General features: G+C 43.2%; 6 protein-coding genes across 11 annotated transcripts in view; 4 read left to right on the top strand and 2 right to left on the bottom strand.

The window, feature by feature from the left end:
- The first annotated feature begins 27,610 nt into the window (after nt 1-27,610).
- mterf2 (mitochondrial transcription termination factor 2) lies at nt 27,611-30,578 on the top strand. The gene is made up of 2 exons (XM_083762627.1): nt 27,611-27,636; nt 28,531-30,578. Exon 2 carries the CDS (start codon nt 28,609-28,611, stop codon nt 29,779-29,781), a length of 1,173 nt encoding a protein of 390 aa, XP_083618753.1. The 5' UTR covers nt 27,611-27,636; nt 28,531-28,608; the 3' UTR covers nt 29,782-30,578.
- A 5,232-nt stretch (nt 30,579-35,810) lies between these two features.
- On the bottom strand, nt 35,811-41,947 carry LOC310856909 (dihydrofolate reductase). Its single transcript, XM_083762443.1, has 6 exons — nt 41,772-41,947; nt 40,826-40,875; nt 38,065-38,170; nt 37,802-37,928; nt 36,592-36,707; nt 35,811-35,975 (listed from the first exon to the last, which is right to left on the bottom strand). The coding sequence occupies exons 1-6, from the start codon at nt 41,894-41,896 to the stop codon at nt 35,873-35,875; spliced, it is 627 nt and encodes a 208-aa protein (XP_083618569.1). The 5' UTR covers nt 41,897-41,947; the 3' UTR covers nt 35,811-35,872.
- A 2,824-nt stretch (nt 41,948-44,771) lies between these two features.
- On the bottom strand, nt 44,772-60,375 carry cry1b (cryptochrome circadian regulator 1b). Its single transcript, XM_083762501.1, has 11 exons — nt 59,625-60,375; nt 51,711-51,819; nt 50,369-50,511; nt 49,969-50,153; nt 49,749-49,837; nt 48,525-48,665; nt 47,929-48,240; nt 47,631-47,782; nt 46,934-47,136; nt 46,076-46,207; nt 44,772-45,966 (listed from the first exon to the last, which is right to left on the bottom strand). The coding sequence occupies exons 1-11, from the start codon at nt 59,780-59,782 to the stop codon at nt 45,800-45,802; spliced, it is 1,791 nt and encodes a 596-aa protein (XP_083618627.1). The 5' UTR covers nt 59,783-60,375; the 3' UTR covers nt 44,772-45,799.
- An 18,582-nt stretch (nt 60,376-78,957) lies between these two features.
- Nucleotides 78,958-222,079, top strand: btbd11b (BTB (POZ) domain containing 11b). 4 transcript variants are annotated; one of them, XM_083763370.1, is made up of 17 exons: nt 78,958-80,016; nt 157,813-157,965; nt 181,661-181,865; nt 186,910-187,062; nt 192,996-193,161; nt 196,313-196,402; nt 198,955-199,056; nt 200,036-200,129; nt 200,527-200,662; nt 201,118-201,338; nt 201,702-201,880; nt 206,549-206,654; nt 206,944-207,046; nt 218,081-218,162; nt 218,289-218,357; nt 219,072-219,185; nt 220,332-222,079. In XM_083763370.1, the coding sequence occupies exons 1-17, from the start codon at nt 79,143-79,145 to the stop codon at nt 220,539-220,541; spliced, it is 3,057 nt and encodes a 1,018-aa protein (XP_083619496.1). In that variant the 5' UTR covers nt 78,958-79,142; the 3' UTR covers nt 220,542-222,079. The 4 variants fall into 4 exon arrangements, with proteins under 4 accessions (XP_083619496.1, XP_083619495.1, XP_083619494.1 ...); XM_083763369.1 differs by having other exon boundaries at nt 219,060-219,185; XM_083763368.1 differs by having other exon boundaries at nt 206,932-207,046.
- Nucleotides 209,402-210,466, top strand: LOC310857979 (nudC domain-containing protein 3-like; the record flags this gene model as incomplete). Its single annotated transcript, XM_083764023.1, has 1 exon — nt 209,402-210,466. The coding sequence occupies one exon, from the start codon at nt 209,402-209,404 to the stop codon at nt 210,464-210,466; it is 1,065 nt and encodes a 354-aa protein (XP_083620149.1).
- A 5,539-nt stretch (nt 222,080-227,618) lies between the features above and the next one.
- Nucleotides 227,619-240,000, top strand: part of mlc1 (modulator of VRAC current 1) — a 22,883-nt gene continuing 10,501 nt past the window's right edge. Inside the window, exons 1-8 of one of the 3 annotated variants that reach the window (XR_014569158.1) lie at nt 227,619-227,890; nt 228,935-229,305; nt 232,647-232,736; nt 234,026-234,079; nt 234,670-234,771; nt 235,054-235,155; nt 237,127-237,198; nt 237,324-237,440. Coding sequence is in view for 2 of the 3 variants with exons in the window: in XM_083763372.1 (XP_083619498.1) it covers nt 228,955-229,305; nt 232,647-232,736; nt 234,026-234,079; nt 234,670-234,771; nt 235,054-235,155; nt 237,127-237,198; nt 237,324-237,440 (888 nt within the window). In the remaining variant the exon portion in view is untranslated. The remainder of the gene's footprint in view (nt 227,891-228,934; nt 229,306-232,646; nt 232,737-234,025; nt 234,080-234,669; nt 234,772-235,053; nt 235,156-237,126; nt 237,199-237,323; nt 237,441-240,000) is intronic. The other 2 variants (XM_083763372.1, XM_083763373.1) reach the window with 2 other exon arrangements.

Below are 240,000 nucleotides of genomic sequence, written 5' to 3'. Positions count from 1 at the left end.
TCGTTGCGTGTGAAAGTGTGTCCTTCAGTAAGACACTGTCTGAATCACTAACCTAAGTGCTCCTGATGATCCGGTGGATGCCTTGCATGGTGTGCGTCTGGTGTGTGTCTGTGATTGGATGAATGTAATGCACATATTGTAAAGCACTTTGGACAAAATGAATTCACCATTTTACCATTTAAATGCACCATTTACTGTGAGGCAGGACACTATATCAAGCTGTAAATTCTTTCTCAAATCTATCTATGAAAATGTAGATGTATCTGAAAATGGATCCAGAGCTATATTTATTCTTCATACATTTTACTCTAGGGATGGCTTTGCCCTCCTGAGTTTATTATCATTTCTGTCTTTTATGCGTGGGTGAGCATCGTACACATGAATGAAGTCATTTACATACTTATCTTATAATAATATATAATACATACAGTATATTAATTTTTCTAAAGGAATAGAAGGATGAAAATTGTGTGAATTGCCAACCAATAATCGAGCCATTGTCTCTCGTGATATTATTTCATCCTATTTTCAAGGTCACACACAATTTTTCTTGCTCTGTTTTGCTCCTCAATTCAGTCACTACCAATTCCCTCCCAGGGTACTGCAGGAGGTCCCTGTCGCTGCCAAACCCCACTGTTGGTCTGGGGAGGACGTAGAGTAGTAGACATAACAACATGTCTCCTCTCATATGCACGGAGTCACCAGCCTCTTCTTTTCTCCTGACAGTGAGCAGTTTCACCAGGAGAACATAACATGTGTGGGGACGTGCACACATAGACATCAAAGGCTTGATTCTGATTGGCTGGTTACCGTCACGTGACCGGTGTAAATTTCACCGATAACCCACACCTTCAATCACTTTATATCATTCGCAGCTGATTCCGCATCTCTGTAGCTGTACTGGGGAAGGGGAGCGTTTGATTGCCTTGCAAACCCATGCTGTGCGGGCGTCTAAGCCCGGCTCATATGACTGTGAATGTGTGGCTCCAGGCGGCCCCGTAAAGACATCGCCCCCAGCCATTGTAAAATACCCGGTAACCTCTCTCGTGGCTTATTGCTTTATTTGACGTCCATGAAATAGTACTAGTAGTCGGACAACGCTTGTGCATTCAGTTCGAGTTGTTGAGGTGTTTGTTGAGGTAGTCTGGGGTTTTAGCTATAGGAGTTGTTTTACTTGGATGTGTGCAGTGAATCGCTCCCAAGCATTGTGGTGTATATCGTGTGTTTGGAGGAAGTTGATGACAAGATCCTTCACCTCAGGCTCAGTCTGTACTCAGTGTTTTGATGTAGTCTGGACCCAGGAAATGATGGCCGTTTTCCAGAATCTTCCCTTATCACTCAGGTAATACAATGACGTACACTATGTGCTACACACGGGCGCCCTCATTTTTGTTGTTGCTCTTCCCATATGTGGACATAGTGTTTTGAGGTAGATGAGAGCTGATCGGAACATTCTAAAGTGTCTCACCATTCATCAGGAAGTGGAACCACAACTTATTCATAAAATTATACCACAACAAGGTGCTGGTTTGTAGGGCTGTTGTCATACTCATAAATAATAATACCCTGCCTCCTGGACCTGTAGCATTATAAAATGCAGAATTGAACTGCCTAAAATATTCTACCTGTCATGGTTTGACTCATCCCCTGTCTGCATGTCAGCCACTCCCATTCTCCATTCCCTCTCTGTCATTGTCACACACCTGTTTCCACCCCCTCTTCAGCCCTTCAGTGCCATGCCCATTCCACACCTGTGAACACTCCTGCAATTACCCTGCTCCAAGACTGGACTCATTCCACAAACACACTGTCAGATCATACTTCCTTGTCCCCTGTGTTGTACCTGAGTTCCTGGTTCTCTGTTTTTACAATTCTGAAAGGCTGCATTTTTGGACTTTACTGCTTCGAAAGGTTTGCATGTTTGAACTTTCGGTTTTGTGCTTTGAAGAACCTTTGCATTTTTGGCATTTTCTGCATGCTGCTACTACTCGTTTGTTTTGTTTGTAGCTTGACGACATTCTGCTTTAATAAATCATTTAATTTGAACATTCCTGGTCTTGTCCTGCATTTGGGTCCTACCCTTTGACTCACTGAAACTACCAGGTCAGAAATGCCTGTCATTTGTTTTCCTTGTTAAATTAACCATGTACTCTAGCACTATAGAGGAAAGGTTGTGAAATCACGTTAATTCTGTATTATGATATCTTTGGTGCGGCTGGCACTACAGAAAAGCTCATGGGGTCACTCAAATCGTTAGCGTTCATCCTCCGGCAAGCATGACGCGGACAGCAAATTTCATGCCAATCTGACTCTACCCATTCGATCTGGAGAAATCGTGTGTACAAGTCTGGATATTGGAATAAGGTTGACACTAGAGAAAAGGCCATGGGGGCACCAAAATTAATACAATTATCCTCCGGTAACTGCAGGAGCACGAAGGTTCAAGATATGTTGTTTGTGACTATCACCAAAGTCCTGTCCTAAAGGACCAAAAAATCCTAATGATTGAGAAACAGGACTAAGCGTGCGCGCGGCTGCGTGCGCGTTAGATCCATGTGGAGGCTGTCTAACATAAGTAAAAGCAATATTATTTTTAATTATTGGATTAAATGACATTAAAGGAACACTGATTTTTACGTTCTGGCACAGACGGGGGTGGAGAATAAAACGGAAATCCACGTTCTTGGCATAGATAAGGCCTAACATCCCTATTTTGGGGGAAAAAAGGTGATTTAGTGTAGAGGTAAACTAAGTATGTTTAAGAGACTTTCTAGAGGTGGTTGGGCTGGACCAGTTGTGAAATACTTCAGTTATTATATCAGTATCATGACAGTACCACGGGTCTGTCTCATGTCAGCATCATGGTCTGTCTCATGTGTCAGTATCATGCCAATATGTCAGTATCATGGTTAGCAGTGTCGTCAGTATCATGACCGTATCATGGTTAGTATCATGTCAGTATCATGGTTGGTATCATGTCAGTCAGTATCATGGTCTGTCTCATGTCAGTATTATGACAGTATCATGGTCTGTCTCATGTCAGTATTATGTCAGTATCATGGTTAGTATCATGTCAGTCAATATCATGGTCTGTCTCAGTATCATGGTTATCATATCAGGGTCATGTACAGTATGTCAGTAACAATAAATGTGCAACTACACACAACTCAGAAACCAGAGTTAATACAAAGGTCTAGGATGAAATAAAGAAAATGTACAATTACAGTGCCCCCATACATCCACCCCCCCCCCCCCCACGCCTCCGTTGTGAAACACCAAATTATAGCTACCTATCATCTACATCTAGACATTTTCATCTATTGCAGTGACACTTTTTTATTTATTTTTTATACCAAGTATTGACCATATCTGAGCGCCCACAGCCAAGGATGCAGTCTGAGGGAATGCACTACCTCTACTACCTCTACTTTGTTTTGTGTGTAACGGGTCAAACACCATGCTCCAGTATAACATTCTGTGAAACCTTTCTGTAACTAGAGAGTAGTAAGGATATCTCAGAAAAACAGTGAAATATAGTCATTTTGAGCTAGCCCTTTCTCATTTCACGTACAAGTTAGAATCATTTTCTGCACCCCTAGAGTGTTCCACATACTGTTTTGAGCTCTAGACATATAGAAGGCATACCCCATGGGAATAGCTGGTGTATCATCAATTATTTATTGGATTATGTGTGGTGAATACACACTTAAAAACCATGGTTTGGAAGTGACAGATAAACAGAAGTCATGTTCAGGATGATACTGTACATTTCCTTGATATAGCTAGAGTGTGGAAGAGTTGTGGATTTCACTTTGGTGGGTTAATAATCCATTAATCATCTGCAACTTGCTTCACAATGTTACTTTCAACCCAGCATTGAGTTCAAACAGATGATTATTATCCACTTGAGATTTAATAACTAGCAATTATCTGTGCTGATTTACTCAGATGATTGCATAAGCCATGGTCTAACCCAAACTGTCATTCCAGGAGTAATTGCAGTTTGTCAACTAGTAGTTTCCAAGTGACATGAGGTATTTTATGTGGCCTAGAAAATTCGACGCTCTATTGTATTGACTCTAAACAATAGGCAGGTATCTAGAGCATTGATTTAACTCTTACAAACAGATAAACACTGAGGAATGACTGATATTCAAGAAAATGCATTAAAAAAGGTCAGGCAAAGTGCATTCTCTGCCACAAATGGGCAGATACAGCTATGCTTTGCTGGCACTTTGCAAAACCAACATGCATAGGAAGAAAGTCTATATTAATATTACATCACAATGTAGCCGCACTACCCTTCTATCCAGAGAGGACAGACCCTCGGACCCCTCTCGAGCAAGGGTTCCCAAACCTTTCAGGCCGTGACCCTCCAAAATAATCATATTACAGACTAGTTCCAGACTAGGGAGGGTCCATTTGGTTCCCAACTATCAATCGTTTAGCTTGGAGTTGGGACCCACTGGAACCACATCAAGGACCACTGAAGGTCCCCAGATGCAACTGAGAACCACTGTAGTAGCCTACTACTTTTCAATCACAACTAATAACTAGATAAAGTGCCAATCGGCACAGGTCTCCACCAGGATTCTTCCTCAGCCTAGTGGGAATATGCGTGCACAGTTTCATCGCAATCGGACGCTGCGTTGAGGAGTTGTGGCGATTTGTAAAAAGCGGGCTACTCCTGAAAACTGTAGGAGGCAATCGTGGCCAATCAGGATGAAATATGAGAAATCAAACAAACCTGTCTTGATCACATGACTATGGAGATCATGTGTACCGATTTGCGTGAAATTTGGATAAAATGTGAAGGAGTAATAATAGAAAATGTGTTTTACATATGTCGGCCTCCTGGTGGCGCTATAAAGAGCAGATGTGAAAAATTCCAGGCAAAGGTTTTTCCTTGGCCTCTAGGGAGTTGGCATACAAAGTTATCCACAGATCCGTGCAGTTAGAGGTAAAAACACTTTTCGGCCAGTTATAGCGCCACCTTGAGGCTGAGTTGAAATTGTTCATGTGGCATTTCGTCCTCGGCCTAGTGGGAATGTGGGTGCACAATTTCACGGAAATCACGCGATGTGTTCATGATTTGCAGCATTTTGTTTGAAACTGAGCACTCCTGTGAATTTTGGAAGCCAATCTTAACCAATCAGGATGAAGTCTGAGAAATCTGAAAGACCGGTTTGGTTGAATGGCTCTAGAGAGACTGTGTACCAATTTGCGTGATGTTTGGACAAAATCTGTAGGTGTACTGTGCAAAAACTTGTTTTGCACAAAGCGGCCTCCTGGTGGCGCTATAACAGGCCGTTCTGGAAATTTTGGGGCAGAGGTTCATGGTTGGCATCCAGGGAGTGTGTGTGCAAAAGTTGGCATCGACCGGGTTAACGGTGGCCGAGATTAGCTGCTCACGGACGGACACACGGACACACGGACGGACACGCGGACGGACGGAGTGCAAAACATACTCTCCCCCATGCCTTCGGCTGGTGGAGACAACAAGAGATTAGTTTAGAAAATTATTTTCTTAAGAGAGACAGCATGAGACAAAAGACATACTGTATAATGTACAATGTCCTTGTAAAATGGGAAGACAATAATCTTTTTATCATGTCAAATGGAAAATGTAGTTTTGCATCAGCAACATCTGCACAGCGATAGCTTTCTGAGATTTCTGACAATTAAACCACAAATCAGTTGACAAGACTTCTCCAGCCAAGAAAAATAAAGAAGGAACTGCATGGAATATATAACATCGTACCTGAAACTGGATCAAGTGCTGTCATCAGTATTATAAGTATATATTTGTCTGATCAGCAACAACTGTGGTGGCAAAGAAAGGGAACTTGGAAAGACACTACTTCACTTACTGACGAACCACAAATCATTTCACAGGAATGCAGACCTTAGAAAAAGGAACTGAAAAGTGCTTTCATCAGTATTTTAAACTATTTGCTGCTCAGTTGATGTTTTTCTCATTGAGTATGTTTACACATATGTAAAAGCTGTCTGGTGATAGACTCTATACCAGACAGAGCAGGGGTTCTCAATCTGGGGGTCGTGACTTGCGACCCCTCGGGGGGTCACCAAATTATTTTGGGGGGTCCCCAAATTACATATAAAAAAATCGCATCCGTGTGATGTGAGGGGCGCTAATATATTAAAGTCTAACTCACGTTGCTATGATTAGGTGATGTAATGGTGATGCAAAACAAACATTAAATTCTCTTTAGACTCTTAAGACTGGACTCTTTCCACTCTCCCACTGTCAGAACATACTTCATTGTCCCCTGTGTTGTACCTGAGTTCCTGGTTCTCTGTTTTTGCAATTCTGAAAGACTGCATTTTTGGACTTTACTGCTTCGAAAGGTTTGCATGTTTGAACTTTCGGTTTTGTGCTTTGAAGAACCTTTGCATTTTTGGCATTTTCTGCATGCTGCTACTACTCGTTTGTTTTGTTTGTAGCTTGACGGCATTCTGCTTTAATGAATCAATTTAATTTGAACATTCCTGGTCTTGTCCTGCATTTGGGTCCTATACCCTTTGACTGACCGTGACACTACGTATCTCACCAGAAAATAGCCAAGCATAGTTCATGCCTGAAAAGGTTACCTATACTTCTGTTTTTCCAAAATCATATGCCCAAGTCACACTGATGGGCAAGTAAAAATATCTAGGCACACCTGTCTGTAGACATTGATAAAATAGCTGATCTACAAGCTCACAATGCATCATGACACATTGTGCAGATCCTTGATTCACTTTAATGAAAGGCATTGGCAAGAAAGAATGCCCATAATGGCATTCCCAAAATAGGGACACCAACCAGGTCATAGCATTTGCCTCTAATATAGTTATATAATTTACAGAACATTAGTGAGTTATTTACATTGTATAGTTATAACTTTTTGTATAGTTGCAATAATGTGTGATTGTCACAAAATCCCAAAGCACACAGGGACTTGTCTCATGCACAGCACACCACTGTGACTGTGACTTTCCTTTCTCCCCACCCTAACCAGTTTTGCATTTTAACATGCACACCTAATATAAACAATTCTAAAGATATATAGCCTACATACTGTAGGAACACTTCAGTCCGTAAAACATACTCTATACAGGTTGTTAATATTTTAGAATTGATATAGCGCTTCAGTGTGTGATGGCCACACAGAGTTGGTAAAACATGGTGGATACGTGTCTTTTTTGGTTTAATTTAGTTTATATTTATTTTCAGCACTACTACATTCTACATGCATAAAGAACTACCAGTTAAATTACACACTGTTTATTTCAAGTTTGGTGATAAAGTTACAGACTGGAGTGCACATCCATGATCCATATATTTATATTTTGTCAAATGCCAAGTTGTTTTATCAGTAGTTATTTAATGTTTGTTTTGAGTATCTGTTCAAATGAGTACTGGAGTTTAAATGGCTGGTCACAGAAAGAAGGGCCAGCTGCTTCAGATTGGCTTTTAAGGAGCTGGGTAATTGGACTGCACCATGTCCCCTTTGCATTGGGGATGGGTAGGGATCGGGGGGGCAGTAATAAACATGGTCATGAATACTTTCTGCTTCCAGTCACTAGTTTAAAGTCTCATTTCTAATGTCATAATATTCTTTTTGGAAAATTATGGTCCCATTTATTAAAAAAATTACCATAAAGTCGCGTATGTTCTGAGGGGCGTGGCTACCGTTACAGTCTATGATCGGGATTCCCCACCCACTCGAGTCAAAATAAAAACCAACTGTCTGGGCCAGCCAATGGCCAGCTGGGCCAAAACGGATCTAGAAAGATGGCGATTTACAATTCAAGGACTGACAGGCTTCATTTTACGTTCATGTTAGACCCGGGGAACGCTTTGTCCATATTTTTTACAGTCTATGGTAGGGATTTATGTTTGAATTTAGATTTTGAAGAAATGCATTTTGATATTTCAGTTTCATTGTATTTTCTTTTGTTAATATGATTTAGTGATGTGTTGTAGTGGATTATGTTGTATTAATTGTCTCCACCAGGCCGAAGGCATGGGGGGAGAGTATGTTTTGCACTCCGTCCGTCCGTCCGTCCGTCCGTCCGTCCGTCCGTGTGTCCGTCCGTGTGTGTGTCCGTGATCAGCTAATCTCCGGCACCGTTAACCCGGTCGATGCCAAATTTTGCACACACACTCCCTGGATGCCAACGATGAACCTCTGCCCCAAGATTTCCAGAACGGCCTGTTATAGCGCCACCAGGATGCCGCTTTGTGCAAAACACGTTTTTGCACAGTACACCTACAGATTTTGTCCAAACATCGCGCAAATTGGTACACAGTCTCTCTAGTTCACATCTGGCTTTTAGAGCGCCACCAGGAGGCCGACTTTTGTAAAACACATTTTTGGATATTACTCCTCCGGATTTTGTCCAAAAATCCCGCAAATCGTTACACAGTATCTCCATAGTCATGTGCTCAAGACGTTTCATATTCCATCCTAATTGGCTAACATTGGCTTTCAGATTTTGCAGGATTGGCCTGTTTTGAACAAAAAGCCTCAAATCATGAACGCAGCGTGCAATTTGACGTGAAATCTTTCACGCACTTTCCTACTAGGCTGAGGAACATTGGCCTGTTATAGCGCCACCAACAGGTGGATTGTGCATGCGTGCGATCAACACGGATCTGCACCATTTCCCATATTCCATCCTGATTGGCAAAGATTGGAACAAACTAACAAAAAACATGTTTATATTACTCCTAAACATTCCTATCCTCCTGGTGGAGACCTGTGCCCAGAAGGGCACTTTTTCTAGTTTGTAGTGTGTTTAAATGTTATTATTTGTCTTCCCCTGTGTGTCAATGGTGGTTTGATCACCCACTAATACCACTACAGTAGGCCTATTATGTTCCCCTCATGTCTCATTTTTCGGTTCGGTTTGTCTTTATTATTTAAGGCCTAGAATTAATGTTTGATATTGTCATGTTTTCATTGGGGAAATAAAATAGAAAATACCTTTTTAAGGTGTGTCCCTGACACAGTGTCAAAACAGTTAGTAATTTCATGTCACATTTACCCAGCATTGACATTGCACTACAGTATATCTTATCCAGTGTGTACACTTTATGGATATAAAGCAACATCTGCTCTAGGGGTTATTTTCCCTATTTGCTTTGCATAGAAAACAGTTTTCTTTAGTCAACACTTTTTGTCACTTTACAACGATACAGCATTTCTGTTACCTGCAACTGACACTAACTCTTTATACGTGTACAATTTAAAGTCATCCTGTTCATCAGCACTGGCTTAGTTGGAAACACTTGCTCAGATATAGGTGAAAGGAATAACCACCATAACTGTGCACTGAATCCTGTGGAAGGACGCACCGTTCATAGAGTTTCTGTCAGTATATCACTGTTTCTATGCTGCTGAAATATGTCCAAGAAGTCAATCTTATTTTATTTAACTGTACACAATTAAGACATAATAATATAAGATACCTTGAACCTTAAAAGATAGCAAAGTTGTTTGTTATTGCCAGTGATCACACAGAACATATTCTGTGAGATCAGAAAACAATTGTCATTCTTTACATGGAAATAATCTTGACAAATACCATATAAAAGTGTAAATATTAAAACAATATGGTGATGAAAGATGAGATAATATACGCGTCACTTTTAGTAGTTTAACATGGGTTTTCTTGCAGCCAACTCGTGAAAGATGTCAGTCTCCGTGAGTGAGACTGTATTGGTGCAAGTGGGATCCAAATTATCCACATTGAATGCACATTGTTGAGCTGTTTGTACTCTTCTTCTTTATTGCAATCACTACTGCGATCACCCCAATGACCAGTAACGCAGGCAAGACATTATGCCGTTGTGTTGCTACATTTACAGAGCAGACGTGTACAAATAAACGTTGAGATTTCAACTATAAATTGCTCACCCAAGGTACCATGGATGTTAGAATTTTCCTGTGTTGGCTATCAGCACCACAAAAAATCATCCAAGCGCTCAGTTTTTTCACCATAGACTTTTAACTACGCAGTTAGGAGGTGTTTTGCACTTTGATACACTAATAATAGACGAAAAATTGCCAGGGCGGTCGGATTAAAAGTATAATATAAATATAATTAAAAAAGTATATATAAATATAAAGTGCTCATCTATATTTGAAATCTGAACATTTATGTATGCTCTGTAAATGTAGCAGCACCAAAAAACAGGCTGAAGTTGAACCATGACTCTCATGATTATGACAGTCATGTTTCAGGGCTACTTCATCATAGTCATCATCAGTCTCCAGGTATTCAAGGCCTCCCAAGACGACGCAGAAGTATACGTCATGGTATAATTTATCGTCAGCCCAGTGAGGTTCAGCCCTGCATGAGTTTCAGACCTGTTCAATCACTCGACCCCTCAGTTCCTCTGGGATGAGTATAGACCTATAGACTTGTCCTTCGAATTGTGAATAAGGATGTCTTCTCCCGAGGATCCTCGACGGTGCCACGGCACACTGTGGGACTTCTCTTGGGGTATCTCACATTCCAGCAAGACTCCCCCACCCTCTGAAACTGGGCAAACGACTAACTACAGAGTGAGGGAGAGTAACATGCATAAAAAACCCAGTGTGGTTTTCAGACACCAGTGATGTTGTCCTGATTTACCATCAAAAGTTGTTTGATCACTCATCACTTTGCCATTAACGGATCATGTCTGTGTCTTAGTAGCCTCGGAAAGTCTGGGTCCGAGTCCACTTCAATTCGGCATAGAGTAGCGCAAACGTTGATCACTCTCTGCTGATTTCGGATTGTCTGCATCTTTGTTAAATTGACACACACACACACACACACACACACACACACACACACACACACACACACACTACTCTATCTCTCTGTCGCTCTAATTAATCAGTCTCATGTCACGCAGCTGTGTCTAGATTCTCCCGGCGGATCCGGCCGGGAGCTGCCTATGCCATAGAAAGCATAGGTGGACCCCAGGCTAGTGTCTTAGTGGTTGTATAAAGTTACCAACTGGTGTCTCCCATCTCTTGTTCTTGTGATCTGACTGGCACGGAAGCACCACTATGTCCTCCTGCGAGGCAAACATTACTGGAATATCAACACTCAGACAGGTATATGGTTTGGAAACTGAGGCAATTTTCGTCCTTCATTGCAAGACAGTAAAAATGATGGCTCTCCATTAGCACTTGGCTGGTGACACGGAGCAACGGACCTCCATCTCCTACCTCCAAGACCCCCTGTAGATTCTCCACAAGAGGTTCCAGTGACACACTGCTATCCAGGAAGATATAGGATGGGAAGGGCTCATGGTACCAGCGCATTGTGACTCCATCCAGACCTATGGAACTGCTGTTTCACAGCAGCTCAACCCATCCGTCCTGCATCACTCCCTCCTCTCCTGCATCACTCCCTCCTCTCCTGTATATGCCAGAGTCGGAGTACTTAAGTTGCTTGATCTGGAACCTGAGTAGCTGCAGGTCGGCAGTGATGCTGATGTGAGCCGGTGGAAATAAATATATGCGTTTGGTTTATTATTATTTGTGTGCTTTTGCTGTGTTATACTCTTGCATGTTTGTTTGAAATGTTTTCTTTAAGTTGCTATGAGTTTAATTGGAGTGAGATTATTGTCCAGTGATTTTGCTTTATAGTTTTGCTTGTTTTGTGAATTGCATGATTTGTATAACTTGTTTTTCCACTGACTGACATTGAACCCTGGCTGATGCCAAACTAATGACCTGCACCTGGGTTGGGTGTGGCCCAACAATCAGGAGCCCTATATAAGACAGCAGAAGAAGTTGGAGAAGGAGAGAGGAAGGAGAAGGCTGTGTTGGGAGAAGGAGGAAAAAGGGCAGCTCCCACAGGCTGTGCTCAGGACGGGGCTGGGACACCCCAGGCCGGGGGTCAGTGGTAGCCATGATTGCCGACTGTAGATGGGCTATAAGTGCCACGAGAGCCATGCCTTCGACAACTGTAAGAGCCACGACCACGGCCCCAGCTGGTGTGTGCCTGGCCTTGCCTGTGAGGACGGGGCTGCCCATAGACCGGTCGAGAGGAGCAGAGACGAGACGACACAGAGCAGTAGAGAGGAGCGGGATGTGACAAAGAGTAATAGACTGACGGAGAGCAGGGGAGCTGGTTGTCGGGAAGGCGGTGGCACTACACGCACTTTAGAGTGAGAAGCTCTGGATGGAGGATCCGTTGTGAGGAGCCAGTTCGACCAGAGGGGAGGCGGCGCTGCGGCAGAGAAGTTGCGATACTGCAAGCCAAAGACAGATGGGCCCAGGTGAAATCCTGGGACGCCTTGACTACAAGAGATGTAGAAGAGTAAACCCCTTCCCGGATTACCTGCACAACCTCCCCTTGCTGTATTGCACATTGCTCATTTGCACATTGCTTCCAGACATTTTATTGTGATTGATTGTTTCGTTTTGTTTTGTTGTTTTTGGTCCAGATTTTAGTTTAGTTTAGTTATATAGGATTGGTTAGGGTTTTAGGTTTAGGGCGTTTTAAGTTTAATTGTGTTTTTCTACTGGCCATTTTAGAGTGCCCGTGTATAGGGAAATAAAGTTGATTTTGTAACTCCCCAAAACCCTGTCCTGTATCAGTCTTTTAACAGTTTTCCTTTAATTTATAATGCTCTTTTTAACTGGTTTTTAACTCGAACCTGGGTGTCCTTTTATTGTTTTAAGAGTTCCCTTTTACTCTGTTTTTAAACCAAAGGGTGGCGTAGGTCGGCTACACTTTTAACAGTCACACAGTACAACGCACTCGCACTTTAATTAGTGCACTTTAAATTATACTACTGTGTTTCTAAATGCCTTATTGATTTAACCGGCTCCCGTCACAAATTGGCGTAGCGCGGCAGGACCAGACAAAGAGCAAAAAGGAAAACTGTAAAGACTGAATTATATATAGTTTTGTTTTTGGTTGTTTTGGGTTTTGTTATTTTTATTTAATTATGATGATGATGCCTGTATATCCGGGTGCCCCTTTGGCTGCCTAAATTTAAGGGACCAGATGGTGATATGAAGTATTCAGAATGGAAGGAACAAATGCAAGGGTTGCTGGAGACCTAACTGATGGAAAGAGAAAAAAGTAGCCATTTTGTTAGTACCCTTGTGTGGTGGGTGCTAGCAGGTGAGCTATAGTGGATTGGGAGGACTGGAGTCAGGGTTGCAGGGACTGCCAACCATTCAGTATGGGGGGATGTGAGCCGGTGGAAATAAATATATGCGTTTGGTTTATTATTATTTGTGTGCTTTTGCTGTGTTATACTCTTGCATGTTTGTTTGAAATGTTTTCTTTAAGTTGCTATGAGTTTAATTGGAGTGAGATTATTGTCCAGTGATTTTGCTTTATAGTTTTGCTTGTTTTGTGAATTGCATGATTTGTATAACTTGTTTTTCCACTGACTGACATTGAACCCTGGCTGATGCCAAACTAATGACCTGCACCTGGGTTGGGTGTGGCCCAACAATCAGGAGCCCTATATAAGACAGCAGAAGAAGTTGGAGAAGGAGAGAGGAAGGAGAAGGCTGTGTTGGGAGAAGGAGGAAAAAGGGCAGCTCCCACAGGCTGTGCTCAGGACGGGGCTGGGACACCCCAGGCCGGGGGTCAGTGGTAGCCATGATTGCCGACTGTAGATGGGCTATAAGTGCCACGAGAGCCATGCCTTCGACAACTGTAAGAGCCACGACCACGGCCCCAGCTGGTGTGTGCCTGGCCTTGCCTGTGAGGACGGGGCTGCCCATAGACCGGTCGAGAGGAGCAGAGACGAGACGACACAGAGCAGTAGAGAGGAGCGGGATGTGACAAAGAGTAATAGACTGACGGAGAGCAGGGGAGCTGGTTGTCGGGAAGGCGGTGGCACTACACGCACTTTAGAGTGAGAAGCTCTGGATGGAGGATCCGTTGTGAGGAGCCAGTTCGACCAGAGGGGAGGCGGCGCTGCGGCAGAGAAGTTGCGATACTGCAAGCCAAAGACAGATGGGCCCAGGTGAAATCCTGGGACGCCTTGACTACAAGAGATGTAGAAGAGTAAACCCCTTCCCGGATTACCTGCACAACCTCCCCTTGCTGTATTGCACATTGCTCATTTGCACATTGCTTCCAGACATTTTATTGTGATTGATTGTTTCGTTTTGTTTTGTTGTTTTTGGTCCAGATTTTAGTTTAGTTTAGTTATATAGGATTGGTTAGGGTTTTAGGTTTAGGGCGTTTTAAGTTTAATTGTGTTTTTCTACTGGCCATTTTAGAGTGCCCGTGTATAGGGAAATAAAGTTGATTTTGTAACTCCCCAAAACCCTGTCCTGTATCAGTCTTTTAACAGTTTTCCTTTAATTTATAATGCTCTTTTTAACTGGTTTTTAACTCGAACCTGGGTGTCCTTTTATTGTTTTAAGAGTTCCCTTTTACTCTGTTTTTAAACCAAAGGGTGGCGTAGGTCGGCTACACTTTTAACAGTCACACAGTACAACGCACTCGCACTTTAATTAGTGCACTTTAAATTATACTACTGTGTTTCTAAATGCCTTATTGATTTAACCGGCTCCCGTCACACTGACACGACCCTGGAGGTCGGCGGGGGGTGAGGGTGACGTTAGACCTGCTGAGAAGTTACCCAGTATCTGTTCCCCGTCTGGAGCAGATCTGTAGATGACAATGTTGTCCATTCCAAAGCAATACCCCATTTCAATCATACCTCCCTGGAATAGAGGCTCTGGGAGAAGGAAGCACAGAAATCCTATTTCCCTGATGGAAGCCGACACTGCCGACAGTATTGTGTCTGTTTGGCCATGTGTCCATCACACACTGAAGCATGTTGTGAAATACTGTATGCTCATTTTGAGGAATCTGACCTGTGTTATCATGTTGGTGCCGCCTCCAAATTGTGTACTGTAATGTAAACCTATACTTCTAAATGTACATGCTATAAACATGCCTAAAGAATACGCACGCACGCACCCACCCACGCTCTTACCCAGTTAAAGCAACAGCGTAGTCAAGTTCAAACTGCCTACCCTTCCCGTTTGGTCTGGACACTTTTTAATCAAGAATCAAAACACACCTTTTCTCCATAGCCTTTCAACCATTTTTTTATAGCATCTGCTTTTATTATCTCCTGTTGTTGTTGTTATCGTTTATCAGCCTCATTTTATGCTGTTACTCTCACATTTTAATGTTGGTTGTTTATTGTACGTGACATTATTATGCTTTTTTATTCTCATGTCGTACAGCACCTCAGTCAACTATTAGGTGTTTTTTAGAAAAGACATGAGTGGTACATACAGATACAGTACTAACTAACTAATAATGAAACCATCTATACCATCAATACTTAGAACACCGTAATGCTTGATCTTTATGACTCTCAAACAATCCATCTATGCTAATAGAGCTGGCAGTAATGCACGTTGTTGACAGGAGAGCGACCTGACTGGTTTTTAGTCATCACTTTTTGTCACATTACAACCATACCGCACTTGTCACCTGCACCTGAGGTGATCTCCAGCCTGATTTATACTTTGTCATACAATAGTGTTGCACACTGAAAACAGCAGATTTACAAACTCTCAACGTGTCGCATGCACAACGCGACAAGAGCTTGTAGATCAGCTATTCTCCTTGTACGCCACCATCGTAGGGCAGAGCATAAGTCGGGCCTAACTTTCTAAGTATGTGCAAAATGTAAAGTTATCCTGTTTGTCAACACAGGTTTGGAACCACTTGCCCCAGATATTTGGTGAAAGGAATAACCTCGGCCAACTGTTCATGCACTGAATCCTGTTCATATGGAACTAAAGTTAACATTGAAACATAGTTTGTTATTGATTTGATTTGATTTGATTTGATTTATTTTAGGGATGCACCGAAAGGGAAATTCTTGGCCAAAACCGAATACCGAATATAGGAAACAGTTGGAAAAACCGAATATCCAAATATGATTAATATTATACATCTTTTTTCCTACCATTGCTGTCATGGCCGTACCTTAAAGCTACCTGATTTATGGCAAAATAAATGGTTATGGCAAAACTTAACTTAAATAATAATCACTATTATGGGTCCATAAAACATTTAATCAGCCCTTTTGAATGCATTAATTGCATACACTATTTGGTGATATATTTTCTGCCTATTCGGGCCGAAACCGAAAATGCATTTTTAGCCATTTTCTGCCGAACATTTTCTGCGGCCGAATATTCGGTGTATCACTAGTTAAAATAGTATGTTTATACAGAGTAAGTAAAGAATAAATAATCTCTCAATCACCTGGTAATGACTGTGACACAGTCCTGTATCTGAAAGGTCAGAAGTGCAGTCCTTGCAACCACAATGTTTCCAGCCAGACAGGTCTAGTCCAGAATGCCACTTGGGCACTATATACTTTGTTGTACAACAAATAGCGAAAATAGTTGACCTACAAGCTTGTAGATGTTTGGAAAATGTGAAAGATTTAGAAAGCTTTTGCCTATAATGCCATGTTGAAAGTGGTTATCACTTAACATACCTACACCCGCACAGTATATGAAGTGTGAAGTGTGAATATCGCTGTTTTAGTATCCCCACTTAACCCATTAAGACCTGAGTTTGATTCTACAAATGTTATGTTATGGTTATGGCAAAACTTAACTTAACACAGAATATTCGGCGCATCACTAATTTCTTTATATATACACAAATTATATACGTTGATTATGTTGATTATGTATTTTGAAAAGTTACAGACAGCACCAAAACACATTCTATATGAGATCATTTTTAAACATTTGACATTATATACTGTACATGTATGGAGGGGACTAAAATAAAATCTTGACAAACTGTCAGTGAGAAAATGTTCATTAAGATCCTACAATGGTGAAAATTGAGGAATGATGAGTTCATGCAGTAGTATTTTATAGTAGTATGAAGTATTTTCTAATTTTGTATCAATCCAACATGGAATTTCTCACTCACGAAAGATGTCAGTCTCCAGGAGTTAGCCTGTCAGTGCAACTTGGATCCGAATTCATTTCTGTGTCCTTATCTACGTTTAATGTACCCTGCTGCTTCTGAGAGGCTTTTGCCCTCTTCCTCATATATGCAATCGCTGCTGCGATGGCCCCGATGACCAGCAACGCTGCCACGGCCGCCCCCAAAGCATATGTAGTTGTGTTGGAGGTTGAAGATGGTGTCGAATCAGATTTTGGTTCTGATTCAACAGTCAGAATAGTCTCCTGCTTGGAAAGGCATTTGTCCATTTGAGACCAACTGTCCTCATCATCGTAGTCGTCTTCATCATTCTCATCCTCCTCATTATCATACTCATCATTCTCCAGGTATTCAAGGTCTACCAAGACAACGCAGAAGTACTCCCCAGTGTCATTCATCGTCAGCCCAGTGATGTTGAGGAAGGAGCCCTGCTCAGAGAGAATCACTCGACTCCTTAGTTCCTCTGGGATGAGTATAGACTTGTCCTTTGAATTGTGAATAAGGATGTCTTCCTCTGAGGATCCTCGACGGTGCCACTGCACACTGTGGGACTTTTCTTGGGGTACCTCACATTCCAGCAAGACTTCCCCACCCTCTGAAACTGATTTTGATTTTGGTTTCACCCTGGGGCAAACAACTACAGAGTATTCAACTATGAGAGAGGGAGAGTAACATGAATAATACCCAGTGTGCTTGTCAGACACCATAGCAATTACCAGTGAATACATTCCTGATTTGTCCTCAAAAGTTATTTCATCACTCTTCACATTTCCATTAACAGATGCCGGTGACTTAGTGGTTGTATTAAAGTTACCTACTGGTGTCTCCCATATCTGGTTTGTTTTATCTGACTGGCACGCTAGCACCACTCTGTCCTCTTGCGAGGCAAAAATGGCTGGAATATCATCACTCTGAGACAGGTCCATGGCTTGGAAACTGAGGCAATTATCATCCTTCATTACAAGACAGGAAAAATGATGGCTCTCTTTTAGCACTTGGCTGGTGACACGAAGCAATGCACCTCCATCTCCTACCTCCATGGCCCCCTGTAGATTCTCCACAAGAGGTTCCAGTGACACACTGCTATCCAGGAAGAGGGTTGCCTTATAGGATGGGGAGGGCTCATGGTACCAGCGTATAGTGACTCCATCCAGACCTATGGAACTGCTGTTGCACAGCAGCTCGGCCCCTCCGTCCTGCATCACGGCGATCTCCTCAGCCTCGACCTCAACGCTGCACACAGAGAGACGTTGGTGGTGCTGTTTGACCAACGTTGCATTCTGCCAACACTCCCTCCTGTATATGCCAGAGTCGGAGTACTTAAGTTGGTTGATCTGGAGCCCAAGTAGCTGCAGGTCGGCAGTGATGCTGACACGTCCCTGGAGGTCGGCGGGGGGTGAGGGTGACGTTAGACCTGCTGAGGAGTTACCCAGTATCTGGTCCCCGTCTGGAGCAGATCTGTAGATGACAATGTAGTCCACTCCAAAGCAATACCCCATTTCAATCATACCTCCCTCTGGCCGGAATACAGGCTCTGGCTCTTCACTGCAGACCGTGTTGAGGAGAAGGAAGAACAGAAATCCTGTTACCCTGATGGAAGCCATGCAGTATTGTGTCTCTCTGGCCATGTGCCTGTCACAACTGAGGCGTGTGGTAAAAGTGTACTCATTTTGAGGAATCTGATCTGTGTTGTCGTGTGGGTGCCGCCTCCAAATTGCAACTTAAGATACCTCCTCTCCCAGACACCTAGCACAGACCTACATAAACATACCGTCAGACTTCAACTGACACATTGACAACTGTGCGTGCATACAAGTGATTTATTAACTTTTACACTTGTCAGTCCGTGAACAGTGGCAGGAGAGGGTGGAAAGTCATCAAAGTCATTAAAATAATCAGTTGCATTAATTTTGTTTTGATAGATCTGAAGGCGGCAGCCCCAAACAAAAGCTGCAGAGTGATAAAAGAATAATAAAAGCTTCTGCTTTTGGCTGTCACGTAGCGATGTTTCTGTTGGACTGGTTTGACCCAGAGATGGGTGCAGTCTACCACCATGCCAAGAGTCTTTGAGGACTGTTAGAAGGTGTGTATATATGCATGTGTTTGCATGTGCGCGACTGTAGTGTGCAATCGCGTGTATACAGGCATGAATGCAGGTCTGGCAATGCATGCAATGTATGTTCTGTGCAAGATTTCGCTCTTATCTGATGTGAAATCTTAGCACAACTAAATCTGAAAGTGTGATCTAATCTGTCGAATCTGTTGCCACTTGTAAAGGTTGTTTGTTGTGTTATAGCAAAAGGAAACTGTATCCTCTTCTTAAACAATGAATGGATTCTGGGACCAAGAAATGAGTAAACAACTTTAACCTCTGTGACTCTGTTTTGGGCATTTCTTAAATGTTCTGAATTTTCGTACAAATGTTTCAAGAATCTTGTTTGCAGGAGTGGCCCGTTTTGAACAAAATGCAGCAAATCATGAACACAGTGACCGATTGCAGTGAAACTATGCAGTATGCACGCACATTCCCACTAGGCTCAGAAAGTAATGCCACTTTACATTTTTCAAATCAGCCCCATGGTGGCGCTATAACAGGCCAAGTCGTGTCTTTTCCTTTAATTGCACCGATCTGCGTAAAAGCTTATATATGCACACTCCCTAGAGGCCATGGCAAAACCTGCATTTTTCAAATCTGCCTTTTATAGCGCCACCAGGAGGTCATGTGAAACACATTTTTTATATTAGTCCTTTTATCCAAATATCATGCAAATCGGTACCCATGGTCTTTATAGTCATGTGATCAAAGCGGATCTGTCTGGCTTTCAGACATGACGTCATGTGGCAGCCAAGCCAAGTCTATGGACTTTTAATGTTTGACCCCCAAAAATATGTCAGCCAATTCTATTGAGCCTGCCCCCGACGAGCCCATAGACGTTTCTGAAAGTATTTATTTAACTCACTGACCGCCATCTAGTGGTGGCTTAGTGTGGCACAGGCCGCCATACATGATATCTCAATGAGCGAGGCTCTTAAATTGAAAGCCGTTTTGGCTCTGTTATGGAGAAAATATACTATTTCCATTGTAGGTGAAGCTGTAAGAATGAAGTTTATTGTGAAATCTAACAGCATGAAAAACAAACACATTCTCTTCTCTGTCCTATTGTCCCCCAAGCCCCAGAGGGCATCAACCCTGAATGAGTTCCCCTTGTCCTTCTCTCCTGACTCCAAACCAGTGTTGTTTTTGGCAGCAAATTTAGATTTTAGTTAGTCATAGTCTCTTGAATAGTTTTCATTTAGTTTTAGTCACATTTTAGTCACCCGGAATGTCTTAGTGTTAGTCTAGGTTTAGTCGACTAAATATCATAGATCACTAAATATACAGTTGATTTAGTCGACTAAAATGTATTTTGGCGGGTCTTGATGCCATTGTAATGCCTGTTTTTACACATGCTGAAAATAGCCGATCTGCCGATCTACAAGCTCACAACGCGTCGCAGCACGACACGTTGTGAGCTTGTAGATTGGCTATTTTCAGCAAGTGTAAAATGACTTATACTGTATCTCCTGTCCACTAGTCCCTCCCTAACATTCCCTCAACCATGATTGCATGGTTGAAGGATAAATAACACGTAATGTTGACTGGGATTGTAGCTGTAGCAAGGACACGGACTGTCTGTTACACATACAACAAAGAAAGTACACCCCACATGTACTTGGGTACATAATGTGGTACATGTACATGTAACATGTAAAGTTCCTGCAGTGCAATCACTGCACACTACAGTAACAGTATGCATGCATTTTGAGCCATGCCGCTCTGCTAGGGTGACCAGATGTCCCCCTTTGTGTGGGACAGTCCCTCATTGCCAGGACTTTTCAGGCGTCCCACAAATTGAGACCATGTCCCACATTGTGACTGGCAGGCCTCACAGGTGTGAACGAGTGGTGCGGCGGAGAAAGGGGGAGAGCGGTCGATTGGGCCGGAATAGTCAGACTGAGTAGGAGTGAATTTTTTTCAGACTTCCTAGTGTTAATGCCAGAGGTGGGGACTTGGACTCGAGACTCGAGACTCGACTTGGACTCGAGTCCCGATTTTGATGACTTTAGACTTGCTTGCATGATTGCATGGTTGAAGGATAAATAACACGTAATGTTGACTGGGATTGTAGCTGTAGCAAGGACACGGACTGTCTGTTACACATACAACAAAGAAAAAAATAACACTTCAGTTATGTTGTCTGCTATTTGAAATCCCCTTATATTGTCACTGTTTCTCTTTCTCCCCTTCTCCCTCCCTCTCCCTCTCTATCTCTCTCTCCAAACACGCACACATGTGCACGCACGCACACACGCACCGCCTCTCTCTCTCTCTTCACTCTTTGCATCATGACCTGAGAACCTGTCATGTTACTAAGATGTAATGGCAGAAAACAAGCATCTGAAGAATTGTCTCTCCGAAATCATCGAGTAGAAGAGAGGGAGAGACAAAGAGAGTTCTATGTGTCATTTATGAAGCATTTATTGTTCCGTTATGATTTCCTCGATCCACTTTTCTTTTGTTTTCGTATCGGCCCAAGACGAGTTTCAACAGAGAGTCGACGGGACCTACGAGGGTCTACAAGGAGTCACAGACATAGTGTCATCCACTATGTCCTTATCTTTGGCAGAACTAAAGAAGAACACCTCCGTGCCATGTTACAGCGCTCCAGAGAGAGAGGAGTCAAGCTCAACCCAGAGAAAAGCACTCTCTGATTAGATACAAAGACCGATATTGATCTCACAGGGGAAATTCAGTTGTCATGGCAATACCAGAGTTATGAAATACAGAACAAATACAAAAAAGAAGCTAAAAAAGTGAATAAGATGATAATAATGATGATAATAATAATAAAGAGTAAACCGATATTAACGCACAAGCATTGGGTATAAATTCCAGAACATTTTGTACAGTACTCTTGCTTGAACATCTATTCTACATGATGAATTCCATTAAGTCAATACAGGAGTTCATAACATAACTGTGAATCATGAGCTATTACCTTAACCACTGTGCTGTTCATGCTTGTAGATCTTCTATTTTAGCTAATTTGCTATAGCCTACGACGTAATTCTCTTTTTCAACATAATAAATGAAAATTCCTTTGTGTCCCATCATTTTGTTTACAGGCATATCATCTATAATGAACAGAACCCTGCCTCCCACTCACCACCACCACACTGAATTCTGTTGAGACTTTCTGAGCAGTGTTGCCAAATTTCGCAAGATAAACAAGCGGCCACCCAAAAGGAGCATGATCACGCACACACACACACACACACACACACACACACACACACACACACACACACACACACACACACACACACACACACACACACACACACACACACACAGTGCCACTGGCCACTGCTACAGAGCTGACAATGAGGTTATATCTTCCCTTCTTCTCTGGAGTCCTGCCTCAAAGCAGACCAAAGGTAGAAAACTTCATTCCCTGATGTCATCGCTAGGGGCATCAGTAAGCAGGAACTGGGGATGGCAATGAAGGACCGGAAAGTCTGGCGTGGCATTGTGAAATCCATGATCTCGACTGCAGTCGAAAAATGATGATGATGACATGTACACAGCAGTAGAATAATACTCACATTTTGTACTTAAGTAAAAGTAGGTTACCACTACCAATACCACAATGTAGAATTATTCATTACTGTAAAAGTACAAAATTATTCACATTAAAACATACTTTATAGTACAGTCATGTCCGGGTAGCTCAGTTTGTAGAGCTCTCGAGTCTCGCCTTTGGACCACAAGTTCATGGGTTTGATCCCGGGAACCGCCGAATCAGCATAGCACGCCTTGGGTGCAGCAAGTCAAGCGGAAAGTGCTGGGAGCTGATGGTACTGTAGGTGTGGCACTCCACCTCTGCAATCCATCTCCCAGGGGTCTAGCACATTGTAATGGGGACAGACTCCAGCATGTTACCGGCTATTACAGACAATAAGTCACTCCCAAGTCCCGACCTACTTATAGTAGTCATTGTCCTATTTCACAAGTTTCCAATGCTTTGAAAATAGTAAATCTACAAGCTCACGAGTTGTGAGCTTGGAGATTGGCTAGCCAAAGTTTAAATAAGGCTGAAGTGGTTAATGTATAGTATAATGTATAGTATTTACGTCCATGTGACGCCCATTAATATGCATTGTCCTGTCCAAATAAAGTAAAGTATGTATGCTTTGAAGTTTGAAATCTAAATCTATACAAAGTAACTATAGTTTTTTAATTGTTGTATTTGCCTCTGATATGTAAGTGCCCAAAGTCACTTACAATAAGCCGACTTGGCAACGTTGTTTGTGAGCAGTGCTGATGGAACAGCTTGCTGAGCTGGTGATCAAGCATAGTGATTAAGAGCCAACTGTGAGAAACTCAGTATGTTCAGACAGATTCAGTCTTGTACTCATTACAGTGATCAGGGTCCCATATGGTGGAGGTCTGGATGCACACCAACTTCTGTCTATTATTATGATTTATATATGTGCAGTATAATTTCCAAAAACTGTCTCTGCCACCACTTGCCAAGAATTAGCCTATACGAACTAGCTCTAGTCCATAGCTCTAATGCCTTCATTAGAGCTATGTTACTCTTCTCTTCCTGTGCTCGCATGAAATGCAGACCAGCGTCTCCTCTGTTGCGAAAATATAAAGAACGTTTTACCTACTCACCAATACAAAGGCGGCTTGTGTGAGAAAGCCTTTCCTTAGTGGACGCACTCTGAGCCGACGCGGCTTTTTCCCGCGTGGGTGGAGCTTCATTTCCATCCACTATAGCTGTCTAAAAACCAGGAAGAGATGCCTACCACCGTGCCACGAGCAGATTTTGGCATCTCCGTGAGGCTACAGTGTGGATACACTGACAGTGAGAGACATGGAGGAGTCGCATGAGTGACGTCACTTTGGCAGCGATGCAGCTTGCCTTCAGCGCTTCCCTATGGCACTTCCGCTTGACTTCCTGCCTTCATTGGAGACACGTCGCTCCAATGAACTGCAGCGGCTAGTGAGGCATCTATTTTTTAAATATCTATGGCCTTAATGCAACGGGCCAACAGCAGCAAATGGCATTAGGGGTTAGGGCTATTGACCAGAGCTGCTATGAACGTTTAGAACAAACACACAACAAAAGACAGGAATGAGAGCAGTAGACGTCTAAAAGCTAATTAAAGTACACCCCACATGTACTTGGGTACATAATGTGGTACATGTACATGTAACATGTAAAGTTCCTGCAGTGCAATCACTGCACACTACAGTAACAGTATGCATGCATTTTGAGCCATGCCGCTCTGCTAGGGTGACCAGATGTCCCCCTTTGTGTGGGACAGTCCCTCATTGCCAGGACTTTTCAGGCGTCCCACAAATTGAGACCATGTCCCACATTGTGACTGGCAGGCCTCACAGGTGTGAACGAGTGGTGCGGGGGAGAAAGGGGGAGAGCGGTCGATTGGGCCGGAATAGTCAGACTGAGTAGGAGTGAATTTTTTTCAGACTTCCTAGTGTTAATGCCAGAGGTGGGGACTTGGACTCGAGACTCGACTTGGACTCGAGTCCCGATTTTGATGACTTTAGACTTGCTTGATCAAATCAAAAATAGACTTGGACTTGCTTGGGACTTGAATGCCAAAGACTTGAGACTTGACTTGACTTGAACGCCAAGGACTTGAGACTTGACTTGACTTGAGCCCTCTTGACTTGAACATTTTCAAGTCACTTAATACCTTACAGCAGTGGTCCTCAACAGGCGGACCGCGGTCCACGACCGGACTGCGGCACACGACCGGACTGCGGCACACCTCTCTGCGCACCCTGGAGAGAAGGCCTGGGCCGTGGCTCAGTGGTCCAGGCACCTTGGCTGGTAATCCAGTCTGGCAGTGTGCCGCGGGTTCGACTCCCGATCCCGACAGGAAATGGGGAGAGAGATGGGGGAGTGACCCCCCATCTCTCTCCCCATTTCCTGTCAGCCTATACTGTCTATCCCTCCATAAAGAATATAAAATAAAGGCGAAAGCCACAACAAAACATTAAAAAAAACAGAAGAAAGAGAAGAAAAAAACTCACCGCAACCGCGAGTTGAATTCTCCGTTGTATTCGATCAATGCCCAGAAACGCAATGTCATGATGACAATGTTGCGCTGACTGGCTCACATTCACACATTCAGTTGAATGAAACAAAATTGGATTTTTGGAGGTGTGAATAAGTTTTCATTATGTTTTTGAGACCACCGCTACCGTAGTTAAGTTTGAAGAAAAAAAGGACGAAAAAAGGCGCAACAGTTTTCTCAGTGCTGGAGGTGTGAATAATGAATATTTTGTCAAAGTGAAAGGGCTATACAAACCCGGTTTGTATACCTTGGTAATTGGTTGTTTCTAGGTGAGGGGCGCAGCAATTTTATTTTCGTGCGCATGAGACTGGACCATGGTCTCGTTCAAAAAATATTTGTGGACCTTCAGCATTTCTAGTTGAGGACCCCTGCCTTACAGCAAGCCCAAATAATATTAAAATGTTTAAAAAGTGTAACGTTCTGGAGAAAAAAATTGCTTGTTTTTGTCTTGTTTCTTTTTTGGTCGGTTTGCTTATTTCTCTCACGATACATGGCAACGCTGACAAACTCACAGTCCCATTACGGTAACACAACAACAACGAGACAGGAGGACAGCACATAAATCGCCTTGTAATTCGTATTGATTCCCAGACATTAAAGTATCAGTATCAGTTCAAAACAGGACACATCTTTTAATTTCTGTTAATTTAAACTGGTAACCTTAATCATGTAGTAGCGTGTACTAGCGTCGCCTGTGTTCCACGTGTTGCACATAAACACAAACACATACCGGCTTCACTCCTGCCGTCGTTGCTGTTTTGGAACAGTGAATTAGAGCATCAGTTTAATGTTGTTAATTGTATTAGAGTCTTCCTTATTTTTGTGCACAGTTTAAGTTTCTTATTATTTAAGTTTATCTGATTATCTTTTGTATGACATGTAAAATGGTTTGGTAATGGTATATAATGTAACATTCCTCTTCTACCCTGGATTTGAACACGGTTTCAGTGCAAGTAATGACATTTTACCATTGTAATAATAATAGCCTGCTTGCTCAGGGGAAACATTGAATTTGTGTCAGAGCCTGTGTCTCGGTGAGACATGACCTTTGACATGATCTAAATGGCTCAATAGAAGAGCAGAGAGACAAACTACAACCACCCCATTGTACAGAGTGGTGCGTTAAACCCTGTCCTCACGGAGGAAATTGAAAAGTACAGTATCTGCATTTTGTTGGTGGACTCCAGAACCCTTGTTTAATAATAAATGCAAATTGTGGAAAATGCTCATGATTTATGTAAATCTTTACATATCATTAATTAGTATTATGTCTTGGTGGGACTTGTTTGGGACTCGAAACAAAAAGTAAGGACTTGGTTGGGACTTGAAACAAAATGCTTAGGACTTGGTTGGGACTCGAAACAAAAAGTCCAGGACTTGGACTTGGGACTTGCCTGTGTTGACTTGGACTTGACTCGGGACTTGAGAGCAAAGACTTGAGACTCGACTTGGACTTGCAACATAGGGACTTTGTCCCACCTCTGGTTAATGCCTTAATAGTTAGTCCCCTAATAGTTGGCTCTCTTTCCTGCAAGATGTGTTATTATTATGTCTGTTAAAATAACATGAGAAATATCCCCTAGGCCTAGGCTATGGTACCAAGTCGGCCATAAAAGGGCATCGAGGGCTTTCCTGTTGTTCTGTAGCTGCTGTCTATGAGGTCTATAGTGGCTCAGTGCAGGGTGACAGGTTTGAACTGCATGGCCAAATTGTGTCTCTTTATAGACGGAGCTTGAAACAGAACCTGTATTCTCAGTTGAGATTCTGGTTGGTTTACATTACTGGTCAGGTCAGTGGTCAGGCTGCATTCAGGTGTTAAAATACCAACATAAATCAGAAGTCCATGAGCCAGAGCTCCAAATGTGGGCTATGATTACCTAATCTGGGTTCCCAAGAGTTTTCGAGACGAGATTACCAAATGAGTAGGAAAAGCCATAGAAGACATTTAATTTTTTTTGACATCAGGCCTAAATGGGTTAATATAGATTAAACTGTTTCAAGTAAAGTACCGTATGATGACCCTTCCACAGGAGTTTTTTGATATTTACATGTTATTTTCATCTAGGTGAATTGGATGACACATTTTAAGACATTGTTATCACCATGAAACTTCCCCAGTTTTCTGAAATTGTACATTTAAATATGCAAATTAGGCATTATATAGGAAAACATGCCAGATTTTGCATAACTTTCCAGAATCAAAATCTGAAAAATGTGATATAGCCAAAGGCAACCTTCTTATTTAATGTTGTTTACATGTTAGAATCAAAGGTTTTAAGTAATAAGTCGCTAACCCCGTCCCGTCCCCCCTGTCCAACACAAGTGTTACTTCTGCTTCTCAAATGAACACTTTGGATCTAGTCACCCTACGCTCTGCAGTACACATCACCGCCTCTGTATGGTGCTGTTGTGCACATCACCAGCTAAGGCTGGTCTACAGTATGTCTCGAAAAAGAGATGAGTTTCATAACACAACGTCACATCCGTTGACCGCAGCTGAAGGTAGATGTTCAATTTGTAGTGTTGTGCGTTGAAATGTTGTTGTTGTTTTTTTTGCATGAATTCTAGACATGTTTACAGTCTCAGAGGAGTAGCGTGACGGTGTTGCAGAAGTGTGTTGGATTTAAGTATGAGGGCTGTCTCACTCTGCTAAATGATGTTAGCTGCTCACTGGCATTCATTGCCTGTGGTGGACTGTAAAATCAAGTACAAGTAGGCTACTTGATAGCCCTCCAAGCAGAACCCAATGGTACTGAAGTTTCTGACATTTTGTTCGACCCGTAAAACTCATAAAAATTTCAGAAAAGCTTTACGTAGGGTCCCGAGAGGGGCTAGCTACTTGAGTACTGTGTAGCCTTTTCGTTTTATTTAATTTTTTGGTACTAATAGTAGGCTAATTGTAATTTTCGAATATTTTTGCCCACTGAATTCACTACATTTCTTCTTATGAATTAAAAACTTGAGCCCTATTTGCTATTTCAAATATAGTGAAAATAGATCTACAAGCTCACAACATGTTGTGCTGCATTGTTTAATATGCCTATATATGATTTTGGGGGGAAATAGAAACATTTTAATAGAGCAATGCATTGATATTTTTTGTAATCTAAACATAGGCCACTTTTTTTTCTTCTTCTTTCTCTAAAAATGTAGACCTACTTTGTAACATGCACTTTTGAATACTGTACAGTATTTTAAAAAGCATGTACAAATTTGACTGAGCAACTTTCACTTGTAGTTGAGTAGGCTAATATTTAACCAGGAGTATGAGGGGTCAAACCGAGGAGTGCCAGACCAATCTCCCCAGGGACTTTCTTTCCTGTGGCAGATTCGTCTGGTTTGCAGGCTATAGTACTGTTCATTGCAATGACTTGTTCCTTTTGTCCCCCTCCTCAGCCCATGTGCCGAATTTCTATCAAATATCATGAAAGGAGCATTTAAGGTGCCTGTTTTCTTACTACCGGTAGTTTGTAAATGACATATGTTGATTGTCATTTTCACCAATCTGAGCGTTTTGCATCAATGTTGCGACTGGTTGCCAAGTCCCTGTGCCTCCAGTGCCAGGGTGTCAGAGCTCTAATAAACATCAGGTCATGTGCGACACTGAGCTCAGCAGAGAATCGGCACACAGTGGAGGCTCTCTACGAGCTTTCTGTGGACATTCAGAAGATCCGTCAGCTCAAGGGCTGGGTCCTGCGTCGGGACCCGGCCTATGTGACTGAGGCGGCCAGCCTGCTGAAGGACATGGGAGCGTCGGGGCCTGTTGTCGCCCGTGTCCTGGAGCTCCACCCTGAGGCGGTCCTCTGCAGCCCAGAGCAGATGCAGGCGCAGAGGGAGCTGTGGACCTCGGTGTGCCCGAACCAGAGAGAACTGGTGGGTATCATTGAGAAATTCCCCGCTTCTTTCTTCACGTCGTCCAGCCACCACGAGAACCAGCGGAACAACATAGCATACTTCCAGAGCTTGCACCTCAACAAGCGAATCGTCGCCAAGCTCATGGCCAGCGCCCCCCAGAGCTTCAGCCGACCGGTAGGGCAGAACGAGGAGATGGTCCTCACGCTCCAGCGGGCCTACCTGGAGCTCGGGGGAGAGGAGACCAACATGAAGATCTGGCTTCAGAAGCTGCTGACTCAGAACCCCTTCGTTCTCCTCAAACCCCCTGATGCGTTGAGACATAATTTGCTGTTCCTCAGGGACAAGGGCTTCACCACCGCAGAGCTCCTACGTCTCCTCTCTAAACTTAGGGGCTTCGTCACCGAGCTGAACCCGGACAGTATGCGCCGAACCCTGGCTTATTCCCAGCACACCATGGGCTGCTCTGAGCCACAGCTCCGGGACATTGTCATCGAATGCCCAGCGCTGTTGTACTACTCCGAAGCCATCCTGGCCGAACGCTTCGAGGGGCTCCGCAGGGCCGGCATCAGCATGTCTCAGATCACGGAGACCCCCACCGTTTTGGAACTGACCATACAGATAGTGAGCTACCGGATCCAGAGACTGAGAGAGGGTGGATACGATGTAAAGACAGGCAGCCTGGAGGCACTCAATGGCACTAAAAAGGACTTTGAGAAGAGCTATGGAAGACTACAGCTACGAAGAGAGAGGCCGCTTTTTAACCCCGTGGCCCCTTTAAAATGCGATGATTGATAAGCAAGACAGTAAAATCTTTAATATTAATTTAACTCAGAGATTATAAAAAGTTTAATTAAGGATTTTACTGTATACTATGGACTGAGGCAAATTAATTAAATGTCATCAGCAGATGAAACTAGAGTCTATGTGCCTGATGGTGTTTATATACTGTATGGATGGAAAACTAATTTATACAACTTTTATAGACATTTCTGTTGCTTGATAGATGCAGTTAATCATTATCATGTGCGGTATGTTCAAATGTCAGACAATTGGAATGCCAGATTAAGTACTTTCAACTGTGTCCCTATTTAATTTTTTTTCGCACATCTACAATTCTACACATACATTGTCCCACGACATTGACGACAATATATAAAATAGGGTAGTAAGTGGTTAAGTTAAGGCCCAGGCTAAATGCTTTATTTATGCTAGTTTATGCACAGGCTAGCATACAGTAATCGCCTAATATAGAAAATCAACGCAGTATAATTAACTGTTTGATGCTGAACATGTTGACACATCTATCAATACATAGGATAAAGCTAGATTTTTCAAACCTTTTCATCTTCCATCTGCTGCAGTATCTCATTCTCACGCACCACTCTTGGCAGCACAGATCTATTCCCTTGAGGGTTCTATCAGTGTTTCACATTGTACTGTTGCATTTCAGATGGAAATGCTCTTTATTTGACTGCAGCTGACATTTCATTTCCATTTCAAATGACTTTACATGCAAACATAATGAAATTGAATAATGAGTTGAAAGACGGGAGGGAAATTATTTGATTTGATAAAATATATTTTATGTATTCATTTATTTCTGTTCTCTATGCAGCTAACAGCAAGCAAGAATACTCTAATATTTTAGAAGGTATTGTCAGACTGCAACGTGCAAACATTAATGTTTTATTAACTGATTATTAAGAATTGGTCTAGACTCTAGAAATTAATATAGTTTATGAACAACCATTCTCTCATTGTCTAGGAGTTTTTGTTTCTTATAAGTGAAGTGCTTATTAGAAACATTACAATACTAAGTATTTTAAATCCTTTGCAATGAGAACAGCTGACGTTCAGTTTAATTTTGGAAATTTTCCATTGATTTGCCATCACCATGCGTTTCAAATTATCTTTGAGTCTCATGCACTACATATGAATGCTTTTGGGGTTAGTTCACTCTGTTTATTCAGCATAAAGCCTAATATTATTAGCGAGCGTTGTCTAAACCAAGCCAGGGCTTTGTATAGACTACTAGAGCATCCTGAATTTAGGTTTGAATACCCCTCTTAATGTTTTACGTCTGCAGGAAATCTTGAGAGCATTTTGAGTGAGCAGCACAGCTAATGATTGCATGAGTCATGTAATCATGACTATATCTCAAGGTCCCTTCGCTCTGATAATGTGAATGATGCTGGGGCCGGGGGGGGGGGGTGTGTGTGTGTGTGTGTGTGTGTGTGTGTGTGTGTGTGTGTGTGTGTGTGTGAACTGTACACGCAGTGGTGGAGAAATCCCTCTGTGTGGAAGTATCCTGGTCAGATATTACTAAACTACAAGTGAAAGTTGCTCAGTCAAATTTGTGCTTGAGTACTGCAGTGCTTTCTTTAAAACCCATTTAGACCTGAGGCCGATTCTACAAAAGGCCTTCTAAATCCTGACAGTTTTCTGAAAAACCCATGTTTCTATGTCAGTCTTTCTCAAACATTTTCATGTCAAGGACCCCCAAGATTATATGTAATTGGCCGCCGACCCCCATCTGAAAATATGTAGTTCCAGGGACCAAATATTTGAGCTAAAAACGTTCGCTCTGAAAGAATATATATTCAAAGATTTGCGTCACATTTTCAAGAACTTTCAAAAATAGCAGATATACAAGCACTGAGTGCCGCACTATGAGCTTGTAGATCTGCTATTTTTTCAATATCTAAAGCATACAATAATGCTTAAAACACCAAAAGGGGTTCCCGCCCAGAATGGGTTAAGTACATTTTTGTTTTAATATCAGTGCATTGCTGTATGAATGTCATTTCCTCACTCATTTCAAAGATTTAAAAATGGTGAAAATAACAGATGTACTACTCACAATGTTTTGCATTGCGAACATGTAGATCTCCTATTTTCTATATTTGAATAGTGATAATCATAAGTAAGTGATATTTTGTAATGTATGTTTCCCCTTCCTAGAAATGTTAGTGGTGCCAAAAGTTAAATATTTGTTCCTAAATTTGAGGGAGAGTATACAATAATTACAAATACAGTAAAGTACAGCAAAGGTCCTCAGTAATAATCATGAAAAAATGGCACGCTTTTCTTTCTACTCAGTCTGTGTCTCATAGGAGGGCTGTGGGCAGTTCAGAAACCGTCTTCCAGTGACATCATCATTAGGCAGATTTTTTTTTAAACAAGATATTTTTACAAAAATATTTAGATTTTCATCATCGTGAGAACGATGGCTTCCATTTTCGCATTGCAACTTTTCAGGACTAGAAAGCCTGCAATTTCTATTAGCTTGTATTCCCCATTGATGATGTCACTGGAAGACAGTTTCTAAACTGCCCACAGCCCTCCTATGAGACACAGACTGAGTAGAAAGAAATTGCGCCATTTTTTCATGATTATTAGTGAGGACCTATTATATGAAGATAGGTTGAAAAGTGGTGAAGTGGTCCTTTAAGTACAGTATTTGAGTAGAATACTGGAGAACTCGCCGGTTTACCAACTCGTGGAGAGAAACAAGTTTCAATGTCTTCATCAGTATAGTATGTCAAACCCACAGATGTTATAGTTAATTTCCAAAGTGCTCAAATTATTTTGTGCAATTAAATGGTCAGCTAGATAATGATAAAAAGGTGAGTATGTGACCAATGTTAGTAGTAGTACCAATGATTTTTCAGGATATTGTTTACTAATGAATTACATTATTTTGGTACTTTGGTGTTTAAACATTAGCCTTCCTACTTCATCTAGTGTAAACTAAACGACTATTCTCTCTCTCTCTCTCTCTCTCTCTCTCTCTCTCTCTCTCTCTCTCTCTCTCAATTCAATGCAATTTAAATAAAGGTGAAGTAAAACTAAAATGCACTAAACCGCGGCGAGTCAGAAAACCGGTGAGTTCTCCGGTTTCCCTTGAGTAAATGTACTTGGCTACTGTCCACCTCTGGAAACGTTTGATTCCTCATCTGTTGTAATGTGTGCACCATACTCAGCATGGGTTCCGTAGTCATGACAACGACCACTCTGTAGATCAGGTGTTCCCAAACTGGTGCGTGCAGCCGTGCACCCCTTGTGGTGCGTGGTCGCCTTCTAGGGGGTGCGCAACATGAAAAGGCTAATGGTGGTGCTATGTTTTTATTTGAAATATATTAACATATGCCAATATATGGCAAGTATTTGCAGAATATAGCATATGCTGCAATATATGCCATATTCAGGTTCATATATGTGCTGCTTATATGTGGATACATTTATATTTCCATGTGGGGTGCGTCAGCTAGGTCAGGAAGTAGTAGGGTGTGCATGGCCAAAAAGGTTTGGGAACCGCTGCTGTAGATAATGGTCGAAAGTGCATTTAATACTAACTTTCCACTCTCTTCTAGACTGACTTTGATTTCCTAACCATTTGTGATGTGGCCTGGGCCTCCTACGGAACTGTACAAGCAGTGGTGGAAATTATCCAAGTACCTTTATAAGTAGCTGGCTACTTTATCAATTTTAGATACTTTTACTTAGCATACAGTAGCTTTACTCCACTACATCCACTTCATCTCAAAGAATTTATTGTATGTTTTACTCCACCACAATTACCTGACAGCTTTATAGTTACTAGTTTCTTTATAGAGTTATATTATTTTCATTAACCACTTAAGCCCTATTTTATACCTTGGCTATTTGAAATGAGCTGATCTACAAGCTCACAACAATGCGATGCGTTGTGAGCTTGTAGATCTGCTATTTTCAAGTCAGTTCAAGGTTTGCCACATTTTTTAATATTTGAGTTTACTTTGGTACAGTACTTTAAGTATATTTTGATGCCAATACTTTTGTACCTTTTGTACCTTTTTAATACAGGATTTATAGCAGATTATTTTCATATTGTGTTACAGTATGCATATAGTCCTTTAGAAAATAACTTGGAACAATGGACAATGGTTCTCTTTTGAAAACTTTGATTTTTTTGTAGTAATTTATATATATATATATATATATATATATATATAGGTACACACACACACACACACACACACACACACACATTCTCTTTTGGGGGTCCCTTACCTGCCACAAAACATTTTCAGATGGTGGTCCGCAGCCAAATACATATCATTTTGGGAGTCCTTAACATGAAAATGTTTGAGAACTACTGGTTTAGAAGGCATTTGTAGAATTGGCCTCATGGTCTTAATGGGTTAAGCTCTTTGTGAATACTCAAGTTTGAGTGTTCCTTCTGGGGGGAATAAAAAGCCAAGGCAGAGAGACGTGCAAGACAAGACCTTTTATCAAGGTAAATTATTACAGAAACAATTCTTCCCCACAGGACTCTTTGCTGGTGTAAATGCAAATACAGCTCTGCTTCTCTAGCCATAACTCCAAACATCCACTGTCCTAGTGTCCTTTCAATCTCCTCTCCTCCTGCATTCTGTTGAATTACACAGACAAGCTGACAGGGTTAATAAGGATGCATATAAATTGTCCATCCCTGTTTCAGACATGGCGTTGATTATTATTAGCCAGGGGGTTACACATTACCTTTATGGACCATAAATCACAGGGAATATTCAATAATTCAAGTTATGATCCCCAATGTAGACAGAACTATTGCAGTGGTAAATGTTCCTGCTTGTCAGAAGTCAGATTGGCAGTACATGTATATTTTCAAAGAGCTACTTGTAGATGTAAAACATACATAAGGTGTTATTAAACATAAACCCATGACATATGACACCTGCACTGTATTGCTACGCATTTCATGTAGCCTACATTTTTCTGCTTTACATGTTTTGACCTATAAGACCGGTATACGTCGAAACATGTTGGATTAATAAAGTATCTTCCCTTTTTTATCGACAGTATGTCATTCATTTGAAAAGTCAACTGACAAAACCTAGTCCAAATCTACAGTTTGGCTTTCAGTTATTAGCAGTATGTTGCAGTCTTGGAGTGTGTCTCCACCTACTGGCCTTTTGTGGTATAGTGTACAAAGACTATTTGAACTGAAGTAATGAAATACAACAATTTGTGATAAAATGCTTTAATGTATTCAACAATGCAGTAACAATGTAATGCTTTTTCTGATAATACGGAAAATATGTTCTTCATGTATGCACACTGCATACATCCCCTGAACTGTAGATAAATACTTTCTTTGTAGTCCCAATACCTGGGATTTGCAGTAAACTACTATAGTTCACCTATCCGTTTTTCAGAGACATAAGTACTGTAGGCTCAACCTGGAAAATTAACAAGTACCCTGCGAAATCCACAGCACTGAAGAACACTGACTACATGCTGACAATGATTCAATACAAATATTGGACTATTCCTGCAAACAAGAACAGCATAACAATAATAACCAGAGATGTGGATAGGTAGCAGCAGGGGGTTGGGAGGACAACACTTTTTAATACACAATTTCACTTTAAAATATACTTGGGCTTTTGTTTTTACGTTTGAGATGTTTGATTAAATATTTAGATGTTTGATATTAATTTAGACTTATATTAGGAGGGGGCGTGTGTTTGATTAAATTAATAGCATATTATACAGTTTCTAAATATTGAATCAAGAACGTACCAATACATAAGAACATAGATGTGAAAATTACTCCAGGGGTGTTTTAAAGTAAAATTCCCCTGTGAGGGGCTAATAATATGATGGGTGAGGTCCTACAGTATGTTGTAATTAAATGATCACTCCAAACCAACAATGTGTAAAATGTATACAAGGTTACAATCTTGTATACAAAGGATCCATCCAATAGTGTGGTTGTTGGGGGAACATTATATCTTATGTCAAAACGGTAGATGTGTTCCATGTTCCAAAACAGCCATTGGCATTCGTACATTCGTATAAACCGTTTGAGACAATACAGTAGCCTATGTCCAATAACTCAGTCCAGTGTCTCCCCTGCATCACAAATCTCCTTCTTGTACACTTGGAACTTGTACTTAATGCTATTCTCCTCTTGAATTTCACTTGGTACACCAGGGAATCTGAATGGGAAACAAAGAGATTCTCAGTTTCAGCAGTTGATTACACACAAATGCAAATCAAACAATGAAAATGATACCGTTTAGACCCCATCTTGTTTATATTTTTGTTTTTATTTTGATTATTCGATTATTTTTATTTTATTCTATTAAATCCTGGGCGCTACACTTCCTCTGCCAACCTGTGGAGGCAGCGGACTGACTTCATGCTTCTATGCATGAGGAGTCCAAGCTGCTTCTCCTGACAGGGGGGGAGTTTCCCCGGCAGTGTGATTGTTGTCCTACACAAACATTAAATTCCCATTGACAATGAATGGAGAATTTTACATCACAGTGTCTGAGCAAATCGGCTTGGTGTCTAATTTACGTCATGATGATGTACGATGATAAGAGCGCCCCTCACTTCCCACGGGTGTGATTTTTGAGGGGCGTGTCTTATATTTGCCATTGACAATGAAAGAAATTCAGTTGTTCATGAGATGATGTATGATGATATGATAAGGGCGCCCCTCATTTAATTTTTATAATATATTTTATTTTTTAGAACTTCCTGTTCTTATCAATCTCTGGGTTAGGAAAGCCTGCATTGATGGTACAGGGAATGAGCTGGTAGACATACCGTTCTTGCACTTTAAACACATCTCTGTCAAATTCTGGGAAAAACACATCGCAGTCGAAGTCACCCATGACGTCTGTGAGGTAAACCAAGTCACACCATGGATGCATTAGTCCTTCCTGATCGAAAGAAGAGGCGATATGCAGTTTAAGTCAGTGGATAGAGACAGAGTACACATACTGTACTGTTGCTGCAACAGTCATTGATTTAATTGATTATTTTATTTTCTAAAATACCAGATGTATCACAATGCAATGTGTTGTTGTAAGTCCATCTCTATTCTGTTTACTGAAAACTGCAAGTAATGGGAGCTTATGACAAATAATTCCGCCCATTTTACAAATGGAGGACAACATACATTAACCAAATAGCCAGCAATCACTGTGTGTGTGTGCGTGTTTGTGCGTGCGTGCCTGCGTGTTGAATTACTTTTTAAGTATTTTTTAGTACTTTGTTTGACCGATTTGGTCGCTTTGATTCTTCTCTTCCTTCCTTGTTTATTGACACCTCATTGTACTGCCTATCTGGCTAGCTAGTGGCGCTATAGCTATGACAGAGCAGATCAGAGGCAGGGACGTAGCCGCACAAGCCAACCGCACACCGGGAGGCGGTACAATAAACGGTAAACAAACAAGAAGAAATAAAGCGACCAAATCGGTCAAACAAAGATTAAAAATACTTAACGGCTTCCGCACCACAGGAGATATTCGCAGCGGTTTGTATAGGTACTTATAGTTCACGATTTCAGAAGCCCTCAAAGGAAAACAGGCCATCAAACGGCGCAGATACGATGTTAGTGAGCATATTTATGTCCGCGTTCCAAAATTCCCATACGAAAATATAGTTATGAACAGGGACCCTACAATAAAGCGACAGCAAAATTTCAATGGATGCGGCCTGCCCGCATAGACCAGACCTCTTTTCAGGAGGGGGGGGCTTTTAACTCCCGGATCACATACCGGATCTTTGTAGAGCCGATCGGTGTTATTTTCTATGTTGTCCGGGCGCGTATAAAGATGGAGTACAGTAATCATTAAAAAAAACATAAAAACGTATAGATACGCTATGCGCATACCGTGATCGAGATATAAAAAGCGTATGGATACGTTTCACGCATTTGATGTGTTAAGGATAGGGTCAGTGGTGCTACAATACAGTAGGATAAGGAGTGGTAAACACTGAACAGACAAGTTGCAGAAGGACAGGAGTTTACCTTGTACACCCGAGTCCCCCCTGCAACCCAGATGGTCTCGACCAGGTCAGAGAGGGGAGGCGATGTTGCTAGGTGCACAGCACTGTCGAAGTCCTGACACAGGAAATGGGCGTTGTCTGGAACCGTTCTAAGGAGAACACAAGAAGACTGAGTGAACACGGAACCGCTTCTCTATAAAACACATTTAATACTCCTATGACTTGATGCACTTTGTATGCTACCGGATTTAAATGCATGGGACATGTGACAGAGTATAATCTCACCTCAGAGTCGTACTCAGAACCACATGCAGAACATTTGCCATTGGGAACAACCACTCTGGATTGGAGTACCAGCATTTTCTCCCCCACACCACCACGTTCATCCTTCCTGTTGTTAATGAGTTCAAATCACATTTTAGACAAACAAGAGAGACAAGACAGACATTTTATTGATCCGTTCTAGCCTGGAAACCAAAATAATCTGCCAGAGTGAATTTCATTTGTTCTGGTGGATTATTCAGGCTAGGGAAAAATGCAGGTGCTGTAGCAGCCATCAACAGTGGTATGCATGAACTACATGAATGGTATAGGTACAGTAGAGAGATAAGAACAAAATATCATGCCTGGAATTACAGCTGACCGGAAAACAACCAGCTTTGGCAATGAGGTTGCCCACATTCCTTACAGCATTGCATTCACAAACAAGTTGGCCATTCCTGTGGGTTGGGATGCCTGACTAGTCACACAGCATTCAGCAAACACTAACTAATCAGCAATCACTGATGACCAGTCACCAGCCACAGCCTGGTAAAAGCAGTCAGCCTGCAAACTGCTGCAGATCCCACTACCTCCCTGAACACACTGCTAGAATGTCTGAAAGACATAAAAGCATGGATGGCCCTGAACTTTCTAAACTTTAATGAAACTATAACAGAGTTCATGGTGTTCAGACCCAGCACTGCCTGTGACACCTCCTCTCTGGATTTGGGCCCCTTGCAACCGTTTTTAAAACCGGTGGTCACAAAAATTGGTGTCAAATTGGAGTGTGATTTTAAGTTTGACAAACGGATCAATTCTGTTGTTAAATCTAGTTTTTATCAGTTGAGGCTTTTAGCGAAAGTCAAGTCTGCTGTAACCTTTTATGATTTTGAACGTCTTATACATGCTTTTATCTCAACCCTCCTTGACTACTGTAATGCACTTTATGTTGGTGTTACCCAAGCCTGTCTGTCACGACTACAGTTAGTCCAAAACGCGGCCGCTCGCCTCCTAACAGGGGCACGGAAGTATGACCACATCTCCCGGATTCTCGCATCCCTATACTGTCTCCCTGTGCGCTACAGGATCCCTAAATCAAAGCCTATCCCGGGGGGATAGGTCATTTTCCGTTGTAGCGCCCACTTGCTTCGCCCTCTGTATTTTAGTATTTTTCTTGTGTACATCACTTTGTTTCAACTCTGTGTTAAATGTGCTTTATAAATAAAGTGAATTGGATTGGATATAGACTAGTCACTAGACAAACAATTGCTCACATTCTGAACGAACTTTGATGCATTGATGTATGCTCAACTAAACCTAGTTGCTGTAATGCTTGCCTTTTTCACCACCTACAGTCCTACACTGATTGCTGGTTGTTGGTCATCATAACACTGTGACTGAGATCAGTCAGAGTCACGTCATGTTGTAGTTGTACCGGAGCTTTCCGACGAAAAGTTCGATGGTCGGAGACAGTATGGACTGCCCTTAAGGGAGATGCCAGCCACCCGTCGAAGAAAACTAATTTTTGCTGCTTGTATTCGCGACCTTATTCTTTCGGTCATGACCCACACTTCATGACCATAGGTGAGAGTAGGAACGAAGATTGCTTGGTAGACAGAGAGCTTTGCCTTCTGGCTCAACTCTCTTTTCGTCACAACAGTGCGGTACAGCGACTGCAATACCGCCCCTGCCGCTCCGATTCTCCAGCTGATCTCCTTCTCCGTACTCCCCTCACTCGTGAACAAGACCCAGAGATACTTGAACTCCTTCACCTGGGGTAATGCCTCATTCCCTACCCGGACTGCACAATCCACCGGTTTCCTGCTGAGAACCATGGCCTCAGATTTGGAGACGCTGATCCTCATCCCAGCTGCCGTACACTCGGCTGCGAACCGGTCCAGTGAGAGCTGAAGGTCTTGGACCGATGGTGCTATCAGGACCACATCATCTGCAAAAAGCAGTGATGCAACCCTTAGCTCACCAAGCCGAATACCCTCCCCGCCACAACTTCGCCTCGGGATCCTGTCCATGAAAATCACAAACAGGATAGGTGACAATGCACAGCCCTGGCGAAGGCCAACCCTCTATCATTCATCTCTCTCACACGTGCTGCATTCAGGCCATTTTCAATGGAAGCCAGCGTTGTGAAGCTACGAAGCAAATCTGACTTTTGTAGCTGCTGCAAAAGATACAAAGCTACAAATATGCATCTTTGTATCTTTTGCATCTGCCAGTGTGAACGCAGCAATACACACTTCCATGCCCTTTTGACTCATCTATTGACAGCTTTAACCTGGGCTGGGGATTGAGATGGAAAGAGGGCTGTTTATGGATTGGTAGTCATATTTAATGCGTATTAACTGTAATCACCATATATTTCCTCCATTTTCACACCTACCTTCTGAATGCAGTACTATACTATTAGCAATATCCAAGTAAGCACAGTATAGCGCCTCACAGGCTCACATGATGCGAAACATGTCATTAGTATACTGGAACACAATGGTTTGGTCACTTTGGTGCCATAATTCAAGGCAACTAGGCATTAAATCACTGCCTCTGTGCAGTGTGCAGTGCATGATGCAGGACATGTACAGTAATAGTAAATCATTTAGTTTGAGTCTGCAACACATGTGCAGTGCAGTTATGCATGCATGTGTAATGTGTGCAACTAGTGTTAAGTGTATTTATAGCTTATTCTGCACATGGCTTTGCTGTGTGCCACAGCAATGAATGATATACATATAAAGTCAGTTTACTTTTGCATAACTTTTATAATATTTACCTGGTCGGGAGACTGTTGTGACATTCTTCACAAAGAACTGGAACTCAGACCTTTAATATGTAACAACAATTACAATAAACAACAAACTATGGTGTATATACTTTAATTTATATAATGGCATAAATGGTCAGTTTTATTTTATTTTATATAATATGTGGGCTGTCAAACGATTACACATTTTAATCTGATTAATCACAGCTTGAAAATTAATTAATCATGATTAATCACCATTCGAACTATGTCAAAAATATGCCATGTTTTGTTGTGGGAAAGATAAGTGACGTATAGCTCTTATTCTCTTTATGTCTGTCTATGCTATGTGATTTGAGCCTTTTATGGCAATAACCGACTTGTATATGATAAAAAAAAGGGTGATTATGGCACTAAGATCACATCTCACACATACCATAATTCAAAAAAATATTAATTATTTCGCGGACCCCCTGGCTATGCCCACTTTGGGAACCACGTTTGCTTTCGTTTATGGCAGCCATTAAACACAGTCACAAGACACAGAACATGTGTTTGATGTGTGTGTATGATGCCTAAAACATAAGCCCCATCATATCCATTCATTATTAAGTGAACAGTATGATGCACACCCCAAGCAGGGGGTCTGGTAGTCGATCTTTCCCCAGAACCTTTTTTAAACGTAGATGTAATTTCCTGTGTTCTGGTGAATTGTGGTAGTTTGAGTATAGGCTACCAACTCCAGGCGAAATGACAATCCATGGAGTCTGCCAGGAGACAGTTGACACTAACATAACAGCCCTGACATATATACTATACATTCATTACAATGTCAGAAATGGTCCTATTACAATAAACAAACTAGTCTACTTTAATTACAATGTCAGAAATGTCCCTATATGTGTTGCCGATTGCAGCGTACGGTTTAAATCCTATATTTAATTAAAACATTAAATTATATTAATATAACTCTTACGGGAGATGCCAGGGCAAGTGTCCATCCTTGCCGATCCCCATGTCCCTGCAAGCTGCAGCGATGAGCCGGACGGGTTTCTTGGGGTTCTGTTTCGCTGGAGCCATTTCAACAGAATGTTTCCACATGTATCCAGTGAGGAGAAGGACCAGGACTGAGTTCACACTACATCACAACATGCTGGTTGCTTTTATAAGTTAACCCCCCCCCCCCACAGCACCCGCTTTATGCTTAATTATTATCGACAGCACGTTTCAAACCATAATCCGTGACAGTCATTTAGCGTGAAACACCACCGCTGTGTTTAAGGAGGCTGTCCTACATCGATGACGTAATATTTACTTTGTAGTGACCACTGACCATTAGGCTACTTACGTTCGTGGCGTGCCATAATGACCGGATGCCTGGAATAATTAAATGATGAGGTAGTATTGTAGTAATATTCAATTCAATTCAAAGGGCTTTATTGGCATGAGAAAACATACGTTTACATGAATTTTATGAATTTCTGTTCTGTTCTTTAGCTACATAGAAATGTCTATTTGTAGGCCTATGTCTTTAAATGTTTTGATGAATTGAACAATGTGGACCCCTGTTGTAAACAAGTGTAATGCTTAATTGCGTTGTCCACTCACAGTTGACAGTCTTTGTATTGAGTTTGTGCTTAAAATGTACTGTAAATTCTACAAACTGTTAATAAACATTTCAATCAATCAATACATTGCCAAAGCAGAAAGAACAATAACAATACAGCAATACAATCAAAACAAAAATTATGTAGGCCTACTTTGAAGGTCAGAATCTTCAATAGATCAAATTCTATGTACCAAGATCACTCGATGCAGGTATAGTGCAGGAATATACACAATGATTAGTCTTTAGGGTGGTTGTGTTCCATTATTATCCTTCTCCTATCACAGCAACTATCTTGCTGCTGTGTTTGCACATTGTTGTAGGCTACTTCGCCCAGCAGATATGGGAGTTTTTTGTCATTGGTCATGTTTTCAAAATCTCCGTGTGTGGTTGTAATCTGTGGGAAGTATGTGTCTCTGATGTCTTGGTACAATGGCCAGATGGTTAGGGTGTAGCTCGGTTTCCACTTCATTTTGTGTGCAGTGTGTGTGTAATAATGACTGTAAGTAGGCCTATGCTTCAGTCAGTTGATTCTTCATATTCATATGAGTCAAACCGCTGTGTACTTGTACAATGTACTTGTACGTGAATATACAATGTACTTGATATGTATTGTGTAGGCCTACTGCCTGAACTGTAACATACTTATAGTTAGCTCCTGGAGTGGAGACAGCTGCAGCAAGGTCAGCGTGCTGCAGGCAGCTAGATTGTGATGTCTAGTCAGTGACGTCATTAGGACATGAGGATCCAAAAGCTATTATGTTCTGTATGTATGTAATAAACTTTGTGAACGTCTTAGCGTAATACAGTCTCGTGTCATGTTATGTTCTCCCGGGCCTGTCCGTCCGTCTGTCCGCCGCCGGACCAAGGAATGATTCAACCGGGTCGTCACACACCACCTCAGCCTACACACACAAGACCGGTCTGTCAGAACCAGACGAGGGTCCAGTACTTAAGATAATACAACAGCGATCATTTGTTTATTTTTAGAATTGATTGATTGATTGATTGATTGAAATATTTATTAACTAGTTTGCAGAATTACAGTAGCCTACATTTCAAGCACAAACTCAATACAAAGACTGTTAACTGTGAGTGGACGACCCAATTAAGCATTACACTTGTTTACAACAGGGTCCACCATGTTCAATTCATCAAAACATTTAGAGACGTAATAGACACTTCTATATAGTTAAAGAACAGAACAGGAATTCATCATAAAGGAAGCAAAAAGGGAAAAGAAACAGTGAGGGGAAAAGGGGGGGGGGGATTCGGATTTTACGGGGGCCAGTTTCGAATTTCAGCCGTCCGTAGGTGCCCTTTGAGAGCGGTTTTGAAGGAGTCAAGGGATTCACATGTCTTAATGACTGTTGGTAGGGCGTTCCACATTTTGGTGGCATAGGAGCGAAAATAATTTAGTCCCTCGTTTGTGCCGAATCTGGGTTGTACATGGTTTGTTGCACTCCCTCTGGTGTTGTGGGTGTGGACTTCGTTTACATTAAGGAAGTATTTAGACAGGTACATGGGTATCTTGGTGGTGTATCGAATCTTGTGGACCAGACCCATTGCAAGATGCTGTACTCTGTCGTCGACCCTAAGCCATCCCAGCCTGTCAAAGTGGGCAGGGGCCTGACCAGTTTGTTTTGGGAGGTCTGTAGCCTTGTTTTAAGGGCTTTTGAGGTGCTGTGGTACCAAGAGTTGCATGCATAGTCAAAGAAACGAGGGCTCCTGTTAAGGTCTTCAAGGTGTTTTTGTTGACCAGTGAGGAGATCCTGTAAAGGAATCTTGTTCTTTGATTGACTTTTTTGATTACGTTGGTGGCCATTTTATCACCGGAAAGATTGGCCTCCAGGATGGAACCTAGGTAGGTTTTCGTGTGATAATATTGTCACCCACTCTAACCAAGAAGCCATCTGCCTTGCTGAGATTTCTATTTGATCCGAAGAGAATGGATTCAGTTTTTCCCAGGTGTAAGGATAGAACACAGTTCATATTTGACGCGATATGAAAAAGTAGCTTTTTTTGGGGGATGCTCGAGTCCGTAGCCTACAAATAAACTTCTCGAAATGTACAGAAACAAGGCCGTCTCTGAGGACATTTCTCAATGACCTTCGCACAAAATACGAAAGCAGCTCACCACTCCAAGAGATGAGTCAAATGTGGAGAACAAATTTCACTGCAGTAACGTGTGTGACTAATCGTACGACTTTGACTATTCCTGATAAACGATATAGGATCCAGTTTAAAGGCCTTACTGTTCCAAATATGTTATGAACCTGCTAACTGTCCTCTGTAGTGTTTATAACAAACAATCAGAATCAAAAGGATTAGGAGCATCAACAAATTGGTGGAACACATCTTTTATACTCATAGCATTTCAAGATTTATTATACAAAAATAATACATTTACAATCAAATGGAAGAGTACATATATATATACATTGAAAGTGCAATTTGGAGTATCAGTGACTCCCTTAATATTACAAGTGATCCTCACAAAATGTACAAAACGTATAAATTAAAAATGAGAATCTTTTCGACTACAAGACCAATGTGTTTTACGGGCTGTGGATGTTTCCAGGACCATTCATGGGCTGTGGGCGGCTAATTTCGGCACGGCACCTAATTTAGGCCCTACTCAGGAGTGTGAGCTTGTAGATCTGTTCAAGCTGTTACTTTAGGCTTGTTTATCTGTAAAGACAATCGGACAGATGCCGATTTATAAAAAAACAACTAGAATCGGCCGATACCGATGTGTTTGCCGATTAATCTCCCATCACTACTAGTAATTCCATTGTACTGCATCTTTAGACATGACATGAAGCAGGACCCATGTTTGTGTATGTATCAATCAAGAGACACGAGACAGTAGTAGTAGTATGACTGTAATCGGACTGAAGCCCCCGGATGTAAACATAACAACTTCCCCCAGTGCTGCTGGGGCATACCATTATACAGGGGGTGTTTCCACTCCCTGTAACAACCCACGTTGTGAATGTGCTCCAGAGAAGTAAAAATCACACCCGTGTGAAGTAACTGGTGCGTCCCCGGGGGGTCCACGGAACTTCTAGACCCACAGGAACGCGCCCAGGGGGCCGGGCCAGTTCCGGCCCCTGTGAAAAATGACAGAGTTGCCGTGTGGGGGTCCCCAGGGGGTCCCTCTACTGTACTGTCACACCCGAAATCATCATATATACTATACAGTTCATGTGTGTGTGTTAGGCTGCGCAACAGTGACACTTGGTTGTGAAAACCAACCAAACGCTATTTTCGTGCTCAGACAGACCCAGCCAGCCAGCCAGGGACAGATCCAGCCAGAGACACACAAAGCTCCGTAATGAAGTGGTTGCACCACTTAAAAAAAGGTGTAAAGGGGCTATCGTCATCACCAGAAATGACTACTGTTTATTTGTGTCCCCTGATGCTAAGACAGAAGCAGGAGAACAGACAGACTGTGGGTCAGGTTGGGACACACTGCAGGTGGTGACTGCTCTACGACAGGTTTTAGAACCATTCACTGGTGTGGGGTCTTCAATGCGTCGTTTCAGACTGGACTGTCTTCTAACTGCAGGAAAAAGAAACGAGAAAATTGATTAAATTGTTATTCATGATTTGCTACAGAACATTATGCATCATGCCATCTGTCTGTTATCCAGTGAGAAGACCAACATTACCTATTTGAGAGGATACCATTTGCATGGAAAGGTTGTCAGTAGATGCCCGTGAACCTAGGCCAGTCGCCGTAACCACTCCTCCAACATTACTTCTCCCATTGTTCACATTCATGGGTACTGTTTCCAATAGGCCTGCAGAGTACAAAAATCACACCTGTGTGAAGTGAGGGGCAGTAATATATTAACACTTTCAGCGCCTCCTGCTGGCCATTTGAAATGACCGCAGGGAGCCAGCTATAAACCCTATATAGGCGCCATTCTATTACCGTCAATACATCCCAATACAACGAGTAGAGGCGCAAAAGCTTTTTCGAGCACCAACCTACATGTCTCAGGTTTCACCACAAGCAGTAACATGGTAACCTGACGCTGCCAGATCCAAGAAGCTTGCTACACAAATTTGTTTCACAGCTTATTGGGATCTGGGATCGCGGAAGCAAATTCGATGACGGGGCTGTTCCTTTTTTTCAAGATACTTGGTAGATGATTGGATGGGACCGTCTGTCTATCACCGTGTGGGCGTGCAAACACAACCAATCATATTGACGTGTCTAGATAGCTTCACATCCGGTTTCGCACATATCCCGCCCTTAGCTCACGCTGATTGGTCCGGTACGGAACGGATTTTTGTCAGCTCAACTCCCTGAGAGATCCCAGATGAAGGCTGTGTTGGGGAACATGGTTACCCAATACCGCCCTCATCTGGCAGCGTCAGGTTAGTAACATGGCTGGCGTGATGCGATCAGAAATCACAGTGTTTACATCTGAACGCCGGGCGGTTTGGACTAAAACAACAACTTTGGAGTCTTTTTCGGAGAAAACAAGCAACAAAGAAACGACAATGAGTCATGTTCTCACTTAGGCCTTTGTAGGAGGAGAGCTGCTGGTAGATCTGCTTCATTCTCTCTATGTGGAGACGGCTGGCCTCAGCATGGTGCACCATGGGCTTGGGATAGTCGACCCCTATGATACACTTGGCAGCCTTCTGGACCTCCGCTGGGGCGCTCCACGGATCGTAGATGTACTTGGCTGGGAAGCCTCTCAATACGGGAATATAACGTCTATAGGTAGGTAATAAAAATAGCAGCATGAAGATAGAGCGGGAAGGCAAACAGAAATTATTAACCAAATCCAACCTGGCATCCATGATAGATTTAGGACAAAATGGGGGAATTCAACAAGCTCACAATGTTGTGAGCTTGTAGAAAGGCTAGTTTATTATTATTATAGTATTACTATAGGCCAGGGCTTAAGTGTCAAATGTGGAATAAGGGAAAATAAGTTTTCATGAAACACAATTATGTTTGACCACCTTTGACAAAGCATGCATATCAGCTTAATCAACCTCGGTGGCCTTATTTCTATTTTTATTCCTTCTAAGTACTCGATTCATTACAGCTCTCTTGACGGAACCATGGCAAACTATGCTCTCCTTTGAAATGCCTGCAGGCTAATCTGTATGTAATGCGAAGAACACACAGATAATTTGCTTGCAAAAGGGGCAGTGCACTGTGACATGCATGTGATCCGGACGAGCGCTGCCATCGTCTCTCACCGTATGTAATCTCCATTGGGGTCTGTGCGTCGTCCGAATCCCACAGGGCAGTAGCAGTGGAAGAACTGCTGGAAGAACGAACTGCAGGAGAGCCACATCCAGCTGCCAGCATTTACACTCCAGTCTGCATCTAATAACAGCTCCTCGAACACCTGGAGAAAGCAACCACACGGGGAACAGTTGTGTATGTAAATCACGACAAGCAGATGATTGAGAAGAATCACACCCTTCCTGTGCAAACCCCAGAGCATCACAGACAGATTCTCCACAGATGTCTGCTGAGAAGGCAGGTTTTTACCTTCATGCCTTCCTCCCAGCTGATCCATAGGTCTCCTCTGGTGAGGAAGCAGGCCACAGCGTGTCTCGCCAAATGATGGATCCATCCCTCCTGTCTCAGCTGGGTCATGATGGCGTCTATCCAGGGGAAGCCTGTCCGTCCCTCTGCCCACTTGGCCAGTGCTTCTGGATTCCTGTCCCAGGGGATCTGAACACAAACCGGGTTTCCTTCCATCTTGTCAAAGCGTGGGTTATTGGTGGCAGTGGTATAGAAGAACTCTCTCCATAACAGCTGCCCATACAGGGAGAGCGGTGGGGAGCTGTTTGTCTTTACCTGGGCAGAGGAAAATAACATAATTACTTTTTTAACTTTTTTGTGGAAATGGTTAACCACTTAAAACTTTGTCCTATACGACAAATAGGGGAAATAGATCTACAAGCTGATGTGTCGCACCATGCATGTTGCCCGTTTTCAGATCTGCTATTTCTGCAGTTTTTTTTAAACATTTGACTACATAATGACATGTCCAAAATAGGGATGCCAGGGTTAAATATACTTGAACCATACACTTTTAGCTGTGAATACAGTATAGATGGTATGTTTATTTGCTCTCATACCTTCTTGTACAGATCCGTGAGTTTGAAGTAAAAGAGTCGACAGGAGAGACAGCCAAAGCGCAGGTAGGGGCTGAGGCCTGTGGGGCTGGCCAGCAGGGAATTGGCATTCATACGGGGACGCTCGAAGTTGGCCACCCATGCCTGCAACAAAGCCAAATAGCTGTCATTAACACAATATAACACTGTGATGGTGAAGAGACTAATAACTTACTGTACATGTGGGTATATTAAGGAAAGCCTGAAAACAATAAATTAGTAATCATGAGAAATCAAAAGCCAGAAGTTGGACATGGTCATATTGATGACCTGTTGCATGTAAAAGACTACATAAATACAGCACACTCTTTGTTTGCTCAATAAAGAATATTTTTTAATTAATAATACAACTTTAATAAAATGTGTTTCTTTATAGAGCAAGCAAGGACAGTGTGGCGTTTTTTTGTATAATATCTCCAATTTCAGCTCAAGGAGGACAATATACTCTTCTTTTCATCTTTATGAATCAAGTGAAATGTGAGCGTTTTGTCATCCTTGACCTGATATTTGAGATGTGCACCCATTTGACATTTTTGCAATATGCTCCATGGTTTATGGGCTTAGGTCTCTTCAATATGCTCCCTGGTTTATGGGCTTAGGTCTCTTCTAAGAATTCCATTGTTGAAGTGCAACCTCCTTTCCCAATCCTGATATAAAGGTAATTTTACATGGAAGCCAAAGCTCCTGGTTGTGTTCAGAAGACAGTGAACATTTCAGGGAGAGTTGCAGTATTTCTCTGTACTATTGGTTGTTGATGTGAAATGAGAAATGAGTACAGTTTCACACCCGTGTGAAGTGAGGGGCGCTAATATATTAAATTCTAAAGTCTAGTCTCATGTTGCTATGATTAGGTGATGTAATAGTGTTGTAAAACACTGCGGACACTTGCGGAACTCGACTTCGTCTCGTTCCTGACCGCATCACTGTCGTGGCAATAATCACGTTAACCCACACCCTCTTGTGCAATATTGCTTAATTAGATCACACAATGAGGAAATGTTGCTGTTCTGTTTTGTTGTTTTTTTGTTTATTGCTTTGAAAATGTTGTATTATGTTGTACTGTATCTCGACGACACTGCAAATGAGGGAAACCTCAATGTCTCTCGAGAATAAATAAAGGTTTGAATGAAAAGCTGACTTTCTCTTGGAAAGTCAAAGGCTGGCATTTGTATTGCATGCATGCCTCACCTTCCTCTCCAGGTGTCTGTCCAGCCTTGTGAGTGCTTCTGTTTCTCCGCCTGGCCATACCGCTGTGGGCAGGCCCTCTGTCTCAAAACCTGGAAAGGAAAAAGAAATAGGGACACATTGTATAATTGCCAATACTGATGTCTCAAAAAAGTCAAATAAAGGCCAAAATCTTGCCCACAATCTTAACAAAAATTGAGAACAAAAGCAGTTGGGAACTGACCAAGCTCTTCTAGGGAGGGTACCCCAAATTTGTCATCATGGTCGTCACTGACTGGTGTGGCGCATGTCCTGATGACCTTAGCCGTGATGGTCTCTGTAGGCATTTCCACACTGTCCATACGACTGATGAGAGCCTGGAATCGTTTGTAGGTCAGAGGGGCCTGACCACCGTTTAGTTCTATGATCCTTTAGGTTGAAAAGGGCGAAAATATTGGGTTAACAGAGTCAGACATATCATACACAACATGGAACAATCAAAAAGCACGTTTAGGGGATAATATATATTTTATGCATATCAACGAATCACAAAATATTTGTTTGCTATTTTCTTTCTGATTGACCACTTTGGGACAAAGCTGATTCTGATATGGGATATTCCATAAACTCATGTGGTCACTCACTTGTCTAGATCATAGATTGTGTGTGAGATCCGCGCCATGACTTCAACCCCGGCCTTGGTGGCCAACTTCTGGATGGCGGCATCACGCTCCTTACCAAATGGCTCTGAATCGTATTCATAAGACAGACGCTTGATGCGCCATTGCTGTGGAGCAGAGAATCACACACAGGTTCAGAGATGAGCTGTTATGGAACTAGCTATTTTTGTCCTATTACCACTAGTTACCAATGTTTAGACTTTAAAGAAGGCCCACCAGCGTCTCTTTTTCTTGAGGAAAGTCAAGCTATCCCACCTGACACTTTTACCGCATTGAAAGTACATTGACCTACAGCTTGGTACGGAAACTGTACTGTTGCAGAGCGGAAATCACTGCAGAAGGTGGTGAAAACTGCATAGCGTATTATAGGCTCCTCATTACCATCGATTGAGTCCATCCACAAACGGTGCTGCCAGTCTAAGGCCCTCAGTATCATTAAGGATGCCTCCCACCCCAACAGCAGACTGTTCCACCCCTCCTATTCACAGCTCTAGGCGAAAGGGCTACAGATGCCTAAAGACCTCAAACACCAGATCCAGAAACAGCTTCTTCCCCTCAGTCATTATTCTGTTGAGTAGAAGTGTCCTTGAGAAAGACACTGACTGAACCCCTAAATTCTCTCAATGAGCTGGTTGGTGCCTTGCATATTTGCCTTCGCCGTCAGTGTGTCGATGTAAAGCAGATTGTTAAAACACTTTGGACATAGGCATTATAGAAATGCAGACCTTTTACCATGTTGTAATATTTGTATCAGAGCACTTAATTTAGCAATGATGGAAGTGACTAGTGATAGAAAGCTTCAAAGCCCTGGTCTTCATGGTAAATATTATTCTTTCCTTGTATAACATGCAGAACAAATTGCAAGTCTCATGACCCTCCCTGATAGGATTAATTGTAAATGATGCATAACTGATGTAGTATGGTTTGTAAGCCAATACTGGTTAATTCAATTTTATGTCCTCAAGTCTGCATTCAGTAGATTGCAGTGATGTTTCTGCCATTTCAGTGATTAAATATTGCCTTAGGAAGATCTTAAATTCAAAGTTTGCCGTGACTACAGTATTTTTTGCTACAGCATCTCATCTAAGCCTCAGCTGTGCTGTAAAATAAGAAAAATATATAGGCTTGGATTAAAAAAGAACAGGAAGCGAAACTGACAGTCTGACAGCAAAAATGTGTTTTCCCCCATTCCCAAGCAGGAATTGTGAGATCTGATCTGATTGACGCTTCACTATGTCATGGGAGTGCTGCGTCATTATACTGTAGCTTGTCACACATCGATAAGTGTTTACACAGAATCTCTTACCTTAAAAAGGCGAGGGAAGACATCTGTGGGCTGGCCTCTGATGACGAACAGGCGAGAATTGAGCTTGCGCAGACTGGCATCCAAATCCTCCAAACACTGCAGCAAAAACCTGGGAGTGAACAGAGAATATATTGGATATTGTTATACGTACCAGCTCAGTGGCCCTGAGTCATGTCCAGGGGGTATACTTGTACATCATGGCTGGGGGATGTACTTTTACATCCAACTGCCTCACGCTACAGAAACAATTTAAAGACTTTAAATGTCAAGTACAATTTTATTATTATCAGTTCTAATGAGGGGCGGGGGTGTTACATTATGTACCATAATATGACCATAATATGACAAATTGAAGGACATAAATGTGATTCAGGGGTGCCATGGATGAAAAGGTTGTCCACTGACTATGAAAAGGTTGTGCACTGATGTTTGAGAACCACTGTGAGAATATAGTAAGACACTTTAATGTGAATATGCTGCCCTCTACTGGCCAAGTCTCTTTTTTTCAAATTGGCCAAGATGTCAAATTACTGTGTAATAATAATAACTAGAATTTCGCGGGCCTGTGGCCCGCTCATCCTAGCGCATCCTCGATGCATGGCAAATGCATGGCAAATGTCACCCCCGCCCCTCATTAGAACTGATAATAATAAAATTGTCGAGCTGCTTAACGACAACACTGTCTGTCAGGCGTACTGTAGTAAATATAGGACTAATATGTGCATGGAATGGATAGTGTAGTGGGTTCAGCGCACACTGGAGGGCGACGCGACACACACACACACACACACAGGGCGATGTGTGGATAAATCACTGAGAGTTGGGAAATGCGCACGCAAGCACAGAATGCACAGGCGTCGCCGTGTCGGGCGTGCAAACGATTAAGCACGCACAGGCAAATGTGTTCAGAAGTACAACGATTAAGCACGCACAGGCAAATGTCAGAAGCATCTGTGCGCGACGGTTTCGTTCAGATGGCTGGGCTCTGTGCGTGCTGCTATGGAGCAGTGTAGAGTAGGCGTGGCGCAGGCTGCCTTAGAAGGGCGTTCACGACATTGAGGGGTAAGAAACCATCCCTGTCACGTGGTTCATGTAACGCGTGTCACTGTGAAGGACTGGCCAGTCTGGCCCCAACATGACGATTTTGACGTAGGCTGTTGAGCTTGCGCAACAACACCGTGTTTCACAAAAGTAATATTTGTAAAGTAAATAAGACATTTGAGTAAATGCAATGTAGCCTATGTTAATTCTGGGAGCAAGCAGAAATTATTTTGCATAGAGAGATGTGTGGTAAAAGTGTGGTTCGGTCGGAGATAGAGCACGGATAAACGGCCATGTGCTCGTGTACCCCCTCTATTAGGGTAGCAGGATAGCAATAATAATAATTGGATTTGCAATAGATTTAGCTTGTAGTCAACTTATTTTGTCAGGAATTATGAGTTTGCACACTTAAAAACCAGAGATCTTGCTAGGGAGTAAATAAGTCACTCTTTTATTGCTAACAACAAGGTGTCAAGTAAATAAAAGGTTTGGGGCGTGGACCCAGAGGAAGTGGAGTTTGCTTTCAGGTTGTCCGATGGGGATTTTGAGTTGTTGCTATAGCAACATACTGTTTTTGGTAAATTTAGTTTGGAGTTTTTTTAGAATCAGCCTCGGGTCTAAATGGCTTAAATAAATTGTCAGATATACCGGTAGGTTAGAGTATATACACTCGATTTAGGACATTCAACTAACCTATAGAAGGGTAAGAGCTCACTGTACTCTAGTCTAGACAGTTTCTGGGGTGTAAGTGTGGGTGCATTTGTTCATGACTCTGATGAAGACCGCATACCGGTAGGTCGAAACGTTAGTCGTTATCCTGTATACTAGAACCTAATAAAAGGCTCTAAATGTCCTCCTTCTGCAACGTATGTCCTTGTCCCTGTGAAGCACCGGACCAGCCCTTCCAGGCTTGAGGCGCGTTGGTAGACTCCCTTTGTTCCTGAGTGCATTTGTTGTTTGTGTGCTGCTAGAAACGTTTTGTACCACACGTAAGGACACACTGACCTCATTCCGCTGCTGACTATTTGAGATCAGGACAAAGCAGGAGACTAGAGCAGGAAGTGGGAAAACGGTCTTACATAAATATAATGGTACGCCACCATGGCAACTGCCTCTAGATCACAATACAATACAATACAATACATGATGACGCTTTTGAAAAACTGCCCTTGCCGCCTTTGAGTTATGAATCAAAGCACTGAAATATTCAGAATTAGGGTAGTAGGCTACAGTGGTGATCAATTTAATGACCAGCAGTAACAGAGACAGAGTATAATACCCTGACTAGATACCGCTTATAATCAATTGATACTAGTTAATGTTACTTTGCCCTGTGTTTTCATAACAAAACACTATATTATTATTTTTTTACCAATCATTAGTGTGGTTGCCCGAATGGGCAACCAGACTCTTGTAACTGTGACACTTTATTATTATTTTCTCACTGGAGTAGTCTTTATTTTGACGCTTTATACCTCCCACACTGTACGCTGTACGCACTTGAGCCATATGTCAAATTGACCGGAAAAATCGGGAATCGTGTGCTTGTATTTTGTTAAGAGAAATGTTGTATAGTTTAATTGATATGAATTTATTAGTGAATTAAATTTCCCCATTGACATGAATGGGAAAAGGCAAAAATTCACATAAAAGTATTTGTTCCTCGGAGACTGTAATCACTATAGTTACAAAACTTTTAGGGATATTTCAACATTATCACTAAAATTATTTAACCCTAAAATTTTATCGGTCGGCCTCATGGTGGCGCTATAACAGCCCACTTTACCTTTTGGCTTATAAATCTTGAACCGTAGGTCGTAAAATCAAAATTATTTTTCCCCTGGATTCCTTGGGTCATGACGCATCTCCCCATATAGGCCACGCCCATTTCCGCCATGATAGATTTTCCGCCATTTTGAATTTTGTCCAAAACACACTTTTTGCATTTCCTCCTACAGATTTTGTCCAAATCTCACAGAAATCGGCACACGTGATCTCTGGACCCATCCAATTAAAACTGAGCCGCAGAATTTTGAAAGTGCGTATCGTTCGGCCGCAATCGTCTTCCGAAGTTAGTAGGAGGGGCCTATATCACAAAAAATGCCATAAATCACGAACGGAATGTCCAATCCATCCCAAATTTCAATCACATGTCCGGGGTGGTTCAATCAACCAAGTTCTAATAGCAATTCCATTTTCATCCATAGGGGGCGCCGCAAATGCGAGAAATGTAACCGTTTGTCGCAAAAACATGAATTTCGGGGGTTAAATCCCCTCCGAATTACTTACGCATGATCTAAGGCGTGACTTGAAATTGTAATTGGCTGGCAATACTAGTGGGAGGGGCATATGTAAGCCCACTGCGGCAACCACACTCTGCAATTTCTTTAAATTGCGAATTTTCTAGTTAGTGTGGTTGCCCGAATGGGCAACCAGACTCTTGTAACTGTGACACTTTATTATTATTTTCTCACTGGAGTAGTCTTTATTTTGACGCTTTATACCTCCCACACTGTACGCTGTACGCACTTGAGCCATATGTCAAATTGACCGGAAAAATCGGGAATCGTGTGCTTGTATTTTGTTAAGAGAAATGTTGTATAGTTTAATTGATATGAATTTATTAGTGAATTAAATTTCCCCATTGACATGAATGGGAAAAGGCAAAAATTCACATAAAAGTATTTGTTCCTCGGAGACTGTAATCACTATAGTTACAAAACTTTTAGGGATATTTCAACATTATCACTAAAATTATTTAACCCTAAAATTTTATCGGTCGGCCTCATGGTGGCGCTATAACAGCCCACTTTACCTTTTGGCTTATAACTCTTGAACCGTAGGTCGTAAAATCAAAATTATTTTTTCCCTGGATTCCTTGGGTCATGACGCATCTCCCCATATAGGCCACGCCCATTTCCGCCATGATAGATTTTCCGCCATTTTGAATTTTGTCCAAAACACACTTTTTGCTTTTCCTCCTACAGATTTCGTTCAAATCTCACAGAAATCGGCACACGTGATCTCTGGACCCATCCAATTAAAACTGAGCCGCAGAATTTTGAAAGTGCGTATCGTTCGGCCGTAATCGTCTTCCGAAGTTAGTAGGAGGGGCCTATATCACAAAAATGCCATAAATCATGAACGGAATGTCCAATCCATCCCAAATTTCAATCACATGTCCGGGGTGGTTCAATCAACCAAGTTCTAAAAGCAATTCCATTTTCATCCATAGGGGGCGCCGCAAATGCGAGAAATGTAACCGTTTGTCGCAAAAACATGAATTTCGGGGGTTAAATCCCCTCCGAATGACTTACGCATGATCTAAGGTGTGACTTGAAATTGTAATTGGCTGGCAATACTAGTGGGAGGGGCATATGTAAGCCACTGCGGCAACCACACTCTGCAATTTTTTAAAATTGCGAATTTTCTAGTGTTATTTGTTAGTGTAGTCTTTATTAGTAGTCTTTATTTTGACGCTTTATACCTCCCACACTGTACGCTGTACGCACTTGAGCCATATGTCAAATTGACCGGAAAAATCGGGAATCGTGTGCTTGTATTTTGTTAAGAGAAATGTTGTATAGTTTAATTGATATGAATTTATTAGTGAATAAAATTTCCCCATTGACATGAATGGGAAAAGGCAAAAATTCACATTCAAGTATTTGTTCCTCGGAGACTGTAATCACTACAGTTACAAAACTTTTAGGGATAATTCAACATTATCCCTAAAATTATTTAACACTAAAATTTTATCGGTCGGCCTCATGGTGGCGCTATAACAGCCCACTTTACCTTTTGGCTTATAACTCTTGAACCGTAGGTCGTAAAATCAAAATTATTTTTTCCCTGGATTCCTTGGGTCATGACGCATCTCCCCATATAGGCCACGCCCATTTCCGCCATGATAGATTTTCCGCCATTTTGACTTTTGTCCAAAACAAACTTTTTGCTTTTCCTCCTACATATTTTGTCCAAATCTCACAGAAATCGGCACACGTGATCTCTGGACCCATCCAATTAAAACTGAGCCGCAGAATTTTGGTAGTGCGTATCGTTCGGCCGCAATCGTCTTCCGAAGTTAGTAGGAGGGGCCTATATCACAAAAAATGCCATAAATCACGAACGGAATGTCCAATCCATCCCAAATTTCAATCACATGTCCGGGGTGGTTCAATCAACCAAGTTCTAATAGCAATTCCATTTTCATCCATAGGGGGCGCCGCAAATGCGAGAAATGTAACCGTTTGTCGCAAAAACATGAATTTCGGGGGTTAAATCCCCTCCGAATTACTTACGCATGATCTAAGGCGTGACTTGAAATTGTAATTGGCTGGCAATACTAGTGGGAGGGGCATATGTAAGACACTGCGGCAACCACACTCTGCAATTTTTTTAAATTGCGAATTTTCTAGTGTTATTTGTTAGTGTAGTCTTTATTAGTAGTCTTTATTTTGACGCTTTATACCTCCCACACTGTACGCTGTACGCACTTGAGCCATATGTCAAATTGACCGGAAAAATCGGGAATCGTGTGCTTGTATTTTGTTAAGAGAAATGTTGTATAGTTTAATTGATATGAATTTATTAGTGAATTAAATTTCCCCATTGACATGAATGGGAAAAGGCAAAAATTCACATTCAAGTATTTGTTCCTCGGAGACTGTAATCACTATAGTTACAAAACTTTTAGGGATAATTCAACATTATCCCTAAAATTATTTAACCCTAAAATTTTATCGGTCGGCCTCATGGTGGCGCTATAACAGCCCACTTTACCTTTTGGCTTATAACTCTTGAACCGTAGGTCGTAAAATCAAAATTATTTTTTCCCTGTATTCCTTGGGTCATGACGCATCTCCCCATATAGGCCACGCCCATTTCCGCCATGATAGATTTTCCGCCATTTAGAATTTTGTCCAAAACACACTTTTTGCTTTTCCTCCTACAGATTTCGTCCAAATCTCACAGAAATCGGCACACGTGATCTCTGGACCCATCCAATTAAAACTGAGCCGCAGAATTTTGAAAGTGCGTATCATTCGGCCGTAATCGTCTTCCGAAGGTAGTAGGAGGGGCCTATATCACAAAAAATGCCATAAATCACGAACGGAATGTCCAATCCATCCCAAATTTCAATCACATGTCCGGGGTGGTTCAATCAACCAAGTTCTTATAGCAATTCCATTTTCATCCATAGGGGGCGCCGCAAATGCGAGAAATGTCACCGTTTGTCGCAAAAACATGAATTTCGGGGGTTAAATCCCCTCCGAATGACTTACGCATGATCTAAGGCGTGACTTGAAATTGTAATTGGCTGGCAATACTAGTGGGAGGGGCATATGTAAGCCACTGCGGCAACCACACTCTGCAATTTTTTAAAATTGCGAATTTTCTAGTTTCCTTCTACACCAGTGCTTCTCAAACTTTTTGGGCTTCAGTAGTAGTACACCACCTCCCATTTGAGAAGATGCTCAGCCTCAGTCTCTACCATATAGTTGAGTTTTCAACACATTGCCCTCCCTGTATTTTGTTGGTGTTTTCGGTAGACGGGTTTTGGTAGACGGGATGTTGTTGGACTACAATTTACAAAAACAAACACTGGATTAGTGTCTGCCCTGAGATGGGTGGATGGTAACTGCAAGGTTGCCAGTTCGAACCCGGGCTCCCCCAGAGTTAGCGTTGAAGTGTCCTTGAGCAAGACATTGAACCCCAAATTGCTCCTGATGTGCTGGTATGGTTGGTGCCTTGCATGCAAGGTTTCTGCCGCCATCGGTGTATGGATGTGTGTGTGAATGGGTGAATGTAATGCACAATCTATGTAAAGTGCAATGGATAAAGGCGCTATATAAATGCACCATTTACCATTTACAGGTAGGGGTCAGGGCTTCATTCCCTGCGGAGTCATACCAATGACCATTAAAAAGATTGTACCAATGCACTCATTATCAGTGTTAATTTTGGTAGCAAATTCTGAATAATATATTCACCATTTAGTTGTAGCCTAGTCCTATTTAGTCACCTGAAATTCTGAAAGTCTTTGTCGACTAAATATAAAAAAAACGTAGTCTTTTATTCTTAGTGTTAATTTTGACAGAAAATTCAGATTTAGTCTTAATCTTTTGAACACATTAAGTTTTAACAAAATTAACACGGCAACTGCTCATTATCAAAGGTTGGATCCAGGTTCAGGGCCCAAGGCAAGAGTTTAAAACTTTTAATCTCCATCTGGATGAATCACAATCACATTTGGATTTTGGTTGTCAAAGATTAATCAATTTTATATTTCTTATTGACGTAATTTGTTGGAGATAATTCTATGATCCCAATGTAATTTTGAAGGGGTGTGATTTGAACCAAAATTCCAATACAGGGTGAGGCTATACTCGAATACCGGTAGTGATTAAAGCTTTGAACTCTTCTTGGGCACAGACTGTCCTGTCCCCGGCTCACACAAACAGGAGAGCTCTCTCTCTCTCTCTCTCTCTCTAATGTACTTTTGGGAGGACATCCATGGCAAACCATGTGCATGTTTCCCTGTTGCGCGCGCGCGCACACACACACACACACACACACACACACACACACACACACACACACACACACACACACACACACACACACACACACACACACACACACACACACACACACACACACACAGTGACACGCATGCACGCACACACACACACACGCACACACACACACACACACACACACACACACACACACACACACTACACTTCTTCTTTCTCTATCTATACGTAGACTCAACCCCAATTAACAATTCTGTCAAATGATACTACTTGTTTTATTTGATTTATTTTGATTCGCAAAAGTACAATTGGAGGACACATATTATCTTCTTACCTCCATCTGCTGATGCCAACATTGGAGGACCCTGCGAACCAGGGGTCCAGTATGTACACACAGCGCAGAGTGTCAGATCCTTTGATGGAGTCCGCCAGAGACGGGTTGTCGTGGAGTCTCAGTCCCTTTCGGAACCAGTGGATGGTGTTAACGACCATAGTGTTGCGTCGTTTTGTGTCTCCTGTGCTGTGGGAAATCGTTTAAAACACAGGACAGGAAGAGGGAACAAAAGCCTGGAAGGTTCCTCTCTCTAGTCTCACCTCCGAAAACGTGTAATTTCGCTTCAACCTTGCTCCATGAATTTGTCCATTGAGTTTATGCTCCTATAGCCGACGCGGACGCATATGTGACGATGTACAGTAACCGATCAAAAAAAAATCAATAATGGTATATTATCAATCAAAGTGAGTGATCACGAGAGAGGTCGCCAACAAAAAAATATTTTAAAGAAGTGATGGTCAAATAAATGTTATAAAAGTAGACATCACATGTAAAAAGCCCAATGCGCTGCTGATGTGTAGGTGAATGTTTATCAGCAATGCAGCAGTTACAAATACAAACAGTGATCTTCAATGTTCAGTCGTCAATTCGGTACGAGGAAAAAAATAACAACAACAAACGATGGCTGCAAAATGCCCAAATCCCGAAAAGACAACTCTCCAACTCAGCAACACATCCAGGATTCCAGATCCAACGCTGGCTCTGACAAGTGACAACAGATTGAAATCATAACATCTCCTCCCACAGAAACACGAGAGGCGCAGCGACGCGGTTGGTTTAAGCCGCTGCGCTGGTTATACAACCTTTTTGTCCTTGTTCCATGTCACGTTTCTGTAACGTGCTTTTCTCTCTGCTGCTCACATGTTTTATTATTAACTTTAAAACATACGGTAGATGTTGGAATTTGTTTGAATTAGTATGGGCTATAGCAGGATCCCCTATACTGCACAGTGAACTTCAAATGAGATTTTCTTTAAACTATATAACGTATTTGAATGAAAGAGGAAAGATTTGGTATTTTGTGCGTGAGTGCGTGTGTGCGTGTGCCGTGGTGGCGCAACAGTACCCGGATGAGCACATGTCAGACGGCAAGACTTGAAAATCATTTATAATCTGCAGTAGGCCTACGACATTTATAACTATTGTAGGCTACTCAAATCTGCATGAATCATGATCGTTGGGTAATTCAATCCGTGTATCTTGTGTTCAATCAATATTCTGTAATCAGTGTATATTGTTCAGTAATCATGTTGTTTGATAGGCTTTGTAGGCTATTTTTATTATTGCCAAATACAATACCGGTAGATTATGTATCTTAATTAAAATATTAGGAATATTATGAAATATTTCTGGCAATATATGTTCTGATTAATTGAAAATGGACCCTGTTGTAAACAAAAGTGTAATCTGAGTTCCCAGAAGTTTTATTTTTCGACACTAGGGGGGGGGGGCGAGAAACAAAAGTGTAATGCTTTATCAGTGTGTCGCCCAGACGTCCAGCCTTTGTATTGAGTTGTGCTTTCATATGAAATGTAGAACTTTGTATTGAGTTGTCACTTGGAGGTGAAAAAAGGGTGAGTTGCCTTGTTACCTGTGGATTCATTCTTTGTGCTCTCCGAACTAAAGTGATCTGGCTGAAACATCATCATAAGCTCCTGACTGGACAACCATTTCTAATTATTTTATGTGGATTAATTTATTTTTTCTAAAAGTATTTCCTACTTAAGGTATCATTTGGATATTGATCTTTCTCCTAAAAAGTAAATCTGTTAAAGCTAATTCTTAACTTAATAATCTATTATTAACTATTTTTTGTACTGTGATTACTTTCAAACGTATTTTTACATTTCAGAGTTTCTTGATCTGCTATCGAAGTATTATACAGTCCTTTCTAATTAGCATTATTAATTACCTTCATTATATTTATTCAACATCGTTTTTATTTCGTTCAGTGGAAAAAGGTTTTACACAAGGGGTGAGTTACCAGGAAGTACAGAAGTATAGAATCTTGATATTAACTTGTTAGTTACTTGTAGGCCTACTGTTTTATTGCTTTTAATTCTTATCTTGTATTCGTTGTTTTTCTCCTAATAAAGTTGTCCTTTTTCCATGTTCTCCCCCCTGGCCCCCACACATGTAAAGCGTCTTTGAGGAAAAGCACTACCGTATATAAATACCAGATATTATTATTATTATTATAACTAGAGTGTGCTCCTCTGACCATAGCCAATCAATCTGAAAGTAATTTGACAAATATGACAGATCCATCTCCACCTGTCAAAAGGCTCATGAGAGGCACTGACACCAAATCAATCCAATCAAGCCTGATTGAATGGCAGGTTGTTCACTGGCCGCACAGCTGTGGGAGGCTATATAAGTGGCCTAGCTGCACTCATTTCTCAATTTCTACATTTAGCCAATGTACATGTTTGTTCTTCCCTGCATACTGCATAGCAGGGGTTAACATTAACAAGCACATATATGTACAATGTGTTATGGACTGCACATGTGTTTATGTTTGAGCTGTTGCTCGACCACTTGAACCGTTTGACCTGAAACTATAAGCTGTGCAGCAGTGCATTTAAGTTATGTTTATTCACCTTTTGGTCTTGATTATCTTGAATATATATAATGTTTATCAATCAACTTTATTTATTCAGAATCCGGTCCAGTTAAAAACAGACAATGTAAAATCCCACATACAAACAGGAACACCCCTAGACGCAACTCTAGATCTTTTTAAATAATGGGATGAATCTAGAGTTGCAATACCTTCCATTGACTCCCTACTCATCCAAATTGCATTTGCGATCTGCTTGTATTAAACAACGATAAACTCACCAACATTGCAGCTCTAGGCCAAGCTTGAATTATCCTTTCAATCTGCCGAGCTTTTGTTTCATAAAAATCCACCGTAGACATGTTATGAGCTACTTTCTGTCAAGAAATTCTCTGCCGTGATATTGTGTTGGATTTTAGAAGCACTCGTTTTTATTAACGGGTCGCGCTGCTGCCTCCTGCATTATGTGCAAATTCGAAACGGGTGGTACGCAAGGCCGTTCAGTGACTTATGGAGTGCTGCCAAACTCCAGCACTTAGAAAAAGGAAAAAACAGAAAGTAGCTAAAGCTGTAGCTATAGCTACAGCTGGTACAACAGCTGGTGCAGGTTATTTGGTTTAAGTGGTGGGGGTACCTGTTTCGAATTCTCACTCTGGAGGCAGCAGCACAACCCATTAATAAAAACGAGTGCTTCCAAACTCCAACACAATATCACGGCAGAGAATTTCTTGACAAAGTAGCTCATAAGTCATAACATACGGTGGGTTTTTATCAAACAAACGCTTTGCAGTTTGAAAGAGGATTTTCAAGCTTTCGCTACAGCTGGAATGTTGGTGAGTTTAACGTTGTTTAATTGGATTTTTTATGAAACAAACGTTACACATCGACCTGTCCAGCGGTGCCAGATATTAGTGCCCCAAAGCCATACAAATGGACAGGGCTAAACATTATAGTCTCTGGTGTGGTAGAGATAACTAATTGTGAAAAGTAGAGCCCAAAACTACATTTGTTTCACTTTTATTTTCAGTGTGAAGAAATGGCGTCTGCCAGCTGCAGTCTCCTGTCCGAAGAGCAGTTCCTGTGTTCTATCTGTCTGGATGTGTTCACTGATCCAATCACCACTCCATGTGGACACAACTACTGCAACACCTGCATCACACATTACTGGGACACTAAGGATGTGTGTCAGTGTCATAGACTGTAAAAAATATGGACAAAGCGTTCCCCGGGTCTAACATGAACGTAAAATGAAGCCTGTCAGTCCTTGAATTGTAAGTCGCCATCTTTCTAGATCCATTTGGGGCCAGCTGGCCCATTGGCTGGCCCAGACAACGAGGCGGGACTCCCCTCTTCTTCTTCGTTGGTTTTTATTTTGACTCGAGTGGGTGGGGGATCCCGTTCATAGACTGTAACGGTAGCCACGCCCCTCAGAACATGCGCAACTTTATGGTCATTTATTTTATAAATGGGACCATAATTTTCCAAAAAGAATATTATGACATTAGAAATGAGACTTTAAACTAGTGACTGGAAGCAAAAAGTATTCATGACCATGTTTATTAAGGTAATACAGTCTAGGACCGGTGAAGTTGTTCCCAAATACATGGACTTCTATGGGGCTATGGGTTTTTTTGGGCCCAATGACAGCGCCACAACAGGCCATTATATGAACTTTCAGGAAATCCCGATTTCCTTGTGGCTTCACAAAATATCTGTCTGACTGCCCCCCTGGTCAGTGTCCACTGTGTAACAAAACATTCTGTAATAGACCAGAATTCTCTGTTAACAAAGTCTTCTCGGAGATGGCTGATCAGTTCAGGAAGTCAAAGCAGCAGAGACAAACTTCCAGCACAAACCCAGAACCTGCTGAACCAGATGAAGTCTCCTGTGACGTCTGTACTGAGTGTGTGTTTGCCAGTTCTGCACTGAGTCAGACCACAAGTTACATCAGATTGTATCTCTGGAGGAGGCTTATGAAGGAAAGAAGGCTGAGCTGGGTTCATCAGATGATCCAGGAGAGACAACAGAAGATTCAGGAGGTCCAACACTCTGTAGAGCTCAGTAAGAAAGATGCAGACGGAGAGATAGCAGACAGTGTGCAGGTCTTCACTGCTCTGATCAGCTGTATTGAGAAAAGCCAGGCTGAGCTCATTGATGGGATTGAAGAGAAGCATAAAACAACAGAGAAACAGGCTGAAGGCTTCATCAAAGATCTGCAACAGGAAATCACTGAGTTAATGAAGAGAAGCTCTGATCTGAAGCAGCTCTTACACACTGAAGACCACCTCCTCCAGAACCTCTCATCCATCAACACCCTTCCACCAAGGACCACCAAGGACTGGACAAAGGTCAATGTTCCTCAGTCTTCATATGAATACCGGAAGACTCGACCCGCCGAGTCTTCTTCATCTTTGGCGAGATTTCTTCCCCTTTCGGCGACTCTTTGTCACTTTCCGGGTCGAGTTCTGTCTGAGAACTCGACCCGGAAAGTGACGAAGAGTCGCCGAAAGGGGAAGTAATCTCGCCACTGGAGCGCGCATCTAGCTACTGCATGATGATCATGCACGCTTCTGAAGAAGTCGCCGGTCGCTTTCTTCTTTTTCTTTTTTTCTCTGATGTAAAGAGAAGTTTGTGGCAGCGCGAGCTGCGCGCGACCCATGCTGCTGCGGCCCGTGCACTCAGCACATCGCAATTTCGTTTTTTTCTGCTGCTGCAGTTGGAATTAAAGAATGACAAATAAAGCAATCTTGAATCTTGAATTAACCAGATACAGAGCTTATATAGCCATAATAGCCTATAATAGCCTACACTTTAACAAAATATCATGTCTGTCTGATGAGAATGTACTGCGCTGCCGAGAGAGTCGCTGTAAGCGGTCCAGCCAGGGCTACAAAAGTGGCAAGACCTGTCACTCATTAGTAGGCTAATCACTCTGTGTGATTGCATATAGGGACTTCCTTTTCTCCACAATGGACTGTTTCGATTCTAAACCCCTTCTTGTTGCTTTTCCCTGTGTGCGATCACTCAGCAATAAGGTGATTAGTGAAACAGAACACAAAGATGAGTAGTAGCCTATTTATTATTTTAACACGCAGCACCTCTCTCTCTCTATACGTCTCTCTCTCTCTCTCTCTCTCTCTCTCTCTCTCTCTCTCTCTCTCTCTCGTGTGTGCACTGCTACGCAATGTCACAGACACAGACGCGATCAATAATAATAATAATAAAATGTGATGATTTTTGTATAGTTTTGGATATTAACAAATTAATTATTAAAGCACAGGGCCTCGCATTTCTCCCAGGCAGCTATGATTGCGAGCCATGCGTGCGCCTCGCATGCAAGCACTGTCTTGCTGCTGTCATGAAGGGGAAAGCAAGTAGTGTAGTGTACACTTCCATTTGTATAAAAATACGTGGTTTTATTTCTCATTAGTCATAGCCTATTCATACTGTTGTAGTAGGCTAGCTATTCATTCAGTTTCTCAGAAGAAACGTGTCAGCTCAGATCGACTGAGAAACTGAATGAATAGCTAGCCTACTACAACAGTACAGAATAGGCTAACTAACGAGATGCCTGATTTATTCTTAATGTGTTCGTGAGCGCACGTTGTGGGTAGATCAGCCACCCCCAGCATGCGGAGATGCAGGCTCTGAGAACATTCAGAAACTTGCAGCTGCAGCTGCTGAAAGTGCCCCAAATAGTGTAGAAAACTCGCCAGAATGTGAAGAAGAGTCGTCCCGCGACGATTCTTCTTAACATTCTGGCGAGTTTTCTACACGTTTTGGCGAGTTGTCAAGATAACTCGGCAAAAAGGGTAAATGCGGCGAGCTTGTTACCACGATATTCCCCGCTTCACGGAAAACTCTCGGATGGTGCACTTATAGCACAAATAGCCTACAGCCCTACACATGTTGCATGCAATTTTAGAAAGTTGAAGGAATCTAGCCTGGTTTTCACGCCACCAGACGAGGATCATCATTGGTAAATAATTCCTTCTGTAGATAGCGAGTGAGTTTGGTTTCTCCTCGAACTCTCTTGCACTGTTGCTCTTGCACTGATTGGACACAATCAGCGCAGGAGCATCGCTCATTGATCTCAGCAGAGGTCTCTAACCAAGAGTCCTTTGTTGGCTCCATGTTCGCTGCGTTCGCTGGGTCTGCGATGGCCGCTGCAGGGCGTCCATCGGCCCACTGTCAGGGATCCTGCGGTTTATTGCGCCTGTGCGGTTTTTCTGCCCCCTTGCGGTTTCAACTTGTAATAGCGCGATATGCGATAAATGCGATAATTGCGACAGCCCTAGCTCCAATGATTATGTTCTCTTTTGTACAGTAGCCTAGTTATCTATGTTATCAATTATTGAAGACAGACAAAATAAATCAGCTATTGTACATAATGTTTATGACTGTAAACTCTTTGAATTGTTTTCTCAATACAGATATTAACCACTTGGGAAGTTTCACAGACGATGGCAGATCTACAAGCTTGCAACACGACTCGTTTGTGAGCTTGTAGATCTGCCGTTTTTGGTCAAGAGATTTTGTGTAGAGGGGCTAAAAGGAGCGCACCAGTGCCAACTCAGTTCTATTTTAAGTATTGTGGGTATAAGTTAAGACTTGTTTTGGGGTACGGTGTCACATTGATTAATAGGTATTTTGGTGTTGATCTTATGTGGAATTGTGGCAGCATTTTCTTTTTGAAGGTCTGGGATTTTATTAGTGAAGGTTTTGAAAAAGATGAGAAATACAATTATTGTTTGGTGTATTTACAATAAATGTTCGAGTGGAGAATATCCAGTGTTCAGACTGTATTTCTGTCCAACAGCTGGTATTTTGTTTGGATGTACAGAACTTTATTTAATATTCTTTTTTTTTCAGAAGTAGTGAAAATAGCACATCAAAGCACGCGACGTCTCGTGATGCAAGGCATTGAGCTTGTAGATCTGCTATTTTTACCCCATTCAGGACGCGAACCCCTTTTGATGTTTTAAGTAGGGTTGTCCTGATCAGATCGGAAATCAGCTCCGATCATGATTTTCAAAAGATCTGATTTTTGTCCAATGTAAATCTCAAAGAAAGATGCATGTATAAGCAATGAGATTTTGTAAAAAACTTGTGTTTATGCTAGTTTTCCTTCTGGTCCGAGATCATCAAACAAAGACTAGTCACACTCAGAGGTGTGAAACACCTATGATGAACACAAAAGGATGCTATGATGGGATAGGTGTCTGTAGTACTGTAAAGTACAAAATTATCGGAATCGGGAGCAAAAAAACGTCATCGGGACATCCCTAGTTTTAAGCATGTTATACTCTAGCAATTGAACGAGCTTATGAATGGGAAATATTCAGTAAAGTACTGTATATAAAAGCACTCAAAGGGTATACATATTCAGTCAGACAACTCACCCCAAAAGTGAAGACAACTCACCCCGAAAGTGCCTGAAAGTGAAGACGGCTCACCCCCGAAAGTGAAGACATCTCACCGGGGTGAGATGTCTGGTGAGTTGTCTGGACTTTCGGGGTGAGATGTCCGGACAACTCACTTGGAGGTGCAAAAAGGGTGAGTTGTCTTGTTACCAATACTGCATATTAATTTCATTTTTTTCCGCACAGTGTATCACAATACAGTACAAATCATAATAGATAACAATTCATTTGTCTTTCATACTTCCTATACAGTAGGCTATATCTGATACACCCATGGCGAAAAGGAGCAGGAAAAAAGAAGAATACATTATTATAAATACCTGCCCCCTTTCACAGTTAGTAGGCCTACTTTAATCATTGGCAGCTTCAGTATCTATGTGTGGTCGGTGCGGTGGTCCGCGGCAATTGTCCCTCTAATTTGTTTTCTGTCTGAGTAAACATTCAAACCTCCTGAGCAGACAGCAGCAACTGCTGAGTAAACATATATCACCTTGACACCAACTAGCCAAACATGAGATAATGCGAAGTGAGCGCCCCACACTTCACAGTACACAGGTGTCTTTTCTTTTCTTTTTTTCCCAAAGTTTTGGGGAGTGAATCAATGAATAGTGACATAAGGCTAAAGTTACAAAAAAAAATTAATATCAAGGTGGTAGGCTAGCAATTTTAGGAATATTCAGGTATAGAGCTATAGTGGTTTTCAACCTTTTCAGGCTGTGACCCCCCAAAGTAATCATATTTGAACTGGGGACCCCCCACCCAGACAAGAAAGTAAGAAACAGGATGGTTCCACAGATAAATGTTGTGAAATAGCAGATGTACAAGGTCGTTGCCTCCGTCTTATATAATAATTATGGCTGTCAATCGATTAAAATATTTAATTGCGATGAATCGCATGATTGTCTATAGTTAATCACGATTAATCGCAAATTTAATTGCATATTTCTTATCCGTACTCACTACTTAAATCAGTTTTCAACCTGCACAGACCACCATTAGATGAGATGTAGCCTTGCAGACCCAAACTAAAGAATATGTCCACATTTCCATGCTGTACTGATGTTGGTACCATAGAGATAAGTTAACTATATGATAAAATAATAATTATTCTACATCCTCTAATTGTGTTCTTGTTCTAATTCTTGTAAATGAACTTAAGTAATGCAGATATTTAACAATAATTAATCTCTTGAGAGTAACCAAATTTTCATTTTACACTGACTCAAGAGTTAAAGATCTATATTGGGTTCATTTGGTTACCAACTCTTTATCATTTAGCTGGGGACCACCTGGAACCCCCTCAAGGACCACTGGTTGTGAACCACTGAATGAGAGGAACGATAGACAGAGGAATAGATGTAGATTGTAGAGCACAGGCTGGGGCTGACAGAGATGAAAAAACAATGGTCCTGGACCAGAACCACACACACACATACACACACACACACACACACACACACACGGGTATTGCATGTGGTCCCTGGCCATGCATTTAGTATGTTTTTTATCGACCAATAGTTGGGAAACGAACTAGTTCATTAAAGGGGGAATGTCACGGCCCGAGATTAACATTGCTGATAAGGTACATCACGTGGTCTGAATGAAAACGATTTCAAACGGCACGTGACTATATCTCAGGCTCTGACGTGACCTAGCATCTATGCAAGCTGAGTGGCTAGCGCACTAAAGGCTACTAGTTTTGAGGTAACTTTTTGCGTCATACTAGGTGAAAGTATCATAAAAAATATATATTTTCGCTCGGAAATCTTCGTTACAATGACATTGAGTTGACGTGTAAGTTTTAGGGTAAACTGTTGCATAATCGCAATTTCGCGTGACGAGTTCCATGTTCTCCGTCCTCCCCCCGCTGACATGGCCTCAAACACGGCGAAGTGCTGAACAGGGCTCCGTGCTGCGGAGCCCTGGAGCTTCACAGGTTACCACTGCCTGTCTAGCGCCACAGCGCCGGGCTATCCTGAGCTCTCTCTCTCTCTCGACTCTCTCTCTCTCTCTCTCTCTCTCACACACACACACACACACACACACTCTCTCTCTCTCTCTCTCTCTCTCTCTCACACACACACACACACCGATATGGGGGGGCCGCGGGCGGTCTCTCGCTCAACTCAAGGTAATTAATGCTGTAGCTCTGAATATAAATGTCGGAAAAAATAGGTATTCCATTGAGTCTCTCATGGTCAGAAACCATGAAATAGACACCACGTTTGCATTTCTAGCTCAACTGGTTCAGAAGTTAGAGCCAAACCTATATTTTCTGGGTGCTAATATTATGGCGGCCATATTGTGGCGGCCATATTGGATTTCATGGAAACTTGCAATACAAAAAATGTTCGTATTTATATCATTGATCAACCTGTGAAGTTTCGTGGAAATATCCCTCAGTTTAAAATGTTGCCCTATTCACCCCCTATTATAACTAATAGGGGCTAATATTGGGGCGGCCATATTGGATTTCCAGCAAAAAATTGACCGGGTTGTCCATATAGGTTGTGATCCTATGGGGTCATAGATATTATTTCTGGTGGACAACCTTTGAGGTCATGGCAAATGCAGGTTTCCAAAAAAAAGAGGGTGGTTTGCCCCCTGGGTACCATGCATCATTTTCATTTGACCAACAACAACAAACTGGTTCTAAATGTTCTCCTTTGACAAACAACATTGATTCTAAAGGTTCTAATATGAGAAATAAGGTAAAATAATCATGAAATAAACATGGGGCGAGATATCCGTGCTTTGGGGCGAGATATCCACGCTGTGGGGCGAGATAACCACACTTTGGGAGCGAGCTATTCATGGCTTTGGGGCAAGCCGACTTCACTTTTCAAAATCCCAGGGCGACCGTTCTTCACTTTTCGCGGGGGTGAGTTGGAAAAGGGGCGAGCGTACCTGTTCTTGTTTTCAGTGGCAACACTGCAACAGGCTTATTCTCCATTTTACACCAGTTCCGACATTTATATTCAGAGCTGTAGCATTAATTACCTTGAGTTGAGCGAGAGACCACCCGCGGCCCCCCCATATCGGTGTGTGTGAGAGAGAGAGAGAGAGAGAGAGAGAGAGTGTGTGTGTGTGTGTGTGTGTGTGTGTGTGTGTGTGTGTGTGTGTGTGTGTGTGTGTGTGTGTGTGTGTGTGTGTGTGTGTGTGTGTGTGTGTGAGAGAGAGAGAGAGAGATAGAGAGAGAGAGTCGAGAGAGAGAGAGAGAGAGAGAGAGGGCTCAGGTTAGCCCGGCGCTGTGGCGCTAGACAGGCAGTGGTAACCTGTGAAGCTCCAGGGCTCCGCAGCACGGAGCCCTGTTCAGCACTTAGCCGTGTTTGAGGCCATGTCAGCGGGGGGAGGACGGAGAACATGGAACTCGTCACGCGAAATTGCGATTATGCAACAGTTTACCCTAAAACTTACACGTCAACTCAATGTCATTGTAACGAAGATTTCCGAGTGAAAAAAAAAATAAGGTTGACACTTTCAACCATTATGAAGCTAAGTCTGACACCAAAACCACTAGCATGAGTTGATAGCCACCAGGAATGCTAACTCGCAGAGCCCAGAGGCGCTCTGCCCTTAGCCCAGATAAAATATCAATTTCATTGGTCAAATTGTGCAATCCTGATCTGACGTCATAATCCAAGATGCTAATTTTAATAGCCTTATAGAGCACCGAAGTCCTGACGTAACTCGCTCATCGCGACGATTCCCCTGGTTCGCGGAAGTAATTTCTCTATGGAGAATAACATGGGGTGATCTTAATATCGTCTACTATATTGTATATAGCGTTGTGGTCCAAAAATAAACAAGCTGTCTCTGCGTTATTGTCGGGAATGGTGTCTGTATCGTTTGCAACAGTCACTCATATATGATACAGTCTGCTTCTAGCGAACATCTAACTAATTCAGCAGCAGTAACATTAGCGTTTTCTCTCAGTCAGTTGATTCTTCATATCCATATGAGTGAAGCGGACGGGGTGACATGTTTATTTTTCAAACACAGTTATTATATGAGGCGATCTCAAATCGCCTCAATGGGGATTTCAATGCAACTAAATAAATACATGAACCTGGGGACTGACGCCCTCTACTGAAAGTGACGTCAGACTTCGGTGCTCTATTACCTCCCGAGGGCCGTGTCATCCCCCCTTTAAGTGACCCGGTGATGTATGATGACATCAATGTCAGTTACTGGGAAGTCGGATGTCAAGAACTTCCACAGAAAGGGAGTTTGAATTTCAAGGGAAAGTGAACCGGATTGACTGGTTGAGTCTATTAGGAAATGTCAAATGTGCCCATATAATCATGCAATTGCATGTGTCTGCTATCTATGAGTTTAATATGGAAGGTTAAGAGAACAGAGTAAGGGCAACCATGGGAAAGGAATAGCTCTGGACGACTAGCATATGCCAGTTAAATTACTGACTGTTAAGGGCTTGATTTAATTCTCCTCAAATTAACGAATGTGATATTCATTTTAATATCCCCTCACCCAACTCAACAGTGGTCCCCAGGTTGATTCTTAGTCAGGGTGGTGGTCCCCAGGTTGATTCTTAGTCAGGGTGGTGGTCCCCAGGTTGATTCTTAGTCAGGGTGGTGGTCCCCAGGTTGATTCTAAGTCAGGGTAGTGGTCCCCATGTTGATTATTAGTCAGCGTGGTGGTCCCCAGGTTGATTCTTAGTCAGGGTGGTGGTCCCCAGGTTGATTCTAAGTCAGGGTAGTGGTCCCCAGGTTGATTATTAGTCAGCCTGGTGGTCCCCAGGTTGATTCTTAGTCAGGGTGGTGGTCCCCAGGTTGATTCTAAGTCAGGGTAGTGGTCCCCAGGTTGATTATTAGTCAGCGTGGTGGTCCCCAGGTTGATTCTTAGTCAGGGTGGTGGTCCCCAGGTTGATTATTAGTCAGGGTGGTGGTCCCCAGGTTGATTCTTAGTCAGGGTGGTGGTCCCCAGGTTGATTCTAAGTCAGGGTAGTGGTCCCCAGGTTGATTATTAGTCAGCGTGGTGGTCCCCAGGTTGATTCTTAGTCAGGGTGGTGGTCCCCAGGTTGATTATTAGTCAGGGTGGTGGTCCCCAGGTTGATTATTAGTCAGCGTGGTGGTCCCCAGGTTGATTCTTAGTCAGCGTGGTGGTCCCTGGTTCATAATCAGTTGAAAATCCCTGCTTTAATCCTTTGGCCTTTACCCGTACAGTGTACCGGTCGCAAGTTTCACATGTATTCATTAACTAATAATAATAATAACCAGCGCTTTACAAGCTGCTGGTAAAAAACAAAAGATCGAGTAAAACAAAACAAGCAAGAAGTTGAGCAATGACACGTGCAAGAAATTATAGCTCTATAGCGTTATATGTTAACCTATTCGTCGTCTTCATATTGCCTAAATATTTTATTTTGTAATGGCAAATATTATTTCCACTTTCTGAAAGAATAACTGCTGTAAATGAACTGGTAATGTTTTGCTTTTTGCCCTAAACATAATTAATAAAGTTTGTAGCTTCACGAAATGTTCAAATTTCAATACTCGATTTTATAAATACTGTTTGTGTGATCTCTATAATGCACTTTGTGCATGATTCGTACTGCTCTCTTCTGTAATAAGTAGGCTATATATAGCCTAATGGTTTAACATTTATAAAATGTTTTGTGGGGTTGTCACTTGTCACAACACCAAATGTCCTTGTGAAAATCCTCATAATTTAAAACATTACATCCCCTTCAACTTTAATTTCCTCTGAATGGGAGCATCAGCTCCAGCTCTCAACAACAATATCAGCCTAGTGACGTTTCACTGTCATGAAACTACTCTGCTACCATCTAGTGGAAGCTTGGGTCATATTTTGCTTTGCTTGATGAATTGAACAAGGTGGACCCTCTTGTAAACAAGTGTAATGCTTAATTGGGTCGTCCACTCACAGTTAACAGTCTTTGTATTGAGTTTGTGCTTGTAATGTACTGTAATTCTGCAAACTGTTAATAAATATTTAAATCAATCAATCAAAAGCATGAAGTGTTTCCATGATTAAACCATCACTAATATATTGGAGTGCTAAATCCCTGAACAACACAGCTACATTTCTATTTAAACTCTCAAATTATTTAGGCATATACCCTAGTCAGATTGTTTTGTTAATAGCTCATTTTTCATAAATACTTACATTGGTCTACTTGAAAGATGTAACAACACAAAAGCATTGTGGAACTTGTAGATCGGCTATTTTCCAGAAAGTCTTGAAAATTGTGGATGGATATCCCTGGCACACACTATTTTCAGATGGGGGTCTACAGCCAAAATAATTTGGGGATCCTTGACATGAAACACTTTGAGAACGCTCTGATGTTCTTGTTGCTAAATCATTCTCCCACCATATTCTGTACATTCTTGTTCATTGTTTAACATTTTCATTAATTTATTTTTAGCAAAACTAGCCAGTCTACATTTCAAGCTCACAACGTTTTTATTGAATTTGTTTAGGGTTAGTAGTATTTCTTTCTTTCTTATACAGCTGTTCCAAAAGTCCTGGACTATGAACTTGCATTGCAAGAACTCTTAAAGGGACACTTCACCCTTTTTGCAAAATAATATATGTTAATGACGTTTAGAAGCTTTAGATCACTTTCCTGGGGGTATTTATGTGTGTAATATGTGGTTTTAGTTATTTTAGATTGTAGCAGTGAGCCTGTTGTCTCTGATGTCATGGACACTGGTCTCACTACCTTCCTGGACTACAATTCCCATAATTCTTTGGTGCACTGCTCCTCCTTGCGGATAGGGGGAGAGCTGTCTTACTGAGACAACATGTAGTCCAGGAAGGAAGTGAGCCCAGTGTCCATGACATCAGAGACAGCAGGCTCACTGCTACAATCTAAAATATCTAAAACCACATATTACACACAAAAAGACCCCCAGGAAAGTGTTCTAAAGCTTCTAAACGTCATTAACATATATTTTTTTGCAAAAAGGGTGAAGTGTCCCTTTAACAGACCCTCCTATGTCATCTACTATATTGATTGATTGAAGTATTTATTAACGGTGCAGAATTACAGTACATTTCAAGCACAACTCAATACAAAAACTGTTAACTGTGAGTGGACCACATAAAATGACATGGCGGGCCGTATACGGCCCACGGGCCGTAGTTTGGGGACCCCTGCTATAAAGCATTACACTTGTTTACAAGAGGGTCCACCGTTTTCAATTCATCATAACATTTAGAGACGTACACTATGGGATGCAGGCATAGGGGCCCCTGACCAGAGTAGAGACGTCATGTGTGCCAAGGATGTTGTGCTATATGCCAATGAAACTAAGGTTATCATCACCCTACCGATCATCAACCTTTAATGACAACAGGAGGCAATGCACTGAAACAAGTACCCCAGTAATTTACTTGAAATATCTGGGCTCATGGGTCAACTCAACAGAGCAAGATCTTAAAGTGAGGAAAGCGCTTGCATGGAGGGCCCTCAATGGCATGGTCAGTGTGTGGAAGTCCAACCTCCCCGATATGAAGCTCATGTTCTTCTCAGCAACATTCTCCTATATGGCGTGTGGATACTACCCAGTCTGAAGCATGCCCTACTAACTCAGGCCTACTGAAGTCCCTGGACTGGTGCTACACCAGAATGCTATACTGTATGTGCAGTACTCCTAAACATCAACCAGGATGAACATGTACCAGTCTGCCCTCAGACGCCTCCAGCTTGTACAGAATGCTGCCGCCCGCCTCCTCACCACCACGAGGAGGCTTGAACATATTACCCCGGTCCTCGCCACACTCACATGACTACCTGTTAGATTTAGAATAGATTTCAAGATTTTATTATTTGTTTTTAAAGCCCTAAACGGGCTCGCTCCCCAGTATCTATCACTCCTTTTAAATCCATACACCCCAGCCAGGTCCTTGAGGTCAGCTGACCAATTGCTTCTGACAATGCCCTCAACAAAGTACAGGTCTAGAGGTGACCGAGCTTTCTCAGTGGCCGGCCCCAAACTCTGGAACAGTCTGCCCTTGTGGATTAGGTCCGCTCGCTCCTTGGGAGCTTTCAAGTCCTCTCTTAAAACTTGATTCTAATTTTTGGTTTTGCTCTATTGTACTACAACTGTGTAATTTGTTGCTCTTTTGTTTGTGTTGTTATACCATGCTATTTTTGTCTTATTTTTCTTTTACCTGATCCTGTACAGCACTTTGGTTGACCCTTGGTCTTTGTAAATGTGCTTTATAAATAAAGTTTGATTTGATTTGATTTGAAGCATCTGTATGGGGGCGACAAAGGGTGTCAGGGTGAGTGAAAAGACAGCGGCCAGGAGAATGAGGCTTAATGGCCAGCCAGCCCACTTGTTCTTTGGGAGCCAGATGATTGTGCTCCCGATGGATTGTGCAGTCCAAGTAGGGAATGAGACATTACCCCAGATGAAGGAGTTTGAGTATCTCGGGTCTTGTTGTTCACGAGTGAGGGGAGGACGGAAAAGGAGATCAGTCGGAGAATCGGAGTGGCAGGGGCAGTAGTGCAGTCGCTGAACGGCACTGTCTACTGTACCGAGCAATCTTCGTTCCTACTCATGACCGAAAGAATAAGGTTGTGAATACAAGCGGCCGAAATAAGTTTTCTCCGACGGGTGGCTGGCATCTCCCTTAGAGATAGGGTGAGAAGTTCTGTCACGCGAGAGAGACTCAGAGTAGAGTCGCTGCTTCTTTGCCTGGAAAGGAGCCAGTTTAGATGGTTCGGGCATCTGGTTAGGTTGCCTCTCGAGCGTCTCCCTAGGGAGGTCCTTGCGGGACGTCCCACTGGGAGGAGACCCTTCCGGGGAAGACCTAGGGAGGTCCTTGCGGGACGTCCCACTGGGAGGAGACCCCCCGGGGAAGACCTACATAGGCGCAGATGGAGGGATTACATCGACTCACTGGTCTTGGAAGGCCTCGGGATTCCTCAGGAGGAAGTTATGTTGCTCTGGAGACGGAAGTCTGCAGCCCTCTGGTGGTGCTGTTGCCCACGCGATCCGACTACGGATAAGCGGCAAATGGTGCATTTATATAGCGCCTTTATCCAAGGCGCTTTACATAGATTGTGCATTACATTCACCCATACACACACCAACCAGCACATCGGGAGCAATTTGGGGTTCAGTGTCTTGCCCAAAGACACTTCGACATGTAGACAGGAGCTGGGATTCGAACCGCTGACCCATGGATCATTGGACGACCAGCTCTACCTCCTGAGCCACAATCGCCCCTGACAACCAGTCGACCTAAGCGGTTGAAGATGGATGGATAGATGGACACATGGGCATCGAACACGAGGGCATCCTATGTGGATGTACTAAAGAAAAATGCAGGGGCGGAAAGTACTGGCGATCTAGCCAGATGTGCATATAGGATGGAGATGACTGGAGACACTGCTGCTGGCCTCCATGAAAAGATGGCATATTTTTCATTTTATTGCCGAACTAATATAATACACGGTACCGTTTTTTTAATGTGTGGTTATTTTGTGATAATTCTCATGCCTTTTTAATATTGTGTGCTAATGTTTCAAATATATACGCTACACACTGTCTGGTGCCAAAACTTGCTTGCTCAGGCATAGGGATAGAATCCCCATAATTTTGCTTTTGTTTAGATCCCCAAACAAAATGGCATATATGCCTATTAATTATTCTTCGATGCCTTTATTATTTGAATATTTATTATCTACGTAGAGCTGTAGTCTTTCCAGTGTATCCACTTGAATTGAATGTTGTGTATGTTGAATTTTCAAAGAAAAGTGAAGTTTGGACACAAGGGTGCGCTGTTGCACCTCAGACTGGTTCATTCCATAGATAGACTATGGTGCATTCAGCCTCACGGGTCAGGCTGACAGGCTCCAACGAAAATGAAAGCCTGGGTACCGATCGAGGCTATAAACTACTGGAAACGTGATGGCAGCAATCACTCACCCATGGAACATGTTTTTAATCCCTCATCAATCAAATAAATAAAAAGGTGCTGATATCCTCTGGATTGGACTGATAAACAGTGTTGTACTTGCCCCCAACACACACACACACACACACACACACACACACACACACACACACACCATTGTCGTTGTCTTACCGTCACGTCAGCCTGTAGCCTATTTTCTTTTAAACAGATCACCCTGGCATGCTAGTGCAGGCTGTGTGTGTGATCGAATGGTCTCTTAACGAATGACCTTGGAACTCATTCCAAATGTTTTCAATGAGCTCGAAAAGCCTCGAATCCAAAGCTACAGAGACTGAGGGATACATTATGCATTCAATCTATTATTAATGGCAGCATTGAGTCGTGTAAAACTCGTGTTACCATCAGACAAGGCCGGGCCTAGGCCGGGCCCTCAGAAAATAATATAAAAAGCCCAATGAGAGGCTCAGGCTTTTGAGGCTTCTGTTCCTAGAGAGAGAGGATCCCACAAGCCCGGTTAAGCCCCAATTGTTGCTGGCTGCCATTATCATAATTAGCTTTTGATTGATTGATTGAAATATTTATTAACAGTTTGTAGAATTTACAGTACATTTTAAGCACAAACTCAATACAAAGACTGTCAACTGTGAGTGGACGACCCAATTAAGCATTACACTTGTTTACAACAGGGTCCACATTGTTCAATTCATCAAAACATTTAAAGACATAGGCCTACAAACATTTAGAGACATACAAATAGACATTTCTATGTAGCTAAAGAACAGAACAGGAATTCATCATATGGGAAGCAAAAAAGGGAAAAGATACAATATACAGTGAGGGAAAATGGGGGGGGGGGGGGGGGGGATTCTCATTTGTGTACTGTGTAGTAAGCCCATGACTGTCATGATTATCATGAAGTATGAGCGTCATGTGAACCATGACTATGGTAGCACCACCAGCAGAGTGTAGAGTAGGAGAGTAGCGACACGTGACACGTGCCAAACATTGCTCCTATGGCTGGAACTATCCCATTGATTACTCTGGGTAGCACTAGCCTATGTGGTAAGGCTGGATTTGGGGCATACCAGTAGACTAGCTACTTTATAGACTTTGGTTTATGTTAATGTAGGCAACCATTTGCCATAAACATACAACATGCATAAATTAGGATTAGGCTATACACAGAATCATCATTCAATAGCTCTATTTATCTATAAATATTATGTTGAAGTAAACTGCGTCGCGTAGTCATTGGCTAATAAAGAGAACGGATCTCTAAATAACATGGCGACACCGTCGTACTGCTGACTATACACAGCTGTAGGTACTCAACTCAACTCTCAACGGCCCCGCCTCCTACATTCAGGGACACCACTGCGTAAAACCCACAGGGAGCCCTGTTGATGCACTAAAGATGCTGTTCCAACTTTAGACATCAGCGGCTTGCTCGACTTTTCTCTCAGCAAAGGTTTGCCTAATTTAAAAAACAAAATAAAAGCATCCATGTTACACAACTCGCACAGAAGCTTGCGCGCATTCAAATGTAATCGTCGCGAGACATTTCACGCCACTATTCCAATTCCAAAGCCCTCTTTATTTACAGCATGAGGTGCAGTTATGGCAAGGAGTAGCAAGTCAGCGGCGAGGACCCTGGAGGATTTGACGCTAGACTCGGGTTATGGTGGAGCCGCCGACTCCTTCAGGTCTTCCAGTGCGTCGCTGTGCTGCTCTGAGGCACACGCGTCGAGTGCGCATGGGGGGAATTACTATTGGCATCTAACCGACTCGATGCACAGTCGACAGAACAGTCTGGACACTGTTAACACCGTTCTGGTCGAAGACGCCGAGATCCTGGAGTGCTCCGGGCACTGCGCTAAACTACCCGAGCTAGAGGATGTGCCATGGAGCCTCGGGGAAGTGGAGAGTGCGCTGACCAGGGACGAGGAGCTGCGGCTGGGGACCCTGTCGCTGTCACAGGACATTTTGCTCAGGCTTTCAGTGCTGGCCAGCCGCGCGCTGGTGAGGGTCGCCAAAGAGGCGCAGCGGCTTAGTTTGCGCTACGCCAAATGCACCAAGTACGAGATCCAAAGTGCCATAAGGATCGTCCTGTCATGGACCATCTCGGTGAACTGCATCACCGCGGCACTCAGTGCCTTGTCCCTGTACAACATGAGCACGGAGGACAAGTTCAGCCGCGGCAAGACGGAGCGGTGCGGGCTCGCCTTCAACGTGGGGAGGGTCTTCAGGTGGATGGTTGACAGCAGGATCGCGGTCAGGATCCACGAACACGCGGCCATTTACCTGGCCGCCTGCATGGAAAGCCTGTTCCGAGAGATGTGTGCGCGGGCGCTACGTAGTGCTTTGGTGGAGCAAGATAACGGGATTCCCAAGTTCACAGTCGAGTCTTTGGAGCAGGCCATCCACAATGACTCAGAGTTCTGGGGCGCTCTGCAACAGCACCAGCACCTCATTTGTGGGAAGAATGCAAGTGGTGAGTAGGCCTACATTCATTTCTGCAAGCCCGAGAAAGAGAATGTGACCCCCCACCTGTTACTCTTTACATGCTATTTTATTGTCAGAATGCACATGAACCTAATAATGGTTATTGTGTGTATTATACTATCCATAAGTCCGCCCTCTAATGACAACACGCAGGCTGGCTATTTATATCAAGACAAACATGGGAAGAGGCGGTATTGCACACATTCCAAATTGCATTCCCATACACATTGACCCAACCCTATTTTCACAAACATCTAAAAATGTAAGTAATGATTGATTGATTGATTGAAATATTTATTAACAGTTTGTAGAATTTACAGTACATTTTAAGCACAAACTCAATACAAAGACTGTCAACTGTGAGTGGACGACCCAATTAAGCATTACACTTGTTTACAACAGGGTCCACATTGTTCAATTCATCAAAACATTTAAAGACATACAACCATTTAGAGACATACAAATAGACATTTTTATGTAGCTAAAGAACAGAACAGGAATTCATCATATGGGAAGCAAAAAAGGGAAAATATACAAGCACTGGGAAAATATACAATATACAATATACAGTGAGGGAAATGGGGTGGGGGGGATTCAGATTTTACAGAGGCCAGTTTCGAATTGCAGCCATCCGTAGGTGCCCTTTGAGAGCGGTTTTGAAGGAGTCAAGGGATTCACATGTCTTAATGACTGTTGGTAGGGCGTTCCACATTTTGGTGGCATAGGAGCGAAAAGAATTTAGTCCCTTGTTTGTGCCGAATCTGGGTTGTACATGGTTTGTTGCACTCCCTCTGGTGTTGTGGGTGTGGACTTCGTTTACATTAAGGAAGTATTTAGACAGGTACATGGGTATCTTGGTGGTGTATCGAATCTTGTGGACCAGACCCATTGCAAGATGCTGTACTCTGTCGACGACCCTAAGCCATCCCAGCCTGTCAAAGTGGGCAGGGGTGAGGTGGGTTCGGGGGGTGAGGCCAAGTAGGAGCCTGACCAGTTTGTTTTGGGAGGTCTGGAGCCTTGTTTTAAGGGCCTTTGAGGTGCTGTGGTACCAAGAGGTGGATGCATAGTCAAAGAAACCTTGTACGAGGGCTCCTGTTAAGGTCTTCAAGGTGTTTTTGCTGACCAGTGAGGAGATCCTGTAAAGGAATCTTGTTCTTTGATTGACTTTTTTGATTACGTTGGTGGCCATTTTATCACCGGAAAGATTAGCCTCCAGGATGGAACCTAGGTAGGTAATTTGATCTTTTCGTGTGATAATATTGTCACCCACTCTAACCAAGAAGCCATCTGCCTTGCTGAGTTTACTATTTGATCCGAAGAGGATGGATTCAGTTTTTCCCAGGTGTAAGGATAGTTTGTTATCAGCGAGCCAGGTGCAGATTCTACCGAGTTCAGAGCTGAGGGTCTTTTCAACCTGCAGTTTGTTCCTGTCCGAGACCAGCAGTGCTGAGTCATCTGCGAACAGGAACAAGTTGCAGTCACAAGCTGAAGTCATGTCGTTAACATAAATTAGGAACAGTAAAGGCCCTAGTATGCTTCCTTGTGGGACACCACAGCTCACTGGGAGGGGAGGGGACAGTGTTCCGTTCACCTCCACCATCTGTTCTCTCCCCTCCAGGTAGGATTGCATCCAGCTCACTGATGTGCTATCAAAACCAATAGCTTTAAGCTTGTTAACCAGTATGGAGTGGTTCACGGTGTCAAAAGCCTTTTGGAGGTCCAGCATGACCATGCCGCAGTATTTTCCAGCATCCACCTCGTGTTTGATGTGATCGCTCAAATAGAGGAGGCATGTGTCAGTGGAGTGGGATGTTCTGAAGCCAGATTGGAACTCGTACAGCAATTTATTAGTGGCAAGATACTTTTCAACCTGTTCATAGACTATTTTTTCCATCACTTTCGAGATGGAGCTTAGAATAGAAATAGGGCGGTAGTTGCCGGGTTCTAATTTACTCCCTTTTTTGTACAAGGGGTTGGAGGGCACTCAGTTTTTTAAGTACCTCCTCGGTTGTTACCATTGCCATTTTAAAATCATCTTTACAAACACCAAGGTTTTTGTAGAAGGCTTTGATGTGCTCTACACCAAAACGCCCAGAGTGGGAGGGCAGTTTGCTAACCAGCTTTGTTGCAATGTTTGTAAAGAAGATGTTCAAGTGGTTGGCTACATCGAGTTTGTCAGTGATGAGGGTGTTATTCAATTTGATGTTTATGTTAGTAAACCTGGTTTTTAGTTTCCGACCACAGCCTAGTTGGTTGTTTAGTAACTTCCATAGCTCCCGAGGATTGTTTTTGATTTCCTCGGCTTTATCATTGATAAAGTTACATTTGGCTGATTTGGTCATGGCAATTACACCGTTTCTTAGCTTGTTACACTGGGCTTTTAGGTTGTGCAGTTTGGTTTGGAGATCACTGTCGAAGCGCTTGCACTTGGCTAGTTTGGACTTGCATTTAAGAAGTTCAGAGCATTTGTTGTCTCTGGCTTTCATTGCAGTCAGTATGTCCGAATTCATCCATGGCTCCGAGCGGGTTTTGACCCTGACGGTTCTCAAAGGAGCCATGATGTTTAGTACTGATGTAAATTTGGTTTTAAAGCCAAGCCATGCTTCTTCGACTAGTGAGCTCCTGAGCACATCGGACCAATCCAGATTCTCCAGTTCCAGGTTAAAGGCCTCACTAGAGTAGGTTTTGAGGTCCCTAGATATGACTGTTTTGTGACAGTCAAACTTTAGTTTTTGTATTTTGCGGGTACAGAAAATCATAAAATGATCACTGAGCCCACATACAATAACCCCTTTCTTTGAGATTCTGGATTTGTCCGAGGTCAGAATGAGATCAATGACAGTTTGAGTAGAATCACACACTCTTGTGGGTTGGGTAATTAGCTGACTGACACCATGCAGATCACAAAACCGACTAAATGACTTGAACACAGGAGCTTCCTTACGACGCATATCCGTATTGTAGTCGCCAATCAGGATCTTCTCTACACATTCCTCCCCAGCTAAGCACCCCTCAAGTATATCATAGAACTCATTCTGATCAGGGGGTCTATAGACGGTGCCCACTAATACTGATTTAGCATTTTTGAAAATTAATTCAACCCACACAGTTTCAATTTCATCATGCTGCAAGTCAGTACGAGTAATGTATTCAGTATCTTGGTGAATATACATGCACACGCCACCACCATGTCTGTTTCTGTCATTTCTAATGACTGAGTAATTTTCTATTTCAATCTCTGGGTCTTTAGTAGACTCATCAAGTTTAGTTTCAGAGAAACACAGTATGTTTGCCTTACCGTTTTGGAACAGATGTCTGATCTCAGCTAGTTTGGGACTCAAGCTATTCACATTCAAATGAAACAAGTGAAGGCCGTTGGATGCGACGATTGTGTTAATTTCGTCTGTGTTGAAGTAGTCAGAGGTGTGACTGAGGATGGGCGGTGGAATGTCCGTGGCTGAGGTGTGAATGGGGAGGGGCGGTGGAATGTGGGTGTCGCCGTTGAACATGTCTGAACATGTCTGAACATGTCTGGACATGTCTGTAGGCCAGGTCAGATTCATCCTGATGTCTGGGTCCGTGGCTGGGGTGGGAATGGGGGAGGGTGGTGGTCTATTATCCTCTGTAGTCCTGGGTTGACTGTGGGTGTTGGGGAGGGGGTGGTGTTCCTCGTTCAGCTCCATGATCACTGCCGCTGGGGTGGCTTCGGCGAACAAGACGCCTGCGGTGTTATGTGGGGGTCCGCTGGCGTTGGTTGTCTGCAGTTCATGGGCTGATCTTGAAGTTGCGTCCGTTGTCCGTTCCGTGGGGGAGGCGCTCGAGGCGCTCGCGGCGCTCTGGAAGGCGTGGAAGCCGTGGCGCGTTGCGATGGGAACGTTCGTTGTTTGCGGAAGCACCAGTTGCTGCTGTGAGTGCAGTCTCGCTTGTGATCGGGTAACCGGTCCAGGATTGAAGTGAATATCACCCGATAGTAACAAGAAAAGAATAATCACAGTTCTGCGATCCATCTTGCCAGTCGGGGGCTTGTACTTGCGATTCGGGTTTGCTGTTAACAGGCCATGAATCGCTGCTGACCCAAAAGAAATGTGCTTACTTTCAACGCCAGTTAGGAGGTAAAAATCGCTGTGAAACTCCTCCGCTTCGATTCCGTGACGTTCCATCTCTCCTTGGTGGTGTAAGGTCCATGTTGAATTAAAGTATGCGTCCGTAATCCATAGCATGAAGAGGAGGAAAAAGGCGGAAAAGGTTGAAAACATAGCTAAAAATCGCTGTTGTCTGGGGAGCTCTCTGAAGTGCGACCGGTCCGTTCGAGGGTCAGCTTGTATTCCAGCTGTAATCAGTCCCCTGGCATACACTGGCCCGGTTTCCTTTTTGTTGACTCTGTGAGTAAGTAAGTGATGCCTGAAGTTCACTGAATTTCAGAGGCCGCTAACATAAGGTGTGTGGTTTTGGAATCATGATATTAATAATTGTTCAACTATGACTGGAGCAAAGAAGCAGATATCCAAATAGTTCAGCACCAGGTAGCTAAGCACCAGGGATGAATTGACTTGTTGTATAGGTCCTTATCTCTGTGTGTTGCTAAGTGGTTTTTAAGAATACATCCATGGAATTCTTCCTCCCTATTAGTTTGTATGAAGCAGAAGCAGGAGCAATGGAACAGGACCTATAAGCCTATAAGGTTCTCAAAGTGAGGTCCAGACGAGACCCCCAGGGAGTCAGGGACCCCTGGGTGTGTGTGTGTGTGTGTGTGTGTGTGTGTAAGTAGGTCGGCAGTGGCTTATTGTCGGTATCAGTCGGTAACACACGGGAGTGTATCACCGTTACAATGCGTTAGAGGATTGCTGAGGCGGAGGGCCACACCTACCATCAGCTCCCAGCACTTCCCACACGACTTGCTGCACCAAGCCGTGCTACTCATTTGCTGAGTTGGCGGTGCCTGGGATCGAACCCATGAACTTGTGGTCCGACTGAGCTACCTTGCACCTTACCTTACCTTGCTAGATTGATGTTAACAACATCAATCTTATGGAGGTCCCTGGCACACAGTCTTTTCAAACAGGGTTCTGTGGCTGAATATATATTAATTTTGGGGGTCCTTGACATGAAAATGTTTGAGAACCACTGCCCTAAGCATTGTAGGTGCCTGGCGGTATGCTTTTAGTAAAGGCCTTCTCAGTTCATTTTCTAAATGCTGTCCTGCATGGACACCTCTCAGAGCCTGTGGTTTAATTCCTGGGGTACATAAATCTCTTCTCTACTTCAGCCAACTACCATGATGGCTTGTAGATCAGCTATTTCTGAGTTTTGTTTATACATTTCTAGAAATGTTTTGAAAAATGTCACCTATAATGACATGCCTAAAATAGCGATTTAACCCTCATTTGATGGATATGCCATGAAATTACTTTTGAGGCTTTGTACTCAACTCCAACAGGTTTATGTAATAAACGGCCTCGGGGGAACCTTGGTCATGCGTTATGTCTAGAATGAGGTGGACGAAACCGAGGAGTCATAGAGAAAGTAACAAAGAGAGAGAAATAGTTCAGAGACAGAGATAGAGAGAGGGGGAAGAGAGAGGGAGAGAGTGACCTTCAAACCCTATTGATGCAGTTCTTGAAGGAGTCTGAAGAAAGAATGGAGTCAAGAGGCCAGGTTACAGGCTCAAGCACAGGAGCTTGGATGTAAAAGGACAAATACTGTAGATAAACACCTTGCGCCAAATCTGTGCTGCAATACGAAACTGGCCCACGTAAATTCGGAATCCCCCACCCACCCCTTTTCCCCCTCACTTATATATATTTTTCCCCTTTTACCTCTATGATGATTTCCTGTTTTTGGCTATGTGTATATTTGTACGTCTCTAATGTTATGATGAATTGAAAATGGTGGACCCTCTTCTAAACAAGTGTAATACTTTATGGTGTCATGATTGTCATCCACTGACTCACAGTTGACAGTCTTTGTATTAAGTTGTACTTGAAATCTACTGTAATTCTGCAAACTGTTAATACATGCAGTACTTCAATCAATCAATCAACCAATGCAGTAAAAAATGTAATTTGCTTGTATAGTTACGACAGACATTGTCAGGATGAATCACTGTCTGTAGGCATATAGATTATTTGCTTGGTTAGCACAATAAATAACTAGACTGATAACTGGGACACAGTGCAAGCTGGCACATGGCCATGCTGCACAAAAGGACACCGCAAGATATACAGCATGACAACAGACCACATCAAATGCTAAGCATGATTTGACCTGACACAATATTGAAAATGGCCCATGTGCAAATAGTCAGTTCATTGTCGTCTCCTTACTGTAGGTTAATCCATGGGCAAGTTAGGAGTTAACTTTGGTAGCATTCTGCTACCAAAGCAGAATGCTAAAGAAAAGGATTATAGTTCATCCAGTGATTTCAAGAGACACTGGGTGTCTCCATTGACTGTAAATGTCACTGACTTGAATCAAGTGAGTTTGAAATAGGTTTGCATTGTTGTTGTGAAACCGCACACAGCTGCAGCAAATATGAACACATGGACAGGGAACATGTTGGTTCAAAATGTCAGTGGAGTGAGAAGAAACATGCTTCAACCGCAAAGTTTGTTGTTGCTTTTTGGGTGCAGATCATGAAGCACCAGAATGTCATTCTAGAAGTGCACAAATCATAATGCTCTGAGTCTGACGGCCATCAGGTCACCTTATGCTGATTACGGGTACATTCACATGCACCTAGTTGGAGTTGATTACGGGTACATTCACATGCAAAGCTAGTTGGAGTTGACAGATGTTCTTAACTTCTTTGTAACATAAGATTCACAAATCATCCTGCAGGTCTTGCCTGACAGACAGACGGACAGCTCTTAATTTCCGGCTCTCCAAAGGTGCTGAACTTGTATCAATACATCATGCCAGGTGCCCAATAGCCTCAAATGGGTCAGGGAACAATCTATAGTTCCCTCGGGCTTAATTCCACACAGCAATTGATTTGTCACATTTAGGCCTTTGAAGGCTGGGGGCAGAGAAATACATGGTCAAGAAATGAATTGTTGTAACTAAAAACTGAATTGTGGAATATTATACTGGCGTATCAGATGTAGCTAAATAGATATTAGATAAGCATAAGACTGACATAGACGGAAGCAGATGATAGCAATAGCAAAGTAAAAACAGAGCTCTCCTTGTTCTTGGCTGTTTTATCGGCGATTGCAATGACAGATATTGTCCAACATAACACTATAATGTCACACCTGCTGCTGTTGGTTCTACATTGGCGCATGTAGCATATGGCAGCCACCTACACACACGCATGCATGCATGAACGCACACACACACACACACACACACACACACACACACACACACACACACACATGCACAGCAGCACACGCACGCACACATGGGCACATGCATTGCACGCACCTCTCCATCACTGAGTCAGTGTTCTTCTCAGGTGTAGGGTTTCCCTTCCTCGCCTGTGGCATCCTGTCAGAACAGGAAACCACCCTGTAGCATTACTGTGGAGTCGTACTTACAGCTCTTGTTAACCTAAAGAACACAGCGCTGCATTTGATTTCCCTGCGGACATGTGTGTGTCAGAGAGAAAATGTGTAGTCGAACATGATCTCTAGGTACAGCTCCCTGGAGCCAAGTTCTGATCATACCTTGACAGTGACTTGTCTTGGCTCAGAGGTGGTACAGTATGACTTTCAAGTCCGGGCAGATATTAGAGATATAGCAGCTTGGTGGCAGAGTTTCAAGAACTTAAACCTACCCGTTGTGCTTTAACCCCAGCATGTGTGTAGCAAACAGCAAAAACAGCAGATCTACCTGTAGATCTGATATTTTTGCAGAAGATTTTTGGTGTTGAGGGAAAAGGGGTCCTAGTATAGACTCCTGCATGGGGGACTCCAATCGACAAAGTATATAGTTTTTAAGTTGTTTATGGACTCTACTGGTGGTTGTCCAGGACGTGTGTGCGCACACATGCTTACAGCTAATCTCCGACACATTCCCTGGTGTATGCCAGAGGCCAACGATGAACCAAAAGTTTCCAGAACGGCCTGTTATAGCACCACCATGAGGCGCTATAACAGGTTAAAATAACACTTTATTCATTGAAATAAGTTGCAGTTTGTGGTTTTAAAACAGCCAATTATGACTGTAACAGTACCTCTACTATATAATTTATGATTGCTCTTACAGGAGGTGAAAGGCAGGTCCTATTCCACTCACAGGAGTTTAGTTTCTTATCCAACAGCCGGCGTTTGCTTGCCTGGTGCACTCATTCACACGTGTTTGGTGGAAGCATTGTCAGAACAGACAGACAGACAGACAGACAGACAGACAGACAGGAGGAATGGTTGGGGGCTGCACTAGTAACATTCAGCTGGATGAACTGTCATACTCTCCATACAGTATATGGACATCTAAGGGTGGTAGCGGAGACATTCTCTTGAGTGTACAGGGTTTCATGAGGGCCCAGGTAAGGCCGGGCCTTAATTGTCGGGCCTGTTGAGAATTCTAGTTTTCGCCGGCTGCCGGGCGTGGCTGCACTAATAACTTTGGGGCAGGCCCGTCAAGAGTTTGAATGGACAGGTAAAAGTCAAGAGGGAGACATCGGATGGGGAAGGAATCAAGGATCAACATGAACAGGTTCTGACATATATCCAAGATCAAAGGGTTTGAGGTTTGAGGTCAGATGTAGAGTTGCTGGCCAATAGTGATGACATCAGGGATCTCCATATATGTATGGACTTAACTGCGACAGCATGTCGCATTTACTATGACATCAGGGTCTCCACATCTCCATCCCTGATGATGTCACATGATGTCACGAGACCTGGGCACCATATATGGTGCCCGACACACTGATAGTGCCCAACACACTGACGGGAAATGCTCGATTCGATAGTTAACTGCGACATTCGGTCGCAAGGAGGAGACCAGTCTGTGCAATGTCTGGGCATTGTGGAGAAATACCCTAGCCTTTGCTTGCAATGTGTAGGAATTTTATCGTGCGTGCACACACACACACACACACACACACACACACACATGCACACACACAGACCTGTCCCTGCACTTGACTTACTTTGACTTATTCTTGTAGGCTCCTAAGTGGAGCATAGGGCCGCCATCACACCCCGCCATCGGACTCTGTTTTGAGCAGTTTTATTGTGTCTCCACTGATCTTCTCCAGGTCTGTTTTGGCTTTTCTTTTGCCCTGTGGATTCCAGTCCAGTGCTTGCCTAGTGATGTTGTCAGGAGGTTTTCGCGGGGTATGTCCAATCCATCCCCACTTTCTCTTCATCCTGGCTGATGGAGTTTTGGTTGGTTTTCTCCAACATGCTGGCATTTGATATTTTATCGGGCCACCTGATGTTCAGAATGTGCCTTAGGCATCTGTTGACAAATGTCTGGAGTTTGTTGGTGGTAGTATTTGTCACTCTCCATGTCTCTGATCCATAGAGGAGAACTGACTTGACGTTGGTGTTAAATATTCTGGTCTTATTACGGAGGGACAGTGCCTTGAAGTTCCAGATGGGTCGTAGCGTGGTGAAAATGTGTCTGGCCTTGTTTATTCTGCTTTTGATGTCATCATCTGATCCACCATCCTTGCCCAGTATGCTCCCGAGATATGTGAAGCGGTCAGTCTCTTTGATGTTGTCTCCCTGTAGTTGGACTGGGAGATCCTGTTTGTTGTTTACCTTCATGAGTTCTGTCTTTTTCACATTTATCTTGAGGCCAGACTTTGCTGCCTCTTCGGAGAGTAGTGTTAGCTTTGACTGTGCGTGTTGGTGTTTGTGAGAAAGAAGACAGATATCGTCTGCAAAGTCATGGTCTTCGAGTTGTTGGGTGAAGGTCCACTGGATGCCAGTCTTACTGGCCATGGTTGTGTTTTTCATGATCCAGTCGATGGCCATCAAGGAAATTGTTGGTGAGAGCATTCAGCCTTGTCTCACCCCGGTCTTAACTTCAAGAGGGCAAGTTAGCTTTCCATTGTGGATGATTTGGCAGTCGGAGTCCTCATACAGCTGTTGGATGATGTTGATGAATTTCTGAGGGATTCCGTAGTGTTGCACGCACGCACGCACGCACACACACACACACACACACACACACACACACACACACACACACACACACACACACACACACACACACACACACAGACCTGTCCCCGCAACAGGTCTGGTATTAATGCAGACCTTGGGAAGGGAGTAGGGGAATGCTAATGTGACAGTCTAGTACAGGGTGAGAGAGAGAGAGCCGCAGCCAAGTTTACTTCAATTGATTAAGAGTCGGGAGGTGATAGAAAACAGCTAATTCTTCAACCCAGCCAGCTGCTGACACAATGGATTGGGTGTCTTTCATTTTTCTCTTTCCTTCCCTTTCTCAGTGTGCCTCTGAGGCTTCTGTAAACCATTACAAAGTTTCACTTTGTCGTCAACTGCTGTGTGTGATGACACGTGCAGCTGGCACACGGCTCAGTGACACTCCATCAGTGGCGTCTATGTGAATGAGCGGCAAGTGCAGGCGTTGTACTGCTGAGTAAATGAACAGAGAATGGGAAGGAATGAGCAGCTCTACAGTGTTCAAGAGTTCAGCATTGTTGACTCGAGTTAAGTTGTCACAATGTGGAAATCAATCTCGTACTGTAGCTTAACCCATAAGATCTGAGGACCTGAGTCTACAAAATGTATTCTAAAACTGTTTTCTGAAAAACCCATGTTTCTATATCTGTGGTTCTCAAACTATTTCATGTCAAGAACCACCAGCCCAGAATGATTTGTATTTGGCCGCGGATCTCCATCTCAAAGTCTTTCGTTCCAGGGACACCCAGAAGCAAAGATTTGAGTTTAAAGTTTTCAGAATATATATTCAAAGATTTGCACATATTTGTGCACTTGTGGCCCCTGAAAAAATGAAAGTTACAGGTATGGTGTGTGCAACATGAAGTGGGAGATTACCAGAATGACAGTAATCCTTAATCATATTCAAGATCTTTTGGAGAGAAATTTAGACTAGAGCACTGCTGTGTGTGTGTGTGTGTGTGTGTGTGTGTGTGTGTGTGTGTGTGTGTGTGTGTGTGTGTGTGTGTTCAGCTCGTGCTCGTTGATGGTCGTTAATGTCAAGGCAATTATGTTCATGCACTGTCAAATAGGTCTACATCTATTCTAAGGTAGCATAATACCTGACATATCCTGCTCATCGCTGTGCGGAAATGTGTAAATGTTTGTGTTTGAGCACAACATGCATTTTGAGAACCCACAAATGTTCTGTGTGCGCGCACGTTGTGCGGCCCGCCACACAAAATCATTCTACAGTTGTGGCCCCTGGCCTAGTTTAATACCCCTGCCGTATATCCTACCGAAACATAGACCATTTAAGTGAATGACAAAAGTCACAAAACAAAACTCCTAATGACAATTACTGCATTGGATTACCTATCTCAAGCAAGTTTCAAGTACAGTATCTGCAAGTAGTTATGATTTCATTTTATTTTATAGGACACTGGGGGCTCCAACTTCGTCTCATCTTTCTAAATACACTGTTTTGGGATTTAGCAGTGGGGAAGCGGTGCTCCCCCACTAAAGTTGGTATTTTGGTTACCTGTCTAAATCCCTAAAACACCTCCGTTACCTGTTATATTATGCATAGGTGTGGTTTGGGCGTTACAATAATTAAACCAATCGCCGTGCCACATATGCCATTGCTTTTAAGAGATCCCTTATTCGTTGCCCGTTATGCCCAGTGCTATATTGCTTCATAGCCTTACGGTCTATAGCCCATGGAAGAGTGTTGCATTGCTGCCCCAATTCAAGGTAGTGGTAGTTCCAACCAATGGCCTTCGGGTGTGTCAGGGACAAGACAGACACTGCTAAACGTGTCTCTCCCAGTAATTCCTTGTGGCAGCCTTGGGTGGAGTGAGGGTGCTACCCCAGGTTCATTGGCCCTTTTATACACAACTCAAACGAGAAATGCCATAGCACTATAAGTCCATAATCACAATCGCTGTCACTGGGGAACACACCTGTGAGGCTGTGACTAGGAGTCCATATATGATGGAGTTTGAAAGAAATCGACTGGAGGGGGGGGGCTCGAAACACCCATAAAATAAGCTGTCAGTGACAGATGAGACCCAGACGAACACTGTCTGGTTCTTTAATGCCAGAGGAAAACGTGTCAAAGGAAGCAAGTACCAACAGGTGGATTAACCAGACGAAGCATCAGTATCTATGACACATTATAATCAACTCCTCAGCACTGGCTTCCTATGAGTGAAACCTAAAAAATAATAATAAAGATAAAATAAACACATTTTTAATTTGCCATCCCTTACATGTTTATCGTTTAAAGCTTAATTCAAAGAGATTTGTTTTAGTGTGTCAGAAGAACTTTGCTGTTGAATGTCTTCTGCTTGAAAAGCCGGTACTGTGTGAAATTCAAAACGGCATGTCAGGAGTCAGGACATGTCAGAAAGAATGCTCTGACACAGACATAATAAGCAGAATCACTGTGCCTGTACAATGAATGCACACTTCTGAGATAAAATGTTAATCCTTAAGATTATATAAAACAGAATCCCGTGATTTCTTTCCACCCTAAAACATGATCATCAGGTATTATTATTATATAAGGAGGAAGATCTTTTTAGTATGCCGGGTTTGCCTGATGGGTGGTGAATTGATCCACCTGAACTGAAGCCACACCCACAGCTGTTGTATGATAAAGGGGGTGGGGTTGGGGTCCGTACGCTTTTCCGACCAGTCATTGGTCCGACCGGAATCACTGGATTAAGGTTGGCAAACATGCGCTGCTCTGTGCTTGCGGTTATGGTTAGGTTAGGGTTTGAGGTATATTGTCGTTGTCGGACCAATAAATTAGTACTGCACCTGTGCACCAGTGGGGTTAGGGGAGGGGATGATATTGTGAATGTGATGTCACTAATCTCACTATATTACAGTTTTTTTTCATAATTTGGCATGCTTGACTGTCAAGGTTTCAGCCTCAAGGAAAAAACCCTAAATACAAACAACAATCACACCAAGGGGTCTAATGAAGTACCGTCACATCATAAACACATGAAAAATTGGAAAAATACAAAGATCACGGCACTCCATCTTAAAACACCATATTTTACACCTTTTCTCGCTGGCATTGTTCTAGAAATAGTAATTGTAATCACTAATCACATGCCGAAAACGCTTCACTCAATGCTAGTTTCCATCTGTGATGGCGAGGGCACCCATTACAAGGAAGTATGCAAATGTAGTGCATGCACAGGTCAGGGAAATGATGCATGTACACATGGGAATAATTGTCAATTGTGATAATTGAATAAACTAACCATCTGTTTTGAATTATTTAGAACATAATCCAGCAGGAATGTATCTTTGAGAATGAAGAGAAGCTGAAAAATAATGAATTATGCAAATTATGCATGCAACCCCCATTACCACAATTCACTCTCATGCATGGTATATCTTTACCGTATATGACAACCACCCCCACCCCTATTCACACAACCCCTGGGCGATCGGATCGTGTGTCAACAATGTTTAGTGACCACGAATCACGATATAAAAATACGTACAAAGAATCACCCAAGCTTGCACTACGGTATGAAGTAGATGGCTACTTCTTATGACGTCCACTTATTCTGTCCTTGACGGTGAGTTCTTAGATATTGTGGAACCACATGTTCTATTGCAGGTGTGGCATGACGTTAGGTTGTAGTGGTGGACTGGTGCGTTACGTTCCTCACACACACACACACACACACACACACACACACACACACACACACACACACACACACACACACACACACACACACACCCCATCTAAATGGATATAGATGAACTGCCCATAAGGATCTACCATATGGGCACTTTGGGCGTTATATTTATTTATTTTATTTGTTTGTTTGTTTTTTTTAGCTCCACAGACATTTCCCCCACTATTCTGAAAGAAAAAATCACACCTGTGTGAACTAAGTGGTGCAACTCTGTGTGGGGTCCTCTAACACGCCCAGGGTGCCGGCCCGGTTCCGGCGAGCCGCCCCGCGTCCGAAACGGTTGAGAAATGACAGAGTTACCGTGTGGGGGAATTGGCAGACAACACTCTCTCACACAAGTAATTGTGTGGTATTCTCCCTCCCTCTCTGTCTCTCTCCCTCCCTCCCTCTCTGTCTCTCTCCCTCCCTGTCTCTCTGTCTCTCTCCCTGTCTGTCTCTCTCCCTCCCTCCCTCTCTGTCTCTCTCCCTCCCTCCCTCCCTCTCTGTCTCTCTCCCTCCCTCCCTCCCTCTCTGTCTCTCGCATGCACCAATGCTCTACATTGTAATTAGCACAACAGTGCAACTCTCTCTCTCTCTCTGTTTCTAGCTCAGCAGCGCCACCTTTGCACCTGTTGGTACCCCAGACAGACAGACAGACAGACAGACAGACAGACAGACATAGGGAGGGACAGACATTGCTGATCCTTGAAGTGGTTGCACCACTTAAAAAATGTGTCTAAAGACTCTAAAACAAATTTGTGTGTTATTGTTGGTGAGAATGCAGCTGAGAAGTGCAAAAGCAGCAACGATGCGCTAGTCTAGAGTGGCTGTTGTTCAAGGTGGGTGGGCCCACTGGGCCGTGTGAGGTCATGTGTTTCTTCTGGTGAAATAAAAGACGTGTGTCCGCCATCCAGCATGGATTTTTTACATTCTGCACACAGTGCGTCAGGTGGCTCGACAAAAAAAAGGTATTAAAAAACACTGAAATTCACTGGCGGATTCTCTCACTCATCTGCTTAATATGTGGGTCAAATAAAAACAATGTGTTTGTTTGCTTGCTTGGCTGTCACTCTGGGGGCGAGGTAGGCGGCCGGGAATAGGCCAATTGAACGGCATAAAAACGTCCCAAAATGCCTCAAAACAGCCAAAATTCAGGTTTGCACGTGCATGTGCAGGGAGGGACTTTTAGCTTCAGTGCCCAGGGGCCCTCAGAGGTGCTAATCCAGCCCTGCACACCATGCATCAGTTTGCAGCAGATAAAGGCTGATGGGTACCGTACCGTATACCGGCCAAACACCAACAAAGTTTCCAGGTCAGTGTGAAGAAGAGATCGAACCAGAGCAACATTTTCAGTGCTATCTTGACGATAGCTTAGCTGATAGCGTTTTATTATTTAGCTTCCCTGTTGGCTTTGAAGAAACTACCTTCACCACTACTGCTTTTATGTGTACAGAGGATATCCACATTACACTGCAGGTTAATAATGCATCACTATGCATTCTACTATCTAGTCCACCTTCATGGCATCTTACAAAATCGCTCTTAGATTGAGAACCCTGACAGAAACAGGACTGACTTAGGATCATCATCAATCATTGATTCCATTCCTTCCCCCAGGTGTTCGAAACGTGTACTGCTGAACCGTGATTGCCCCTAGCCTCCGGCCATGCGGTGTCCAATCATTAATTATATTGCAATGTACCGCAGGGGTACAAAAGTGTGTCTTTGATATTTTGAAGATGATAAAACTAAAAGGGAGTTGGGCCACAATTATAATAGTCTATGTCTTGTGTAAACCACTTTACACGTGCTTCCTTTGCACAGGATACATAAATCACCATCAGCTGCACAAACACAGAGCAGATATAGTTCATGTGGTAGAAATAAACAGTCACTACTTTTGACATGCCAGCCCGGCCTTGGAATAAACATGACTTTTCCCTATGGGGCCAAAGCTTGCCGTATGGCAGTGGTTTTCAAAGTGGCCACCAGGGGTGAGGGAATTTGAATGGAGAGAAATGTTTTTTCTTCCTTTTAATCAAAAAATAATAATTTAAATTCATAAGATAAATATTTTACCAGTTTATAGTGTGAGCTTGTAGATCGGGCATTCTTTGCAATTTCTAATAATTATCGGCCACACCTACTAGATCAGGGGTTCTTAACCCGTGGGTCGCACCCCACGGGGGGTAGCCAAATTATATATATATATATATATATATATATTCCGTTTTTTTGCGACTGAATGGCTGGAAAATGGAAATAGAGTTTACATAGTACACATAGTGCATGCATAAACTTAAACTCCTTAATGATTATATCTGGTTTCAGTCTTTATTTATGATGTATATTCGCTATTATTAAGGTTATTATAGTGGCCAATTTGTATTGGGGGTGGGGAGGTAAATGGTGCATTTATATATATTTACATACCGGTAGATTGTGTATTTGTATTTGTATTTATTTATTCAGCACAGTATAAAAACAACACTGAACATATAAATATAAGAAGGGTAAAGTGCTAGGCTGAGGCAAAAAAGCCCAAGGGGCTTATACGAGGCCTCTACCTATATAAATTCATACACCGATGGCGGCAGAAACCATGCAAGCCAACCAGCACATCAGGAGCAATTACGGGTTCAGTGTCTTGCTCAAGGACACTTCGACACTAACTCTGGAGGAGCCCGGGTTCGAACTGACAACCTTGCGGTTACCATCCAGCCACTCTACCCCCGGGAGGGGGGCGGGGGTCGCGTAACACGGCCAAAGCATTTCCGGGGTCCCCAGCCACAAAGAGAGGGAGAGAGAGAGAGAGTTGAGAACCCCTGTACTAGAGGGTAGGATTCTGGTAATATCACTTTAGTCCAGGGTACACACGGTTTGATTTTAATGGTGAGAAAGAAAACGGCCACAATTGTGCTTTCAGTCTTTTGTGTCTTTCTCTTTCTATCCCTTAGAAAGCGAGAGCCTGGTATGTATCAGTACCGGGTCATTTCCTTGACTACAGTCGATCCGCTGATGGAAAACGGAATCTCCTTCTATGACCAGTATCTCATTACGTCTCCTGGGAGCTCAGACCTGTGTGTGTGTGTGTGTGTCTCTCTCTCTCTCTCTCTCTCTCTCTCTCTCTCTCTCTCTCTCTCTCTCCAGTCCATCTCAACCCTTACTTGATCTGTGCACATTATAATGAGGCTACATTTCTGCCATTGCATTGATTGAGTTGTGCGTGACCTTGTCCCGTCCTCCATGTCTAATAGCTCTGTCAGGCCCGACATGGAAGCGAGCCCCACTCCACCCCCCTCCCCACCGCCCGCTCCTGCCAGCCTGCTTCGCACCGGCAGGCCGCAGATAGACGCGTGGGTACCGACTATGACAGATCTCCACAAGAATGACCCAACTCTACTGTGTTTGTTCAAGTTTGTGCCATAGAGTGGGCGGGGTCATGCATGTACGGCACGCACGTGACAAGCAGGGCATGAGCAAGAGGGTAACGCTGTGTCTGAGTAAAGGATCTTTGACGGGCTGAAAATGGGCATTTTCAGATGGCCCTACACAAACATATACAAGAGCTTCTGCCAGTTTTCCATCTCCATACTATCTAATTAGTGACAGCATATGGTATAGATTACCTCCAGAGAAGGTATACATCTTTCTTTCTTTTCTTTTTCTTTTTTTTGTTCTTGACATTTCTTTATTACTAACATATGGTTCCTGCATGACTCCTATTTCATTCTCAAAAGTGGATCAGTGACTGGTTAATATAACAACCACATTGTTAGGAGGAGGAAGGTGGAGGCAGCCACTTTTACTTCGGGGGCACGTGTTAGTCTGACGTCCCATTAGTCCGACATACCACATACCGGTTAAGACTCACCCGTGGCTTCCACGTGCGCCGTGCGGTTATGGTTAGCGGTAGGGTTAGTAATGTTGGATTATTGGGACGTCAGAGTAACGCTACGTACCCTTTTACTTCTTTCCTTTATGTTCACACACACAGTAGTACACACTGGAAATTTACTGACAATTTGATAAAAGATCAATCACAAGAACCCTGGGGTCTCTATTCTGAGGCAAACATTCAGCAAAAATAGCTGCTCTATAAGTTAACTATGCCAGTATGCGTCAAAACAGTTTTTGAAAAATAAGTGGGAAATATCTGTGAAATACTAGCAAACCTAGTTTAGAGCCCTGGGGGAAGTGTATATAGGGTTTAAGTGGTAAAGAAACTGGATTGGTCAAATTACACAACCTGATTGAATGGGTGGTACAATGCCATTATACTAGCCCTATGAAGCCTAATCTCTTTGTGCAGGTTTGTTTATCACTGTGCGGCTAAGAAAAACGGTTGGAACAATGGCCCTTAAAGCTGTCTTATAATGACAATAGCCAGTTGTGATGTATTGTTTAAGTAGCTCATCGCTGTTATGTACAGTGAGGGACTAGCTTAAGGGCAGCTATAGAAAGCAAAACAGTGCGGGGTAATTTATTTTATGTCAATATACCTACTTCATTCTGCCCAAAATGAAGCGATGCATATAAATTATGAGATTAGGCGAGGGCTGTTGCAGCCAGGCCCTATGTTGGATACCAAGGGCACTTTTTTGTCAACAATTTTTGTCTCCACCAGCCAAAGGCATGGGGAGAGTATGTTTTGCATTCCGTTCGTGTGTGTGTGTGCCAAACTTTGCACACACTCCCTGGATGCCAACGATGAACCTCTGCCCCAAATATTCCACAACGGCCTGTTATAGCGCCACCATGAGGCAGCTTTTCACATTTTTACCTATAACTGCACCGATCTGCTCAAAACGTTGCATGCACACTCCCTAGACAGGCAAAGGACAAACCTTTGACCTGCATCTTTCACATCTGCCTTTTATAGCGCCACCAGGAGGCAGACTTTTGTAAAAACAATTATTTTGATATTACTCCTCCAGATTCTGTCCAAAAATCCCGCAAATCCTTACACAGTATCTCTATAGTCATGTGCTCAAGACGGATCTGTCCGATATTTCATATTCCACCCTAATTGGCTAACATTGGCTTTCAAAGTTTGGCCCGTTTTGAACAAAAAGTCTCAAATCATGAATGCAGCGTGCATTTTACGTGAAATCTTTCACTCACTTTCCTACTACTGAGGAATATATCCCACCCTTTTCACATTGGCCTGTTATAGCACACATTTTGCTTCAAATCATCCAATTGCCATCAAAGGCGTAAGAAGAAATGGCCTTTTCACATTGGCCTATTATAGCACCACCAGGAGGACACAACCTGACCTGGCCTGGTGGAGACCTGTGCCTCAAGGGGTACTTTTCCTAGTTTCAATATCTTTCTCTCCAAGTTTAGTGCCTATTGCACTCAAAATCCACACACGTGTTGCCCCCGTCACTGCTGCTGACCCCATACAGTTGGTCACGTGGGAGGGTCTAGACGCGCATGTGTCTCCTCCCATGCACATACCAGCCACTTCTTTTCACCTGACACCGGGAGGATGTAAACTAAAGCATGCAGAGTCGCTAGTGCAGCAATAGTGAGCACCCTGTAGTGTAGGCCCACTGCTGTCTTCCCACCCACTTCCTTGTATTTGGTCTCCCTGGTCTTCTATTGAAAAACATAGATTCCGTCTGAAAGTCAAAAAGCAATATCTCCCGACTCCCCTGAGCAATGGCATGCTATATTAGCTCAGTGGTAAAAATGTCATCACTTGCATGGGGGACGCGGGTTCGATTTGTGGGTAGGACATGAAAGTCACAGCTGAGAGTGCAACTTGAAGTGAAATGAAATAATACATGATTAATGGCTACTATAAAAGGATCAAGCCTGAGGTCACAATACATTAACAATCACTCACTTGTTGGACGCAGAAAGTCACAGGGTTTGGCTGTCTCTGTCACTGGACTGGGACAGGTAATAAGAAGGTGACTTGCTGAAGCCTCCATGGTACTGTAGATGTGCCTGTCAGTTTTGGTCATGCCATGATGCTCCATCAGCCAGACACACAGGTGTGTTCCACAAGCTCTTCCTCACTTCCTTCTAGGAAGTCTGTCTCTGCCAGGGAGGCACTTTGAAGCCTGGTTTATACCATACGATGGTGTCGTGCACTGAAAATAGCTGATCTATAAGCTCACAACAACACGTTGCGGATGTGAGCTAAATACATTAGGTAGATATTTTAAGAAGATTTAAAAAAAATTAAAGTCAATCTTGTGTGCAGTTGTTGTGCATTGAAAATAGACCATCTACAACTCACAACGTGTTTACCAACTAGCGGAATAGTGAGGTTTTTGGGTCCAAATCCGTTATCTGTAAAATAAATACTTTAAACGTACAACAACAACACTGCTATTTATCACTCTAATTAATGGCTTTGTTGTTGTGATTTTACTTGGCAGGACCATGTTTTCGCCAGAGTGAGAGAAGCTCATTCCTGGGGAGAATTCCTGAATTCCTCGCATGATTAAACTAACAAAGTCCTTGTTGAGCTTCTCCCTAACTGAGTGCTAGGGCATCCTGTTGGGATTGAGCATCTGGGATTGCTGTGACAATACTGTGTTTGATGCATGGAACTAATTAACAGCAGTCACATGGACATAGAGAAAAATATGCATGATACTATACTAAGGTGGTGTCCACATGAGGACATAAGCAAGGAGAAATAGGCTTGAATGGGAGTTTCAAAGCAGGTGTTTGTGAGTTTGTATGCCAATTATCTCAATTATATAGAAACTTGTCGAAACTAAAATCTAAAATCCTCAGTGTTTATCCATTTCAAACTAGACTGTACAAATGTAACTGTCAGCATTAAGGCATACAGTATTATGGTTTAGCTTGTTAAAAGCATTGTTGTGGCGCTGTGGTTATTGTGTGGATAACTATGCTTACCTAAGGTGAATGGGAGTTAAAACGCAAGATAAAGGGTGCTTTGAGAGAGAGAGACTATTTAGGGTTGTCTCTACTGGCAGGGGAAGCTGTATCTATCCAATTTGGTTTATTTGCTCTCCCAGCACGGGCTGGGATGAAGTAGGGCGGGCAGTGCATTTAAACAAGGCTGCCAAGTGGCTGCACTATCCTGCACTTGAAAATGACAGATGAGAAGAGCTCAGGCAGGCAGAGCATGCAGTGCAGTGTGTCTGTGAGAGGGGAGGTTAAACGTATGAGTAGCAGGGAATGCCACAGCCAGGCCTCACATTAACAAAACATTCAGTGGTAGGATGGTGATTATTAATTTCAATGGGGAGGTATTGAATATTTTCTAAGCCTCTGTCGATTAATCAAAGAATTTCGTTTTTTTTAATCAAATACATTCATAATTGGTGTGTGGACCCTTTTTTATTAAAGGTTTCATGACATTCATTTTCATTTTTCTTTTAGGTTTTATGAACTCAATTACACCCCCACAACCTGGACTTTGAACATTCAGTGAATTGTCTGTGGTCTGGGGTATTCTCCGTTTGTTCCGAAGTATTTTGAGCTGCAATGCAAACAGGCAAAATCCCTCCACAGTGACATCTGCTGGCAAATAGTTGTCATATATGGGACTTGTGGACTGTTACATCACTGTTACATTGCACAGTTGGGTGCAATTGAGCTCAGAAAAACAAAATAAGAAAAATTACAAAAATGTCACTAGACCTTTAATGAATCGATATGACCCACTGTTTAATACAAATAACTGCAGCCCTATATGACTCTGTTGTGCATGCGATTTAAAGACATGTACAAACAACATAGGATGTCTTTTGTCTGTATGGATTTTCCATTGGACATTATCTTTAGATAACATCACTCAAGCGAGACAGAATTATGAATAATCGAACACACATACATTATAAATAATAATAAATTCCCCATATGTTTTATCTTGCACTGTCCTTCCCGCTTGTTACAAGTAACTGACTCCCCCCCTCCCCCCAGAAGCTCTGGAGTATGGAAGACAGTCAATGTAGTTTTCTAAACAATAATTGTGTTTATATAAGCTCATACTTATACCATATGCACTCCTGTAACTTTCACTAGCTAGCTCGCTAAATAAATAAATAAACCATTCCAACTTGGAATAGTTTATCATGTGGCAGGGAACTGATTATCTTTATACACCAAATGTCCAAAGGGACTGGCAGTGAGAGTGGTGTCTCAAAAAGTTGTGATGTTTTCATGTTATTCAAACACCATGAAACACTCCTTAAAATTCTGGGTGGGTGCTGGAGAACTCATTTGTTAATCAAGTGGTACAGTGTTCAACTATCCAACATTTGACATATTACGTGATGTGCAGTATGCAGTCTTTCTGTTGATGAGATATTATTACATTGTGTAATAGGTGTAAGAGCAAAATTGTAGTGTTCAAGGACCAGTGGCACCAGTGCTATTATCGTTACACTGTCATGGGGAATACTATAAGGTAGAAGAAAACACACAGGGGAAAGACCCCTGCACAGAGGCAGAGCAGGTTCAAATACAAATGTGTTTATTTAAAGAGCTGAGGGACAAGGGGCTTACAGCTTAGTGAGGCAGGCCGGGGTCAACCAGACAGGCAGTCTGACTGAAACAGGCAAGCTAGTCCAAAGGAGCAGGCAAGAATCCAACTTCCAGTGACACACTGAAGACAGGCATAGCAGAATCTGAGATGGCACTCAGAAAAAAGGGGTGAAAAGTATACACTGTGACTAGAACAGTGAGGAGAGCCAAGACAGAAACACGAGTAACATAACTTAGAATCTGGCTGAGAGTGAGTGGAAAGAGTCCAGTCTTATTGCAGCAAGCCGGTGAGGGAAAATGAAAACAGGTGAGGAGATGGACAGGGAACTGCACGTGTGATGATGGGTCAATGCAACGTGAGCTTGTAGATTTTATATATATTGTTATATATTTTCTATCTTTGATTGTTCGTCCCCAGAATAGGGACACTATGATTCATGTGGTTAAAGTACTTTTGCAATTGATTATATGATTCCCACACTATGAGGATGAAACTCGTATGGCACGCTTATCGACATGCAAGGCCATTGGGCAGCTTGAAGCTTCACACATCCTGCTTTTTTGTGAATAGTGAATACCCATTTATCTGCTGTAGTATATAGCAGAGCATTTTTCAAGTGAGCCAACATGAATAATAGCAGCACCCTATCTGTCCTAATATTTCAAATGTCATTTCTAGTGACATTTCTATTGTGCTGTCTTATCACAAAGTTCACACTATCCACTTTACCTCTTCCAATCTCTAAATGATGGCGACAGTTTCTATCGTTAACACTTGCGGGCCTATCTAGGCTGCCAGGATTGATCTATTAACTTTGGAGCATACGGCAAAGTATTTGCAGCTTTGATTGACGAAACGAACACAGCCTGCAGAGCATGTTGTAGTCCAAACAAACCAGCCGTTCACTTGCATTGAACTCATTTTCCCAGAAGCCCTAGCAGCCCAGAACATGGTTTGATTTCCGGTTTCGTCATCATAACGCGACAGCCTCATCACCAGGTCCGCGACAACTCCGCTCTTTCTTTTTAATTATTAAAAAACGGCGAATTAAACACATTAAACAAATAGCGGGTTTAGTGTATTACGCAGCACCGACACATGGATTAAATAGCGGGGAACGCGGGTTACGCAGTAGAACTGTTGGGATTGATGACAATGTTTGTTTGATAATTGAAACAGAGAAAGGCCACCTAAGGGCAAGCCAACTGATGTTGACCTAAGCCCCCCCCCCCCCCCCCTGTGGGGGGAAATAGATTAGTACAGTGTCTGTTACACCGGCAGCAGCTCCACAAGCTGAAGATGGTGTTGAGTAACGGAGTGTGCCTGAGGAAATGACTAAATCCATACCAACAATAATTCAACATTCTGGTCAGAGCAGGGTGTTGTGCTCTGCCTCTCGACTCCTTGTAATCTTTAGACTAGACAAAGGTGAAGGTAGCATCAAATTCTCTGACTGATTTCAGTTGTGTGTGTGTGTGTGTGTGTGTGTGTGTGTGTGTGTGTGTGTGTGTGTGTGTGTGTGTGTCCGTCGTGTCAGTGTGTGTTGTCCATGGGGTATTATTTAGCAGGCCATAGGTACAAAAAATATCATTTCTTATCTGCTGTGAGGCACGACTTTATACCTCTCTGCAATGTTGTTTCAAGCTGTACTAAGGCAGGGTATTTCTGGTCTCATAACTAATTTCTTCAAGTCCTTTTATAGTCCAAAATAGCATGAGGTTGAGACAGGCCATGGGAAATTGCTTGTATTGTAGTTGCCGCAAGATGCTTTTCAGTCCATGAAGCAGCACTACTGCTGGAAATTCAAAAACAGCTGATTTGCATGTCCTGTTGAGCGACAGCAAACCTGTGCAGTAGGCTACCTATTACCATTCAAATGTATTTGGATTCCTGACTGCGGGATACTGAGGGATAACCGAGTTGGGTGATTGATGCTAGGCAGAGAAGGTCATGTTATGTACAGTGTATTCTAAGTTGGAGGTGTGGAATTCATGTTTTATTTGAATTGCTTCCGCTTTGTGATTCCCCATAACCAAGTAAATCATGTATCAGTTGTGACATGAGCTTTATGCCTCTCAAGGACTGATAGTCAGCAGCAGAATAATGAGAAAGTAACAGGGGATGATTTTGATCTGTTCAGGGACCAGGGACAGATGAATCATTCAGTCATATTCAGACCTCTTCTGAAAAGAGAGACACTGAAGATTGGATAAGATCATGATAAGTTAATCATTTTCCTTCACAATCTAAGATATACTTTTCTCTGCAATGTGTGGAAAATCTTCAGGGTAGCTAGATTTGTGATTAATTCCCAAGGATGTTCCTTCCTTCCTTCTGAATATCTCAGAGCCAGAGTGCTGTTGCGGTTTTGTACCAAGAAGTTTTATACCGAAATCCACAGATGCACAGTACAGTAACAGTTGACTCCATGAGGATGAAGTTGCATAAAGTGTATGTCACAGTTACTCTGTGTTGTTTTCAGCTCAATCAGCCCACATACAGTATGTTCATTGTTCAGCACTCCTTTGTATTTGAATTGAAATAAAATGGGTTGTTTTCTCCAGGAAATGTGAGGTAATCTTATTAGGTTTCTCAGCCATACCTGCAGTGTTTTCAATTGAACAGACGGCAGCTTTAATTAAATAGATCATCTGCCTGTGAAAATATTCCTGTTCTTTTAAAAGCCTCCTGTGGGCAAGTGTAAATTAATAACATAATCTCGCTAGTATAAACACATTACAATGCATTTGCTCTGCTGTGCATGAATTAATTCTGTGATCATGTGCAATTATATAAAAACAACTGCTGCCAGTCAACTATCATATTGGTTGGCGTTGAATGGATAGGTTAGCACTTAGCAGGGCCAGCATGCTTTCCGTGACCAGTGGAGCTGAACGAAGCGTAATTCTCAGATACAAACAAAAACCATTTCGCATCACTGGCAGTGCTTCAATTAAGTTTAAGCACCACGCTACATTAAGATTATGCTTTATTTAAAACCCAAATTGACTTCATTTGTCTGTGAGCGGAAACTACGGTACATAATGTGGTTGAGTCTTGCATTAGAGCTGTGCTCATTGTGTGCCTGCGAGAGTGCGGTCTGATACAGTATACTATTATAAATACTGTACCAACACAGCTGGGTTACATAAATGCGACGACATTTGTTGGTGACAGTCACCCCTGTTCTATTTTCTAAGCCAAAAAGTGAAATGTTAATAGGGTAAACATACCGTAGTCGCTGTAAAATATCCCAACACGATGACATCACCCTTCTCACCACAAGTCAAAACAAACACAATCTGGGACAGCCAAGCAGGCCACTTTTGAACCAACACACATTGCAACGCTGGCTGCATGTGTGCTGTGCACTCCCCGTTTTGATTCATTCGAACTGTTAGCCATGCCGAGAGTGCTCTGTGTAGATTTATAGGCTCATTGAATGTGCCTTTGATTTTGAAGTACCAGTGGATGGCTCTGGAGCCCATAATGATGGGTCTTTAAAAGTGTATTAGAGCCCGTCTATGGGGTCCAAACCGCCACAGTGATGTCATGGTGGATCAATCCAAAAGAAAGGAATGTACTAGTAATGCATGGTCATAGAGCACCGAAGTCTGACGTCACTTTCAGTAGAGGGCGTCAATACACAGGTTCATGTATTTCTTTATTTCCATTGTAATCCCCATAGGGTTTTTTTTAGATCGCCTCATATAAGAACTGTGTTTGAAAAATAAACACATCACCCCGGCCGTTTCACTCATATGGATATGAAGAATCAACTGACTGAGAAAACGCTAATGTTACTGCTACTGAATTAGTTACATTTTCGCTAGAAACAGACTGTATCATAATGAGTGACTGACTGTTGCAAACGATACAGAGACACCTCCCCGACAATAATGCCGAGACAGCTTGTTTATTTTTGGACCACAACGCTCATATGAGACGATATTAAGATGAGCCCATGTTATTCTCCATAGAGAAATTACTTCCGCGAACCAGGGGAATCGAAGGGATGAGCGATTTACGTCAGGACTTCGGTGCTCTATTGTCCCTTACCTTGTCAAGATCATCTGAATGCTTACATGGTGAGTTCAGTTGTCAATGTCATACAATCAGTGGTGGAAGGTAACTAAGTACTTTTACTCAAGTACTACTGTGCTTTAGGTACAGTTCTGCAGTAATCTCCAATTTTCAATATGTTATACTTCCACTCCACTATACTGTAGTGTATATCAGAGGACGGAGAAGGAGATCAGCCCGGCGAATCGGAGCGTCAGGGGCGGTATTGAAGTCGCTGTACCGCAGCGGCACTGTTGTGACGAAAAGAGAGTTGAGCCAGAAAGCAAAGCTCTCTGCCTACCGAGCAATCTTCGTTCCTACTCTCACCTATGCTCATGAAATGTGGGTCATGAAAGAATATCGTCACGAATACAAGCGGCCAAAATGAGTTTTCTCCGACGGGTGGCTGGCATCTCCGATAGGGTGAGCTCTCTGGTGGAGCTGTTGCCCCCGCGACCCGACTACGGATAAGCGGTTGAAGATGGATGGATGGATGGAGATTATTATTACAAAACATATTTAAAATATAACAAAACATAGTTAAGTCCTATTTTATATTATACTATTGGAAAATATGATCCCACAACACATCACATCGTGACACGTTGTGAGCTTGTTGTGAGCTTGTAGAAGAAAATATACTTACAGTACAATTATATAAACTCTACAAAATGAGTACTGTAAGTATATTTTGATGTCAATACTTTTGTACCTTTACTGAAGTCAATATTTCAAATTTTTCTTGCAACCCTGTTATCACATTGTGTTATTGCTAGTGCCTCATCCACTACTGCAAACAATTCCATAATCAACTATTTCATACTGTACTGGCAGTGACTTCAAGAAATGGCACTAATATTGGATTATTATTATTGAGTTGTATCCACCATGGATGTCTTTCACATGATCACATGTTGGCAGTAATAAAGTTCTTGGTAATAAAACGTTGCCACATGACGTCACATTGCACGCGCACACACACACACACACACACACACACACACACACCCTCGCTGGACTTATTTGGATGAGCCAGAGCCTGCTGAACATAGGGGACCCACATGCTTGGTCTGTGGTCATGTTGGCATTGGGGTTTTTGGGCCTATCGTGTAATGAAGGAAAGATGGCTGAGAGCCACATGAAGCAGGGTCTATTACGAGAACAACATTCTCCTCTCCGCAAGCAAGAGGCCCTTGAGGACATGTGTGATGAGAACGTTCAACTAGGCACTGGAACATGCGTGCATCCAAGGACATAGGAATTGGGGGTTCGATCGTAGGCAAGGATAATGTTTTAAAAGCTCAAAATGTGTTTTCTTTTGTCAAAGGTCTATGGTGGCTCTGGAATGAATTTTATACAGGTTGGCATTTCAAAACATTAAATAAATGGAAAAACACCAACAACACTCCTGGGGGAGGGTTTAAGTGAATATTAAATGCATTGTGAGTAGTCAAAGAAACACAATTACTTACAGTATGGTGCGCCGTTGTAGCCTTGAGCATTCTGGCAGCCATCCAGGCCCAGCCACACAAATACTTCATTGACAATGCATGCCTCAAACTGTGTAAACATTGTAACGTTCTTTATCATCCACTCAGCCTGTATTTGCCCATGGTAGGTGGGTGGGGTGGTAAACGAACAGTGGGGCTGGTGGCACCCTGGGGTGCTGATACAATAGTAGCTGACCTGGCAACACAAGCAAATGGGCCATCGCACACTAGCTGTCACATTGAAGGCGCTGTACTCTGCATCTTAATTTCGGTACTCAGCCATGGCCTCCACCGTTGCTGCTTTGATCAAATGCTCAAATCTCATTGTCTTTGTGACTAACTTTGTGACTAACTGATGATATGTGTCAAACTGTCCATATTGGCCAAAAAAATACATCTCCCTCCCACAGTGAGCGAAGCGCAGTGATGCCTGATTGAACTTGTTGAAAATCAATATTCCGTGAAAATAGCTGATCTACAAGCTCCACACGATGCGTTTTTTTTTATAGGAAAAGTCCATAAAATCTAATTTCACATTATTAATGCATCTTGATTTCATTCATCTGTATTATTCCCATCTCTGCTCGTCCGTCCAAACACAGCTGTTGATGATTACAGAACTATTCCGTTTTAGTCTAATTCAAGATGACAACCAGACAGTATCAACTTGTTTTAAACTTAACTCTTTTATTGCGGCTAGCTGTTAGCATAAATTCCAGTTCCCAGTGCCACCATCAGCGTTCACTTTAAGAGGAGTTTGCCCGCCCCCTGCCCCACACACACACACAACACACACACTTTGCTATCATTAGCGCAAGCGCACACTGTTTACCTGTCGTCAGAAACGTTTACATGTCGGGAGCGATGCGGTATACAAAGTAAAAAATGACATCTGAACTTTGGATGGCAGAAGATCCACCAAGGACCACTCTCCAATATTCCGACTTATGGAGGTTTGAAAATCCTGCTTTGAGTTGAGGTAAACGGAGAAAAGTTTAAACGTCCCATCGCTGGTGGTGACGGAAGCGTTGCATAGCAATTAGCAACCGGTCCAATGTTAAATGTTGAAAAAATGTTTTTCACACTTTTAGACCACATCCGTGGTCATCATATGAGCATACCCAACAATGCATGCCAAAAAATTGGTACATTTTCATTTTCGTGTATTTTTATATCAAATGTCCATAGAAAAACGAAAACGTCCATAGAAAACTAAAACGTACTGCGTGATGACGTGTCAAGGCCCACATCAATAAAAGCTGTTTAAACTTAATCATCACACTAAAATATGTGTCTGAAAACATTATAGGGTAGAAATAAGCCACATATCAGTAAACTGGTAAGTGGCAGACTATCTGACTATCTGTCCTGCGTTACCGTGCAGGTAGCATAGCTACTGTCCCATCGCCTGAAGGGATGCAATGCAACGCTCTGATTGGTTCAGAAACTTCAGAGCCAGCGTTTCAAGCTGAAACTTCCAAATAAAATGCCCACCGTTTCCGTTTCACTACACCTTTAAAAGCTGCCGTGGGGCTCAAACATTATATACACGGAGTATACGTTGGGGTCCGTATACGGACCTAGCAAATAACGTCCCCTAGTATATATACGAACATGGGAAATAAATAATTAATCATCACGCTAAAATATGTATCTGAAAACATTATAGGGTAGAAATATTCCACATAACAGTAAACTGGCAGAGCTGTCCGACTGTCTGACTTGTAAACAAACAAACTCCATGCGTCGTGCGTGGACGTGCGTGTAGCAGAGCTACCGTCCCATTGCCTGAAGGGATGTAATGCTCTGATTGGTTCAGAAACTCAGAGCCAGCGTTTCAGGCTGAAACTTCAAAATAAAATGCCCAAATTAACAATTTCACCCCGTCTTTAACTGTATATTTATATTACACTGTCATTATATTCACTGTCAATGAGGAACTCCCCTGGTGAACAAAATTATTATAGTCCAGATAGTCCTGCTGGGATTTTCCAACCGTGTGTGGAAAATGGAAAACTCCTGCTGACATGCCTTGCCCTTTGCAGGTATGAAGCCTTTCTGCTGGGTTGGTTTGCAGCCAGCATGGCTGCCGACCAACAAAGGTGCAAATTCCAGCAGGACTTTACCATTTGGTTCACCAGGGGAGTGCCACGGCACGTCAGCCCACATCAAGAGATGACAAAGGTCAGGTTATAATGTACGTCACTGGTTCTCAACGTCAGGTCTGGGGAGCGGGGACCACCAGGTGTCCGAACCGACCCTGATGGGTCTGTAAGGGTCACTGAAGATGATAACACTGTCCATTTTAGATTGTGTATATATGTAGATTGGGGTCCCAGAGATAAAACAATTTGTATCAAATGGGGTACATGGCCTAATGCTTGTCAAACTGGTGGTCCTTGAAATTAAACCACTGATCTACGTGTATATCATTATCATCACTCTCAGCCTCAGGAACCTTGTATGTCCAAAAGCCTTACCTTAATGGTTCCAGTGTTCCAGTGGATCCATTGCAGTTATTATTTTGTCACACAATGTTAATACAATTTCTCAAAGCCTACTGGTGGATGCTGGGGTTGGTGGGGGTGATGAAATGCATGAATGGTCAGCAGCAGCAGTTGCACTCTGACTCATCTGAGCAGTGGAGAAGGAGCATGTGGAGTAAGAGAATAAATTACGCAAGCGAGCATTGGCTGTGCTAATGTATTGAGTTGCCATCCGTCCCTTATAATATGGAGCTGGGCAATTGATCGACCGGTATTTGGAACCAATCATAAACTTAATGTTGCTCATTAAGTTTATGTAAGTAAGTTAATCGAATCCTCAAGAAGCAGGTTTTATTTCTTCTATCAAAGGTTTTTTTTAAATAATCGGCTAAATCGATTAGTCTGATTGCAACCGTAGGTCGCAGTGTACTGAAAACCTGCATCTCGCGTCCGTCACGCTTCGTGACACGCTGCATATATGGCCAATACAGAATTAATTCCATATGTTGATCTGACCTCATCAAACACTGTACACTCAAGACACGCTCCATATATGGCCAGTACAAAATGTATTCCATATGTTGATCTGACCTCATCAAACCCTTAGATTTCCATATATGGAGCTGACCTGTTCTGACATTCCATATGTTGATCTGAACTCATCAAACCCTGTACATGGCGCGTGTCATTGAGAAGACTGGATTATCACCTAGGAGCCGACCAGCAACTGTACATCTGACCTCATGGACACCAGATTAATTGTTTAATGCCTGCTTCTTAACACATTCAGACCGTACGACGTGTGGGAACGTCATAACTATCCAACCAACAGATCCAAAGGACGTGTACACACGTCCTAGCGCATTTTCATTGATATCAAACGAGAGAAAAAGCGAGGGCGTCTCACTGGTTAACACATTGAGTACGCCGACTGCCTTCAAAATATAGGCTATAGAATACCGGAGGTGTCTGATCGCTTTTACTTTGAAAGCCATGAACCGGAAACACTTTCCTAAAAAAGTTGACTTTACAAAGTGACCTCAACATCCCCGATCATCTTAATATATTGTTTTACGCTCCAAAAAGCGTTCATATTTTGCGGGAGAGACGGATGAGGAGCAGAAAATAAGCGCCAGCATATCGCTCTATTCATCACCACGGAGAGCGCCCTGGATTAGGAGCTACGAGTCATTCTTTCCGTCTCGCTAACGTGGGAGTCAATAATAAGCTAATAGTTGCACTGAGCGTTAGCATACGGCAAGCGAAAAGCGAAATGCCAAAAAAATAAATAGGAAAAATTCTGAATATTAATATCTCGCCCCGCATCGCTGGGATGTCGCTAGGACGTCCTCAGACGTCCTTAGAACTCTACGTTCGGTATCCTATGACGTTCTCAGGCGTCCTACGTGCTGTAAGTGTTAACCAAGCTGAACCCAGACAAGACTGAGCTTCTCTTCTTCCCAGCTAAGTCCTGCCCCATGCGGGAGCTAACTATTTCCTTTGGCAACGCCTTGGTAACCTCTGCCCCAACAGCAAAAAACCTTGATGTTGTCCTGGAGTGTCAGCTCTCGTTCAAAGCACACATTACAGCTGTCACTCGATCCTGTAGGTTTACACTCTATAACATTCAACTAAATAGACCCTTCCTCACCCAGGAGTCAGCCCAGATCCTTATCCAGACATCAGTCATGTCAAAACTTGACTATTGTAACTACCGGCATGCGTACTTAAGCCTCTACAATTGATCCAAAATGCTGCAGCCAAAATTCTCACATCTCCCCGCTTCTCCGCTCCCTCCATTGGCTCCCGGTCGCTGCCCGCACAGAATACAAAACTCTGATGCTGGTAAAGCAACCAAAGGTATGGCACCATCATATCTTGCAAGTCTGATCGAACCCTACAAACCCTCCTGCGCACTCGGATCAGCCAACACAGGGAAGCTGGAAGTACCTTCACTAAAACGCAGGGACAATGCTCCACACGTCCCAAACTCGTCTCCCTTCTGGCTAAACTATGGAATGCACTTCCCATTACAATCAGAACTGCAGACTCACTCCCAATCTTCTGCCGTAGTCTCCATCTTTGCCCATAGCACTTGCCGTAGCACTTGCCCTCCCCCGATGACCTTACATATGCAAAGGCTCAATTTATGTAACTTGGATAGACTTGGATACATTTTATGTAGACATAGCACTATATAGTTCTATTCATAGTTTCATTATATTCCACTGTTGCGCTCTTAGCTTATGTATGATTCAAGATAACTATTTTTATACGATAACGATACATTACCATGTTTTAATGTAAATTGTTCTGGATTAAGCGTCTGCTAAATGCCTAAATTGTAAATTGTAAACCACATAACCCTGTGTTGTAATTAGGGCCGGGACTAATTGCGATTAATTTAGATTAATTAACTACAGAAAAATTAATCGCGATTAACTACAGATAAATTAATCGCACCTTTCTTTTCACCGCGGAACGTTTCTCACTGGGCGCTTTTCTATAGTACTGAAAACTGGAAATAATAAAAAGTCACCCCATTTTGTGTTGCCTAGAACTGGAGGTCTGACAAAAAACAGTAACAATATGAAGTAAGTACAGCTTTGTGATGTCACTGAGATGTACTTGTTACTGTTACATTTTTTTTTTCAGACCTCCAGTTCTAGGCAACACAGAATGGGGTGACTTTTATTATTATTTCCACAACAGGTATATTAATGACAGTAAAATGTTGAAAATGAGTGGTATCCTGTAGTCACTATTCATTGATTCACTGGGATACCAAAAAACATTAAAAAAAAAGGTTTCTCGCTGTGCTCGGGTTGAATATTGATATGCGATTAAAATGCGATTAATCTAGATTAATTAATCGCAAAGCCTCTGATTAATTAGATTTTTTTTTTTAATCGAGTCCCAGCTCTAGTTGTAATGCATTGCGGCAAGGCAAAAGCTTGAAATAAGCATGAAGTGATATTGCCCAGCTCCTGTATTGAATCTATATGGTATGCGATTTGATCTATATTTAGTACACGACACGTTCACACCTATTACTGGTCTTCAATAGTGTGTGTGTGTGTGTGTGTGTGTGTGTGTGTGTGTGTGTGTGTGTGTGTGTGCATGCGTGCATGCGCACATGTGCGTGTCCACTGTCCACCGCATATTTCGAGAACTATCCGCCTATTCAAACTTGCAAAACCGTTAAGTGTACCTAAAACATACTTATATATAAAATGTACAGATTGTAGCGTTCATTGCAGTGGTGAGCTACAGGTCGAGATGCTTGCGAGCACTATGTGAGATTACACCTCAGAACTGGAGCAACAACATTGTGAGTTCCATTCCGTGTGTGTGTGTGTGTGTGTGTGTGTGTGTGTGTGTGTGTGTGTGTGTGTGTGTGTGTGTGTGTGTGTGTGTGTGTGTGTGTGTGTGTGTGTGTGTGTGTGTGTGTGTGTGTGTGTGTGTGTGTGTGTGTGTGTGTGTGTGTGTGTGTGTGTGTGTGTGTGTGTGTGTGCGCGCAAGAGAGTATGGCAGAATCCGAGAGACACAGACAGGAAACCAAAATAGAAAGTATGATTACGTTCGTCTATTGCAGTGTGTTGACCCAGCGAGTGGTTTCATCACCCCAGACGCATCGGATCCAATTTATCTGAAATGGAGTCTTGGTTTGAGGGCAAATAGCCCCAAGCTTTGAACGTGTCATGTTCCCCACCATACAATCTGCTCTTTGGATCTTCAACAAGGTGCAGGGGCCATTTAGAAGTGAACTACCCATATCACATGCTGAATGCACATTTGTCTCTTTTCTCTTAAGTTTGAAAAAGTTTGAAAGTATATTCTGGGTTCCCAGAACTCATGTTAGTACTTCTTCCTGAGCAGGACCCAAACTGAACCGTATATCATATAGGTTGCAGATCTCCAAGCTTGCAATGTATGACAGTGTGATACATTGCAAGCTTATTACATCTGCTATTGTTGGTGTGTGTCACTGCCATGCAACTAAGTATAAATCAGTCATGTCTAGCTGGTGTTGACTGAACTAGTTGCAGGCGTCACTCCAATAATGAGACAAAATACTTTGTTTGTTTATGTATGGCATATACTGCATTCATAACTGAAGCTGTGAATAGACAAAGACATGTTGGCCCTTGAAATATCAAAGAATACAATAAAGGACTTGACTAAAGTAATTCTGTTTCTGTTTTAATGAATAAATCTGTAAAATTGTGTTTTCCCCACATACAATCATTCAGCATGTAATTTTCCATGCGTCAGATGCAGGCAAAATAAATGTTATGAATCAAGAAACGTAGATAACGTCTTTTGTTAATAACCAGCAGAATTTACACTTGAGCTGGCTGGTGACGCTTTTAGTGGAATATGTTTTGCGGAAACAATAGATGTTTTAATGTCTCTTGAGACAAGCAAACAATAATAGTGCAAAAGTCATGAAATTTACACACTTTTGATATTCAAATAATTGGTTGTCGGGCATAACAGCGGCACAAGAGAGACAGACAATGGGGCATATCTGACGTAATCAGAGCGTTCCCCATGAAATGTTGTGCTTAGAGCTGCATATTGAAACCCTCCCTCACCTTCAGTGTTCTGGCGGTGTTAAGTTCCCTGGAGGGAAAGAGATTAATGTGCCACGCTGTTCTTGTGAGCTGTGATCCTTAAACCCCGGGCTCACTCATCACTTGTTTTGCTGTGTCGCCTTTCGTAACATCAATGGCATGATCCAGCTTTCAGCAAACTCAGCTGGTGTGCGTGAAGTAAACATTCATAAAAGAGAGGTACCTATACAAAATATTCTAGCTGTGACTTCAGTGTTTGCGGTGTGTTTCCCACTTGTTCTGGCTTCTCTCTCCCTGCCTTGTTTTGTATCTGCCACGAGGGACTCATTAGGAGGAATGTCCTGGGAGTATTTCAGGATAAAAGTAGGATGAAAATAAGTGTTATTTGTTTGGCTGTGATTTCACTGATCTAGGAAGAGGGAGAGTAAGAAGTACACTATACACACAATACTCAGTGTTCAACAGTGTTCAAATGCAGCCGTCATATTTCAATTAACACAAAGGATTTGACTGTACAGTAGGTTTGATTGATGATTTTTTTAACAGATAATTACATTACAGTACATTTCAAGCACAACTCAATACAAAACAGGTACATGGGTATCTTGCTGTATCGAATCTTGTGGACCAGACCCATTGCAAGATGCTGTACTTAACCCTAAGCCATTCCAGTCTGTCAAAATGGGTAGGGGTGAGGTGGGTTCGAGGAGTGAGGCCAAGTAGTAACCTGTAGTAAGAGAAATCTATGAAAATCTGGGAACTAAATCGTTACCAAGAAAGTTCTTCACCAATGTGTTTCTAAATGTGTCTAATAACATGTACTAAAAGTTTGAAATTCAATTCCTGTGGATAATTGAGTTATTAGCATAATATGTGACCATACCCATAACATCCTATATAAGGCCAAAAAGTCCAAATTTCATCATTCTTTAAGTGGCATGTGACAAATGAAACTAGGGGTTTTTCATGATTCTGAATCCATTCCAAGCATTAGTTTTGCACAAAAAAACACTCCTTGGGCTAAATTAGGATGTCTTAGGATGTTATGGGTATGGTCACATATTATGCTAATAACTCAATTTCCCCCGGGAGTTCAATTTCAAACTTTTAGTTCATGTTATTAGACACATTTAGAAACACATTGGTGAAGAAATTTCTTGGTAACGATTTAGTTCCCAGATTGGTCAAATACCTGATAAAATGCACTTACTACTGACCAGTTTGTTTTGGGAAGTCTGGAGCCTTGTCTTAAGGGCCTTTTGAGGTGCTGTGTTACCAAGAGGTGCATGCATAGTCATAGAAGCCTTGTACAAGGGCTCCTGTTAGGGTCTTGACTCTTCAAGGTGTTTTTGTTGACCAGTGAGGAGATCCTTTATAGGAATCTTGACTTTTTTGATTACGTTGGTGGCCATTTTATCACCGGAAAGGTAGGTAGGTAGGTAGGTAATTTCATCTTTTCATGTGAGATAATATTGTCACCCATGACACCCACTCTAATCAAGAAGTCATCAGCCTTGCTGAGATTACTATTTGAACTAAAGAGAATGGATTCAGTTTTCAGTTTTTTCAGGATACGTGCGTATTCGGTGCATTAGGTTCAGTTATATTTCACCTTCTCAGATATAGTCTCAAGACGTGCTTTACATACAAAAGAGACCAACAAAAGACAAATAACACAATTTTAATCAAACTTTGCACCTCTACTGTGATTAACTCTTAATCCGCCACCATTAATTTATAGCGCACTGCCAGGGTTTTATCGCGCGTAACACTTACTTTGAAGAGCCAAATATCCGTAATGGCATGTTACAGTGACAAACTGCTGTGTGGTCAAGAGACCGGTTGTTGTTGTCTCAGTCGGTGGTGGAAAAAACCCGACCGCGAGTATCACTGCGCCTGCTACAGCCCGTTGAAAACCCTTGTTTTCACCAGAAACGGCCCCTCAATGTCGTTTCTGAGATACAGGGCTTTGAATGCAGGGCTTAGAATGGAAGTGGATGCGCGCATCTTCAAAATGGCTTTGATTATGTTATTGTGTACTGTACACTATATGCAGAGCAAATACCTAAGATCATCATACTGTGGTACTTATCTAGCCACACAAAGGGCTAGGTCATCCGTGACATTACCACGGTTAGTTGCAACCTTACATTTTGATTGGCTGAGAGGCAATCTAACATCTCCCGATAACGGCAGTCTATAAACATATCAGTATTCTTTATGTACTGTACCTTATTGTAATCGTAACCTAGCAACGGACACTAGCTGTCAGAAACAACCTTGTAGCTACTGCTTTGGTACTGGGTGAAAGTGAAAATGAATTACCATTTTATACATGCGATGAGTTAACGTTAATTTGAATGAAAAAGAAAAGAGAGTGCAAAGACAGATCAGGCAATTGTGCATAATTTTCAAAACAATGCCACACGCCCACACCATCCTTTCACTTTAGTAGACATTTAGCTTTTAGTCCTTAGTCCGTCCGTCCGTCCGTCCATCCGTCCTATCAATCAACAACTAAATCTGATGGCCAACAGTCAAGCAATGGTTTATCCCATTTTTCAACAAGGACCTGGATGCACTAGAAAGGGAGATGAAAAGGAGATGAATGAAGAAAACAAAATGGAATAAACTTTCATAATGAGCTTGTGTAATCATTGTCTTGACAAACAATCATGACTATTGAAATGAAACTGACGAATAATCGCAGTAACAGACTTCAGAGGTCATGCTGCTACCATGAGACTGGTGTGCTGATCTATGACCACTGCACACCAGATATCCTGTTGTATATCACCAGCTCCAGTGTATTATTGCTTAATCATAAGGCGTAGAATTGAAAAAGTGGTGAGCAATCTGTCACCGGGACATTGTCTACTTGGACTACACTAGTAGCATATTGATTTCTGATTCAAACTATTTCTCTGTTGGAAATACGGTAGGTTTAAATGAGGTCAATCTCAGTCTGGTTTAGGATTGTGTGTACAGTATGTATCTAGCAATGCATGAAACATGATTCTCAGAACATATTATATAGAGGGCTTAGGCAAAAATAAATAAAAAATAAGATTGAAATCAACAATGTAAAGTGAAAGGAAATTTGTGGCATTGTGTTCAAAATGATGCATATAGGGATGCCAGCTGACAAAGGTGGATGCGAAGCCTGATCTGTCTTTGCTATCTATGTCATGCTATCTATTCTTTTTAATTCAAATTAACGCTAACTCATCATGCATAAACATGTTGAATCGCGTTGAATCATACTGTAGTACACAGTATGATTCATCGTACCAGACAAGCTGCAACCATCGCATTTTGCAATTACTTTCACTGCCATTGTTGTCACCAGTGTTCCCACACTTGAATAACCCAGCTTTTCACTTGGAGCGGCAATTGTGCACTCTGAGTGCTCCCAGACCACAGCGCTCTGAATAGCGATGCTGCTGTGAGTTCTGAATTTCCAAATGACCGGAAGAGCACCCCGTGTTTACAAACATACTAATACATTAGGTTGAATAATATGAGACCGTCCCACTGACAACCCAGCAAAACCCAAATAGGTCAAGTAGGCTATATATTTGGATTTTAGTGAAGACAGGAGGTGCTCGTAGCTGCCTAGCTGGTATGTTAAAACTCGTGGAAGATCTATTGGAGCAGATACATCCCACCTGTGGTAAAGGAAAACCTGCTGCACCATCCTCATTGGAGTTAGGCCCTCTTTAAGAGCCAGTGCCCGCCTGGCATTTTCCCTTTTATTCCTGATTTATGGGAAGCACAAGCTGCAGTTTATGGCCCTGGACACCTGGAAGTTAGAAACCATACACCCCTACAAAGTGGACTGAAAGTCCACACATAACCCTTTGAACACTCCCTTCTGGCCGTCCACATCTTTCTTACATTTTTCTTTCTTTTCTTGTCTTTTTGGGGGTGAATATTATCACTTCATAAGCTCTTCCCCACCCATGACTGGCAAATGTTCCCTTACAGGTGTAATGACACGTATCAAAATAAAGATTTTGCACTAAGGGCTGCCCATATAACACACACACACACACACACACACACACACACACACACACACACACACACACACACACACACACACACACACACACACACACACACACACACACACACACACACACACACACACACCACTCACTCAATTCATTTCTTTGGAAAGACCATCAGAAAGGTCATCCCCAATCACCGTGAGCATTTAATAGCATTTGAATAATTCTGGTATCTTTGGTGTTATATCAAGACAAGAACATTTGGGCTTCTCAAAAAAAAATGAAGATAGTGCACACTGAAGACAATTTGCTTAAGTTGGAATAGAAGCACGATATCCTCCCTTTTGTATGAGCGGGACTGGAGATTCAATTTGACCCACAATCTGATAACAGATAGGGAGTGAGAGAGAGAGAGACAGACACAGCATACTGTTGTCATTATTTGGTGTGGAGGTTTATGGACTCTCGATTGTGTCGTGTCAATCCAACGTACATTCCTGGGGTCCTCGCCATGCCTGCTCTGTCACTCGCCGTCACTCTCATGGACAACTGTTCTGGCCATGGACTGTAGGCGTCTGGTCAATCAGCGCAGTGTTCTGTTCGGGTACTCTCCTCGTGGCTTGACAGCCCACCGGCTTGAGTTGATTCCCACTCCACTACTGCAGCTCGTTTAAGAAGCAGCAGCCAGATGGGAGGGAAATCTAAATGGACGCCTGGACGAGGCCGGTTGGGCTGGGAGAGCCTCTACATGTCACGGTGACTTTTTCTGCCATCAACACCCTCGCGATGTGCACTCATCCATGCTATTTTGTGTCTGTAGGGCTCTTTGTTCCTTAGTGCTCAGTTTATCCCACGCACAGCCGGCAAGCCACTGTGCATTAAATACAGCGGGTACAAGATTAAGGGCGAGGGGCAGAGATGAAATGAAAAATGCATTGTGGTGTGTGTGTGTTGATTACAGAGGTCAATAGCCAGAGCCTATTTCGGAGGCTGTAAAAGTTGCTGATGCCGGCTGACACGGGAGCTGGAGAGGAATGATTGTGTTACACATGCGGCTGCAGGCTGCACTGCATCGCAGCCTGCAAAGCAGGCAGACTGTCGCATTTTTCCACCAAAGGTCATTTTTCACCTCTTGATTGAGACGTGCAGTTCCAGTCCTCATTACACATTTTGTTCCTGGTCTCAGCTGCCCTGCACAAGGTCATCAGACAGAATAGCCGATAAATACCCCATCTCACAATGCACCACGTTGTTTGTGAGCTTGTGCACGGATCTTCTATTTTCAGTGAGCAACACCATCATACAACAAAGTATAAATCTGAATGAATGAATGTGAATGAAGGGCTCTTGTTCTGGAGCTGAACCTTTGTTGTCTTGACAGCTTATATCACCATGGTAGTTAATGACTACATAAGAGACTCATTGGCTCGTCGGTCATTGGCTCAGTATCCTCAACTGACCGTTTCTACCATCTATGTTTTGGTATTATCTCTCCATCCTTCCAAACTCCCACCTCATCATTTCTCCCACTCATTTTGATCTCCTCTTGTTTCTTTCCCCTCTCTCTCTCTCTCTCTCTCTCTCGCTCTCGCTCTCTCTCTCTCTCTCTCTCTCTCTAAAGGTAAGTGACTCATTGCCTCTTATGCTAGAGAGGATGATGCATTCGTTTCAAGCACCCTTTGCCTTGGGCAAAAGAGAAAAGGTGAAAGAAAAAACGTTCTTTGCAAAAATGTTTTGCTGAATTTGCAAACACGGCAACATGAATTTCAGGGACAATGCCGTATGTTGTGTGTAATTTCTAATGCAAGTATTCTTATTTATTCAGCTTTTATTCACGTTAACTTTTCAGTTGACATTGAAGATATGTGGACAAACAAACCCGGATTAAATATAATCTCTGACCCCATAACAGCAAAGAACCACATCAGTCTGTTAGTCACAGCAACAGAGAAGAAATTAATAAATATAGCCTATGCACTGCAGCACAAAATGGATTATATTGTTCCAGAATAAGTTTTAATCTTCTTGGGGCCTATAGAGTTTTAATATACCAGAACAGGAGGTTCTCAAACGGAGAGTTCCAGAGTGTCGCCTGGCAAATACATTTATTACATTTAATTTCATTTATTACACTGTAAAATCATCAGTGTTAATTTAAGTCCTTGAGTGTACAATTGTAACCAAATGGACCCTTTCAGTTACAATTACATTACGGCTGAGTGATATGACTTAAAATTAATACCAAAATCATTTCAAACGTTTGCCTCAAAAAAAATGTATCGCAGATCCACAAGCTCACAACGCTTGGGTTTCCAATTACAATTACCAATTCATCCTGGAGTTCATCCTTGAGTCGATTTACCCCAAATGTCATGACATTCCCTCAAGTTATGCATCAAGTTACCCCACAGCGGTTGGGGTGGACGGACAGTATAGTGTATATACAGATGGACAACCCAGAAAGAAACATAATGCCTCCGGCCACGGCTGTCTCTGCCGGAGGCATAAAGATATGTCCTCCAATGAATTATTCATGACTGTACTGTAGCTTTACCAGAAACTACTATACCTGACGACGAGGAGAAGAAGCGCACAATGAAACACACACACACACACACATGCGCGCCCACGCATGCATGCACACACAAACAGAGAGACTCTCGTATTTATGCCCCTTTTATCCCTCTTACTGTCTGTCTTTACTTCCTGCTGCCTCATGGCGTGGCTGCCGCCTGGTGCAAAGCCCTTTTTCCTCGCCAGTGTCGGATTGCTTGTCGCTCAGGAGGCTGCCTTGTGATGAGATGACACACAGGCAGTGGTGGAATTTAAGACACTAAGTATACATGTTCTCAAGTACTGGGCTTTATAGTACGATTCCTGGGTGCTTTTACATTGCTTTACTTTACCATTCTTCGATACAAATTTACATTAATGTTGTTGGCCAATTCATAACGGGCAGGTGCACATTTTGGGGATGCAACCGTCTTTAGTTTGCTTTTGTTATAAACACAACACAATATAACTGTCTTGAACGTGGTCAAGCCAACAAACACAGAGCATGCACGTGCGTGTGCGCGCGCACACACACACACACACACACACACACACACACACACACACACACACACACACTGAAGTGGCTACAGAGCAGTTAATCTACAAGCTCACAACATGAGGTTGCAAGAGTCATGAGTTTTCTCAAGCTAGGGCTCAGAATTGCGACAATTTTGGTCGCAAATGCACCTGTGCAACTTAAAATTATATTGGGAGCACCTGTCCATCATTTATGTGGTGCATGTCAAACTTGGGGGTCCTTGAAATTATCTTATCTTTTCAAATGTCTAATATGTGTACATTTTGGGGTCGTTGCCATGACATTTGTAAGGCTACTTTCATGTTATAGTGCCGTTTTTAGTAATAAAACACACATATATATAATATACTAATATATTATAGTTAAAATGAACGGTAATTAACAATATTTTTCGGGGGCGAGTGGCCATGACCTGTATTGCCCGACGGGCAAGTGCCTCTGAGACCTTAGTGTCAACCCCTGCACTGTGTCCTGCCAATGCAATCATAATCGGTATCTATCACAGCAGCACTCGGGTGCAATAAAGAATTCAGCCACAGTGCTGCGAATGTTCTCTTTTGGTTTTCATACCAATGGAATCAGAGTCATAGCCTACTTTATTCTCCAGGCCCAGTACGCTGTCTACCTGTGTCACAAGACGGCATCGCATCACAGCATCCCAACACAACATCCCAAACAAAAACAAAATCACACCCGTGTAAAGTGAGTGGTGCAACTCCCCGGGGGGTCCCCGGGGGGAGCCGCCCCGCGTCCAAAACGGTTGAGAAATAAGTTACCGTGTGGGGGTCCCCAGGGGGTCCCTCTAATGTACTGCTAATATCCTCATCCTGAAGGGGTAAAACATCAAAAGGGGTTCCCGTACTGAGTGAGTAATATGTCCATTTATGACTGTGGGAGTGTATGAATGTCACCAGATGGTCAAATTAAAGAGGGTGTAAGGGTGAAGTGGAAAAAATAAAAAAAGATTTGAAAAAAGATTTGTTGTTAAAAGGTTAAAGATTTATATTCTGATAATTAGTTACGGATCAGGATACCAATTTTGGGTACAGGCTTTAGTTCCGACATACTATTGATCCGAAACCTCAATCCATAACCTAACCATAACTGCAAGCACGGGAGCAGCGCATGTCGGACCATCGCATGTCCCCGCGCTTCGGACCTTTGGTGTGTCGGATCTGCGTTCATGTGCACCCCACCAATTTTATCCAATCAGGAGAGAGAAGCACATGAAACTAATTTATCAGTTCCAATTTACTTTTTGTTAATCACTTGTAATTTCATTATCATTAATAATTATTATTATTTCAAATATTCATTATCATATGTATGGCAGTGGTTCCCAAAGTGGTCCCAGGGGTCCTTGAGGGAGTTCCAGGGGGTCTCCAGCTAAATGATAGGAACCAAAATGTAACTCAGAGAGTACAAATGGAGGGTTCCATTTGTACACTCTCAGAGTTAAATTTAGTTACAATATAAATTGGGGTCCCAGAGATAGAAATGGCATTAAATGGGGGTCTGTATATGCAAACCTGGGGGTCCTTGAAATCAAACGGTTTGAGAATCACTGCTAGAGCCGTAAAAATCTTCTCTTATGGGGGTCCCTGGAATATATTTTCTAATGGGGGTCCGCGGGCTAATAAGTGTCAATTTGGGGGTCCTTGACATGAAAAAGTTTGGGAACCACTGCTGTATGAGGTCTCACTCCTGATTCGATGAAATGGGTTCCTGACCTAAACATGCCTTGACCTTCACCATTTATTAAAGCGTTGGAGTCTTGGAGAGATGGGGAACCCATTAGTACTGAACATTGAACAAATACACTCATAGTGGGCTCCGGCGACCACAGGGGTACTTCAGGGGGTCCCCAGACTCCCCACCTTAATCTTAGTTAGGAACAACATTTGTACATTCTCAGAGTTACAGGGTTCATGGCCTAATGCCAAAAGAAAAAAAAGAGATTAAAAAAGTAACACATCAGAATTTAGAGCAATTTAAACAATCGGTTCCATTATTAGCACTATGGTTATTATTTATTACGTTTTGTTACTTTAACGAGGTTATCTCTGAGAACAAATATTCGTCTCATCTTTTAACCGCTCATTCCTGGACACGATCCCATACCCTTGCAGGGTGTGAACAAGATTGGACGGTTCTACATGAGCAAATATAAATCCTCTAAGGGTAGGAAAGGCTTCTGGTGTGCAATTAGTACTAAAACTAAAGGGGTATGCCGGGAGGTAACCGTATAGTGCAGCGGCCATGTATTTGCATTTCACACCATCCCTGGTTTGATTCCCAGCTGGAGACCTGGGTTGCATGACCTTCCGCCTTTCTTGGCTTGTCTACGACTCTATGACAATGGTTCTCAACCTATTTCAGGCCTCAACCCCCAAAACTAATTGTATTTTGAACTGGGGACCCCCATAACCCTTACTTACTTGGAATGTAGGAGTTGAGGCAATAGATTTAGTTACACAGATAACTTTTGTGGAAAAAACTACAAGCATCGACTATTTTCAAAGATTTGGGATTTTTCTTTTAATATTTGACATTTTGTCGAATGTTTTCGTTTTTATAGTATAGTTTGCTGATTAATTTGGGTGTAGTAACGCTAACGCTCCAGTTCGGTCTCTATCCTTTATAGCTCTATGAGTCTCACTGAGGGGAACCAGACTAATATCCACACAGTGTGATATTGTCTGGCTACGCGAGGCTAATCTACATAAACTGCATAAAATAAAAGGCAACAGGCCAAACGATAGCTATGGTGAGTGCCTCGCTGTGGCCTCTATTGGTTCCTTGATGCTTATGCACTCAGTCAATCTTGTTCCTGTAATTATCGTGCGCAATTGTCTTTTCCTCAGAGCAGTCATTAATCTGGAAGTTTAAAAGTTAAACGGAACAGGGGTGTTTTCTCACTTAAGATTTAAATGAACTGCAGCAGCTTATACGTAGACTATTGTCTCTAAATTATGTTTATTGATTTTTAACGGTTTAAACAGGTGGAATAGCACTGACCAGGGCAACATATTACACATTATCCATTATCCACTCTGTGCATGTACTGTTGTAAAAGGCTGTCTAATTGTTTTTATATAATTTAGTATATTTAGTCTTTGCTTCTCTCTTTCTCGCAAAGTGTGAGAGTGTGAGAGAGTGAGAGTGTGAGAGAGTGAGAGTGTGTGTCTGTCTGCGGTGCGTGTATTTGTGTGTTTGCGCACATAGGTGCACACGGGTGTGTGTCTGTGAGTGTGTCTGTGTTTGTGGACATGATTTCCTTTTTAAATCCTCGCTCCGCTGAGGTCGAAACATAATTAAAAGCAAGGTGTGTCAGAGCTCTTGGAGCTCAAGTCTTTAATGTATGAATGATACACGTGAGCAAGAGAGAGTGAAATATAGTTATGAGAGACAGATGAACAGCGCTTTAGAAGAAGTTTCGATACTAGTGTACATGTTGAAATTAAATATCCATTTAGCGAACCAAGCAAACTCTGTGCACTCGCCTCAGAGAGAGAATGAGAGTGAGAGAGGGACAACTGAAGGGGACGTGTGTCTTTATAATGAGGATTCATGAATCCTCATTATAATCACACACCATCTTTTATTTCTCATTTCCTTCCTAAATGCATTCGTCATGCTGGAAGTTCTTGCTTGTGTGCTGTAGAGTCAACACATCAAATCAAGCTTTATTTGTAGGACATTTAAAATCGAGATTGACAAAAGTGCTTTACACAGTCACATCAAAAACATTTATGCATGTAAATCAAAAACATTTATGCGTGTAAAATCAAAAACATCAAAAACTATGCATGTGCACCACATGGCAACATGGCATAGATCAGATCAAATAACATCAAAACCTTATGAATGTGCATTGTGCACCGACATACAGTATCATCAAAACACAAATGAAAAGAGATGAGTCTTGAGAAGAGACTTCCTCAATGCACTTTTAGGCAGGCAATTTTTTTGAAGTTGGAAGAAACTACTTTTTACCACAGAGCTTATCTATTTATATCTGTTCCCTCTGAAATGTGTCTTATCTATTAGGACCGGGCAACATTATGTATCGATTTTGTATTGATATCATTATATAAGATTAGATATCTTTTGGGATTTTGTAAATCGTAATATTATCGAAATTGTGGTTCTTTGCTTTTTGAATGGTGCTAGCCTCTCCTATGTCCAGCTTTGAGGGTCCGAATCTGGGAACGCCTTCTAGGGCCTGACCTAAGGTTTCTTAAAACCTTCAAATTCTGATTCATTCATTTTTTTTTAATTGTTATGTTGCTACATGCATAGCAATAGCTGATGAGACAGAGAGCACACCGGCATCAAAGGTAGAACAAATGAGCATTTGCGCCTGTCGTAGACATGCGCAGAGCAAGTTCAGTCAGGGAACCTCAGTCAGCGCGCCGGCTGTTAATTGGGCCACCGCAGCATCACGCTCTCATCCACATGATTCACTCAGCCAATCACACACTCACCCCATCTCATACCGGCTACTTGAACCAGAGGTTTGCATTCCTCTGGCTTCTTGCTTGCTTACACTGCTGTTGTATCAGCGTGCTGCTGTCATACAACCGGCGCTCAATTCTGCTTGCTTACTGCTGCTGTATCAGCGTGCTGCTGTCATACAACCTGCGCTCAATTCTGCTGCTGCTATACTGTATACCCGTGCTGCTGTATACAAGTGCTCACCCACCTCCACCCCAGCTACCACCTGTCGTTTTGGATCTACTGTTTAGGTACGGGGGATTCAGAGTCCCTATGGTTGGGACTGATGCGCTTGACCCGAGTACCTAAAAAGCAGATCCAATACATCGCCAAACCATAATAAATATATTGCATTGATTATCTTATATTCAATAAATATATATATATATTACATCCTCCTTGAGTTGTCTGACTGAACATATAAGGTGGCACCAGGCGTCAATGGGTTAACACAAACATTGAATCCCATTGACTTTGAATGGCCAGCTTTGAGTGTTTGTGTAACACAAACATTGAATGCCATTGACTTTGAACGGTCAGCTTTAAGTGTTTACACAAACATATAATATCTATTCCCCATGATTTGTGATTATTTCTGATAGGGCTAACCACTCAGAATTGCCAGGTTGTGAAAACAAATTGTATTTTTGCAAAGCTTTGGGTTTGTAGCACGGAATGTGATGATTTTATTGGATGAGCTCGGAATGTGATGTATGATGATGTATGATGACAAGAGCGCCCTTCACTTCACACAAGTGATGATTTTATAACATTTACCGTTGTTCAATGATGCAAAAATATAAAAAATATCACAAAATTATTGTGAAAATTGATACATTCTGTTTGACTGAAGATATCTATGCTTTCCATTATCAAAACGGCACTGAGGTTGAATTTAGAGCGGGGTTGTTCATCTTCATGCAGATATGTCTGAATCAGTTGTATTGCATTAGGGATGAATGTATATCATTATTGTATAATTATCTAGATACGAACATTCTAAGATATCAATATCACAAAAGGCAATGATATGGACGATATAATTCTCCCCTGCTCACCCTGCATGTACAGCCAAAATCAGCTAATTACAAATTGCAGCCACAGAGGAAAACCAACCCTTTATTCCTTTGCACATCTCCACCAGGCCGAAGGCATGGGGAGAGTATGTTTTGCACTCCGTCCGTCCGTCCGTGTGTGTGTGTGTGTGTGTGTGTGTGTGTGTGTGTGTGGGAGTGTGTGAATGGTAAATTTATATAGCGCCTTTATCCAAGGTGCTTTACATAGATTGTGCATTACATTCACCCATACATTCCGTGTGTGTGTGTGTGTGTGTGTGTGTGTGTGTGTGTGTGTGTGTGTGTGTGTGTGTGTGTGTGTGTGTGTGTGTGTGTGTGTGTGTGTGTGTGTGTGTGTGTGTGTGTGTGTGTGTGTGTGTGTGTGTGTGTGTGTGTGTGTGCGCGCGTGTGCGCCCCCCCGTCCGTCCGTTCATGCGTTACCAGCTAATCGCCGGCACCGTTGGCCCCATCCAGGCCAAACTGTGCACACACTCCCTGGATGCCAACGATGAACCTCTGCCCCAAGTTTTCACTGTTGCTATAATCTAAAGATCAAATAACATGTATGTGAACCCATAGTCATATCATATACGTAGCTATCGGGATATTTGTCATTAGTACCAAGATATGAAATTTCATCCATATCGTTCAATCCCTATATTGCAGTCAGGTCTCTGCCGAGCCTCATCCTGTGGGTCTCACCAAAGACTGAAAGGAAAGGGCTACTGGCTTAACAGTCTTCCTTCAGAGCGACAACACTGACAACCTGTTTTTGTCCCCCCTGCATGTGGGTTGAAGTCACTAAATAGTCATTGCGGGTACGATTTCTATAACAGAGATTGTTATCAGTCGCTCTGGAACGACTGGGCAGAATGAGAACAGATGTGTTCTCTCAACACAGCCTCGGGCACAAGCAATGTAACCACACAGCACTATAGTGTTTCATTTCAAACATTCACCACACCGGTGAATTCCAAGCTGTTGGCCGGGGTCCACTGCATGGTGGGCCTTCAGGATATTGCAAGTAGGCTCACACATGATTTGCACAACACTAAGTTTGTATTGATATAATATAACATTAATATTAATAAATAAATGTCATGGTACTTTCTATTTTTTCTTTAGAACTTCGAAAATAAAGAAGAAAAGAAAAATTGATCTTTAAACTGAAAATTCACACACGGCACACGCATTTGAGGACTCAACGCGGCAGCCGTGGGCTGCGATATCTGGGACCTGATCCACAAAAGTTTGGGAACTGCAGCAATAGACCTTTTTGGCTAAGTCTAAATATTCACCTTGAGGCTTAAGTGTACGAAGCAAGGGACTTCATAACTCGTGATTGTATTTTCTTAGACTGTTAGTCAATACTTCAACCCTGCAGCCTTTCTGATGCCCTTCAGATTTCACATTGACAGGTGATTTGAAAAGGTTGTGCCTTGGATCCAGCCTGATGCCTGCTGGTACACTAAGACGCAGCAACTCACAATATACTGTAGACCTTTCTCATTTTCAAAGGAGGTTATAACATTTTCATGTCAGCCATCATTGTGGGTTTTTTGTAAAGGAAAAATAAATCAGCTGATGGCTTGTGACATGTTTAAAGGCTGTTGTCATTGTCATTCCGTCTTCATGTTGACATGGCTGGAGGATCGAAATGTCTGCATGAAAAAATAAATCTAAAGGTAGCTAGTGTGTTATGGGATAAATATATAAATCAGAAAATGACGCCTATCGTGCCATGTCACCTAAGTGAAAGAAGTCAAAGGTCGATTACAGTGCAGTAGGTGACCTTGAATACAGGCACATGCTTATGGAGAAAAGGCTCAGCAACTACAGTCAAAAAGGGGGCATTGTGAGAGATTATTAAAAGAAAATATGTGCCGTTCACGAGTCTTATGACGGAACTGAAGTTTAACTTTGATCCACCCTTTGATGTGAACGGCGGCCAGTAAAGTGTTTTGGAAAACGGCTGTAGAAGGCAGGCAGTGTGTAGGCCCACTGTTCACACTCATACCCTCCATCAAGAGCTGGCCTGTAATATCCCTGGCAGCCCAGCTCTAGTCTGCATTACATAATGCATAGGCGGGTGTCTGTTGTGGAAAACGCAAGTGAACCACTTTTAATGGCTTAACGTTAATAAGTAACGTAAACGATTCCTAAAAATCATTACCAACAGCGAGCACAGTAATGGCAATTCCCAAATGAAATTTTAAATCGAGGCACAAATCCCAGAATATAGGTTCTTAAAATGTATGTTGTACCATGACAAAGAATGCTGATCATGCGGTATTGACTGCTGGTATTACTGCTCTTCATTTGTTCAATGAGACACTGGGCTCATGTGCTCTATCGAAAGCGAATAGATTTAGCAGGAAAATCCTCAATACCGTTTATCAGCATATATAACGGCACCACTTTTCAGCAGTGTGCATCTGATAATGATAAATATGTTCCGGATTAAACCACTGACATCTTCTTTTTAGTTCGCCTAAAACACTGTGATGTGCAATATCAGTCAAGCAGTCATGCATTCAATAACACTGGTCACTCGCAATATTCCACTACTATTTACTGTTAAACTCAAAGTTTAACAGGCGTACTTGATGACTCGCCCTGTTTTGGACGATGAGAATAGTTGGACCTGATCACAGGAATGAGGCAAGCGGAACATTTTGGGAAAACAAGTTAACCATCTCTTATCCCTACCCCTTTCTACACTGTTTTTTCTTCTTGTGCCCAAACCCTTTTCAAAGCAACAATGGCCAATCTTCTAAGTGTTTTCTTTTCGTATAGAATTTGCCTCTGTATTGGAAAACTAGTACTGATAAATACATTTTTTGAATAGTAGTACTGTAGTGTAGTTATACACAAAATCCCATGCCACACCAGTGTGCCTCTGTTAGAGAACTACTAGGGGCTGCAGTGGCTCAGGACTCAGGAGTGACGTCTTGGGAATCGGAAGGTTCACGATTCAATCCCCTGCTCCCCATGGGTTAGTGTCCTTGAGCAAGTCACTATATGGGGACGTATATACACCATACTGTATAGTTTAATTATTTCTCTGCGAGGTACGAATATATTCCACTCCTGAATGAAGTGTGGTGCTGGGAGTCTGGTGCAACGCACAGGTCCTGGCTGTACCCCTGGTGAGACCAGGGGTGGACCTGGTGAGACGTAGGAGGTGCCGGGACTGCCTCCCAGTCCCGGCAGAGTAGTTCCGGAGTGGTTCCAACGGATTGTGTGGCCCTGGTCTTAACCTAGTGGGTCTGATCGAGGGTAGCTACTGGGACGTAAGTCGGGACTTGATCACCCCGGCTGGGTCACCCGAGTGAAGGGTATGGTGTTCGAGAGATCCAAAACCCAGATGACCTTGGGATACATCACTGAGGATACGACCCAGGTGCATCCATGCAATGTATTTTCGTTCGTACCCCCAGCTATGGGACGTTATCAGCCAGGAACGAACATGTTCGTACCCCCTCGTATACTCTGTGTATATAGCGGTTGAGCCCCACAGCAGCTTTTAACATTGATCCGGTTGTCACCACCAGCTATGGGACGTTACAACTCCTCTCTATTTACCTCGGTTCAAAGCAGGATTTTCAAACCTCCATAAGTTGGAATCTAGGAGCGCTGTCCTTGGTGATCCTCAGCCATCCAAAGTTCGGATGTCATTTGTGACTTTGTCTCGCATCGCTCCCGACGTGTAAACGTTTCTGGCTACAGGTAAACGGTGTGCGCTAATGCTAATTATAGCAAATGGTTGCAGTGAGTGTGTGCATGGGGCTACAGCGAGGATGAAACCGATTCTCTTAAAGTGGACGCAGGCGGTGGCACAGCTTAACTACAATTATGCTACCAGCTAGCAGCAGAAAAAGAGTTAACGTACAAACATTCTCGCAGGGATCATGTAACAGCCAAGTATTTTCCCTTTCCAAGTCTGCTAACATCCTCAGCGTCATCAGCTGATCACTCTTCGTGAAGGAAACCCAGCCAAACTCGCTTTCAGTTTCATGGATTTCACTTTCAGTGGACATATTTTAAACCTAGAGCTCTATGATGCTGGCAGACTTCCATCACAGTTAAAGCAGCCAAGTGCATTAAGCCGCACAGATGAAGTGCCACCGCCATCCAAGCATAAAAAACAACTGTATAGCCTGAGCTTGAGCTGCAGTGCCTGGTGGGAACTTGGGGAATTGGCCGCCATTAATTATTCCAAACGACTTGAGCACGTACACCATGAGTATGATAAACTGAACATCCCCATCACACAATGTAAGGGATGCAGCTGTGATCCATCAACTACAGTATGTGATATGGCGGGGTTAGCTGTAGTCATGATGGTTGTGCTTCCCTGAGACAATGATCACTGAGACAATGATCACTGTCTTCCTAAAACAGAACTGTGTGGGTGTCCAGTTTGCCCAAAAGACTAAAGTCTATTATTTGGAGAGGAATATACCGGTATGTTCCTGCAGTGAATGGTTGAAGAGACAATGGGTCCATTGACATTATGTACACCAAACAACCCTTAGGCTAAGTTGACTTAAGGCGTGTGTAGGCGGAATCACACCTATAGCAATCTTCATCATCATCATCTGTCGACCGCAGTTGAGTCAAGATAAAAGACAATCGGGCACGCCACTCTGGTTTATCTTCCTTTGCTTTGGCCAAATCGTTCACTATGAGTCCAGTGTCTCATCTCTACATAAATAGAGCATCTATACATAAATAGCCTTCTTCCTCTACAGTACATAGATATTATGGGTGTTATAAAATATATAATATAGTATATGTTTTGTCATGGAAGACATTACTTGAGGACAAACTATAAATACTTGGCCACATAACTTAACTATTAGCAAAAGTTCCTTATTGAATGTCTTTACATTTAGTGCCGGACAGAGCCGAAGAGTTTGATCAATCCTCATGGGGCCCCCCCCCCCCCCCCCCCCCCCCGCAGCCCCGCCGTCGTAGGCACTAATATTTCGGGATCCTTATGACGGCCTCACACATCGTACGAACTGAAACGGTTAACTGTGAGTCCTGCCTCCGGGAGGTGCAGTTGAACACAGAGCCTGGCCTGAACAATCATTCCCTTTTTACCTTAATTTCCTGGCATGCAAGTGTGTACTGTATGGTTCTGTACAAACGCAGAGGGGTGTGTGTGTGTGCGTGCACATGCATACATGTGTGCTCTGTGCATTGCATGCATGTGTGTTTGGATTTAAAGCTGACAGTGCCTGCCAGCTTCCTCCACCCTCCTTGTTTCCCACAGCAGAGTCAGTGTGCCGAGGGAGAGAGGCTGGGAAAACATCAGGCGTAGGAGGGGAGACCCAGCTTACCTGGTGCTTGTGTGCCACGCTGGCTGAAGCCAGAGCTGAGTGAGTCGGTTCAGGGCACGGCCCCAAAAGTACGATGGCTTCAATATTTGCTTTGGCTGCGTCTGTTTGCTCCGTTAAGGGAGAGTCTGTTAGAGGGTACACTTTTAACCTGCAATAACAATCCTGGTATGGGTGCATATCCTCGTTTAGTCCCCCGAGGGAAAACAGAATGCGCTGTGTACACAATTTGGTTTGATATTTAGTTTTTATGTTTTTTTCTTTTCATAAATGGAACCACATAGCTGTTTTCTTTTTCTTTTTTGTTACGTGTACTGTATAAAAAAAGAAATAAAAGGCCAGTGTCAAAGGAGTTCGGAAAAGATGTGGAAAGATGAGTTTGCGTGACTGATTGAGTATGAGTTTAAAGGGATTCTGCAAATTGCTCAATTAGAGCTTGGCTGGTATTCACCCCCGTAGCCTAAAGTACCAGCGCCATCATCACTCACCCATCAAGACACAACAAAGAGAGAATTGTTATCGCTTGCGTTTTCCACATTTAGGAAACAGTGGTTGTTGGCCCGGTCAGGGCTCTCCCCGCTGACGCCTGATATATACCTAGCCGTGTGCGGGTGCCGCACACCGAAAATAGCCGACCTATAAGCTCACAACACGTAGGTGTGAGCTTGTAGCTCGGCTATTCCTGGCTGCACCCGCTCGCAAACAAATCAGGCTTGAGGTGGAACACTGTTCAGTCTGAATGACCACATTGGCCACGCTGCTCCTCTCGCATTATCAGAGCGATGGAGGTATTTGGAGACGGGCGCTGACTGTGAGGGTTGCCCCCCCCTCACCCCCCACCCCCACAGGAGTAGGCCTATCCCTCATCCCTCCTTGCCAACCCTGGCTGGCCCTCTTCCAACCCAGTGTCGCAGCCCCTTCACAACGTCTGGATGATAGATTACCCAGGTGAGGTAAACAATTACCCAGCAATTTGGAGCGCCATGGCAGCATGAATCGCTGCTCTCCGTTCGTGAAACAACACAGGGGAAAAAAAATCAACAAAGTATTTTTTTCCCCTCACTGATGTTATATTGATTATTATGGCTTATAATATAGCCAGATGCTGCATGTGCACATTCATGCATGCACACACACACACACACACACACACACACACACACACACACACACAGTATGCACACAAGTACTTTACACATTGCCATGATGCACACAAACAAACAAACAGTGTATCTTTCTTTATGTGAAGAGCAGCGGAGCGAGGGGAAACCTCACAGCTTTGCGGGCTGCGTGTTACCTTACGGATGACTGATAATTGACTTGTCCGCCCATTATGAGTGCAACGAGCCAGCAGCAATCGCACAGTTAGTCAAGAATATGAGAGAGAGAGAGAGAGAGAGAGAGAGAGAGAAAGTGAATGCGTGTCAGTCTTTGTGGTGACGCAGGAGCCAGTGGGGGTCCAGGGACACCATAGAGACAGCAGCAGTTATGACAGACTATTTCCGCTGTAGTTTACAGTTATGGAACTCAGGGGAGTGACGGGAGGAGACACAGATAAACTGTGTGTGTGTGCGTGTGTGTGTGCGTGCGTGCGCGTGCCTGTGCGCGCGTGCGCGTGCCTGTGCCTGTGCCTGTGCCTGTGCCTGTGCCTGTGCCTGCCTGTGCCTTTTGTGTGTGTCTGTAGATGGACCTTTATTGATCCCACGAGGGAAATGCAGTTGTCATGGCAGAACCGCAGCTGGACCAGGGGGGCAGTCAGACAGATATTTTGTGAAGCCACTAAGGAAATCGGGATTTCCTGAAAGTTCATATAATGGCCTGTTGTGGCGCTGTCATTGGGCCCAAAAAAACCCATAGCCCCATAGAAGTCCATGTATTTGGGCCCAACTTCACCTAGACTGTATTACCTTAATAAACATGGTCATGAATACTTTCTGCTTCCAGTCACTAGTTTAAAGTCTCATTTCTAATGTCATAATATTCTTTTTGGAAAATGATGGTCTCATTTATTAAAAGAATGACCATAAAGTTGCGTATGTTCTGAGGGGCGTGGCTACCGTTACAGTCTATGATCGGGATTCCCCACCCACTCGAGTCAAAATAAAAACCAACTAAGAAGAAGGGGGGAAGTCCCGCCTCGTTGTCTGGGCCAGCCAATGGGCCAGCTGGGCCCAAACGGATCTAGAAAGATGGCGATTTACAATACAAAGACTGACAGGCTTCATTTTACGTTCATGTTAGACCCGGGGAACGCTTTGTCCATATTTTTTACAGTCTATGAGCTGGACACACGGAACCGATAGGAAAAAAAAGAACAGACGTGCGTGCGTGCGTGCGTGCGTGCTGCATATGCACACAGTGAAGGAAACATAAAGCAGAGCAGTGACAGGCAGCAGGGTAGAGAAACGTGTGAGCCGGTGCTAAACTGTATGAGTGAAGCCGATAAGAAATGCAGGGTCTAGCTCTAATGTAGATGTATGCAGATTGTCGTCTGGGTGAATAGGGTTATTGTGCACAAACTGGCACCACTCAAAGAGGGAAAAAAAGACAGACTGCCTTTGAGGTCATTCTCTATGAGAACATGTTCCTTTTTTAAAACACATGAACCCCACAAGATCTACAAGTCCAAACGAGCTATTTTTGCCGCAGCAAAAAACAAGCCATCTTCCTCCTGATTGCATATTTTCTCTGCTGGGTGTTTTCCGTGCAGTGTTGAATCCAATGCTACCTTACACACAGACTGACATGTTGTCAGTAGTGACAGCAAGGTGTTGCACAAAGTTTTCTTGTTGCAGGGAAAGTGTGTGGATATCAGCATCTAAAATGAGTACATTTTGCTCTTCGTTTAATTGAAGATCCTGCAAAGCCATATATCTCAGAAACGCAGAGGTAAACAACATTAATAGTGCATGATGGTCCATCATGATGATTTAAGTACACACCACAAGCTCCCTACGAATCTCTACTCCCTTCTTTTTCATCGTTGCACATTAATGCTTGCGCGCACACACACTCACATACACAAGTTTGCATTACTATATTTGTGAGGACAGAAATGTTTTAGGGTGGTTATTTTTCCAAAACATTTTTGCCTTTTTTTTTTTACTCAAAACCTATCCCAAACCCCAAAATGCCTAAATCCAGCCCAAATATGTTCCTGTACTCTAAATACCTTTTGTTAACCATGAGAACACTTTGTGGGGTCCACACACACACACACACACACACACACACACACACACACACACACAGGATTGAATGTCTTTGTTTGGAGTTATTGCACTTTGCTACACATTTATGATGTTCATGGTTAATGGCAAAGCCAGAGCTATGACATTTAACAGGTCCCAGTGTTTACATGTGGCTCAATATGATGGTATAAAATGAATGACCCGTTCCAGAGCAAAATGTCCACCGTGCTGCAAATCAGTCATATTCAATAAGTGGTTAAACACTTTTGAGCTGACGGCCCTATTGGGCATGTCATTATACACTAGGTGAACATTTTAAATTTCTCGCAGATTTTCACAGCGTAGCGTTAGTTCATTGCGGCACGGAGGGCAGGTATTTTTCATGGATTATTGTATCTTTGGCTCTGCTCTGGGGGGTTGTTGATATCAGAGCTATCTTGGTGCACAGATAATTGGAGATATCAAATGTGATATCAGACCTGTGTCTCGGTACGCAGATCATCTGATATCACATGAGCAGAGCCACACCGCCATACTAACATGCAATAGCTTTGCAATAAATGGTCAATCTGAGCCGAAGTGTCTCAATGAAGTAATATAAATTTAAATGACATGTTTTTGAGCTTGTGATGTTCAGAAGTATTACAGGGCTTAAGCAGTTGAGTACTTAACAGAAGAAATGAGATGAAAAGAAGTGGGATAATGGCAAACGAGCTATTGCATCAGGATAGAATAACATGCATGTAGCCCACTGGGGCGCTGGTTTCCTTATGATTGGAGAAGGTTGCGTAATGCCGTGCTTTGCTGTCTGTCAATCAGCTGTGACATCATCCCCGTGTGTGTGTGCACAATCTATACTGTAGTGCTTTCATCATGCTTGAATTGTATAGGGGCCGTAGGAGCACCGCAATATCCTACTGTGAGAAAAGAGGTTCAAATCAAATCAAATCAGTGGAATCTCTTCCTGATTGGGCCTTAACAACATTAATCAATTTAGACCTGAGGACGATTCTACAAATGCCTTCTAAGTTTTCTGAAAAACCTCTGTTTCTATGTCAGTTGTTCTCAAACATTTTCATGTCAAGGAACCCCAAAAACTATATGTATTTGACCTCCGACCCCCATCTGAAAATATGTTGTTCCAGAAGCAAAGATTTGAGTTAAAAATGTTCACTGTGAAAGAATATACATATTCAAAGATTTGCGCCACATTTTCACGAGTTTAAAAAAATAGCAGATCCACAAGCTCATAGCACGGCACTTGGTGCCGCTCTATGAGCTTGTAGATCTTCTATTTTTCAATAGTTAAAGTATAACGTAATGCTTAAAACACCAAAAGGGGTTCCCGCCCAGAATGGATTAATGTAGGCTACTCGTGGCATACTTGTACATCACGGCTGGGGGATGTTTGTACAGCACCTCTTGCTACAGAAACTGGAGATTGGCTCCTGCCCTATATGGGCCACAAAGGCACGGAAAGGGTACTCTTAGTTACTTAGATCTATATTTGACTCAAGTTCTGGAGTTGAGTACTTTGTCCGCCACTCGTAATTAGTACCATTCCATCCCCTTTTTCAGCAGCTCTGTGTGTGTCAGCTGCCAGTGTCAGTGTGACAGTGTTGTGCCTGCTGGACCGTGTCCAAGCTGCCCCAGTCACCTCCTTCCTGCTGATGCCACTGTCTGTGCTCAGCTCCATTTCCGCTACCTGTCTCTCACCACTCCACCCAGCTGCAGTTACTTCAATGCGCTGTTCCTGCTCCGCCTCCCCTTGTTTGTTTTCGAATCTCCTTATCAGGACAGCAAGACGTGCGCTTCGCAGGATGAAAGTATTGATTTTTACGAGGGAGATTCATTAACGTGGCTCGCTGGAAGATTGTCCTTAATTGGAAGAGACAAGATCTCTCCAATCAATGAACCATCAGGAGAAAGACATTACTGTTGGCCGTGGCCTGGACGGGACTAGATTAGAGAGGCGGTGTGCTATACATACATACGCACTCTCTCTGGAACGTGACCACGTTCGCTACTTCTCAGTCATGTGCAAACTGCAAAGCCTTGTGCATGCATAACCGTCGGTATGGTCTGCATGTGTGCATTTGAGTGTGCATTTGCGTGCGTGTTTTGACTGATCCCCGGTCGACTTTCCTTCTCCCTATGCCATGTTCCTAACTGGAGCAGACAGATGTGCATGTGTGTTTTCTCATAAAGACGGGGCCATGTGTGATCCAACTGTCACAGCCACAGCCCCTCTGCATATCTCTACAGTGCTAACCAGTGGTGTGAAGTAATTAAGTACATTTACTCAAGTACTGTGTTTAGATACAATTTTGAGGTATTTGTTTTACTGGAGTACAGTACTAACAATTTTCAGAACTTTTACTTCTGCTACACTGCATCTAGATGTAGATTTGGATTATTATTAATCATTATGTTTTATTAATTATTTAATAAAACATACATTAACTACTTCAGCCATTTGAAAATAGCCAGTCTACAAGCGGATGTAGATCGGCATTTGAAAACAGATTTTATTTATTTCTAAATTGCATTTATGATACTTTTACTTTATACCGGTAAGTAAACCATTTCAGTACTTTTTCCACCGCTGGCGCTAACCCATTAAGGACTCATGTGGTCAGTGGCTATCTCAGGCCATAATGTGGTCGTTTGCTGTACAATCCCAGACCCCAAGAACGTATAACCCCGGAGGTTTTACAACGAACCGCAAGCAACAAAGAACTAACAGGCTTACCAGTGCCCCGCTCCTTCAAAAACAAGACGCATACGATTCATATTCACACCTTTATTCTTGCAACGAAACGCAACCACGTCGTTCAGAACAAACGGCACGGCATGGTTGTTTAAGCACTTAATCCCTATATAATTAGTTGACCAGAGACTCCCAGGGCTCTATACTTTGTCTGCTGATTTCGTTCGTACACTAAATCTCTTCGCGCCCCAAAAATAGCCACGCTCATATTGTGATCTACAAGCTCAGAACGCATCACAGCGTGACGTATTATGAGCTTGTAGAGCTGCTATTTTTTGCAGATTGTTGGGTTTGGGTTAGTGTGGTTCATGTATTGTAGGTATTCAAGCACACATGTCCCCACACTATTTCCCCCGCTCCATTGCTCTGTCTCCTTCTCTGATCTGTGATTTCTCAGCATACAGTACATATGGTGGCCATCTGGCCAACGCCGTAGCCCAGAGTGGGCCAGCAGCGCTGTGGCCTGTGTGTGGACTCTGTGGAGTTACACGGTTAACCCTTCACAGCCATAATGAGGGACTGGTAAGGCCTGGTTTATACATAGCTTTGCACCGGTGCCTAAGAAAAAGCCAATCTACAAGCTGACAACACAACGCGTTGTCAGCTTCTATATCGGCTATTTTATAAACTCAGAAAATGTGGTGTAACCGAGCAAATAACTTTCTCTCTGGAGATATCATATCACTTTGTGCATTACTAACCATGTCTCATTATCGCTGGTCTCTGTCGCTCTCATCCCTGCTCCACATCTCTCCTTATGCCACTCTTAACTTCTTCTCCCTCTGAGTCTCACAATGAGTCGAGTCAAATCACTATCATTTCCAGCAGGCGTTGTCATTCTTCTTCAGAGATGCTCTGCATGACTACACCCGACAGGAGGGAGTATCGGCGGGTCCTGCTCAGCGTTGGATTGGGATGGCACCGTTGTGCATTGGCAAATTCTTTAGCCCTATATCCCATACTTGGCATTAAAGTGTTTCTTGATACTGATTCTAATCATCGGCCTGACAGGCTCTTATCCTGCAGAGTTGCAGAATGTGTGCTGAGGAGCAGTTCCGTGCACGTCCCTCTGAAATAGACTTAAATGCAGGGTAGGACCCACATACCCACATTGACTGACCCACATTTCACCAGGCTAGCATCCTTCCCTTTTGTACTAGGCAAGGTTTTGGGAAGCTCTTCTAGTCTGCCAGTGTGATGCAGAGATCACCCTGCCCTCTGCCAGTTGGATCAAAAGAACAGGGTAGGGTAGGGGGATGTTAAAATCCAATAAAGCAATGATTAGCATTCATCACAACTACATTCTGAATGAATTGGTCTCCTGACACATTGCAACCATCATACATAGACATAGTTACAGTACCTATTACTTACAGTATGTCTGTTTTCGTATTGAGCCTGCAGTCTAAATGTACGCTCTGCCTTCACCTACAGCTCTGTATGGTATGTCCAAGGTTCAAGGTTGTTCTTTAGGGCGACTGTGGCTCAAGAGGTAGAGCAGGTCGTCCAATGATCCATGGGTCGGCGGTTCGAATCCCGGCTCCTCCTGTCTACATGTCGAAGTGTCCTTGGGCAAGACACTGAACCCCAAATTGCTCCCGATGTGCTGGTTGGTACCTTGCATGGCTTCCGCCGCAATCGGTGTATGAATGTATGGGTGAATGTAATGCACAATCTATGTAAAGCGCTTTGGATAAAGGCGCTATATAAATGCACCATTTACCATTTTCCATTTATTGTTAAATCTTACGCACAGGTGCATAAGAGTTTTGTTCAGCTTCCTTCAGATAATGCAGCAGCATACAGTATGTAATAATTGTAAATAGAAAACAAAAGAGAAATAGAGAAAACCAGCAAAAGAAGAAAGATAATAAATAATAGGATATAAAAAATAGATCAGTGTATGTGTACAATGTGTGGCCTACTGTATACTGAATACCATGAAATGCAGTCCATGTACTGTCCGTATAGTCCTGACTTTTTATGTTGCACCACTTGCCAAAGCACATTCCTTGCATTCCTTCCATATTATCTGGCAGTACAGTATTTTCTAATTATTTCTAATTGACACACCACTAAGCCACCAGAGCAAGTGCTTGCAGTTAAAATTGCTAAACTTTTTTTAAATTAAGAAATACTTGTCATTCTTTGTATTCTCTGCAGCAATAGAATGGAGCCTGTGTTCCAAATTAAAGTGGGATAGTCTGTGCTCCAGATCCTTTCAATGAGGCTGTTCATTACAGAATATTCTTGTTACTAACTGCAGATGCATTCATTGCATGAACGACATCTTAATGTGAACTCCTGTACACACATTACTTATTCTTCAGTGGCTTGCCTGAAGGAATCTATCTATCTCTCTCTCTCTCTCATAAAGTTTAGTTTCAGACATGAAAGAGCTACCATACTGGTCCGTTTAAAGAACTCTATCTAACATCATCTCATCTCTGCACGATACAAATATTAGTGCTCTAGTTAAAGCCACTGTACCATGTATGTAGCCAAAATGCAGTCTTACAGTATGCTTGTGAAATGCAGACAGGCGTCTTGTCACCATCACGTGAGCACTGGCAGCGGGTATTGCGTCACTAGCTAGCTAGCTTTCATGTAAGACCTCCGTCATTTCTTCCCTGAGGGAAGACAGTGCCTTGCATTAGGACACGGTGAGGGAGGGAGATGGGGGCTGTCACCTTGCCGCAGCCCGGCCTAAGAGCACAGCACTTCACAGTCAGCTGTGCTCCCACCCTGTGGTATCCCCAGGCCTACAACAGCGCACGGTAAAGTCCTGAGTGTTAATTTAACTCTAGGGAGCTTGCAAATGGTTTGGTTTAATGCAACCAAACGGACCCGTTTGGTTGCATTTTGTACACTCTCAGAGTTACAAATTGATAAATACTGAGGATTTTTCCGTGCGAGATTAAAGGGCAGGACAACACAACAGCGAGGTGTTACAAAGTGCATGTTTGTTTATTTCTACTACTGTACGTATGTCTGTCCCCCCCCACCACACACACACACACACACACACACACACACACACACACACACACTTTAACAATATATTTATGTCCACACAGAGGAAATTGCATACAAGGACATAAATAGTTCAGGTGCAGCAAGGTTACATCAACAAAATCAAGGCATATGTCCTCACTCCTCAGTCAGGATACAACAAGCATGTCATGTCACCCAGCATTCCATGGGCACAAGGAGTAATGTAGGCATCCTAAGTTCGAAACCCCCTCCAACAAGCGGGCGGGCATCTCCCAGGCTGGACCACCAGAGGACACAATGTTCCTATAGTCCACTCCTGTATTGCCACCCAGTGTCATATCGTTCTCCGTAGCGTGGCTGATCCCGTGGGCCCAAAATCCACCCACTATTGTTCCGACAGCGGACGGACACACCACTATAGAAGGCCAGATCCCACACCTCTCTTAGCGGTAGCTGCTCACGGGAAGCAGCGGCTGTCGGTATACTCCATCGGTGAGCAGTGCCTTGTTGTACTGTATGCAGGCTTGTGATTGTGTTGAAGCACACAGTCCACAGAGGTTGCAAATGCATCTTAAATCTGCACCCACTACATTACACACACCACACACACACAAACACACACACACACACACACACACACACTGGTACACACACCAACATTGGGCTTGTGGGATGTCAGGCTTGACTCACAGACACCAAAGTGTGGGTGTCAGATTCGCTTCACAAAAGGTTGCATATCAAGAAGCGATATGGAAGATCAGTTGATACACACAGGTCACGTAGCTGTTAATAGTTTTGGAAGAGAGCAAAAGCTGAAGACTGAAAGAAAAGAAAAGAAAACGATAACACTCTGTATAGCGGCTATAGCACAGGGTTTTTTCAATTGACTAGAGCTTACAGTTACATGTAAACAAAATCTATGGGAATCTTGGCAATCTCTCTGACGCACTCTGCTAAAGCCTGTCCAATTCAACTCAGTGGGTCAGACTGAAGGACAGCCAAGGGATGGGAGATAGATAGAGGATATATAGATGGAGGGAAGGAGGCAGGGACAGAATCCCTCTTCCCCAGTTGTCCCTCGGTGGTGGCTTTACACAGCAAATCCTGAGTGTTCATTTAAATTCTTAATTGGATTATGGAGGCACTTATAGACTAGTATATATTTTTGAGTGGTGCAACCACTCCTATAGATAGCTATCCGTCCCCGGCTGGCTGGCTGTGTCCGAGCAAGAAAATAGCGTTTGGTTGATTTTCACCACCAAGTGTCACTGTTGTGCGGCCTAACACACATATAACTCACATATTAACCGTATATATGATTTTGGTTGTGACAGTAGCCTGCAGTGACAGTACAGTACAGTAGAGGGACCCCCTGGGGATCCCCACACAGTAACTCTGTCATTTCTGGACCGTTTCGGACGCGGGGAGGCTTTCCGGAACCGGGCCGGCACCCTGGGCGTAGGGTGGCCAGACGCCCGGTTTCACGCCGGACAGTCCGGTTTTAGACCCACCTGTCCTCCTCCCACCTCAACCTCTGGCCGGACACATAATTGTCCGGTTTTTTGTGATATACAGTGCTTGTGTCATTTACTGTCATTTACGTCGTCTGCCTGGGTATTAAAATCTCCGCAGCGCTGCTCAGCTCCGCCTCCGCAGCGAGCCGGCCACACTGTCTTAAAAAGAGAGAGGCGAGTGGAGACGTTCAGAGTGTTGCCATGTCCGCTTAATTATAAGCGACTTTGGGCTTGTTTTATATAATAGGCTACTAAGCCTAGGGCTTGTTTTCATAGACATGGTTGCTTGGTTCTCTTCCAAAACCTGGCAACACTGCCAGTGGAATGGTCGGTTTGTTTGTTGTTCTCTCACAATCACTTTAGTATAGTTAATGCAGAGATAAACAAACCAAATATGCCGAAATGAAAAACTACATTTAATGAGCAATGGAGCAAGGAACTCGACAATCGACATCATAAAGAAAGGGAGGCTGTGTGAACATATAGGCTACTGGCATCATTCTATGTCCCACACCGATGACCATAAAACTGTATAAAAAACCCACAAGAAAGAGATTAAACATAAAACATATCTAAACATGAAATAAAATAAATTGATTATAAAATGAATGGCCTTTGTGGTACCCTATAATTTAAAAAGGTTAATTTAATTAGCAAATATATGTTCTCTGTGGACATAATGCTGGAGATGATGGTGGTGAAAATCAGGTGCAATAGTAGTAGTAATAATATTAATATATGGGGGGGGGGGTCTGGGAGGGGGGGGGGGGGGGGGTCGGGGAGCGAGCCCCGCAAAAGTGTCCTCCTTTCTGAGGTCTTGCAGGTGGCCACCCTACCTGGGCGCATTCCTGTGGGTCTGGAACCCTCACATGGAGTTCCACCACTCACTTTACAGGGGTGTGATTTTTAATAATGATGTCATATTATCATTCAAATCTTGGTGTTTTGCCTATTATTTGGCAGCCCACTTATAATATCCTCACGGCACACAGGTTTTGGGAACCACTGGAGTAGTGTACAGTAGTGTTATGTCATGAGTGTGTGGGCCGTGCGGCTATGGCGCGCGGCAATACTGTGCCACGGCGGTACGCGTGGCGGTCGCAGACGGTGTGTGTCGGGCTTTAAACAGGTCGCTCGTATTTCTTTATGTAAGATAAAGAATCCGATGAACACGGAGAGCCAAAGAGGACTTGTTGTTGCTGTTCCTCATGTTAGCGATAGCTGCTAAAGCTATCAACAGTAAACACAACCTTGCTAGGCTAGCAAGCTAACGTGCGTGCATGCATGCGCGGGGGGATTCCGGATATTAAAATAATAATAGTAGTTTGAGTATGCTGGCCATGATGCATTGAATAATATCTGAATAGAACATTAACTAGATTTAACTATAAATAAGGAATAGAAACCAAGTTACTATGTTACTATAGTTACTATGTATAATAACAATATACATAGTAACTATGGATTATAAACCTATAATAATAATTATTAATATAATAATTATAGGCATAATAATATTATTATACATAGTATTGATTATAAACTTAAAATAATAATAATTATAATAATTATAGGCATAATAATAATAAAAATAATAAACATTTTAAAAACAGTGAAAGTGCACAATACTGCACAGCTTTTATTTGTACTTACAATGTTAAACCCTCAGAAATTGCCGTGGTTGCGTGATATCGAAAATGGTATCGAAATATCAATACTTTTCCAAATATCATATCGAAGTTTAAAATCCAGTATCGTGAGTCGTGACAACACTAGTGTGTGTGTGTGTGTGTGTGTGTCCGTCCATTTACACTCTGCAGATCTCTCAAACTGCGGTCTGTGTATGCTGTGCTGTACGTCACTGTGCCCTGAAGAGCCCAAGGAATGTAAAATTAGGCAAAGTTCATTATAATTGATTAATTGGATGAAGGTGTTGCAGAATAGTTTAGAGTTCTCGGAAGAGAAGAGAAACAATGGCTGCTTAATTGTTTATTTTGTCTGAAGGACAATTAAAGTGCACACCTTTTTGCCTGTAACATTAATAAGGAATAAAGTTGAACTCAACCTTCTTTTCTGTCTCGACCTGAATCATTCTATTTGGAAATTAGCCGGTGACGGTGTCACAATAATGATTTGCATTGTTGTGTCACACTTATTATGTGTATTTACGTTATGTGGCCTATAAACTAGGACCACTGAATCATTGGAATGTCATTTGTCGTAGTATATATATGTATATTCATATCTTTTGCCAAAATCCAGTAGCCCCTGCTAAAAAAAAACCAGCCCCCCCCATAGCTCCCCCATGCACAAATGTCTGGAGCCGTCGCTGTTTGGACGTGCCAATTGAGGCAGATTGTACAAAAATGTCTTCTAATCCTACTATAATAGTTTTCTGAAAAATGTATGTTTCTATATCAGTGGTGCTCAAACCTAACCTGACTCCGCCAGATGGTGGCAGTGGTGAGTTCCTCCTGCTTCCCATCTGGACTCTCTCGGGCAGAGACGATGAACTCTGAACCATTTCTGATCGGAGCGATATGAGGCCGTATGCGGCAACTAGAGGCGGGATCAAGGCCAGACTGATGACACATTGAAGCTGTGCCACAGCACAAATGTAAACACAACCTTACATTTTATGGAGATCTCAGATTTTTGTCCCGCTGCTTCCTGTTTATCGTTTCTGCTTGAGAGAGATCAGATGCAGGTAGGAGGAGTGAACTTGTGAACTCAATACTGCCGCAATCTGGCGGAGTCAGGTTAGCTCAAACCTTTTTATGTCAAGAACCCCCAAAACTATATGTATTTGGCCGCAGACCCCTATCTCAAAATATTTTGTTCCAGGGAACCTTGCCCTTTTTTGAGTTTTTCACTTTTGCATACTTGTGTACCAAAGTGGCTGCATGTTGAGCAACAAGAAAAAGCAACAAAGAACGTGTTTCAGAGTTGATTTTGTTTTATGGTGTTTACTTTTTTAAGTGACTAGGCCTTATATTCTTTCTATTCTATTCCTTCATATTCATAAGTGTTTTTCTGTTTGTTTGTTTTTCTTTTTGTTTGTTGTTTTTAGATGAATACTTGGTTTATGTGTTGTTTGTGTTTTCGCAAGCTTGTACTGTATGTTTTGTTCTAGAATAGATTAGCAATTTAGGGCAGATTCTTATTGTACTTGTTTAACAACTTGTTTAGCCTTTGGGCTTCCTTCCTTCCTTCCTTTCCTGTACTGTAACTACTATTTCTCATTTTTTATAAATGTACTACTTTATATTCTACAAATGAAACAGTAGCTTCATTGTCTGTGGCTTTAGCTGGGACAGACTGCAGTGCATCTGACCTGACCTGACACAGCTACACCAGCTGCTGGTGTCTCTTTGTTCCAGTAAGAAAAAGGCTTGTTGGAGTCACAGCCCCAGTTATCTGCACCTGTGCTGCTTCTCAACAGTGGGGTCCGGGGACCCCCAGGGGGCCTTGAAGGGGGTTCTAGGGGTCCCCAACAATATTCATATTCACTACGAATCGCACACCGGAGATGAGAGAGCCATTCTCGGGGCGTTTGCCAGATCACTTGAACTACTTTAACATAACCTTACTGTATATTGGCTACCTGAAAATGTTAAGACATTAAGACACAGCATTATAGTGCAGCAGATAACTGAAACAATCATTCAGATTAATATACAAGCATGACATTTGGCACGAATACTCTCTAAAACCCACTCTTTTGGAAAAACACAGCCATTTTTCAAGATGGCCGCCACATTGACATTTAAATGACGTTTTCTCATAGAAATTGATGGAGTTTTCAAATGAAGGAGGTCATAGTGTTGATTCTCATGTGTTGGACCATGCAGGATCCAGTCAACCAGAAATTCCAACATGGTGGCCATTTTCCAAGATCACCATCTGTATTGTAAATAGAACATATTCTCATTGAATTTGATAGGGTTGTCCAAAAAAGGATGTTTCTGTGACATATTATGTCTTAGATCATGCTAAACTAATTCTGTGTTCAAAGAAGACAACCATGAATGATAATGACAGCAGGGTAAGCTATAGGCCCAAGCTGTCATGTCCACCAGTTGTCCACAGTGGTCGTAGACCATTAAAAAAAAAATACTCCATGGTCAACAGGGGCTCTTTTATCTTGAAGAAGGCAGGTTGGATGTTGGTGAAAGAGTCTGGAAGTTCTGGGACAGACTTTACTCTCTCTGGACCAAATCTGACGCTCTTCACCCCTGCTTTCCTTGGTCGGATGTTGGAAGACAGAGACACTGGTGCCATCAGTTGTTGCAGAACAACTGATGTAGCACTGGCTGACAGACCACACCCTCCTCCTCAATATTCTTGCTGACTGTTGCATCTCCCAGTTGAGCAGATATCTCCAGCACCCAGTCGTAGGAAATGCTCATGCAGTGTTCTTGCAGCATTTCAACCAGGCCTCTCTTCCTGGTTTTGTCATAAACAGACATATCAATGGGATAGGGAATGGAGTTTCCCTATCTTTGGGATGTCTGTGGGTGGCTGCTCCCTCTTTGTATCTGGAGTAGCAGTTGTACTGCAACAGGCAGTCTTGGAAGTGCCAAATCTCAGCTGTGACTTGATATCGGCACCGTGTTCTACCATACCAATGAACTGGAGGAGAATTGATGGGATGGCATCTTTGATGCATCCCTCACGGATTGTACCATCAAATCTGGACTCCAGAATGTGCCCTCCCTGTTCCACCATTTGGTGTTTAAATATGCTTTCCTAGTTCAAACATAAAGCACTGTAGAATCTGTGACAGATTTTTAGAGATGATATTTTGCACACAGGTGATGAACAGACAGAGAGAGTTGCTTGGGCTTGAACGAAAAGAACAGCATCTATTTAACCTCTTTCACAATGTTGCATGATATCGCTTGGTTGGGTTCATTCAAAGGAAATGTGCTGACTGACAAGAAGTCCTCTGGAACCAAATAGTGTCCTAATCGGTTTCAGGGTTGATTTGCTTGAAGCACTGCATGCTCCTTGAACATCAATGCGTAATGTCACCTTCACCGATGGCTGCGTGCATATCAATTAAATTAGCAGAGTATTGTTTTTTTCAGCCACTGCAGACCAGTCATTGGTTACAGCCATTTTATCATTTGACACACAGCAGGCAGTAAGTGTTGTGCAGCACAAAACTGTTGAATATAATAATAGGGATCCAGCGACAGAGGGAGTTGGGAGGCAGTCTGAAAATGATGAATGCACAGAGAAGAGGTGTGAATAATGACATTGCCTCAGAAATATACAGCAATAATATTATTAGTTTACAGAGAACACTTTGACAAGCATGACAGCGTAATTAATGTGTAGCACTCGTAGCCTCGCATAGATCGGTTCTTTTTATGATAATGTGTTTCAATAACTAATTCCATATTGTTGATAACGGCGTGTTCCATCTCTTATTTTGAGCCTCTTTTATTCTGTCAGAGGAAATCCAATCCAGAACTAATTTTAATGAATAAAATGTCATAGTAACTAATCTGCATTGTACAGTATGTTAACACATTATGCAGATGTTTCCCTACTTCCATTGAGAAATGGTACCATGGTGGCAGGTAGTACACCTACTGTCTTAAAGGTTTAATGACATTAATCTTAATTTATTTTTATTTTTAGGTTTTACTTTTAGGTTTTATGACCTCAATTACACCCAATAAAACCAGAGCTTTGAACATTCCGTGGATTTTCTGTGGTTGGAGTTTTCTCTGGGGTTTGGAAGCCTTTCGAGCTGCAATGAAAACAGGCAAAACAGTGACATCTGCTGTCAAATCCCATTGGGGCAAATCCGATTGACATATGGGATTTGCAGGCTGTGATATCACAAACAGCAGGAAAATCAGAGCACTTGTTTGAGCCAGAAATCCCCAGACCACAGAAAATCTACTGAATGTTAAAAGTTAAGGTTTTTTGGGTGCAATTGAGCTCAGAAAACATAAAACAATTAAGAAAAATTACAAAAACTTTGTTTTAATGTCACAATCCCTTTAAAGGACAACTTTAGTTTTTTTCAACCAAGGTTCATGTTTTAGGTTGTTGAGTGTTATTTCTTTTTCATTTGCTGCTTTCTTTTGTTTTAGGGATTTTAGCTCTTTTTGAAAGGGGGGACGGGGGCATTCGAGCATGGGGCTAAATATGTATTTTTTGACAAAATGTTATGGTGATTTATTTTTATATTATTTACTATAGTCCTAATAAACCCCAGGAAATTACATCTGACCACAAAAGATCACAGGATCTACTGAATGTGAAGGTAGCCTACTGGGGGAAGGCTTATACTGTGTGTATAGGCTCAATATGTCAGTTTGTCACATTCAATAGATCCTGTGATCTTCTGTGGCCAGATGTAATTTCTTGGGGTTTATTAGGACTATAGTAAATAAAAATAAAAATAATTGCCATAAAAAATTGTAAAGAAATACATATTTAGCCCCATGCTCGAATGCCCCCGCCCCCCTGTCAAAAACGGCGAAAATCCCTAAAACAAAAGAAAGCAGCAAATGAAAAAGAAATAACACTCATCTTTTAGTTTCTCTAATAACAACCTAAAACATGAACCTTGGTTGAAAAAAACTAAAGTTGTCCTTTAAGCTGATAAGTGCAGTTGCAGTATCTACCCTGCACATGATGTCTTGGATGAGCGGTATAGATGCTGAGAGACCTGTGTTTGAATCTCGGCAACCCACTTATGGTCCGCAGCCCACTGGTGGGCCGTGAGGATAATGCAAATAATTGTCAAAATACTAACATATTAATGATAACAATAATATAAATGATTACCATTAATTATTCCAGATTCTTCTCACCTACTGTTTTGTTGCCTGCTTTCAAAGTAACTTCGGGTTACTTCAGTAACCTCAGTTGTATAAGTGACTCGAAGAAGAGAGTCATATGGGGTGCCGCCACCTGGTGGCGCAAAAGCACAAACTCTGCATGTACTCACGAAAAATTACATTGGATCGTGAAAGTGTCGCTCACGGTGACATCCTCAACCCCACCCACTCGGTATAAAACCGGGGGTTGGTCCCGTGAGCGTCATTCCTATCAATCTACCTTTCTGCCGCTGACAAAGCAGAAGGGCGTCTTAATGACTCTCTTCTTCGAGTCACTTATAAAACTGAGGTTACTGAAGTAACCCGAAGTTGTCTTAAGTTCCTCTCTCGAAGAGAGTCATATGGGGATCATAAGATTCCCGTATGATCACACCGGCTGATAGGACCGATCCACGGTCCACCTATCAAGAGACACACGCACGTCACCCTCAGGCGTGGCACGTGTATACTCCCGTAAGGAGGACAATTAAAGGCTACCTAGGTCCCTGACCAGGTAGAACAAAGCCGATAGCGGGACAGACCAACCTGTCGACTGCTATCAATCCCTACTCAGGAGCCGACAGCAAGCTGCCTTATGTGCTCGTGAAACGGGCTCGATGGCTAACCATCCCATAGAGCCACTCTAGGGAATGCCTACAGGTATGTGAACATGGGGGCACTATGTACTGTCAATCATTGCGCTGCTGCACCCAGGACCGCCTGGGCTAAGTCCCTGGGTGCCACGTCAAGATTGTAATACGTGGCAAAGGTCAAGGGAGACGACCAACTTGCCGCTGCGCACACATCCTGGATGGGGACGCCCCGTGCCAAGGCCCAGGATGCCGCCATGCCCCTCGTGGAGTGAGCTTTTAACCCTTCAGGGAGCTCCACCCCACTACTGGTGTAAGCCAGTTGTATAGCTTCCACAATCCACTGTGAAAGCCTCACCTTTGTTATAGGCTTCCCCTTCCACCTGGCGTGGGAGGCCCAAGAGACAAAGAGTTGATCTCCCTGTCTGAAGGGAGCTGTCCCTGTACAGTCTGATCGCCCTGACTGGACAAAGACAGTGTAGCCGCCTGTCCTCTTCTGAGCCAAAAGGCGGTGGGTGGAAGGCCATGAGCTCCACCGAGTCACGACCAGCAGGAAAAGGCCTTTGGCTTGAAAGACAAGTTCGGCCTAACCGTGACCTTAGTGTTGTTACCACTAAACCTCATGCAGCTCTCATTGACTGAGAGTGCGTGGATGTCACTAGCACGCTTCGCAGTTGTCAGTGCGACCAGCAGCGTGGTCTTCAGCGAGAGAAACTTCAAATCCACTGTCTCCAGTGGTTCGAATGGCTCCTTCGTAAGCACATACAATACCACCGTCAGATCCCAGGCTGGGACCAGGGATCTGGCAACCGGTCTAAGGTGTAGGACACCCTTCATGAACTGACGGATCAGCGGTTCTCACTCACCGGTCCGTTGTTCACACCTAAGTGGGAGGCGGATATCGCCGCCGGGTTGACCTTAACCGAGAACAAGCCTAGACCTCTGTCCAGGAATTCCTGCAGGTAGGTCAGGATGGGCCCCACCGAGGCCTGGAAAGGAAGGACCCCACCAGGCCTGGTCGAGCACCAACGTTCAAACAGCTGCCAAGCCGTGTTGTACCAGCGTCTGGTGGAGACTGCTCTAGAATAGTCTCTATGACATTCTGTGGCAGATCCGCTACTGCGAGCGGTGCCCCCTCACAGGCCAAACCCAAAGGTCCAAGTCCTGGGGGCGCGGGTGGAATATCTCGCCGTTGGCCTGCGTTAGCAGGTCGACCCTCAGAGGGAGTCGCCAAGGGTCGCGATAGAGGAGGGAAGCGATGTCCTGTCTCCAGGACCCCCAGGCCGGAGCCACCAGTAGTAGCCCCGAGCCCAAAACTCTCACCCTGGCTAGAACTTGTGGGATCAGTTCCAGCGGTGGGAAGGCGTAGAGTAGGCCCTGAGGCCACTGATGCGCTAAGGCATCCAGACCCAGAGGCGGCCTGCCTGTGAGGGAGAAGAACAGAGGGAACTTCGTGTTCTCCCCCGTGGCAAAGAGGTCCGCCACCGGAACTCCAAAGCTATGCCACATTTGACCCACCACCCATGGATGGAGGGACCATTCGCTGTAGCGGAGTGGGCCTCTCGATAGGAGGTCCGCAGCTGAGTTCTGGAGTCCTGGGACGTGACAGGCCGTGAGGGAGATGAACCGGCCGTCGCACCAGACCAGCAGTCTGTGAGCTAGTGAGCACAGACGCAGGGATTTGATCCCTCCTTGTCTGTTGATGTAGGCCATCGTCGTGGTGTTGTCCGTATGGACCAACACGTCATGTCCCCCGAGGAAACGGCTCGAACTCCTTCAAGGCGAGGAAAACCGCCAGAAGTTCTAGATAGTTGATGTGAGCGGATCCCTTTAGGGAACCGTTCCACACCCCTCTGGCCGTCCTGCCCTCGTGAGTGGCTCCCAGCCCGAAAGACTGGCGTCCGTCGTGACCACCCTTCTGGACAGGGCCAACCCCAGCGGTACCCCTTCCGTCAGGTTGCGTCTGTCAGACCACCATTTCAAGGCCAATACACAGCCCGGGGAGACTCTCACCCGGCGTCATGTGAACTTGGGAGGCAGGTGTAGAGACTTCAACCATCGTTGGAAAGGTCTCATGTACAGCCTGCCCAGGCGTGCCAGAGACATGGCTGAGGCCATGAGGCCTGCCATGCGCAGGCATACCCCGAGTTGAAGTGTGTGGCCCGTCCTGAACTGTGCGGCACACTTCAGTAGGTCGTCCATCCGGTCGGCGCTCAGTTTCGCAGTGTATGCCACTGAGTCCAACGTGATGCCTATGAAGTCCGTGGACTGCGTCGGCGTCAACATGCTCTTGGTATGGTTCACGTTGAAACCTAGGGAGGTCACGTGGGACAATACCCTGGCTGTGTTCTGTGCCGCTTCCTGCTCCGAGGCCGCGCTCAGAAGCCAGTCGTCGATGTAGCTTGCAACCCGGAGACCCTGTTACCGTAACGGGGCGAGAGCAGTTTCCGTACATCGAACAAAGACCCTGGGACTCAGGGACATCCCAAAGGGGAGAACTGTATACTCGTACATTCTCCCCTGAAACCCGGGGGGTCTCAGGCGAACTGGAGTCTGTAACTCTTCGCTAAGGTGCGCAGAACCCATGGTGACGCGCCGTGGCGTTCCCACTGTGCGATGCGCTTGGTTAAGGGGTGGTCCACCCCCAGACCAGAGACATTTTCGGCATGACCCGTCTCCCCAGTGGCGTTTGAGCACGCCACCAGCTTCATGCCCCGCCCCTCTGCAGTGGCCAGCCCGTGGGTTGCCCCTGACAGAGGGTTCATGGTCCCCCGACATTGGTGTTCTTGTTGTTTTCTTATTGTTTTGGGCAGTGCCCTTATTACGGAGAAACATACAGAAACATGTGCATTTAGTGCAGACTTGTGTGGCTTGGTCACGGGGCCCGTACGTGGCGGGAACCCGTGCCATGAGCCTCAACCTCTTGTGGGGCGGCTCGGGAGTGCAGTTCGAGACTACTACGCCCAGCGCAAGCCCTGAGGCGGGGGGGATGGGGGAAGATGTCAGGTTGCATCTCCCGCCGTCCTTGGGGGGGGGGGCCCTTCCTAGTGCCAGCCGCGGCTGCTGGAGGGCGGCAGCGTTGGTCAGTGGTGGGGCGTGGGGGACATTTGTCCCTCACGTCCGCGGAGGGAGCTCTTGGAGGAGCTCGTTGTCCGTCGTCCACCTTGAAAGCAGCCTATCTAGAATGCTAAGCATGCTAGGGTGGCATCGGCCATCCAACGAGGTTGCTACTCCCGACCTCGAAAAGGTTAGCTAAACAGCTAAACAAACCTAGCTTCACAATGTACATACCTGTAATGTTGAGGGAAGCAGTCGGTAGTCGAGGGTCGCCGGGGAACCACGTCGAGTGAGACTCGTGCCTTTGGCCGCTGCGTGAAGTAGTAGTAGCGTTAGTTGTCGGTCGAGGCCTAGGACTGCATCCGACATCCCGTCGTCGCAACCACCTGGCTCGGGGGAGCCTCGTTGGTGGGCTGACGAGATCCCGCTGGAGGGAGAGCAGCACCCAGAGCCAGCCGGCGAGGCCTGGCTGATGTCTTGGGTCTGGCTCCACAGGCCTGTTTACCAGTGTGGTGAAGAGCGTGTGGAGCTTGTTGTTGGTGGTCCGAGCCGCCTTCCTGGCAGGGGAGGAGCCGAGGAAGGACTCGTCATGGTGTCTCTGAGACGTGTCAAGGTTGAGGGGTCTGGAGAGAGAGGACGAGGCGTTGGGCCTAGACCTCGAGGTTTGGGGCTGGTCGGGACAGCAGGGCTCGGAGGTGTCGACCAGGGACCTGTCTTGGTGACTCTTGACGCGTGACATGCGTCAGTCTCTCTCCCTGTCTGCAAAGTAGAAGCAGCAGGGGGAGAGACCAGGGGTCTCGAAAGCCTGGCGAGCATGCTCTAGACCCATGCTCTAGACCCCCGGTGGCGTTCCTCCTCGGGGAACCCGGGAGGGCTGTTGTCACCCCTGCAGGTCATCTTGGGTGTTGGTGTAGCTTGAAGAAGGAACCAGCAGTCCAAGAGCTTGTAGAAGCACTTCTCTTTTAAGTTATAATATAATATCATTATATAATAATAATATATAATATAACAAAAATGTTGTGAGGAAAACTGTCTGTAACTCACAAAACAGGGTAAAAGAAGAAAAGTGGTGGTGGAGTAGAAGAGTAGGACTCGTGGTGCTCCACTGAAGATCAGCTGTCTAAACAGAGAAAACCATGTTGTGAAACTGTGGTGTGTTCATAGGCCTTGACTCTGGTCAGTCCTCTGCCCTTCTCTCTGTCTGTCAACTTGGAACAGGCTGGGAACTTACGTTCGTAACTTTAGAACTAGAGTTACGAAACGTAACTTATGTAACTTACGTAACTTGCGCTCGTAACGGTTCTTACCCGCGGAGAATGCTAGTAGCCGGCGCCGTTCGGCTGGACGGCAAGCTAGCGTCGTAACCCGGCCACGGTGGTTGCTTGTTGTTGTCAGTGGGGACGCTAAAATCAACGCCTAGCGGCTGAGGATTAGCTATAACAAGCGAAACAGCGTTGCAGCCTGCTGCTTATGATGTTGTGTTGCAGCCTGTTGTAGTATGACTGTTGTAGAAGTTACGAAACGTAACGTACGCAACTTACGTAACTTACACTCGTAACGTTTCTCACCCACGGAGAATGCTAGTAGCCGGCGCCGTTCGGCTGGACGGCAAGCTAGCGTCGTAACCCGGCCACGGTGGGTGCTTGTTGTTGTCTGTGGGGACGCTAAAATCAATGCCTAGCGGCTGAGGATTAGCTAGAACAAGCGAAAACAGCGTCGCAGCCTGCTGTTTATGAAGGTTGTGCTGTAGTATGACTGTAGTAGCCGGGTCGCGGTGGTTGGAAGGTAGCGATAGTGACGCTAAATCAACGCCTAACGGCTGAAGATAGCTTGGAAGTTAGCTGTGTAGTTAGCGAGGCTGTAGCTAGTTAGCACGACGCCGGAAGGCTGAAGGCTAACAGCGGGACGTAGCGTGTAGCTACGGGCCGTGGGTCTAGCTAGTAGCTGGTTAGCACCTCGCCGGTAGGCCCAGGGCTAACGGCTGAACGTAGCTAGTGTATAGCTACGCAGGTAGCGTAGACGAAGCGTCAAGCTAAGGGCCGTGGGTCTAGCTAGTAGCTGGTTAGCACCTCGCCAGTAGGCCGAGGGCTAACGGCGGGATGTAGCTAGCGTATAGCTACGCAGGTAGCGTAGACGAAGGGGAAAGGGTGCCTGACGGCTACGCTTTAAGCAGCGGGCTCGCTAATGAGAGAAGCTGAAAGCTAGTAGCACTAGGGAGGCTAAGCTAGCAGGGCGAACAGCAACCCTGAACGTGGCAGCGTTGCAGCCTGCTGCTTATGATGTTGTGTTGCAGCCTGTTGTAGTATGACTGTTGTAGAAGTTACGAAACGTAACGTACGCAACTTACGTAACTTACACTCGTAACGTTTCTCACCCACGGAGAATGCTAGTAGCCGGCGCCGTTCGGCTGGACGGCAAGCTAGCGTCGTAACCCGGCCACGGTGGGTGCTTGTTGTTGTCTGTGGGGACGCTAAAATCAATGCCTAGCGGCTGAGGATTAGCTAGAACAAGCGAAAACAGCGTCGCAGCCTGCTGTTTATGAAGGTTGTGCTGTAGTATGACTGTAGTAGCCGGGTCGCGGTGGTTGGAAGGTAGCGATAGTGACGCTAAATCAACGCCTAACGGCTGAAGATAGCTTGGAAGTTAGCTGTGTAGTTAGCGAGGCTGTAGCTAGTTAGCACGACGCCGGAAGGCTGAAGGCTAACAGCGGGACGTAGCGTGTAGCTACGGGCCGTGGGTCTAGCTAGTAGCTGGTTAGCACCTCGCCGGTAGGCCCAGGGCTAACGGCTGAACGTAGCTAGTGTATAGCTACGCAGGTAGCGTAGACGAAGCGTCAAGCTAAGGGCCGTGGGTCTAGCTAGTAGCTGGTTAGCACCTCGCCAGTAGGCCGAGGGCTAACGGCGGGATGTAGCTAGCGTATAGCTACGCAGGTAGCGTAGACGAAGGGGAAAGGGTGCCTGACGGCTACGCTTTAAGCAGCGGGCTCGCTAATGAGAGAAGCTGAAAGCTAGTAGCACTAGGGAGGCTAAGCTAGCAGGGCGAACAGCAACCCTGAACGTGGCAGCTAACTGTAGACCAAGCGAAGCAGTAAGCTAGCTGAGTGCTAAGGCGCAAAGCTAGTAGAAGAGAAGGACTAAACGACAAGCCGCGTGACTGCACACTTGTGTTTTATTGTCCGTGTAAAGGACTTACTGCTGGAGAGAACTTTTCTGCAACGTTCGTGAATGAAAAAACACCTCGCAGGGGCTGCGAATTTCCAGGTACAAGTATGAGAAACTCGTCTGTTCTAGGGAAAACAGTTTCAACAGCCGGTGGTGAATTCTTTGTCAGAGCGATGTGGCATCTGCGGCAGAAAGGTAGAGGAATGACGCTCACGGGACCAACCCCCGGTTTTATACCGAGTGGGTGGGGTTGGGGATGTCACCGTGAGCGACACTTTCACGATCCAATGGAATTGTTCGTGAGTACATGCAGAGTTTCTGTGCTTTTGCGCCACCAGGCGGCACCCCATATGACTCTTTTCGAGAGAGGAACTTAAGACAACTGGGTGTGAAGAAGTCTTTTTTTCACTATTGTGATGCTAAGGGAACTTGGTATATGTGTTAGTTCCATTGATCCAAGCCGGAACACAATTGACTGAATTGTCATTTAAATAAACATGCTCTGGAAATGCACGTGGCCCACCCATGTGACCACTTAATCACATTCGACCGTCTGACCATCCATTCGACCACTTAACACGGCAGCTGAATGGCTGCAGGTTTTAACTTGTCAGATGCAGGGCCCACTTGAGATGTTCAAGTGACCCTGATGGAGAAAAGCTTGAGAATCACTGACACGTGGATTTCAGCTTTTACAAAGGATCGCCTTGATGCTCCAATGTGAAAATGAAGGTGGACACTTAATTACTTACTCTCTTTCTCTCTCTCTCTCTCCCCAGGTGTGCTCAGTTTACCAGAGAGCCTGAGCCTTCACAGAGACCAGCAGCAGCGACCGGGGAAAAGTGGCGAGGGACGCGCCTACAGCCAGTCTGAGCTGCGCTCCGTTGAACAATGCCTACTGGCCACAAGAGTGGGCAGCATCTCTGAACTCAGTGAGTTAGTGAAAAACTGTGTGTGTGTGTGTGTGTGTGTGTGTGTGTGTGTGTGTGTGTGTGTGTGCGTGTGTGCAGTGTGTAGCCTAGGACTGGCTACCAGTGTGGGGCATAGAGCGCCGAAGTCTGACGTCACTTTCAGTAGAGGGCGTCTGTCCCCAGGTTCATGTATTTGTTTAGTTGCATTGAAATCCCCATTGAGGCGATTTGAGATCGCCTCATATAACAACTGTGTTTGAAAAATAAACATGTCACCCCGGCCGCTTCACTCATATGGATATATGAAGAATCAACTGACTGAGAGAAAACGCTAATGTTACTGCTGCTGAATTAGTTAGATTTTCGCTAGAAGCAGACTGTATCATATATGAGTGACTGACTGTTGCAAACGATACAGAGACACCTTCCCGACAATAATGCAGAGACAGCTTGTTTATTTTTGGACCACAACGCTTATAGTAGACGATATTAAGATCACCCCATGTTATTCTCCATAGAGAAATCACTTCCGCGAACCAGGGGAATCGTCGAGATGAGCGAGTTACGTCAGGACTTCGGTGCTCTATTTGCTTTACCTTTTATATTACCAAGGTCAGCAGCACCTCACCAAGACTGGTGTGTGCGCTTCTACTACCTGTCAGTGGGGAGTGTTGGCTGATGAATGAATATCTACATCCGAATACTGGTGGGTCAAATTATGACAGGCAATTCCTGACCCCACCAGTCAAAAAACACTTGTTTGAAATAGACACTCTGGGGGTAACTAACTACCTGTCAGTGGCGAGTGTTGGCTGCGAGGAGGAGTAGGACTAAGGCCTTGTCCACACGTATCCGGGTAAACGGATAAACGTAGGTTTTTATATGCGTTTTGGGGGGGTCGCCCACACGCAAACGCGTTTTTGGTCCATATAAACGCATCTTTTGGAAAACTCCTGCCACAGTGTATTTCTTTAAAACTCCGCCTGTGTGTTCCCTGTGTGGACAATGTAAACGGAGTTTTGCATGGGTCTTGCCATTGGTCATATGGACAGAGAGATTTAAAAAAACGTGTCGTATGGACAGAGAGATTTAAAAAAACGAAAATGAAAACGAAAACGAAAACGCTACGTTTATGTAGGTGTGGATGAAGCCTAAGGCCCTAAACGAATGAGTATTGAATAATTAATGTTTAATTAATTAATTCATTCATTAAAAAAAAGTCTTGTCTTGTTATAAATACACGGAATCTCTTTATGGGATTGTTAAACATTATTACATTCACTTCCTGTGTGTGTACGGGTGTCACGATTACAAATTTTAGGTTGAGCTTGACTTAAAAAATGGGAAAGAGGTTCAAATCAAACTTCAGTGTAATCTCCTCCTGATTGAGCCATAACAGCATAAATGTAGGCTACTCTATTGTTGCCTTAGTAGTTGAATACAATACAGAAAGTAGTTTAATTCAATACTGCAAATATAGCCTACTCAGAATTTAACACTTTTAACACAACGTTCATATTTTGGGCATATCATTATAGGCAAAAAAGAAATGTTAAAAAAAGTTATTATTAAAAAAAAATTTTGGATTGGCTATATTTTTGCTATTTGTAGGACAGCGAAGTATAAAGAGCTTAATTGGTTAGTGTGTTGAAGAAAACTTGCAAATCAATATTGTGCAATGAAAGTCAATCAATTACCCAGTTCCCCTGCCGTTCATTATTATGCCATTTAGCTTATAAGCTTGACAAGCCCCAAAAGTCTTATAAGTTAATTAAATGTCAATTTGTTTATTATTCAAAGAGTAATGGAGACCAGGATCCTGTCGTAATACATTTATGAAGCAGTGCTGGCATTTTGGAAGATTTCGCAAATAATAAAGAGTTACACTCGTGTAAGACCAGGACTGAAACAGACGAATCAGATCTATAAGCTCACAACGTGCCGTGACGTGATGCATTGTGAGCTTAAGTACATCTGTACATCACGTGTGCATCAGCTGATTACAATGGAAATAATTAAGCATTCAAGCTTTCTTGTGTTTCATCCGTTTGATATATAGTCCAGGCATTCTAGCTCATTTTGGACCTAAAATCAAAAGTAATTGTAACAAAAGATTTTTTTTCACAGACCATTTCTATGAGGTCTCCAGAACAACATACTAAAAGTCCCAAGAAATCCCAGTTGGGGAAATATGTTTAATTGGCATCAATCCAAGATGTCCGCCGATAAGACTATTCTCAGAAACTGCATAGACAATTACCAATCTTGGAATAAATTCCTTACCAATAAGTAATTGAAACAGATTTTTTTTTCACAGACCATTTCTATGAAGTCTCCAGAACAACATATCAAAAGTCCCAAGAAATCGTAGTTGCAGAAATAGGTTAAATTGACATCAATCCAAAATAGCCACCAACTGGGACTATTATGAGAAAAATGGCCAATCTTGGAATAAATTTCGGACCAAGAGTTAATTGTAACAGATTTTTTTTCTTCACAGACCATTTCTATGAAGTCTCCTGGACAACATACTAAAAGTCCCAAGAAATACTAGTTGCGGAAATATGTTTCATTGGCATCAATACAAGATGTCCACCAATAAGATATTCTCAAAAGAATGCATGGCCAATTACCAATATTGGAATAAATTCCTTACCAATAAGTAATTGAAACTGTTTTTTTTCACAGACCATTTCTATGAAGTCTCCAGAACACAAAGTCCCAAGAAGTCGTAGTTGTAGAAATATGTTAAATTGGCATCAATCCAAAATGGCCACTAACTGGGACTATTATCAGGAAAAAATGCCATATACCAAGAGGTCATCATTTCCTTCTTCACAGACCATTTCTATGAAGTCATCAGAACACCATACTAAAAGTCCTAGGAAATCCTAGCTGTGGAAATATGTTTAATTGGCGTCAATCCATGCAGGATGTCTGCCAATTAGTGGCTCAGCAGCAGAGGCTCAGAAGTAGTGTGGCCGAATGGGAACCGCAAGTTTCCCAGTTCGAACCTGGGCTCCCCCAGAGTTAGTGACAAAGTGTCCTTGAGCAAGACGCTGAACCCCTGATTGCATCTGCAGGTTGGTGCCTTGCATGGTTCCCTCCACCATCTGTGTGTGAATTGGTGAATGTAATGCACAATCTATGTAAAACGCCTATGTAAAACGCGCTAATATTTACCCAAATTATGACGGGCACAATTTTCATTCGTCTGAGATTTCAATTGACTTCCAAATATATTTTGAGCTGAGGATATTCAGATACAATACTGTGTATTTTAGCCATTTTGAACCAATATAACTGAAGGCTGTTATTATCATGTTCTATCTAGACTATAGAACACGCTGCCATCAGTAGGCCTATACACGGTCATCATTTTGTTTAGCACTTTGTTCGTTATAGGCTAACAAGCCAAATGGGCATTACATTTATAACTAACATTAATGTTAGATTAAAGGTATATTCAGTGATTTCACTCAAAAAACCTTAGGTTTCGTTTTTGGCTGTGGGACCCAGCCTTTCGTCCAATCAGGATAGAGAGTCAAAAACGAAACCTAAGGTTTTTTGACCCCCAGGGGTTAACTGGGGACAGGAAGGAACTCCTTATATGGTCAACACACTCTATAGTAGAGAGGATTATCACAACAAAACAAAAAAATAAGTGATATTTGAATTAAGTGAAATCACTGAATATACCTTTAATGTTAGATTAATAATGTTAGATTAATAATCGTTTTTCCAGAAACACAAACAATTTAGTTGCCACTCACCTATTAATTACTTTCCAAAACTGAAACTAAATAAGAATAGTTACAAATATAATGATAATAATAATAGTAATAATAGTAATAATAATAATAATAATACTCAGTTCTATTGACTTCAAAGGCATTTGACTCGAGACGACATACCAAAGTAGTCCTGACAGACTGTTGTCCGCACAGACTAGACTAGGCTATGCGGACAACATCAGCCTGCTCTCCGACAACGTGGAACAAGCACACCTTTTTTCCAACAGTACTCCTACAGATGTTGTCCAAAAAACATGCAAATGACATCAAAAACAGCCGATCTACGAGGTCATGCTGCAAAACTGTGTGCACCAAAAACAGCCGATCTACAAGATCACGCTGCTATAGGAGGTTATCACCTATAACATCTCACCAGAACATCCACCTCTGACAACAACAGGAGGCACTGTGCTGAAGGAAGTCAAGGACTTCAAGTAACTGGGCTCATGGGTCAACTGAACGGAGCAAGATCTGAAAGTGAGGAAGGCACTTGCATGGAGGTCCCTGAACGGCATGGTCAGTGTATGGATCTCCCTCCAACCTCCCCTGTGAGATCAAACTCAGCTTCTTCTATGCAACGGTGGAGTCTGTTCCTCTATGGCAGTGAATGCTGGACCCTGAAGCCAACCCTGCAGAAGTCTCTAGACGGGTGCTACACCAGAATGGACCTTGAAGCCAACCCTGCAGAAGGTTCTAGACGGGTGCTACACCAGAATGGACCCTGAAGCCAACCCTGCAGAAGGTTTTAGACGGGTGCTACACCAGAATGGACCCTGAAGCCAACCCTGCAGAAGGTTTTAGACGGGTGCTACACCAGAATGGACCCTGAAGCCAACCCTGCAGAAGGTTCTAGACGGGTGCTACACCAGAATGGACCCTGAAGCCAACCCTGCAGAAGGTTTTAGACGGGTGCTACACCAGAATGGACCCTGAAGCCAACCCTGCAGAAGGTTTTAGACGGGTGCTACACGAGAATGGACCCTGAAGCCAACCCTGCAGAAGGTTTTAGACGGGTGCTACACCAGAATGAACCCTGAAGCCAACCCTGCAGAAGGTTCTAGACGGGTGCTACACCAGAATGGACCCTGAAGCCAACCCTGCAGAAGGTTTTAGACGGGTGCTACACCAGAATGGACCCTGAAGCCAACCCTGCAGAAGGTTTTAGACGGGTGCTACACCAGAATGGACCCTGAAGCCAACCCTGCAGAAGGTTCTAGACGGGTGCTACACCAGAATGGACCCTGAAGCCAACCCTGTTGAAGGTTTTAGACGGGTGCTACACCAGAATGGACCCTGAAGCCAACCCTCCAGAAGGTTCTAGACGGGTGCTACACCAGAATGGACCCTGAAGCCAACCCTCCAGAAGGTTCTAGATGGGTGCTACACCAGAATGGACCCTGAAGTCAACCCTGCAGAAGTCTCTCAACATGTTACCAACAAGATTCTGTAGCCAGTCGACTAAAGAGCCATGGCCCAATGGGCGAGTAGTAACGCAGCACTGTATAGCCTACAGTTGTCCGCCCCACCTGGAAGCGCGTCCACGCGTGCCAGCCAGGAGCTAGGCTCGACTGACTGGGGGACCTCCACCCCAGGGAGACTGACAGAGCTGCCGACTACTATAAAGGTCTGTGTCGCCTGCGGGAACATACTTGTAGAGGTTAACCATACACACCGCTGCCACCAATGTAGCCACGGCCGGGGCGGGAGATGAACCCGGGTTCCCCATTCCACAGGCACATACGTTACCAGTCATGGACGAATGAGCCATGGCCCAATGGGCGAATAGTAACACAGCACTGTATAGCCTACAATTCAGTATGAGGGGATACCACCCTGAGCCAGACAATGTCAGCCAGGAGAATGAGACTATACCTGTAGCAGGACATTGGCATCAAGAACTGCCAGCCAGCAAATTGGTGCTGTGGGAACCAATACACAGGCATTGATCACAAGGACGTCCCACACTAACATATGTGGATGTACAAAATAACTACTCAGGAGCGCAAAGTACCAACACCGGGACAATGGAGTCTGAGGAGATGTTCCCCGGTTCCCCCGTTAGTCTAGTCTCTAGACTTGATAGCACTTTAGTTGGTAGGTGGTATAGTTGCCAGGTTCTAATTTGTTTCCAATTTTATACAGAGGATTTACTCTCGGCAGCTTGAATTCTTGTAGGACTCTGACTAATACATTTGTAATATAGTTCGTCAACCAACAATTGGTATGGTGAAAAACATTGCACAAATTCCCAAAATAAATCACTTAAAATCATTCAAATGTATGCCATTTTATAATAATGTGGTGGCTATTTTGGATTGATGCCGAGTAAATGATGTGTGGTGAAAGAAATCCTGTTACAATTAGCATTTGGCCAGGAATTTATTCTAATATTGGCAATTTTTCTTATAATAGTCTCAATTGGTGGACATCTTGGATTAATGCAATTAAACATATTTCCGCAACCAGAATTTCTTGGGACTTTTAGTATGTTGTTCTAGACACCTCTAAGAAATGATGTGTGGTGAAAAAAATCCTGTTACAATTACCTCTTGGCCAGGAATTTATTCTAAGAATGGCAATATTTCTGATAATGGTGTCAATTGGCAGACATCATGGATTGATGCCAATTAAACATATGTCTGCAACTAGGATTACTTAGGACTTTTAGTATGGTGTTCTGGAGACTTCATAGAAATGGTCTGTGCAGAAAAAAATCTGTTAAAATTACCTGATGGTCAAAAATGTATTCCAAGATTGGCCAAATAAGCCCAATTGGCGGCCATTTTGGATTAATGCAATTAAACATATTTCCCCAACTGGGATTTCTTGGGACTTTTAGTATGTTGTTCTGGAGACCTCATAGGAATGGTCTGTGAAGAAAAATCTTTTGTTACAATTACTTTTGATTGAAACGCTAGTTTGCCTGGACTAATAGTCCAAATCAATTAATCAATCAATCAATACAAAACATACTATAGTGGCATGAAACGTTACACTCACGTTACACACTAGATCTCTAAATCGGTATGTGCAATCAATGTGAGGGTCAAAGGTCAAGGACAGCAATGAACCAAATGGCTCACGCGGCTCTATTGTATTACAGCTCTACTGTATAAAACCTTAGTGTTAATTTATCTTAGAGAGATTGTTTACTCTTTGTTACAAATGGATAAATGAACACTGAGGATTTAACACTATGTATTCTTAGTTGACCAGGGACGTCTTTGGCTCTATACTTGGTCTACACCTTTTTTCACCCCCAGAATATGGACGCTAGGCTATACGGGTTTTGTACAAAATATATTGGTCAACGGGTCCATTTGGTTACAATTGTACGGAGTTGCACTCAGGATTTTCCCGTGATGTAGGTTGTCCTCTTTTTCTCTCAGCATTCTGTTTTTCGGCTGACTATCTCATAAAATTAGGGCTAAAATGTATGAGTCACATGATGATAATGAGTCATACAGAATGCTTTCAACCAACCATCTTTCTCATTAACCAACAGTTAATGAGAAACGTAGTATTCCACGCTCTCACAGAGACAAAAGGTGTTGTCATGGTATCGCCACGTCGAGGAGACGTCAGGATCAGACACAACATTTTGCACAAAAAAGGGATTCTTTTTTTACTTTGAACATTTAGTGGATTTTTTGTGTTCTGGGATTTTCTGAATAATTAGCCTCAAACAAGAGCTCTGATCTGCCTGTGGATGGTGATGTGACTGTCCACAAATCTCGCCAACTCTCCTCCTTGCCCCTCCCCTATGCTTCAGCCCCTGGGGGGGAGGGGGGGGGAGGGGGGGAGCAGGTGAGATGTTTGACATGCAATCAATCTGCTGGCTAAAATAAAGTGTTTTTCCAATTTCATCTGAAGAAGCTTTAGAACACGGAGAGAAAAACACCTTTAAACTGATTGTAATGGTAGCCTATATTAACATATTTTGCTGTGGGTCCCCTGGAACCATCTTATGGACCCCCCTTTGAGAACCACTGCATTGGACCCCCATTTTCCATTCGTACATTCTTGGAGTTACAGACCCTCGTAAGGTTCTGTTTGGTTCCTAAATATCAATAATCATTTAATAAGCTGGAGACCCTCTGGAACCCCATCAAGAAGTCAGGCAAGGACTCCTTGTGCAATGTTTACACTGCAAACAGAGTCTCAAACACCAAGAAAGATAATGCCAGAACTAATTCCCCGGTAATATTATCAATACTGTCGAGGGGAGGCAGGGGCATTCAGAGCTACAGATTCGGGCCGGGCGATATGGGCAACATCAAATACTATAGCACGAAATGTTTTGACCAAATGTTCTACCTTGATATCGATATTGTGATGATAATATCCATTTTCTTGAACCCTCTACTAGTCTTAGTGAAAAAGGACCCGAGTTGCAACTGTACTTTTCACTGCTTTTTTCAGTCTACACCAAAAATAGCTTGTGAGCTAGTAGATCTGCATTTTTTGGCCAATGTTCCCCTGAAAATATGGATGCTTTTTCAAAGATATTCAGAAATCCAAACTAACAGATCTACTATCTAGATTCGAATTCCGATATCGAATTAATACCGATATAGTACCCATACCTGCTGCAGATACAATTTGCAAACACAAACTACAAGCTGAATCTGAGCGTGTTGTTGAGGAAAGCAGTCATAAATCGGTTGTCTGGTAAAAAACAGTGTGACACGGAGGGGTGGCATTTCCACTCGCATGTTTTGGCGGTTTTCTGCTTATTTGCCAAAATAGTGCCTCGATTCCTTTCAGTCAAAATGCCAAATTATCATATTTAAGCCCCCTTACCAAAATGATTGCAGCGTAAAACCCTGGGTTTGTTTTTTCTTTTACCATCATTTAACAATTGCTTCCAGTTTTATCACTGTTATCAGTGTTATGCAGTGATGTCCTGCTTTGACCCATTAAGACCGGGAAAGCATCATCAAAAATAGCAGATCTGAAAGCTCGTAGCACAGCACAAAGGTAAAATCTTAAAAATGTGTGCAGATCTTTCAATATATTATTGTTTCAAAGTGATTTTATTTACTCAAATCTTTGCTTCTGGGGGTCCCCGGAACAAAATATTTTTGAAATGGGGTTTCGCGGCCACATACATGAGAAGAAAAAGAAGGAGAAGAAGAAGAAGAAGACATGTTTAAAGTGGAGGGGAGTGTTTGTGTAACTCAGTATTCCCCTGCATTTGGCAGCAGAGTCTATTCCTGGAGCTGTCAATGGGTAAAAGATACCGTATATCCCGCATGCAGGCTATTTCCATATGTAAATCTATACAACAAAAATGGCTGGGAAATATCAGTACCACTGGAAAACAAGGTCAAATCACAATGACATAACTTTGGGCTTAAACACAGCTGTGCTCTCCGTCACCAGCAGGGATAATGTTGGGGACATTTTGTTGCACATTCTATCTCTGTCACTTATATTCCTGAGAGAGAGACCCAAACTGATTCTTCATGATTTATGTTTACATAATAGAACCAGGCACCAGCAAATACATATTACCCAAAGAACAAAAATGTGTACTACTGTAGTTATGTACGTCCACCCATCCATCCATACTGTCATGAGGCAGCCCGTGCCCTGTAGACATTTTTTTTTATCACTGGTACATCTACAGTATGCACTGTTGGACATTGAAGGAATGCAAATATTTAAAAAATGTTAATTTATTTATTGAAACTGTAGAATTATATTTTAGCCACCTGTAGCTCCTCTTCTGCATTGCTGGCGATCCTGTTAATTGGGAAGGTGCCCTGTAGAGGAGGAGGGGTCTTTGGTTTCATGGGTTACGGTAAATGTTGGTTTTTCATTGTCTTGTGGATGTACAGTATGGGTAGTGTGTTATTAGTGGGTACCCAGAATGGAATATGATTTTGATGGTAAAATATTAGGTAATTGCGTAAAATAAATCATCTGCCTTGGTTAGCCATATTTGAGTTAACTTATGCCCATATATGGACTTTATCTAGTTTCCTGTATTATTGAAATGTTATTTTTGGCCAGTTTTCGTCTCGTCTCTGCCTAGGCACACTGTGAATATTGTGCTGACTTTCCATTGGTGGTGAAGGTAAATATAAAAAACTGCATCCCTGCACTGGTCCGATCTTTCGAGCCTTGGTCAATCCTTTACACATTCATGCATCTTTGTGCACTTATCCGGAGTCGGGTCACGAAGGTAGAAGTTCCAGCACAATGCGTCACGTTGCGACTCACAGTGAGCTACTATATTTTCAGAGAAGAGATTTGGTGTAGAGGGAAAATAATAGGGACAAAATATAGATCCAAGGGGGGGCCCTGGCCAACCAAATAGGGTTTAAGACAAGTGGTTCAATTAAAACCAATTGTCCCAATAAAGGAAGACACAAATCCATACTGTAGGTAATTCCAATGCATATCACAGCATGCCAATGTCATCAATTTCAGAGCTCAGAGCACCCCCTGTGTCAATCTAATCTCCATAAAGAAGATGTATGTGATTTTCATCCACAACACGTTCAAACCGCAAGAGACAATTAAGTCATCGGAGCATCCGTGCTTCCTATCAAAGTCTGGCTGACAGTTTAATGATTGGGAAAGCCCGACACCCAGCTGCTGGATAGCATTGGTTAATTTGGTTTTAATATATTAATTATTCATTCACATATTTGCCAAGACATTTATCATCATGTAGTGACATTTCTCCACAAGTTAACTTTGAGGACTCTTCCCAAGGACGCAAGTCCCCCTTCACGTTCTTCTATTGATAAACGACCCTTAAACTAGTTATATTTCTTCACATGCCTACATATTTCTTCTCACGCAGATGCAGAACAGTGCCGCCACCACCAGTTGACCGTCAGCTGCAGTATGTGCAATGTGTTCCAGTGCAATGATTACCAATACTGCCACCAGCTGGCGGAGTCAGGTTAAGCCCATTCAGCCCAGAGCCGTAATGTGCTCTTTAAATTCCTGAATAAAATTAAACAGTTAGCAAGTCGAAAAACACCCAGTCGGAAAACAATCTGTGATATGTCTTCTATTATATTCCTGGACCGATTATATGACAAAGGTCGCTATCGTTCATAAATAATGTTTGTTTACAAGATGTCCAGCGGTCTCCCATCCACTGCAATGTATTCATCGAACTTCCAGTGTGAGTTTTGGCACATGGGGGCGTGGTGGGTCCAGTCACGTGACACCATGACGTTTGCATCTTTTCCTTCTTAAGCTTTCTTGATTGTGGTGTGTGGGTGATGGCTGATTTAATCAGTCACACCTGGACTGAATACAAACTAATTGGACAGTGAGCTGGGTTTGACTGCACACCAATTCTGGTTCTATGTGAATGGGGCAAGTCTAAGCTGGAGCAGATGCTAGATTTCCGACCTTGTTACTGCGATTATGTGGTCGGCGCGCCCCCCTTTTTCACACAAGAGGCGTTGCCTCAAACTATATTCTCATGTCCCAGTGGCAAAAAACGTGTTCCCAGAAACGTCAGAGGCTCGACATGTTGTGGAACACAGTACTGCACTGTAAAAGCTCTGTTCTATTCACAGGGTAATTATTATGCTTTACTTACAGTACTGTGCAATAAAACAGATTGTCTAGAGCTATGGTTCTCAAAGTGCGGAACTTGTGGAGTGTCCCCAACCAAATTAGGTAATATAGCAGTGAAATCAGTTTAACCACTTTAACCACATTTTATACTTTGGCTATTCGAAAACAGCTGTTTTCAAATTATTTTGAAAAAACCTTGAAAAAAAAAAACACATACTAATTTTGAACACAAATTCAGAGGTCCTTGACATGAAAATGTTTGAGAATCACTGTTCTACAGTATGTTGATCCACATGTTGGTGAATCATACTGTAGGTGGACTGACCAGTGCCAGTGATTTCAACCACAAGTCGGCAATAGTATAACTTCACAATTGAACGAAATACATTCTTTCGTGGTTTTCGTTTTAGCCACATTAACACAGTTGGAATGTTAAAGAATGTTTTTATTCCATCAGAAAGTCGTTTTAGTGTCATTAAGTCGTTGTAATTGCTTAAACAAGTCACTATGTCTAATGTTTTAACCATTGGGTTAAGCAATGCTAACCAATGCTAATCAGAAAATCAGCTTTCCTTTCAAAGTATGCAAATTCCGCTAAAATCCGCTTTTTTGTACACAATCGTTTTTGAAGATAATACTAGTCTTTTACTAACTGGCTAACAGAAATAGCAGAGAAAGAAGTATTAACCATCGTATTTTGTAAAAAGTGTGTTTATTTTCGGTCCGCCTAAAGCTAATGTTCCAGATGGGGGCACTGGTGAATCAGAACAAAGGAACATGTTGAAATGGCTTCCTGTTTCAGCAGAAGAAGAAGACTTTGATTAATTTAATGTAAACATTGTAACATTGTCACCATAACGTGGTTATTATTAGTTGCTTTGGAATGTTAACCTGACGCTGCCAGATCCAAGAAGCTTGCTACACAAATTTGTTTCACAGCTTATTGGGATCTGGGATCGCGGAAGCAAATTCGATGACGGGGCTGTTCCTTTTTTTCAAGATACTTGGTAGATGATTGGATGGGACCGTCTGTCTATCACCGTGTGGGAGTGCAAACACAACCAATCATATTGACGTGTCTATATAGCTTCACATCCGGTTTCGCACATATCCCGCCCTTAGCTCACGCTGATTGGTTTGAACCGGGAGCGGTTCGGTGTTAGCTGAACTCCCTGAGAGGTCCCAGATGGTTGTGGTGTTGGGGAACATGGTTACCCAATACCGCCCCCATCTGGCAAAGTCAGGTTATTGGAATGTACCTGCCATGAAAATTAAGGTCATAAAAACGCAGATCACATCGATATGTAATATAGCACGATATGTACTTGTTTTAGCTACAGGATTGATATCAATATAATGCTAAACGTAGATAAAAAGCTATCAGGTTCTGAGAAATAAGCAACCCGGTATATGAAAACAAGCCCAAAATAAGCGAAAATAGCCGAAGCATTTAACAATACAAATCTTGTCCCTGGACACTGGCATACATTATTTTCTGCAGACAAATAATAACTAGAAAGAGGCAATTCTGGGAAATTGCAAAGTGTGGTTGCCCACATCGCACCCGTCGAAAATGGAATCGCTTTTGTCTCTGCGTTGATGAAACCACCCTCGACCTGTGATTCAAATTTGGGATGGATCGGACATTCCGTGCGTGAATTGTGGCGTTTTTTGTAAAATAGGCCCCTCCCACTAACTTCGGAAGACGATTACGGCCGAACGATACAGAAGATCTAAATTCTGACTGTGCTGTTTTAATGGGATAGGTCCCGAGATCATGTGTACTGATTTTTGTGAGATTAGGTCAAAATCTGTAGGAGGAGGAGCAAAAAGTGTGTTTTGAACAAAATTCAAAATGGCGGGAAATCTATCTAGACGCAAATGGGCGTGGCCTATATGGGGAGATGTGTCATGACCCAAGGAATCCAGGGAAAAAATATTTTTTATTTTACGACCTACGGTTCAAGAGTTATACCCCAAAAGGTAAAGTTGGCTGTTATAGCGCCACCATGAGGCCGACCGATATACTTCTAAGGTAATTAATTTTAGTAATTATTATGAATCTCTCCTCCAAGTCTTGTATGTATAGCCCTTACGGTCTCAGAGGAAAAAATACTTGAAAGTGAGTTTTTGCATTTTCCCATTCATGTCTATGGGGAAATTTAATGCACTAATTAATTCATATCAATTAAACTATTCAACAAATGTCTTAGCAAAATACACGCACACGATTCCCGATGTAGCCCGTCGTTTTGACATATGGCTCTGTGGGAGGTATAATGCGGCAAAATAAGTTTATCTATAATGAAAAGAATAAAAGGTCACTAAAACAATAGTATGGTTGCCTTCAGGCAACCACACTAATAATAATAAAAGGTCACAAAAACAATAGTATGGTTGCCTTCAGGCAACCACACTAATAAAAGGTCACAAAAACAATAGTATGGTTGCCTTCAGGCAACCACACTAACTAGAAAGAGGCAATTCTGGGAAATTGCAAAGTGTGGTTGCCCACATCGCACCCGTCGAAAATGGAATCGCTTTTGTCTCTGCGTTGATGAAACCACCCTCGACATGTGATTCAAATTTGGGATGGATCGGACATTCCGTGCGTGAATTGTGGGTTTTTTTGTAAAATAGGCCCCTCCCACTAACTTGGGAAGACGATTACGACCGAACTATACAGAAGATCGCTGTTTTAATCGGATAGGTTGGCTGATATAGGCCCCTCCCAGTAATTATACCAGCCAATTACAATGTCAAGTCATCCTTTGTGATCATGCATAAGTCATTCAAAGAGGATTTCCCCCCCCCAAAATCATGTTTTTGCAACAAACGGGTATAGGCCCCTCCCAGTAATTTTGCCAGCCAATTACAATGTCAAGTCACCCTTTGTGATCATGCGTAAGTCATTCAAAGGGGATTTCCCCCCCAAAATCGTGTTTTTGCAACAAACGGGTAATTGTTTTTGCAATTGTAGCGCCCCCTATGGATGGAAATGGAATTGCTTTTGGCTCTGTGTTGATTGGGCCATCCTCAACATGTGATTCAAATTTGGGGAGGATTGGACTTTCCGTTCGTGATTTGTGCAATCTTTTGTAAAATAGGCCCCTCCCACTAACTTTGGAAGCTGATTACGGACGAATGATATGGAATATGGAATTTCTGACTGTGCTGTTTTCATCGGATAGGTCCCGAGATCATGTGTACCGATTTCTGTGAGATTTGGACAAAATCTGTAGGAGGAGGAGCAAAAAGTGTGTTTTGAAGAAAATTCAAAATGGCGGGAAATCTATCTAGACGCAAATGGGCGGGGCCTATATTGGGAGATGCGTCATGACCCAAGGAATCCAGGGAATTTTTTTTTTGATTTTACGACCTACGGTTCAAGAGTTATACCCCAAAAGGTAAAGTTGGCTGTTATAGCGCCACCATGAGGCAGAACGTTATACTTCTAAGGTAATTAATTTTAGTAATTATTATGAATCTCTCCTCCAAGTCTTGTAAGTATAGCCCTTACGGTCTCAGAGGAAAAAATACTTGAAAGTGAGTTTTTGCATTTTCCCATTCATGTCTATGGGGAAATTCAATGCACTAATTAATTCATATCAATTAAACTATCCAACAAATGTCTTATCCCAATACACGCACACGATTCCCGATGTAGCCCGTCGTTTTGACATATGGCTCGAGTGCGTGCGACAAAAACTGTGGGAGGTATAATGCGGCAAAATAAAGTTTATCTATAATAAAAAGAAGAACTAGAAAGAGGCAATTCTGGGAAATTGCAAAGTGTGGTTGCCCACATCGCACCCGACGAAAATGGAATCGCTTTCGTCTCTGCGTTGATGAAACCACCCTCGACATGTGATTCAGATTTGGGATGGATCGGACATTCCGTGCGTGAATTGTGGCGTTTTTTGTAAAATAGGCCCCTCCCACTAACTTGGGAAGACGATTACGACCGAACGATACAGAAGATCTAAATTCTGACTGTGCTGTTGAAATCGGATAGGTTGGCTGATATAGGCCCCTCCCAGTAATTATACCAGCCAATTACAATGTCAAGTCATCCTTTGTGATCATGCATAAGTCATTCAAAGAGGATTTCCCCCCCAAAATCATGTTTTTGCAACAAAGGGGTATAGGCCCCTCCCAGTAATTTTGCCAGCCAATTACAATGTCAAGTCACCCTTTGTGATCATGCGTAAGTCATTCAAAGGGGATTTCCCCCCCCAAATCGTGTTTTTGCAACAAACGGGTAATTGTTTTTGCAATTGTAGCGCCCCCTATGGATGGAAATGGAATTGCTTTTGACTCTGTGTTGATTAGTCCATCCTAAACATGTGATTCAAATTTGGGGAGGATTGGACTTTCCGTTCGTGATTTGTGCATTTTTTTGTAAAATAGGCCCCTCCCACTAACTTTGGAAGCTGATTACGGACGAACGATATGGAATATCGAAATTCTGACTGTGCTGTTTTCATCGGATAGATCCCGAGATCATGTGTACCGATTTCTGTGAGATTTGGACAAAATCTGTAGGAGGAGGAGCAAAAAGTGTGTTTTGAAGAAAATGCTAATTTGCTGCAAATTCGTTCTAGACGGAAATGGGCGTGGCCTATATGGGGAGATGCGTCATGACCCAAGAAATCCAGGGAAAAAAACATTTTGATTTTACGACCTACGGTTCAAGAGTTATACCCCAAAACGTAAAGTTGGCTGTTATAGCGCCACCATGAGGCCGACCGATATACTTCTAAGGTAATTAATTTTAGTAATTATTATGAATCTCTCCTCCAAGTCTTGTATGTATAGCCCTTACGGTCTCAGAGGAAAAAATACTTGAAAGTGAGTCTTTGCATTTTCCCATTCATGTCTATGGGGCAATTTAATGCACTAATTAATTCATATCAATTAAACTATTCAACAAATGTCTTAGCAAAATACACGCACACGATTCCCGATGTAGCCCGTCGTTTTGACATATGGCTCGAGTGCGTGCGACAAAAACTGTGGGAGGTATAACGCGACAAAATAAAGTTTATCTATAATAAAAACAACAATAATAAAAGGTCACAAAAACAATAGTATGGTTGCCTTCAGGCAACCACACTAATAATAATAAAAGGTCACAAAAACAATAGTATGGTTGCCTTCAGGCAACCACACTAATAACAGGCTAATATAGCTATTTTATTTGTAGGCTACTCATCTGGAACATTTACATAAAAACAAGCCCAAATAATCAACTACACTTTATTTTTGTCAAATAAATTTTTAGTAACAGGTTATAAATTATTATAAAATTGGTACAGTAGGCCTATGCATTTTCTTTCTTTAGAAACAAGGCCAACTAATTATAATAAGCAGACATGGCAAAACTGCTGGTTGAATAATGGAGGAATGAAGGGAAAACAGCGCCCCCTAAAGTCATAGATCACTGCTGAAATCTTAGATGGGCAAATTCTTTACTTTGAGGTTTCCAATTCAACAAGTTTCAACAAGTCATATCTTCTTCATTTCCCCCCAATTTCAATGAGCAATACATCATATGAAAGGTTACAGTGTGCAGTTTCATAATATGTAAAGAACTGAAAAATTACCATGGCCCCCTTGTATATTAAACCACTGTCCCCGGTCACATGTGATTAACGCTTCATTACAGCTGTGATGTATAGCACTTATCACCACTTCCTCTCACTGCTCCCAGGCAGTGATGGAAAGTAAGTAAATAAAATATCTGTACAATTTTGAGGTACTTTTACTTTACTTGAGTATTTCCATTTTTAAATATTTTATACTTCTACTCCGCTAACATCTTAGAAGCAAGTTAAAGGGCAGAGTGACTCCATCCATTAATCAGGTAAAGCTCTATATGGAAATAGCTGATCGCATCGAATACAGGCCTTGTTGTACTTGTAACTATTAGTATTTCTACAGTGATTTACTTGAGTAACAAATGTGAGTACTTCTTCCAGCACTGCACCCAGAGCTTTCTTCATGCTCTGATAACATCTCTACAGAGCACAGCAAGATGGTCCATTATCTATCATTAGTCTCTGTCGTTAGAGGGACGCCGTGGAGCCTTCCCCCCATCTCTGTTGTCCTAGTCACTGGTGGAAGACGGTCCATTATCTACCATTAGTCTCTTTTATTTTATTTACTTTTTATTAACCCATTTTAGGCGGGAACCCCTTTTGGTGTTAGCATTACGTTATGCTTTAGCTATTGAAAAATAGCAGATCTACAAGCTCATAGCGCGCCACCGAGTGGCGCGCTACAAGCTTGTAGAAACATAGCTTTTTCAGAAAACTGTCATTTTCAAACAGACATTTTTAGAATCTGATCTCAGGTCAGGGAGAGGTTGGTATAGCTGTTGCATATGTACAGAATAAACATACCCATTTTTTTTTACATACCGTATATACATACATACATATGTACGTACATACATACATACATGTATACATACATACATACATACATGACAGACAGTAACAATAACACGTCAGGGTAATATGGCTATACTGTAGGTGGGTACTTTAGAAAGGAAAATGATTAATTACTATATACATAAAACAAAACAATACAAAAGAAAAAGAAAAAACATACAAGAAAAAACAAAGACACCCCTAATAACTAAAACCCTGAGATCCAGAATGGGGCAGCGACTACAGAATATATTGGTCATCATTTAGCAGCAGTGTTGTAGCTGGCGATCTATCCCAGATGTTGTATGAAGGGTTGCCATATCAAATCAAACCATTAGTCTCTGTCGTTAGAGGGACGCCGTGTAGCCTTCCCCCCATCTCTGTTTTCCTGGTGACTGGTGGAAGAAGTACTCATACAAATGCCTTCCAAACCAGTAGTTCTCAAACTTTGTCTTAATTCAAAATGACAACACTTTCAAGATTTTTCTAAAATGTTCAAAAATGTACAAGCTCGCTTGTATATGCTTCTATGTCTTCTATTTTTTTATTGCCAATGCAAAAATCTAAAATGTCCTGGTTTTAATGGGTTAATTGACCTGAGGCTGATTCTACAAATGCCTTCTAAATCAGTAGTTCTCACACTTTAAATATCTTTTCGAAAAACTAAAACGAAACAAAAAACAAAGCGGATGTACAAGCTCGCAGCGCGGCACAAAGTGACACGCTGTGAGTTTGTAGATCTGCCATTTTTTATAGCCAACGCTAAAACTAAAATGACACAGATGCTTTCCCGGTTTTAATGGGTTTGGTAACAATAGCAATATCACAATGTTGAAATATTCTTGCTTGTAGATTTAATTGGATAGTTTTGAAGAATAGCCAAAGAATCAAATTGGGCTTAATTGGGTAATGTACGTTTTGTAATAATAATCCAAATTAAGTATTAAGTATTCAAATCAATGTAGTGGGGTACAAAGTACAATATTTGCCAATGAGATGTTGTGGCGTAGAAGTATACAGTATTGAGAAATGGACATGTTCAAGTAAAGTACATGTAAGAGTACCTCAGTATGTACTACAGCACACTGGTTCCTAGTGATGCTTGGTAGAGAAGCTGCTGTTATAAGGAGCCAGGGGGTAAACTGCTGAGTCATTATGTACTCTACACGTGTTCTCTCTTGGCCGGAGTTCCACTGATGGCATTGGCTGACGTCTGGTGACGTCGTCTCAGATCCGGAGAGGATGAGGCTACAAGCATGACTTTTTGAGCTGTTGCCTTTGCTGGTACTTCCTTTTGGCCTTTCCCGCTGTCTCAAACATTCTGTCATTTCTGTTTTAGTGCAATGTCTTAACACTTGCATGCTCTTAACAAAACGTGCATGTTGGCTAACAGTACTGCGTCTTTTTTAATGGGTGGCTGGGAGCAGGTCAGCATCGTGCCGAGTCGGATTGGCCAACAGTGGCCATTAAACAAAGTCATGGTTGTGTAGCAGCAAATCCTTGAAACACTAGGATTATGGCAGCATGCGTCTCTGCAGGCCGTGCATAAAGCAGTCGGTGCACATTCATCAATGCCCAAGTGAGTGATAGATACAATGTGGTTACATACTGTACAGGCTACTGTGTAATTGCTCCACAGGGAACCTGAATTAATTGCTTATGCATGGCAAGAGAGAATGCTGTCTTACATTAAACATTAAATGGATATCACACTGTGAGATGTAATAATAAGAGGTTATTGCCGTATGTGGGCACTTGATGGCTGTTTATTTACTTTAAACGTGCCAACTCTCATAAATTCCTGTTGTTAATGAAAGCGGTGCTTTTGCACAAGGACTTCAGGCCTCAGATCATATCCAAGGCTTTTCAAAGCATCGTTTGAGAAATATCCTATTATACTAGAAGAATGCTGCTCCACTCATTGTTAAAACTGTGATACCTGACAAAAAGGAGATTTTCTTGATGCCCTTCGCCTCTTTTGCTGTCGTTAATTACCTGGGATGAGATATTGATTACAGACCTTCAAATGTTATAATGGAAACGCTATTGACTTTTTAGCTCAATCCTTCCCTCACTCTTGTTAGTTCTTCTCTCGCCTTTCCGATTAAAAATAAAATCTGACCCTCTTAGATTAGGGTTTTGCCCCACTATACTAAAATAAGGAACACCCAGGTGCCTGTTTTTAACAGTTACAATGTAGCAGTAGTTTCTGTGACCATATTTCCCTTAGAAATGGAAGTAATCTCACACTGTGTGTTAAAGTGCTGGCACGTCACTCATTTTGGCTATGTGCGTTTAGCAATAATCTGCCTTTCTTTGCCCAGCGGCGGCCTGTCTGTCTCCTCTGTCTGCCTTCCAATCTCCCTCAAGAAAATGTCACGGTCTGAATAAATAAGACATGAGGATGGCTGTTGCTGCTGCATTGTCTCTGAGTTGGCGTTCCAAGGCTCCCCTTACCAAAATGCTCTAGAGAGCCTCGTTTGCAGCCTCTTTTGCTCGAGGAGAGGGAAAGAGGGATGGAGATAACCTATTGGGTCTCCTCTTAATAATGAATGTGCATGCGTGCACAGTTTTGCCGGCCTTGTCATGATTTCACACATTGCGTCAGATATTAAATTAATTATATTTATTCATTATATTCACTTGTATTTAATTTATCGATAGACTGTACATAGTGTACTCATGCAGAGATCCCGTGTAGATCTAGAGCCAGCAGCTCAGTATTCTCTCAGGGTCAATTCTTATTGCTCTTTGTTTAGTTCTTGGCTTTTACTCTTAAAGAGCTGAAATGAAAAAAAGTGCTTATCCGTGGTCATAATGGAGATAATATTAACAGTAGATGCAAAAAAGAAATTAATTGTTTACTATGAAATCGTACGTTTTTGTCCATCAGTGTATCACTCAAAATCCCCATACATGGGAAATCCCCCATATATGGTGCCCAGGTCACGTGACTTTACGTGATATCATCAGGGATGGAGATCCCTGATGTTGTAGTAAATGCGATCTGCTGTCGCAATTTAGCCCATATATGGACATCCCTGATGTCATCAATATTGGCCAGCAACTCTACATCTGACCTCAAACCTCAAACCCATAGATCTCCATTATGGATATATGTCAGAACCATATGTTGATCCTTCCCCATCCATTCTTCCTCTACGACAGGGGTCCCCAAACTTTTTCCTGTGAGGGCCACATAACTTTTCCCTTCTCTGATGGGGGCCGGGGTCAGTTTGTAACAGAAAAAGTGTGACGATCGCAGGGGTGCCTAAACGTAAACATTTTTTTTTCTTCCAGAAAGCCACACATAACCAAATATTAATAACCAGTGCACATACTGTACATGCAGCACTACAGGGCTGCATAGTGCATGTACTGTACATACAGCAGTGCCAGGGTTTCCTGCACAATGTTGTTGGCATGGCGCTGCGCCATGCTTGAAATAAATCGCGCCATGCCAAGCTGTTTTTTTTTTTTTGAGGGGCCTAGTGAATCATGGTGTGTGTGATATAAAATTTCCAGTACCTCCCCAGTGTCTGCCCGGTGTCTGCAAAGTGCCTCCCCAGTGTCCCCCTGAGTGCCTCCCCAGTGTCCCCCTGAGTGCCTCCCCAGTGTCCCACTGAGTGCCTCCCCAGTGTCCCACTGAGTGCCTCCCAGTGTCCCCCTGAGTGCCTCCCAGTGTCCCCCTGAGTGCCTCCCCAGTGCCTCCCAGTGTCTCCCTGAGTGCCTCCCCAGTGCCTCCCTGAGTGCCTCCCCAGTGTCTCCCCAGTGCCTCCCCAGTGTCCCCTCAGTGCCTCCCCAGTGTCCCCCTGAGTGCCTCCCCAGTGTCTCCCCAGTGCCTCCCCAGTGTCTCCCCAGTGCCTCCCCAGTGTCTCCCCAGTGCCTCCCCAGTGCCTCCCCAGTGTCTCCCCAGTGCCTCCCCAGTGCCTCCCCAGTGCCTCCCCAGTGTCTCCCCAGTGCCTCCCCAGTGCCTCCCCAGTGTCTCCCCAGTGTCCCCCCCGAGTGCCTCCCCAGTGCCTCCCAGTGTCCCCCTGAGTGCCTCCCCAGTGCCTCCCCAGTGCCTCCCAGTGTCCCCCTGTGTCTTACTGTACCATGTGCTGTTTACATTACTGACTAATAAAGTAATCAATCAACGTTCATCTCCTTGGAAACATTGATGTATCTTTTTCCAAGTCCTGCATGCCTGGGCCATCTTGAACTCCTCTGGGGTTGGGGTAGTCTCTGCATTCATGTTTAATAAATACAAATAAAAACGAAAAGGCTTCCATCTTGGAGTTGCTGGGCCAGCCTTTGGAGTTAGCAATTTTCTCTTGCCAAGAAAGGATTTTTTCTTGGTGAGAAAACCAAAGGAGCTGTTTAGAGGCCTTCTTTTTTAAACCGGCCTCAGGTCTAAAAGGGCTGTACCCCTCCTGTGTTTCATTCTCACGATACAGTACTGCTGCAGCTACAGCTATAGTATGACAGCTGAATTTCCCTCTGGGGATATATAAAGGCTTGGTCATCTTATCCAAATCTAATCTAATCTTATCTTATCTTATCTTGTGTCCTAGTCTTCATCAGCTTGGCACATTTCTCTCCCTAGAAAGCTGAAAGATTTACGCTGTTTTGTTGCATGAATGATCTGTCCTGTTCATGCCGTCCTTCACACACACACACACACACACACGCACACACACACACACACACACACACACACACGCCTCTCGCATTGTTCAAACTAAATGGAATCTTGGCAGCCACCAACTGCCATAATTATGATGCTAAGCAATTCATTCATTCATTTTGAATGACCAAATGCACGTTGTGTCTGTCTGTCTTTCTTTCTTTCTTTCTTTCTTTCTTTCTTTCTTTCTTTCTTTCTTTCTCTTTCTTTTCATTGTTTTTACTGTATTTGTGACTGTCCCATCACTTGGTCTTGGATAGGTTAGTTGAATGGTGTACTGTAGAAAATCTGATGGTGTTCTTTGGATGGTGCATAATAGATGTTCTTTAGATGTTTCAGTTCATCACATGACATCAAAGTCAAGAGGGATAAAGCTGGATAGAGAGGGGCAAACAGAAATCTCAGTAGACTACTATGAGAGTGATTTGAATCCATGCACTAATAATAATAACACAAGGTTGCAAGTCCGCACTGCAACAATAATGCTTTCAACAAGCTAAACAGTACATCGCCATTGTTAATTTAACCCTGAGAGTTTGCAAATGTATCCAAATTGTTAGAAATGGATAAATTAACTATGACCTGTGTGCTCCTCTGCTATTAGTGAAATCTCTCTCTCTCTCTCTCTCTCTCTCTCTCTCTCTCTCTCTGTCTTTTTGTCTGTCCAAACTAGGACTCATTTTCTGATGTAAGAGGAAATAATTATGTCCTGTCGCATGGAATGAAATTAATTGGCAAGGCAAGCGTTTATAAGCATTGAAGTCCTCTCAAACATTGACATTTAGACCCAACCAGATGACTTAAAGTACTGTGGAATTATTCAAAGGAAATGAGAGAGAGAGCGTGGCTAAGAGAGTAGCTCATGTTTATCCATATACATTTTTTCAGACGGTTCAGTCATGGACACCACCCTGTTTAGCTACTCATTTCCTTAACGTCCGTCGCTGGAAACTCTTGATATGCTCTGACAGGATAAGCTCCCAGTGGACTGAGAAATATGAGAAAAATTCTCTTTCATTCTTAAAGGCCACGATTCAAAAATAACCTTGTCCTTTCTTTCTGTGTGTGTGTGTGTGTGTGTGTGCGTGTGCGTGCGTGCGCGCATGCGCGCGTGTGCGCGCATGCGTGTGTGTGCGCGCATGCGTGCGTGCGTATTTGTGTTCCTGCATGAATGTACCGCTGCCTGCACGCTTGTTAACCCTGTGTGTTCTGTGCGGCCGTGCTTACGTACGTGTGTGTGTGTGTGTGTGTGTGTCTTTGTGTGCATACAGGTGACCTGGTGTCGCGGGCGATGCACCACCTCCTGCCGCTGCACATGAGGAACCACAGCAACGGGACGCCACTCCACCAGAAGAACGGCGCGGTCCACTGGGCCCCGGAGGCCATCTACACACTGTGCTACTTCATGCACTGTCCACAGCTGGAGTGGGAGAACCCCAACGTGGAGCCCTCCAAGGTCACCTTACAGACGGAGAGGTGAGGATGTGGCCCTCATATCCACTCATTATGTGGCTTTATTTGACCACATCGGTATCGCCAATGGTACACCCTGACACTACGCAGCCAACGTGACCCAGGCATTAAGTGAAAATGTTCAAACATTAGTTGTTGTGTGTTCATTTGTATTTATTTATTTCCACTTTGATTTGAAAATGGATCACTCTATTGAGTACCCAAATGGATCATTTCACAGGTCTACTGCAATAAGTCCACAAACAGAGACCTCTGCATCAACGCAGATATATAAATGTATTATGTGCCATCCTTTACAAAATATATATCGGCACCAGTTCAATTATCTGTATCAATTAACCACTTTAAACCCATCATCCCTATTTTGAGCAGGTGGAAATAAAATAAAAATCCCCAAATATCACACTTTCCCAAAATCTCATGAATAAGCAGATCACAACATGCCACATTGTGAGCTTTTATATCTGCTATTTTCGCTACTCCGTACAACAAAGTAGAGTACGTATAGGGCTTAGTGGTTAATCCTTCCAACAGAAGAAAGAGTTCACCCAATGATAAATCAAACGCAGCTCGCGGAGCGGCGGAGTCAGTTCAGTCAGTCAACCTCAAGGGAGGTTCTTGCCATGCTCAAAGGCCCATACTATGCTCAAGGGGTTAACATGCTGCATTACTATGTGGGAGTATACGTGTGTGCAAGTCTCACACGTCATTCGCCGATGCTCACTAGACTCCATGCTCTTCCTGCCTTCCTCTGCTCATGGTTCCCGGTTGTACGTGATGTTTTCTCCCACCACCACCCCAGCACCACCGGTGGGCTCTGCTATCTATGCTCCCCATGGGGGGGTTATTGTATATCTATCTCCCTGCTCTTATGTTTTATGATGTTGCTTAATCATGCCGAGCAGGGAGAAATCCAGCAGAGCCGAACGCCAAGTCAAATATCATATGCACACTCATTACTCATTCTGCAATAAATATTGTTTAATCTATTCGTGAGTTGTCTGACTGAACTGATGCTAACGAGATTAAAGCTGTGTCAAAAGCTTTGTAATGACAAATGACACAGTAGCACCCTTATGAAAACCACACTGCATCTCTCTTCAGGCCACACACAGACCACTACTGTACATAGACGTGACATTAGATATGACAGGTTGGTGGTACAGAATACCTTCCTCCACAGAGAACTACAGGCAGGCAGGCAGACAGACAGACAGACATCTCCCTGGTGTAACCGTATACTCTTACCCTGGTCTTTTATAACACTCGTTTACACTGAAGGTTTTTTTAAATGGCAGATCTACAAACTCACGGAACATAGCGATGTGACACGCTGTGACCATTTTCGAATAGCCAATGTACTACTGCATATAAAGTTAAAGTGGTCTGGGGTCCCCCTCAAGGACCGTCCTTGGGGGGGACTCCAACCAGACTCCACTTTGAGAACCAGTGTTTTACAATACCTCTGGCTCTCCACGTTTAGCAAATGGCACACCAGATGTTTTCCTATATGGAATGAGAGGACTGGCTTATACGAGTCAATTGTCAGCTTGTTAGAGCTAGTGTAAGCCCTTCGGGTGACCCAAGAGAAAACAAGCGGCAGGAAATGAAAGTTGGAACAGGCAAGCAGAGACACGTGCCCAGTCAGTATCGATAATCTGAGTTACTGACCTAAGTAGGTCATTATCACCCGGCAGCCTCGCGGCGCTGTGTTGTTGTGGCCTTACAGCATGAATGACATAAAGATGAAGCCATTATTTCCACAGTGTTAATTCCCGTGATTCCGGCATCAGTGCTGGCCACTTTGTGTGTTTTTTCCAAGCTTTCGCTGAGAACGCCCTCGTAGCACAGAGCAATTCATTGCAGTTCCCACAAGAGCGCCTTGTCCCAACGTCCCTTACCAAATCTCATTCACACAGCTCCAACCTGTGAAGTGAAAATGTTGAAACGGTTTGATGATGTATAGTGTTTTGTGATTACTTTATTGCCCATATTACACTATAATTTTACTATACGCTCCACTTTATAAATAGCGGTCTATTGTATTATATTTATTATTGTTTTATGGTTTATCTTGGAACTCACTTGTTAAAGTGGGATGAAGCAAAAATGAATTGAGGGACTCCACCCGTTATTGCCTGTAACATAGCTAGCGATCTGTTAATATGCCTCCAGCTCACATCAGTTCAATGTGCCTCACAGGTCTCCAGCTCACATCTGTTTTAACTTTGAACACCAAGGAAGCCAGTATGTGGATCTGAAATAATGTATAGAAAGTAAACACAATGCATTCTAAAACTTCAAACTATAACAAACAAAAAACATGCAGTGTCTTGTCAGCAGAAAATACCTGAAATAGGGTTGTGTGGAAACAGCCTGACCTTGAACTGCTGCTTCTGACTTTGCATATCCACTGGGAGGAACATATTCTCTTGATGCCTCTTGATGAGGTGTTGTGGCTTAATGTTAATGAATTCAATGATTCCCTTGCTCTGACCTGACGTCTCATTGACTGTAAGTAACGTTCCTCCTTTCCTTTGAAATGAGAAAATGAGGTTTGGCATTCATCAGCTGATGTACTGAGGAGCATTAGAAGACCCCACGGACTCGGAATAGAATTGAAAAGTGACTAATTAATGATGAGTGACAGCTGGGAGCATGTGCGCATGTGAAGGACAGTCCATCCATGCATTGAGACGTCCTTTGTGTGTACTGTATAGCAGTGAATCCCAATAGTGTGCATGACAGCAAAGCAAGCAAACAACAAGGACAAAAAAGCTACAGCTTGTTTGTGCCACAATTGCCAGCGGAATATTAGGAACATAATCTCTGGTCTCAATTGTCAAAGAGTGTTCAAGGATTTGTTCCATTATGAAATCCTCTGGCAGGCATTTGTAGAGCACATTTCATGCACAAAGGCAATTCAACATGCTTTACAAAAGGCATACATTGAAGAAAAAACTAAGAAAAAAGAGAGAAATTAAACATAAATAAAATCGTTTGGTCTTGACTTGTTTGGGCACAAATCCTCAATATTGGTTTGTTTATACATTTTTAAGGCATATTGCCTTAACAACTGAGCCATAAAAGGGTATGTGGTGCGTGCATGCGTGCCTGGCATGCATGCGTGCCTGGCATGCCTGCCTGCGTGAGTGCGTGTGTCGTCATGTTCAAATTTAGCAAACTACTCTTAGTTTCACTTGTTGTGATTTTTTTTATTTGAATATTTTTTCTCTTCGACAAAAATGTACAGCCGGTTTACAAGCTTGTAGATTAGGTTTTTGGGGCTAATATTTCCACCAGAATATGGACGCTTCACACTGGGGTTCAAGTGATTAAAATTGGACTCCATAATTACACCAACATTTCTGGCTCGAGTCAAGGTGAGCCCTACTTCCTTGGCACAAAAGACAATTCCGTTTAGTCTTTTTGTTTAATTGGAAGAAGATTGTTGGCATATCCAGTAATTTTGTATTGATGCACTGACACAGCGAATCTATGGGACCATACTCACTTGGTGAAAGAGCTCTGCAAATGGTATAATCGCTTATGGTAAGCGATTTTGTTTGTTGTGCAACATAATTTGGCCTAATGGGAACATTCTGAACAATCGTTATTGTTGAACAAGGATTAGAGGAATTAAGGAAGACAATAGAGCTGCTTTGGGCATCAATTTTCTTTCTTTATTTAGTTGTTTGTTATGTTTTTAGAAGCTTAGTTGGCAGTCCAATGAGTGACACAGCTGTTTTAGTTTAAAACGTCTGTATCCATTGGCCAGAGAGGAAAGACCCGTACTATACTGTATGTATCCAAGTTCTTGACATTGTGGCTTCTAGGTATTGGTCACCTATTTCAGCAAGCTCTGACTCTGGGAGTTTGTCGATTAACTGCTGTCTAACTGCCCTCCTAGATCCTTATCCCTAGCCAAACCAAACCCATAACCATGCCGTAAGGCCTGTGCAGGATCTGTGCTGGTTTGTACTGGGTAGTGGGGAACAAACTCAACCACAGTACTTGAGTTCGACTCAACTACAAGTGAAAATTGCCAGGTCAAATTTGTAGTTGAGTTAAGGCACTGGAGTATTTGCTTTAAAAGTATTCAAAAGTACATGCTTAAAAAATGCTTAAACATTCAAAAGTACATTTGAGGATAAAGTATAGTTTAATATCATTGCATTGCTGTATTGAAATTTAGACATTTTCCCCAAAGAATATTTTAAAAATGTAGTTTGTAGATCAGTGGTCCTCAACAAGCGGACTGCGGTCCACGACCACCTCTCTGCGGACCCTGGAGAAATGATAGAATAAAGAGAAGAAAAAAAGTCACCGCGAACGCGAGAGAGCAACGCAATTAATGCTCTGAATGTGGACCGACTGATTGTGTGTGTGCGAGTGTGTGCCTGTGTATTATGGGCCGGCATGTCCTGATGACAATGTTGCGCTGACTGGCTCACTAGCTGTTAATGGGGTCGCAGTGCACATTCAGTTGAATGAACAAAATTTGATTTTTGGACGTGAATATTTGTCTCTACTCTGCACCCCAGTATTGGTTGGTTGGATGGGACCCGATTTGTATAAGCTTGGTTTGACTGTACTAAACAGGCATAGTTGTTTCTAGGGGTGGGGGGCAGCCCCACCCCATGGGGCCCACGTGGCCCGCGAGTCGCGACCCGCAATTTTATTTGCGTGCGCATGAGTCTGATAAAAAAAATATTGGTGGACCTTCAGCATTTCTAGTTGAGGACCCCTGTTGTAGATCATAAATTTTTACTATAAAAACAGTTAATATTTGAAATAGTTGCGCCATGAAAGTCATACATTTCCAAAAATACATATACTCAAGTAAAATAGAGTAAATGTACATTATGTACTGATACAGTAAATGTACTTTGTTACTGTCCACCACTAGGTACTGCGATTGGTGGATTTTGCAGTTAAGTGCTCTGGCACGGGTCTACGCACGGTAGAGTAGACAACTTAATTTTTAGCATATGCCTGTGTGTGCTGGTGCCGTGAGTGCCCAATGAGTGTTTGTCTCCCCCCGCAGGCCGTTCATGGTGCTGCCGCCCCTGATGGAGTGGATCCGTGTCTCTGTGGCCCACACGGAGCACAGACGCAGCTTCTCTGTGGACAGCGATGACGTCCGGCAGGCCGCCAGGCTGCTGCTGGCTGGAGTGGACTGTGAACCGCGCCAGCTCAAGTACGACTATATATGCAGCGTTTCAGATACTGTATCGTCACTGTTGCGCAGAAACCTCCATCTCCATATAGAATCTTTTTATGTTTTTTATTGTTTCGCATAAAATCAATGCCAAATTCTATACCTCGTCGTGACTTGTGTGCCAGTGTCGCGCAACAGTAAATAAGTAACAATTTTGGACATACATGGTTTCTGCCGACAGCTATGTCTGTCTGTCTGTCTGTCTGTCTGTCTGTCTCATTGCTGTCAGGCAGAAACTTCTTCTCTCCATATACTATGAGGTTTCCACCCGACCAAGACGGTATAATATATACTGTATAAAGTATATGCACTTCAGAATGTATGGATCCAAGCACGTTCACATAAATCACATGAAGCAATGACATAGATATGAAATATCATTATCACGAGCATTGCAGGCGCGAGTGCACACACATAGACTACATGCACACAATCTCTGACATGATCAAGAAAAGACATACTTTGCAGTAATTGCCTTTTTCAGGCCCATTGTGTACACTGCAAAATCCTGAGTGTTTATTTTAACCCGTAAGGGTCCATTTGTGTGTGTGTGTGTGTGTGTGTGTGTGTGTGTGTGTGTGTGTGTGTGTGTGTGTGTGTGTACTCAGAGATAAATGTACACTCAGGACTTTACAGTGTAGAGAATATAAACGCAGTCAGGTATTTTAGGGGAGTCATGAAGCATCGCAACACCAGCAGTCCAAAGTACGATATTTACGTATGTAACTACGGTTCTATGAGTCCCGAATGACCGCCAGAGGCGGTGCTTTAAGCACTGAATACGTCCCTTTGCGCATGCGCAGTCGAGTATTTTATACCAACAATGTCGGTTTTGACCCTGTGATGACCCGGAGACGTCTATATCTTCCGGCAGTCACCTGGGGCTCAGTCCCTACAGAATCTTCTCGCGAGAACACGAGGATTATGAGTGACAAGAGTGCTCTGGCGGTCATTCGGGACTCATAGAACCGTAGTTACATACGTAACTATCGTTCTATTTCGTCCCTGCTGACCGCCAGAGGCGGTGCTTTAAGCACTGAATGACTTATACCAGCCAAGTCATGAGGAATCCTGATTACAAACCTCAAAGGGTAGAACCGGAGGATTCGGGGAAGAGGACCACGTCCAATGGGTGGGGAGTGGCAACATTCACCCTGTAGTATCTTGAGAAAGTGCCTGCCGAAGCCCATGAGGCGGCGGCACAAATGTCCTCCAAGGGCACCCCTCTCATGGCAGCCCATGATGTGGAAATGCTCCTTGTAGAGTGGCACCGTACCCCTGATGGTACGGGGAGGTTACTTATCTCATAGGCGTGGCTGATTGTGTCTACAATCCAGTGAGACAGGCGCTGCTTGGAGAGAGCGCCGCCTTTGTTCACACCACTATGGCAAAGGAATAGCTGGAATAGCTGGGCACAACAGCTCCAGTTTGTCTGTCACCTCCCCTGATAGGCCGGTTGAGGTGAGCCTGCGACAGCACCTTCGGGAGGAATGCTATGTTTGGCCACAGCGTGACCCCCGAGATTCGCTGACTGACAGAGCGTGCAGTTCACTGACGCGCTTTGCCGATGTAATGGCCAGGAGAAGAGTTGTCTTGCATGACACCCACTTCAGCTCCGCCTGTACCAAGGGTTCGAAGGGAGGCCCGCCCAGGGCGTCCAGTACCCGGTTAAGGTCCCATGGCGGAGCTCTCGGGGGATGCAACCTCTGAGCCCCTCTCAGGAAGAGGGACACCAGGTTGTGGCTCCCTACTGTGCGGTCGTTAATTGCAACATGGCGGCAGGATATTGCTGCCACGTAGACCTTCAAGGTAGAGGGGGATCGGCCCTTACATAGTAGGGATTGCAGGAACTCCAGGATTTTGGGTACAGGGCAGTGTACTGGGTCTTCGCCCAGATCCCTACACCAGCTGGAAAACAGCTTCCACCTGTTGTCGTACTGTAGCCTGGTGGACGGCGCTCTGGCGTTCAGTATTGTGTGTCTCACCGGGCTGCTCAGCAGTGGCTCCGGCCCCTGAGCGGCCAGACGCACAGCTGGAGGCATTGTGGGCATGGGTGCCAGATCCGGCCTCCCAGCTGCGACAGTAGGTCCTTCCTGTCGGGGAGGCGCCAAGGTGCTCCGTGACAGAGGCTGTGGAGCAGGGGGAACCATGTCCTCCCTGGCCAAAAGGGGGCCACCAGCAGGATGGTGTGACCCTCCTGAACGACCCTCTGGAGAACTGTACGTACCAGAGGAAGTGGTGGAAATGCATAAAGCAACTCCTGTGGCCAGGGGTGCGCCAGTGCGTCCAGGCCCAGAGGACTGACGGTTTCCACTAGGGAGAACCAGCGAGGGCAGTGGGTTGACTGCCCTGAGGCAAAGAGGTCCACCTGTGCTCTCCCGAAGCAGGCCCATATGGTGTGCACCACATCCGGATGGAGGCGCCATTCCCCTGACGGGGGCTTCTGGCGGGAGAGGAAGTCTGCAAGGTGGTTCCGCTCCCCTGGTATGTGCACCGCCCGTAGGCTGGTGAGACGGGGGGCCGCCCACGTCAGCAGGTCTGTGGACACCTCTAGCAGTCGTGCAGACTTGGTTCCGCCCTGATGGTTGATGTGAAATACGGTTGAGGTGTTGTCTGACCGTATGAGGATGTGCCTGCCTCTCAAATACCAAGTGTTGTAGGGCCAGGTGCACCGCACGTAGCTCCAGCACGTTTATGTGGTCTAGGCGATCTTCCGCAGACCACTGGTCGCGAGCTGTCCTGCTCTGCCACACCGCACCCCAGCCCAGAGGGCAAGCGTCGGTGGTGACGATCTCCCTGCGAGAGGGAATGGACCCCATAGGGACCCCCCTCGACAGGTACGCCCTGTCTCTCCATGGGGCTAGGGCGAGTAGACACCGTTGTGACACCGTTATCTTCCTGTGTCTGTGTCGCTCGGCATCCAAATGAAAACTGTTCAGCCACCTCTGCAGGGGGAGCAAGCCCAGGGGGACAACGGCCGCCACGGACGTCAGTTTGCCCAAGAGGCGGAGGAATGTGATAAGTGACAGCCGACTGCCTCTCCGGAACATGGGAAGAAACTTTAGGATGTCGTCCACCCGGCGGGAGGACGGACAGGCTTTCATCGTTATGGTGTGTAAAGCCAGACCAATAAACGTTGTGGTTCGGGATGGGATCAGGCAACTTTTTTCCACATTTACCTTTAACCCCAGCCGGGCTGCATGGGACAGGAGACGTGCTGTGTCCTCGGCTACCTGCGCCTGGGATGGCGCGCAAATCAGCCAGTCGTCCAGATATGGAAGGATCTGGGGGAGGCATGCGCTGTCGCCTCAGGCTTGACAGCTGCTCCTTGTCCTCCCTGGCCCGGATTGTGCGGTCCAGCGCTTCCCGCGCAGCTGGGCCGAATATCGCTCCCGGCACCACTGGGAGTCCACGCAGGGTTGCCCTGGTTTTCTCAGTCAGGTTGGCCTGTGAGAGCCAGACTTGGCGCCGCGCCTGAACAAGAGTGGACATCATCCGTCCAAGTTCTCGTGACATGAGGCCGAATGCCTCCAGTGATGCGTCACAGAGGGTGTTGGAGTCTGCGGGCTCTGCGCTCGCGTTGTCCGCCTGCAGAGATGCAGAGAGGGCCAGCATGAGGTGTGACAGGGAGTTAGAGATCCTCCCGGCACGGGCTCCTGCGTCATAAGCCCTTATGAGGAGGTCGTCGTAGCGCCTCGTCGGGGTCGACGACTAAGGAAGCAATGCAGGGCTCCACAGCCGGCATGCGAAGCAGGCCAACTCCTTCCGGGTTGTCCATGGCCGCGAGAGTACGCCCATCGGCAGAGAGACGAGAACAAGCCTTTGAGTCTCTCCAGCAAGTATGAAGCTCCTTCAGAAAGTCCTCCGAGTGAGGAACGGCAACGCTCGAGGGGGCTGGCTTGTTCTTGAAGAATCGGCTTGACGGGGCTGGCTCCGCCTGCTGCGGTCCAGCCAGGCCCTTCAAGGGCCATGTACAGGGCGGCCCTCATGGAGCCGCCCCCCGTCTCAGTCAGACAGGTCTGGGCTGATGTGTATGAGCCCTGCTCCGAGGCCTCGGAAGCCCCCTCTGCCTCTGTGTGTCAGGGTCCTGACCCTCAGGGATCAGGTGTGGCATCGGAGGAGTAGGTGGTTCCACTTCCTCCGGCTGGATCTCGGGCTGGCGGGCCATGAACATGGCCCTCATTAGGGCCAGGTCGGCAGACAGCTGGTAAACCTTAGATGACAAGCTATGGTCAGGCCCCGCCCTTCTCCTGGAAGCGGGGGTCGAGGTAGCAGCCCTGGTCTGGCGTTGAGTTAGCATGCCCAATGGGGGAAGCTCACCTTCAACCTTCTCCACCTGTGCCAACCTGGCTGTCCTCACCTCTCGGGGCATGATGGTGCAGTTCATGCACGGGTTGTCACCGAGTGCCTCCCTCAAATGTTGGGGGCCAAGGCACCCAGGGCAGAGGTCATGCCCATCCTCTGGCCGCAGAGGAGCCTGGCAGGAGGTGCACAGGTGGTGGCGGGGTTCGTCCATCGGTAACCCGCAGATGTAGCCCAGAGCGCGGACGCTAGTGGTCGCTAGGGGTGGAGCCGTAAGCTGGAGGGAGGGAGCGCGGACGCTGCCTGTGCCAGTAGAGGCTACTGTTAGCTGTGCTAAAGGCCGCTTAGCTGGAGGAAGGGGGCGCGCACGCCACCTATGCCAGGTAAGGGGTGCTCTAGCAGAAACCAGTATATATATAATTATATAGTTATATCATACTATAATTTAAGAAAAAACAACCTATAAAGTGGCAATGACTCTGCCGAAATTAAAGTACACTATTGAGAACAAGTGACGACTAAATCAGTCAAGCTAATTCATATAGCTGGGGTTACTGAAGTAACCTCGAAGATACGCCACACTAGTCCGACGATACTCGTCGGCGGTGCTATATAGCTGGCCAGAGGCCAGCAAAGACTCCTTAGAGAGGCAGAATAATATAGCAGTAAATAAGTACACTTATAAGTAGTATAAGTATAAGTAAACAAAGAACAATAGCGTCGACTCACGTGCTGGGAGCGGGCAGCGCTAACGCTTGCCGTCACTAGCACTGCGGTGCAGCCTTCGTGGGAAACAAAACAGCATAAGCTGTCAAAGAGAACGAGCTATCCGTTCAACTTTGACCGGTGCTGAACGGGACGCTCAGGTCGCCGTTCGTAGCACGCAACCGTGTGTGTGGCAGGGAAGCAGCGCGCACGCAGCCTATGCGAACAGGGGTTGTCTGCTTACCTTGTTCCCACAGAGAAAAGAAGACGATGTGAAGCCCAGCTCCACTCGTAAACGATACAATAGTAGTAGTATTAAGTCGCAGTTCCTGGAGGGCGAACGCACGCGTCACAACTCCGACCAATAATGGTCACGGGACTACCGGCGACTTAGCAATAGTAATAGCAATAGTTCTGTAATCATGCAGTTCAATTCTGCTGTAGAACTCTGTACTGTGTACAACTTGCGCGAGCGAGAAGAAATTAGGGACTGAGCCCCAGGTGACTGCCGGAAGATATAGACGTCTCCGGGTCATCACGGGGTCAAAACCGACATTGTTGGTATAAAATACTCGACTGCGCATGCGCGAAGGGACGTATTCAGTGCTTAAAGCACCGCCTCTGGCGGTCAGCAGGGACGAAATAGAACTGCAATTTTTATGAAGGCCAAAAGGTATTGGCATCAAAATATGCATAATGTTCCAAAGTACTCAGGTTTATGGAAAAGAAAAAAATCTAAGTGAGTTTACAGATTTTTGAATAGCGGAAGTACAGTATAAAATAGAGCTTCATTGGTTAATGTATGTTTTGTAATAATCTTAATCTGCATACGACATAATTAGTTACTTTCTGGCACTGTCACGTACCAATGTGAACCATGTTGTGTGTTGTTTTTTTGTTTCTAGAGCGGACGACTGTTTCTGTGCCTCGCGGAAGCTGGATGCTCCTTCCACTGAGGCCAAGTTCCTCCAGGACCTGGGCTTCCGGATGCTCAACTGTGGGCGTACGGACCTGGTGAAACAGGCTGTCAGCCTACTGGGGCCTGATGGCATAAACAGCATGAGCGAGCAGGTTAGAGACACACACGCACGCACGCACGCACGCACGCACGCACGCACGCACGCACGCACGCACGCACACACACACAGATTTGTATTACTATGCTGTACTTGGGAGGACATGGCGCCAGGTGATTTTATGAATGCCATTTTTTTTAATGTGCCTTTTTTATGAATGCCATTTTTATCCAAGAAGTCGAAGAATATAGCTGATCTACAATGTGTGCTTGTGGACACCAGCGTTCAAAGAAGTCTAAAACAGGCATAATTCACCTAATACCTAAAACTAAATTCTAATGTCACTCTAAGGTCTATATGTCTATAGCTAATACTTTTCGTTTTCCTAATTGAAAGCCTGACTCCCCAAATCTTGTTTTAACCTTAAACAACAACCACTTCTCTTGTGAGACCAGGAAAATGGTCTATTTTTCTGATTCTACTATACTTGTGGGGACAATTGGCACTCACAAGTACAGTAACTATGCGCACGCACGCACGCACACACGCACGCATGCATGCACGCATGCACGCACGCACGTGCACACACACACACACACACACACACACACACACACACACACACACACACACACACACAGACATTTACAGTATGTACAGTACATATCCCTAGTACATACACATACAGTATACTATAGATTTACACACATTTACACCTTGCCTTGGGATTCTGCTCCTCACACAGTGAACCTGTATGCTGTATGCTGTTCACATACAGTAGAACATGACTCACTCATCCACGCACAACACCCAGGAAAGCCATCCCACTAGATCAGGGGTTTTCAACCTTTTTATACTGAAGTACCACCACAGAAAATATCTGGCACTCCAAGTACCACCGTAATAACTGATGTTAAAATACAGGAGCGTAGATCTGCCCCATCCTATTCAGCTTATTAACCCAGGAGGAAAATGTAATTTATTCTTTAAATTGTTTTGTTTTTGTTCCATTCCTAAGACAATTTTGCTGCTGCTCTGATGCACAACTGATATATTTCGAATGTGATTAATCCGTCCTACAATCTTACGGCTAGGTCATGCTCATGTCATGCTCATTTCAGCACTGCTGGAGAGCCTATTTGAACCAATTGCTTGGTCAGAACAACTACCTCCTCTGAGTACCACCAGAGGGGGGCTCAAGTACCACTAGTGGTACTAGTACCAGTGGTTGGGAACCCATGAACTAGATGAATGTTCAGACAAACTTCCCTTGCAGCTCATTATATCATCACTGTTGGGTGGAAACCTTGTACTAGAATAGGTCCAAAATCATTCATTTTCAGGAAATGGGAGGAGGAAAAAAAGGACTGAAAAGATGTATTTAGTCACAAGCTCTTTATATACATTTTCATTCGTTAAATATTTATAAAGCCCACAGACAGACTTAACCACTTTCAATCTGGCATCCCTATTTTGGGCATGTTATTCTAATATTCTATCAAACATTTAAAAAAGAAAAATCTAAATTAATCTAAATGAGTCATAAATAGAGAAAATAGCAGATGCAATGTGCTGTAAGCTTGTACATTGTGCTATTTTCGATACTTCTGAGGGTTACTGTCAACCAACAAAGTATAACATTTGTTTAAAAAAAGAAAATATGAAATATGGAGATAAAAGGTTGCTGCCCGACAGCAATGATATGCTACAGTCGAGCTACGTAATTCTGTGTCACATCAAAACCCCCACCTGGAATGCTCACTGAGAAAATAATGTAGAATTGGGAATGTATCTTGGGGAATGTATCAGCATTTAGCTTGAGGATCCATATTTGGTGCAGAAAAGACGAGCTGTTTTGATGTCTGGTCGTATAGTTCCAGTGGAATTACTGACTTGTACAGTATCTCTGGAAATGTTATATCAACAGCAGAACTTTACTCCTCTGAATCATGTCGCAGCTCTCATGCTAATTAGTCTTGTTGCCTGGAGGGAAGCTACCAAAGACAAAACGCTGAGAGGGCATCAAAAGTTCAGTTCAGCCTTGGCTCTGTGATTTAGTTTTCTCTCTTTCGGATGATGATTACGCTGGAGTGAATGTGGTACATTTGGTTTTAAATCCACTGTATTCATAGTGGTAGAATCAATCGTCGCAAGACGCAACACAGCACACACTCTGACTTTTCATCGTGAGGATCCGAGGCTTTTTATAATTACAGACTTAACTCCACGTCATGTCACATTATCGGAAATGATGTTAAAGGACCATACCAGCAACAAAACATGCCATTGTCTCCTTACAGTTTCGGCCATATATCATGCATAAACATGGACAACCTCCCCATGTACAGCTTTATTTTTAGATGTCTTGTTTATTTATGTTTCTATGTAGTCCTAATCCTAAACTTAACTGAATAATTGATTCAGAATTGTAAATCTGATCTTGAAGCAACATTAACGTTGAAAAATAATCTCCCCAACGATATTCAGTGTTGGAATACATGCAGTGTATATCTCAAGCATGTTTCAAGTCCCTGCAAGTATATGATATGAAACCAATGACTTCCTCAAAAATAAAACAAACCACAATGTGCTTTGGAAAATACTTAATTACTTCACAGTAATGTGAAGTATATAGTGATATAGACAATGCCACGTCCTTTAAACATGATGTTTCAAACAGAACTGTCCGTGTTCTAGCCTGTCCAGTAATTCAGTGGTTCTCAAAGTGCGGTTTAGGGACCTCCAGGGGTCTTTGAGGGGGTTCCATTTTTACTTATTTTATACTGCTAATTTGAAAGAATAAAGGGAGACTCCGCACACTCAAATCTGTGTACAATCAATTTAAAATGGATTGTACACAGATTTGAGTGTGTGGAGCCTCCCTTTATTTTTTCATTATACTTTTGTGACTCCAGCACCTCACTTAAATCTTCCAGCAGATGAGCGGTGGCTTTTAATTTTTTTTTTTTGTATACTTAGTCTTAGGCTATAAAATATCTGATCTACAAGCTTATTAGTTTGTAGAAAAATCGTTCGAAAATAGAAATTGTGAAAAAAATAGGAATATTCTTTAAAGCTTTTAGCAATACGGGAGTTCTTGGCACAGACTCTTTTCAGATACTTAATTAATTTGGGGGTCTTTGACATGAAAATGTTTGACAACAATCGCATTCATCATGTGCGTGTTCTCTGTCTTTGTTTACTAGGGGATGACCCCTCTGATGTACGCGTGTGTCCGTGGAGACGAGGCCATGGTGCAGATGCTGCTGGACGCTGGGGCTGATATTAACAGTGAGGTCAGTGCTGGTGACGTCTGTCTGAATGGACCAGGAGCCAGTCTGCTCTGGAGACTGTGCTGATCAATGGCAAATGCCAGGAAACATAATTACAGTATGTGCTAAATAGTTTTGTGTGACAGATTTTTTATTTCTCTTTCATCCATAAACTAAAACTATACACACGCCGTCCAGCAGAATGTCTTTTCAACGTCTCCAGTTTTGTTTTAGATTTTTTGTTTTGTTTATTCCCCCGTGAACCATTCCTTGTGGCACCAAACACCAACCAACATGCTACACTTTACATTACACCATGTATAAGACAATAATTCAACACCTGTAGCTATACTATACTTTATTCCACCGCCTTGCTTGTACAGTATATGATTATTATTTCTTAAATAGATAGAGATCCGTCCGTTGTTTACAACAACTTAGACCTTTCAACCTTTTGTTAGCTGGCAGGAGTTCAATTAGTAAATGCATGTGGCTCTTGTATAGTGTGTTAATAACTATGTGCTGTGGAAGTGATGCTGTTTGTTCATGTGCATCTATTTGTGTGATGTTTGTCCATCATCTCTCTTCCCTGCTCTACTCTAGTGTTTCTCAACGTGGGGTCCTTGAGGGTCCATGGCTAAATTATTGATAATTATGAACCAAATGGACCCTTATGGGTCTGTAACTCTGAGAGTGTACACATGGAACCATGTGTACACTCTCAGAGTTAAATTAACATTGATAATTTTACAATATAAATCAGGGTCCCAGATATAAAAATGCCATTAAATGGGGATCCGTAGCCTAACGCATGTCACACTGGCGGTCCTTGAAATTAAAATGGTTGATAATCACTGCTAGAGCCATAAAAATCTTCTCTTATGGGGGCCCCTGGCATATCTTTTCAAATGGGGGTCCGTGGGGCTAATTAATTTGGGGGTCCTTGACTTGAAAAAGTTTGGGAACCACAATGGATATCAAACTGGGGGTCACTGATATAAAAATATTTGTTCCCTCTGCCATTCTGTTAAGTTCTATTAAACAAGAGGTGAGGATCATGAGGCGCGGGAGAGGGGGGCTTATGTAGTATGTAGATTGTGTTTAAAAAAAAGAATTTATTTTTGTAACTGAATAGTATAATAATAAACCATTAATTAATTCATTCATTAATTCATTCATTCATTCATTCATTCATATATATAATGTAAATTCCATTCTTACAGTATGTCTACATGCTATGGTAGCCATGTCTTGTCAATCGCTAGCATCAATCGAGGCAGAAGGTGGCAGGAAAGGGTACAGTGATGAATTTAGTGCTAGCTGGAGTCTGAAAAGGGTGAGATGAGTTTCTTTAAACCTAATGGTCTTTCAGTGAAGTCGTAGACAAAACAGGAAAGGGCGCACACCAGTGTTGGTGAGGTGCTGGCCTAAGGCAGTAAATAAGTAAAAATGAGAAAAAGGCCGCACACACGTAGCCACGATGCTGTATATTTATTATTTATTGACAAGAAAGAATCCAACGTTTCGACCTAGGAGGTCTTCTTCAGGGAATAAACAAGCCATAGGACAAACACACACAACAACAGGTGGACTTTCAGTCAAGTCCCCATGATCCTGGTCCTCATCAGTCAGTGCTCCATCATCAGCCATTGTGTCAAGAGTTCATGTGCCACTACACCTGTGTGTCCTGATCCAAGAAGCACCACAAAGTACAACCTTATAGCCGAGACTCAGCACCAGATGCTGTCTAATTGAACATGTCTATTAGATCCCTTATGACTGTGACTCGGCCTCAGATGCTCTCCAGGACTATTAGAACGTGTCTAGAGACGTCCCTTATGACTGTGACAGATGCTCTCTAATTGAGCGTGCCGATAGATATCCTTTATGGCCGTGACCCAGCCTCAGATACTCTCTAATTGAGCGTGCCGATAGATATCCTTTATGGCCGTGACCCAGCCTCAGATACTCTCTAATTGAACGCGTCTTTAGATACTCTCGTCACAGACAAGTCGCTTTTAATGCATTCAGACTTCCCCCGCGCCACGCTCCCTCCCCTCAGACAGCATCAAATTAATTACCTCTGCCTTATTGCTTTCTTAACCCTGATTAAACACAAATTAATTGTGTTTCACGTGCCTCCAAGCTTCCTGTCCCAGAGGTGTCTGTGAAATCTTTAATAAAAAAAATGGGAGCCTTTCGTGTGTCATTTTTTCCTGTAGTCGGGATTATGAAGGGGGCCACTCCCCTGTCAAGCAGATCCAACAGATCCGAGAGGGGGATAAACAAAAAAACGAACCAGGACCAGACCTAACTAGACAGATCAATCTATTGTGTTCATTACACCCGCACTCCATGTCCTCTTGAGCTCCAGGGGTTCCTAGCTAATTAACGTTAGTCCTCCTTTAGAGAAGCCCCCCCCCCCCCCCCCGATACACTGCTGATTGACTGTTCTATAGGCCATGTAGAGTTTCTAATGGCTTTATATTTTTCTCCTTTTTCACCTTTCCTTCACACCCGTCCCACTACCTACCTATACCTACTGTATACCTACCTACCTGTGTCACTTCCTTCAGGTGCCAAACTCAATCCACAAGCACCCCTCAGTCTATCCCGAAACACGGCAGGGGACACCACTGACTTTCGCTGTGTTACATGGACATGTGCCTGTGGTGCAGGTAGTGACTGTGATTTTTCTCTCATCATCTCCCTCTCATTTGTGCCTCACTTCATTGTTGGTGGTCGGTCGCTGTCGTATTTGCTGCCAGATGGACGTAATGATAATTAATGGTCACTGTGAGACCTTTCTCCTCCCTGTGTGAGCTCTGTATTTTGTCCTTCTTTTTCCCGAAAATTCATATTGTTAAAATTGTATTTTTCTAATGAGCAAGAGAAATTGGGTCATTATTGTTTTGTCCGGGAAATTGTGAACTATTGTCCTTTTGGTCATGTTGTCCTTGTCAATTTGCATTTGAGCAAATGTTTCTGACTGCGTTTTAGTTAGCTGAATGTGGAACGCTAATGGGTATTGACCTTGTTTAATCTCTCCTAATGTATTTTTTCCCCATAGAATTTTAAAATCTTTAAATTGTAACTGACATGGCTAAAAGGCTTGTGCTCTTAATCCAAGTAGGTCACATCAGAGACAAGAAAATACAATCCTGGTTAAAACTAAATGGGTATTGAACTTGTCCAACCATTTCATGCTCCATTTCCCAAGCTATTAGTTTTAACTGGAAGTAATTTTTCAACTCATGAAGAGCAAACTTAACTCAGATAATCTCAGATAAAGTCAAAAGATTTACAGGCTAGAAATGCTCATTCTTTATACATATCAATGAAAAAATAATCCAGAATACAGGACGAGTGCGACTGATTTGCTACATTAGAATTCAGTGATGACCATGTCCATCCAGTGAGATGTCTCATGCCCGATATACTTGGTTGTGCGCCATTTCACATGCTGAAAATATATCGGGAGCTTGTTAGATCGGCTATTTTCAGTGCAACTAGGTATAAATCACGATTCTGTATGATTAATGCACACCCAAGAGAACAAGCCACCAAGTGACTGGAGTTTATGTGACCCTCTCTTCTCTCCTCCACGTTGCAACCACCTTTCCACTCCGCCCTCCCTCCCTCCCCCGATCTCTACAGCTGCTGCTGGATGCTGGAGCCAACGTGGAGGGCTCCCTGCAGGACGGGATGGAGAACTACACGGAGACTCCGCTGCAGCTGGCAGCCGCTGCAGGTACAGCACAACGACACCGCATGACTCCGCGCAGGCAGGCCGTCTGCTGGCCAAGTAACACCAAGCTGGCAACACCAGCTGGCCAACGAGGAGCTGCTGTATAGTACTGTACCTGTGCATGGTGAAAAAATGCTCAGTGTCAATTTAACTCTGAGGATTCATCTGCAAACGGATGACATGAACACTGAGGATTTTACTGGGTGGATAGCACCTGAATGTCAGCGTGAACATTGGCTCATTTAGGGGTACATTTCCTGGTAGCTGGAGATATGGAAAGGACCTGCCAAGGCAGCATTCTGGAAGGAATAATCTCTATCTCTCTCTCTCTCTCACTCTCTCTCTCTCTCTCTCTCTCTCTCTCTCTCTCTCTCTCTCTGCCTCTGTTGCATCCACAAAGGTAACTTTGAACTGGTGAGCCTGCTGCTGGAGAGGGGAGCTGACCCCATGGTGGGGACTATGTACCGCAATGGCATCTCCACTGCCCCCCAGGGAGATATGAACTCCTACAGCCTGGCAGCAGCACACGGACACAGGTAACGCACGCGGTTGCCTATGGTCGTGTACAGTCAGTGCGTGCGGCAGCCGATTATGCGCATGTCCATTAGCGGATGGACGCGGCTCTACAGTCAGTTTATTCTGCATACTCTGCACTCAATCTCGAGCTCATTCACAAGGAGAAACTCATCAGAGCATGTCCATGAAATTGGCATTGCAGCTGCTGTACAGTATTATTACAGTACAGTCATTTTTAGATCGCTTTTATTTATTTATTCATGTATTTTTGCACATATGATGTATCCATCCGTGAATGGGTTCCGCAGGCTGCTTGTCCACATACAGAGATTCTGGAGACGTGGCAAAATACATAAATAAAAATGCATAGAAAAAACTGAATGCAAAGTCAAATACCCCACACCAATGCATACAAATCAAGCACACTTTTTGTTTTATTTGTTGGCTAAGGTGTCTGTTGCTGCCATTCCTCTAGGAATGTGTTCCGTAAGCTGTTGTCCCGGACGGAGAAAGGGAAAGGGGACGTCCTGTCTCTGGAAGAGATTCTGGCGGAGGGGTCTGACCTGGATGAGAGGACCCCAACGCAGATTGACTTGATTCGAACGGGGAAGGCCAGACTGAAGGCGCTGAAAGAGGCCATGTACCACAGCTCCGAACACGGACACGTAGACATCACCATAGACATACGTAGCCTCGGTTCGTCTCCCTTTCTATAATCAATAGTCTGCAGACACAGTTATACAGCACAGTCACAGTGTTCACAGTGCATTTATGCTACAGTAAATGCCTAAATTGTAATTTACAAATGAATATATAAACACTCAGGATGTCACTGTGTACAGTACTAAGTGGGTGCTCAGTCTTTATTTTTGCACTTTTCATTTCCTTGGACGTATGAGTATGATAAGACTACACGGTCAAATTGAGTGCCAATTTCACTTCGAGAGCTAAATTAACACCCGTGATTTCGCTGCATAGTCCGGACGTGGTTGCATGGATCGATCGTTATGTTCGATGTGATTCGTATAAATCTTTACCGGCGTATCCCCCGATTCCCAGGGGTTCCGTGGACGTTGCACACCTGGCTTGAGTCGCTGCGCACGTGTTTCCAGCAGAACCGTCGCCCACTGATCCAGGGTCTGCTGAAGGAGTTCAGCTGTATTGAGGAGGAGGAGTACACAGAGGAGCTCATCACACAGGGCCTGCCTCTCATGTTCCAGATCCTCAGAGCCAGCAAGGTAACACAACCCCCCACTCACTGTCCTGACCCATGTGGTATATTTCAAGGACCCCCTTAAACGCTAAGGGCCCTATTTTCGTCTAAACCCTTTATCCCTAAACTTCTTTGCCTGTTTTACTTTTTTGAAAAACATTTTTGAATAGTTCAAATAGCCGATCTACAAGCTAACAACATGTTGATGTAGATGGAATAGTTGAACAATTTGAATATGTTTTTCAAAATAGTAAAAGATCTTTCTATCTCATCCATCTTCTGCAGTCACCTCTTTATATCACCTATTTTATGTTTTCTTTGTTGAGCCACGATTTCACACACAGTAAAATCCTCAGGGCTAATTTAACTCTTGAGAGTGTGTACGAAACTGGTTCCATTTTGTACACGCTCAGAGTTATAAACGAGGATTTTTACTTGTGTAATATACCCGTTTATTTCTCGATGCATCACTGTGATTATGCAATCAGCCTTCAGCCTCGCAGTGATTGCTCCGTCCCACAGGCGCATTCACTATAAATACTGACACATCGTTCAGATTTATACCACGCCCTCCTCTTCCTGGCGTTTATAGTAGGAGTCTGCTGTGATATCAGTTCAGCTCATCATCCCCTTGGTGGTCATATTATCAGATTTATGACTGCACGTTGTTACCCTGTCTGGCACGTTGTCTACTTCTATCTCCTCTGCCTCGGCACAGCCGGCATGCTGAGTAGCTACTGTTGCTCAGATAATAAAACACATAGCATAAGTTCTCACATGTTAATGTTTACGTCTGTACAGTATGTCTGTAATCCATGCAACTCGAGAACCGTTCGCCCCACCTACTTCAACACACACGTGTTCCACAGCCCCACAGGGAGTGCAGTGCCCGGTGTCGAGTCGGTCAGACCCACGGTTGTCCAGAACCGCCACAAAAGGCCTCTGCCCGGGCCACAGCTGACATTACAATTCCTCTGCCTGTGCCAGACTCCATATTTGGGCATGCCTATACGGGTTCGTCCCACCAACTTCTGACATCATTCTGACATCTGCATAGACTCCATATTTGTGCATGCCTGACAAATAACTCCATATATGAGCATAAAAGGGGATGCCCAGGCTCTCACAGGCACTGGTCCCCCGGGCACCCATACAGTATGTTAAATATCTATCTATCTATCTATCTATCTATCTATCTATCTATCTATCTATCTATCTATCTATCTATCTATCTATCTATCTATCTATCTATCTATCTATCTATCTATCTATCTATCTATCTATCTACCTACCTACCTACCTATAAATGCACAAAGTGTGTGTGTGTGTGTGTGTGTGTGTGTGTGTGTGTGTGTGTGTGTGTGTGTGTGTGTGTGTGTGTGTGTGTGTGTGTGTGTGTGTGTGTGTGTGTGTGTGTGTGTGTGTGTGTGTGTGTGTGTGTGTGTGTGTGTGTGTGTGTGTGTGTGTGTGTGTGTGTGTGTGTGTGTGTGTGTTCCACACCACCACAGGGAGTGCAGTGCCCGAAACCGGCCCAAAAAGGCCTTTGCCCTGGCTCTGAACAGGGCCCCGGCCCAGTGTCCATATATGGAGCTGGCCTGTTCTGACATCATTCTGACGTCTGCACAGACTCCATATGTGGGCATGCCTGACAAAGAAGTTAAGAACTATATATGGGCATAAAAGGGACATAGACATAATATCTGGATGGGGCATGCATTTCCAACTTGCATCGTTCCAAGTAGGCCAGTGCCCAACGTGAGAGGCTCCAACGGGCAACACTCTAGTTAATGAATAAATGCAGGTACAGTCTGTTGTGTATGTGCTCAGTGGCCTTGTGGTTAGACTTTCTGCCCTGGGATTTGGCAGTCAGGATGCAATCCCTGGCTGAGTCATGCCAATGTTTTTTATTAAGAACGGAATAAACGATACCCAGTGCCTCCTTGCTTGGAACTCAGCATCAAGGGTTGAGGGTAAGTTAATGCAACATAACTAGCATCATGTCTAGGGGGTGTACATCAAGCTGCCACATGCAGCTGGAAACATAAGATAGGCTCATGATCTATGGGGCCACATGTCTCAGGAACAGTTGCTTATTGACCTTACCCTCTGAATGCATGAATCTAAACTACTTGCTTCATGCAGGCACCTTATCCAACAGTTTTTGTTAGATATTTACATATTAGTTGTTGTTTTGTTTTATAGAGACAGTCTTCTATTTTCGGCGAATGTTCACCCCCAGAAGTCGGACATTTGGTTTCATGTTGCCAGTCCTTGTGTATGTCTTGTGTGATCTATGGTGCGGCCCAGTGACCCCCATTTCTCTGGCTTCCTCTGGGTCCCTGATCGCTGTTTGCCCTGCCATGCCAGCCTCACTTCAAGGCAGAAGCAGTCCATCTTCTCCTCTCAGCCAGATAGTCTGCTGCAGCCTCAGACACCATCACGTTGGCTCAACGCTGTCATTTTAAATGTGCTCTATAAATAAAGTGGATTGGATTGGATTCCAATCACGTCCCAGTTTGTGCAGTTTTGTTTCACACATTCCTGCATCTGCACAAATATTTCAGAATGACAACAAATATGTGTATACATTGTGCTGTTTCTCTCTCCTATAGGATTCAGGGCGTAAATCAGCTACTGTGACACTGTGTGCACTGTTTGTTTGATCTAGGCTAAGGGATATCTGTGAGCTCTGTTGGCATGTGTGTCAATGGGGGGGGAAAGCATCGCTGTCACACGTTGAGCTGAGCATCATGGTGGAGTAGGTTGCTGTTAATAGTTGTTTGGTATAGGTCACACTTCTGTGACTGCTATTTCCGTGCGACACCATCATACGACAGCGTAGTTACCGTAGTATGATGGAGGGCTTAAGTTCTGTTTGGTATGGTCACACTCCAGTGGCGGCTGGAAGCCTGACTGCACCGAGGCACACAGGCTTGCATGCCGCTGATGCAGGTGAATGGCACTGGCCATGAATTTCCTTCCCCTAGCCTCCAGGTCAGGAGCGTGCACAGGTTGCGCACGGTCGCACGCATCCACAGAAAACCTCAGGCGGACCATGGGGGAGGCTCTCGTTCTCGCAGTAGTGTTCTCTATTCAGCCCTGTCTGAATGTGTTGGTGAACACATCCCACAGTCATATAATCATTTTCATGTGAATGTATGACAAATGTATTTAAACACTTGCTTGAATGTAATAAATGTTGAGCTGGTCACAGATATCAAATCAAATCAAATCAAATCAAATCAAATCAATTGTATTTGTATAGCACATTTAAAAACGACTCACATCGTACCAAAGTGCTTCACAGGTCAAAGAAAACAATACGATACAGTGCAATACAATACATCAGTGAAACAATAAAATAAATAATACAAAATAATAAAAATAGAAGAGAAAAGAGCAGTTAAAAGGCAGTACGGAGAACGTATCCTATAAAGTGCAGTAAATTAGGGGGACTGGAAGGCTTGTGAGTAGAGGAACGTTTTGAGCCTAGACTTAAAACTCTCAGTGGAGGGGGCAGATCTAACAGCGAGTGGGATGCTGTTCCACATTTTAGGGGCTGCGACAGCAAAGGCTCGGTCGCCCCTGAGCCTCTTCTTTGTCGCTGGGACTTTTAGGAGTCGACTGTCTGCTGACCTGAGGGTCCTGATGGAGGAGGAATATGACAGGAGGTCAGAGATGTAGGAGGGGGCCAGTCCGTTTAGTGCTTTGTATGTGAAGAGAAGGGTTTTGAATTGGATTCTGAACCGGACCGGCAACCAGTGGTGAGAGGCAAGGATAGGGGTGATATGGTCTCGTCTCCTGGTGCCAGTCAGGAGTCTGGCAGCCGCGTTTTGCACCATTTGGAGACGGGATAGGGATGACTGGGAGATTCCGGTGTAGAGGGAGTTGCAGTAATCTAGACGGGATGATATGAGTGCATGGATGACAATTTCGAGGTCGTGTGTGGAGAGAAATGGCTTAATTTTGGTGATGGAGCGGAGGTGAAAAAAACTGGTTTTGACTATGGTGTTGATTTGTTTGTCAAATTTAAAGGCGGAGTCAAAAAGCACCCCAAGGTTTTTAGCGTGGGGTTTGACAAGGGGGGCGAGGTCGCCAAGGTCATTTTTTATTTGTGTGATGGAGTCAGGTGGACCAAATAGTACTATTTCAAATTTACTGTCATTTAGTTGTAGGAAGTTTTGAGCCATCCAGCTTTTGATGTCGGAGAGGCATTTATTTAGGTTAAGCAGATATAGCTCTGCAGGTGCAGCCTTTTTAGTTGTTGTTTTTCTTTTTCTCCCCAGTTTAAGTCATTGTCATTTCCCATCAGTGTTTATATAGTGCGATCTCCTGCTGTTAGTTTTGGGGAAAGTGTTGCTGCTGTTCACTTGACAGTGAGGAGTTTCACCAGGAGGAAGTAACACATGTGGACTGGAGGCACAAGCTTTCCCTCCCTGTTCCACTCCCTTATCAGCAGGCACCCTCTTGGCGCCTTGTTGGGAGTCGCTAGTGCACCCACTGAGCAATAGTCAGCTATTAGACGTCCGTCTGAAACCGGGTTATAAAAGTGAAAGGTTTTTAGCGGTCCAGGCTTAGCTTAGACATTGATTAGCTGCTTTTTTTTCTTCAAAGCGTCTATATATAGATGTCTAGGTGGTGTGCCTTGTCTCTGACCTGGTGATACAGTGGCTCCCTGTCTCTCTTGTATTAGAATGAGGTGATCAGCCAACAACTCTCTGTGATCTTCACCCAGTGCTACGGGCCATACCCCATTCCCAAATTGGTGGAGATAAAGAGGAAACAGTCATCGCGTCTGGGTGAGGAACCAGCATGTGAGGGCTTCAGGGCATGTTTGTGATAGTGTATTGACAAAATGGGACATCAGACACTGTACAAATGCATTGTGTTAATATTATCCCTATGAGCAGTGTCTAGGATGCCATCTAGTGCTTGGAGAATGTAAAAGCCAGATAATGACATATTAATGCTGCATGAATGTACTTAGAATGGCTCATTAGTGTAAGGCTAAGTTATACATGTCATGCATTTTTTATGATTGTGAGAATAACTAATTAGAATAGCGTAACTAAACAGAATATCTTTCAGATCCTCACTTCCTGAACAATAAGGACATGTCTGACGTGACCTTTTTGGTGGAGGGGAAACCGTTCTACGCCCACAAAGTCCTGCTCTTCACAGCCTCCAACAGGTAACCACACCCTACAGAAGTTCATTACTTTAGCAATAACTCACCCCAGGCAATGTTTAATTTGAGTGTTTCTCAACATTTTTCATTTCAAGGACCCAATGCATTAGGTCAGAGAGCCCCTTTTTATATACAGTTTTTTTTTTTATGGTGTATTTATTAAATTTTTTCTCGGGGGAATGGTATTTTAACGATGTCACATGCACACGTGCCCCACACGCATGCACAAGATCATGATTCGAGGGGCTCATGAACCGAGGGGGACACGCGTCGTAGGGGGACACGCGTCGTACCGTACATGTGTGTGAAAGATTACTACTAGAACGCTGTGGTGTCCCGTGTAGCGACCAAAACAGCACTGCTGAGACCCCAACCTACACTGTAAAATCCTCAGAGTTCATGTAACTCTGAGAGTATACAAATCAACCAACGGGTCCACTTGGTTCCATTTGTACACTCTCAGAGTTACAGTGGTACAGAATATTGTCATTATGTCGCAGCTAAGGGCTGTTAATGATGCAGTATACCCACTTTTTAAGCCGCTCGCTGTGATAGGATGCACACACAGATTAGACACACCAACAGACCGACATGCGAAACAACGGTCGGACATGTAGTCGAACATGCGCTGCTTCCGTGCTTGCGGTTAGGTTAAGGCTCATTCATAGTCTGGATTTCCGGAGGTGAGGTGACCACCGCTACCGGAGCTGAAATAACATTGAGCGGTGTTGAGTAAAAACAGAGAGAAGGGCTGGGGTGGTGGCGGTGGTTTGCTCTTCACCGCGGCTCATGACGTCATGTTGTAGTTCGGTGGTCACCTCACCACCGAAAATCCAGACTATTTATGAGCCTTTAGGGTTTGAGGTGGTTGTTGGTCTAATGACAGTCTGACCAATAGTATGTCTAAGCTAAAGCTTGTACCCGCTGTGATATCATTACAATATACCATGGCGTGGAGTTATTGCTTTTAATAATTTGTGTAAGAAAGCTGTTATGCAATCTTTAAATTTAGATTTTTACAGCCGTAAAGTGTATTTGTTTGTTTGTGTTTGTTTTTGTTTGTTTGTCTGGGGCTGTAATCTCCCAAATCGTTGGACTTGATGATCAGTGCCAAATGTATATTGTACATGCTGCCAGTAAGCCACATCATAATGTTTTATATTTGTAACCAGCTGTGGGACACAACAGACAATCCCGATCCTGAAATTCTGAAAAACCTTCGGTCAGAAATGACTGGAATCGATTTGTGAACTCTCAGAGTTATATTATGGGGGTCCTTGAAATAAAAGGTTTGAGAAACCACCGCACTAAGTTACAGCTGGCCCTTAGTGTTACAGTATTATTTCCTTGTTCGTCTGTGATGTCAAGTCCGAAGAATAATTTATTAGTTTAGAGACGAAATGTATCGCTCTCTTCTGTTGTGTAAATATTAAATAATGATACAGGAAGTGCTGATTGCATAACACAGCCTGCAGGCACCTCAGCCGAAACAAAGGCTCTTCTGTCACTTTGAGTGTCAAGGATTTACTGGCAATGCAGTCTGGGAGGGACAGCTTTGACCAGACAGTAGTGAATGAAAATAAAAAGTGAATCACTGTATATTCATTCTCACAAGGTATTTTGTCTCTGCTAGCAGGCATCTTATTAATCCACAATCATCAAGTGCAGTTCCATAAACTGTCTCAATCTAAACACATTATGACGTACATTCTCCATTCATTGTCAATGGGAATGTAATCTTTGTGTAGGACAGGGGTTCTCAACGTTTTTGGCTGGGGACCCCCGGAAATGCTTTGGCCATGTCTCGCGACGTAAATTCTCCATTCATTGTCAATGGGAATTTAATGTTTGTAAAAAATCTACACTAATAGCTGAATATAGGTATCTGTATAAATGCATAAAGAATGCAACTCTGTATAAATGTATAAATACTTTGTATCTTGAGAAGGACATGAGGGAGTGTGCATGGTGCCCCGGTGTTGGTCGGATGGGCGGTTCTCCAGAAATATCTATAAATAAATCCACAAATCCCCATATGGAGATCCCTGATGTCTACAATATGACAGCTATTATACTGACATCATTCTGACAAAGGGTACAATGGTATGGCCCTCTGGGTATGGCATAACCATAATGGTGACCTCACATGTAAGAGCCATATATGGCTTTGGCAGTAACATACATCACGCCTAGGTGGCCAAACACGGTACTTAAACTTGTATGCTGGTGACACTAGTGTCATTTCTGTTCAAACTGCTTGCACCTGGTAATCTTAAGCTTCTTGAAGCATTACTTACCAAGTTTTCAGAAACAGTAATTACTAAACCACTATAATAGAATTCCCTACAGTGGTTAACAATGGCACCACAGCTGGAAATGACAGAAATCTACGACAGCACTTTGCTCGGCATCCTGCAGAATATCGGAAGCGTACCAGACTTTCTGGAGATCTATTTTGGCTTTCTGTACCGCAAGACGGACTTCTACCGCGTGCCGTCAAGTCCCAGCGACAGAGTGGGGTTCCCTGCTGGCGTGGCTGAGAAAATGGTCCTGAAGACGGTCAAGTTATTTGAGCAGATTGCGGAGCAGCGGCGGCTGAAAGATGAAGCCAAAGCTGCAACCCCAGCAATTGAAGAGCTTGAGGTGGTGGAGCAGCAGCCGGAGGAGGAGACATCGGCCCAGAATGCTGTGGTTGCCCAGAAGGAGCCAGAGATCTCCACCTCAGCCGCCGTAGAATGCTCTTCCGCCATGGAATCAGTTTCAGCCCCCGGCCCTCTGCTCCCCAGCAGCGATACTGAAGACCAGACAGCCGACACCAGCACAAATTCAGCTGAGGCAGGAAATCAGGAGCAATTTCAGGCTGACCCCGAAAGTTATAACGGAGCTGTGAGGGGCATCTACAGGTGGTCTCAGGACTACGCGGACGTCGAAGTCCGTATAAATGTCCCTATAAAGGTCAAGGGCAGTCAGGTGGTGGTTAACATTCAGGCAAACAGTGTACGTGTCTGTGTGAGGGAGGGAGCAGAAGAGAAAGTGCTGTTGGAGGGGGAGTTGACGCAAAAGATTAACACCGAAGAATCAGTGTGGAACTTGGAACCTGGACGCTGCGTTTTTCTATCACTCAGTAAGTGTGCGGAGATCTGGTGGAACGCATTGATAAAAGGAGAGCCGGAGATTGACATCAGCAAAATTCAGTGCGAACGTCCCCTGGCCACCGTCGATGAAGAGGAGCGTGCAGCTCTGGACAAACTTAGATTTGACAACCAGCAGAAGATGATGGGCAAGCCACAGAGCCATGAGCTGAAGGTGCACGAGATGCTGCAGAAGGGCTGGGACGCCGAAGGCTCGCCATACAAAGGGCAGCAGTTTGACCCCTCACTGTTCAACATCCAAAACCAAGGCGGCTTTCCAGGCAGCGGTTAAGAATGACCTTGCCTGTCCATAATGCTTGGATCTATACTTGATGAGAGGGGTTCAACGTGTTCAATGAAGAACTAGAGGCGAAATATAACAAAAATTTAAGTAATTGATAAAAAAAAATGTTTATTTTAGAAAATAGCAAAAAATAGCCGATCTACAAGCTCACACACAGCATGTCACAAAATAAATTTGCTGCGTGACACCATTCTACGATGAAGCAGACTCCGCGATTTGCTCCCTTGAGAACCTCAAATGCTTCCTTTCTGGCTGTTCCTAAATCTTTTTTCTATGATTTTTTTTTTACAACGTGGAACCTGAAGAAGCCAGAAGGTCAATCCCCAAATACTTGTAATGTTTTCTGAATATTTTACGGTGTGGCTCTGTACGAGGAAATATTATAGCCTTTTTAAGAGGGGTCTGTCTGCTGATCAGTACCACATTCTCTGTGCACAGGCTTGCTTAGTCTGTCACACTGGGGTTTTTTTTTTACACTTCACATTTTATATTGTCCGACGGCCGTAGCAGAAGAGAATGCAATGATGGAGAGGAGGAATAGAAGACTCAATGTGGAGAATAAAAGTGGATGAAGATGGCTGTGCTGCTCTGGACAGATTTAGATCAGACAACTTTCAGAAGCCAGTTCATAGTAGTATAAAATAGGGCTTAAATGGGTAACTGAAGCCATGTGTGCCCATTTGCTCCCCGGAATCCTCAAATCTGAATCTTGATGTGAATTTAATTTTTATTTTCCAACATGTGGCTTTGTGTGTGCTGTGATGTCATGTGACAGCCAAGTCTGTGGACCTTTTACTGTACGATTTATTAAGTACAAACTTTCAAGTCAATGGCTAAATACATTTACTATGATGTGTAGTGAGTGAGTGCCAACTTCTGATGACACTTGATGACTTCATCATCATACATGGTCATTGTGACAAAATAACCCTCACTTCACACAAATGTGTTTCTTTTTTATTATACCAGCTGTCTGTATATTGAAAGACTGATACACAGAAAGTCCCGGACAGATATATTGGTCGTCGGTGCTGTGATGTCAGACATCACCATATTTGTGGACACACAAATTGAGGACAGACACGGAGATTCCTGAAATGTATGAATATACCTGTATATATGTGACCCTTTCTGACCGGGACTAAGTATTACTATTAATTTTAGTTTTTCATTTCATATGAAAGCAGGGAATCATAGCTTCAAATTGACATTGGTTGTGCAGTTTGACCCAGCTTATAGAAAAATGTATTGCATTTGTATAAAGGAGCTAGCAGAGAACAGGTTTGAAGCATTCAGTTCTGTGAACTTTAGGGGGCGCTGTTTTCCCTTCATTCCTCCAGCAGTCCTCCAGCAGTGTTGCCATGTCTGCTAATTATTATTTGGGCTTGTTTCTAAAGTGTAGTTCTACATTTGGGCTTGTTTCTAAAGTTGTTTACGGAGAGTTCATAACCAAATTTACCCTTAATAGATCTTTAACTTTTGAGAGTGTAAAATGAAACATTACAGTCCATTTGGTTTCACACTCAAGAGTTAAATTATTGTTAAACATCTGCATTACTTAATTTACAATTACTAATTAGAGAATGTAGAATAATTGTTATTTTGATCAACGTTTGCCTGTTATCCCCTTTTTTAATACTGTTTTTATTGGTCATTTTGTAGTATGAAAATTACATCAGATTATAATTGTGACAGATACATTATGTAAATGTTCAAGATTAGTACAAATACAAAAGGTATATAAATGCAATAAACAAAAATAAACAAAAAACAGACAAATAGGAACACAAACTAAATAAAGACAACAGGACAGAGGCACAATTAGCTGGTATGGGCCCAAATTAGCCAATTGATCACACCTGATCACCGCTATATCTCCATATATGGAGCTGGCTTGTTCTGACATCACAATGTGTTCTGGCATCTGCATAGACTCCATATTTGGGAGTGCCTGACAAAGAATTCCATATATGGGCATAAATGGGACACAGACATAACTAGAAATGCACTCTGTCGAAGTGCCAACTTGCGCCTTGCACACAAGTAGGTACTGCCGACCTCTACGAACTTACGATCAGCCCCACTATAGAATATATACTGTATACCTACCTACCTTGAAGCGTACCTTAGTTACGTCACCGTCAACAGCCAATAAGGGACCACCATTCTTACCGACATACATAGGCCACATACATACTTGTATACATAAATACGTTACCTTGTACCCACCCAACATTGAACGTATCTTAATTACGTCACCATCAACAGCCAATTATAACCACTCATACCATGCATACCACTTTTGATCCAGCCGACCACAGTACCACTGGGTGGAGCATGCATTTCCAACTTGCATCGTTCCAAGTAGGCCAGTGCCCAACGCCAACGGGCACCGTTCAAGTCATTGTTAACGCATCTTTCTATGACATTTATATTAGACACAAGCCAACAGACTAGTTATACCTTTCAAAATGATCGGGTAGGCTACAATTAGCGGACTTTACCGCAAATTAATACTTTTACAGGGAAGCTCTAAGTTTAGTCAGCATTGGTAACACAATATCCTATCCTCTCCTCCTCTGCCGTCTGGTGGAAAACTGTCAACTGAGCCATGTTTTTGGCCTGGGTCACAAATGGTCACATATACTTTACTAGGCCAATGAATGCCCTTTGGGAATGCATGCCCCTCAAGATATGCAATATACATGTTGTACCCGTCTGTGTCCTTTGGAGATCTCTGTGCCTGTCTGTCTACCTGCGTCCCCTTTTAAAACGAGATCTGCCAGATTTAATACCTATGTTACCACCCACTGCCATCTTTTTACCCGTAATTTCTTACCTCACAGAAGATTCATCTCCACTACAATCACAGAGCTGTTTGCTGTGTGTTCGCAAAATAAAAATAAAAGTCGCTCTAGAAAATCCTCTAACATGAGAGTGGCATAACTTGTTTGCTGTTGAATATAGATTTGTTTGAACAATCATTCTCTACATGATGCCATGTTAACCCAACTGCTTGGGTTGGCCAGTCAAGAAAGCTGATGCATACAATCTCCCAAACACACTGAGAATGTGTACGTTCTCAGACCCATGGATAGACCGTTGATCACCTCAGCTCATATGAGACATACAGTACATGCCAAGTTTGATCTTAAACATAACAGAAGATGCTGGAAAGCCATATACTGTACGCGTTCCGACCTCACCAGAGGCAGAGCCATTGGACCATCTCGTAATCACATGTGAGGTCAGAATGTAATAATAACCATATATGGCTTTGGCTGAGAGGCGTAATATATATCACACCACTGTGACCAGACTGGGTACTTAAACTGTATAATGTTCAGACTGCTGTCATTCCTGTTCCGACTAAGCATATGAGTCATATCTCAGATCCCCGTTCTAAGCATTACTGAATCATTTAGAGCGTTATCGACTTCCAATGGCGTCGCCGTTGGAAATGACGGAAATGTACGACGACACGTTCTTTGGCATCTTGCAGAATGTTGGAAACATAGAAGACTTGATACAGATCTATTTTGGGTTTCTGTATCGCAAGACAGACTTCTACCATCTCTCATCAAGTCCAGATGACCGAGTGGGGTTCCTTCCTGGTGTGGCCGAGAAAATTGTTCTCACATCATTCAAGTTATTTGACCGGATTGCGGAGCAGGACAGAGAGAGACAGCCGAGAGAGGAGGAAACCGTTGGGCTGAGAGAGGAAACCAGAGATGTTCCTCCAGAGGTTCCAGAGCTTGAAGTCGAGCAGCAAGAAGGGACTTTGGAACAGATTGCTGTGGATGCCCAGACAGAGGCAAACTCTACCTTATGTGCCATGGAGTCCTCAAATTCAGCCTATGGCCCTCTGCTCTCCAGCACCGTTCCTCTTCAACCATTGGTCGAGTGTGCACCCAACAGCGATCCTCTTCAACCATCGGTCGAGTGTGCACCAAGCAGCGATCCTCTTCAACCACCAGTAGAGTGTGCACAGAAGCAAGAGGAGACATTGGAACCGACTGATGCTGATGCCCAGACAGAGACAAACTCTACCTCAGGTGCCATGGAGACCTCAAATTCAGCCTCCGGCCCTCTGCTCCCCAGTAACGATCCTGTTCATTCGCCACCAGACCAGACAACTGCAACAAGCATAAACACAGCAGAAGCATGTCAGAAGCAATTTCATTCTAACCCAGAAAGTTCTGATGGAGCTTTGAGGGACAACTACAAGTGGTCTCAAGATCACTCAGACGTAGAGGTGTGTGTATATGTCCCTAAAACAGCTATCAGGGGGAGACAGGTGAAGGTTAACCTGGAGAACAGCAGCGTACATGTCTCTTTGACGGAAGGGACACACGAGAAAGTCATTTTACAGGGAGAGTTTACCCACAGGGTTAACGCTGAAAACTCTACGTGTAAATTTGAACCTGGACGTCGCGTGGTTCTATCACTCAGTAAGTGGGAAAACATCTGGTGGAAAACATTACTGAAAGGAGAACCAGAACCAGAGATTGAGATTAATTGTGAGCGTCCCCTGGCCACAGTTAATGAAGAGGCCATTGCTGCTCTGGACGGACTTAGACTCAACAACGATCAGAAGCTACATGAATTGGATACATAGGATCCCAATGGAAACAAGACTGCAAGGACCTTTTTGGTGTAATCCTTTTAGCCAAAGTGTTTGACTATACTCATACTGTTTTGCATTTATGTCTGATAAAATATTCAATCAATCAAAGAGCACAGGAGGGACATGGTTGGTAGGTAGTCCATAGCTCGAGACATGCAGGCGCGCCTAAATGTCTCCACCAGATGTCTCCATCCGGGAGGCACAGATTATGTTTTCGCCCCTGTCTGTGACTATGTGTATGTGTATGTGTATGTGTATGTGGACCGATCTTCACATCACTTTGTGTGCATACTCCCATAAGCCACGGAAGAACCTCTACTCTAGATTTGGTGGCGCTATAACAGGCCGCCTTCATGTTTTAGCCTCTTGAACTGTATATGTCGTACAATCAAACAACATTTTTTCCTTGGATTCCCAGGATCATGACGCAACTCACCATGTAATGTAGGCCACGGCCATTTCCGCCTAACTAGATTTTCCACCCCGACTGCCTGTCTGCGGTCCGAAGCAAGCATCTGTGTTGGACTAATGCCAAGGATAATGTCACTTTACAGCTTTCTCAAGCACTGCCTGTCTACAGTCAGAGGCGGCCTGTGTGTTGAACTAATGCCAAGCACACTGGCAACTGTCACTTTATAGCTTTTGTATGCACAATGATGTGTTTAAAGTAGGTGTTTAAAATATAGATGTTTCTAACCTAGTAGTAAGAACCTTACATACAGCACCTTCAAGCACCTTAAGGGCTAGGACAACAGCAGAACTCTTGTTGATTATTATTTTTTTTCGTTTTATATGCTGTATATTTAGTGTTATTATTATTGATGCTTCTACCATTTCGTGAGGAAGCCTGAACCAAAATAACTGTTACTCGGAGACGCTGTACAAGACTTAACAATAGAGAGCACCTTCAGAAATCTAATTGATTGATTGGGATAAAATGACAACAGATATGACGGTGGAAAAACTGAAACAAAGATGATTTTACATATTGTTCATTTTTGTTTGCATTTATTTTATATATTTTTTATATTAATGTATATATGTACAGTATATGTATACGTATATATGTGTCCCTGGTCCCAAGTTTATTCTTAGGTGAAACCAACTCTCTGACATCAGGATGCAGATAGTGTTGAGGCATTAGAATTCAAAAGAGAAAGTCATGTCAATTTCAAAGACTGGAGAGATGAGATTACTAGGCAACTTATCCAATTTATCCATAGCGTTACAATGGTTACATGCTTTCAGGAGGATCTGGGGACCATGTCTGCGTGTGTTAAATGGAAACATTTATTGTGATTCTGAAGGCGTCTAGTCGTGTGTGTCCCGTCCTTGTTCCTGCATTCTGTCATAGTGGTTTGTGCTCAGTGGTTATGCGAGTGGGAGATATAATTGTGTTTTGTGAAAATCTCAACACAGGAATTCTCTGACTTTTTCCATTTCAAGGACCCCCACTTTGCAATGCATTAGGCCACAGACCACCCATGACTCTGACAGTGTACAAGTGTAATGAAATGGACCTTAAGCGTCCATTTGGTTCTATTTGCACACTCTCAAGAGTTACCAATAATGTAGCTCCCGCAAAGACCCCTCGGTATCCCCGGACCCCACTTTGAGAACAACCATTACACAGGGTATAATACAGATAGTGTGGCCTTTAACATCATGACTATGGGCGTGTATAGTACACAGTCAAGAGAAATGTACGTGTACGATTGTTTTTCTTTTTTTGTTTTATGTTTTTTTGTTTGTTTTAGTTTTCTTTATTTTGAATTTTGTATTCTATTGTTTTCTTTATGTCATTTTATGTGGTTTTATTTTCACTATTGCTTGTATGTTATACGTGTCCGAATTTGTTCAACAAAACAATATATTAAAAAAGAAGCAACAGGGAAAGCCACAGCCATGAAAAAAGGGGCATGGGATGCTGATCTTTGCTTTTGCTGTCTTTCAGGACAGTAGTTTGACCCCTCTATATTTTAATATCCAAAATAGTACCTTGTGTCGAATATAAGATGACTATTATAAGACCCCCATTTTTCAAGACTCATTTGTGGAAAAAGAACATTAAATGTCAAATAGTCTAGTCCCCAATTATAATATGACCCATTGGAAAGAAACATAGTCCTATATTCAGGACAATGGGCTACAAACAAAATGAAGATTGCTGTCCACATGGTGCAGTCAAAAATTACCTGCCTGTCCATTATGAATCAGATTTGTGTTTAATTAAGAGGAACTGATGAAAAACATTTGTTAGTGGTCAAAATGAGCAGAAGGAATTTGTGCATTTTCTACTTCTGTCCCTGTTCAGAATTTAAAGCTAATAAATAATATATCGCTCCTTAAACACAGTTTCGTGCCCTGCCTCAAACCAGATTCATCAGTGAATACTGATCTGAAGCAGATAATTATAGTGTTTTTGGTGTTTAAAACGATATGAATGTTTTAGAGGCATATCGCAAGAACGCACCAGGGTATTTTAGCCAAAAATGCATTAACAAAAACAATAAACATGATTTTTCAGGCAGTGGATCTAATTTTATAATGGAAGTCAATGGGTTTCTGAGCAGGCTCAACCCTATCGGCTGCCACCACTGCTTGGTGTGCCATGAATTTGGCACAAGCCCCCGTGGGGTGCCGAGAGCAAGGACGTCCACTTTGGACATATTGGCTGATTGATCTGGCCAGTCAGAAAATTAGCAAGGAGTAATGACGTGATAAAGAGATGTCTGCTGTTGACGTCCTTCAAAACAGAACATGAAGAAAATGCATTTGTACTGATCTATGAAAGGTCAACCTTGTGTAGTTTTGATTCTCTCATGTAACACAATGCATGCCGTTATAGTGTTCAGAGCATCAATCCGAAAATATTGCATCAAGATTAAAGTTTGTTGACCATGGTTGTGGTTTTTCTCTGTGTGTGTCTGTCTGTCTGTCTGTCTGTGTCTCTCTCTCTCTCCCTCCCCCTAAAGGTTCAAGACTCTTCTAGCAAACAGGCCCTTGGGAGAAAACACGTGCATTGAAATCAGCCATGTGAAATATAATATTTTTCAGGTAACGTGATGAGGGCATTTTGAATCAATCCTTCAGTACTTGCCATACTTCTTCCTCTCGCTATATATACAGTACTGTATGTTATGTTCCACTGTATGTTATTGATAGTTTATTGATTGGTTGTAGCTGGTGATGCAGTACCTCTACTGTGGGGGAGCCGAGGCTCTGCACCTCAGGAACACTGATGTTATGGAGGTGAGCTCATCATCAACATGAACCACATACATGAGCCATACCGTTGCTGTCGGGCAGAAACCTCTTATCTCTCCATATTCTATGGAACAGTTTTGGACATAATAGGTTTCCAACCGACAGAGATGATATGGATGCTTATAGTTGGAACAAACGCAAACTGAACTGTCACGATCATGATATTTTAGTTGAAGATCAATTGTCATACAAATAAATTGTGATTAATAATTTAATTGTTTGTGGAGAGGGTTTCTGTTTGCCTTTCTGGCTTTGTAAAAATGCACAGAGCAGATAGATGACAAATAACTTATAACTCTTGTCATTGTTTAACAGTTTTTAGTTTTTTTATGTTTATCACATTTATATGTCTTTTTTATTATGTATTGTATGTGGAACATTTACATTGCCTGTTTGTTTTTTTTGTTTTTTATTTAACTGAACTACTCATTATCATTGTCGATAATATTCTGATATGCCTAATAAAAACAGTATTAAAAAAAGAAGAAAAAAAACATAACTAACTATAACTTACTTTTTCTACAAATGTTCAATAGATGAATTATACAGATGAATGGACACATTTCTGACGATTGTATAAGCAGTTGAACTATTTTTGAGCCTTAACTTAATATCTCAGCCCACAGTAGCCATTGCACTAGCACCTTGATCGATAATTGGGTTAGTAAGATGTGTATTGACTTTTAGTTGTCGTTGCAGCTTCTGTCGGCAGCCAAGTTCTTCCAGCTTGAGGCGCTGCAGAGGCACTGTGAAATGATCTGCTCCAAGAACATCAACACAGAGACCTGCGTTGAGATCTATAACCACACCAAGGTACAAGAGAGGAGGCTCCATGACAGCATAGAACTAAACATGCTAAAACAGAACAGAAAACTACGTATTTCAATTAATTTCAATACTAAGAACTAAAGAGAAGAGATCCCTAGTCAAAAAGATCTTATAGGCTTTTTAATCAGATTTCTTTCTAATTTATTAGAGTCCCTTTTGGGGACTCTAGGAATGAGCACGTATGATCAGCCTTGAAAGAAGTACTCAGATCTTTTTAAGTAAAAGTAAAAGTTGCAAATTGCAATACCACATTATGAAAACTGTTACAAGTAACAAACCTTTTTATCAGCTTCAAGCTGGTCAAAGAATAGAATGGAAATGTACAAGACAAGTTCGCCACCTAGTTTAGTAGTTTGTCGTCTGACAACTCCGTTCACTTCATGGGGCCAGTCCAATGGCGGCTCACACATGCTTAACATAGCTCTTGTCCCAGTTCAGGCTGCAAGAACAGCGCCCGCTTATTTCCAGCCACACTTGGATAATTTTTTTCCCCACAGTTGCTTGCCTGGTTTTTGGAGGTTGGTTAGCTTATTTCTGTCACGACAGTTCGCAACACTGGCAACAACCCATACATCCCAATGATCCCATCGTCGGAACGGCATGAAAAGTAACAAACACACGCCGTCTGCACGGAAGATTCACTCTTAGAGTTTATACTCTAAGGATTCACTTTACAGCAACAACACAGTCATGTGGAAATTGGAGTAGCTTAATTAAAACACTGTCCGACTTTGTTTTGAGCGCTTTTGAGTAGTCTCAAGAATTGTGGTCCAAAAATACACTAAGGTGTGTCTAGTCTGTATCGTTTACGATAGTCAGTCCTTTGTGGTCGCACAAATGTGTGTTGTTCGTACATTATCATACATGTGCTGTTTGCGCTATGTGCTTACTACATCATTGAAACTTCATTACCGAGCCACTTAGTGAGCATGTTAGGTCTGCTATTTACAATAGAACATCTAACCATGGCCGCGAGCTTGTGACAGAGAAGGTAAAAAACTCTGAGAGTGTACAAATTGAACCACATGGAACCGCACACTCTCAGAGTTATGGGGGGACCTTGAAATCAAAACGTTTCGAGAACCACTGCGTTAAGCAAGTGCCTCTCTGTGTCCCACCTCCCCTGGACAGTTCCTGGACGCTCCAGATCTGGCGGCCTACATCGAGGGTTACTTCCTGAAGAACATGGTGATGCTGATGGAGGTGGAGCCCTTCAAACAGCTGCTGTACGACATGCCACCCGACAGTCCCGGCTGTGAGATCCTGCAGGACCTGGAGAAGACCCTGGCCGCCCGCATCCAGTCCATCCACCTGTCCTCTTCTAAGGGATCCATCGTCTGAACCCTCTCGGCCCAATACCGGTTCATAGTTCCAATGAAAACCTTATTATTACATGTCTATGAGATAGAGTGATCTCTTCAGCGGATACATTGTCTTTAGTGTGACAAAAAGGTCTTGTCCCACCGTGATCTGTGTTGCCCGTGATGAAGCCCTCCTCCAACAATCTGTTGTCTCACGCACAGATAGCGACGACTCTGCGTCTGTCCCGTCGACATCCACGTGATATGCTAAAAAAATCACAACGAGATAGCGGTGTACTCTTCCTATTCGCCAATAACACTAGTGTCATTCAGCAAGTATTTCACAGAGTGGTAGTATTCAACAACACGCGCTCGCACGAGACCTGAGCGGGTCTAAAGTCGGGACTGCAAGACCTATGAATAGAGGCAAGTTGTATGGACAGAGTTGAAACTAATGGAAGCAAGGCAGAGAGGGGCCGCAACTGCCCTTGTAACGTGGCATGCCCATTGGTCTACCCTGTTGACCAACGAAGAGTGAGTGAAGATACGGTATGTGGATCGGGGAGATGTCTCACACATTGCCATCGTCGTATACCTCTGGACCTGGACTGGAATTACTACTTGTACTACGTGTCGCAGCCCTCATAGTTAGCATAATACATGCTGAAGTGAATACTCCTCTAAGCCAAACAAGACAAAGCAATTAAAATGTAACTGTAACGTGATGCAACGTTTGTCAATGTTCGACTTTGGAAACCGAGTAGAAGTTTGTCTTCTACCATTGTGTAAATATTGTTGATAGTAAAAAATAAAAAATAAATAAAAATAAAACAGAGCTCTTATTAGCTCCCTCCCTGTAAGTTAATGTACATATACAGAGATGTTTTCTCATGTGTCTTAGCATTGGATATTGCTGTAAAAAGAAGGCTTATCTTTTAAATGTCCTATTGTTCTATAAATGTTAGAATGTAGCATGTCAGAGGAATGGTAGTGTTTTCTTTTCTTTTTGCCTTTAATTGTCTGAATGCGTCGTTGAGGAGTTGCATGACATTGACTGAAAGGATTTGAAGTGTGTTTTTTTTTTTTTGTGATCAGCATGGTCTAAATGTCTAAGCAGTGAAAGTGTCTTCAGCTAATGAGAGAGGGAGGCTCCAGTTCTCCTGGTCTGTTCCGGTGGTGGACAAAGTACTCAACCCCGGTACTTGAGTCAAAGTATAGATACTCCTGGTCAAATACTACTCGACAACGTGTACTCAGTAATTTATTTACAAGTATAAATGATAAAGTACATTTTCTTTTTAATATCAATACATTGCTTCCAGTTATAAAATTCAAAGATTTGAAATGAAATGTCTCATTGTGGCACGTTGTGAACGTGTAGCTCTGATATTTTCAATGCTGTATTGTTGAAATTCTGATTCTGAAATAAGTTCTTAATTCGTAATGTACTTTTTCTCAAGTACAGTACTCAACTGAATGTACTTTGTTACACCACTGGTCTGTTGCCAGTCCTCAGCTGAGAGACCTGGTCCGCGGTTGTGTTTTCCAGTTGTGAAACATGTATGTACATGTGTGACTTGCTTCCTCATAAAGATTAATATAAAGAATACTATGAGTCCTCAAAGGGTTATTACTTTGCAATCACTTGCTAAACACAACATCCACTTCTTAACACATCATTTGTTTGGAGAAGTACAGTAGCCTATTTTGCAAGCCTGACTTTGCACAGTACTTGGTGGCTTTTTGACCACATGTGCACTGTTGGGCACAATTTATTGTTTTGTCATTTGTCAACATTAAATCTCTGTGCTTCAAATCTCAGTTGGAGAGAGGGGTTTTAACAGCACACATCCTTAACAATTCAAGAATTTTAATTTTTTTATCCCATGATTTTGCAACCCTTTTTTGTCAATTATCTAATGTAATCCTGGGCGCTACACTTCCTCTGCCAACCTGGGGGGGGGCAGCGGACTAACCTCATGCTTTCTTCTATGCATGAGGAGTCCAAGCTGCTTCTTTTCACCTGACGGGGGAGTTTCCCCGGCCAGACGTAGTTCCTTTCACCTTCAACAGGTGCCCCGGCTGGCCAGGGGGAGGTAGTTTAGAGACCAGGATTACTGCATGTTTTTGCATGCATGTTTTAGGGGACACAGGGAGAACATGCAAACTCCACACAGAAAGGCCGTTTCGCCAACCCTGCCTCGGGTATGGGTACTGATGACGCGGAGGAGAGAACACGACCCCAGCGCCCACAGCATCCCCAGCGGGAATCGAACCCAGGACCTTCTAGCTGTGAGGTGACAGCACTACCGACTGTGCCACCGTGACCCACAATTCAAGACTTTGACAAAACAAACAAACAAAATTATCTGCCATACAACAGGCAGTTAAAAAACAGATTAGCCTTCATCTAATCTATGTGTTGTTACGACCGTAGTCTAGGTCGCAGTTTACTATGAAGACAGATCACCTAGATCTGCATATATGGAGCCGGCCAGCAACTCTATATATCTGACCTCACGGACACCAGATTAATTGTTTAACTCCTGCTTCTTAACTGTGCCGTATTAAGAAGCTCTGTTGTTTCAGAGTGACCTCGCCCTCAAGGTGTCTTACTGGTATATAATATTTATTATCTAACATTGACTTAATTTTTATTTTTTTTATCATTGATTAATTTTTTTGCATGCAAGAGGCCTCAACACTGTTACAATTATGAGTGACTGTACAGTGAGTGTACGAATGGAACCAAATGGACCTGTAAGGACATTACAGTGAGGACTCTCAAAAGATGGAGAGAGAGAAGGAAAGCTTTTGTAACAGCAGTCTAGAGAGAACAGACTTGCCTTTGTTCAGTATTCAAGACTCCGGCAAAAAGGAATCTGTAGGAGCCAAGTATGTGGTCACTGCACTACTGCACTACTGCTCTCAATGAATAGTTGCATAAGAGAGATTCTTTCCTCTCTTCGTTTTCCTTGATAGTTTATCTAAAATGACCTTCAGTTAACAAACATTATGTAGTCGGATGATATTTATTTTTCAATCATTGTCATGTTGGCCCAAGTGGTGTGCCAGTTTATGCCACCAGTATGCCAGTAATTATTTGTAAGCAGAGTTCAGTGAGACAGATATTGGGCTTATTTGTCTCTACAAATTACTTGTGTGTAACTTCTGTACTTTGTAAAGTACACAGATCATGATTTATGGGACTAAAACAGCCACGCCAAAGATGAGATCATTCCCCAGTGGTGGAAGTACTCTTTATTTTTTTCGGCAGCCAGCAATGGGTAAAACGCTAAAAAAATAAAAAATCTCTGTGACACATCTAGGGGCCGCAATCTGCATTCAAAGATTTTCCCAGAATCTTTGTCATTGGTCTACTTCCTGATTGGTTAGTCATTTCAACCGGGTTACGACCAATAACAAAGCTTCTAGGAACATCTTGGAATGCAGATTGCGGCTCCTATGTGTCACAGAGACTACATTCTTTAGAGCGTTTTACTCATTGCAGGCTGTCTGAATGCCAAAAAAAAGGTAATTTTTACATAATATTGCTTATAGCTACTTTATAGAAATACTCTGTTACAAGCGAAGCTTGTTACAAGTGAGCTCCTGCATGAGCAAGTTGGTGCCTTAATCGGTGTGTGGACGTATACATTGTAAAGTAGGCTACTTTGGAGAAAGGACATTTATAACTGCAGTCGATTCAAATGCATTCCATCAACTTCATGATCTCAGCAGTGTGGAAAAAAACAACATGCACTTGAGGCAATGGAGGGTATGCGTGTGAGATCATCATCATTCATCATACCTGGAAGTTATGCGGGATTGCCTATATTGGCAAAAACTACTTTCTGGCCTTGACAGCCCATACATCCAAAACAGAAAAGTCCTATTTGATTGCATTAAATTACTTTAAACAATGTTAAATTCACCTTGTCACTCATTTTGCCACTCAAACTGCCATTCACTTTATGCATCTGCATTCCCTCTATATTATTTTCTGCTACTGTTTGCTGTGTGTGTGTGTGTGTGTGTGTGTGTGTGTGTGTGTGTGTGTGTGTGTGTGTGTGTGTGTGTGTGTGTGTGTGTGTGTGTGTGTGTGTGTGTGTGTGTGTGTGTGTGTGTGTGTGTGTGTGTGTGTGTGTGTGTGTGTGTGTGTGTGTGTGTGTGTGTGCGTGCGTGCGTGCGCGTGTTTGTGTGGGTTTTAGAAGAATGGCAGGAGAAGGAGTGACATGTTGTTAAGGCGTATCCATGGTTTCTGCAGCACCAAGAATGTAGTGCCGTTTGCAAAACACTTGAACGGTATTCTGAGGTATGCTTGTCTGACACACGTGTCAAAATTAAATAAAAAATCATACCCGTGTGAAGTGAGTGGTGCAACTCCGGGTGGGGGTTCCCGACCCACAGGATGCCGGCCCGGTTCCGGTGAGCCGCCCTGCGTCCAAAACGGTTTTATCTATGTCACCTAGCTTAGCAGATGAGATTAAGCTTGGTTGCTAAAAGTTGCACATTGGGCAATTTGAGTAATTAGCATAATGAACTAATTAATCAACAAACTACAGTTTGTAATAATAATAATTGTGCTTCCAGTTAACTTAGAAAAGTGATCAGAAAGTAATTTATGCAACCTTTCCTCATTAGCATAATTAGTTACCATTAGTTGTGTAAAAATTCAGTCAATCAGGAAAAGGGTTTAATTTCTTTGCTTTTACTCTGTCTTGATAAAAGTATTTCCTGCCATAATGAAATTATCCAACCTTTCTTCATTTGCATAATTTGCATAGACTATATATGTACTAATTGGGTAATAACAAGGAAATAGCCATATTTTTGCTTGTAATACATTCAGAAAGATCATTATTAATCATTAATCTGGATGCCAATGTCCAATGCCCATTTAAAAGTTCACACTATTAATTATTTTAAAAACTAAATCATAATGCTGACCCTGAAACTATTCAGAAGAGAGTCAAAACCATGGAGGTGATGTAGAAAGCTGTGACTGTTAACGGCAAGGCCATCTATGACATGGAGATCCTCTTTGCTCGACTCTAAGTTGTAGGTAGGGCAACAGCGTAGCATAGATTTGAAAGATGTCTTTGATCATGAGCTCAGTCCTGTTCCACCATCACTGATCGATGAATATGGCTGCCTGAGAAAGGGTGACAAGTCTGTCCTCATCAAAAGATTGGGAGTACCTGATAGCAATGCTATATGTCCCAATAATGTCCTAGTTGATGCAAGTCAGCTGCTCTACCACATTGTCTGGCCTGTGGCAAGTACATTTGGGGACCAAAGCCTACACTGCAGTTGGAACTGATGAGACATTTGTCATCTTTGACCATTACAGTGACACGCCCAGTGCAAAAGACCATGAGAGGAGAAGACAAGCAGGGGTTGACACAACCGAGTACAAGTTGAAAATCAACACACCTCTTCCTCGTAGAGAAGCTGTGATGAAGAGCACATCAAACAAAATGCAGTTATCCAGCGAGTTATCACTCCTTCTGTGCACATAATGACTTCACTGCTGATGAGATCCTGCTTGTGAACAACATGGACTGCATCGTAAACCACGAGGAGGCTGACATCACCCTCATTAGCTATGCTGCAAGCTGCTGGAGCAGGGGCAGCCACCATACGCATAGTAAGCGATGACACAGATGTATTTGTCCTGCTAGTGTACTGTGTTTGGAAAGCCAACGTTCATTCTGCAGTGCAGATGCAGGAGAAATGGGATGGCACCATCCTGGACATCAATGCCACTGTCAGGGCATTGGGATGTCACCATCCTGGACATCAGTGCCACTGTCAGGGCATTGGGATGGCACCATCCTGGACATCAGTGCCACTGTCAGGGCATTGGGATGGCAGTGGCACCATCCTGGACATCAGTGCCACTGTCAGGGCATTGGGATGGCACCATCCTGGACATCAGTGCCCCTGTCAGGGCTCCTGGGGATGCGTGCCCTATCAGGATGTGATTCTGTATCCTACCCATATGGAAAGGGAAAGGTATCTGCACTGAAAGTACTCCTGGGTCATAGTGTGTCATACCTGGTCTGAATACAGTGCTGATGCCACTCACAGTGACCATCCTGTATGTTTTAACATACAGGTACAGAGTTCTTCCTTGCACTGTATGGGATGAAGAGCTTGAACAATGCTCGCTACCAGATCTACACTCAGAGGAAAAAACCACCAGAGCTTAAAAAGCTTCCTCCAACTGATGCCAACATGATGCTGCACATCATGCGTGCTCATCAGGGAGCCGAGCCACCTGTAGAGATATTTTTGTTTATGGAATTTCCAGTAGACATCATTACAGTGATTATGTAATAGTAACTATGATTATATAGCATTATAATCCGATTATAACGCAGTATAAGTATGCTTATAATGCATTATAAATATTAGGCTTCATAGAAAGTGCTACCAAATTCTCAAATCATTCTCCATGGGATTAACTACATCAGACTGTCTAGCAGGAAGCCATGTGATTAACACTGCAAGTCCCCCTCCAGGCCTTTCTCAAAGCCCTGCTGGATACATGGTGATTTACTGTGTTGTGAAGCAGAGCAATAACCACGACGGAAGTGTGGGGGGAATGTCACGTGGGAGCAGGGGTACATTTTTAGCCAAGTGACTGAAGCCAATTGTTTGACAACATACATGTTATGTGATGTGTACGTGCTTGCGTGTGTGTGTGCGTGTGTGTGTGTGTGTGTGTGTGTGTGTGTGTGTGTGTGTGTGTGTGTGTGTGCGCGTGTGTGTACTGATTGATGATGCATATGTTAATTTGTGGCTTTGGCTGCCCCCACACAAAAGCAATGCACTGTACTGTACTGGCATTTAGTTTGTGCATTGTTGTGCATCATTGTGTGTGTGTGTGTGTGTGTGTGTGTGTGTGTGTGTGTGTGTGTGTGTGTGTGTGTGTGTGTGTGTGTGTGTGTGTGTGTGTGTCAGCAAGCAGGAGGCTAAAAGGGTGTTTGCCACACTGGCTCTGCCCCCAGAACGAGCCCCCCGGCCCTTCATCCTCCGTCCTCCCCTCTTTGTAATTCACAGGCCATCTCTCTCTTTGGCACAGAGTGCACTGGCAGGCAGCATTTAAAAGAGCCATGTGTTTTTGTTCCCCCGACAAACGTTTTAGCTCTTTCTGAAGAACGCCCGGGGCAGAGGGAAAGGGAGAGCAAGTGGGAGACTGAGAAGAAAGGGGGTAGAAGAGAAGTGGAAGTGTGTGAGAGAGAGAGAGATGAGGATTGGAAAAAAGAGCCGCAGACAAATACGAGCCGTGTTGTATGTGGTGATTTGATGTCAGTCATGTTGTTGTAGGATAACCCGTTGGAGATTATCTTGTTGGAGATTCTACAAGAGACACTGCAACAGGTGAGTGGTTTGAGATAGTAAACTTGAGTTCTCATCAAAAATAGAGTGATCTACAAGCTCACGTCGCAGTGCACTGTGATGCGCTATGAGCTTGTAGATCTGCTATTTTTTGTGCACGGCACAGACACAACTGAGTATAAATCAGTCAGAGGAGAATAACAAGATACGAGCTAGGGGGTTTTCAGGAACCCATGGCAAATGGAGGAAAAAAGTGGGTAGCTGAAATCAGGGCTGTCCTCAGCTGGTGGATGCAAGAGCAAGGGGGCTGTCTTTGAAATACTTCACAATAGAGTAGCATGCAGTTAACCTTTACTTCAGCATAATGTGTTTTCTTTAAGACTTATTCTTGAATTAACTATGTCAGTGGCAGTGCACTTTTTAGTTTCAGATGCATTAAACACAAGAGTAAATAGCCCAACCAGAAGAAACGTTACTGATTTTGCCCTTCTTAGTGCACCACGCTAGTCAGCAGGGCTAAAAAGCATGAATGCACCCATGCAACAATACATTGTAATGTATTATTCTAGTGAGAATTGTATAGTTATCTCTTTTTTAAGAGTGATGTGACAATTTGAATTGATTCATGTTTGTTTGCTTGCTGTATGATACAGCAATCAAACATGCCTGTATGGGTTGTGTACATTTTCTTGCACCCTTGGGCCTCAGCAGTGGTAATGGGTTGATTGATAGCACCGTGTGCCTTCTATGAGCTTCATTACCATTTGTTAACTTACCTTTAATAGGGCTATACTGCCTGCTTAAAGCCAGCATTATGCAACCTGCATTCTGTATTGATGATGGTCCAATGGCCAAAACGTCCACTGTCTTTTTCTGCACATTTCTAACTTACTAACTGATTCGATATTTTTGCCTCAACGTTCATATGTCGGTGTGCAAGCCTTTTCTGTTGTTTATGGACCTTGTATTGAACCAAAGAGTTGTACTAACGGATCGTCCAACCAACTGTGAGCCCCATGCACCTCTTGTAGGGCTAAAAGTAGGTCCTCAAACGTGTATATATACTGTGCATGCCTGACCTGCTAGGTTCCTGGTGAGGGAGACTCATGTTTCCAGCCTCCGCCATGCATCGAGAGGAGCTTTCAGCCAGAGAGGAGTTCACCTACAGCCACGTGCCCACCATGGAGCGGCCCACACTCGAGAGGCACACCCCGAGTCTCAATGGGACGCCCGCACTCGAGAGGCACACCCTGAGCCTCAATGGGACGCCCGCACTCGAGAGGCACACCCTGAGTCTCAATGGGACGCTGGAACGGCGAGGCAACAGGGGAAGGAGTCTGGAGCGGGACAGCTACACAGTGGACGTGAGGGCCAGTGACCTGCAGCTGTCCCAGCCGGAGCCCCTAAGGCACCCCTGCTTCAGCTACAGGGCCTGGCTCTACAGTGTCCTCATAGGGGTGAGAGGGTAGGGAATCCCAGGACGGGAGAATTGTTGGCTATACATTTAGCCAAATAACAGCAAAATCCTCTGTATTTGTATAAACTCTGATAGTGTACAAATGGAACCAAATGGACCCTTATAGTCCGGTAGCCAACAGGCTTTTTTTTGTTAAAAGTGGGAAATTTGGTAGTTTTATTTATTGGCCTACAATATTGTCTGTATACATTCATGAATATATATATACATACATATACAATACGTTCATCATTGAGCAATTTATTTTATAGGGTCTTATATGTAACCTAGCCTGAAAGAGTACGCTTTCTATGGGCCTGGCATAGGCATCTTCCATCAGCCGTCAGAAACTTGACCTGCAGCAGCCTAGTTTTCTTTTCCTTTGAAAGGAAAATGCATGTGGTCTCCGAGGCTATAATGTAACCATACCAAGTAGTATGTTACATGTCAAACTAGGGGGTTTTCATGATTCTGAATCCATTCCAAGCATTAGTTTTGCACAAAGCACACTCCTTGGGCTAAAAGCGGCCATAGCCACTTGTGAGTGGTTGATGCTCAGCGACACCTTTTCTATACTCGTGTATATTCTCTTGAGTAGAAAAACTTCACAGGATGTAAAAAGATCACAAAAAGATTTATTCAAAAAAATGTGTTCCTTAATACAGAAGTAATCAAAAACAAGCTTCTCAAACTCAAAATATACTACGGTCAAAAAACCGCGTTGCTCTGACCTTGCCTTGTGCACAAACTGACTGTACTGCACACACTCTGCCTCTGTACTGCCCTGCAAACACTCAAGTGATAATTAACTGAATCTGCCCTGACCTGCACACACTCAGGTGTTAGCAATTGCAATTAAGATCTCAGTTAGACACCCAGAGCTCTCTTCTTAAAGCTACAGTAACATCATTGTTTTTTAACCTAAAGCACATCACCATGAATTAAACTTATTTAAGCCTTTTAAATTAGCTAATTTAACAATCATATAATATATACATGATCTGTAGAAACCAAAATACAAATCACAAAATAAAGCAGTAATTATTTAAATAATCACATTATTCAAACTTGGCTCCCACACCACTTGCCCAAATGTGTTTTTCGTGCAAAACTAATGCTTGGAATGGATTCAGAATCATGAAACCCCCTTAGTTTGACATGTTACATGCTACTTAAACTATAATGACATTTCGAATTTGTTGGCCTTATATAGGTTGTTAATGGTCACATATACAGTAACCCCCTATAAAATAAATTGCTCAATGATGACAGCCGGTCAGCAGGTAGATTCATGAATGTATAGACAATATTTTAGGCCAAAACAAAAGAAAACTATATATAAAATGTCCTACTTAACACCCCCGGCTGCCGGACTATAGATGCTCTCTCAGTGTTACAAATGCATAAGTGAACACTGAGGATTTTACTGTGTATAAAAAGCCATTCTTCACAAAATGTCAAAGCTTAAACAAAAACTATAGCACCCTGATCTTTAGAATGTTTGATTATTTTTGGCAACAAGGAATCTTCTTGTGTTTTTCCACATTGAATAGTTAGAAAAAAAACAGTGTCATGTGAAAATAGCAATGAGACGTAGCCTGCGGAGTTAGTTCAGTCAGACATACTCGAGGGAGTTCATGCCGTGCTCAAAGGCGCATACTATACTCAAGGGGTTAACATGCTGAATTTCTATGTGGGTGTATAAGTGTAGCCTCGGTCCCAGGCTTACTTATCTGCGAAAAGAAAGGTATAAGTGTGTCCCACACGTCATTCACTGACCAATTGGGCGGGCTACTTAAGCTCTCTAGACCAGGGGTTCCCAAACCTTTTTGGACCAGGTACCCCTTTTGGGTTAGATATTTTTCCAGGTACCCCCTCATCCTCGCAAAACAGATAACAATATATTTACAACCACAAGCAGTGTTTCCTGCAGGAAAAAGCTTTGGCATGGTGCTGGGAGCAGGCCGCAGGGGGGCCTTCTTGCGTCGAACATTTTGATTAATTAATTAATTTGAGCATACAGTCTAGAGTCTAGACTGTATGCTCTTCCTGCCTTCCTCTGCATATGGTTCCTGGTTGTTATGTGATGTTTGCTCCCAGCACCACCGGTGGGCTCTGTTATTTATGCTCCCCATAGGGGTTTTATTGTATATCTATCTCCCTGCTCTTAATGTTTTATGATGGTGTTTAATTGCACTGAGCAGGGAGAAAATGCAGCCGAGCCGAACACCAAGTCAAATATCATATGCACACTAAATCTATTCGTGAGTTGTCTGTCTGAACTATATTCATTCACACTCTCCTGCATGAGAAACCAAACCAATCTACTGTAATACTCAACCAAAAGGGGAGTACAGTAATAATCCCCCCCCCCCCAGGACCAGGACCACCATTTGTATAAAATCATTGCGTCAAGAACATTTTTGTGGGGCTTTTGAAGATTACGTCATATGGCAGCCAAGTCTATGGACTTTACTGTTTGTTTAGGGCACACTATGACAACGTAAGACGTCATATGGCCTATATAAATACATCTTGTGTGTAACTAATCTCATACAAGAAGCAAGCCAGGATGGATAAAGGAGAGAAACAGTGCAACTGTAACCAATGTGGAAAAAGCTTAACAAAAAAAACAGTAAATTTAAACAGCACCGGAGAATTCATAGAAGAAAGGAGCCAGAATGGAAATAAGGAAAGAAACAGTAACCAATGTTGAAAAAGCTTCACAAGAAACAAACACACATGACGCCCCGGGTGGGCATGCTTAAAACAAACATTAGGTTAATATTCTTCTGTGGACCCCCGTGACGTACAACAACAAAAAGGCACCCCTTACTTCATGTGTGATTTTTTATTTATTAAATAGTAGATACTACTGTACAAGCTCACGGCTAATTTTAACTATCCTGTGTATATATAGGCTTAGAGTGGTTAAATAGATGCTATATTACAGTAACTCATTTAGGGCTGTACACCAGAGTGCTGTGTTAGATATACATCTCTCTCTAAGGGCCATTTAGTTCAAGTGTGGGCTACATAAATAGGCTACAGTATGTATTCTTGATTGTTGCTTGTGCACATGGCTGCTGATGATGAATGATCATAATGCTTTATTTTATAGTGTTGAAGTGTCAGCAGTGTACACACTGCTGCTGCTGCTGTTGTTGTGTGGGCCTGGATCGTGCATGAATTCTGTGTGTGCATGTGTGCGTGCGTGCATGCTCGTGTGCTCGCGCGCACAAGTGTGTGTGTGTGTGAGCTTGCTTGCATGGTGTGTATAGTGTTGCATGCATGCATACTGTATGGGTGTTAGTTGCATGTATTGTATGTGTGTGTCCTCAGGGTAGCCTTTTAATCACAGCTGGCTTCTCTCTGTACCTGGGCAATGTGTTTCCTGTCGCCATGGACTACCTGCGCTGTGCTGCGGGCTCTGTAAGTGACCATCACATGACTACAATGCCTGATTTTGTTGCTGTCGGGCAGAAACCTTCATGTACACTACAGTATCTTCATAAATCATAATATTCAAACTTTTTGTCCCCTAAATGAATGCTCTACTTCTATTTTCAGTTTGTTTTAATGATCAATTGATTGTGGGGGAGCTAGATCAATGGAACTATCATTGATCCAACCTTTAGAGAATAAATAGTATTATTCTTTTAATATTATATATATATATTTTTTGTATATATTTTTTTATCCCACGATTTTGTAACCCATTTTTCACCCCTGTGTCAATCATCTAATGTGATCCTGGGCTCTACACACCCTCCACCAACCTAGTCCCCATATATGGGGGACAAGGGGAGAGCAACGGACTTGAACTCATGCTTCCTTCATGCCTGAGTGTCCAAGTTGCTCCTTTACACCTGCCAGGGGGGAGTTTCCCTGGTTGGACGTAGCGCGTGGAAGGAACACGTTATTCCAACCAGTTTAATATTATATTGTTAAAATCATAGTGTTTTGCTGATTATTTGGGGGCCCACTTTTCTTAATTGCAGGGGTGATGGTGCACGCACATCCACTCTAGCCCAGGTGCTGGACAAACGGTATACAGGAAGGAAAATATAGAGTCACTGGTTATAATACTCTTTCAGCTCCACTGGTTTATTGCTTCAACGTTTCCATCGGGTTGGAATAATATGTTATTATACCTGAAGGAGATCGAAACGTTGAAGCAGTAAACAGTGGAGTATTATTAACCAGTGTTGTGGACTTCCCACAATTTCCTCAGGGCCCACCAGTGGTCCCTGGAGGAGCTCTGCCCTAATAAGTGTGAATACAAGGGAATCAACATAATTATGTGAGTTTGTCTGCTTTATTTTAGGCAGGTTTTCAGCACTTCTGCCCATTAGGCGGAACTGTGCTGATAACCTTTGTTGTTTGCACCTCCAAGACAAAGGCGGAGTTGGCCATGTCCACAACAAATACCCTATTAGGCCTATGTCTCAAAGAATATATTTAATTAGGCTATGTGCCGTGTTGTGCACCAAAAATAGACAATCTGAAAGCTCACAACCAGAACCATGCAGACACCAATTGCATTGCAACACCTTCATTTCTCTTGACAAAATTGTGATAGCAAGCTCACATTGTAGCTTGTTGAGTTTTCATTTGACTGTTTTGTCAAACATAGCCACTGGTGCTAAACAGCTCAACAGTTCCACGCCAAGTGTATGATGTGCCATTCATTGCTGCTTGTCGCTGTATATTTTTCACAGGGCATTCCTGCAGCAGTTGCAAGTTTTGCCATCGCCAAGAACAGACACTTGGCAGTAAGTGAATAACACACGCCTCTGGAATGAAAGAGATTAGAGATAGAGCGATGTAGGTTTCTTGTCATTTCTGTATGAAACTAATGTTCCTAGGAGAATAGTGCAAATCTCAGTATCTAAATCTAAAGAAATAATTCAGAGTAACAACACGCATAAAAACAAGCGTGTGTGTGTGTGTGTGTGTGTGTGTGTGTGTGTGTGTGTGTGTGTGTGTGTGTGTGTGTGTGTGTGTGTGTGTGTGTGTGTGTGTGTGTGTGTGTGTGTGTGTGTGTGTGTGTGTGTGTGTGTGCGCGCGTGAATGCATGCGTGCGTGTGGTGGAGGGGGGGGGGGGGTGGTGGTTAATGAGAGAGGGCACGCTGTTCTCTCTCTCAGACAGTTCAGAAGTCTGACTGCCTGGGGAAACAAACTGTTTTCGCAGCCTTGCCATTCTGGCATGCATGCTTCTGGATCGTTTCCCTGACGGTGGGAGGGAAAACTGGCTGTGAGAGAGGTGGGAAGTGTCACCAACGATGTTTGATGCTCTGTAGGTCTTTCATAGAAGTTTTTCTGAGGAAACTAATACTTTTCTCATCTTTGTTGTCATCACAAGGTCTCAGATTTCCAGGTGGTGTACGTCTCAACCTTTGCCGTGACGACTACCTGCCTAGTCTGGTTTGGCTGTAAACTGGTTCTGAACCCCTCTGCTATCAATGTAAATCTTATTATATTCTCTATGATATTATCCATTGAGTAAACTCGAGTCTATCCCTTCTTGTTGCTGCAGCAGTTATTGCACAGGTTATTTGTTGTCATACAACACAGCTCATACAAAAACAGTATGGTTCCTCCTTCATTTAGCCCACTGCCTGCCTGTACTGTTCCTTCTGCTTACATTATATCGTCCATTCCTTCCTTCCTTCCTTCCCTCCCCCCCCCTCCCTCCTACCCTCTCTGCGTGTTCTTTCCTACATGTCTCTATCTCTCTCCTGTGCAGATCAACTTTAACCTCATCCTGATGATTGTACTGGAGGTGTTGATGGCGAGCGCTGTCATCCTGTCGGCCCGCTCTGCTGAGGACTGCTGCAGCCATAGGAAGGTGCACACAGATATCCTGAGTGTTAATGGAAGTCTGAGAGTTAAATTAGCATGATGAGCACTGGAATGCACTGGAATGAAAGAGATTAGAGATAGAGAGATGTAGGTTTCTTGTCATTTCATACAAAAACTAATGCATTAATGCATACAAAAACTATTACACTACTAATGCACTATTCTCCTAGGAGAATCTCAAATCTCAAATCTCAGTATCTAAATCTTTTTTTTTTTTTGATCAAAGTTTTTTTATTAATGTTCACACGAAGATATTTTTCCCCCTTTTTTCCCTCCTCCCAGAGTTCCCGCTCTGAAAGAGCCACAACCCCGGTACCTTGCACCATATGAAATAAAAGCACATACAAATATACATAGACATAATAGAAGACTAATAGAAGTATGCAAACAAATAATAATAATAATAATAATATGTACAAACCAATAATAATAAAAATAAAAATAAATAAAGACAATAATAACAATAATAATAATAATAATAGAAATAAATTACAGTAGGGTCAGTGTAATAAGTTAAGGATTGTTGATGTCAGCCGCGTTCATCCTCTCAATGTGTGTCAAAAAAGGTTGCCAAATGGTGTAAAATTTTAAAGCACCGGCGTACCCTCTTGTGGAGTAGCGAATCTTCTCCAATGTCAGATGATGTAAAACATCATTAACCCAAGATTTAAAGGTTGGTGGTATTTTCTCCTTCCATTTAAATAGTATTTGCCGCCTAGCCAAAAGAGATGCAAAGGCTATCATATTCTTGTTTTGCCGGCTAAGATGTAGATCTTGGGAAATAACTCCAAACACTGCAACAGTGGCAGAGGGTTCTATGGGCACTTCTAATACATCTGAAAATGTTTTAAATATTGATTGCCAAAATGTATGTAACTTTGGACAAAACCAAAAAGCATGCGCAAGGGTAGCCTGATCTTGATTGCAACGATCACATATAGGATCCATGGTAGGAACGAATTTAGATAGTTTTACTTTGGACCAGTGGAGGCGATGTGTAACCTTAAACTGAATAATAGTATGCCTTGGCTTAGACAGATTGAAGAGGAGTGTATCCTATCCAGCGCTTCCTTCCAAACATCATCAGAAATTTGTGTCCCCAAATCTCCCTCCCATTGATTCTTTAATGAGGTAAGTGGTTCCAGGTCAAATGAGTTTAATAAGGAGTAAACTAGCCCAATTACCCCTTTAGAGTGTGGATTGAGCTTTAGAATTGAGTCTAAAAGGGAGTCTGGTGGTTGTGATGGGAAATCCGTAATAGATGATGTTACAAAATTACGAAGCTGCAAAAATCGGAAAAAGTGAGAGCGGGGGATATCAAATTTCAATCGTATCTGGTCAAAAGACATAAAAACGCCTCCGTCAAAAAGATCTCTGATTGAAGTGATGCCTTTTTCAGCCCAAATGTTGAATGCTCCATCCATAATTGAGGGTTTGAAACTATGATTTCTTACTATAGGAGCACAAATTGAGAAGTCAGTAAGTGAGAAGGCACGTCTGAACTGTGCCCAGATCTTAACAGAGTGTTTAATAATTAAATTTGAGGTGTATTTGGACACAGGTTCTCAGTATCTAAATCTAAAGAAATAAGTAACAACAAGTGTGTGTGTGTGTGTGTGTGTGTGTGTGTGTGTGTGTGTGTGTGTGTGTGTGTGTGTGATAAATGGTAAATGGTGCATTTATATAGCGCCTTTATCCAAAGCGCTTTACATAGATTGTGCATTACATTCACCCATTCACACACACATTCATACACCGATTGCGGCGGAAGCCATGCAAGGTACCAACCAGCACATCGGGAGCAATTTGGGGTTCAGTGTGTGTGTGTGTGTGTGTGTGTGTGCGTGTGTGTGCGTGCGTGCGTCATATATTCTGTTTTCTGTTCCTTTGAACTACTCTTTCTCGCCATCTAATCACTTGCATCCCACTCAATCTTCCTTTCATCCCTTCCATCCAGCCGGTGAGGTATGACAGGCCAGTGGTTTTAACCCCTGCCATCTTCCCCACTCGACTCCTTAAGGCCTATTCTGTGAGTACGGAAACCCAAGCTTTCAGCTCTGATGAGTGAGATATTGCACCTGCAGCCAAGTAGGCTATAGCATACTAGCATTATCCACTATCATATCATCCATGTAATGTAGTGTCTTTCAACAGGTGATTGAAATAATCGTGGGAATCTCTGCTGTGTTCGGGGGGATCATTGCTCTCAACATGGACGCTTTGCTGCCTGGACCCTACCTGTCTGTCACCTTTTTCTGGATCCTGGTGGCTGTAAGTTCTCTTAAGTTCGCTTTCATTATATCCAGGCAGTGCCTGGAGTGGAATCTGTACCGTGTTATCAGATTTTGTATTTCTGTTAGTTTTTTTGCTTGTTAGGGTGAGGAGTATAGTGTAGTGTAGTGTAGCTCTCTATAAAATGATCTGTGTGTTCTTTTGTATGCAAAATAACTACCTCCTCTATTCATTTTTTTCTTCCACTTACCAGTACATTTTATTTTATATAAAGGACGTCAGTGGGGCTGGGGTCAGGCTGAGTCATACATCATAGATACTTCATACAGTAGAGTACGTACACTCATTCACACATGCACTCCACAGACCGACGGCAGAGGAAACCAAGGTAACAACATGTGCATCGGGAGAAATTAGGATTTAAGTGTCCTGCTTAAGGACCCTTCAACACAAAGCCAGAAGGAGCCAGGGTTCAATTCAGGAACCTTCCGATTCCAAGATGGCCAGATTGGCCACTCTACCTCCTGAGCCAGTGCCATATTAGATAGATCCACAGATAATACACTCTGTGATTCGTAGCTCGCAGAATTAGTCAGATATACTCGAGGGGTTAATAAGCTGCATTACTATGTGGGTGTAGTGTTATGCAAGACCCACATGTCAAACTGACATGACAGAGTTATCTGACTGAAATAACAGTAGACACAGTCAGTAACTGTCTGACTGTGTACTGAATATAAAACATATAAATTGCACACATGATATGTAGCCTACAAAGCTCCATATCAGTAGCTTTGTACATAGACAAGTGTATCACTTTCAAATCCCCTTAAAATGTATGCACTTGTCTGTCAGGTCAGCCTACAAACCAAAATATGTAAAATATATACAATAACGACTATAATGACATGTCCAAAAATGGGGACTGCATGTTGAAAGTGTTAATTAAGTGGTCTTGTAGCCTACAGGGTATTTTCTCGGACGTATGCCAGGTATGGCCACATGGGCATCTGAGCATATCATATATCACGTTGTTGGTGTTGCATATTATGACACCCTTGTTGAAGTTGTTGAACGGTTTTCCTGTTCATGGGTGATTTTAAGTAGTGGCTTTGTGTGAGAAATTGCATTCTTGGCATGTACCACATCCTGTGAGGAATAGAGTGTGTAAAGACTGGTGCTGGGTCAGTGATCTGGCTCTGCACCATAGCCTACTTGTATGTTTCTCAGATTGGATGGTCCCCTTGTGGGCAATACAAGGTTGTGCAGTTAAATATTTGTTCAGTGTTGGGTCAGAATCCATTATGTGTTTTATGATGTGCCAGTGTTTTCAAATGATTGATTAAAACTCCCAGCCAAGGTGTGAATAATACTGGATTGTAGAATTGACTCTAGACGGATAAGGTAAGACAACGTGATACATTTTCGAAGCAGCTATGTGCCTGTGCAACCCAGGGATGTTTACACCGTCATATATGTCTACTAGATCAGCAGCCTTGTCCTAGAACATTGGAATTACATTATGTCATATACATACAGGTAAACTGTGATATAGGCAGACTTATTATCTTGAGTGGCATAGGGGGAGAAAGAATTGCCCATTTTGTGAGTTTTTGTCAGTGCTTTTATGGTATGGGATAGAACCAAAGTGACTATAAACAACTAACAAGGTTGTCTAAGAAGTTAATCTCGTGCTCATCATGTTCAATAGTACAGGGAAGCAAAACTGAGAGCCATTTTTGCCACCATGCATGCCTGACACCTGGTGGTAGAAATCATAACTAAATAAAAAATAAGATGTGAATACAATCTCTATGAGGTCCTCCACAGTAGGCTACAATGCATTCATCCCTGATTTTATTTTATTTTAATACAAGCTCAGGAATGTGAGCTTGTAGATCAGCTATCTTCACTACTTGTCAAACTGCATGACACCATAGGGCTTTAATAGCCATAGGTGTTTAAGACAAACACTGCAGCCTGTTAGCTGCTAGCAAAATGGGGCCTAAGAGATTGTCCATGGCCCCTAGAAAACACTGCAGCCTGTTAGCTTAGGCCCCTTCAAATGGGGTCTAAGAGATTGTCGGCCCCTAGAAAACACTGCAGCCTGTTAGCTTAGGCCCCTTCAAATGGGGCCTAAGGGATTATCCATGGCCCCTAGAAAACACTGTTCATCTGCTATTTGAATAGACAGAATGAGCTTTATGAACCCCATCGAAAGTTTGACATGATGCAGGAACTAGAATCAAATTAAGTGTCTAGGTCATGATGTCAAATAACACATCATGTTCATGTCTGGAATTGTCTGGTATAGATTAATTAGACACGCACGTGCACATACACATACACGCGCACGCACACGCGCGCACGCACACTTCTGACAACTGAGAGACTGTGCAGTGTGCACTGTGCACCAAGCCCATGATGCTATCTATTTCTTTTTATACTGTGACTTTATTTAGCGGTTTCTCATATATTTGTGAACCTATGAAGCTCTAGAGGGACTGAAACATTATAAACTTAGCAATGTGTGGGATTTCTCTTCTTTAGTGGACATGCTGTAGGAAGGAAGGGAAGGGACATGTGGTTAAAGGGACAC

The sequence above is a fragment of the Protomyctophum parallelum genome (genome assembly GCF_964188405.1).
Source record: "Protomyctophum parallelum genome assembly, chromosome: 4".
In the NCBI taxonomy this organism is placed as follows: domain Eukaryota; kingdom Metazoa; phylum Chordata; class Actinopteri; order Myctophiformes; family Myctophidae; genus Protomyctophum; species Protomyctophum parallelum.
Note: the sequence above shows the minus strand (reverse complement) of the source record. Positions and strands in the feature narration are given on the sequence as shown.

What these genes read in the sequence shown, in the direction of transcription:
- mterf2 (XM_083762627.1), top strand. Translation starts at nt 28,609, where the DNA reads ATGACATATGTTGATTGTCATTTTCACCAATCTGAGCGTTTTGCATCA.
- LOC310856909 (XM_083762443.1), bottom strand. Translation starts at nt 41,896, where the DNA reads ATGTGGAAACATTCTGTTGAAATGGCTCCAGCGAAACAGAACCCCAAG. An exon ending in CACTTGCCCTGGCATCTCCC is followed by an intron (nt 40,876 to 41,771) that starts GTAAGAGTTATA and finishes TACATATTAAAG; the next exon opens with GTCTGAGTTCCAGTTCTTTG. An exon ending in GGGGGACTCGGGTGTACAAG is followed by an intron (nt 36,708 to 37,801) that starts GTAAACTCCTGT and finishes TCTTTCGATCAG; the next exon opens with GAAGGACTAATGCATCCATG.
- cry1b (XM_083762501.1), bottom strand. Translation starts at nt 59,782, where the DNA reads ATGGTCGTTAACACCATCCACTGGTTCCGAAAGGGACTGAGACTCCAC. An exon ending in GTTGGCATCAGCAGATGGAG is followed by an intron (nt 51,820 to 59,624) that starts GTAAGAAGATAA and finishes GTTCACTCCCAG; the next exon opens with GTTTTTGCTGCAGTGTTTGG. An exon ending in ACCCTCCCTAGAAGAGCTTG is followed by an intron (nt 49,838 to 49,968) that starts GTCAGTTCCCAA and finishes TTTCCTTTCCAG; the next exon opens with GTTTTGAGACAGAGGGCCTG.
- btbd11b (XM_083763367.1), top strand. Translation starts at nt 79,143, where the DNA reads ATGGCAAGGAGTAGCAAGTCAGCGGCGAGGACCCTGGAGGATTTGACG. An exon ending in TTGTGGGAAGAATGCAAGTG is followed by an intron (nt 80,017 to 157,812) that starts GTGAGTAGGCCT and finishes CTCTCTCCCCAG; the next exon opens with GTGTGCTCAGTTTACCAGAG. An exon ending in GGGCAGCATCTCTGAACTCA is followed by an intron (nt 157,966 to 181,660) that starts GTGAGTTAGTGA and finishes GTGTGCATACAG; the next exon opens with GTGACCTGGTGTCGCGGGCG.